We start from the raw sequence: 218985 nt of genomic DNA on the forward strand, positions 1-218985 counted from the left end.
ATATTTGTATGAGGCAAATAAACAATTTTTTTAATTTTTATTTTTTTTAAATTTTTTATTTTTTATAAACATATATTTTTATCCCCAGGGGTACAGGTCTGTGAATCGCCAGGTTTACACACTTCACAGCACTCACCAAAGCACATACCCTCCCCAATCAAATAAACAATTTTTAACTTTTACATTAGATGCCATCTTCTGAGCATACCATAGTCAGCTGTTTTTTCTAATTTGGGGCATTTAGATTGTTTCCAAATTTTCTCATTTTAAATAACACTGTAGGGGTGCCTGGGTGGCTCAGTGGGTTAAAGCCTCTGCCTTCGGCTCAGGTCATGATCTCAGGGTCCTGGGATCAAGCCCCGCATTAGGCTCTCTGCTCAGCAGGGAGCCTGCTTCCTCCTCTCTCTCTCTCTCAGCCTGCCTCTCTGCCTACTTGTGATCTCTGTCAAATAAACAAACAAAATCTTAAAAAAAAAAAATAACACTGTAGTGAACATCTTTGAGTCTGTATCTCTGCTTTACTTTATTTAAGAAAAAAAAAATCAATACCCCAACTATGAAATCTGAAAGAACAAATCCCTTCTTATTTAGCCCATAGACCTTTTTTTGCTGAGTTTTATACCTGGAAACTCCTTCTCTGTTTCAGAAAACAAATTTCCAATATTAACTGAACTAATAAAATTTCATTAAATTCAGCTCAGGTTGACCTCCATCTTTGTGAATATAATTAGAGTTGTGGTTTTGTAAACAAACTTGTCTATCACTTTAACTTTTTTTTTTTTTTTTAAGATTTTACGTATTTATTTGATAGAGAGAGCAAGCACAAGCAGAGGGGAGCAACGGGCAGAGGGAAAGGGTAAAAGCAGCCAACCTGCTGACCAGAGAGCCTTATGCAGGACTGGATCCCATGACCCTGGGATCATGGCCTGAGCCCAAGGCAGACAGATGCTTCACTGTCTGAGCCACCCAGGTGCCCCTCACGTTAAGTTTTGAGCCTTAATTTCCCCCTCTTAAATGGGAGTAATTATAGTAGGAGCTTCAGAGTTTTTCATGGATTAAGTGAGTGAATGCATGCAGAGTACTTGGAACCTATTAAAAATAATAAAAAAGGTATAGTAAAGTGTTAATGGTAATGTTCCAGGTGGTGGGTAATATGAGTGTTCCTTGTGACATCCTTTCAAATCATGTATATGTTTGAAAATTTTTTTTAGGTGTTAGGAAAGATAACTTCATAAATAAATGTTAGTTGGTATTACAGTTATTTACTAAAGAGAGAATGGGGCAAATCTTAGTGAAAGTCAGGTCCAATGTAAACACATCATACCAAGCCTGAAATGTGGAATCTGTTCCTTGGGTGCCACATCAAATGTATTTAGCTCTGCCTGGAGTGTAGAAAAGTATGACCAGAATTTGAGTGAGTGCTGGAAAGGACTGTTGGTTTTTATTTTACCATCTGGTCTCAGAATATAAACCACAGTATGGGGATAGCATATGCTGTAGGAGTGATTTTTTTTTTCAAGTTTAAGAGATTAAAATATATATATAGTTTGTTTGCACAGTTACTTTGAAACATTTAAAAAAACATCTGTTTGAGAATCAAACACATCTGCATTAGAATCTTCCTCAGCTGCTAAGTAGTTATGTGACATTTAGGTAAGGGACCTCTCCTCTTTGGGGCTCTGTGTCCCCACCTGTGACAAGGGGATGGTGAGAGTCCATCCCTCACAGAGGGATGTGAGAAATGAATGAGAGCTCATCGAAGTGCTCATGCTGGGCTGGGCACAGGTTTAGGCTAATACCCAGTGTCCTGCTAAGGGGCAGCACAGTTTGTTTTGCCAGTGAATTATCCAGAATGCGGCTTTGCTAATTTAACCAAAGGTGAATTTTCTGCTAGGAAGGTCACCCAGGGCTGGGGATCCTGAACTGCCCACAGGCCGGTGTTGAAAACCTCAGCGTATTGTTGTTGCAGTTTCCTCCTATTCAGAGCTGCTGCACGTGGTGACCAGCTTTATGATTCACTGAGATCCCTCCCAGAAATTTCACTTTGACCTTAAATGTGTGAAAATTCCATTCCTGGCAAGCGAAGCACATTGCTTTGGGGGAAGAGAGCTGAACATATTTTGTGTTTTGAATCCTGCTATCGGTGAACACGAGCGGACCCAAAATCTGTGCCATCATCAGCAGACATCGGGCTTGCTGTAACGAATGATGAAATGCTCTGTGCGTGTGTTTCCTGATGTTTCAGAGTACACCCCTGTTCCCATCCCTCACCACGGGCAAAGCAAAACACAGTCCGAATCATACTCACTGTATTCCACAACAATCGTGGCTATGACCGGCCTCACCATCCTGTTGGCATAGGAGAGAGGGAAAGAGGAGGGTTGGTGCTGGTCCCTGTGGAGCCTTAGTGCCAAGGAAAGGAGCCCCCACCCTCCAACCAGATGTGGCCCTTGTCAGAGCATGTGACCTGGAAGCACAGAGCAGGCCGGGACTCTCCTCATGAGCTCAGTGCTCTTGTGTGGGGCACAGCCTTGGGGACTCCGGGAACAGCATGGAGTTTGGAGTTAGGTGGTCTGCTTTGAGTCTAGCCCCAGACATTTATGAGGGACCCTGAGCCAACTCCTTACCAGCTCTGAGCCTCCGTTTTCTCATTTGAGTGTAATGTCCATTTCATATCCTTGTTCAAAAGGTTTAAGGAGGTACAATATTTTAAAACTATGTGTGTTTGAATAAATGTAAAAAAATGCCTGATAAAACATGGAGCTATTAAAAGTGGTTAGAATTTAGGGACAGAATTACAAGGCCCCCGTTTTTGTTATTGTTTGTTTGTTTATTATTTAATTATTTTTTTAAAGTAGGCTCCAGGCCCAGCATGGAGCTCAGCACGGGACTTAAACTCGCAACCCTAAGATCGAGACCTGAGCTGAGATCGAGAGTCAGCCATGTGCCGCTGTTTGTTAGTTTATTACTTTTTAAATAACAATATTATTTGGGAATGATTTAAGATTTATAGAAACGTAAAAATAGCACAGAGTTTTGTTTTGGGGTTTTTAAAAAAATATTTTATTTATTTATTTGACAGAGAGAGAGAGATCACAAGCAGGCAGAGAGGCAGGCAGAGAGCCACCCAGGTGCCCTAGCATAGAGGTTTTTTGTTTTTGTTTTTGTTTTTAAGATTTTATTTATTTATTTGACAGACAGAGATCATAAGTAGGCAGAGAGGCAGGCAGAGAGAGAGGGGGAAGCAGGCTCCCTGCCAAGCAGAGAGCCTGACGCAGGGCTCGGGCTCGATCCCAGGACCCTAGGATCATGAAGGCTTTAACCCACGGAGCCACCCAGGAGCCCCAGCACAGAGTTTTCTTCCACTCTTTATCCAGTTTCCCCTCTTGTTAACATCTTGCATGACCATGGAACATTTGTCAGAACTAGAAACAAAACTAAGAAACATATCTTGGTACATTACTATTAAACTGTGGACTTTATTCAGACTTCACTGGTTTTTCCATAATATCCTTTTTCCATTTTGGGATCCTGTACCTGCATTTACCTGTATCACTTTTGAATTTATATATAAAATATTTATATACCTACATAATAAATAGATATTTCCCTATATGTGAGAATAAAAGAGACTATACATATATTTTCTACATTTATTATATATTATAGTATATATTTTTTATAATTATATATATTATAATATAATATAATATAAACTATGTTCTACATATATACATATATGTATACATTATAATATAATGTTATGTTATGTTATATTATATATTCTTTGGTTGTTTCTGAATGTAAGGGAAAAAGGAGATCAACAAGAGATTGGAGAATGGGGGCGCCTGGGTGGCTCAGTCGGTTAAGCATCTGCTTTCAGCTCAGGTCATGATCCCAGAGTCCTAGGATCGAGTCCCACATCAGGCTCCCTGGGAGCCTGTTTCTCCCTTTCCTGCTCCCCCTACTGTGCTCTTTCTCTGTCGAATGAATAAATAAAATCATCAGGAAAAATCTTTTAAAAAAATAGAGAGAGAGATTGGAGAATGACTGCAATGACTATCTATGTAACTTTGAGCCAGATGCTTTCCCTCTCTAGGCCTTAGCTTCCTTATCTATAAAATGAACGGGTAGGGTCAGTGGTTGCCAGGACCCCTCTCTCGCAGTCCAGGCCCACTATTCTCTAGATGAGAAAAATAAAATGAAGACGTTAAAGTAAACACAATTTTCAAAATATTAAAATAGATACCTTAGCTCCAAGGAGTCCCTTTCGGCCTCATTAAGGAAAGGAATGGTTAAAGACCTGATTACATCTTCCAGTGGGGGACTCCCAACTACCATGGCCCCTGGGGAGGGAGGTATTTGGTGATCTAACAAGTCTCTTCCATTTCTCTCTACTGGGTTTATTTTTGTTGTAATGGAGTAGAGCAGAGGGAGATTTTGTTCAAATTCTTGAACAAAGGAGAGATGTAAATCCTGATTCTCATTTTGCTTTATTACTTATGACCCCCAGATCTCTGATGAAAGACAGGACCTGTAGCTGGCCTCCATTTTTTTTTTTTTTTTTTAAACCAGCTGGTTTAGTCTTAAGTTCATGGCCACCAGCCTAAACTGTGCCAGTGCCAGTTCAGTGAACCTTAGGTAGTAAGTGCTGAAATGGATAATTATGCATCTAAACCCCCTTACCTTTCTTAGAGAAACCTGATATCTCTGGACTTGAACATCTGACTTCCTTTGCCCCAGACCATTGGCATGGACTTATTTATTCAGAACCATGTCCCTGGCAGGCAAATTCTGTCCATGTTTGGCTAACAGAGCAGACAGTATTGTCACATCACCAGGAAACACCCCTCATCTACCCTTCAAAGATTAGCTCAAGCTCTTGGTGAATGTTTTCAAAGCACCCCACTTTCCCAGCACTGCATGCAGTTTAATTACTTGTTATAATTTGATTAATGTGTCTCTTTCCCTGTGGTGGTCAATGGGGGCAGTTTTGTTCCCCAGGGGACATGTGGCAATGTCTGAAGACATTTCTGGTTTTCATACTGGAGGGTGGGTCCTGCTGGTCTTTAGTAAGCAGAGGCCACGGATGCTGTTAAAAATCCTGTAATACACGGGGCAGCTCCTACAGCAAAGAATTACCTATCAAAATGTCCACAGTATTGAGAACCCTGCAGTGGATTATGAGTTCCATGAGGAACTTTGTTTTGTTCACCACTAACCCTAGGGTTCACACAGGGTCTTCCAAGAAAAGGCATTCAGTGGACAGCTGATGACTGACACTTGTCTAGTCTGTCCTCTGAGGCTGGGGTGGCATTCAGTTGAAATTTGTTTCCCAATGGCTGAACCCAGGGCTTAATATGTAGTAATTAAATTATTACGAATGAATGAATGAATCCATCCATCCATCTATCTATCCATTCATCCATTCCCGAATGACCCAAAGGAACCCTCATGCCAAGAACATTTCAGTAGTGGTCTTCTGACATCTGTTTTAGTTTTACCACTACTCAGCTATGTAATCTTATGATTTTGGCTTTTCTTTTTTTTTTAGACCAGCATTGTCCAGAGGACCTTCTGCACTTATGGAAATTGTATCTACCTGTGCCGTCCAATACAGTAGCCACCAGCCCAATGAGGCTACTGAACCCTTGAAATGTGGCTAATGCTTCTTTACTCAATTTAAATTTCAATAGCCACAGGCTACTGTATTGGACGGCACAGTTCTAAACATTCTAGAAGATTTGTAGAACCAGTCATATCACATATCATATATCTTGTACTCATATAAAAATAGTATTGTTAAATGGATTTTTTATGTATATATATTTTTCAGAGGTTTCTGCCACCTGGCCCTTTGAATCACTGTTTTTTACCTCTATCCAATTAGCTGTAGCTCAATCCTTTTATCTACTTCATGGTGCTTCATGGTATGACTCTTCTATGTTTTACTGGCCATTTGCCTACTAATTGTTTTTCTTTCTTTCTTTCTTTCTCTCTCTCTCTCTCTCTCACTCTCTCTTTCTTTCTTCCTTTCTGTTACAAACAATGCTGCAATGAACATCTTTGAAAGACTTCTCTGGCCTCTCCTTGGAAACTCTCAAGAGTGGAATTTCTGGGTCATAGTATATTCGTAAGTGTAATTTTATTACTTCCTGCTAAAATTATTCCCCAATTTTTTCACCTATAAAATGAGAGGGATTCAGTGATTTCAGTTCTAGAACCCCAGTCATTCTGAGCCAGTGGAGGTGAGAGGCAGACTTGAAACTTTTGATGGTGATTCTAGTATATACTGTGCTCAGTCAGATGCAGCAGAAACAGATAATATCCTGGGTCATATGTTCCCAGTCGTTCACTCTCTGGGTCCCTGGGAAGAGAAAGCTCCATAAAACACCAGATCAAATTTTCTTTTAATCCTCTAAGTAATGAAGTGGATAAAAGTTTCTGACAGTGGAAAACTCCGATTATTCAATTACATTAAAATAAATCTGTCACTAGATTTGGAAACTCAAGCTTTGCTTGCTTAGATAGCTACAAAAGTAAAAAGGTTTCCATGCTACGCTCAATTTTTCTAACTTCCCCCACGTGATTGTGATTTAGAGTCATTTTACCCACTCACACCTGCTGTTACCCAACTGTTAATATCAATGCAGTGAATGATAAAACAGATCGTAAGAGGAACCTACTTTAATCTCAGTAAATACCTCATTTCTACTAATTTTGAATGTGTTCATTGTCTCTGAGCAGTAACCACAATTCGGGATATCAGAATACACACAAATGCAGGCACATATATATTCTAGTAGTATTAAAGAAACAATACTACTGACATCTTGTCCATGACTCATGTCTGCATGATGCCAAGCTCATGAGAAGGATTTAAGCCACTTATCTGAGTGGGGGTTATTTTTAGGACAATACGGACTTTTCCATCACCTATATAGTTGTAGATACTTAATAGTAGGGAGAATATTAATAAGAATATTTATAAAAATGCATAAGATAGGGGCACCTGGGTGACTCAGGTGGTTAAGTTTCTGCCTTCAGCTCAGGTCATGATCTCCAGATTTTGGGATGGAGGCGCACACCGGGCTCCCTGCTCAGCAGGGAGACTGCTTCTCCCCTGCCTCTCCTCACTGCTCCTGCTTTCTCTCTCTCTATCTTAAATGAATAAATAAAATATTTTTTTAAAATGGGTAAGATAGCTGTGTAGATTCTTAAGTGATACTAACTACCCCCCAATATTAGGATTAAGTTTGCTAAAAACAAAACTTTAGAACAAAAAATATTTTGGTGGTTTCCCTCCCATTATAGATTTGCTTATTACAAAAACTTTGGAAATTATAGAAAAGCAGAAGGAAGAATAAAAGCATACATCACTATTTTCCCATTTTTCTTTAGAAATTCTTTTATAATTTGAAAGGTTTTTAAAATACAGAAAAGTACAAAGAATAACAACAACCAAGCACCCATATTCTCACCATTAACTCAGAAATAATAATTTCTTTCAACTGTCCTTGGAAGTTCTGTATGACTAACACCATAAGCCAAGATGAAGATAAATGATTGATAGGGAGGAGATATTTGCAACACACATAAACAACAATGGATTTGTATCCAGGATATATAAAAGACTGACAAAAGGCAAACAGCCCAAATGAAAAAGTGGCAAAATGAAATAAACAGAAGAGGAACTTGAATGGCCAATAAATACCTGAAAATGTGTTCAAACTCACTAGTAATAGGAAAAGGCAAATCCAAAGAATGATATACATATATGCAGTAAAAGTGTAAAAACAATCATGGGATGATACACTCCAACTTTAGAACAGTGGTTACTATGGGAAAGGAGAGAGGGAAAAAGGATGGTTAATGAGACTTCAGTATTAGGTATAATATTAGTCTTATGTCTGTCTAAAAAAAAAAAAATGAACAAATATAGGGAAATGTTGAATGTGTTCTCTGGGTGATGGATGTATGGCATCTATTCCCTGTATATGTATATTTTTTAATTTTTTAAAATTTATTTTCAGTATAACAGTATTCATTGTTTTTGTACCACACCCAGTGCTCCATGCAATCTGTGCCCTCTATGATACCCACCACCTGGTACCCCAACCTCCCACCCCCCGCCCCTTCAAAACCCTCAGATTGTTTTTTAGAGTCCATAGTCTCTCATGGTTCACCTCCCCTTCCAATTTCCCTCAACTCCCTTCTCCTCTCCATCTCCCCTTGTCCTCCGTGCTATTTGTTATGCTTCACAAATAAGTGAAACCATATGATAATTGACTCTCTCTGCTTGACTGATTTCACTCAGCATAATCTCTTCCAGTCCTGTCCATGTTGCTACAAAAGTTGGGCATTCATCCTTTCTGATGAAGGCATAATACTCCAAAGTGTATATGGACCACATCTTCCTTATCCATTTGTCCGTTGAAGGGCATCTTGGTTCTTTCCACAGTTTGGTATTCCCTGTATATTTGAAATGTTTCTTATTTTAAGATTAAAAAAAAAAAAAACCCTTCATCTTAAGCTGGTTTATGTAGATGTAAGACTTTGTGAGACATCACTTTATGAAATTCTTTTCATTGATTTCAAGTACTATGTTTATATTTTGTTTATTGATTTTGTGCTTTGATCAAGACTGCCAGGAATAGTTTGTAGACTGTAAACCTTAGAGATGTTGGTAACTGTGGCTTAATTATTTTTTAGGATCTAGAGGCTAGGGTTTTAGTCTTTGCTTAGTAGGTGCTGACTTTTCCTTTTGGGGGAAAAATAAACAGGATGTGCGTTTGGGTGAACTTGACATTAATATCTTGGTGTATCAATTAGAACTCAGTAAGGTTACAAATGACAGAAAAGTCATCTCAAGCAGGCTTAACATGGAATATTATTTGGTCACTAACTGAAGAGCTCTCGGTTGCTTGGAAGCTGGTCAGGCTTAAAGTACCAGTGGATCCAGGGTCTTCAACGATTCCCACCTTCCAGTTTTTCAGTATTACACATAATGTTGCAATAAACATGTCATTGCATGCTTATACATGTGACTGAGAGGTTTTCAAATCTAGAAGTGGAATTGCTATTTCAAGAGTATAAGCACTTCCTGGGGCATCTGGTGGCTCTGTCAGTTAAGCATCTGCCTTTGGCTCAGGTTATGATTTCAGGGTCCTGGAATCAATCCCCACGTTGGGATCTCTGCTCAGCAGTGAGTCTGCTTTTCCCTCTCACTTTGTGCTCTCTTTCCCTCACTTTCTCCGTCTCTTTCTCAAATAAGTAAATAAAATCTAAAAAAAAAAAAAAAATAAGAGTATAGACACTTCCAACTTCACAAGGATTACCAAATTTCTACACAAAGTGAGGGTTTTCTAAATTTCATTTTTTTTTTGTTTTGTTTTGTCACCTTATAGTTCCATAAGCACCAGCAGTGTATGAAAGTTCTCATTTCCTTTCCTTATTACACTTAGGATTTTAAGATCTTGGGATGCCTGAGTGGCTCAATCATTAAGCGTTTGCCTTCAGCTCAGGTCATAATCCCAGGGTCCTGGGATTGAGCCCCACTCAGGGCTCCCTGCTCAGCAGGAAGCCTGCTTCTCCACTTCCCCAGCTTGTGTTCCCTCTCTCTCACTGCTTATCTCTGCCAAATCTCTGTCAAATAAATAAATAATAAATATATAAGTCTTAAAATAATAAATAAATAAATTTATTATTAAAAATAATAAGTAAACAAATAAGTCTGTTATAAAAAAGAATTTTAAGATCTAAAAATTTTTCTATTCTTCACCCAGATGATCAAGGTCATTAATAGTCATAAATCATCTTGATAGTATGTACTCTTGATATGATATATGATAAAAATGGCACTTTAACCCTATGGTCTTCTCCCAAAATCCTATTGCCAAGTCTAGTTACAACAAACAAACAAACAAACACCATCAGACAAAACTACTAGAGGGATGTCCTACAATGTGTCTATCCAGTACTCCTCAAAACTGTCAAGGTCATCAAAACCAAGGACAGTCTGAGAAACTGTCATAGTCAAGAGGAGAATATGGAGCATATCTGATGACTAAATGTAAAATAGTATCCCAGATGAGATCCTGGAATATTAAAAGGACATTAGATAAACTAGGGAAACTGGGATAAACTGTGGACTTCTATAATGACGTGTCAGTGTCCATACATTAATTGTAACAAATGTACCACAGTAATATAAGACGTTAACATTCAGGGAACCTGGGAATAAGGTATGTGGAAACAATATTATTTTTTCAAATTTTCTGTAGAATGTGAAACTGTTTGAAAATAAAAGTTCTATTAAATTTTTTCTACTCCAAATGGTATCTCCTTGTTGTTTTAGTTTTCATTACCCCAATTACTGGTGAGGTTGACCATTTTTTCATATTTATTAACCATCCAAATTCTCTTTGATGAATTTCTTGTTTACCTTTGTTTAAAAATTATGGTTTTTAAAAATGATTTGTCAGAATTTATAGATACTCAGTGTATTACTCTTTTGTTGGGTAACCTATTAATGTTTTTGTTTGTTGTGTTGAGTTGCAACCACCTTCAGTTTGTAGGTATCCTTTGATATTTTCTATAGTATATTATGATATGATAGTAATATGACCTGGCAGATATATTTGAATTTTAATGTAATCAGATGCTTTCCTTTACTCTTCATACTTTTGAGTCTTGTTTAGAAAATCTTTCCCTATTCTGATGTCATAAAACTCTTCTGTTTTCTTCTAACAATTTTCCTTGTTACTTCTTACCTTTAAAAAAAATTTTTTTTTACCTTTAAAAATTTTAATCCACTCTGAATTTATTTTTATCTGGTATAAGGTAAGGAATTAATTTATTTTACTTTTTTGTGTAAGTGGCTAATTGTTCCAGCACCATTTATTAAGTTTTTCCATTTTCCCCTCTGATTTGTAATGCAATTTCTATTTTATGCCAAGTTTCCATGTGTAGTTAAGCTGTTTCTGGGCTATCTGTTCCTTTAATCTGTTTGTCTATTCCTAAACAAACATTGAATTATTTTTTTAAAATATGGTTTTATGGGTGTCTGTGTGGCTCAGTCAGTTAAGCATCTGCCTTTGGCTCAGGTCATGATCCCAGGGTCCTAGGATCCAGTCCGGCATGGAGCTCCTTGCTCAGTGATGAGCCTGCTTCTCTTTCTGTCTCTGCCATTCTCCCCTCCCCCTACCCTTGTACTCTGTGGCTCTCTCTTTCTGTCAAATAAATTAATTAATTAAATCTTCTAAAAAAATAATAAAAATAGAAGATAAAAAATAAAAATATGGTTTTATGATAAATATTTTCTTAACTGACCTGGTAGATCAAGTCAGACCTTTTTACATAGGTCAAGTCAGGTCTGGTAGGTTCCTTATTTTCTCCTCAGAATTATCTTTGCTATTTTGGGGCTATTTGTTCTTTTGTATAAAATTCAGGATTGATTTACAAAGACCAGTACAATGTCCTTTTGAAATTTTGATTGGTAATACAATGAATTTATATATCAACTGACATAGATTAATGAATTTATAGACCCAGTATAGATCGAGTCCTTCTGTCCATGAACATAGTATAGCTTCCATTTATGTAAGTGGCCTTTTATATCCTTCAGTAATGTTTTATAAATTTCTCCTTAAAAGTCTTCTCTATCTTTTGTCTGTTTATTCATGGGTATCTCATAGTTTTTATTGCTCCTATACATTATATTTTTTATCATTAGCAACACTATTGATTTTTGGATATTGTCCTTACCAGTGAGTTGCTGAACCATTTGAATGTTTTTCTTGGACTTCTTATATAGAGAATCATTTCAACTGCAAGTAAAAAAGATTTTTCCTTCTTATTTTATTTTTTAATTTATTTTTAAATAAATATTTTATTTATTTATTTATTTATATTGTAAGATTTTTCCTTCTTATTAAGATTTTTGAAGAAAAATCTTCAAAGATTTTTCCTTCTTATTTCCCAATCCTTATCCCTCTTATTTATTTTTTCTAATTGCATTGGTTGGGATCTCTAGGACAGTGTTTAATAGCAGCACAGAGAGGAAAGCATCCTTGTTTTGTTTCTTATTTTAATGAAATGCATCTATTTTTTTTCACCATTAACTCTGTTGTTTCTTATAGATTTACTGTCATTGTTTTGGTAGATAGCTGCCTCCCATTAACTATTGTATTCTTCTTATTGTAATAGAACCTCAGATTTGTAGCTGATCATATAACTGCAAACTACATTTCTCAGCGTCCCTTGCAGTTAGTAGATGTGGTTGTCTTTAAGCCTTGACTACTAAGACATAATTAGAGGTGATCCATGCCTTTTTTCCTTTTTCTTTTTTAAGGTTTGCTTATTTATTTGAGAGAGAGAGAGAGAGCAAGTGGAAAGGAGGGGCAGAGGGAGAAGGTGAAAGAAACCCAATCAGACTCCACACTGAGCATAGAGCCTGACACAGGGCTCCATCTCATGCCCTGAGATCACGACTTAAGCCGAAACCAAGAGTTGGGCACTTAACCAACTCTGCCATCCAGGTGTCCCTAGAGGTGGTCCATGTCTTAAAAGAAAGAGGAATGCTCTTCCCTTTCCTTTTCCTATTCCTTTCTGTTAATGGTATACATTGTAGATAGCTGAGATAGAAGAGCCATCTTGAATAACAACATGACTGATTGAGATAACCATAATTCTGTCTCCTATACAAGGTTTTTTCCACTTCACCTATAACATTTATCTTGTGATTTGTTTCATTCTTTTTTTTTTTTTTTTAAGATAGACTCCATGCCCAATGTGAGGCTCAACTCATGACCCTGAAATTGTGAGTTGCATGCTCAGTCAACTGAGCCAGCCAGGAACCCCTCTTATGATTTGTTTCTAACCAGGAGAGAGAGACTGAATTTATTCTTCTAAAACATAGATTTGAATGATATGTTTTCTGCCTCATTACAAACATTTTGAAAGCTGGGTGAGAATAAACAGCTTAAGGGGCACAAAACCCTAAACTCTCAACTTGGGATGAATTTTTTTAAATTGATTTGCCCAGGTATTTATAAACTGTAAAGAAATAAAAAGAAAAAATAAGACAAAGAAGAAAATCTGTTTATTCTTTATACATTAAAACATTTATTTGAAGTGATGTATTATGGGTAAGGAAACTTTTTTAAAGAAAACCTACAAAGTAAATCTTCCGTTTAAGTGCGAGTATTCTTACTGTTGCCTGCTGTCTTTCAGTCCTTGTTCATATACTCTGTTTTTGCGATTATGATCATTGTATAGACACACCTTAAAAAAAGGTATAGACATACCTTTTGCATTTAAAAAAAGTCACTTATTTTTAAAGTTTAGATCTTTTTAGTCTCCATGTAAGAATAAGTTACCAAACAATAAGAATGAAAGTGCCTAGAATAAATGTCTCCTCTCCCTTGAGTCACAGAGTAAAAGAACTCTTAGAACTGAAGAAAATTTTTTAATCTCACCTTTTGAAGGTTGATTGTAGTATTTGGTTCTATAAAATAATTATTTGGTGATAGGTTCAATTGAATGCTGTCATATCATGAAATTCTTGTATTTAGGATTGCATTTATGCTGTCCAGTATTTGTGAAGAACTCCGTTCCATTAACGTCTGAATCAATCTTTCTTTCTTTCTTTCTTTCTTTCTTTCTTTCTTTCTTTCTTTCTTTTTAGAGAGAGAGTAAGGGCAGGTGCTAGAGGAAGAGGGAGAAAGAAACTTAAAAAATTTTTTAATATATATATATTTAAAGATTTTATTTATTTGTTTGTTTGTTTCAAAGGGAGAGAATGAGAAAGAGAGAGAGCACATTAGAGAGAATGTGAGATGGGGGAGGGGCAGAGGGAGAAGCAAACTCCCTGCTAGTAGGGAGCCCGCTGCCGGACTCAATCCCTTGGTACTCCAGGAACATGACCTGAGCCAGAAGCAATTGCTTAACCCAGGCGCCTGAGGGAGAAAGAATCTTAAGCAGGCTCCACATCCAGTGTGGAGCCCAGTTCAGGGCTTGATCTTACAACTCTGGGATCATGACCTGAGCGGAAATCAAGTCTGCCCCTTAACTGACTAAGCCACCTATCCCACCCACCCACCCCCTCTGGATTTTTCCATCAATTACAATAACAATTACCAAAGCATTTGTGTTCTAGTATTACACTTTACAAAGGAATTTCTCACAACTTAGCTCATTTTCTCCCTAAGATACACCAAAGAGGTATATCTTTGTCATTCACAGGCATACCTCTGTGAATAACAAAGGTACTATTATAAAGCCTTCTTGCAGAGGAGGAGACTGAGATTTCGGAGTGTTTAAGATGTTTATGCATTTCATAAGTGGCAGAGAGGAGATTTGGAATAAAATATTCTGCTTTTTTCACTTGCGCTAGTACTTTTTGAGCTCTGCCAAATCAAATCATGCCAGTCTTTTACCAGTTTAGATAGAAAAATTATTAATTAATATGCCAACTTTCTTAATTCAATTTCTCTCTGATGTGTTTTTCTGAAATGGATACCTCATGCCTGTCTGTACTAGATGCTGGAAGAGGAAGGTATCTGATGTAGCATGAGGTTATATGTTTTGTGCTTTAAGTTTCCTTTATCTAAGTTGCTGCAGCATTCTGCAGAGAGCTCAGATTCCCAGGTGTTGTGCCACAAGAATATATTTTAAAATTGTTGCATTATGTTATGCTGAGTAAGCCCTGGAACCTGCAAGCCAAACACATTTTCAGTCCTAAAACAAGGCTAAAGAATCCTCTCTGGCCTTGCTTCCAGTCTCCTTCGTTTCATACATCATTTCTCCTTACTGCTCATCAAAACTAAAACTTACTAAGGGTATATCCAGAGGAAATAATTAAGAAAATGCTAAAAGCACAGATTAGCTGTGAGGATGTTCATTTCAGTGGTATTTACAAAGGTTTTCAAAAAAGGAAACAAATTAAATGCCAAAAACTAGTGGACTGGTTAGTAAGTTAAGATATATTCTATAATGGAATACTCTTCTGCCATCTAAACATTATTAAGAATATTTACTGATATGGGGGTGCCCAGGTGGTTCAGCTGGTTAAATGGCTGACTTGCTTCAGGTTGTGATCTCAGGGTCCTGGGATTGAGGCCCCCAGAGTCAATCCAGGCTCCATGCTCAGCAGGGAGTCTGCTTTTCCCACTCCCTCTGCCACTGCCCCCCCTCCCCTTGGTCTCAGTCTCTCTCAAATAAATAGGTAAAATCTTTAAAAAGGAAAAAGAATAGGGACGCCTGGGTGGCTCAGTTGGTTAAGCAGCTGCCTTCGGCTCAGGTCATGATCCCAGCGTCCTGGGATCGAGTCCCACATCGGGCTCCTTGCTCAGCAGGGAGCCTGCTTCTCCCTCTGCCTCTGCCTGCCATTCTGTGTGCCTGTGCTCCCTCTCTCTCTGATAAATAAATAAAATAAAATTTAAAAACTACAAAAAAAAGGAAAAAGAATATTTACTGATGTGTATTGATGTTCACAGTTACATCAGCAATGCAGGATAACAGAATACATTGTGTAGTCAATTTTTGTATATACAAGGTAAAGATACATTTAAAAATTTCCAGAAAGATAGATACTAAATGATCTTCTCTCTATGATGGCTTATGAGTTTTTTGAATAATTTTTTTTAACATTTATTTAACATTATACCAGATATGGGGCTTGAACTCAGAACCCTGACAAGAATTTTGTGTTCTTCCAACTCAGCCAGCCAGACACCCCAAGTTTTTGAATAATTCTTATTTATTACCTTCTTACTTATATTTTCAGCTATTATTTGTAGTTTCTACAAGGAATGCATTGCTTTTGCTCTATCAAACACCCACGTAAATTTTATTAAAAAAGAAAACCTACTCAGGCCTTTATAAACATCGACAAACATGTTACTCGCTGTGTTCTGTCAGCTTAGCAAAGGAAGAGGAAATGGCTTGCAAGGAATTTAATTTAAACCTAAGAATTTCCTGAAGGTAAGACCTTTAATCAGTTAAAATGGGAAGGGGCCTCAGTGAAGCAGCTAGATGAAGGGAGATGGTCTGGTGCTCACTCCCACAGCAAGCTGAATATGTAGGGGTGGCGTGGACTTAGAGGTAGAAAATACAAGGCTTTCTAAACCCTTCTGCCTAGGATACAAATTGCCTTGGCAGTGACTCTGAGGTGCAGTCAGTTAGCAAGCAAGCACTGAGGATAGAGCTCTGAAGAGAGAAAATATATAGAAATTCAGATTTCAATTATTCCTTCATTCATTCAGCTGCATGACCATTCTCGATTGTCCACTACAAATCTAGCATTGTGCTAAGTGTCAGGCTCTGCTCTTTCCTAGTTTACAACTTACTTGGGAAGATAAAAGATGAGGATATGAAATCATCTGAGAAGCGCTGGAAGTGAGAAAGAAGGAACAGGCAACTTAGTTCAGTGAAGGAAGGGATAAGAACAGTTGGGATTAATGAGATTAATAAATGTGAAGTGCTTTTGATTAATAACCTGGTATCTCATATGTACCTATTATCATTCTTTTATGAGATGGACCTCTACTTCTTCAAAATTTGAGATTTTAAAAATGTGCTTACTTCCCAGAAAACATTTAACTCTTTTCATTAAGAAAAGATTAGGTAGGGATGCCTGGGTGGCTCAGTTGTTAAGCATCTGCCTTCAGCTCAGGTCATGATCCCAGGGTCCTGGGATCGAGCCCTGCGTTGGGCTCCCTGCTCAGTGGGAAGCCTGCTTCTCCCTCTCCCACTCCCCCTGCTTGTGTTCCCTCTCTCGCTGTGTCTCTCTCCCTCTCTGTCAATAAATAAATAAATAAATAAATAAATAAATAAATAAAATCTTTTTAAAAAAGATGACGTAAACCAAAAGAGAAAAAAGATTAGGATGACAGAATTACAAAGAGGGAGGTTACCTTTTGCAGTCTGCAGCAGATACTGAAATTGTTTACCCAACATCTGTTCTACCCCTCTTCCTTGCCAACTGACCCCCAATTGTGTTCAGGGCATCAATGTACATGTCTAAAAAAACCCCACACATTTCCCAGCCTTTCAGATGGAGTGATCATGTGATATAGTCCTGGCCAATGACATGTAAATAGAAGCCACTGTGTGGGTCTTACAGGGACCAGAATTGACCCTTTTGCCCTTTACTCTTCTTTCTTTTAAAAGATTTTATTTATTTATTTGCGAGAGAGAGAGAGAGAGAGAGAGCGAGCAAGCACAAGTGGGGGTGTGGGAGGGCAGAGGGAGAGGGAGAAGAGGGAGAAGCAGAGTCCTCCCCTACCCCCCCACACTGAGCTAGAGCCCGACACATGGGGCTTGATCCCAATACCCTGAGATCATGACCTGAGTTGAAGGCCGACCTCCAACTGACTGAACCACCCAGGTGCCTCTTTACCCTTCTTTCTTCCTCTGACCTAGAATGCAAACAGGTTGCTTAGAGGTGACATCTCATAGGCATGAGAACAAGGGCCACCTTGAAAGTCTGTGTGCCTAACGGCATTGTGGGTCTTTGAGATTAGCCTGGATTGCCTAATCCAGGCTTCTCGTAGGAAAAAACTAAAACCTCTAAGTTTGTTGCTAGCAGCCAGACACAATGCCTGCCTGATAAATAATCTAACCCACTTATTTCACAGAGAGGAGACAAAGGTCCAAGAAAGTTCCATAACCCCGGGCAGGTTATGTCAAGTTAAGATTTCCTTACTTTGAAGGGACAGAAAACCCAATCCCAAACCTCTTAAGCAGGGAAAAGAACTGATCATTTCAGATCACTGAAGGCCAGTGTGGCCTCCTCCAGAGACTCAAATGATTTTTTTTTTTTCTTCAGATTCTGGGTTTTTCTCTCTATCTTTTGGCAGTGCTTCCTTTGCTCCCTCGGCTCCCTCCGCTCCAGACGGGCTCTTATCCTCTTTGGGACAAGGGGAAGCCAGCAGCTCTTGCCTAACCTCACCCAGGATTAAGTCCAGAGGGAAGACACAAACTATTCCCTGAAGAAAGGACTACCTGCTGGACATTCCAGCAGTGGACATCCTAGTAGCCTCAGTGCCTAGATCTAGAACTTAGGACTCCTGTTTTTCAAGTCCATTCATTTCCTACTTCATTGAGTAGTGTTGGATTTAACAAAAATAGGTACATGCAACATCCATGAGAAATACAGATCTAGCAGATATTTCCTTGGATCATATAAATGATTATATACTGCTTCGGTAGCTGTTGACCACCAAGCTATATAAATATGATAGAGACAATACCACATCTACCAAGAAAAAATTAAAATTCACTGGGCATCGTATTCAAAGATGGCCCCTCAGTACTGAAGACCAAGTTGGATTTGGGGGGCGGGGGTGGAGCTGCTCGTGAGCCACTCTACCGATTACATTTTCCGGTTTGCTTCCAGAGGGAGGCCTACTGGAGCAACTCTGCATCAGCTCTTTTCTTGCGTTTTTCTCTTGCTGAATGTTTCTTTTTGGATTTCCCTTTATCATATTCCTCCTACAGCCCCAAAGCATATTTATTTAATAACTGCCAAGGGCAGGGGTGCCTGGCTAGCTCAGTCAGTAGTTCATGGAGCTCTTGATCTCAGGGTGGGTGAGTTTGAGCCCCACATTGGGTGTAGAGATCACTTAAATAAACTAAACTAGACTAACTAACTAACTACAAAGGGCAGACCAGCTACGTGTTCCTTGTAGTTCCTGCTCAGGTGGTCAGGGGGAAGTTCAGAGTTCCCTCAGTCGGTTTTATACCTGGTTTTTAAATGCTCTGGTCCTTGGTCCAGGCCTTACAGAGTAAACCTTAGGTCCATTATTACCCAAGACTTCCACGAGTGGAAGGTTTGCAAATTGAAGCTCTTTAAAGACGTTAGGGCTGTTTTTATCTCTACAGGCTCTTTTTCTTTTTTCTTTTTTGGAAGAATTGTTAACCTTTAGAATTCTTGAAATTCTTCCATATTTAGTTACTATGAAAATAAACATTTAAAAGCTTATATGTTAATACTCCAGTATATTTGGAGTGAACCCCGGGAACACGTGCCCATGCAGATTTGCTTCTTATCCCTTTACTCTTTCCCTGAGATTCAGCAAGTTATGTTTACTTGGCTTTCCTACTGGTAAAAACTAAATCTAGGATAATTCCTTTTCTGGTCAGAGATTTTGCTGCTCCATGTACCAAAGTATAAAGTCTCCTGGGTGATTCATGTTTAAGTGGTATTTGCTTATCTGTTAAGTTTTTTTTTTTAAATTTTTTTTTTTTTAAGATTTTATTTATTTATTTGACAGACAGAGATCACAAGTAGGCAGAGAGGCAGGCAGAGAGAGAGGAGGCAGACTGCCCGATGTGGGGCTCGATCCCAGGACCCTGAGACCATGACCTGAGCTGAAGGCAGAGGCTTTAACCCACTGAGCCACCCAGGCGCCCCAAGTATTTTTTTTTTTAGCACATTAAACTACTGGACTCCAACGAAGAAGATCCTGTTGATGATGTTTCAAACTTCTCTCACTATCTCCTTTTCTTAACTATTCTCATACTTTTTTCTCACTCTCAACATTTAAGCAATATCTGAGTTCTTTTGATTCTACTTCCACAATGTCTTGCATAAACAACTCCTCCTTTCCACGTTTTCAGCCTTTACCCTTCAGGGTCATTGGCCTTTGCTGGGCTTTCTTTCTGAGCTTTCAGCTGCCAATTTACTCTTCACACTGCTGTCTCTGTTACTTTCTTCAAAAAAAGCTCTGGTCTCATCATCCCCCTCCTCCAAAACCTTCAATACCTCTCCAGTGCCTACAGAATAAAGAACAAAATCCTTATTTGTGGTCTTTCCCCTCTAACCTTGTCTTAACTTTCCAGTTTCTTCTTTTATTCTATTAATCTGTACCGGATGTCAAATTCCTAGTACAATATCAACAAATGGCATAATAGAGGGTTTGTTTCATTCCTTGTGGGTGCTAAAGTGATGTGCTCGAAATCAATCAGAAGTTATTTAAGACAAAGATGTGTTTTATGTTTTTTGACTTTGTCAAAGACTATACAACTAAGTGTTCACAATATATTAGAGAGAGACCCATGAACTGGAATTCATTGTTGTGATTGCTCTACTAACATTTTGGATGAAATGTTATGGAAACCCAGAGAATAATTCATATTGCTTAGAAAGGTTCAGGGTGAATTCAGAGAGGTAAAATCTGAGCTGGACTCTGAAGGGAAAACAAGATTCTTTGCGGATAGAGAAAGTGAATGAATACATAAATGAGTATTGTTTCTAAGCCTCGTGTCTTATAATTAGCTTCTAACAGATGTGGGCAGATCCCTCGCATGCCTCTTCCCATGTTTGGAACGGTCCCCATTTCCTTATTCAGCTGAAACAAATGCTTCTCAGGTGGAATATGTCATTTCTAAAGTCAGTCTAGTTTATCCAAGAACTTCAACTTCACCCTTCAGTTCTGGGCTTAGTGGTAGATGACCATTTCAATTAATTTATCGTTGCATCCCTAACCTATATAGTCAGCCATAATCCTCAGCAAAGCTGAAGAAAGATACTCAGTGTTTTTTTGACAATCCACTGACAAAGTCCAATGAAGCCCAGGTATTTCTTGAAATATTTGTATCAACACATAATAGCTGAGATGCTTCACAATGTAAACAATTGTATGTCAGGACTTTGCCCTGCAACTGTCTAGCCTTTCTTAGCCACTGTAGGAAATTGTGGTTGGCGTGAAGAGATATCACCTGTGAGGGGATAAGGGGCAGAGAAGAAAGTGATGTGTGTTAGATGGCATTCCTTCCTCTTCCCTCTGTCAGCTTACTAATAAAATGAAAGGTAATTGGTTTCTAGTACCTGCACAAAACTCTAGCATAGCCCCTGTCACAATGCATTGTGTGTTTGTTTAAAGGCCGTCCCCCACATCAGGCTGACAGTTGACTTCTTATATTCATCTTCGTAAGAGCTTTGTATTTCCTGCACCTAGCATAGTTTCTAGAGCCCATTTGTGGAAAGAGGGAAGAGTTGATTTGTTTCATATAGAGGAATTTTTTTTTTCCGGAAATATTATGAAAGTTAAAGACTTTCATCCTTTGTGGTGGTGGTGGTGGTTGTTTTTAAAGATTTTATTATCCATTTGACGGAGATCACAAGTAGGGCAGAGAAGCAGGCAGAGAGAGGAAGGGAAGCAGGCTCTCCACTTAGCAGAGAGCCTGCTCGATCCCAGGACCCTGGGATCATGACCTGAGCCAAAGGCAGAGGATTAAACCCACTGAGCCACCCAGGCATCCCTCCTTTGTGGCTTTTTAAAATAATTTTTTAAGATTTTATTTTTTAGTTATCTCTACCCCAATGTGGGGCTCAAACTCACAACCTCGACATCAAGACCCTTATGTGAGGTGCCTGGGTGACTCCGTCAGTTAAGCTCCAACTCTTGATTTCAGCTCAGGTCATGATTTCAGGGAAGTGTGATTGTTGACCACCTCATCAGGATTTGTGCTCAGCGTGGATTCAGCTTGTCCCTATCTCTCCTCCTCCCCCAATCTCTCTCTCAAATAAATAAATATAGTCTTAAGGGGGGGGGGGGAAGAGCCCCAGGCTCCATGGACTGAGCCACCCAGGCACCCCAGCACTCCAAGACTTTCATCCTTTGGAGAAAAGTACACGTAGATACAAGCTTGTAAAAATCTATATACAAGTTTAAAGAGATCACAGATCCCTTGAAAGAAATCCATGGACTTCAGGTTAAAAAACTCCCTAAATTAAGGAGCACCTGGGTGGCTCAGACAATTAAGCACCTGACTTTTGATTTCAGCTTAGGTCGTGATCTCAGGGATGTGAGATCAAGCCCCAACTAGGGCTCTGTCCTGAGGCCAGAGTTTACTTGGGATTCTCTCTGCTCTTCCCAGTGTGTGCACATGTGTGTTCTCTCATTTTCTCAAATAAATCTTAAAAAAAAAAAAAAAAAAAGCTCCCTGAGTTAAGAATGAAGGTAATAGGAAACTGTAAAACAATTAAAAAAAAAAAAGATTTATTTAGGGGCTCAGCTGGTTCAGCATCTACCTTCAGCTCAGGTCATGATCCCGGGATCCTGGGATGGAGTCTTGCATTGGGCTCCCTGCTCAGTGGGGAGCCTGCTTCTCCCTCTCCTCACCACTGGTGCTCTCACTATTTCTGTCTTTCTCTCTCTCTAAAATAAATAAAAAAATTTTTAAGATTTTATTTATTTTTTAGAGAGAGCATGGGGTAAGGAAGAGAGGGAGAGGGATGGAGAGAACCTCAAGCATACTCCCTGCTGAGTTGATACAGGGCTCGATCCCATGACCCCAGGATCACAACGGGAGCCAAAACCAAGTGTCAGACTGGACGCTCCACCAGCTGAGCCACACAGGTAGCCCTGTAAAACCATTTCTAACTCATACTCTTGGTCAAACTAATATCACAGCGGAGGTGAGGCTACTAGATTATTCACGTTATGATTAGATGTGGAAGAGCATCTTAGCAAACATGATGGTGTCAAAGCCAGTATGAATAAGGACTTGAATGCAGTTTACATGAGTCCAACCTGACTACTGTTGGGATGACCTAGAGACATTCTCCTTCCTTTCTTGGTTTAATGGGGTCAGGGGTTTCTAATTTCCCATTAAAATTTCTCTCCTTTCTCCACTGTTCACCAAGTTCTCGCAATTCAAGCTGATGGCTCTGTAGCTCAGGACTTGCAACTATTCTAGATCTTAAGAGACTGAACTGGTCTAAGACTCTGGATGACAACTCTGACTCCGACCCAGTCATAAAGTACAGAAGTACTTCATCAAAGTGAATTAGATGCCTGATTACCAGATTTGGGCAGTGAAAGATGTAAGGAGTGAGAATGTTCTAAATCCAATGGCAAAACTATCAAAACTAATTTCGCCTTCAGAAATGTTTGCTAGAGGGGCACCTGGGTGGCTCAGCGTTAAGGGTCTGCCTTGACCCAGGTCATGATCCCAGGGTCCTGGAATGGAGCCCCGTGTCGGGCTCCCTGCTCAGCGGAAAGCCTGCTTCTCCCTCTCCCACTCCCCACTGCTTGTGTTCCCTCTCTCACTGTATCTCTCTCTGTCAAATAAACAAATAAAATATTTTTAAAAAGAGAAATACTTGCTAGAACATGTTCTAAGGGTGAAAATCGACGCATAATCATAATCAAATAAAACTTTGTTTACAGTTTCAGCACAAATGCACTCATCGCTATGTCCCACCACCACCAATTCTCCATTATTATTAAGGAGTGCACCCAAGGTGGAGCAGAGATCATTTTTGGTCTAAAATTTTTTCTTGTCCATGACTTGAACTGCTCTTCAGAGCTTGTGTTTGTTTAGCAGTTTCTTTACAATATCCATGTGACCAAAATTATTTTAACAGCCTTAATTGTATTACAATGACAAAGATTATCTTGTGAAAACGCATTCCTCTGTTCTGTATGAGTTTATTTAATTCCTTTTCAGTGGTTGATATTTGAACCTCTTTCATTTAGAGTAGATCCAGCAACACAATTCACTAAGTGCCTAAACAGGTCCAGGAGGGGTTAAAGAACACACCACCAAGCATAAAGACTGCCACTCTATTGCATAATCTATACAACCTTGTAGTTGAATCTGGGTTCTTGTGAAATTTTAATCAAGTAACTTGGGAATGTGATATGATGACTGGGAAGCGATATAAAGGAATTCTACAAACTACTAAATCTGCTTTAAGTTTTGTTCCATAATCCTATTGTAACTTTCAATGAGAGGAAATTTACAAATTTTACACGCTTAAAGCTTTACTTTTTATTGTGCACAAAGTTTTATGAAGGTGTATATTTGAGGAATGGGTGGTTTTTGAAATACAACATGAGATTCTTTCAAAGATTGAATAGAAGGAGAAGTAAAGAGACATTAATGACTACAGAGGGAATATCCTTGGAAATGGGGATAGTATGTAATTTACTGATCGGATAGTTATTTTTAGTAACTGAATGTCAGGCCGGTCTTATCTTTTGTGATCAGAGCAGAGCACACATGTTTACTAATGAATTCGTGTTTTTAGTTGCTGAAATTTTAAGGATAACATGAAATCTAGGTCTCCATGCTGTTGCAAAGCATGGCCATGAAAACTACCCATCTAAACAGTTTTTCAAAAAATGTATTTCTGTAAAAGGAAGTGAGAGGAACACTGAATTTTCAAATATCCATTGAGATATAATCAATGATTGATGCAAGGCCTGATGGGGTGAGGCCCGAGTCTAAAGAATCCATCCAGGAGAATTCAGTCTGGGTCAAGTCACACTTGGGGGCCCCCCTCTTTACAGGGTTTTACCAAGCCAGGGGAAATCTGATTAACATAAACAACAAAGCACTTGTGGAAGGGGGTTGGGAAAGCAAAAAAGGGCAGAGAAGTGTTGAGGGAAAGGGGAAGGAAGATGCCTTGCCAATTCTTGACTTGTTAATTAGGGTCAGAACAGCACTGGGGATTTCCTATATCCTAAGTTTGTTGAATGATTACATAGGTCTGGGGCAAAGGGATATATCAGAGTGATGCACCCAACTTTTAAGTATTGGGTTTCTGCCTGGTAAGTCCCAATTTCCTCTCCTCACGTTTTGTATTGACTAATGGCTGGAGAGTGTGTGTGGGGGGGTGTGGGTCTCCATCAGGTGTTTGCTCCAATTCAAAAGCTTTGGCCAAGGCCTTGGCCTGTTGGGCAACTTGACTGAATCTTCCTCTCAAATGAGTTAGGCTCTTACGAGTTATGAAGGGACTTCCCTTGGGACTTGTTGCAACAGCATATAGTGGCAATGGAGATTTGAGAGTAGTTTCCTGTTCTGCTTTGCCATCTTGGGATGGCTCTGAAAAGCTTTCTTACCTCTGACAGGAAGAAAATGCTCACAGGGTTGATTCATTACTGCACAGAATGCAGTGAAGATAATTGGGCAACCCGAATCCGATGTTCAGATGGAAAGATAGGGAGACTCTGATGACACAAGTTTAAATTCTAGGTCTGCAGGTAAAGCTTTACAAAGAGCCCCACCCCAGAGACACCTGCACTGGGACCTCCTTCATTGAGAGTTTCTTCCCCATCTCCAGGACTCCCAAGTCCAGATGAACGGCCCAACTTCCTGGGGAAAAGGCTCTATAAATTGTATAGATAGATACATCATATATAGATAGATGTTAACTTGTATATATATGTGTGTGTGTGTATGTGTGTACACTTGTAAATATACTTGGATTATATATACTTGTATATATGTACTTATAACTTGTATATATACCAGTTATATATATATCTATATAATATATATGAAATACACAAGAGTAAATTTTTATGATTTGTAACTATCTGTGTAGATAAAGTAACAAAACTAAAGCCATATCTAATAGTTTTTTATTTTAAATATTTTATTTATTTATTTGACAGAGATAAAGATAGTGGGAGCAGGAACACAGGCAGGGGGAATGGGAGAGGGAGAAGCAGGCTTCCCGCCTAGCGGGGAGTCAGATTCCGGGCTCAATCCCAGGACCCTGAGATCATGACCTGAGCCGAAAGGCAAGACGCTTAGCGACTGAGTACCCAGGCACCCCAAATCTAATAGCTTAAAAACGTTGCCCAGAGATTGCTGGCATCAGTATTCCATACAAGATTAAAATTATTTCCCAAGATGCATACCCTGCACTCCAATTGATATTTTAATAACTTGATTAAAAATTTCTCAGAAGTCTATTAGAGTCAGGAAACGGTCTGCGGTGTAGGTGAGGATTTTCAGTTTTTGCAACGGAAACTTTTGGCCCCATGAACATAATAGAAGAAACTCAATTAAATGTGTTTTTCCTCCATCCTCGCCTAATCCAAAGGTAAAAAAGTAAAAGGGTTTTGGAAGAGTGGTGTTTAGCTGTGCTTCTTTCCTTTTTCCTTTAGGACAACCAGGTGGATTCATAGGATCCAATTTTTAAATAGCTTTTTATCTCCTACTCCGAATAAACCCGGCCACCCAGCACAATCAGAAAGTTGGTTTTATGTTTTGTTTCGAATTTTCAGCCTCTAAAGGATGGGGGGAGGGGAGACAAAACTGGGGACGGGAAAGGACGAAGAAGGTACTTTAATTAAAAACAACCAATAACTCGAGGTTTTTAGATATGGTCTGTCATTTCCTAATTAAGAAATGAGCTTGACAGTCCCTGGGCCAACTCAAGGTGAAGACTCCTATGAAACCCTAAAGGACTGGTGGTTGTCCAAGAGACGAAACTCCATTCCCCTGCGAGACCCCAAGCCAGTCCGCCCAGGCCGGCCGTACCCAACTCTGGGGTCCTTTCCGTCCGGCAGTCACCTCGGCTCCCTCAGGTCCGTCTCCTCCTGAGCTCAGCTCGGCGCTGGGCCGGCCGCCTCGGGCTCGCCGCCACCAGGTCGGCGCAAATACCTTTTCCCTCCCCGGGGCCCCAGGCGCGGACACCTCCCTGCCTCCCTCCCTCCTGGCGGGGCCCTTTCCCGGCTGGGAAACAGCAGCGGCGGCCGCGGCGGCAGGAAGCGAAGCCCTTGTTGATGCTGTTCCTTGGCGCGTCTCCCCGCCCTCCGGCGGCCGCCCTAGCTCTTCCAGGCTTTGGGGCGCCCCCCTCCGCGCCTGCGCAGTGCCCCGCGGGGGGCGGGGCTCAGATTCCTGTCAGCGGCAGCGGCGGTGGCGGCGACCGTCAGTTTTCGCTGAGGAGAAGCACGAAACGGACCCGTTGGCTCTCCCCCCCTTCCCTTTCCCCGCCCTGAACCCCCCTCCTGGCTCGCCGGGAATTAGTCCCCGTGGAGTTTCCCCTCCGCCTCGCTGCCGTTTCCTCGGTCCTCGGCCCGGTGGAAGTCACTGCCCTCGAGGAGAAGGCAGCAGCAGCCGCCCTCGCCTCGCCGCCCCCGGTTCGGTGCCCGCGGTCCCGGAGAGGAGGTGCCGCCGCCACCGCCGCTCCCCCCCTCCCGCTGCCCTCGGGCCGGGCTGGGTCGAGCTGCGATGCCCTCGGACTTCATCTCATTGCTCAGCGCGGACCTAGACCTGGAATCGCCCAAGTCCCTGTACTCGCGAGGTGAGTCAGGCTGGGGGCTGGGGCGTGGGGGCGGGGAGGCCCGGCCCGGGGGAACCAGAGGGGTCCCCGTCGGGGGTGGGGGCAAGCCCGGGCCGGTCGGGCCTGTTTTGAGGGGGGTGGGGAGAGGCTGATGGAGTCGGGTGATGGTGGAAGGGGCAGGGGAGGAGTGGCGGCCCCTCCCCCGCGGAGCCGCGGGCTGCACGGAGCCCAATTGCCGTCGGCCCCGGGTCTCTGCGGCACCAGTCGCTCTGAGAGTCCCTCGGCGTGTCCGTCCCCGCCACACTCCTCGAGCGGCTGGTCCCGGCCTCCCCCGCTCAGGGATTCCCCCCTCCCCCAGACTGGGCCCCAGCGTGCCGGGGCCGCTGCGATCGGTGCGCCGCGGCCCCCCTACCAGGGCCATCCTCCCCAGCAAAGTTGCCCCCAAACGGGCGGCTTGGCTCGGAGCCGCTTCTGGGTGCAGGGGCACCATTTTTCTCCCCCCTCCAGGTTGTTTGTGCGCCGCGGTTCTACCCCCCGCTCCCTCCGGCCTAGTCCACTCCCTCCCCTTGTTGGGACGGCCCCCCTCGACCAGGCGTTCTTCCTTTCCTCGTCATCTTATTGCTGGAATGGGCCCGAATTTTCTGTTTTTCTCTCTTTCCACCTCTGTGGCATTCTAATGACTTACATCGTCCTCTCTTTTTACAAAGATAGGAGTGCTCTCTCTGGATTAGTTTTATTCCTCTCCCGTCCCAGGGGTACCAGCTCAGGCACTGACGCTGTCCTTTGAGAATTTTCTCTTTCGTTGCCGTTCCAGGACTCCTTGCAGGGAGGGGGCATTGGACAGAGATTCCCGTTTTTAAACTCTTTTGGCCAGGGCCTAAAGGGGATTCCCGGGATCTACGGTATGAACACTTGAGTTGATCTCTACCGGGTTTAAATTCCTATACTGGGCTCCACAAGAATGTGTTAGAACAGGTTCCCTGTGCAAGGGGCATCAAACCAGAACGCTCCCACTACACTCTTCACCACTTTTTAAACCCCTGGGAGGGGCAAAAGACGTAGATGGGTTATTAGCTACTCATTTCACCATATTAAAAGAAATTATGTGCCGTTGTGAGCCTCCTTCCTGAGAAATCCAGCGTTTCTTCAGTTTGGGTGTGATGTATCCATCCGCTGATTCTACCCCCTCCAGAAAGGGGGACCTCAGTTTCACCTTAGTAAATGTTAGTTGTTTAAGCCAAATCAGAGTGAGATGGTTTACTCTGGAAGGTACTGGACTTTACAGACTGACGACTGGGTTTGTACAGAGAGTCCTACTTAGTAACTGTAGCCATTGTCTGTTGCTCTGATGACTTTAGCTGGCAGTCACCATCCTGTAGGATGTTTTTCAGGCATCATACCTGAAGTAGTTGGAGATATTGTAGTTTTGAGAGTCAGAAGAAAAAAGATGATATCAAGAGATGATTCTTAGAAGAGGGCTAATGTGGTACAATTGGGTGCTAAAAATAGTCAAGACATTAACACCATTTGTGCAGTAATCATCAGATAATTTTCCATGAAACAAATGCTTTATGAAAATCGAAGTTTACCATAGAGACCAGTGTAGAGGCAATTCCATCTTCTTTTGCAGAGTATAGTCGCAGATATGGGCTTTAGCTCTTAAAAATACATGGCAGTTATGTAAGAGATTTATGCCACCCTTGCCTTTTTTTCTTTCTTAAGTCATTCAGCATAAAAAGTACTTAATGCTTTTTGTGTTTTTCAGATTCTCTGAAGTTACACCCATCACAGAATTTTCATAGAGCTGGACTATTGGAAGGTCAGCAAAGTGCCATTTTAAAGCATATTGTGTGAGTATGCAAAGGCTTTCTCTGAAATGGAGTTTAAATGAGAAAGTGTGAAACTTTGCAAACTCATACAATGTAGTATTCTCCTAAAGAGCCTGATCCTTCTTTTAGAGCAGCTGAATGTTTTAGTGGATTTTGTTGCTGTGTTTGATGTGCTTGTTAGCTTATTGTATCTGCTTTGAGAAGCCTTGAAAACCCCCCCACAAAATCACGAAAAATTATGTGTTGGGTGTTCTACTTTGGAATTCCAAATCTTAATTCTATCTTCTTATACATAAACTGAATATGAAAAGGCTCAATCATTATAATCATAAGTATAACTAAAAGAGTGACACCAAACACATATTTTGTTTGAAAATTCAGAATTTAGAACTTTTATATGTTGAGCATTTTGAAACAGAATGTTAATTATTTATTACAAAAGCATTGTATCTTTACTGTTGCATTATTTTAAAGGTTAAGGAAAGCCAAAGAAAGAGATGATTGGAATATGCTTAGAAAAAAAAGTTTGAGACATATTCTGGAAATGTTAATAGAGGGTGTAGAATTTAAATAGCTGACAATTATTTTAGAAAACTTTACATTGAAAAAAGAAACACTGTTGTTTTCAGCATTTTAAGGCTAAAAAAAAGACTCTATCTGTGTTTTGTAGGGTTTCTAACATAATTTTTTAAGAAGCTTATTTATTTTTAGTAATCTCTACACCCAATGTGGGGCTCAAGTTTAAGGAGCCCCCAGTTCAAGAATCACATGCTTTTTGACTGAGCCAACCAGAAGCCCCTCTATTTTGTAGTTTTTGAAATTGTTTTTCATATCCTCTTTGAATTTTGTAATCCTGTAGTTGGACAGTAAGGATATTAATTTCCCCATATTAGAGATGAGTAACCTGAGGCTGGAATTAAGAGACTTGGGGGAAAAGAGTCACACAATAGCAGACATAATGCTTTTTTGTTTTAGCTGTCGTTCATTACCTAAACCCAAGCTGCCACTGTAAAATACGTAACCGGTAACTTAAACATTTTGTGGTCCACTTTAAAAAGGCCATAAAGGGACGCCTGGTGGCTCAGTCAGTTATACATCTGCCTTCCATCTGCCTTTGGCTCCTATCATGATCCCTAGGTCCTGGGTTGGAGGCCTGTTTGGGACTCCCTGCTCAGTGGGGAGCCTGTTTCTCCCTCTGTCCCTCCCCTGTTCATGCTCTCTCTCTAATAAATAAATATAATCTTTAAAAAAAAAAGGCCATAAATGTTTAAGTTTTTTTGAGTTTAGATGTTTGCCTCCCATATGGTATAGTCTGATACAGTGGTGGGAAGAATGGATTTTGTAACTGAGGTTGAGTTTGAATAGCAATTTAGTTGCTAATAAACTCTGTGGCCTTGGGCAGGTTATTTCACCTGTCTAAACTTTAATATTCTTTCTATAAAAATGTATATAATCTCTTAAGTTTACAGAGGTAATGTGTATGAAAATGCCTAGTATAGTGTCTGGCTTAATAAATGTTGAGTTTTCCTTTTAGTATCAGCTAGCTTTTTTGACTATAATTTAGAGCATATAGAATGTTATTTAATTATTAATTATATTTATATTTAACAGAAGCCCACTGATATATATTAGTATAAAAACAAATTACAACTGTTTAAAAAAATTTTTAATTTTATTTTTAAGATTTTTATTTATTTATTTGACAGAGAGATCACAGGCAGAGAGGCAAGTAGAGAGAGAGGGGGAAGCAGGCTCCCTGCCCAGCAGAGAGCCCGATGTGGGGCTTGATCCCAGGACCTTGAGATTATGACCCAAGCCAAAGGCCGAGGCTTAACCCACTGAGCCACCCAGGTGCCCTCCAATTACAACTTTTAAAAAATCAACTACAATTTGAGGCAAGACATTTTATGTGTTTCTTTTTTTTTTTTTTAAGATTTTATTTATTTATTTGACACAGAGAGAGAGAGATCACAAGTCGGCAGAGGCAGGCAGAGAGAGAGAGGGGAAGTAGGCTCCCCGCTGAGCAGAGAGCCCAATGTGGGGATCGGGGCTCGATCCCAGGACCCTGACATCATGACTGGAGCCCAAGGCAGAGACTTAACCCACTGAGCCACCCAGGTGCCCCTGTAAATGTTTCTTACTGAAGTAGATTTCTGTTTTTTATTCATATTGTCCAGTTGTGACCATGTTATAGATTCCTCTTTGTCACAAACCCATCCGTTTTCTGGGCAACAGACCAGAGAGTATCATAATCATAGAGATTATCAGGCAGAAGCAAGACACGAAAAAAGAAAGTGTTAATTAGTCCAGCAAATATTTTTAACAAGTTGATGGAAATGCAGATAGCCATTTAATATGCATATTCGTATGTATGTGCTTAAATACTTTTATTAAATTTTTATTTGAGAAGATCCTCAGTTTTTTGAAGTGAGACCATCCTTTCACAGATTATCTATACATTGTAAAATGTATAAATATCAAGTATCCTTTTATGGCTTTGATACAGGGAATCATAAGAAAGTTTGCTTGTGTAATGAAAGTATTTATAATCTGTGCACCCTACTTCTATTTAGAATTTACAAAAGTAGAGAGAATAAAATAACGAGCCACCATATTCCTATCACCAAGCTTTTAACAATTATCAATGCATGTCTGATCTTGTTTCTTTTATCCTCGCCTTTTCCTGAAGCTATTTTATTTTAAGACAAATATCAGACATTATGTTACTTTATATATACATGCTTTTGTATTATAGTGATCTTTCTTTATTAATTTTTAAAATACCCTACTTTATTCCAGGAAATACATATTCTGATTTATTTCAGTAAAGTCTCTCCTCTCCCTGCCCTCTTTTTAAGTTAAAGCACAGCTGGAGGCTACTGCTTCTAATGTATAGTGTACCTTGTAATCTATGTTAAAATTGTAGGTCATGCGTCAGACTTGAGTTCAAATCCTTGTTTCAGCGTTTGTGCTTGACCTTGGCTTAGTCATGTGATCTTTTTGTGCTTCAATTTCCTCATCTTTAAATGGGGACAATCGTAGTATCTTCATCATGGGCTGCTGTGAAGATTATCTGAGGCAAATTCATGCCTATAGCATTTAACCTAACACATAGTAAGTCTCAATAAATGTTAGCTTAATTAAAAATTCTGAACAACCACTTACATGGCATTTACTGTATGCCAAGAACTTTATAAATATGAACTCACTGAATTCTCTTACCAACCATGAGATGGTTATTATTATCCAATTTTACAGGTGAGGGTGCTAAGGCATGGGGAGGTTTAGTAACTTACCCAGAGTCACATAGCTGGTAAGTTGTAGCCAAGATTTCAACACAGGTAGTCTCACTGTAGTCTATGCTCATTAACTACTGTATTGTATTATATTGACTCCCTGTTATATAATAAGAAGTATTTTCTTTTTTCTTTTTAAAGATTTTAGTTATTTATTTGACACAGAGACAGCGACCATGAGAGAGGGAACACAAGCAGGGGGAGTGGGAGAGGGAGAAGCAGGCTTCCCGCTGAGCAGAGAGCCCCATGTGGGGCTCCATCCCAGGACCCCAAGCATCATGGCCTGAGCTGAAGGCAGACGCTTAACTGACTGAGCCATACAGGTGTCCTGAGAAGTATTTTCTAGTAATATGTGTGTATACTTTCTGTCAGTAGTCTAGATTTCCATTTAGTAGTAAACTCAACCCAGGGTAAGGGGAATTTGATTACTATGATATATAATTTGTTAAATTTTTTGAAGGACATATTTTTTCCAAATATAAGGTCTCTCTTTAGGAAACAAGGTTGGAAAACTTGCAGTTGAGTGTTATGGAGCTTTAAAAATAGATTCAAGGGGTGCCTGAGTGGCTCTGTACATTGAGTGTCTGCCTTTGGCTCAGGTCATGATCTCAGGGTCCTGGGATAGAGCCCTGAATTGGGCTTCCTACTTGGTGGAGTCTACTTCTCCTTATCCTCCCCATTCATGCTCTCTCTCACTATCTCTGTCTGTCTGTCTCTCTCAAAGAAATAAAAATCTTTAAAAAAAAAATAGATTCAAAAATCTGTTTACCATTCAGTTAAGTTTGCTTTTATCCTACATATCAATGCTGATCCTTCCTGCTACTGTGTGTGTGTGTTTAAAGAATAGGAAGTTGACATAATTCAGTTTCACAATGTAATGATTCATTATTTGTATATATTGGGAAGTGACTACCACAGTAAATCTAATTAACATCTATAGGAGTGCCTGGGTGGCTCAGAGGGTTAAGCCTCTGCCTTCAGCTCAGGTCATGGTCTCAGGGCCCTGGGATTGAGTGCCCCATTGGGCTTTCTGCTCAGTGGGGAGCCCGTTTCCCCCTCTCTCTGCCTGTCTCTTTGCCTACTTGTGATCTCTCTCTCTGTCAGATAAATAAGTAAAAAATCTTAAAAATAAAATCTGTCACCGTATGTGGTCCTGCTACTACCTTTTTATTTAGTGTGGTAATTGCCTAACAATGGGAAAAGGGTCCATTTATTTAATGCAATAATACAAATAATGTTTCTGATGACACCATAATTACATGGGAGACTCTTAATGAAATAAGTAAATAAAAGAGGTACTGTTGCAATTATGTTAAAAGTAACTTACATAGAAAAAGTCCTATACAAATGTATATACTGTGAGATTTTATTTTTGATTCTATTTTTGCATTTTCCCTGATACCTTTTTTTTTTTTTTAAAGATTATTTATTTATTTATTTATTTGGTAGACAAAGATCACAAGTAGGCAGAGAGGCAGGCAGAGAGGGGTTGGGAAGCAGGCTCACTGCTGAGCAGAGAGTCCGATGCGGGGCTCCATCCCAGGACCCTGGGATCATGACTTGACCCAAAGGCAGAGGCTTTAACCCACCGAGCCACCCAGGTGCCCCTCATTTTTCCTGCTTTCTTTAAAGAAGTAAGTTTATATGTAGTGAACAAAAAATAAAATGGTTTACAGTTAGTGTGTTCAAATTTGAAGGCTAGTAATCTTTGGAGTGTCTAGAGAAAAAGTTGAACTACAGAGAAAAATTGTCATTTCTTAACTCTCTGTATTGAAAAATACTGATTTTGGCATATATTATTTGCCATATAAAAAACTGATATAAAAATTAAACTAAAGTAAATGAATACGAGAAAGAGGTCATTCTGGAAATACAGAGATGTAAGATAAGATGGTAGAAAATCAGATAAAACAGGAAAAATAACATAAGCAAGTTGGTAAAAATAGAGTAATAAAAATAATAGGTTAAAATCTTTAAATGTTTTTAAAAGCAGGTGTTAAGAGATTACATATGATGGACTAAATTAAATAACTGATTAAATAAGAGCTAAACACTAATGTGAGGCAGTCTTAATATTAAGTATTTGAAACTGGAAGATTTATTTTTAAAAAATTTTTAAAGAGTTTATTTGTTTAATTGATAGAGATCACAAGTAGGCAGAGAGGCAGGCAGGGCCTGTGGTGGGGGGGTGGGGGAAGCAGGCCCCCCACTGAGCAGAGAGCCCTAAACGGGTCTCCATCCCAGGACCCTGGGATCATGACCTGAGCTGAAGGCAGAGAGGCTTTAACCCACTGAGCCACCTAGGCGCCCCTGAAAGGAGGATTTTTTTTTTTTAAAGAAGATTTTATTTATTTATTTGCCAGAGAGAGAGATCACAAGTAGGCAGAGACAGGCAGAGAGAGGAGGGGAAGCAGGCTCCCCTCTGAGCAGAGAGCCCGATGTGGGGCTCGATCCCAGGATCCTGAGATCATGACCCGAGCTGAAGGCAGCAGATTAACCCACTGAGCCACCCAGGCGCCCCTGAAAGGAAGATTTTTAAAAGAAAATGTGAAATATTACAATGAGTTAGGGACAATAAACTACTTTTTTTGTTACTGTTGTCACACCATTTGATATGGTACTATGCATAATTATACTTTGTAATTCACAAAATGAAAATCCTAAAAATAGTAACAGTGTTTTACTGACTTTGTGGAATATTTCAGGATTGCCATTAAGCCTGATTTATTTCTCTTCATAGAGCTGGTGTAAGTAGGGTAGTTAAGCCGTTAATTCTCAAATGATGAAATGTATGAAGGTATCTTAATGGAAAGGATTTTTTGAAAATATTTAGTATTAAAAATAATCTGTTGGATTCTTTTCTTGTTTAGTATCTATTTTTTTTTTTAAGATTTTATTTATTTGTCAGAGAGAGGGAGAGAGAGTGAGCACAGACAGACAGAATGGCAGGCAGAGGCAGAGGGAGAAGCAGGCTCCCTGCCGAGCAAGGAGCCTGATGTGGGACTGGAATCATGACCTGAGCTGAAGGCAGCTGCTCAACCAACTGAGCCACCCAGGCATCCCTCTTGTTTAGTATCTATTAATATCCATAGATCCTTACCCAGTAACTAAAAATGTCATTATGGAAATGAAGTCCAAACATTGTAAGTCATCCATACCTAGTTCATCCTCACTTCTTGGTTCTGTCCATCTCCCTGATTTCCTCCTATTTGTTTTTGTGTCTCTTTCTAAACTCTGTTTTTGTTATTTTCATTCAGTACTAGAATTCTGCTGCTTATTACAGCAAGAGGATAGAAATTCATATTTAATCAGATGGTTCTTGGCTTGCTCTTAACTCACTCTTGACACTACTATAATTATTCCCAGAGTCCCCTAAAACTTGAAAGTGATTTTATAGAAAAACATTTCTTATTGTGATTAATATTATATATAAAAAATAGCCACTTTATATTAGAAAAAATTGACTCAGATTGTATTGTCCATAGGAGCACCTGGGTGGCTCGGGTGGGTGGGTGGCTCAGTCAGGTAGGTGTTTACCTTCCTTTCAGGTCATAATGCTAGGGGCCTGGTAACGAGCCTTTAGCCTCAAGCCTCACTGTGGACGCCCCGCTTAGCCAGGAGTCTGCCTCTCCCTCTGCCCCTTCCCCTCTCCCTCTCTCTGGAATAAATAAAATCTTTAAAAAAAAAAAAAAAAGATTATATAGTCCGTAACGAATAATAGGTGATTAGAAAAAATAAAAGATCAAAGTAATCTGAGGTGTCATTTGGACCTTATTTATAGTGAGAGAAGATAGTCCTGTTATCTCTAAGTTGTAAGACATTCTTCAGTAGAAATGTTGCTTATTAATTTATGTTATTGTCTTGTTGCAAAGATTTTATTTCAAGTTACATAAAAGAGATTCACGTGTCTTTTATTTGCTGTTGTCTTAATGAAAATCAAGGTTAAAAAAACTAACAGTGTATAATACACTAATTACAAACCTGTACTTGAGTGAAAAGGTAGAAATTTTCTTTATGGTTTAACTATAGATAATGATTCTAGCTTCCAAGTGTAAATAAAACCTGGTGCTGTGATAAAGGATCTATATTTTTGATGATTTGAAATTAAAGATGTGCTACGTGGACATTTTCAGTTTACTTATTCTTAATAACTATTGAAAAATAAATTTTTTTCTCTTAATACTTACTTGACTAGGTGATGAGAATTAGTGCTGCCCAGCCATAAATGTTTAATCTTCTCCCCACCCATTCAGAAATGTTACAATTAGTCTTTTAGTAAATTTGGTATTGGTATTGGTTGCGTCTTTTGTTTTTTGGGTTTTTCTGGTATCTTCTTTTGAAGATGAGGCAAGAACAGAAAAAGTTTCTAAGAGTGACCTAAGCTGTTGATTACTCTTACCTTTATAAATTTAGCTTTAGTTTAGTGGGGTTTTTTGCTGTTGTTTTAGTTTTAGTTTTAAGACATCTACTTAAAATAACATTTGTAGGGCATGATAAAAGAAACAGTGTTGGTAAAGAAAGATTAATAAATTCAGTGCTAGTAATTGGAAACATTTTTTGAGCAATTTATGTGTGCCAGAATTTTACAGATATTTTTCACATTTAGTCCTCAGAAAAAATCCTCTGAGATAAGAGTCCGTATCTGTATTTCATAAATGAGCAAACTGAGGTACAGAGGGATTCGCTTATTTTCCCAAGGTCGCGTAGTTAATCAGGGAGGCTGGAATTTGAAACTTTCACTATTTTACCACAGAGTATTGAGCTTATCCTGACTCTCTTTAGTATAAACATTTGATAATTGATATTTACACTACTAAAATTACACCACTGTTCATATGGTGTAAAAAGAGTGCTTTGTGTAGGATTCTTCAACTAAACAGCCTCCATAAAGTAAGAAGTTCTATAAGCCACAGATAAAAATCAGTTAAGAATACAATGATGACCCTTTTGGGGAAATATATTAACACTGGAAATTGGCAAATCATTGCCTGACTTGGGTGAGTGTCTTTAAGATTGTACCACCTCTGTGTTGACAGGTGGTGGTACTCAGAAGTGAAAAGTAGGGGAAGGCTAAGCAGACCATCACCAAAGGAGAATTACTTGAGAAATGGAGGATGCCATGGGACTCATCACTTCTTTGGCATTAGTTTTATGGAAGCCTGGAATCATTGCACCTTATTTCTGCTAATGTGTTTCAGAGCTTAGCTAAATTTGAAAGGAGATGAGCAACAGAGAATACAGTACTAATAGAGCTCTTGGAGTTAGTTCTTTTCAGGCTGTGGTTGGTCATTGTTCATGAATTTCCTGAAAAATTTGTGTTAGGCATTAGAAAATATGGATTTTAGTTCTAGTTTTGTTTTGAGACCCTGTGGAAAATCGTGCAAGCATTCCTTTTCTTCGGTAGAGACTTTAATAGCTGTTTTGCTTACCTAAGAGTTAAGAGGAAAAAACAACTGACACGATGTCAGAGGACGAAACTATAAAATGTCTGTATCAGTAGTGATACTCTGCATTGGGCCCTATTAATTTACTTAGGTTCTTTGCACTGTCCCTCTTTCTAAAATCTTGTTCTACTCATATCTCCATTTTCTCATGGTACTTTCTACATTTGCTTGTTGGTTTTTGCGATTAGTCCTTGTATTCTCTCTCTCTCTCGCTCGCTCTTTTTTTAAATAACAGATCGTCTTTATATAGAAGCACAGAGGTTTACCAATTTAGGGTGTTCCATGAATTTTTAACAAGTGTATACATCAGTGTAATCACCATAGATGAGATACAGAACATCTCAGTCACCCTGTTAGGTAGGTTACCTCTTGCTGTTTTGTAGTCAGTCTTGCCCAACTGGCAAGTTGCCCTCAGGCAACTACTTGTCTGTTTTTTCTTAAAATAGATCAGTTTTGTCTTTTTTAGAATTTCGTATTAATGGATTTATACACTATATGCTCTTTTCTCTTCAACTTTTGTTTGTTCAACCACTGTAACGTTCTAAAACGGAAAACTATTTTTTCAAAGGACCTAAAAATAATGAAAATTTTTATTCTGTTTTACATTACTGTATTCTATAATGTAGCTAAGTGTAATTTTCTAGGGATGACTTTTCATGTTTATGTGCAAGTATAGGTTACTTAGTCATGATATTTATATTTATTCACTCACTTAAAATGAATTTGCAGGAGCACCTGGGTGGCTCAGTGGGTTAAAGCCTCTGCCTTCAGCTCAGGACATGATCTTAGGGTCCTGGGATTGAGCCCCGCATCCCCACATCTCCGCATCGGGCTCTCTGCTCAAGAGGGAGCCTGCTTCCTCTCTCTCTGCCTGCCTCTCTGCCTACTTGTGATCTCTATCTGTAAAACAAATTAAAAAAAAAATCTTAAAAAAAAATGAATTTGCACATGGATCTTGGCCACATATAGTTTATAGCTCATTAGAAGAGATTGTATGTGAATAAACAATGTTTTAAAGGGTTTTGTAATACAGTCTAGATTAGAAAATGAAATTAATATGCTTGACTTTTTTTTTTAAAGATTTTTATTTATTTAATTTGACAGAGAGGGACACAGCGAGAGAGGGAACACAAGTAGGGGAAGAGAGTGAGGGAGAAGCAGGCTTGCCGCTGAGCAGGGAGCCTGATGTGGGGCTCGATCCCAGGATCCTGGAATCATGACCTGAACCAAAGTCAGCTGCCTAATGACTGAGACACCCAGGCACCCAATATGCTTGACTTTTAACTTTTATTTGCTCATAGGAAAAAACTTCTGTGCAACTTACACCAGAGCATATAGTTTGCCCCATACCAGATAATTAAAAATCAAAGTTTAGAGCTTTAAAATTTCTTTGTAAAATAGTTTAAGTCTGGAGAGGGTTATATAGTTGAAGAGTACGTAGTGGGTATGCAATACTGTAGGTTAAGTGTAACGGTCAAAATAAAAATGAGCTTTCTGTCACATATAAGGTGAGTACTATCTTGTCTTTAACTCTACTGTACGTACTAATTTTGAATAAAATTCAAGTTGCCCAGTAATCATTTTTATTACATACCATACTGCTAGTTTGGACCTTAGACATTAAAATACTTGTGTTGGGATGCCTGGGTGGCTCAGTTGGTTAAGGGGCTGCCTTCGCCTCAGGTCATGATCCCAGAGTCCTGGGATCAAGTCCTGCAACCAGCTCCTTGCTTAGCAGGGAGTCTGCTTCTCTCTCTGCCTCTGCCTGCTTGTGCTCTCCCTCTCTCTGACAAATAAATAAATAAAAATCTTAAAAAATAATAATAATAATAAAATACCTTTGTTAGCAACGTAATGGAACAATTAAATGTTTGTTGATGGGACCTGGTTACACAACTTAAGTATTTATTTGAATTAAGTTTTCATTACAGTTGTTTAGGTAAGTCACTAAAATGCCTCATGTTTAAAAGTATGTAATAGCAATGAAGCATCCAAACGTAAGTTTAAGCTAACAAGTAGCTATTCTTCATAATAAAGTTGTAATTAGAAGTCTTTAAGATTTTGTAGTATCTCTTTTTTCCAGTTTCCAAGTAGTGACTTGCTTATTAGGTTTTCAGTCTGAAACGAAGATTTTACTTGAAAAATATCACTGTAAAGTGGAGTTAATAATAATAAATTAGTGTTAATAAGTTAAATATTTAATTTCTAAGTACCTAGGACTTTAGAAATTATAAATTAAAATTTTACTGGAGTAAATTTTTATAAAATTGTTTTGTGAACTCTAACTTTTTCTATATCCTTTTACTATGTATTGTTAAACCATATTCTCTAGAATATTAGGCTAAAGTAGAGCAAATGAATGTAAAATGTAAATATATAGCTTGAATTTTATAATAATAATAATTTTTAAAGATTATTTATTTGAGAGACAGAGAGGGAGAGCAAGCACGAGTAGGGCTAGGGCAGAGAGAGAAGAAGAAGCAGGCTCCCCATAGAGCAGGGAGCCCAATGTGGAGCTCAGTCCCAGGACCCCAGAGATCATGACCTGAGCCAAAGGCAGTCAGTCACTCAACCGACTGAACCACCCAGGCACCCCTATAATTATTTTTGAAGAGCATTTCATTTTCTTAGTTTATTTTTACCTGAATAACAGATACGTTGGATAAAATGACTACTTAATTCCTTTAATAAGCTCCATTGTTGCTTTTTTGTTTTTAAATGGGGTAATGAAGTATTTGAAGAACAGAATGTCACTAGTTAGCTAACTTACTGGTCTATTACAGTAAACACAAATGGTACATTTATACTGTAAAATATAGTAAGTAAAAACTAAAAAATAACTTTCTTTTTTTTTTTTTTTAAGATTCTATTTATTATTTATTTGACAGGCAAAGATCACAAGCAGGCAGAGAGGCAGGCAGAGAGAGAGGGAAGCAGGCTCCCTGCTGAGCAGAGAGCCCGACACGGGGCTCTATCCCAAGACCCTGGGATCATGACCTGAGCCGAAGGCAGAGGCTTTAACCCACTGAGCCACCCAGGCGCCCCTAAAAAATAACTTTCTTGAAAATGTTTTTTGGTGAACTTAGTAAGAATGGATAGAATCCATTACAAAAAATTCTGCACAGAAAAAAACTCAGTTCAAACTTAACTGAGAACACATAAACAGAAGAGTTGGAAGTTGAATTTGAAGAAGTGCTTTCATAGGAATTAAAAATGGTACAGTACCTCTCGGTGGCTCAGTTGGTTAATCATCTGCCTTCGGGTAGTGTTACGATCCTGGGGTCCTGGGATTGAGTCCTGCATTGGGCTCCTTGCTTATTAGCAGGGAGCCTGCTTCTCCCTCTGCCTGCCGCTCCCCCTGCTTGTACTCTCTCTGACAAATATCTAAAATTAAAAAAATAATAATGGTAAAGATAATAAGTAGAAAAATCAGAGTTCTGTCTATTTATCAGGCTTGTGAATAAAAACCCAGTTTCAGAACCATGCATTACTTAATAGCTGTGTGATTTTAGGCAAGTTAGTTAACCTTTCTGTGACTCAGTTCTATAAAGTGGTGATAATAGACTGTTAGATTTCTTATGAAGACTAGATGAGTTAATATTTCTAAAGTACTTGAAATAGTATTTGGCATACAGTAAGCACTATGTAAGTATTTATAAAATAAACAAATATAATAAAAATTCATATCTAGAAATAAATTACTTGACAAACATATTTACCCATAATGTAGCAAAGAACCAGGAGTTTATTAGCATAAGCTTCTGAGCACCCAAATCAGATGTTGCTAAATTTATATACTAAGATTTAGGCATTCATAGCACAATGTGGTACAGGATTTGTCTTCCTAAAATATAAATCTAATCATATTGCTTGCTTTAAAATCCTTTAATAAAGATGCAAAATTCACACACACACACAAAAGGTGCAAAATTCTTGGAGCACCTGGGTGTCTCAGTGCGTTAAGCCTCTGCCTTCAGCTCAGGTCATGATCCCAGGGCCCTGAGATCAAGCCCCACATCGGGCTCTCTGCTTGGCGGAGAGCCTGCTCTTCCCCCTCTCTCTGCCTGCCTCTGTGCCTTGTGATCTCTCTCTGTCAAATAGATAAATAAAATCTTAAAAAAAAAAAAGATGCAAAATTCTTAAAGACCTGGCTCCTGATTATCTTTTTTTTAATTGAGGTAATTAATATATCATAAAGTTTTTCATTTTAACCATTTTAAAGTATGTAATTTGGTGGTTTTAGTGCATTCAAAATGTTATACAACTAGCACCAGTATATAATTCTGGAGCATTTTCATTCCCCTTAAAAGAAACACTTTACTCATTTAGCAGTCACTTCTCAGTTCTCCTTCCTCCAGCCGGTGGCAGCCCTCTCTACTTTTTGTGTTTGGATTTATCTATTCCTAGACATTTCGTATCAGAGGGATCATGTATAGTCTTTTGTGACTTCTTTGTGTCACTTAACATTATATTTTCAAGGTTCATGCATTTTATAGCATGTATCAGTATTCATTCCTTTTTATGGAAGAATATTTTTGGACTCTTCATTCATTAGTTCATGGGCATTTGGGTTATTTTAGCTATTATGAACAGTGTTGCTATGAACATTTGTGTACAAGTTTTCCTGTGTACAGATTTTTTTTCTTTTGGGTATATACTCAGGAGTGGAATTGCTGGGTCATACTATAACTCTATTTTTAACTTTTTCAGAAATTGCCAAACTGCTTTTCACAGTGGCTACATCATTTTATGTTTTCAGCAGCAGTGTATGAGGGTTCTGATTTCTTCATAGCCTTGTCAACACTTGTTATTATCTCTTTTTGATTAAAGATGTCATAGTGGGTATGAAGTCTCTTGTGGTTTTGATTTATATTTCTCTAATGATTAATACTTTTGAGCATCTTTTCATTTGTTTATTGTCTATTAGTATGTCTTCTTCGGAAAAATGCCTACTTAAGACTTTTGCCCATTGTTAAATTGAATCACTTGTCTTCTTATTGTTGAGTTGTAAGAGTTCTTTATATTTCTGTATACAAATCCTTTATCAGCTGGCGATTTGCAGAAATTTTCTCCCTCTCTGTGGGTTGTCTTTTTACTTTTTTTTTTTTTTAAGATTTTATTTGAGAGAGAGAAAAAGAGAGAGGGGGTGTATGGGGGAGGGGGAGGGGCAAAGTAAGAGGGAGGAGCAGACTTCCCACTGAGCAGGGATTCCCATCTCCATCCTAGGACCCCAAGATCACAACCTTAGTGGAAGGCAGATGCTTATCTAAGTGAGCCACCCAAGCATCCTTTCACTTTCTTGATAGTGTCTTTTGATGCACAAACATTTTAAATTTTAAGTCTGCAATTTATCTGTTTTTGTTGTTGTTACTCATGGTTTGTGTCATATTTAAGAAACTGTTGCCTAGCTTAGGGTTACAGAGATTTACACCTATATTTTCATCTGAGAATGTTATAGTTTTGGTTCTTACATTTTGATCTTTCATCCATTTTGAGTTAATTTATTTCTGGAGTCTCAGTTCTTTTCCATTCATCTTTCTGTCTGTCCTTATGTCAGTACCATACTGTTTTGATTACTGTAACTTTGAAATATATTTTGAAATTGAGAAGGGTGAGTCTTCCAGTTTTGTTCTTCCTTTACAAGATTGTTTTGGTTATTCAAAGTCCCTTAAATTTCTCTTTTAATTTTAAATCTTTAAAATGTATTTCTTTGAGAGAGGAAGCGGGAGCAGGGAAAAGGGGCAGAGGGAGAGGGAAAAGCAGACTTCCTGCTGTGCAGGGACCCGGAGGTAGGTCTCCATCCCAGGACCCTGAGATCACGACTTGAGCAGAAGGCAGATGCTTAACTGACTGAGCCACCCCGGCTCCCCTCCATTTGAATTTTAAGAATAGCTTGTCAACTTCTGCAAAAAGTGTGCTATGATTTTAATAGGGATTGCATTGAATCTGTTTTGAGAAATATTGTTTGTGGAGTATTGCCATCTTAATAATATTAAATCTATGAACATGGGATATCTTTCCTTTTATTTAGATGTCCCTTCAGTTTCTTTCAACAGTGTTTTGTAGTTCTCAAGGTATAAGTTTTACATATCTTCTTAAACATTTATTTTTAAGTGTTTTGCTTGCTTTTTTTTTTAGATTTTATTTATTTATTTGACAGAGATCACAAGTAGGAAGAGAGGCAGGCAGAGAGCAGGGAGGGGGAGCAGGCTCCCTGCTGAGCAAAGAGCCTGATGCGGGGCTCGATCCCAGGACTCTGAGATCATGACCTGAGCCGAAGGCAGAGGCTTACCCCTCTGAGCCACCCAGGTGCCCCAAGTGTTTTGCTTTTTAATAATTTTTAAGTGTTAGCAAATTGGAAATGATTTGAGGAATGGTCTCTTAAAACTTAGGAGAGCTTTAGTATTTATTGGAGTACTAGATTATGTATCTATTCAGTAAAAGAAACCCAAACTATGATGAAATAATTGACTGTAAAATATTAGTCAGTCATAGAATTAAAGCTGTAGTAAACCATAAACAACATATAGTAAAGTCCACTTTTGTTTAAAAAGTGGGTGGTAATTTTCTCAAGGCCAGCAATTATACCTTGAATTCTCAGAGCATCTGACACAAGTGCTTTATAATCTAAAAGGTACTTGATAAATATTGAGTGAATGAGAACTATATCCAGAAAAGAAGGAAGGAATGATATTGGAAGTCTGAGAGGATTGTGTTTTAGTTATACACAGCCATGTAGAAAGCTTTAACTGGAATAACAATTACATTAAAATTACAACAAATAGAAAACTATAGATTTGTAGCTATTTAATCTGTAAAGACAAGAACTTAGATAATAAAGATGAAAATGGAGGTTTGTTCTCTGAATCTAAAATACTGAAGAAAGTTCTCGTGAAGTTTGAATGGAATAGGTTTAGGACAAAATGTATAACTATGTAATATATATAATGGGTAGAAGTTTTCTTAGTGGACCTTACATGTTACAACTGAAAAAAAAAAATAGAATCTAGAATGGTTAGTTAAATAAATAGATAATAGGTTGACCATCATGGATAATTGAGAAAGCTAGAGATGTGATCTTAATTTTATGGCAAGAAAATGTCTGGTGCCTTTATCAGAAAATGTAAAAGAAAAATGTAATTTTTCCCAACATTACTTTTTTCTCTTTGTTTGGGAGGGTTATTTTATTTTGCAATTCTGTGCCCCATGGAACAGAGTAAACAGTTAATGTGAGGTGATTTTGTAGAATCTGAAGTAGACCTTTTTACTCCACATCAGCTCTACATAACCTAGCTTTCTCACTTGTATTGGCATGGATTTCCTGGAATTTTTTTTAAAAGATTTTATTTATTTTAGGGGCACCCGGGTGGCTCAATGGCTTAAAGCCTCTGCCTTCAGCTCGGGTCATGATCCCCAGGTCCTGGGATCGAGCCCAGGCTCTTTGCTCAGCAGGGAGCCTGTTTCTCTGCCTGCCTCTCTGCCTGCTTGGATCTCTGTCAAATTAAAAAACAAAACAAAACAAAACTTTATTAAAAAAAAAAAAGATTTTATTTTAGAGAGAGATAAAGTTTGAGTGGGGAGGGGCAGGGAGGTGGGAGAGGGAGAAGGAATCTGAAGCAGACTACATTGAGCATGGAGCCCAGTGTGGGGCTCCATCCCACGATCATGAGATCATGACCTGAGCTGAAACCCCAGAGTCACACTCAACCGACTGAGCCACCCAGGTGCCCCAGTTTTCCTGGGAATTTAGTAGAGTGAAGTGAAATATGTATATGGGCATTTGTGAAATCACTTCTGTCAAACCCTGGTCCTCAGCAACTATTAAATTAATCTTATAATTTTTAACTTATATTCTAGGAGTAAACTTCACTTTAAACATAAATATAAATGTAAGTGAATGAGAAGTAAGACTTAGTAATATTTTTATTTTAAGATTTTTTAAAATTTATTTATTTGACAGAGAGAGATCACAAGTAGGCAGAGAGGCAGGCAGAGAGAGAGAGGAGGAAGCAGGCTCCCCGCTGAGCAGAGAGCCCCATGCGGGACTCAATCCCAGGACCCTGAGATCATGACCTGAGCCGAAGGCAGCAGCTTAACCCACTGAGCCACCCAGGCGCCCCAAGACTTAGTAATATTATTTATAGACTTTTTTTTAAAAGATTTTGTTTATTTATTTTATACAGAGAGACACAGAGAGAGGGAACACAAGCAGGAACAGAAGAAGAAGGCTGAGCAGGGAGCCCAATGCAGGGCTTGATCCCAAGACCCTGGGATCATGACCTGAGCCAAAGGCAGAGGCTTAACAACTTACTCAGATATCCCTATAGACAGATTTTTAAAAAAAGTATTATGTGGAAGGAAGGAATGATAAATATTGCTAATATATAAATGTGTTATTTATTAAGGACTTTATGTATTTATTTGAGATAGAGAAAGCATGAGCAGGGGGAGCAGCAGAGGAAGAGGGAGAAGTAGGCTTCCCATTGAAAAGGGAGTCCCATGTGGGGCTTGATCCCAGAACCCTGAGATCATGACCTGAGCCAAAGGCAGATGCTTAGCCGACTGAGCCACCCAGGTGCCCCTGTATAAATGTTTTAATATAAAAGCACTGATACAATAAAAATACAAACTATACCAATAAACACATGAAAAGATTTTCAGCATTATTAGTCATTAGAGAAATGTAAATTTAAACCACAGTGAGGTACTGCTACTTGATACCCACTAGGATGGCTATAATCAAAAAGATAACAGGTGTGGCAAGGATGTGGACAAATCACCTCATATACTGCTGGTAGAAATGTAAATGGTGCAGCCACTTTAGAAAATTATCTGGTAATTCCTCAAAAAATTAAACGTAGAGTACCATATAATCCAGCATCTCACTTCTAGATATATTCACAACAGAAATGAAAACATCTGTACACATAAAAACTTGTACAAAAATGTCCATAGCTGCATTATTCTTAATAGCCAAAATGTAGAAACAACCAAGATGTCCATCAACTGAACAATGGATGAATAAACAAAACATTATCCATTTAATGGAATAGTATTTGGCATAAAAAGGAATGTATTACTGATACATGCTGCAACGTGGATGGATCTTTTAAAAAAATATTTAGTTAATTTATTTATTTGACACAGAGAGAGACACAGAGAGAGAGAGCACACAAGCCGGGGGAGTGGCAGGCAGAGGGAGAAGGAGAAGCAGATTCCCTGCTGAGCAGGACCCTGGGATCATGACCTGAGCCAAAGGCAGACGCTTAACCAACAGAGCTATGTAGGTGAATCTTGAAAACATGTTAAGTGAAAGAAGCCAGTCACAAAATACCACATATTTTGGGATTCCATTTATAGAAAATGTACAGAAGGGGCACCTAGGTAGCTCAGTGGGTTAAGCCTCTGCCTTCAGCTCAGGTCATGGTCTCAGGGTCCTGGGATTGAGCCCCGCATTGGGCTCTCTGCCTACTTGTGATCTCTGTCTGTCAAATAAATAAATAAAATCTTGAAAAAAAATGTACAGAATAGTCATATCTTCTGCACTGAGCAGAAGGGACAGATCTATAGGGACAGAAGATACATTAGTGGTTCCTAGGAGTGGGAGTCGAGGATAGGGGATGATAGTTAAAGGTTTGGGGTTTCTTTTGGAAGGGTGATTAAAAGTGTTATAAGATTGATTGTGGTGATGGTTGCACAATTTTGTGAATATACTAAAGTGTCCGTCAACAAATAAATGGATAAATAAAGTATGGTGTTGTACAGATAATGGAATTTTATTTCCCCTTAAAAAGGAATGAAATTGGGTGCCTGGGTGGCTCAGTGGGTTAAGCCGCTGCCTTCAGCTCAGGTCATGATCCCGGGGTCCTGGGATCGAGTCCCGCATCGGGCTCTCTGCTCAGCAGGGAGCCTGCTTCCCTCTCTCTCTCTCTGCCTGCCTCTCTGTCTACGTGTAATCTCTGTCTGTCAAATAAACAAATAAAAAAAAAAAAAAAAAAGGAATGAAATTTCGATACATCTTACAGTATGGATGCACTTCAAAAACATGTGAGATAAATGAAATAAGCCAGATACAAAAGGGACAAATATTGTATGATTTCATGAAGTATCTAGAATAGAGACAGAAAGTATGTGAATAGTGGTCACTAGGGACTATGGTGAGATGGCAGTAGTGAGTTACTATTTAATGGATACAGAGTTTATATTTGAGATAATGAAAAAGTTCTGGAAATGGGTAGAGGTGATGATTGCACAACATTGTGAGTGAACTTAATAGCACTGAATTGTACCCTTAAACAAATGCACTGATAAGGGGCACCTGGGTGACTCAGTCAGTTAAATGTCCAACTCTTGATTTCAGCTCAGGTCATGATCTCAGTCATGGGATCAAGTCTCACATTGAGCTCCACACTCAGTGGAGAGTATGCTTCTCTTCCTCTGCCTTTCCTTCTTGCCCTCCCACCTGCTCACACTCACATGGGCTCTCTGTCTCTCTCTAAAATTAAAAAAAAAATCTTTTGAAAAAAATGCAGTGGTAAATTTTATGTTATATTTATTTTACTATATATATATATATATTAGAAAAAAGTAATTTTAGGAGCCTGAGATATAGTAACTTTTTCAGTGAAGTTACTGAAACAGAGGTGATTGTGTAGTGGCACGTGGAAAAAAGACTTTTTCCCATTTAACAGAGTGTATTTTTGTTGTCTAAATCATTTATGATTTTCTTCCTTTTGTTTTCATAAAATGTAAATTTTTATTGCTTTCTATATGGGACCCAAAATCTTTAGCTTAAAATATGAGTGGGATGACCTAGAACATCACTGATTGTGCTATATCTTGAATGATCAAAAACAAAATTTTGATGAGCCAGTCTAAACTACAGATGACTGTGAAAAATTCATGAAGTAGACACAATTGTTTAGATTGAAAAATTTTTACTATTAATATGCGTGGTTGATTCATTTTGTTGATTTCTGGAAAGCAAATATTTATATTTAATAGTAGCAAGTAGATTGCAGTTTTCCAATAAATGTCACAGAATTGTGGCAGAAAGCCAGGAAGAAGAAGAGCTGCATTAGTGAAGTGAGACACATTTCTGTAGCTATGGAAACTATAAACCCTACTAAGTCTCAAAAAGGTATTCTCTTTGTATTTGTACTATTAATTAGACATTAGTAGAGGTTAATGAGGACCCTAGATAACTGCTAGGTTAAATATAGGTATAATTGTATTAATCAGAGGCCTGGGTAAGAGGCATTGTTGGGTAGTTTAGTATTTATTTTGTGTGAAAATTGAAGTATTTAATTTCCTTTTCTTTAATTTGATTTATTATTTGTCCTTAACTATGAAAATGCTTTCTATATTAAAATGTTTTCTTAGATTATTGGTATAGTTCAGGTTTTAGTTTGAGGATAAATGAGAGAATATTAACAGGATTAAATGTAGTAAATTAATCTTGATCAGTATTTGTGTTTACTGGTAAACAGGTATTAATAAGTGCACAAGTAGGTTTTATGAGTAAATAATGTTTTAGGTATAAATTAGGCACTCTGGTAATTCATAATAATTTTTGTAAAATGAATGGTGCTTTTACCAGTGAAAACTTAATTGGTGGATACCCTGACTGACCTATAAGCTTAGTATTTCCTCCTAATTATAGAAACAAACTTACTCTGAAGAAAATTCTTTTTTTTTTTTTAAAGATTTTATTTATTTATTTGACAGACAGAGATCACCAGTAGGCAGAGAGGCAGGCAGAGAGAGAGAGGAAGGGAAGTAAGCTCCCTGCCGAGCAGAGAGCCCGATGCTGGGCTCGATCCTAGGACCCTGGGATCACGACCTGAGCCGAAGGCAGCGGCTTTAACCCACTGAGCCACCCAGGTGCCCACTCTGAAGAAAATTCTATAATCAGGGTTGGTTGCCTATACTCAGTTGGTAGAGTTATAATGGGTTGCTTGTGGTAGCGAGCTTCAGGAGGGATATGGTGTCACATTCTAAAAATAGAAAGGTAAACTAGAACTGAAAGATAGCTACTGAGTAATTGTGTTCTCACCATACTTTTTTGCTTGTTTGTGTATAAATCCAAAAGTATGTTTTCCCTTAAATTTACATGAGTTTTGTTTTCTTATACATTTATACCAGGAAGTCTTTCTTCAGCTTGTTAGACCTTTGCAGAAACATCAACTGTCAACCTGCATGGAAGCCAATTGTATTTCAGAATATCCCAAATCAAACAGACTTAGAAGTGAAATTTAGCTCTTCTTTATTGAATGAGCAAAATGAAACAGAAAAAGGGAATTAAAACTGTTTTGGAAAAATCGTTTTAGGCTGAACCCTAAATATTGCCCAGAAAAGAAAACCCGTCCATTTGGAAATGCCAAATTAGAGGGAAATTAGTAGAGAAAAAATATGAGGCCTTCTTCCACTAAGAACTATTTGAATATTCACCTCTACCTGGTTCTTGAACAAAGATATACCAGAGCACTATATGGAAGGTCTTTCTCAGGGTGTTAGACCTCTCCTTTTTCCTTTTTCCTTTTAAGTAAGACAGTGTTCATCTACTTGACTATTGATTGTATTATGCAGCGATAATGGATTGCAGTAAACATAGCTCTTTATAAAGGGACTGGATGGTGTGTCCTGTGAGAAAAATACCATATTAGTGATCCAAATGTGGATGTGCTTATCTGTCCTAGTGGCACATCAACATTTGGATTGCTAAAATCCTTAAGCATAGATAAAACTCAGGTGAGAAATTCAGAGGATAACATTTAATAAAAATAAGAGTAAAAAGGGGGCTTCTGGATGGCTTAGTTAGTTGAACATCTGACTCTTGGTTTCTGTTCAGGTCATGATCTCATGGGTCTTGGGATTGAGCCCCATAGTGGGCTCTGCACTCAGCCCGAAGTCTCCTTGAAGATTCTCTACCTCTGCCCCCACCCCACCACTCTCTTGAGTAGGTGCATGCTCTCTTGCAAATCTTCTTTTAAAAGTGTATATGTATGTATGTATATATGTATGTATGTATGTGTGTGTATGTATTTTTTAACCTTTTTTAAAAAATGAGATTACATTTTTTTAAAGACTTTTTTAATTTATTTGGCAGAGAGAGACAGATAGTGAGATAGAATGAGCGGGGAAGAGAGAAACAGACTCCCACTGAGTGGGGACCTGGATTTGGGGCTCATCCCAGGACCCGAAGGCAGATGCTTAACTGACTGAGCCACCCAGGTGCCCCTCAAATAAATCTTTGAAAAAATAAGAGTTAAAGTTTTATCAGTTAAAATAGCTAGGAATAGGGGGCACCTGGTGGCTCAGTGGGTTGAGCCTCTGCCTTTGGCTCAGGTCCTGGGATTGAGCCCTGCGTTGGGCTTTCTGCTTAGCGGGGAACCTGCTTCCCCTCTCTTTCTGCCTGCCTCTGCCTACTTGTGATCTCTCTACCTGTCAAATAAATAAAATAAAATCTTTAAAAAAAATACTTGGAATAGACAGTAAAAAGCAATATCCCTAATTTTGATATTTAATATTGAATAGAAATGTAGTTTGCAGAGTCTGTATCTCAGAAGATTCAGATCACTCCATTGAGTCTTTAAGGTAAAGCTCTTGAATTCTCCATTTCCAGGAATTAAAGAAGTCTCTCACTTTCTGTTTTTCTATCCCTTTCTCTCTCTCTCAGCTGCACAAAGTTATTATCCTTGATACTTTGTTTTGTTACTTTGTGTTCCCTGTATATTTTGTGTTCCACCATAGATGATTCTTGGATACCCTAGGTATCTAAAAACCTTTTTCTTTGGCTTTTGTAAATCTTCTTGGTACAGATTTTAATGAGTGCTAAGTGACAGGTGACTAGATACAACTATTCTGAATGAAACAATAAACTGACAAATCTTGTTTCAGGCAGTTAGGCTGTGGTATACAAAGGAAACAAAATGGTTTCCTAACAAGTTGAGGTTTGAGCATTTATTTAAAAAACTGTGTTAGGAAAAAAAAAACTGTGTTAGGAAAAGTTCAGGATTTTTCAGGGAGAGGTGTTTCACAATACTGAACAGTGCTCTTTCTTCTTTGTATTGTTAAAATAAAACTTAGTTGAATTTCAGTTTGTAAATTGTGGAAAATTGTAATAACAGTTACTTTGTCTCAGGTTAGAAAATTATAAGAAAAAAATAAATTCTAAAGTGGTTTAGACAAATTCATATTTTAAGTTAAATGTTCTATAGTTTATGTTCTATATCTTTTCCTGGCTTTTTTAATCCCTTACCCTGACAGGATAAGAAGGTTTGTCCCATATAATTGTTGTTTTCAGTTTTTTAAACATACTTCTTATGTTTATGGCTGCCTTTAAGGTAAGGGTAAACAGACATTGAGTCTCTCATTGTCTCAAAGTTGTGTTTTCTAACAACTTACCTAAATAACTGCAGACTTTTGCCTTACTCAGTTTCTCCTTAAAAACAAGGGTCACACAGAAGTTATGTTGTGGGACCCTAATCTCTGCTTTACAGCAGGTCCAATTCCAAGATCTGATGTCCAACTTCATAGGAATGTTTAATATTTCACTTCATGGGGACAGTGTTCTTGTTTAACACCAACATTCTTATGCTCTGGCCACATAGAATTTTAAGGCAATTTGGAAAAACTTTTCTTATATGTTTATTATATTCTCTCCCATGATAATAATAACTTGGAGAAGACAGTGGGTATAGTGGTCCAAGATGTGGGCCTTGGAGCAGAACTGCTGGGTTCAGGTTCTGGTTATATTGTTCACTAGGTGTGACAGCTTGGACAAGTTCATTAACTTCTCTGCCTCAATTTTCTTATCAGTAAAATGCTGTTGATAACAGAGCTTTCATCATAGAGTTGCAAGAATTAAATAAGTTAAGTAAGTAAAGTGCTTAGAGTAGTGCCTAGCATAAGCAATGTAAGTTGCTGCAATAATAATAATTAAAATAATAATTATTATTATTGGAATAACGTTGCTACATTATCTTTTTTTGAAAGGATAAAAACCATACTTTTATTATAAGGTCATTATTAGTGCCAAAGAAAAAAGAAGAAAACATCACATTTCGAATAAAGGAGAATAAACATCAGTTTTGGTCATTTTGGCATTCTTTGTGGCCATTTTCTTTAGGGTAGTTTCTTGATTTATCTGATTGTAGGAGTAATAACAGTGCCAAAGTTTCTTTGGATTTGAAAACAAGGATTTGTGCCAGTGTAAGAGAAGCTAATACTGCCAGCCATCTCTTCTTTATTAAGAATTGTACAATTTAGGATGTCTGGCTTTTAAGGCTTAATTTTTTTTTTCTGAGTGGATTAGATGAAGTGGAAAAGCTTTAGATAGTTGGTTCCAGACTGGCCGCCATGGAAAAATTATTTCCAGTTGTATTTTATTTGTAGTTCTGTTAATCTAGAGTTACCTGTTTGGTAGTGGAAAGAAGTACAGAATTGATAGTCAGGAAACGTATTTAAATATCGGTTTTACTTTTTGCTAGTTTTATTTCATTTCATCCTTTTATCCTTATTTCCTCTTTAACAGGGTTATTATGAAGTTTATATGAAATAAGGTTTTTTACTATGCTGGTTCTTTTAAACATTTGAATGTGAATCTCCAATTTGCTCAAGACATTTTGAGAAAAAATCAGATATATGTATTTGAAAGAAAGTTAGTTTTTAAGGACAAGTCATTAAATAAAATATTTTTAAAAATAATAATAAAATAAAATAGGATCATATTATGAATTTTATAACCTGTTTTTATCTTTTAGTATATTTTGAACACCATTCTAGGTTAATAAATGAAGTGTAACATACTTTATTTTTTTATTGCAAAACTTAAATAATGTAGAAATATAGAGTAAAAATCACAAAAATTCTCATCTCCTAGATAACCACTATTATATTTTTATACATACATATTTTTTACATAAGTGAAATTATTTTCATTTGGTTTTATATTACTTATAGCCTGCTTTACTCAACAATATATTTTCTATGGTCTGAGTAGATCTTTATTTTTATTTTTATTTAAAAAATTTTTTTTAAAAGATTATTTATTTGACAGACAGAGATCACAAGTAGGCAGAGAGGCAGGCTGATAGTGAGGGGGGATGCAGGTTCCCTGCTGAGCAGAGAGCCTCATCCTCGATCCCAGGACCCTTGGGATCATGACCTAAGCCGAAGGCAGAGGCTTTAACCCACTGAGCCACCCAGGTCCCCTCTTTACCTTTTTTTTTTTTAAGATTTTATTTATTTATTTGACAGATAGAGATCAGAAGTAGGCAGAGAGGCAGGTGGCAGGGGCGGGGACCAGGCTCCTCACTGAGCGGAGAGCCCGATGTGGGCCTCCATCCCAAGACCCTGGGATCATGACCAGAGCCAAATACAGAGGCTTTAACCCACTGGGCCACCCAGGTGCCCCTTTATCTTTATTTTTAATGGCCATATTATATTTCTTGATATGGATATGCCATCATTGCCATCAATTACTCAACCAATTACTTAGGCTTGTCTCTGAATGGAGTGGAATAATTCACTTTTGGAATGTAGTAGTGTTTGTACTTGGGATTTGGAAGCTGGGCAGAAAGGTATGGGTATGGGAATGGAGTCACATCCTTTTCCTGCCTGGATAATTTAGAGATGTAAACCTTTTTAAAATTAAAAATTAATGGCAATTTTATTTTTTGTGATGATTCATGAAATGCCAGGGTTGTTCTTTTTTTAAGATTTTGTTTATTTAGGGGCGACTGGGTGGCTCAGGGGGTGAAAGCCTCTGCCTTTGGCTTAGGTAATGATTCCAGGGTCCTGGGATTGAGCCCCGCATCAGGCTCTCTGCTCAGCAGGGAGCCTGCTTCCCTCTCTCTCTGCCTGCCTCCCTGCCTACTTATGATTTCTGTTGGTCAAATAAATAAAATCTTTAAAAAAAAAAAAAAAGATTTTGTTTATGTGATAGCGCAAGCAGGGGAAGCAGCAGTCAGAGGGAGAGGATCTGATGAGCGAGGATCCTGATGTGGATCTCCATCCCAGGACCCTGCAATCATGACCTGAGCCAAAAGCAAATGCGTAACTGACTGAGTCCCCCAGGCACCCAAAAATGCCAGGTTTATTTATTTATGTTTGTAAGATTTTATTTATTTCTTTATTTGAGAGAGAGAGAATACAAGCAGGAGGAACTGCAGAGAGAGAGAGGGAGAAACAGGCTCCCCCTGCGTATGGAGCCTGATGCAGGGCTGTATCCCAGGACCCTAGGATCATGACCCAAGATGAAGGCAGATGCTTAACCCACTGAGCCACCCAGGTGTCTCAAAATGCCAGGTTTAAAAACATTTTTTCTAGTTGTATTGGTTCCCCAAATGAATAAACTAGTTTTAGGTTTCCGTAGTGTTTTGAATACTGCAGCCCTGTAATACTCAATACTCTTACTAAATATAAATGAATGAATTAAACAATAGAAGCTTAGTCAGAATTTTGTTTTCACTGACCAGGTTTATAAAATGTGACTTTTACTGAGTTCCTGTATCTTTCCAGAAGATGTTATAGTTTCACTAAACATCTAAGAAGCAAATTGGCAATGGCATTTGCCAGTGGAATAACTTTAATTCACTTCTAGTACTGTAGCATGGTGGCGTTTTTAACAAAGTGATTTGGAGCATATAGATTAAAAGGGTGTAATCCCCAAACTGGTAGGTATATGGAATAGGATGAGGAAGGGAAGCAAATTAAAGGAAGGAAGTGGTAAATTGAAATTTTAAGTTTATTATTATAAGAAACTATGTCATTTTGTGTACAGTATAAGCATAAAAGATTATCAGAATTTTTTTAAAACATGAAAACTTGTATTATAACCTGTTTTCATGTTAGAACTTTCTGTCCCCAGATACTGTTTTCAGCTGCAGCTGTTAGTGGGCAGAATGTATCCCAGTCTTCCTAGTTGTTCATTAACCTATTAGCTCTTGACTACTTTAATTTTAAAGTTCAGAGAAATTGGCTATTTGTTAGTTGAAACGGTTAAGACCTGCAGTTGGAACTATTCTGCTTCTAGTATATCTTACAAATTTGAATTCATTTTAAGAAAAGTATAATTTTAATAGACTAGCCTTATGTCATGATAAATAAAAGTAGGATTATATACATTATAGGAGAGTGCTCAAGTAAATAGATTACACTAGTGTTGTATCATACTTTGCACATAACTTTGTAGAGTGCATTGATACACACTATTTTATTTAATCTTTTTGACAACTGGAAGGTATTGTTATCATCGCCATATTATATATAATAAAACCAGGGGTGCCTTGGCTGGGTCTGTTGGTGGAGCATGCAACTCTTGATCTTGGGTGGTTAATTTGAGCCTCAGTAGGGAGGTAGAGATTTCTTGAAAAATCAAATCTTTTATTTTTTTTTTAAGATTTTATTTATTTATTTGACAGAGAGAGACACAGCGAGAAAGGGAACACAAGCAGGGGGAGTGGGAGAGGAAGAAGCAGGCTTCCTGCTGAGCAGGAAGTCCTGTGTGGGGCTCAATCCCAGCACCCTAATGACTGAGTCACCCAGGCACCCCCAAAAATCAAGTCTTTAAAAATATAAAATAAAATACACCAGAACCCCAAATGATAAAGAGACTTGCCCATGTTGACCCTGTTCATCATTTGGAGAGTTGGGTTAGGAAAAAAAAAAAAAGTATTCCGACTTCTGATCCATTCCTTTTTTTCTTTAATCTCTGCCATGATCATTTGCTGACTGACTACAAATATAATGGTAAAAGACAAAAATGTGATTCCTATCCTGATTGAGCTTATCTTCTAGTTGGGGAGATAGACTAGTAAATAATCAATTAAAAATAGTATTCTGAGAGGTGCCTGGGTGGCTCAGTTCGTTGAGCTTCTGAGTTTGGGTTTTCCCCAGGGTTATGGCTGGGAGATCAGGCTCTGTGCTCAGCAGGGAGTCTGCTTGGGATTTTTCTCTCCTCTCCTGCTGCCCCTCCCCACGCTGCACACACTCTCCCTCTCTCTCTCAAATAAATCTTTTAAAAGTGTAAAATTCTGGGGCTCCTGGGTGGCTCAGATGGCTAAGCATCTTCCTTCAGCTCAGGTCATGATCTCCAGAGTCTGGGATTGAGCCCTGAGTCGGGCTCCTGGCTACCTTATTGGGGAATCTGCTTCTCCCCCTCCCTCTCCCTCTCCCCTCGCCCTGCTGGTATGCTCTCTCTGTCTCTCTTAAATGAATAAATAAAATCTTAAAAAAAAAACATAAAATGTTAAATGAGAATCTTCATATATTAGAACATTGTAACTAACTCTGAAACTTCTATTTTTTACATATTTTTTTAAATTCTTATTTACTGGAGAAAGGGAGGAGAGGGAGAAGCAGACTCCCCACTGAGGTAGCCTGCCTTGGGGCTCAATCCTAGGACCCTAGGATCATGACCTGAGGCAAAGGCAGACACTTAACCCACCAAGCCACCCAGTGGATTTTAAAGTCTTTTTAAAAAATTGCCACTGGAAAGGGATCAAGAAAATTACCAATCCTTATGATCAAGAAATAATAATATTGATACTCTTTTGTATTAGAACTTACTTCCCCTGAGTCTTAACCTCTTAATTTTTCTATATGATATAATTAGCTATTTAAACATTAATATGTATAGAAGGATTTGTTACATGTCTCTTAAGCATCTGCTTCTGTAGCACAGCCACTGGCAAACAGGAATAATTGAATTCTCTTCTACAGCATTTTGAAACCATGCCACTGAAGTCCCTCAACTTTTTACCTCTTCCTCTCAAAAATTTTGGGGAGTTTTCTCATGTTCTACTTTATTTTTCTCTGTCAGTGGAAGAAATGTCTAGTCTTTTTCTAAGGCTCCCCCAACTTCTTGGACTTAATTCCATGATAGTTACTTCATTTTAATATTTTCCATCTCTTCTTTTTCATTATTTTTTTCCATGTTTTTGTTTACTTGTGACAGTAGTTGTCAAACTTTTAAACTATGAGCTCTATGGAGGTACCTCTACATGATAAAATTTTTAAAAATTGTACTTAAAAAAGAAAATGAATTCCTTATGGTAGTATAATCCTATAAAAATGCCCTGGAAAAAAGTTTTATTTAGTCATTGTTATACTGATCTCAGTTTCTTCACCACCCAGTTGTTCCTTAACCCTTTGTTAGCATGCAAGCATTCTCTAGGAGATCCACTGAGGATTTTACAATTGTGAAACCCTAATGGCATTTTTCTTAATTAAATCTCTAATTTATGTCCTCTCAGATCTTCAAGACTTTCCTTATGCCTGGCCATTTCCCTTACACTATCAAACATACACAGTTTCTTCTTCCACATAATAAAATAAAATAAACCATTTATTTGGTCCTGTCTCCTTAAGTATTTTTTTCCTTGTCTTTGGAAGGACTTTGTGAAATAATAGTCTGTATTTCTGCTTACACTGCATTTACTTTCTAACTTCCATTCGGTCTTCAACTCTTTTGCCTTCTGGCTTCTCTCCCCATCACTCCCTTGATACTTCTTTGGCAAAAGTATCAAGAAATACCTTTTGCCACATCAAATAAATGCATTCTTCTGAGTTTTTCCTTACTTGAACTGAATGAGGCATTTTCATTTTTGGCAGTCCACTCCCAAGACTGTTCTTTTTTTGACACTGCACTCTTCAGACTCTTCCCTGACTGTAGCTTCTTGCCTGGCTTCTTTTCTAGTTCTGATCCTTCTGCCTTTTCATTTTTTATATGGTCTGTCATTAATCTTATATATTCCCACTCCTTCTATTTTCTTGTTCATTCATGCACTCATCAAATGATGTCTGTTTGTGCCATGCACTGTGCTATTGCTGAGAGTGAGGACTCACACAGCCACTGTCCTTGTTATGTAAATAGTCTAATAGGAAATACATGTAGATTAGCTGGCAATTGTGGAACAGTGTATGATAAATATTCTGGTAAAGGAAATATTGAAGGGGCACTTAATTAAGACTGGAATGGTCAGGAAAAGCTTTTTGGGAAGAAGTAACTGTTGAAAGGGGCTTTGGTAAGGTAAGTGTCTCAGGGAGAAGCAATAGCATTTGCAAAGAAATAAAAGTCAAGAAGTGTTTGGCTGAAGAATTGAAGATCATTGTGTCCTGAGAGTGTAGAGGGAAAGAGGAGTGGTAAAGTTGAAGGGTTATAAAATAGGCACTCATTACTATTTATTCAACAAATATTTAGTGTTCCGTTGTCTTATTTTATAGGTGTACTATCATATAAGTATACTTTTTTTTTTTAAAGATTTTTATTTATTTATTTATTTGACAGAGATCACAGGTAGACAGAGAGGCAGGCAGAGAGAAAGGAGGAAGCAGGATCCCTGCTGAGCAGAGAGCCCGATGCGGGGCTCGAACCCAGGACCCTGGGATCATGACCTGAGCCGAAGGCAGAGGCTTTAACCCACTGAGCCACCCAGGTGCCCAAGTATACATTTTTTAAAAGCTTTTATTTTTAAGTAATCTCTACACCCAACATGAGGCTCAAACTTACAACCTCAGTATCAAAAGTCACAGTTCACAAAGTGAGCCAGTCAGGCACCACAACATAAGTATACATTTTAATAGCCTAGTTTTCACTCCTGCTGCTATGAACAACCAAAATTAGATTTTAGAGGCTGAGTGTATGATCATTGATTACTGCTGTAGACTGGTGTTACCATGGGTTTGTACTAGTTATATTACTAGATCTGACTCAGAATGTTTCAAGACTTTTATTGATTATTCAAGATTTTGGCCACCTGTCTCTGATTTTAAATTATAATCATTGCCATTAATGTATAATCTATTCCTGTTGTCTAAATGTTTAATATATATATGGCCTTACTCTAACTAGATTTTCTTTCTTTCTTTTTTTTTTTAAGATTTTATTTACTTATTTGACAGGCAAAGATCACAAGTAGGCAGAGAGGCAGGCAGAGAGAGAGGAGGAAGCAGGCTCCCCACAGAGCAGAGAGCCTGATTCGGGGCTTGATCCCAGGACCCTGGGATCATGACCTGAGCCAAAAGCAGAGGCTTTAACCCACTGAGCCACCCAGGCGCCCCTCTAACTAGATTTTCAGTTCTTTGAGGGCATAGACTACTGTGTTTAATTTCTTTTTTTTTTTTTTAAGATTTTATTTATTTATTTGACAGAGAGATAGAGAGCACAAGTAAGCAGAGTAGCAGGCAGAGGGAGAGAGAGAAGCAGGTTCTCCGCTAAGCAGGGATAAGCAGGGAGCCCGATGCAGGGCTCAATACCAGGACCCTGGAATCCTGACCTGAGCTGAAGGCAGCCGCTTAACCAACTGAGCCACCCAGGTGCCCCCTGTGTCTAATTTCTTTGGCATCTTCACTTGTGTTAGAATACAAAAGGTATAAGCCTCTGCCTTCGGCTCAGGTCATGATCTCAGGGTCCTGGGATCGAGTCCCGCATCGGGCTCCCTGCTCAGCGGGGAGCCTGCTTCCCTCTCTCTCTCTCTGCCTGCCTCTCTGTCTACTGTGATCTCTCTCTGTCAAATAAATAAATAAAATCTTAAAAAAAAAAAAATAGAGCTTCCCTATGACCCTGCAATTGCACTACTGGGTATTTACTCCAAAGATACAGATGTAGTGAAAAGAAGGGCCATCTGTACCCCAATGTTTATAGCAGCAATGGCCACGGTTGCCAGACTGTGGAAAGAACCAAGATGCCCTTCAACGGACGAATGGATAAGGAAGATGTGGTCCATGTACGCTAAGGAGTATTATGCCTCCACCAGAAAGGATGAATACCCAACTTTTGTAGCAACATGGACAGGACTGGAAGAGATTATGCTAAGTGAAATAAGTCAAGCAGAGAGTCAATTATCATATGGTTTCACTTACTTGTGGAGCATAACAAGTAGCATGGAGGACAAGGGGAGATGGAGAGGAGAAGGGTCTTGAGGGAAATTGGAAGGAGAGGGGAACCATGAGATACTATGGACTCTGAAAAACAATCTGAGGGTTTTGAAGGGGCGGGGGGTGGGAGGTTGGGGGAACCAGGTGGTGGATATTAGAGAGGGCACGGATTGCATGGAGCACTGGGTGTGGTGCAAAAACAATGAATACTGTTACGCTGAAAAGAAAAAAAAAATACAAAAGGTATATTTATATGTGTCTCTATGTGCAAAGTTTATATGTTTACAAGATTAAAACTCAAATCTTGTACTTTAAACTTCAATGGGCTTAATTAACTCAGTGTCTTTTACATAGGGCACATATAATTTTGGTCAAATATTTACTTAAGTAATCTGAAACATCTTCAAATTTATTGAAGGTTGTCAAGTAGAACATGGTGATATTTGTTATTCTTCTTCTCTGAGCAAAGAACATATTGATATCGGTTAAAATTACAATGGCATCACTTCTTTTAGCCAAGATAGAGTAATAGGGGCTAGATTTACCCTCCTGCCTGAAGCAACTAAAGAGAGATAAAATGTATGAAATATTGGTTCTCTTTACATGTACCTTTAGACAGTGAAAGACAGTGACAATGTAAGGGGGTGAAGGGCAAACGAGATGAGCCCTACAAGTGCCCTGACTTACTCCTTGAAGATAGTTTCTAGGCTCTGGTGATGCAGAAAGAGGCAATCCAGGTAGAGCCCACCAGTCTCCTGAGTTGAGGTAAAGCTAGGAGACTGGGAAAGCTGAGATAGCTACAGTTCTCAGGTGGAGTACTGGAAGGGAGGGAAATGAACATAGAATTCTGAAGATCAGCAGAAGGTCTCCTTTGAATATTCATTTGAGTAGTGATCATTACCTGTGTTCGCAAAAACTATGCAAGATTGAGGAAAAACTGAGGGATTAGAACAGTGCTCAGAACTCAAAAAAAGTCTGGATATAATGCCCATTTGTACTAATACAAAGTAGAAAGAGACTAGAAAACCTTTTAATTCAGGGGACATTAGGTAGTGTTAAGAAGGGTCTTGCTTCAGTAGTAAAGAAAAATGAACCCTGGACTGAACAGGCTCTAGTCATGTCTAACAAAGCTTAAAAAAGCAAGAACTAAAAGGATCAAACTGTTTCCAAGTAACTTAATCATATCCCTCCCAAAAGCTCAAGAATATTTATAAGAATGTAAAAACATCCAGCCCACAGTAAGGTAAAGTTCTCAATGTCTGGCATCCAATCAGAAATTGCCATGGTACTCTGAAATTTTGTTTTATTTTTTATTTTTTATTTTTTTTAAAGATTTTATTTACTTATTTGACACAGAGAGAGAGATCCCAAGTAGGCAGAGAGGCAGGCAGAGAGAAAGGGGGAAGCAGACTCCCCGCCGAGCAGAGAGCCGGATGGCGGGGCTCGATCCCAGGACCCTGGGATCATGACCTGAGCTGAAGGAAGAGGCTTTAACCCACTGAGCCACCCAGGTGCCCCTGAAATTTCGTTTTATTTTATAGAAGAGTACTAGTCATGGAAAGAAGCAGAAAATTACAGTTCATAGTGAGAAAAATCAGTAAGTCAGAACTGATCCAGAAATGACTGGTGGTCTCTGTTGTTTGACCATTGTCATTGCACCCATTCTGTTGTTTGCACCCAGGTTATTGGCCTCTCCAACATCATGAGGCAAAAAGAAAACCTAGGCACCCACTGCTCTATCATTCCTGGGTCCCACCATCCATAGCTGGTCTGCCTTCTTTTCTCCATTTTTCAGTCTTCTTCTGTGTGTTCTTTAAAAATGTATGTAATGTCCAGGTTTTTAGCTGAACTTGGAGGAGTAGAGAAAACTGTGTCTACTCCCATCTTTCCAATAGAGAATGTCTCTGAGACTTCATTTTTGGAGTGAAAACAAACATTCCTTGGTGAATCAATTGATATCCATATGGAAGACAGTGAGCTTTGACTTCAACCTCATAATACAGCAAAACCAATTCTGGTTGGATATAAATATGAAAGGTAAAGCAAAAAAAAAAAAAGCTAGAAGAAAATATAGAATATCTTCATGTTCTTGGGATATATGCAAAGATTTCTTGAGTGGAACATAAAAATCATTAAACACAAGTGAAAACATTGATAGACTGAACCTCATTAAAATTAAGAACTTTTGTTTATTAAAGATACCATTAAGAGGGTGGAAAGGTAAGGCACATATAGGAGAAGATATTTACAATATGTATATTTGACATGTGGTCTGTATTTAGAATACATAACATACTCATAAATTAATTAAAAAAAAAAAAAGGACAACCCAGGGGCCCCTTGATTGACTCTTGATTTCAGCACAGGTGATAATCTTGGGGTCATGGGATTGGGCCATGTTGGGCTCTGTGTTCAGCAAGGAATCGTTGCTGAGCACAGCTTGAATATCTCTTTCTCCCTCTACACCCCTCCCCCCCAACCCCCCACCACCAGCTCCTGCTTGGGCTCTCTCTCTCACTCTCTCAAAAAAACAAAACAAAACAAAACAAAGACAACCCAATTAAAATACGGGTATAAGATTTGGACTTGAACAGCTGTTTCAAAAAAGAAGATAACTGGGGCGCCTGGGTGGCTCAGTGGGTTAAGCCTCTGCCTTTGGTTTGGGTCATGATCTCAGGGTGCTGGGATCGAGCCCCACATCAGGCGCTCTGCTCAGTGGGGAGCCTGCTTCCCCTTCTCTCTCTCTCTCTCTGCCTCTCTGCCTACTTATGATCTCTGTCTGTCAAATAAATAAATAAAATCTTTTAAAAAAAAGAAAAGAACCACATGTCCAATACGCATTTGTAAAGGTGCTCAAAAACATTAGTTATCAAATTAAAACCACAGTGTGGTGTCACTCCATCTCTATAAGATGGCTTATAAAAAAATTATAAAAACACTTCTTTATGACTGAGCTTGTAGAGTAGCCAGAACTTCATACATTGATGATGAGAGTATTGATGCAACTTCTTAGGGAAACTATTTAGCAGTATCTACTAAAGTTGAGTGTACACATACCTTATGACCTGGCAATTTTATCTCTAAGTATGTATCCGAGGGAAGTACATATATGTGCACGTGAGAAGGTTCATGGCAGTATTTTTGTAATAGGTAGAAACTATGAACAACTCAGTCATTTAACAGCAGAATGAATTAATTATAGAATATTCAAAAGACAGAATAATACATAGCAATGCAGAAGAATGAACTGCTGTAAGCTCTATCAATAAACACCAGACAGTGCTGAGTGAGAGGAGCTAGGCACAAAAGGATATCTCCTTTGTGATTCTTTTATTATATAAAGTTTAAAAATAGGCAAAACTATAATCTATGGTAATAGAAGTTAGAAGATTGATTAGTTCTAGGGCTGGTACCGGAGACAAAGCATGAAAGATGCTTAATCAGCTGGGTGGTAGTTATGATGTGTGTGTTCACTTTTTAAATTTCTTCAAACTCAAGAGTTAAGTTATATCTACTTCACTATATGTATGTATTAGGCTTTAATAAAAAGTTAAAATACTGAAAAACAATCTATTCTGAAATTATGACCTATAAGATTCTAATAATTATGTTTTATTATACATATTTTATGGTCAGGACACTTTTCATATATAATCAATACTATGATTATAAATATAAAGTACTTTATAATTTCTAAATTGTAATGTTATGAAATGTAGTTTATTTTTAGAGCAGTTTTCAATAAGAATAATTATGGGCTTTTTTAGAGGGTTTTTTTAAAGACTTTATTTATTTATTTGACAGAGAGAAAGAAATCACAAGTAGGCAGAGAGCCAGGCAGAGAAAGAGGGGGAAGCAGGCTCCCTGCTGAGAGAGCCCGATGCAGAGCTCGATCCCAGGACCCTGAGATCATGACCTGAGCCAAAGGCAGAGGCTTAACCCACTGAGCCACCCAGGCGCCCAAGGAATAATTGTTTTATTTATACATAACTTTATGGTCAAGACACTTTTCACATGTATCAATACTATGATTATAAATGTAAAAGTACTTTATAATTTCTAAATTGTAATGTTATCAAATGTAGTTTATTTTTAGAGCAGTTTTCAATTTTCTAGAGCTCTTTCTCTACTTTTGTCTGTTTGTGGACCACATCATGGCAGGAAAGATTGCATGAGCTACCCTTTCATTTGCTGTTGTAAATGATAACTGAAGATGATTATCACAATTAATAAAAAGTGTCTTTATGGATCAGTAAAGTGACATCTAGTTACTACATCAAAATCAGGCTATTCTTTATTTGCAAGAAACAAAGTATTGAACTTTCATGTTATAACAAATGTTATTTGTATTTAGAGTGTAGCCAGGAGGTAGATGATCTGGAAGACTACCATATGCCGTCAAAATGTTACTCATTGAGAATCTTTGGGTTTTGTCCATAAGAGGTAATTCTAGTTAATATCTGTCAGGTTCAAAATAATAAGAACTGTGCTAATTTGCTTTATTATTTTATGTATTGTTCAGGTCTGCCTGTATCAAATATTAAGTATCAAATATCTAAAATTATCTACTGCCAAGTGAAATAGTAGTTGTCATTTTAGTCAGGAAGGATAGACAACACTCATTTCCTTTTCTTGATATATAAATGTAATTGCTTTCTCTTTAAGGTTTAAAATTTAATCTGTAGAGGATCATTCAGGTCTTTGTTAGTATTCTTTTCTACTGTTTAGGGGAAAAAAATAAATAGAAAAATTCATGCCTGAATATTTGAGGTGAAATTTCATGCTTTAAAGTAATAGCTCTTTTTGCCAGGATCAGTTGTGGAACTCTATAAAAATGCACATTGTGGGCGCCTTAGTGGCTCAGTGGGTTAAAGCCTCTGCCTTCAGCTCAGGTCATGATCTTGGGGTCCTAGGATTAAGCCCCGCATCGGGCTCTCTGCTCAGCGGGGAGCCTGCTTCTCCCCCCCGCCGCACCCCCGCCTGCCTCTCTGCCTACTTGTGATCTCTATCTGTCAAATAAATAAATAAAATTTTTATTAAAAAATGCACATGGTATGATCCTGCCGACTGTAAACCCTTATACAGTAAGTCTGCGATGGAATCCCAGGGCATCTTCATTCAGGAGAAAAAAAATACATATTTCCAAATGCAGTTCTGATATTCCTTGTTGTTACCACTGTCTCAAATTAAGAGGCAGAAGTAATGAACTTGCTCATTTGTTTTTTGCCACTAATGACAGATATTTTTGATCTCTAAACAATCAGCTTACTTCTAAAAGTATGAGGTCTGGATATTTTGTTTGTTGATAATCCTTGTGTGGAGTAGAGAGGAAAAAGTGAGCCTTGTTGATTTATTTAATATTGGCTTGAGGGAGGAAAAAAATTCATGTTACATGAATACAGAAGAAGAAACTTGATAGGAAATAACTTTTTTTAAGTCACTGAAAATGAAGACCCTAAAATTGAAAAATAGTTTTTAATCTGTTCATTAAGAAAATGGTAGTTTAAAAAAAAAGAAAGAAAGAAAATGGTAGTTTAGGTGATCATAGGGTAGAAACTAGAAGATGAAATAAGGGGAAATAGGGTATTTAGAGTAGAAAATATTGCAGAAAATATGACTTTTAGTTAAAGTGGTACAACATTCTGGTAGTGATAACAAGGAAAATTAGATAGATTTTTGTTTTCCCTCACTGAGATTTTGGGGATAGAAACAAGAATTAATATCATGTGATTGGGGACACCTTGATTGCCTCTGCCTTCAGCTCGGGTCATGATCTCAGGGTCCTGGGATCAAGCCCCAAATCAGGCTCTCTGCTCATCAGGGAAACTGCTTCCCCATCTCTCTCTGCCTGGCTTTCTGCCTGCTTGTAATCTCTCCCTCTCTCTCTGCAAATAAATTTTAAAAATCTAAAAAAAAAAAAAAATCATATGATTGGGTAGAATCAGTCAAAATAGATGATTTGCTCATTCGTTCACAATATTCATTCCTTTATTCTAATCACATAGAAATGCTGGGGAGGGGCGCCTGGGTGGCTCAGTCAGTTAGGTGGCTGGCTTCAGCTCAAGTCATGATCCCGGGGTCCTGGGATCAAGTCCCACATTGGGCTCCCTATTCAGCGGAGAGCCTGCTTCTCCGGCTCCCTCTGCCTGCCAGTCTGCCTACTTGTGCTCTCTCTCTGTCAAATAAATAAATAATCTTTAAAAAAAGAAAAGAAATTCTGGGGAAAGGATTTCTCTTTTCAGCCAGCTATTCTGTTGAAGATCTACCTTAAACCAATCTTAGCTATACTAATCATGTCATAACCTAATAGAAATATAATTTCTTCTCTGTAAAAACCGAGGGTTATTTTCATCACTTCTACCTCTAATGTTCTATGCTTTTTATGTGACTTTTAGGTTAATCTCACAAAACTATATTCATTCATTCATTTCATACCATTCTTGGCCAGCTCTCTTTATATTTAATCTCTCCTTTTTTCACACATAATACCTATGTCTGGTACTGATTGATTATTTATGTACTTGCAATCTACCTCACTGGACTATAAGCTATTTGAAAGCAGACACGTGTCACTTTAGTGTCTGTACCAATGAACACAAAATGAATTAGTGGTGACAAAATTAGGTTTTTCTTTTTTAAAAAACTTCTGAACTACTTCGTAATGCAAGGTCTATGCAGTGTTATTTCTATGCAGAAATAACACTGATGTTAGGAACTCTGTTTACTATGTTACCGTGCCTGGCACATAATTGACATTTCAATACTGTGCTTAATTAAAAGAATATACTGTGCTTAATAAATGAGCTTTTTGTGGGGGGCAGTGCCTGGGTGGCTCAGTCACTAAGTGGCTGCCTTCAGCTCAGGTCCTGATTGGGATCGAGCCCTGTGTCAGGCTCCCTGCTTGACAGGAAGCCTGCTTGTCTCTCTCCCACTTCCCCTGCTTGTGGTCCCTCTCTCACAGTGTCTTTCTCTGTTAAATAAATAAAATTTTATAAACAAAAAAACAAATAAGCAAGGAAATCATCATTTATTAACTGTCTTTTCAGGATTAAAAACACAATATAGATAAAATAATATATTAATTCTACTTATTTCTTTTTGATAGATTATTACATGCATTGATAAGTACATGGTTATTTTAGTTTAAAAAGGAATAACTAAAATATAAGGTTATATGATATGGTTAGCTGTTAGGCAGTGAAAGAGATGTTTATTCAGTTTTGGTTTTGTAAACATTCAGTTCAATTTTAAGTGTATGTACATTACAGCTTATGGCTCTGATAGCACACACTAGGCTGCAGATAATTTCCTTACGTTTCTTAGACTCTGCACTTGGCTATCTCTTCTCTCTCTCTTCCCCTTCACCCTGTTTTAGCTCTGAAATCCCATGCTACCTACTTCCCTCACTATCCCCATAGATACCCTCCTCACCCAAGTAGGGTTCTGACACCAGCCCTGGATCCTCCTCATATCCCTGTTTGACTCTGTCCAAACTCCACAGTTCTTAAAGCTCTATTGAAAAAGCATTCTTGGGGCACCTGGGTGGCTCAGTGGGTTAAGACTCTGCCTTTGGCTCAGGTCATGATCTCAGGGTCCTGGGATCGAGCTCCGCATCGGGTTCTCTGCTCAGCGGGAAGCCTGCTTCTACCTCTCTCTCTGCCTGCCTCTCTGCCTACTTGTGATCTCTATCTGTCAAATGAATAAATAAAATCTTTAAAAAAAAAAAAAAGAAAAGAAAAAGCATTCTTATAAGATCTTTGAAATTGTAAATAGCCATAAATGTTTTACTCAATAGTTTATGTCATAGATATGACATTTAAAGTCTTATTTCTTCTAGGACAGACTTTACTCATAGTTTCAGTAAATTCAGAATCTAGATAACCAAAATGGTTAGCTGAATAGTATATTCCATTCTGTATTTCTTTTCTTTTCTTTTTTTTTTAAGGTTTTATTATTTGAGAGAGAGAGCACAAGCAAGGGAACCAGCAGGCAGAGGAAGATGTAGAAGCAAGCTCCCTGGTGAGCAAGGAGCCCAATGTGGGACTGGATCCCAGGACCCTGGGATTATGACCTGAGTGGAAGGCAATTGCTTAACTGGCAGAGCCACCCAAGCATCCTCCATTCTGTTCATAAGTGTTTAGAAACTACTATGAAAATAATTTTTAGGTGAAAAGTAATATGTACTAGAAAAATATGTGTTATATTAAAATGATTGTGGAATTCAAATTAGTCTTCTTATTTCACAATTGATATAATTTGTACTGCTGTATAAATTTAAAATACCTTAAAATACCAGATTGTTTTAGGAAAACAGTAATAAAATATATTCAGGAAGAAGTGATATGATTAAGCAAATATGTGACAGCAAACTATTAATTGACTTGAACTTAGATGAGAAAAATTCATTAAAAAAGAGCATCACCTACTAGCTATTCATAACTTTATATTCTTTTAGAAACCAAATATCCAGTAGACCCGCTGCCCGTACATTTTTCCAGTGGAGATGCCAAGTATGATGACTGTCAAGCCTGAAGTGTTTATAACAGAATGAATGTTGTCTCTCTTCATTGCAGAACTGTGTTGGCACAGTGGAGGTTCCAGGCATTTTGTTATAGAATGTCTGACATGAAACCATAGCTGTGGGATTCACTGGCTTTTTGAGATAGTTAATAGAGGGATGGAAGGGTAAGGCAATTAGTTCCCAAGCCATTTGCAAGGAGTTTTTGAAAGTCTTTTAATTCTGAGGTGCTATACTAGCTTTGTATTTACCCAATTTTTAAAATAAGGTACAAATGTTTATAAATGGATTTTTCAGTATTATAGTATGTGCATCTGTTATAGGAAGCAGTCATTATTTCAATAACTAGTATCTCTGCTGAATCCTTAGTTTATTTTTTGTTAAATTTTAAAGCATTCCCAGAACAAAGTAATACCCTTTTTACCACAGGTATTTTCACTTATGGCTGCTTGCTTGATAGTTAAAAAGAAACAATTTATTTCTAATTTATTTCCTTCCTCCTGTCTTTTTAGCATTTATCTCTGCATGCAGTTAAATCAGTAGTATTAGTTGTGTACAACTTTTATTTATTTTGTTACCTGTAAATAGTAAGAAAGCTTTCAGAAAAGTCATAAAAAGTAAGTGGGCTCTCTGACAAAGTTGGTCTTTAGTTTCTAACCCTAATGCAGTTGAACATTGAATGCTAGCTGTCAGGTCAAGAGGGGTTAGGTAAGGACACAAATGCCAACAAAGGACTGATAAGTTGCAGAGTTCTTTTTAGCAGATCATCTTATAGCAAGTCTTTGAAGCTACACACTATCCATGCATAATCTTAATTTTTTTTGTATTTACTGATTTCTTGTATTTTTTTGTAAAAGAACATCTATGAGCCACTGTCTAGCCCAGTTTCTTTCAGTTCCTCCTCTGTTCTGTCTCCTTTCTCCCCATCAAAGGAAACCTTTGTCCTAATGAACTTTACATTTATCGTTTCTTTCTTTTTTTGTATCATGTTTGTTTTTCATTTTTTACTGTTGCACAGTGTTCAGAGTCTTTATTTGTAAAACCTACCTCACAGGATTGTTTTGCAATTAAGTTAAAATGTATATAATGAGCTTTCCACAGTGCCAGAGTCATCCCCAAAAACTTAATAAATGATAATTGTATTATTAATATTATTTTGCTGAGAGAGAGCAAGAAAAACTTGCCTTTTTTCAAGTGTTTCCTATGTTTTGTCTCCCTAGATCCTTTCTGGGGAAAATGAGAGGGTGTGAGGGTTTGAGGTCTTTTCACCTTTTCTTGGGACTGAAGAACTTACAGAACGATACAGTAGACAATGGAATTTGGATTATCAGTGGTTAGGGAACATTTTTCCCAACTGAGAAAATTTAAAAAAAAAAAAAAGCTGCACCATTAAGTTATCAATTTCTCCCTTCTCTTTCACTGCATTGTGCCGTCAGGATACAATTTCTGTCTACTTTGAGTTTGATGCAGTATAGTGCAACAACTCATAGCCAGTGTTGAAGAATAAAAGACCAAATTGTCCCAGAAAATAATCAGTGACATAAATGGATCAATTAGAGTTTACTGAATGACCAAGCAAACAAACCAGCCAGTCAGCCCATTTTTACATTGTTCTCCTTTCCACCCAACACTGGGAAACACTGGTTTGCTTTCAGAATCTGAAAATCATTTAATTCCTCCATTTCTTCCTTCTTCCTAATAGCCCTAGGCTCTACAGTATTGTACCCACGTAAGACACTCTTGATCTTCTGAGCTTGTTTCCCTTTCTGCCTAGTTTTCATATACTTATGTTAATAATTTCTGTTAACAGGGGCGCCTGGGTGGCTCAGTGGGCTAAAGCCTGTGCCTTCAGCTCAGGTCTGATCTCAGGGTCCTGGGATTGAGCCTGACATTGGACTCTCTGCTCAGCAGGGAGCCTGCTTCCTCCTCTCTCCCTGCCTCTCTGCCTACTTGTGATCTCTGTCAAATAAATAAATAAAATCTTCAAAAAATTTTTTCTCTTAATAAAGTTATTTGTTACAAGTAACGAATAACAAAAGTTATTAATAACAAAGTTATTTGTATTGTTACAGATAACAAAGTTGTTTATTTATTCATAAAGTTATTTCATACCTGTCCTAATTCTACTACAAAGATATTTAAGCAGTGCACTTACTTGGGATTTTGGTCAACTGAAATTAATAATGAACTGTTAAGTGAGTTGGTTAAACATTAATGCATAAATTATTAGCAACATAAATAGAAAACATAGATAAGACAATAATCACTTCAATCCTGGTCGACCAGGGAAAGAATCCCTTAGAAAACAGTGCCTGGCTGGCTTAGTTGGTGGAGCATGGGACCCTTGTTGTGAGTTCAAGCCCCATGCTGGGCATAGAGTTTACTTAAAATAAAGGGGCACCTGGGTCACTTAGTCAGTTGAGCATCTAACTCTTTATCTTGGTTCAGGTCTTGATCTCACAGTCATGAGTTCAAGCCCCACATTGGGCTCCACACCCAGTATGGAGCCTATTTAAAATAAGAAAAAGAAAAGAAAAAAGAAAACAAAAGCAAAAGCAAAATTATTTCTCAATTTAAAAAAAGAGAAAGTGCCTTTCAGTACATTGTACAGGAACAATTTTTACCAACTGTTACATTAATCCTAACTAAATTTCACTTATTCCTTTGGGTAGATATTCCGGTGTGGTATAGTCTGTGATGAATTATGAAGCACAATATATCTCTCTTAAGCCTATGTAATTCGCAAATTTGATCTCTTAAGCCTATGTTATTTGCAAATTTGATGTAGTAACCACCTCCTTCCAGGTTGAACCCATACATTTTTGGGTGCTGTTGCTCAGAGTCATCTGTTTTATTAAGCCTACCTTTCTTCATCGTGGTTATGAGAACTTTGTAAGATTTTCGTCAGATATTTTACTGAATTTAGGATAACTATATCTGTGGCATTTTCCTGACCTCTAATAGAAGAGCCTTAAAAAAGCAAATTTAGATTAGTGTGCAGCTTGGCCTTCATAATTTCACTTTTCACAAATAGAAGCTATGTGAAGAGATATTTTTACCCAGAGGTTTATTAGGAACAGTGAGAGACATATCTTGCTCTTGTGCAATTTCACTTGTACTTGTTCTATTTCTTTCTCTCTCTCTCTCTTTCTTTCTGGAAACATCTTTACTGATGTATAATTTAAATATCATGAAATTAACTCATTTAAAATATACAAATTCAGTAGTGGTTAGTTTATTTACAGAGTTGTGTAACTGTTACCATAATCCAATTTTAGAACATTTTTACCATCCCAAAAAGAAAGCTTGTGTCCATTCTCACTCTCTTCTTTAAAATAAAAAAGAAAGAAAGAAATCTAGAAGTGATTTTACTTTTGTTTTCTAATGAAGTCTTTCCTCAAGAAACTGCCTTTTCATTATGGATTTCCTGGTCTTGGTCTTCATAGTATGTGCTTATAAACCTAGAATTTCATTCCTTCCTTATTTAACTAGTTTAAAAGATAACACAAGGAAAATAGATAAAATGTCTTAACATGAAGTGGTTAGTACCAACTTAGGACAATTTTTCAATTTCGTGGATTTATTTATTTATTTATTTATTTATTTGACAGAGAGACACACAGCAAGAGAGGGAACACAAGCAGGGGAAGTGGGGGAGGGAGATGCAGGCTTCCCACTGAACAGGGAGCCCGATGTAGGACTCGATCCCAGGGCCCTGGGATCATGATCTGAGCTGAAGGTAGACACTTAATGACTGAGCCACCCAGGCACCCCTCAATTTCATGGATTTTAAAGTATCTATGGTCTTGTTCAGGAGATCTTTCATTGGGTAGTGAATACTATAAAACTGTAATTTGGATTGAATTTAGGAGTAAATGACTTCAGTATTAACAGCATAATTTACATTCCTATAATCTTTTTATGTCTTATGGGAAGCAGATTTAAGAGGAAGGCCAGTATATGTGGTTGGGTTGTACAATTATAGCTTGGGGAGAGTTTCTTCAAGATAAGGGGGCAAAAGAAAAATTTAAATGAGGATTTAAGTCTTAGAGAGATTGTTTGGAGTAACAGAGCCAACCCAGTTATGTGTGAAATCAGAGCCTATGATGGTAATGACTGTATTAAATGCTTCTTCCCTTGGGTAGATATGATAAAATTTCGGACTTCTTTAATTTCCGAACACTTGAGTCAGTTAATCAGAAAATACCTTTGATGAAGGAATGAGTCCATGCTTCCTTCTAATTTACCTTGCATGTTACTTTGTTTGTTTTTGGGGGTAGATTGTGCGGAGAGCTAAGATATAATAAGTATTTAATTACTTTATAATTAATTACTTAATATTTAATTACTTTACAGTGTATTTTTATTAACATTGCTTTTATACCTCTCATATAGATTCAATTTTATACGCTTCTTTGGGAAAGGTAGAGTGTTTCAACCCACACAGTTTTGTTTTGCTTTGACTTATTTAATAATTAAAGAAGTGGAGAAATACTTACTAAACTAGTAAAGTGCTATTGGTGATGGGCTATTACTAGGACTTTTTTTTTTTTCCTGATGGAAATCTATTTTGATAGATCCTTTCTCTTTTCATCTAAGCTGTTTTTATTTTCATATTTTCTTTTGGTTTGTTTGGACAAAAAGGAAGGACTTGAGTATGTTTCTCTTTTATGCATAAGGAAGTCTTATTCTCGGCATGTATTGAGAAAGATTATTGTTTTAAAACCAATATCCTATGATAGTGGCATTTCTGTTTTAATTAGGTTCTCCAAGTGTTAGGTATTAGAGTTTTTCAAAAGACAATTTTCAGTTGATTCTGTGCTGCGAATAAAGATCATTTAATTGTAAAACTTGTAGTTTTAGCTTTCTTTCAGGCCATTCTTCCTTACACCTATCCATGTCAAAGTTGGTATACATAATTCAAAGATTAATTGGAAGGATTAAAGTATATATATATTCAGTGATCAGTAAACTAAAAGTATTGTTTGTTATCAAGGATAAAATGTCTTAGAGAGCTACCTTTGTTTTTTAATCCCTCATGCAAATGATTAATAAATAGTCTTTTTTATTTGTTGGAATGTTGGATTTCTTGGAATACTGGGCAAGTTCCTTAAACTCTTTTGAAAATGAGCATATGATTCTAAGTTGGAAGTTCCTTCCAACATTGATTCTACTACCTTTACAAGATATTTTGAGAATTAATTTGTGCCCCAAACCATATAATAATATAATAATTATAATTATAAAAGAATTTTTAAAATAGTAGATATAAACATAAATTTATGGACAGTGATTATAAAGTACCTTAAAAAGATATATGAACACAATAAAAGATAGGGATGCCTGGGTGGCTCAGTCGGTTAAGCGTCTGCCTTCAGCTCAGGTCATGATCCCAGGGTCCGTGGATAGAGGTATCCATCTTACTGCATTGGGCTCCTTGCTCAGCTGGGAGCCTGCTTCTCCCATTGCCTGAAACTCCCCCTGCTTGCGCTTTCTCTCCTTTCTCTCTCTCTCTTTCTCTCTGACAAACAAATAAAATCTTAAAAAAAACAAACATAGAAGTAATTATAGTCTAATTTAGGCATTTATCCTTTCTGATTTAAGAGTATCCTATACTTGTGCCTTTCTAGAGTTTGGAGATAGCGCAGAATAAAAATATAATATTTCCTTGAGCTGTGACATTCCTTGTTTAGCTTTTTGGGGGAGAGAAAAATGCATTATGATAGTGAATTAAAGTATTTGCTATAAGGTGCTGGGTAGAAGAGTAAAGCTAGACTAGTGGTCTCATTGGAGAAACCATTTTAAAGCTGGTAAGAGTATGATATTATTACAAAGAAAGAGTTTGTACCATTTTGTGTTATTTGACATTTCTTATATTTTGTCTGAGTTTATTCAGTTCTAAAATTTAATAGCCTTAGCATCTTTAATATAAAGGAAGAGACCAAGAAGAAAACAGGGGACAGAACTAATGGAAAATTCACTCTTCAGTAAAATTGAATAATAAAAAAAAAATTGCTAATAATTCTTTACAACAGTAGTTATATGGAGTTCTTTTTATGTGTGTGTGAATAATATAGTTTTCCTCCTGAGTGAAAAGACCTATTAATTTCATGTTCATATATTAGGTTATTGACTTACACTCTTTTAAAACTTTTTTCTCCTTCCTCCTACAGAATCTGTCTATGATCTTCTCCCAAAGGAGTTACAGTTGCCTCCATCTAGAGAAACATCTGTAGCATCAATGAGTCAGACAAGTGGTGGTGAGGCAGGCTCGCCTCCTCCAGCTGTTGTTGCTGCTGGTATGCATTTCATTTTATTTTATTAAAGAAAACTAGTGTATTATCTGGCCAACATGAACAGTGCTGGCAAAGTTCATATCAAAAAGAGTGTGATTTGAGGGTTTTTTTTAAGAGGTTTAAAAATACACTTTTAACCTTAAAATATTTCAATGTACACTTCTTGATATAATTCTTATTTCTTACAATTTCACATTGGCACAACTATTAGTGCCATTTATTTTTTAGGAGCTTATCTTCAACTGTGGAAATAAGCTTGAAGCTCTTTTGTTGACTGCATATAAAAAAGTTACATACCAAGCTATGGATAGAAAATTACATTTGAGTCCCTATTTAATTATTATTTTTAAAAATTTGCTAAAAGAGAAAAGTGCTTTATTTTGTATAATCTGAAAAAGGACTCAAGTACTCAAGTCTCTTTTCTGTTTGTAGTGTGTTAATATAACCTTTTCCCTACATTTAAAAACATGTGACTTTAGATTTCTTTTAAATTCATTTGAAAGTAATGGAAGATTCGAATGTAATATTTATGTAAAGACATTTTGTAATATCAATGGAAAAGTATGGAAAATAATGTTTGAAGTTTATCAAGTTAATTTTTGCTCAGCTCTCAAATCATACACTTTGTATAAAATTGGTTCCATTTTTTAATGAACCAGAATAACAGATTGATGGATAAACAAATAGAAAAAAGTCTTGATTATTGATAAATTAATGAGTGCATTCAATAATATTAGATTGCCCAACTGTATTTATTTTTTAGTTGGGTTTTAAACACTGCTAAGTATGTTCGGTTTAAAAAAGAAAAGGACAAAAATTATACTCTGAAGTTTTATACATCTAAGTAGAGGTTTCTTATCCAGTGATACCTCTCATCTTTTAAATGGTCCTTAAAATCCATCACAGTGTTGTTTTCAGTAAATTCATTTTATTTCAAAAAGAACAGTGAAGTGGAAGGCTGTGGTTTAAATAAGGATTTGGTACTGTACTAGAACTTCATATATTTTTCTTGTATGCATTAACCCAATGTACCATTAACCTTGTGTATGGATCTTTTTCCTGAGCTATGTACTCAGTGTGCAGCCTTCCTGATTGAGGGCAGGAAAACTTTAAACATAGCAAAGAAACTTATCAGCCCTGCTCACTGTTCATGTGTTGCCAGACATTTTCTAACAGATTCTGTGGATTTAACTGTGATCTTTTTAGTAATCAAATTGGTAAGAAGACCTGGTTTTACTTTATATCCACTGGGTTCTAAAATGTCCCTGAATATTTTTTCTGGAATTTAAAATTTTAAATATTGTTTAAAAATTGTATCAAATGATAAAATAAGAAAAAAAAGATTTTTAATGAAATATTTCACTTTAAATCCACAAGTAGAAATTGACTAACTGATTTCTTTTGTATCTTTTGAGATTATTTTTTGTAGACTTATTGAATCTATATAGAACTAAAAGTCTGTTTCTTCTGTGCTTTTTAACATCTGTTGACAGTAGATCCAGTTCCTTTTAAAAGCTGAAAAAATGTCAGCGAGGTTTGGAAAAGAACACTTCCTTTTAAAATAATACCAAACTCAATTTCAAGTTTGTATATATAGATAATTGAAAGTTCTTGAATTTGGGTCACTAATAGAATGTTGATCCTCCCTCCTTCCCTCTATTTATTTGAGAAAATCCTCTCCAGATAAATTAGATTGAAAGGCATGAATTGAAAAATCATGAAAATAAGAGAATTGACCAAAGGAAGTATTCTGAAGTAATTAATTCTGACTAGATTGAGAAGTTATTGACAGAAGGTGAAGAGTGTAAGGAGGTAACATTGACAGCTTTCTTATATTCACATACAGAAAGTTTCTGTGATCTAAAACCAAGTCATTTGTAATTTTTTTTACTTAAATTTACTTTTAGTAACCAATATAATCTTATTCTAGGATTCTGTCTTATTAGTAGATTAGTGTTTGTCATATAACATTATAGGTAAGAGAGTTTAAATTACAGAATATTATAGGGAAATCAATTAGTAGGTATCTTAATAGTATTGCTTTTTCATTTGACATATGAATATCTTCAGTGACATAACTATTGAAAGGTTTTGGAGTAAATTGCCAGTTATTCAGTGTTTCCTGGCCAAAAGACATGATGTCTAGGGAAAGGCACATTAATTTAGACTTCTATGAGTTTTATTTTTAATCTATACATTTGCTGTTTAAATATGAAATGTATAAAAATGATGACTCTTGATGTAGTTAATTCTTCAGAGTTTTGAAGGAGCCGGATTGGCTGCTATCAGGTATGAGGGCCTGGTGGGAACAGACTTCTAGTTCTGCTATAAAGGTTTGTGTTTCACAAGTTCTAAATCAATTTAAATTTGGAAATTTAGAGGCTGGGCATATAGGTTTTCATGTACAGTCTTTATTAATTATTTAAAATGTGTTTCTCAGATTCACCAATCTAGATTTTTTTTCCCTTCACATATTACTAAGGGAATGAGTAAACATGATGCTGCTAATCCACAATTCAGAATATTGGATAAAAGAGTATCTCAAACCTTTTTCTGCCTCTGCACTATTCACACTTTTTCATACTCCCATCAGTAACATCATTTTATCGGGTAAGTTCCAGGTTGGGGCTGGGGGAAAGAGGGCTTACTTCTACACAACCCCTCCCCTCTCCACAGGCCAAGTGTCAAAATGTGGGAGATACAGTTGAGAATCACGAGTCTGAAATTTGTACTCCTCATTTTTTGAAGACCTCTGCTTTTGTCCCATTAGAAGGGTAGTTAAAAGTTTGAGGTTTAGAAAGGTAGTTAAGAGTTTGAGGTTCGGTATGTGAATGAATAAGTTTTAGAAGCACAGACTTTCAGAACAGTATTGTAGGTTCTCTGTAGTTAAGAAAGGGGCAATTTTCCTAACACAAGAAAGTTATCCAAATGAATTAATGGCATTTTTGGCAAAATAAGGAGTTGCTCAAGAAATGTGTATTGTGAAAGGATTCTTTTTGTTTGTTTTTTTTGGGGGGGGGATCATATAGTTTAGGTTAAAAGAACTAAAATACAAGTATTATTTAGAAGAACTAACACAAACAGTTACACCAGAGTTCAGGGAGTTTCTGTAAAGAGATATGGCAGGTATTTTTCTTAAATAACAGCTTTATTGATAAATAGCTTGTATAACCAATCACGTATTTTTAAAAATTTACTTATTGGGGTGCCTGGGTGGCTCAGTGGGTTAAAGTCTCTGCCTTCGGCTCAGGTCATGATCTCAAGGTCCTGGAATCCAGCCCTGCTTCAGGCTGTCTGCTCAGCAGGGAGCCTGCTCCCTGACCCCCACCTCCACCTACCTCTCTGCCTACTTGTGATCTCTCTCTCTGTCAAATGAATCAGTCTCAGGATACTGATCCTTGTGCACTTTTTAACCTGTACAGGTATACACACAGATCAAGCATGTATAATAGAAATACCTGTTGAATATCTCCACTAGTTAGATCACTGGAGGTTTTTAAAGGCTGTATTTTAGTTTATAACTTTCTGTGAAGTGATCCATTTAATAAATTTTTCCATTGGAAGAGAGAAACCTATTAAATAGTGCTTTGAATTTTATGCCACAGCAGTTAGTAAATCACAAGTAGCTAACAGGTATTGTCTATACTGAAAGAACTTAATTGAGTCTTATTTATATTGGAAGAGAGGATCCAAGAGAGCTACATTAATGTCCTGTTATCAAAGAACAGTTATGCTTTCATTTGTTTTAGACATCTTAATCATCTAATAAAATCATAAGAATTTCTAAACTATCCATAACAACAGAGCAGTACAAAAAAATGAGTAGAAGAAAATGTAAGTTACCATTTTTGAGTTCCTACTGCGTAACAGAAATTGTGCTAGACAGTTCGCATATCATCATATCTCAGTTCTTCCAGGCATGAGAGACATTTCTTCTTTCCTGCTGAGGTCTAAGATTTTCTTCTTGCCATTATACTTCAGGGGCTTGTATGCTATTATTTCACTTAGATAACAGTAGTTCCTGGACAAAGCCGTGTGTAAGATAATTGAGTTGGAAAAGCCATCTACCCCTTTAATTCTGGAAGTTTCAAGATCTATAAAATTGGAATATGATTTCTAGGAGAACATTAAGTTTTAATAACAATGATTCACAGCAACAGAATTACATAGTCCATTGAATTATAATTTATTTACTAGTGCTAGAAAGTATTTACAGTTATGTAATTTGTATTTTTTTGAGTTGAATACATTTTGAGGAGCAAATTTACTTTTGATTGCTGTCCTAAGTTAACTGTGTAAACATATTTCAGAATTTTGACCATTTATGTAATATACTACTCCTAAAATTAAACCCAAAGCTCATTAGCAGGAAAGGTGATTCACCTATGTAACCTGTGTATTGATATTATGAGCTAAAATCTGAGTTGATCTTGGTTATTCCATTTGGCTATTTCTATTTTTTCTAGAAAACTGGACCACTTCCAGAGGGAAGTCAGATTCTAATTACAAAAAAGTTGCAAGTAGATTTAAAAATTCTACTCCTCATTCTGTCTTTTACTGAAATTATATTGTTAATCTAAAGGTATACATTTATACATATAGAAATATGTATGTATGTATATATAGATTTATGTTAACATCACATTATTAAAATGAAAAGCATTAGCAAACTTGGGACATAATGATTTATTCAGAAACAAGTAAGAATACAGGAGGCTATCTATATTATAATTTACCATTGACAAAAAGTACACATGCCTGTTGATTTATTCCTTAAATGTTTGCCTTTCTATTGTCCTTGTGATCATTTTTAGAACAACTTTATAAATATTTTGATTTATTCTGTTTCTGATGGAAAAAGCACATTTTTTATTACCTGGGTCTGTAGATTAGCATTTTAAAACTGCTCAGTGGTTCTCAACTTTCAATGGACAAAATACATACACAAAATAGTTTCTATTTTTATGTGTTTTGTACAATTTCACATTAATAAATTATTGGACAAAAGTGGGCTTACTTTCTTATATCACCAGTAAGATAATATCATAAGTAAAAGGTGTGGCCATACCAATTGCCATAAGTAATTGTTTTATAACAGTTGTATAGAGGTTCCTGGGTGGTTCAATCTGTTAAGTGTTTGGCTTCAACTCAGGTTCTGATCTCAGAGATCTGTGATCGATTGGGCCCTATATCATGCTCCATGCTCAGTAGGGGAGTGTGCTTCTTCCTTTCCCTCCCCTGCTTGTGCTCTCTCTTTCTCAAATAAAAATAAAATCTTAAAGAAAAAAACCAATTAGTTTTATAAATAACACAGTGAAGTTATATAAATATTAGTCCAGCTGGGGCAGAAGTGAGGAGAATGGATTAGGGTAGGGCACAGCAAAAGATTTCACCTGTTTCTGTTAACAGTTCTTCTCTTAAAAATAAAATCGGGTGCCTGGGTGGCTCAGTTGGGTAGGTGGCTGTCTTCAGCTCAGGTCTTGATCCCGGGGTCCCAAGGTTGAGCCCTGCATCGGGCTTCCTGCCCAGTGGGGATCCTGCTTCTTCCACTGCTACTCACCTCTGCATGTCCTCTCTTGCTCTCTCTGTGGAATAAATAAAATCTTAAAAAATAAAATAAGGGCATCTCGGTGGCTCAGTTGGTTAAGCTACTACTTCTGCTCAGGTCATGATCCTGGAGTACCAAGATTGAGTCTCGCATCCGGGCTTCCTGCTCTGCAGGGAGTCCGCTTCTCCCTCTGACCCTCCCCCATCTCATGCTCTGTCTCTCTCCCAAATAAGTAATAAATAAAATCTTAAAAAAATGAATAAATAAAATCATGTAGTTAAATGTTAGCATTGGCTAAAATGTGAGTAGAGGAAACATGGGTATTAGTTTTAAATATTTCATAGTTTTTAAAAACACCATGTTGGCAGATGATTAAAATAAGTCAAAATATTCAATGAATTATGCTCTTAAGAAGTAATAAAGGGGGACACGTAGGTGGCTCAGTGGGTTAAAGCCTGATCTCAGGGTCCTGGGATTGAGCCCCACATTGGGCTCTCAGCTCAGCAGGGAGCCTGATTCCTCCTCTCTCTGCCTACCTCTCTGTCTACTCATGATCTCTGTCAAATAAATAAATAAAATCTTAAAAAAAAGTAATAAAGGCATGAGATGTATTAGACACTTGATGAATTTATTTTTGGCATAAGTGAGGGTACATTACCTTTTCATCAATAAATTCAAGTAGGTGTTCATCAGTAGTATTTATTTAGTCCACTGAGGTAAAATTCATTTCCCACATGTCATTTCTTCATAAAAAGGTGTTATTGTCAATTAAATTAAAAATAAATGAGAAGTCACCTCAAAGTGCCAAGGCTGTGTGGGCATAATCTAGATATAATCCCCCCACACATGTATTATTGTTTTATTTCTATGTATTTATTTTTCCCACAAATAAAATATAATAAAATTAGTATGGGTTTTTGGAATCATAAGACTCTAACTTGATTCTGATTGCTGTCATATCATTTCTATCATACAGATGGAATTTTGTGGAGATTAAATTTGTAAAATTACCTCTGTAACTAGACACTAATACCAACTTTTTCTTAAGGTTATAAAGTTAGATATATAAAATACTTAACATTACCTGATAATTAGTGATTATTCAGTAAGCATTGACTTTCCTCCCACATGAGTTTCTCCTCTCATTTGTAAGGTTTTAAAAAGTAGGTCTTATTTTAATAAAAATAAGTTTTTAACCTTATTTTGCCTGTTTGTTTTCATTCTCACCTACTCTGTTTTTTACCTTTGAAATTCTGTCTGTCAACCAAGGTAGAGCCACACATGGGCCATAATATTTACATTCTGACTTATTCTTTTATGTTGACACTCTCTTAATAGGAGCCCTTGTATATAAAAGAGACATTGATAGAAGATGGTGAGTCATGGGGAGAACAGACATATCCCAAAGGGATGATTCTAAAAGCTGACTATTAAAGAGTTCTAGTTCCTAGAATTCTCTTACCACCTTTTTTTTTTTTTTAATGAAGTGATACTTTTGCACGATCAGGTATTAAAACTTCTGATAGAGTCATATATAACTTATCTTCCGATTTTTGCTTAGACACTTTGTTTTGTCTACAGTTGGATCCTAATATCCGTTCTAATCCAGGCACAGGTGTAGAACCCAAGTAATTAAATTACTAGATTTTAATGATACAAATAGTATTTTTTTTCCCTTTTTGGTCTCCTCTAAAAAAAATGAGAAGGCATTGGACTAGAGTTGACAGAAATACCTTTATTATTTAATCTAAGTATATTAGAATGTATTACATGATAAAGCATTGAGGTGACCTCCAAATAGCATTGTTCAGAACTGTTTTTCTCTAATTCATATCTAAGTTAATATAATGATAATCTCTGCTTTTGTCTTAACATAACATTCCCTTTCAAGGAGTAAAATAGTTAACTAGTTTTCTTTTCTTCTTCAACCTGTACTTGGGCTCTTTGACAATGTAATAAATACAGTTATCACCTAGTATAATTATTCCCTTTTATGTTTAATCTCTCTGAGATAAAGGATTCTTTCTCAGCTTCAGTGTTGTCATCCAGTATTGACCAGTGATGCCATCCAGTAGTATTTAAATCACTGGATGGTAGAAAACATCTTCCATTTCCAACAGGAAGGGATTTAAGGGGTGCCTGGGTGACTCAGTGGTTTAAGCATGATCCTAGGGTCCTGGGATCGAGCCCCACATCAGACTCCCGGCTCAGGGGGAAGCCTGCTTCTCATTCTCCCACTCCCCCTACTTGTGTTCCCTCTCTCATTGTGTCTCTCTCTGTCAAGTAAATAAATAAAATCCTTAAAAAAAATAATTTTAAAAACCCCAAATTGCATAATATATACCTAGTACATATTTTACACTGTGCTTAAATACTTAGGATTGAAGAGGACAAAAGATATATTTAAATAATTGCTATAAATATCAGGACACTGACAAATTTTGTGAGCATTTTATTTTTTAGGACACATTCTTTAACAAATATCCTGTGAATAGGGGCGCCTGGGTGGCTCATTTTGTTAAGCATCTGACTCTTGATTTCGGCTCAGGTCATGATATTAGGGTCGTGAGCTCAAGCCCTGCATTGGGCTTTGTGCTGGGCATCAAGCCTGCTTAAGATTCTCTCTCTCCCTTTACCTCTTCCCCTCCCCATACTCTGACAAGGTAAAAATAATTATTTTAGGAGAATTTAGATTAAAAATGGGAGAATAATTATGTAATATTAGAACGCTGATTGGCAGTTTGATGGACTGGGGAAGAAAAAGATGGTTTCCAATAAATCAGTAATAACATGCTTTTCAGCTTCAGCAACAGTGCTAATTATTTTTTAAAATAGACCCTCTAGGATCAAATACTTTATGTACATATCTAATCTGAAAGTGAAAAAGTGGTAACTTTTTTTGAGGGGTATGATGATATATGTGGAAGTTGGCCTGAGAAATGAAAAGATTCTTTTGCTGCTGAAATGCAGGTATTTCTGGTGCGCCTGGGTGGCTCAGTCAATTAAGCAGCTGCCTTAGACTCAGGTTCCCAGGTCCTGGGATTGAACCCTGCATAGGCCTCCCTGCTTAGCAGGGAGTCTGTATGTCTCCTTCTACCCCCCTGCTCATGCTTGAGTGCACTTGCATAAACGCGCACGCTCTCTCTCTCATAAATAAATAAAATCTTTAAAAAAATAAAATAAAATACAGATACCTCTTTCTGCTTGAGTGTTTTGGTCAGAGTATATTCTCTTCTACTCTTTAAAGGAATTTGGGTAAAGGCACAACCTAAAAACACCTGAGAAAGGGCATTCTGGCTTATGGATTAGATTGCATTAGTGAACAGGACAACAAATTGGTGAATATGAGTTAACAAAAATTTTGGGTAAGAAATTTTCCACATGCATTTATTTGGATATTGATAATTTTATTTTTTTAAAGTTTGTTTTAAAACATTGCTTATTGTGGCATGTAAGCTTATGTTGGGTGGGAAGAGTACAAATGGAAATTGAAATTGTTAAACATGTAAATTAAATGATCAACCCTACAATTTTTGTTTTTTTGTTTTTTTGTTTTTGTTTTTGGTAAAGTAATCTGGATTGCTTATTTTATATGCTGGGATGCTAGTTGTTTTTTCTATTAATACACTTAACTTGCATTCTAGCTTCGCCATTCAGAGACAGGCATCGTGTGGTGGGTTGTGTGACAGTGTCTGTCAATAGTGAAGACAAATAGTGCCAGAGACACTTAACCCATCCAATCTCACCCAGGGTATAGGTCGGTCTCGTTTTCAGACTTCTTCATAAGTCTTTCTTTCTTTCTTTCTTTCTTTCTTCTTTTCTTCCGTCCTTCCTTCCTTCCTTATTTTATTTCTAAATAGTGGATTGATACTGATTGAAACTAAAAACTTTTTGTAAAGTTTTAAACTTTACGTTAATACTATAAGAAGAAGAAGAAAGTAGAAAACGAAGGTTGGCATGTAAGGTGTTGACAAAGCAGGTTTGCAGCCACTTTGTGTGTTCTAGATTTTTCAGTCCCTTAGCAACATGAATGTTGGCCTTATAATTTTTTTCTCTCAATATCTTTCTTCTTTGATCTAAAATTATGTCCTTGTATCTGGTGACTTTTATCAGGCAAGATCTTTAGATGTGAAGTCATTGTTACCAGAAAGAAAATGAAATACTTAAAAAGGATAACTAAGGTTGAATAGTGTTTTAGACCAGAAATGTTTCCAAATATCTGGATTGTTTTTTAAGATTATTTTCTGAACAGTCAATGGTTTACTCCTTCTCCGTTCCACTATTGGTTCACTTAAGCACACTTACAAAATGTTATAATTTGAAAAAAATAATTATGGCTTTTGTTTTAATGACTTTGTTAGGAAGCTCAACTGATTTTGCCCTGATGTTGGAAAGTTATGAAATATATTTGCATATTTAAATGCTATGGATCACATTTTTATCTCAGAAACTCAGTTAAATACCATTTCTGTCACATATTTTAAATTATGTGGAAGGTGTTTGTTTCTTTTGAGGACTTTAAAGAATGTTTCCAATATCAAAGCTTTCCATAAAAAGTTTAGTTAGTTCCATGTAAAGTGTTATCCCTTTTTTAAAATGGTATTTTAAGCACCAAAATGATGTGGTAATTAAAATAGTTTCTGGTTCACAAAACTAATAATTTCTGGTTCACAAAACTAGAACTATAATAGTTCTTAATTTTAAAATATAGTTTAGGTAAGGAATATATAAAATCTACACAAGTTTCTATATGTGGTATCATTTAAAAGTCCATTTTCATTTTTCTAATCAAATGAATACTTGGAAATTTTAAGATACACATGTAGGCATTATCTGCCGCTCTCCTTATCCCAGCTACTTTGAATATTTGTAGTGAACCTTAGTGATTCCATCAGTTCTTAAGAGAATATAATATACAACTTATATTCACCAGCATTACAGGCATTTGTTCTAGTTATTGGCTACTGCTAATAATAGAATTATTAGACTTAGACATAGAATGCTATAGATGTGATACTTCCTTTCACTTACACATTTTAAAATTAATGTATTCTTTTGAAATTGTAAATTTTCATTAATAAATGTAGAATGGTTTTCCCTTTGGTTCACCATGCTCTCTGGTCAAAGAAAAATAAAAATTCTTATAGGTTCAAAGATAATTTTTTCATAAAAGAAAAATATGAAAAATTTATTCATGTGTTACTTATTCATGGATAAGAGAATAATTTTAAGGAAACATTTTAAGAAAAACTTAGAGCTTTGCAAAGGATTGATAAAGGATTTAAAAGAACAAATAGACTGATGACTCAGAGGTCTATATACCCCTGAAACATAATATATTATATGTCAAGTAATTGAATTTGAATTAAAAAAAGAAAATCAAAACATTAAAATTATAAAGCTCTAAAATAGAAATACATTACAACTAATCTGCTTAGAAAATCAATTATTAAAAAAAATTTTAGGAGTTTTTGTACTTTTAATATGCAACAATGAAACATAGTCTATACATTCCTAACAGATAAAAATGGAGACTCAAAACCAAAAAAATGGGGGAACAATAGTTAACATACTTTGTTTATAACAAAGTTTATAACAACTTAAAAAAGAATATATAGATGAGGCAGGATTACATTAGCATTTTAGTTCTGTAGAAAGTCAGTTAAGCTGTTTCTTGATATTTAATGATACAGTGACTGAAAGGTCTTTGTAGATATTTGAAGTACATTTACAGTATTCCCAGTAATGTTCTTGAGTGTTTTTCTGGAATTGCTTGGGAATAAGAAATTTGTGTTTAGAAATCTAAAATGTTTTTTATATAATTCAATGTATTTTTAATAGATAATATTAAGGATTTTTTATTCTTAGTAAATTTATGGATTAATACACAAGTAATAATTTGGCTTATAGTTTCAAGAAAGAATTATTAGCACACTCTTTGTAGAAGTAGCAAATAGTTAACTCTAAACTCTTGTTAATTCTAAACCCTTCCCTGTATCAGATAGCGCTATTATAGTGAGATGTATTTTAAGCACTTTGAGTAGTAAATCCTTTTTTTTAAACCTGATGTGTTCATCATGGGCATGTTGGTACATTTTTGGCCAATATAACTTTAATATAATTCAACATAGTTACCAAATAGTGGCTTCCAGTAAATCAATTTAATAAGAAATTTAAATTTTTACTACATGCAAGGTACTGTTTTAGGTGTTGGGAGGGTCTAAGAAAGATCAAAGAAATGGCCCATAGTTCTCATTTTATACTTCACCTCACTTGGCATAATTATTTCACTTAGGTGATGTCTTGCTAACCAGAATGTAAAATGTTATGTGAAGGATTTTATATATCATTATCGTCATTATCAACATAACAGTGATGTTGTTGTAAAGAGTTTTATAGTTTTAAAAAATTGTCTTACTTGTTACAGTCTTAAAATGAGTAAGATCTTTTATAATTTAGGCTCAAACTGAGATAGGCTTTTCAAAGTAATATTTTTTAATTAAAGGATGCTTACTACTGTCTTCTGACAGAGTTTATGTTTTCAGTTTCATAGTTTTATGCTAATGAACTTTTTTATTTAGTAAGTATATCCAGGAAACTGCAGGTAAAATATAAAAATTGTTATGTTAGGTCTCCAAGTAAAATGTATAGAATATTTTAATTTATGTAGGGTATGAGATCACAGTTTGGCATACCTGTCCCGAACAGACATTTATGTTTGATTATACCAATTGGGTTTTATAACCATGATTGCTTTGATAAGACGTGCAAGATAAAAATCATATATACCTTTAAGAGCAATGCTAGGCTATGTCTTGCATATTAAATTCATGAATATCACATAACTTACTTTTGAGTTCATGATTGCTTTTCACCAGTACTTTCCATCTGTCATGGACAGGGATCCCTGAGATGTTCATATTCTGCATTCTCATGTGCATGATACTTAGATTCAAAAAGTGTGGGTGGGGGAAAGCTGCTTTATAGAAATACACGTTCACAGCATTCATGCTGCATGTTTTGTGTGTACTACTGTAAAGACTGCATGCTGCATACTTTTATTTCTCTGAGGATAAAGAACATAGGCTTATATACACACAAAAATTTAGTTTCATATTTGCCAATAGTTGGAACAGATGGAGGAATGTTATATATAATACCTTTTCTATTTTTAAAAAATAATTTTTATAGTATTTTTCAAAAAAACAAGGAAAAAACTTGTTGTTTAAACCCAAAGTGGCTACAAATCAGCTCCTAAACTGTCACTGACATTAGCATCTAGATTTTGTAGTTCTTACAAATCTTTTAAAATATTTATTTACTAAGAAAACATTGCATTAATGCATGATATGAAATTGATAAATTTTTCTTTAAATTGGAATGCAGTTTAAAGTGACTGAATTTTCCAATTTCAGCTACTGCATTTGACAAGGATACAAACTGGAAAATGGAACTGGTATCATCTAATTGCTCTAGGTTCTTTGACTTATGGTAGCTTGGAATAATATTTCCATATGACATTATGTAGATCACATCATTAATGGCTGATATTAATTACTGTGCTCTTCAGCCTTGACAGCAGTGAAAAATTATTGGTGAATTTAGCTCTTCAAATGACTTAAGTGTTCTGGTACATGTTTTTAATTTAAAAATAGATCTTTGGCACTTGGCTTTTGATTATCTGAACACTGGTGTTCTTACATTCACTGTATGCAATATAATTGACAAGAATATTGCAATTCCAATGACTGCACATTGGTTTTAAGTTTTTTCCTGCCACTTTACATAGTGGCACACTTGGCTATAGATAAAAACTAATTTTAGATTTAAACATATTTGTTAGTTCTCTGTCACATGTTAACCTATTTTTAGTTTTGTGTGTGTATGATTATGAACCTTTCCATATCTCATACAAGATCAAACGGTATTTCTAAAATTTTAGAACTGACAACTTCCAACCTTAACATTATTAGTGTGTGTTTAAGGTTGTGCCATAAAGGATTAAAGTACTAGTATTTTTCAACAAGCTGTTCTGCCAGTTGCCACATGTTTTATAAAGATCTACTTAATTCTTTTTTTGCTAGGCATAACAAATAAATGGCTTTGTAAGAGACCTTTTTATATAAACTGATTCTAGTGCTTCTCCAGCACTAGAATTTTTTGTTTAAAATTTCTGTTAGGCTTCAGTCAATAAAAGTTATTGTTACTTGTATTAAGAAATTCCCTTAATAGTTAAAATCAAGCAGGCCCTTTAAAGAGAGAGGAAATGAATAGGGGAGCCAGTTGCTGAGTGTGTACCAAGTACTTTGTGAAAGAAATCCATCCAATAATCAGTCCTTACTCTACTTTTCATTCTGCCATTTAGGATGGATTTATTTATTTTAGGTATTATGGTTTTGAACGGCCATTTCCAACTTCTAGATACCCTTAGTGATTGACTTCCCTATCTTTCACTGCCCAGCATAGTCCAAATCAAACCTTTTCACTTTTATTCTAGATTTTACAACAATCATAGTGACGGTACCAGTTCCATTTTGCCTCCAATTCAGTTGATTATATATTTTTTCTATTTATTTCTCATTTTATAATTGATATCTGGAATAATCAATCAGCAGCTCTTTTCTCATTTATTTTCTCATATTTTTATTCCAGGATTTGCCTCTGAAGCAGGGAGTGTCTGCATTAAAAATGACCTGTAGTTCTCTGCTTCATAGGTTAGAAACTTATTTTAATATTTTGTGGCTAAGCACAGTCCCACTTTTCAAATTCTATAATGGATTATTTAATTGGCATTGAATGTGGACCACAAGCATATATTTCATATTGGGGTTTTCTTTATTATTTTAAATGATTAAAATTCAACAAGAACATCCAGCTGAGGCAATAAAAGCTTTATTCTTGCTTTACAACTTAAAACATTAAACTAGATTTTTAAAAATCTATCAATTATAACACAAGTAAAATATTACTATTTGGGCATTTTTTAAAATTGCATTTTTTAGGCCTTGTATTGCTTGAAGCCTTTATATTCTAAAACTTAACCAAATTCCAACTATTCATTTTGGGGAAAAACAATCAGTTCACGAATCACATTTTCAATGGGACTGCTAGCCAGCATAGGTGAAAATATGTATAGTGTATTTACTCTTAAATTGTACACCGCAGATGCTTCTTCAGCTCCCTCCTCTTCCTCCATGGGCGGTGCTTGCAGCTCCTTTACCACCTCTTCCAGCCCTACCATTTATTCTACCTCAGTCACCGACAGCAAGGCTATGCAAGTGGAGAGCTGCTCCTCAGCCTTGGGGGTAAGTAACAGAGGGGTAAGTGAAAAGCAGTTAACCAGTAACACAGTTCAGCAGCATCCATCAACACCGAAGAGGCACACAGTCTTGTACATCTCACCACCACCTGAGGACTTGCTGGATAACAGTCGGATGTCCTGCCAGGATGAGGGGTGTGGATTGGAATCAGAGCAGAGCTGCAGTATGTGGATGGAGGATTCCCCCTCCAACTTCAGTAACATGAGCACCAGTTCCTACAATGATAACACTGAGGTACCTCGTAAATCACGAAAACGAAATCCAAAGCAGAGGCCGGGGGTCAAACGACGAGATTGTGAAGAATCTAATATGGATATATTTGATGCCGACAGTGCCAAAGCACCTCACTATGTGCTTTCTCAGCTTACCACGGACAACAAAGGCAACTCAAAAGCAGGAAATGGGTTGGTATTCACATTTTTTAAAGTTCTATCACCATTGTGCAAAACAAAACAAAAAATAAATATTCCCAGTTTTTGTAGTTGTTCAACCCAAGTGTGCATATAAAGCAAAGATACTGATTTTATCATTGAAATACATGAAAATTCAAACTTAAAATTACCAAGTTTCACTAGAGGAAAACATATTAATAGATTTTAGCAATAGGTATCTTATTCTGGGTATGATTAGTAGAAAATAATCTGTTTTGAAATAACCTTTAAATTTCAAATGGATTTAAAAATATTTTTACTCAGACAAATAGCTTGAGTGAAATGGCCCTAGTTGACTCAAAACATTTGAAAAGGGCTAATTTGTGTTCTCTCATGTTGTCTCCTGATTTGGTTCAACCCATTTCCATTTCTATGAGGATTTTAGACTTTTCTTTTGATGAAAACAAGAAAAAACTAAATTGATGGTTTGATTCCTATCATTTAGATTCATGTATTTATTTTAAGCCTTTTCTTTGATACATTGTGCTGACATTTAAAAAATATATATATCACTATTGTTTTTCCTCTTTTTCTGGGTTTATGTATTAGAAGGGTGATAGAACAGATCATGGTACATGTTTGAGTTTTCATTCATCTGTGCCAGTTCACAACACTCACTATAAATATATCTGAAAATAAATATATTTCAGTAGCTATAGTATAGGGTACTGTGACTTATTTTTAACTTTAATTCCTTTAGTACTTTTATTATATTTAATTCCTACACTTTTTAAATTAGATTTTCCTATAATACATTCAACATAATTTGATAAAATTTAATTCAGTGGATTTTGAGAGATTACTTTTTTGGGAGGCAGAATATGGTTCTTTAGTTGATCCAGAACCTCCTACAATTTCAGTTTGTTACAAAGAGTGATGGAGAAGCTTTAGGTTGGTTTGCTACTTCATGACTTCATTCTTACCTTTTAAGTTAGATATCTGGTTGAGTATTATAGAGAATATTTTTAATGTATATTAAACTTGTTCTTAGTCTGTCAGTACATTTTTTACATCATTTATCTACTATTTACCTAACATTTAAGCATAATAATTCTATACTGTTTTCTCCTCTCATTTAGAACTCCTTTGGAGTGATATAGTTAAATAAAAATAAACATTTAAATGTTTTTTCTTTTTAGAAGGTCCAGATTAGGAAATTATCTTAAAAAAAGCAAACAACAAGATATACCCTTTCCTAAAATGTTGCCATTAGCAGAGTCAATCCTAGAACATAGTACCTTTAAAATAATGCTCTGAAACATAGTAGCACAGATTTAAAAGGCTCATGTATATCAGTCATTAAATATGGGTATTTACTTGGGCTTCGATGCAGAAAATTTTTTTTAAGTTCCAGAAGAGAGATTTTCATTTTTATATTGAAATAAATGTTAACGGTCCAAATGAAGAACAAATAAAAATTTGACAATAGGGTTAGTCAACACACATGGTTTGCAGTTCCTATTAAAGAGAGTATCTTGACCTACATCTTTTCTGCTTCTGCTTTTGTATGATAGATATATCTTAGAAATGATTTGAGGTTACCCAGGGAAGGTATAATAACATTTGTCAAGACAAAATCTCTCATGAAATAATTCATGGAACAGAAACTCATCAAGCAGCAGAAGAAATGTCCAGCTTCTTAGGTAATGGAAAAATATTTGGCACTAGCAAATAGAAATGATGGAAGAAGTTTTCATTTTGAATTTGTAAGAACTATATCAAGGAGAGGATAAAACCTTAAATAAATATATAGAAAAGTAGGCTTTTCAACACAGTTATTAAGAGGATCTCAGACTGGGCGCCTGGGTGGCTCAGTGGGTTAAGCCGCTGCCTTCAGCTCAGGTCATGATCTCAGGGTCCTGAGATCGAGTCCCGCATCCAGCTCTCTGCTCAGCAGGGAGCCTGCTTCCTCCTCTCTCTCTCTCTCTACCTGCCTCTCTGCCTACTTGTGATCTCTCTCTGTCAGATAAATAAATAAAATCTTTAAAAAAAAAAAGAGGATCTCAGACTAACATCCTATATTCTTCAAAATGAAAGGTGTTAGAAACATGAAAGAAATTTATAAATCTTTTCAGGAATAAGGTATATTTAGCCTTAGATCTAATGTGTCATAAATTTATAATTTGTATAATGCTACACTATAGGAAATACAGTCTCAAAATATGTTGTAACAGCAGTTTGTTGATTTTCAAGATGAAAATACAACTTTTGTATAGTTAAAATGTTATATAAAAGAGTTTGTTAAGAAAACAAAATCATTTGAAAAGGAACTACTTAGTATTTAAACATTTCTAGCCATGTCATTCTTAAATTCTTCAACTAAACATCCTGAGAATCAGTAGCCCTATGTCTCTTCATAGATATTTCTAGAAATTAAGACATTATGTCATCCTCGCTAGGCACTTTGTAATGGAAGTTATTTTTTTGTGATATAGACAACCAGAAGGACATGTAACCCAAAGGAATTAGAATGTCATCTTAAGACTTCTGAAGAGTAGGCCTGAACAGTGGATTTACCTTTTACATGTCATTTAAAAGTAAAATCCCATTAAATCTATTTAAAAGTAAAATTCCCAATTAACTGCTCCTCTCTTGTTTGTTCTTCAGACATCATGCCTTAAAAATTAGTAATTTCATTGACTACTTTTCCAAGAATTTGTTTTGTGTGTCTAAAGACCTATATCTATATATGTGTGTGTGTGTGTGTATATATATATACATATATATATATATATATTCCATCTTTACATTTGAGCCTTAGAGGATATAGTTTTTTTTGTTTTTGTTTTTTTTTAAAGATTTTATTTATTTATCAGAGAGAGAGAGCGAGCACAGGCAGACAGAGGCAGAGGGAGAAGCAGGTTCCCTGCCGAGCAAGGAACCCGATGCAGGACTCGATCCCAGGATGCTGGGATCATGACCTGAGCTGAAGGCAGCTGCTTAACCAACTGAGCCACCCAGGTGTCCCAAGGATAAAGATAGTTTTGAGGGCTTTTAAAAGTATCATTTCAGAAGTTGTTTAGTTACATGGACTGTTCTTCTTTAAGAATATGTATACTTGTCAACTCACTTAGCAGTCTTCATCCCAAATGAAAGATTTTGTTTTACTGAAATAGTAAAACTCATTTTCATCTGTTTATCCTCATAAATATTAGCTTGGCTAGCATAAGTGAATATAAAAACTATATCTTGTAGTTCATTGACATATGCTAAATTTTCCTTGTATTTCAAACTAAGTGTTCCCTTTTCTTATTATAAGATTAATAGGTATTAATTACAAACACTTGGAAAAATGCAGAAAATTAGGAGAAGATAAATAAGCCATAATCTAGTCACTCTATAGAACTGCTTTTAGCATTTTGCTATATTTTCTTTTTAACGAATATTTGGGGAGCATTTTTACATAGTTTCTGTAAGTGAATATTTTTGCTTTGATTTAAAAATAGGTAAAAAATGATATCATTGTAGGTTTTCATAGATAAGAGCAAATGTATTGAGAGCACATTGTATTGAAAGCAAATGTTTGAATTTCTACCCAGAACGATGAAAATAGGATTTGTTGCCCATTGTTCCAGTTTCAACTCTTTGATTCGTAGAATTTATTCTTCTAGGGCCTTTTAAATGACTTACACAGGTAATCTTTGACTTATGTCTGTCGAACTTAAATAAATATGGTATTCCTTGGCCAGTTAGGATCCAGTCTTTCTCATCTTAATATTATAATAGATACTCTTTTTTTCTTCTCCTTTCCATTCTTTGTTCCTTGTTTTTTCCTATTTTCTTTCAATAACGACTATTTTCTTAGCACCTTTGGTTTTAGGAATTGTGCAAGGTTCAGGGAATATGAAGATGGTGGAGCGCAGTACTAGCCCTCAGAACTCTCCTACTTACCTTGTCAGTGTTAGTGCATTCCTTTGCATTCCTTCTTTTCTCCATTCTTCTTTCCCTTTCCTAGCCATGAGTTTCACCCCAGTCCCTAGTTCCATTGAGAATATGGTATTTCCTCCTTTAGTTATTGATAATAAAGGCAACAACTTGGTTAGAGATGAAGGGTTAAACATTAGGGCCATTTTTAAGGCTTCTTAGCCACCATTGCTCTTCTTTGTTTGATTCATAATGTTCCTCCTGGGACCTATTTGTTTTTGGAGATTTTTGTCCATAGTCAAAATGGGCTCCTGTATTTTCAATGTGAGTCATACAGAAAGTGTTATAGGCCATGACATTTTATTTTAAAGATTTATCTATTCATTTGGGGGGGTGCAGAGAAGAGGGAAAGAATCTGAAAAAGACTACCTGCTGAGCACAGAGCCCGATACAGAGTTGATCTCAGGAACCTGAGATCTGAACCCAAACCAAGTCCAACCTTAACTGAACTGAACCACCCAGGAGCCCCCCTGAATCTTTTTTAAAATACCTTTGGATAGGGGTGCCTGGGTGGTTCAGTCAGTTAACTGTCTGCTTTTGGCTCAGGTCATGATCCCAGGGTCCTGGGATTGAGCCCCATCTAAGGCTCCCCGCTCCCTGCTCAGCCAGGAGTCTACTTCTCTCTCTCCCTCTGCCCCTCCCCCTGCTTATGCTCTCTCTCTCTCTCTCTCTCTCTCTCTTACTCACTCTCTCTCAAGTAAATGAATAACATCTTTTAAAAAAATGTACATGGATAATTTTAAGTCTATTTTAGAACTAATAGTATTGTTTTGTATTTGTCATATTTGCAGTGCTTCAGATTAAATGTATTGACCTAAAGTCCTAACCACCGTTTGAAATATTTTTCTTTGAACATACATTCCACATAGCAAATGCATGAAATACAGTTTTAAATACAGTTTTAAAGAAATAACAGTTTTAAAGAATAGATTTTCTATCTGTAAAGCCCAGTTATAAAGATTTTATATGCTAAGGACTTTAATTATTTAATCACAAATATAAATACTCAGAAAAATTACACTTCTAAGAAAGATAGTTTAGAGTAAATCTAGTTTCCCAATACAAATTGGGTTACTGATATTTTATAATTTTTTCAGAAAAATTACTGAGAAAGATCTCTAAAAGAATATGTATGCTACATGTAGTTTTAATTGTTTTATTAAGGCCTTCTGTTTATTTCTTTTTGCTACCCCCACATATCTTTTGCCTTGCAAGTCTGATTAGAAAATAATGATAGTTAATCTTGTAGCTTTAAAATTTGTTTTGATTGAAGTGCCATGTGAAAGGTTATAATGACATCAGCTATTCTCTTACCCGTTAGTCCTGGCTTAGTACATTCAGTCTTCCTTCCCATCACACATATGCATTTTTTATTTTGGCCTTGTATAGTTAAATTTTATTTAAAACTTTTAAGAGATACTTTGCTTATGGAATGTATCTTCCTTTAGACTGTATTGTCAGTAAGATAATTAATTGCTTTTAATGTTACTGCCTATTCTGTTTCTTCCTTTATCTTAGATGACTTTTGTAGAAAAAACTCATTTTGATACTTTTTCCATGTTGTGCTTTGACTTCTCAGAACACTGGAAAACCAAAAAGGAAGTGGAGTAAAGAAGAGCCCTATGTTGTGTGGACAGTATCCTGTTAAAAGTGAAGGAAAGGAGTTGAAGATAGTTGTACAGCCTGAGACCCAGCACCGAGCTCGGTACCTGACTGAGGGTAGCCGTGGCTCAGTAAAAGACAGAACACAGCAAGGCTTTCCTACAGTAAAGGTACTTATTTTATTTTTCAGTATACAAAGAATTTCTCCAGTTTCGTTTTTAACCAGCAAAAGCTGCCTACAATAGAATAGTAGAATTATTAGATATATATAATGGAAATTAAAGCAAAAGTCTAACTAGATTTTAAGCCCAATATTGTTATTTTTATTTCATTTGAATTTTAGCTTAGATGAAAGAGGAAATAAGAATGTATTCTGATAAATATTGGAAAATCATGAATTAAGTTCTCCTTACATTTGACATTGGTAGCAACTGTATTCACTTCTTCCCAAACTTAATATTTAAGAAGGCATTTTAAAGTGGATTCAAAGAAATATTGTAGAAATTATTATGAGCTTGGAAAATAAGGTTTTGAGATGGCTAAAGAAATCAGGACTGTTCATCTCAGAAAAGAATTGGTTGAAAATAATTTAACTCTTCGTTTAAGAGTTAGGATATTGGGACACCTGGGTGGCTCAGTTGGTTAAGCAGCTGCCTTCAGCTCAGATCATGATCCCAGGGCCCTGGGATTGAGCCCCACATCAGGCTCCCTGCTCAGTGGGGAGCCTACTTCTCCCTCTCCCTCTGCTTCTCTGCCTGCTTGTACTCTCTTACTCTGTCAAATAAATAAATAAAATCTATGTTTTAAAAAAAGGATTAGGATATCATTGGTGCATGGGTGGCTCTGATGGTTAAGCATCTGCCTTCGGCTCGGGTCATGATCCTAGGGTTCTGCAGTTGAGTCCCATATTGGGCTCCCTGCTCAGTAGGGAGACTGCTTCTCCCTCTGCCTCTCTCTCTGTGTCTGTCATGAATAAATAAAGAAAATCTTTAAAAAAAAATAGGATATCAACTGGATCTTCATCTTTTCAGAATTTAGACTAAAAGAAAAAAGAAGCTTAAATTTCAGCACCTGGGAAACTTTGTTAGACTATTTCTCTTTGAAGACAAACCAAAAAGTAGTTGGGTGGGGAATATTTAATAAGTGTTTCTGTTTCTTATAAAACATTAAACAGGGAGGAATTTTGGCCTAGTAAATTCATGTTAAATGCAGTTTGTGAAAATGTTAGTTGAACAGTATTCAGTTGGACTGCCTTTCATTTTAAATTTTAATAAAATATGGTAGAATCTTGGGGTCAGGAAACCTGTCCGTGGCCATTTATAAGGTTGGTTAATATTCAACAACATCATTCTTTATCCCTCTGCTACTCTTTACACCAACCCATCCTTAGTCCCTCATACTCAGGACAAATAATAGCTGAATAAGAAATTTCAGTTATGCTTTCTGTAAATATTTGTCTTAACGAGAAGTGTTGATAGTTTGGTGAGTATTTTTAACCCAATTGCTCTGACTTTATGCTTTAAGTACTCTCTGGTCAGAAGTATTATTAGATTGTCTAACTGTGATAGGGAGTGAATTCCCCGACCTCAAAAGTTTAACAAATTCAGGGTGCCTGGGTGGCTCAGTGGATTAAGCCGCTGCCTTTGGCTCAGGTCATGATCTCAGGGTCCTGGGATCGAGTCCCGCATCGGGCTCTCTGCTCAGTGGGGAGCCTGCTTCCCTCTCTCTCTCTGCCTGCCTCTCTGCCTACTTGTGATCTCTCTCTGTCAAATAAATAAATAAAATCTAAAAAAAAAAAAGTTTAACAAATTCAACAAATTCAACAAATATGCACCCCTTTATGTGCCAGACACTGTTCTAGGTACTGTTAGTGGTTTGAGTAGATTGTTTATGTATCTGCTTATTTCCCTCATTTTGATATCTTTTCACAGAGATAGAGCCATATTGGGTTAGAAAAGATGTATGAATTTTTTAAAGCCTTTTGGTATAAAGGTTATATGTGACTTTATGCATTCTGTATTAGCTCTTTCAGTGTTTAACTATATAAACATGAACAAAAATCTGCATTGGAAACATTTTTCCCCAAATGCTGTTTTAAATATTTATTTATTCTTCACCATACAAATTATAATTTATGAAGGCTTGTTAGAGACCTGAAAGGACCCATAGACCCTGGTCTAAACTAACAGTTTTCAAACCATAATTTTTTTTTAAGATTTTATTTATTTATTTGACAGAGAGATCACAAGTAGGCAGAGGGGCAGGCAGAGGGGCAGGGGGGCTGAAGCAGGGTCCCCACTGAGCAGAGAGCCCCATGCGGGGCTTGATCCCAGGACCCTGAGATCATGACCTGAGCTGAAGGCTTAACCCACTGAGCCACGCAGGCACCGCCAAACTATAATGTTTTGGACCATGATTTCATGATGGTGTTTGTGTCTATCTAATCTATGCAGATGAGCCCCATTTCCCTTTTATTTATATAGGAGCACTTCAGACACCTTCCTATTTACTATTAAAAGAGTTTAAAAATTCAGTATGTATATTCATTTGATGATAATATTAATGATGCCAGTAAAACAATTTAGTGAATTTTCCATTAGTGATGGTGGTAAATTTTAAATAACCCGCATGCTTTGGCATAAATTTATAAATACCTAAAGGACTGTGTATTCATTTGCATCTAGTTGTACAAATTAATTATAAATGGTAATTTATCATTAAACATATAAATTTTCCTCAAAGTGTGATTATTTCAGAAGTAAAACTTACGATTTCCTACAGAAACTTAGCCAACTCTTCTTTTTATGAAAATGTTGTACTTTTGTTTTTCTTGAGGATTTAAATTATTTCCTTATTGTTATCCCGTTATAGGACTTGGTCTTAAGTGTTTGATTGGACAATTAGATTATTTGAAAGGCTAATTTATGTTCCATGTTATCTCACTCCAGCTGGAAGGCCATAATGAGCCCGTAGTGTTGCAAGTGTTTGTGGGTAATGACTCTGGCCGAGTGAAACCACATGGATTTTATCAGGCCTGCAGGGTTACTGGGCGAAATACAACTCCCTGTAAAGAAGTGGACATTGAAGGCACTACTGTTATAGAAGTTGGTCTTGATCCAAGCAACAACATGACACTGGCGTAAGTACTTACTATAAAAAAATGTTTCAGTATACATTACACTTTTGCAGGGGGCTCAAAAAAATTTTAGTTTTTAGTGTAAAAAAAAATAAGACTTTGAATATTTTATTAAAATGTTTTAAACATTTATAAATACAGAAATAGATTATTGCAGAATGGTAATAGGTTAAAATGGACTCTTTTTGCCCTTTGCCGTGGAATTCCCATGATGAAAGGCAAGGAAATAAAAGCCAGGTGGAATGCTGACTTTTTAAAAAATTATATGGACTTACTTTTTGGAATTAATAAAAGTAACGTTAAAAAATAAAAATTACAAACAATTTGATTTGCTCTCCTAAATTCTGCCTTTTCTCCCCCCCTAAATTCTGCTTTCTTAGTGTTTGCATTAGAAACTTTGATAGACCATTCGTGGTACCTTGACCCATCTTGATGTGAAAAAGCATATTGTGTTTATTTCACCTTCTGTGTTTATTTTCTTATATTAAAAAAGAGTATGTTTTTTCATCTTATGGATTTTCATTGCCAAAAAAAATATTAGAAGTGTTAATGATTTAAATTAAAAAAATTTTTCCCTTAAGCCTTTTGCTAAGGTTTTTTAATTCTAAAGTTGAACCATAACAGCAGCAGATATATTGAAAAGGAGTAGACTTATATTGTAATTATTTGTATTAGATAGTCAATGACATTTCTGTATTTAATTCTGAGTTTCCTTTTGAAAGCCATTTTGAATAGGTTAGTAAGAGGTTAATTGGAAAGGAAAATTTTGAAAAATATTTAGTAAAGACTTATTTTTTAACTTTTGAAAATTGTAAAAATAAACATATGTAGTAGAAGAAAGGAAGGAAGTTACTGGTTATAAAAATAGTGCTTATTCACTATAAGTCAAATACAGAACAATAAAAAATAATAAAGAAAAATGAATAAGGAAAAACTAAAAACATATCTCTCAAAAGCCAACTTCCCAGAAATAACCACTTTTTTTTTTTTTTTTTTTGAGAGAGACAGAGTAAGCAAACAAGAGAGAGAACACAAGCTGGAGGAGGGGCAGAGGGAGAGGGAGAAACAGGCTTCCCTTTGAGCAGAGAGCCGAATATAGGGCTCTATCCTAGGGTCCTGGGATCATGACCTGAGCCAAAGGCAGCCGCTTAACCAACTGAGCCACCCAAGTGCCCAGTAACCACTATTTTGATATGTATCTTTCCATTCTTTTTTTCTGGTAACATTGAAATAATACTGTACCCATTGTTTTGTAACCTTGCTTTCACTTACCATCAGCATATTCCATATAGTAAATATTATCTTATAGCATATTTTTTTAATAGCATATATTTTAATGGCTATATAGTGTTCTATTCTTTTGGAGACAGTTGCTAGTTTTGTGTGTATGTGTGTTTTGTTTTTTGGTTTTTGTTTTTTTAGTAAAATTCATTCCTTTTATTTTAATATATGAATTTGCAAAAATAGAGGATGCACTTATTTTTTTTTTGAATGGAAGTTCGGGTGCCAGACTGGCTCTTAATGTCAGCATTGCGAATTTGAGCCCCACACTGGGTATAGAGCATGCTTTAAAAAAAATAAATTAAGGGGCACCTGGGTGGCTCAGCCAGTTAAGTGTCTGCCTTCAGCTCAGGGCATGATCCCAGGGTCCTGGGATTGAGCCCCTGCTCAATGGGGATTGTGACTCTTCCTCTCTTTCTGTCTCTCCCCTGCTTATTCTATCTCCAATAAATAAATACAATCTTAAAAAAAAAATAGAAAAAATAAATTAAAAAAAAATTTTTTTAAAGATTTTATTTGTTTATTTGACAAACAGAGATCACAGTAGACAGAGAGGCAGGCAGAGAGAGAGAGGGAAGCAGGCTCCCTGCTGAACAGAAAGCCCGATGCGGGACTCGATCCCAGGACCCTGAGATCATGACCTGAGCCAAAGGCAGCGGCTTAACCCACTGAGCCACCCAGGCGCCCGAAAAAATAAATTAAAAATTTTTAATGGTAAAAGTATCTCTTATAAACCCTTATGTTCAGATTTTGAAATAGTGATTTTGCTTTACTATTTTTCCACTATTATTATGAATGAAAATTCGACAAGAATTATGAATATTCAGAATTCACCCTTCCATACTTTTTAAATTTGGAAATTTATGATTGTATTACATTTTCAAAAAATTAATAATTAAATTTAAAAAATTTTTAAAGAAACTTATTTGGGGCACATGGGTGGCTCAGTTATTAAAGCATCTGACTCTTGATTTCAGCTCAGGTCCTGATCTTAGGGTTGTATGGCTGAGGCCCTGTGTCAGGCTCCACACTGTGCGTGAAACCTGCTTAAGAAGATTCATTCTCTCTCACTCTTGCTCTCGCTCTCGCTCTCCACCCCTCTCTCCCCTCCCTGCTCCTCCCCCCGCCAAAAAAGAGGCATATTTGGTTAAGAATATTGTACTGTTTATAAAACAGAAAATATCAGTTAATGTCTTTTTCTTTGTGTGTTAGGGTGGACTGCGTAGGGATATTGAAATTGAGGAATGCTGATGTTGAAGCCAGAATAGGAATTGCTGGTTCCAAGAAAAAAAGCACTCGTGCCAGATTGGTTTTTAGAGTTAATATCACGAGGAAAGATGGCTCCACTTTGACACTGCAAACACCCTCTTCTCCGATTTTATGTAGTAAGTAAGAAAATGTGTATTGAATTTTTTTTTTGTTTTCTGTTAATTTGCAGACATCTCTAAATTTCAGATGTATCATATGTTCTAGCTTCTGATCTTGCAAAACTTGAAACATTTTAAAAAGCTATAGTCCAATTTTCTAGACTAAAAGGTGGATAATATCAAATAAAATTCTAAAGGTGTATAGTATTTTATAGTTCCCTATTATCCCATACTGATTTTAAAAGTAATTTGAGGGAACGCCTGGCTGACTCATTCGCTGGAGAGTGTGACTCTTGATCTCGGGGTCATGTATTCAAGCCCCCCACACTGGATATGGAGCCTGCTTAGAATTTTTTTTTTTTTTTAAAGTACTTTAGGGGCACCTGGGTGGCACAGTTGGTTAAGCTTCCAATTCTTGATAACAGCTCAGGTCTTGATCCTCACGGTCATGAGTTCAAGCCCCGTTGTTGGGCTCCATGCTTAAGAAAATGTACTCTGAATGGTTTACTTGAAGTAAATTATAAATCCAAAGGATTTTTTTTGTGTATCTTTATTGTGTGGTAAATTGCTGTGATCCTAAGTCTATTTTCTATTAGAACATAAGAAACACTAAGGTAAGCAGAACTTTGTGAATGAATATACAGTAGTTGGGAGTTCTGATTACAAATTATGGCATTAAATTACAGTGTTGGGAAGTGGGAAATAAGATTCTTACTTTGCTCAACTTGGCTTACCTTGTATGGATTCCATTCTATAGTTGATGAAACTGAGACTTCTAGAGATTAAATAACTCCTTCAAGGTCATACAGCTAGCAAATAGTAAGACTAGGATTCAAAGCCTCTGCTTTTAACCACATGCTCTTTTGTCATTATAATCACTTAGAATGGCAATGCTGAAACCAAGTTTAAACAATTCATTTCATCCTAACCATAGCCTCTGGGTTATGGTTAAGACTATGGTTAAAGAAAGAGATTATGTTAATGAACCATTTCCTCTACCTAGGAGATTTATTGGTGTAGTTTAGATTTTTTATGAATTAATATAGATCTCAGTTCATATTGGGGGATTTTCCTTGAATACCTAAATTGTCCATTTCTTTTTGTTGAAGTCATTTATTATGGAGGTGTGGAATATTTATTTTAATTCCTCTAGTTGACTATTTGTCACTCTTCATCTGCTTAGAGAAACTGGATTCGATAACAGGAACAATACTTTCTTTGAAAGAAAGGAGTACCAAAGAGGATGTGGTCTTGCCATTCGTGACAACACAGATGAATCTACAGTGTTAATGTCAATATTACTTTTCACAGTATTATTTTATCTCTCTCTTATACCCTGTGGCTTATATATATATATATATATTTTAAAGATTTTATTTTATTTATTTGACAGAGATCACAAATAGTCAGAGAGATGGGGGCAGGGTGGGGGGGTTGTGGAGCAGGCTCCCTGCTGAGCAGAGAGCCCAGTGTGGGGCTCCATCCCAGGACGCTGAGATCATGACCTGATCCGAAGGCAGAGGCTTAACCCTATGAGCATTGAGGCGCCCCTACTCTGTGGTTTATGAAGCACTTTCATATATGCTGAGGTCTTAGGAAATTAATAAATGTTTACCTTATAATTGGAGTTAGACACTTGGGAGTTGAGAAATTGAGATGATAATGCCAATTTCACTACTGATAAAACTGTTAGGAAGAGGACTTTTTCATCCCAGACTAGGGTATATCTATCAATCCAGTCAGAGCAGTTGTAGGCTTCTTAGCTTTCTACAGTTGTAGGCCTCTTAGCAACTGGTACAAACCATCTAAAATGTCTGCTTTAGGTCACCTGGGTGGCTTATTTGGTTGAGCAGCTGCTCAGGTCATGATCGTAGGGTCCTGGGATGGAGCCCCAAGCTCTCAGCAAGAGCCTGCCTCTCCTTATCCCTGCCACTCCCTTTGCTTGTACTCTCTCTCTTTCTGTCAAATAAGTAAATAAAATATTTTTTTAAAAGTTTAAATAAAATGTATGCTTAGTGCATGTAGGCAGTTGCAGAAGAGGGAAGAAAGAAGATTGGGCTAATCATGCCTAAGCCCTGGTTCCAAATCCACTGTAGTTAAGTCATTTTTCCTCTCTAGTGACTATTAATCTAATGGAGTTTCCTATTAATAAGAGTACTACATTATCCTATTTGATCTTGAAAACAACTCTGTTATTAATAAAATAGAAATGATTATTTTCATTTTTTATGTAATAAAATAGGGACAAAACTGTTGAGAGTGGGAAATGGTAGATAAGAGAAAATCTGATTTTTTTGTTGTTCATTGTTTTGAGCTGATAGCTCCCATAAAATATAGGAAAGAGGGGCTGGGTGGCTTGTTGGGTTAAAGCCTCTGCATTCGGCTCAGGTCATGATCCCAGGGTTCTGGGATTGAGCCCCACATCGGGCTCTCTGCTCTTCAGGGAGCCTGCTTCCTCCTCTCTCTCTCTCTGCCTGCCTCTCTGCCTACTTGTGATCTCTGTCTGTCAAATAAATAAATAAAATCTTTAAAAAATGTATATATAGGAAAGAATTAATTTTTATCAACTTTAACATAATAGTGGATATACATTTTAAGTTGTATAGCTTATAATTAAGGTTCAGTATATAGGCATTTAGTTATCTTAAATTTGCATACAGTTAGGTTCATGCTTTCCCATAATAGTTTTCTTTTTTCCTTTATAATAGTTTACTGAGATATAATTTGCATACCATGCAGTTGAGCCTTTTAACATGTACAGTTTTATCATATTCACAAAGTTGTATGACTGTGACCATTATCTAATTTTAGAACATTTTTACTGTCACCAAAAAAAGAAATTCTGTACCTTTTAGCAGTCACTGTTCATTCCCCTGTTATCCCAGACCCTGGAAACCACTATTCTACTTTCTACTGGATTCTGCTGGATTTGCCTACTCTGGACATTTCCAATAGGGACCCTGAGTGACTTAGTTGGTGGAGCGGCCACCTTCGGCTCAGGTCATGATCTCAGGGTCCTGGGCTCCCTGCTTAGCAGGAATTCTGCTTCTCCCTCTCCCTCTGCTCCTCCCTCCCTCTCTCCCTCTTTCCTTCCCCATCTGCTATTTCCTTTGTCTCTCCCTCTCTAAATGTGTGTGTGTGTGTGTGTGTGTGTGTGTGTGTGTGTGTGTGTGTATATATAATGAAGAAGTGGCAAGATTTGAAGGTAGTAGAGCTAGGCAAGATTTGTTTTATAGGAACTTGTGTGTTGAGCTAAAGAATTTAATATTTTAACCTGTCCACTTTAGGAAGCCTGAGGCCTAAACTTAGACTTTAGAGGGTGGAATATGAGGGAAGAGAAAAAGTAAACATAAAAATAATACACAGTGAAAGGGCCCAAAAAATCCTTTTTTTTTAAAAATTTTACAAAAGAGGGGCGTCTGGGTGGCTCAGTGGGTTTAAAGCCTCTACCTTTGGCTCAGGTCATGGTCCCAGGGTCCTGGGATCGAGCCCCGCATCAGGCTGTCTGCTCTGCAGGGAGCCTGCTTCCTCTTCTCTCTTTCTCTCTGCCTGCCTCTCTGCCTACTTGTGATCTCCCTCTGTCAAATAAATAAATAAAATCTTAAAAAAAAAAATTTACAAAAGAATTTCCATTATGGGTTCTTGGTTTATGTTTATTTCCATAAATATAACCTTTTTGATAGGTTTAAGCAAATGGAATAGAAAGAGAGGTGAAAAGGAAATAGGTTAGTAAGAAGGGTTAGAATTGGAATGGGAGGTAGAGGGAAACAGGAAGATGAGAGGGAGGTAGAAGAGGAATAGGGGCCAAAAGGTGATAGAGGTGGAAGGGATGAGAGGAAGCAGACATTTGATCTTCCAGCTAGAGACACTCAGTGGAAAGAAGGCCTATTGCCAGAATTCATGTTGTGCTTTGTGACATTGAAAAAGAAGGTCTGCTTTTACTTGCTCGTTTAACAATGACCATTAGATCCACTACCTGCTTTTTGTTTGTTTGTTTGTTTTTAAGGGATAGAAGAATTATCCCCTTTTATTTTCTTGACCTATTTCTATTTCTCTAGACAATACAGGTATACATGGTTTTTTTTTATATTGCATGTATTATGTGGTGATACTATATCAAATTAAGAATATCAATTTCCATACTTTTTTAGTATCTTCCCACCTATGCTAATTTTTAAGATATAACAAAATTAATTAGGCTTTCTTCACAATAATATATATTGGATTAAATCTGACTGAATTTCGTAAGTTTCTACTTCCCTTATTTCTCTGTATCCCACAACTTTAGGAAAAGGATAATATCACTGAGTAAACTTTCCTTCTCTTCAGAGATATTATTAAAAAGATTTACTAATTCTTTTGGCATGTTGAAATATTTGCTTTTATTTTTCCGTATTCATATATTCATTAATTTTTTTCAGCTTTATTTTTGAGGCTACTATTTGAAAAGCATCTAGAAGCACATTGTTTTTATAGTACCAGAGAACTGGCTGCTATTTTTATTTTTTTACTTGGCTGATTTTTTTGTGTTACAATTTTTTAAGCAGTACTGATCACTTTCAAGAGCTGGCTTAGTAATTACTTAAAGATAAAATAAAATAGTTAATGCTTAAATAATACTGACTTTGGTTCTGTTTAGTATGGTGTTGGGGCTGTTAGGTAACCATTAAACTTTTAGTAGAAAAGACCTTCTAAGGTCAAAGGTTGAAAGTTAAATTATCTTGAACAGTGACAGATGACAGACTAGTTCTTTGTGTAATGTAAATACAAATATATAGAAGATATATACATCATGTATCCTCCAAGGAGCCTCATTTGGCCATCATATGCCCATAATACATAAAAGGAAAAAATGAGATAGGAAAAAATAAAAGCTTTGATAAGCATCAGTGGAGTGGAATTTCCACATAGTACTTGAAAATGGGGGGAAAGGTTGTATACTTTCCATTCATTTCGTTAATACAATATAGCCATATAATTTTCATCTCTTATTGTTTTCTAATCAAAATAATATTTACTGGGGTACCTGGCTGGCTCAGTGAGTGGAACATGGCAACTCTTGATCTTGGGGTTGTGAGTTCAAGCCCCATGTTGAATGTAGAGATTACTTTAAAAAAATCTTTCCAAAAATTTTTACTATGTTTTTCTTGAATGTCCTTTAAAAACAACTCTTGAGTTCCACTCTTACTCTAAAAAGCTATAAATAAATTCAGTTATTTCTTCATTTACAGAGGGCATATAATTGCCGGTATTTGACCAGTAACAGTTTCTAACCAGTATATATGGATATACATTCACAATTTCTTTTAAACTCTTAGACATTGCTGAAAGTGTCATTTGCCATTTAAATATTTAATAAGCACAGGATACTTACTTGTTTGTACCAGTATGTGAGGCTAAATGATGCTGCAGTAACACCAACAACAAAAAACTCAGTGGCACTCAACAACAGTTCTGTTTCTCTCTCACTTTATGATAATACTGGCTATGGTTTGGAAGCAGGGCCATTCTCTTCACTCTAGGATCCAGGCTGAAGTAGCTGCCCTTATCTACATTTTTCTCCCTCTCCTTCTGCTCCTCCCTCCCTCTCTCTGACATTTTCGTAGTAGAAGGGAAAAAGGAAAAAGTGGAACCATGTAAGGTTATAAAAGATCTTCCTTGGAACTGGCATATTATTTCAGTTCGCATTTCATTATACAAACAAGTCACATGGCCAGTCCTGACCTGAGTGGCACAAGAATTATAGCCTTTCCACAAGGAAGGGCAGTGAATAGTATGATATTATTAAAAGGATAAAATTAACTATTAAAATATGTAAGTGTCTACAGAGAAAAAAGTTAAACTTTTCCTAAAGTGTAGTGGACTCTAATTAATTTAGAAGATGGTGAGTTATACAAGGCCAAATTTAGTTTACCTTTTCAATGCTTATGTTGTGAGGGTTTACTAAAACAACAGATAGTGTAATAATATATGTGAAAGAGCTTAACCTCCTGGGGAACAGTTTTTTGGGATACTTAAAAGGTATTTATTTGCATATGCCAGCATCTCAGAGTATTTTGGTGGAAAACTAGTCCTTAAGTGTCAATAAGGAAGAATTTTTTTTTGTTTTTTAAGATTTTGTTTATTTGAGAGAGAGAGAGGGATTGAGAGAACGAGTGGAGGGGCAGAATGAGAAGCAGACTCGCCATAGAGCAGGGAGCCCAATGTGGGACTTGATCCCAGGACCTTGGGATCACAACCTGACCTGAAGGCAGATGCTCACCCAGGCACTCGAAGGGAAGAATGTTTTTGGAGTCAAATATATTGGGGAACCTATATACTATGTTCGTTATTGGATATTTATAGTGTTTATCAGAATATTAAATACTTGGAAAAATCCTTTTGTTCATTTAGCTTTGCTTTAACCCAGTATTTTCCTAGATTTACTTAACTTAGGAAACTGTTTCGCTAATTAATACCTATTAAATTTTCTTAAGGAAATCCTGGCATGTGAAAGTTGGTAGGCTAATTGTAATTTATTCATTAGATCTGTGCCCTCAGTACTTTACAATTCTTTTGTTTATTTTAGTAGTGGTTACTTAGTCTTTATGCACTAGTTTTTCAATTGTTTTATTTTTTAACCTCAGATTATCCTAGATCAGGGAGATCCTCTGGTAGAAAAAACTATTCTGAATTGGATTCAGTCAGTTTCTAGGTGTTCTTTTGGTGTGGGGCCTGAGTCCTGGGTGTAGATCCTTAAAGAAGCCCTCAGTACTACCTAGAGGCAGATACTGCCTCAGAAGTCTTATAATGGCAAAAACATAGCTGACATTTTTGAGGTTAGGATTGTGGGAAAAGCTTGTTTTAAATAGAATTTTTAAAAAATATAGAGACAAAAAAATATAAAAATATTAAGACTAAGTGCACATCTTAAAACTTGTTATTCACATAACGATAAAACAAAGATGACATATAAAACCTCATCTTAGGCATTAGTCCATCCCTACAAAGTCTTATCAGAGTTATTAAAACTTAATATGGATTTTCCTGGGTTTTTTTCTGTTAGAGTGAAAGTTAAGTTGCAAAGTAAAGGAAGTTAAATTCAAGGGTCAACAAAGACAATTTCTAGAACTGATTTTAGAAAAGAAATAAGTGTTGGTGGTTCTTTTTATGGAATGCTTATGTGTACCCACAGCTCAGCCAGCAGGAGTGCCAGAAATCTTAAAGAAAAGCTTGCATAGCTGTTCAGTGAAAGGAGAGGAAGAAGTATTTTTAATTGGCAAGAACTTTCTGAAAGGAACTAAAGTTATTTTCCAAGAAAATGTTTCTGGTAAGTAGGCATAACGCTAGTATGAAGATTGTTGCACGTTCTGCTTTATTTTAAAGATATAATAATAGCTATAAAATAAAAAAAGTTTAAAATTTTTAATAAATTACTGCTTTTATTTCAATCAGATGAAAACTCTTGGAAGTCAGAAGCTGAAATTGACATGGAATTATTTCATCAGGTATTATTTAAGCCTTTTTGTCATTTAATTATATATTCTCTGAGAAATTCAGTTTTGTTCTGAAATTTTCCTGAATCAAACAGATTAAATTTCTTCTTTATGTGGGATTCATATAAATCATTTAACATTCTTTCTTGAATTTCTGTAGCTGAAAATTCTACTAATGCTAGAAATAAATGACAGTTCTCTTTTAAAAAGTTTGAAGCATTAGTAAATAATTGTTAATAAATGAAACATTTATTTCCTAATATTTGTTTTTTCTGAGGATTTGGATTATCCTAGCCTAATATTTAGTTTATCAAAGGGAAACTTATTTATGTCAGGGGTTTTATGTTTGTTAGTTACCTTTTCACAGAGGCATTGTTTGTTAAATTTACAACAAAAGAGTCTGTATTGTAGGACCTCACCATGTATTGTTTTCAAAATGATGAGGAAAAAGAGCTTGAAAACAAGGATAAAAAACTGATTGAAGAATTAGAATGTAGAACAAATAGGACCAAACTTACAGAAATTGAGACTCGCAGAAAAGGACAAATTTTTTAACAAATCAGATAGAACGCATAATGCAGAAGAGTAGCGTATATAGGTGTGGATCACAGACAGAGAACAGTAGAGCAGGAATAAACTAATGTGTAAAGTACCTAAAGCCTAAAATGTACCGTAAAATGTTGATAGGAGTAGAAAAGAGCACATGAAAACCAAGTAGAGAGATGTAAGAGGCAAAAATTAGAGACTGGCCAATTTATCAAAACAGATTAATCTTTAATTTTTAAATTTTTTATTCCATTGTATTTTTTTTAATAAATTTTAAAATATGTATCCAGTAAAATACATTGCCATACTCAAAGCTAAGGGCACAGTGTTCCCTCATTTCAGATACTAACCAGCCACAAGTTCTTCTGACCACTCTCATTTTTGAACAGTTGGCTTCAAACTTAGGGTTTCCCACTCCCCACTTAGATTTGCTAGAATAATTCACGGTACACAGGAAACACTATATTTAATTTCAGCTTTATTATAGCAAAAGGACACTAATCAGAACCAGCCAAAGGGAAAGACACATAGAGCAAGGTCTGGGAAGGTCCCAAAGGTGAAGCTTTTGTTGTCCTCAGGATGCCGTACACACTCAGCACATCCATGTGTGACAATATGCAGAGTATTAACAGTAAGGAAGCTCACCCAAGCCATTGGTGTTTTTATTAGGTTTTTATTAGGGCTCGGTCACATACTGTCCATGCAACTAATCTTTAGTCTCCAGTTCCACCAGAGATTGGAAGAGTTTTTATTAGGGCTCGGTCACATACTGCCCATGCAGCTAATCTTTAGTCTCCAGTTCCACCAGAGGTTGGAAGAGTTTTTATTAGGACTCGGTCACATAATGCCCATGCAGCTAATCTTTAGTCTCCAGTTCTACCAGAGGTTGGAACTGATACGACATTGCAAAGTCCCCTTCATAAATCACATTGTTGGACTGTCCAGTGACCAAAGCCCCCTGTCAGAAATACTCCTATCAGGCGGGAGTTTCTAAGGTCTTAGAGATTACCTTTCAGCAGCCAGGGGCAAAAACTAAACTATAGGGTAAAGTTAATTCTTCACAAAATAGTATCCTATTAAAATGGAGCTTCTTACATACCTAGACAGATGCTATACAGAAAGTTTTCCTCTGTCTTCATGCTACTACATGCTGAGAAAGGGAGATAATAGGATGTAACAGTCATTCCTTTGTCACATATACTGTTGGGCAATCTCTGTCTTAACTGAAGTTATAGCACTTGCTTTGTCACTAGCAATCTTGGTTACCTCAATAAGACAAGTCACTTTTGTGCTCCAGTTTCCTAATCTATGAATTTTTACTAAATTATTTAAGAGTTTCCCTCTAACTCTGACATTTTATGATTTCTTATAACTTATTTGAACAAACCATTCTCACTTCCCATGAACCAAGAGTGGCTTCCTTTCAAGGACTCCCAGAGGTTAGGGACAATGTATTATGACTCTTCCGTGTTCCTCATACTATTAAGCACTCAACAGATACTCATGAAAAACTTGCTGGTTCAGGGTGCCTGGGTGGCTCAGTGGGTTGGGCCGCTGCCTTCGGCTCGGGTCATGATCTCAGGGTCCTGGGATCGAGTCCCGCGTCGGGCTCTCTGCTCAGCGGGGAGCCTGCTTCCTTCTCTCTCTCTCTGCCTGCCTCTCAGTGTACTTGTGATTTCTCTCTGTCAAATAAATAAATAAAATCTTTAAAAAAAAAAAATAAAAAAAAAAAAAAAAAACAAAAACTTGCTGGTTCATTTTATTCACTTTGAAGAAAATGAGGACTCGGGACTGAGGTTCCTTATTCTTTTTGAGGGTACTTCAAACCCTAATTTCAACCAGGCTCTTACATGCCTACAGTTTTGGTCCTGACTGAAGCTTAATTTTTCCATGCAATACTTCTGTGTGTGCCATAAACATGTTTTGTTTTTTGATGAGTTGGTTAAATTAATGTAAACTCCTTTACATGTAATGCTCTGTTACAATTTCTCTTCCTTACCTTATCCTATAGCTAGTTCTAGAGACTGAGAAACTTGCCCTATAAATTATACAAAATATTGATAAGATAGCCCCAACAAATTATAGTCTTAACTTGCTGTCTCATGTAGAACCTAATGGTAAGAAATCTTTGTTTCTTCTCCTCATCTTCTTCCTCCTCTTCTTCTTCTTCCAAATCTTCCTCCTCCTCTTTATCCTCTAACTCTTCCTCTCTCTCTTCCCCTCTCCTTCTTTCCTTCCTTCCTTACCTTTGAGGCATGGGGTAGTTAATATTCTTAAAACACTTTTTTTCAGGGTAGTTATGCCAGCTACAATAGATTAAAGAAGAATAATCATAAAAATAAGACATGGTGGAATGGAAAGGAATTAATGTCCTTATTTGGTGGCTATATCTAGAGGTCCTGGGGTTTTTGCAAGCAAGTATGTATAACAAACTAAAACATAATATGATCTTCCATTAATTCTGTGGTTGTGCTGTTCATTTTTAAATTTTAATTTTTTTCAGCAAGCTGTCTTTTTTTTTTCCTAAGGGACTTTCTGGGATATGTTTTAGAATGGGATCACAGTGAAGATAAAAAGAATTTGATTCAACAGATTATATTAAAGAAAAAAAAAATTAAACATTTAGGGGTGCCTATCTGGCTCAGTTAGTGGAGCATGTGACTCTTGATCTAAGGATTGTGGGTTTGAGCCTCTGTGTGGAGATTACTTGGAAAAATAAAATTTTAAAAAATTAAACATTTAGAGGGAAGGGTACCCAGAAAACAAAAGAAGAGAAAATTGTAGTCAGTAAAGAAATATCAGGCCCATACAGAAAAGCTGAAAGGACCTCTATGATATTAAAACATGACCAGAAGATGGTATAGTAGAAAAGACCATTTAAAGAACCTTGCAAATTGCCATTATGAATAATTGTGATAACTATTCATTTATAACCCCAAAATCAACTCCTCAGACATTAAACTTTTTTATTATTTAAATTTAAAAATTATTATTTTATTATTTTAATTTAAAAATTAAAGGGTGCCTGACTGGCTCAGAGGGTTTTGTGAATCTTGATCTCAGGGTTGTGAGTTCAAGCTGCATGTCGTGTGTAAAGATTAAGAATGAATAAAACTTTAAAAACAGACTTAAAATTTGAGATTAATGAAGTCTGGGAAAACAGACTTCATTAATCTCAAATTTTAATATCTGACTCTTCTATGCAAAGCCATAATATGTCTCAGGCACATGTATACCAAATGTGGTAGGCACAGGGTCATTATATCTATTCCCATTTTAATAATTTCAGATAAATTCTGTAGAAATTGCCTGTAAAATATATACAAAAAGATATGTATCTTAAAGATTAATCTCTAAGAGATCTCTTTCACATATATTTTACATATATTTAGATATATATAGTCTCTATGTGTGTGTGTGTGTGTATATATATAAGACTACACACTGTGTGTGTGTATACAGTCTTAAAGATAAGTTGGTTTTGAAAGAAAGCAGGAGAGTCTCACAGCTTGAAATACAGAGATGATTTAAAGACGGGAACTAGGAGCTAGATATGGTCTTATTAAAAACTAAGAAGTATACAATTCGATTTAAGAATAACTTGTTTTATAAAACACAAAACAGGCATTAGTGTATCAAAAACACAGGTGTGTAGACTGTTGTTTCTCAACCCTTAGTCTTCTGAGTTCTTTCTATTCTTTAGAGGGAGAGAATAAAAAAATAAGGAGAAACTTAGGAGTTTGGGAGAAGATGGATTTTTTAGTATAAATATGGAAAGACAGTTCTTGAAAGAAATGTCAAAAGAAATCCTCAGAAATTTGGGGAACATCTAGACTAAACAAAGGCTTGAGAATTTAGAGGTTATGTATTTTCAAATGATTTTATTTGGAATTTTGTTTTGTTATGTGTCTTTAATTATATATACGTATATATATCCCCAACTGTAAAATGAATGTGGCAGTATTAAATTATCATTTAGGAGAATGAAAAATATCTAACACCATTACTTACAAGTTCTAAAAAAGATTATCTGCTGAGAGGAAGAAAATTGTTATTTTGAATCCAAGCAGATTTTTCTAAGAAATTAAAATTGGGATTACTTCTGTTTTTCATAATTTTTTACAAAGATTTTTCTTTCTTTATTTGACAGACAGAGATCACAGGTAGGCAGAGAGGCAGGCAAAGGATGGGTGGGGGGGAGGAAGCAGGCTCCCCGCTGTGCAGAGAGACTGATGCAGAACTTGATCCCAGGACCCTGAGATCATGATCTGAGCTGAAGGCAGAGGCTTAACCTACTGAGCCATCCAGGTGCCCCAGGATTTCTTCTGTTTTTACCCTAGAGAACATTGAACCTGCTCCAAGGGCCTCCCAAACCTTTATATGTTTTATCTGTATAGTGCTGCTAGCTTAATGATAGTTAATTGCTCTTAATTTCTTAAAATAGTATTTAAAAACAACTTATCACTATTCATGATTTAGTTTTTAATTCAAATCACTTATAGGATTTCTAGAATCAGATTGAGGGAGTACAAAGGAATAGTATCAAAATAGGTTCATTTGTTTTTTTAAAGGTTTCAAATTAGGTTTGTTTAAGTATGCTCTCCAAAGCAAGTGGAGTAAAAGTTTTTAAATGAAATATGCATCTGACTTTTAGATACTAACTCCATTACTGATTACCAAGAAACAAGATCTTACTCAAAATAATAATTTCAATTACAGAATTTGCCAAATAATTTTAAGACTAGAAAGATACCTCACAAGTCCATCCATTCAGCCATCTCTTTAACTGTAGGTAAGACTGCTTTGTGACATAGTTACAGTGTTTAAACTAAAGAGTAACACTAAGAGTACACGGGATTTTACAACTGTTTATTAGAAGTTGGATCAGTGCAGATACGTTTTTTGATGACCTCAGGTGCATTTGAATATGTACTTTCAGACTTTTGTTCTTCAATATCTTTGGATACACACATATATATATGTTTTCTCACCTGTCTTAAAAAAAATTTTTTTTTTTTTTTTTTTTTTTTTTGGAAATGGCTAATTGGGCTTAGGACGCATAATGCCATAAATGAGAAGCTGTTTATTTATTTGTAATGTGATTATTTCAGAGAGTGTTTTAAGATGGCATAGAAACAAATTAAGTGCACAGAAATGGAAACCTTGACCTTGATCCCACTTGTCATTTGATCTGTCCACGGAGTCCACCTACTCTAGTCTAGCTAAACAAAAAATGTCATCGGGGCGCCTGGGTGGCTCAGTGGGTTGAGCTTCTGCCTTCGGCTCCAATCGTGGTCTCGGGGTCCTGGAATCGAGCCCCACCTCGGGCTCTCTGCTCAGCGGGGAGCCTGCTGCCGCCTGCCTTTCTGCCTACTTGTGATCTCTCTCTCTCTCTCTCTCTCTGTCAAATAAATAAATAATCTTTTTTTTTTAAATGTCATCAAACTCTTGTCATTTTCATTTGTCAACATTGGTCTCTTGCATATCACATCATCTGTAAGAAATCATAATCACTGCCCCTTAATATTCCTTCCCATTACTGTAATACACTAGGGAAGAAGAGCAAAACTCATATATGGTTCATGGTCTCCTTCAAGAAGATGGGAGTCTCCTTGAATGAGTGCTGATGAAGGACTTATGAATGTTATGAGGATTCTTCTGCCACTAATCCAACAAAAAATAACTTTGATTTGCTAGAGTTTGGGTACACTGAAATCTATTTGACTTTTTTTTTTAGATTTTTAAAAAATTTATTTATTTGACAGAGAGAGAGATCACAAATAGGCAGAGAGGCAAGCAGAGAGAGAGGAGGAAGCGGACTCCCCACTGAGCAGAGAGCCCAATGCAGGGCTTGATCCCAGGACCCTGGGATCATGACCTGAGCCAAAGTCAGAGGCTTTAACCCACTGAGCCACCCAAGGGCCCCATCTATTTGACTTTAAATGAGAATTAAAGTGGTTAGGAAGCAGTTGTGAATTGCATTGCAAAGTACATCTCACAATTAATGTTTTACAAAACATGATAACTGACATTGTGCTTGGTGGACATATTTTTTTCTCAAAATTTATTCATTCTTTTATTCAACAAACATTTGAGTGTATTTGGTGTAAAGTGCTTAATAGTGGATATAGAACAAAGAACAAAACACCCTAGGTTCTTATGGAGCTTAAATTCTTGTGATTGGAGAGAGACAAAAAACAAATAATCACAGTAATTTCAAGTGGTGATAAATTCTATTTTAGAAATAAACAAGATTATGTGACCAGATTGGGAAGGGATGCTACTTTAAATAGAATGAAAGCCTCTCTGTGGAGGTAACATTTTGAATAAGACCTGAAAACGGGTAAGGAACTAGCCTTTGAAGAGGTGAAAGAATATTTCAGTGGGAGAAACCAGCAAGTTGTAGTGACTGTGGGGTTTAAAAAAAAAAAAAAGAATTTAGTGTGTTAAAAGAATGGACTGTGGGGTGCCTGGTGGCTCAGCGGGTTAAAGCGTCTGCCTTCGGCTCAGGTCGTGATCCCAGAGTTCTGGGATCGAGCCCCGCATCGGGCTCTCTGTTCAGCAGGGAGCCTGCTTCCTCCTCTCTCTCTCTCTCTGCCTGCCTCTCCGCCTACTTGTGATTTCTGTCAAAAAAAGACAAAAAAAAAACAAAAAAAAAAAAGAATGGACTGAGAAGGTCAGTGTGGTCAGAGTATAACAAGCCTGGGGAGGAATGGAAAAAAGATAAAGTTGACAGAAGAAGCACCTTATAAGCCATTGTAAAACATTAAAAGCAATTTTAAGGTTAATGTCCTGATGCTTGTGAACCTGAGCTTTAAGTTGCATTTTTTTTTTCCCAGTCAGAGTTTTTATACTTTACAGCTAACAAGAAATGTATTTAATTATAATTATTTCAAAATTTTAATTTAAATATTGATGCTTTTTTTTAACTTTTGGTATTTCCTTTAAATTTAGAATCATCTTATTGTGAAGGTTCCCCCATATCATGACCAACATATAACTTTGCCGGTATCAGTGGGAATATATGTAGTTACCAATGCTGGAAGATCTCATGATGTTCAGCCATTCACTTACACTCCAGACCCAGGTATGTCAAAATAAAAAATTCTGAACTAAAATCACTAATTAATTTCTACTTCTTTGGAAGCATATGAGTACCAGCGACCCAAAAAAGAAAAAGTTGTGTGCTGAAATGAACTGATACTAAGGGCATTATTTCTGAAGAAGATGGCCACCAAATATTGTTTTTACTCTTAGGTGTTTATTCTGCCTATGCTCTAATAGTAAAAAAGAAAAACTAGGAACGCTTTAAAGAATTATATCTTCGGGACGCCTGGGTGGCTCAGTTGGTTAAGCAGCTGCCTTCGGCTCAGGTCATGATCCCAGCGTCCTGGGATCGAGTCCCACATCGGGCTCCTTGCTCCATGGGGAGCCTGCTTCTCCCTCTGACTCTGCCTTCCACTCTGTCTGCCTGTGCTCGCTTTCGCTCATGCTCTATCTCTGACAAATAAATAAATAAAATCTTTGGGAAAAAAAAAAAAAAAAAAGAATTATATCTTCAAAATTATATCATGTAGATTACTTCTTACTAAGAATTATCATTCATTAAGTAGCTCTTACATGTGGAAAGTTCAAAGTGACAACATTGGGAAACAATACTTCAGTCTGTGTCTGGCTTATAGGATGTATTTTGGGAGAAGTGAGAGATAAGCTTGGATTGATGAATGATAAAATCACAAAGAGTTACATGCACGTAATAATTTCTAATTTGGGTAGTCAAAAATATCAAGAGACTGCTGGTTGATGAGTATTTTAAATATAATTTCAAGCATTTAGAAACCAGAGCAATAAGAACAATTGAAATGTTTATAAGTTTAGAAGATCTCTGGGTAAGAAGTATCACAAGAATTTTTTGCCTACATTCATTTAGTTGCCTAGAGAAGGAAAGCCTTTTCCTGGCAAAAGTGGGGAGAACATTTTGGAAAATGAAACTCTTCACAAGTTCCATTGACCTAGGCTTGGTTTCTGCCATGTTTACCATTGGTTCAGTTCATTCCAGTCTCGGTCACACTTCAGAATTAGCAGTTCTTCCATATTTGTAAGCTTATCATTTATGTTATTCCCAAATAGTTTCAGGAGTCAGACAAGTCCAAAGTGAATAAAGGTGGCAGGGGAAAAAGAGTCCTGGCGAGAGAAAGCGATGGAAACAGTAGCTGGGACAGTTATATCTGGTCTTACTAATTACTTTCTATCACTCACCTCTCCCCTTTTTAAAAAATCATGTCTGAATTTCACAGCATTTGCTTATTCACTATTTTGCTACAAAAGTATGCCACAGTATATAGCATTAATGAAATTAATATTTGTTTTTTGTTTTTTGTTTTTTTTTAAAGATTTTATTTATTTATTTGACAGAGAGAGATCACAAGTAGGTAGAAAGGCAGGCAGAGAGAGAGAGGAGGAGGAAACAGGCTCCCTGCCGAGCAGAGAGCCCGATGTGGGACTCGATCCCAGGACCCTGAGATCATGACCTGAGCCGAAGGCAGCGGCTTAACCCACTGAGCCACCCAGGCGCCCTGAAATTAATATTTGTTTCAGAACAAAAGATTAGCAGTAAAATTTTCAGACAGGAAAAGGCAAAGTTTAGAAGTAATAGTTTCAGTAAAAATAGGAAAGAGTAGATACTCAAAGATCAAATATTTGGTTGTTTTCTTTCTAGGAAGGTTTCCAAAGTCCAAGGAAGTTTGGCTTTAAACTAATGGTATTTAAAGCATTTTAGTAACTGCTAATTACTTAAATAGTGGCATTTAATATATTTTGTGATGAGGAGCTTATTCATGTTGGGGGAAAGCTGGCATAATTGATACAGAAAAACATTTTTCCTAATGAGCTTCTCTATCATCTGTGTGGAAGGGAAGAGGGAAGTTTATATGTGTGGTCGAGGAATAGCCTTAAAGATTTTACAGTCCTGAGAATACTGAGGTTTTATGGCTATTTGTTTGTTTTTATTAATCAATTATGAAGAACATCAGGACTTAGTATTAGCACTAAGAATCCTCATTTATTAGTAATACATGCTGATGATTAGAAATCCCCCGTTGAAAATTGTCAGATTAAACAACTTTTAAGTCTTCTGCTTTACAACATATACTAATTGGCTATCTTTGGCCACATTTTAAGTTTTTCCTTTCATATTTTATATTCACTATAACATTTGGTATCAGAAGCTCTTAAATAAATACATAGTATGCAAGCTTTGTAATAAGACCTTATGCTTCAGTTTCTGCCTTTATGTTATAGCTAATTAAAGAATCTTCCTATAATTTCACTTTTTTGTGTTTTATAAAATATAATCATTTCAGGTATACATGTCTGAGAATATGATTTTGGGAAAACGTGGTTATAGAAAATTTGCACTATCTCATTATGATAAACTAATTGCTGTTGTGATTCATCTGGGACTATAGTTAAACATTTGAATATTCAGTTGTGTAGAATTATAACAGCAAAAACTAGGCTTACCCTAATATGCACAAGTCAGTGTAGAAATGGCAACCATAATACTATTTGTCTCAATATTTTAAAGTTATGATTTGACTAAGATACTTTCATATCAACCTGGAAGGCAAGATTTGAATTTAGGATTATCAGAATGCTTGGGAGTTCTAGGCCAAATATGGCAACATGAAGAAAAAGTATTCCCCAGCCTGCCAGTCTTCTTCCTCCCCCCCCCTTTTTTTTTTAAATTTTTGTTAAAGATTTTTATTTATTTGTCAGATAGAGAGAGAGTGCACAAGCAGGGGGAGCCGAGGACAGAGTGAGAGCCAGGCTCCCCTCTGAGCAAGGAGCCTGATGTGGGACTCTGTCTCAGGACCCTGGGATCATGACTGGAGCCGAAGGCAGATGCCCAATCAGCTAAGCCACCCAGGCGCACATCTTTTTTTTTTTTTTTTTTTAAAATTTTGTTTTTTTGAGTGTGAGAGAATGAGAGGAGGGAGGGTCGGTTAGAGGGAGAATCAGAGCCTGATGCGGCACTTGACACTCGGACTCCAGGATTATGACCTGAGCCAAAAGCAGTCTCCCAACCGACTGAGCCACCCAGGTGCCCTCTTCTTTTCCCTTTCTTAGCTTCATTCTATCCCTAGGGTGCCTTTGTGCACCAACCAGTGTTTCCAAGCTCTGTTCACTCTATAGGCCCAAGACTATACACATAGGTTAAAATAGATATGCAGAAAATTTGGGGATTTGGGGTACTTGGTATGTGGTCTAAAAGTAGGATTAGGGCAGTGGTTCAAGTGAACATAAACTGGCTCTGCGCACACTGTCAGACATGAGCCTCTCTAAAGCCCTCTGAGTCTAGTACTCAAAAAAAACACATTGCATGTGCATGTTCTCAAGCATTTAGATACTTTAGAGGGTCGTAAAACTTTCTTTCATTGCTAGTCACCAAAGATTTTACTTCCATCTGTTAAGACACACAAATCACATTAGCTGTTTTTTGTAGTGACTCAGCAGTGGTGATTTCTATAAGAAATGAGGGAGCCATCAAAAGAAATGAAATCTTGCCATTTGCAACAACATGGATGGAACTAGAGCGTATCATGCTTAGCGAAATAAGTCAAGCAGAGAAAGACAACTATCATATGATCTCCCTGATACGAGGAAGTAGTGATGCAACATGGGGGCTTAAGTGGGTAGGAGAAGAATAAATGAAACAAGATGGGATTGGGAGGGAGACAAACCATAAGTGACTCTTAATCTCACAAAACAAACTGAGGGTTGCTGGGGGGAGGGGGTTTGGGAGAAGAGGATGGGATTATGGACATTGGGGAGGGTATGTGCTTTGCTGAGTGCTGTGAAGTGTATAAACCTGGTGATTCACAGACCTGTACCCCTGGGGATAAAAATATATGTTTATAAAAAATTAAAAAAAAAAAAGAAATGAGGGATGTAAAATTTATGCTGTTGTTGTTGCTGTGACCAACAACTGACTAAAACTTGATTTTAAAAGTGAAAATTTGAAGTGTTTTCAAAGATTAGTTTCTGTTTTAAAATCTGTAATTGTTGGGGCACCTAGGTGGCTCAGTTGGTTAACTGTCCAACTCTTGATTTCATCTCTGTTTATGATCTCAGGGTCATGGGATCAAGCCGGAGTCAGGCTCCACACTAGGCATGGAGCCTGCTTGAGATTCTCTCTCTCCCTCTGCCCCTCCCACCCCGCTCACACATGCACTTTCTCTAAATACATACATACATACATACATACATACATACATAAAATTTGTAATTGCTAGAATTAATGTTATGGTTTAAAATTGTGGGGGCGCCAGGGTGGCTCAGTGGGTTAAGTAAGCCTCTGCCTTCAGATCAGGTCATAATCTCAGGGTTCTGGGATCAAGCCCCACGTTAGGCTCTCTATTCGACAGGGAGCACCTGCTTCCCCCTCTCTGTCTGCCTCTCTACCTTCTTGAGATCTCTCTCTCTCTCTCTGTCAAATTAAAAAAAAAAACAAACCTTAATAAAAAAATAATAATAAATAAAATAAAATTGTCTGTGGATTTCTTTTCCATTCAATTCTCTGTATGTCATTTGTTGGACCGCCTGTGTAGCACACTAAGATAAGTTATTTAACTTCATTCTTAGATGTGCACATTTTGTCTTTTTATTCATAATTAGCTCTTTATAGTCTCTTTATAAATATCATTTCACATTGTCATGTTGAAAATAAGAAATTAGAAAATAAGGTGGGGCTCCTGGCTGGTGTAGTCAGTAGCACATACCACACTTGATCTCAGGGTTATTAGTTCAAGGCCCATATTGGGTATACAGTTTACTTAAAAATAAGTCAATAAAAGTAAAAATTTAAAAGAAATTGAAAGTAAGGTGACTCATTTCCCATTCTGAATAAGTTAGGGGATATAAAATAAATACATTGAAAAATAGAAATTAAAATACTTTTTAAAAATTACTGTATAAGCATTTTAAGCAAAAACTTGGAATTTATTTAACTTTATCATTTCAGAACTAAACCCTATTCTTGGCCCATTAAATTTTAAGTTGCCATAATAGCTGTAGTTGATATGACTAGATGTAATAGTCCAGTGATTCTCCATTAACAATATACAAAGATTATTTTTTTCCAAGGCTTCACAAAAGGAATAATTGTAATGTTACATATTCTCCATGTTCATCAGCTTTTTTCAAATTTAGTTCAGTTAGTTGACATGTTTCTCAATCAGATTTTTAAAGTAAATTATGTAGATGAATGGTGAATTTTTGTTATCTGGTATTACACTATATTTGATAATTTTTGAAAGTTTCGTGTCAGGGCACCTGGGTGGATCAGTGGGTTAAAGCCTCTGCCTTCGGCTCAGATCATGATCTCAGGGTCCTGGGATCAAGTCCTGCTTTGGGCTCTCTGCTCATTGGGGAACCTGCTTCCCCCTCTCTCTCTCTGCCTGCCTCTCTGCCTACTTGTGATTGCTCTGTCAAATAAATAAGTAAGTTAATTAATACATAAAAGTTTTGTGTCAGCTTCGGGGTGCCTGGGTGGCTCATTCAATTAAACAAGCATCTGACTCTTGATCTCAGCTCAGGTCTTGATCTCAGGGTCATGAGTTAAAGCCTAGCATTGGGCTCCATGCTGGCATGTAGCCTACAAAGAAAAACAAAAGTTTCATAACAGTATTCTACTAATCACATATCAACATGAATACTGTTATAAGAAGAATTTTTTTTAAGTTGCTGTTGCTTTTGTTTTCATAAGTGAGCATGTGCTACTGCCCATTTGATTGCTGAATTTTAGGGCATAGATTGATGGTTATAAGAACTCATTTCTTGGGGGTGCCTGGGTGGCTCAGTCGTTAAGTGTCTACCTTTGGCTCACGTGATGATTCCAGGATTCTGGGATTGAGCCCCACATTGGGCTCCTTGCTCAGCGGGGAGTCTGCTTTTCCCTCTGCCAGCTGCTCCCCGAGCTTGTGTGGACCCCCCCCCCCGCCCCCGTCTGACAAATAAATAAAATCTGAAAAACAACAAAACAAACAAAAAAATGACTCATTTCTGCTTAGATTTTCTGTTAAAAAAATAATAATGTTTTATGGGAAGTATTTCAATTAAAGATTTTTAAGATACATAATTTTTAAGAAAAGCTTAAATAAATACATCAATCTTTTTGTTTTGTTTTGCTTTATTAGCAACAGCTGGTGCTTTGAATGTAAATGTGAAGAAAGAAATATCTAGTCCTTCAAGACCTTGCTCTTTTGAAGAGGCCATGAAAGGTACCAACTCGTTTCTTTCCAAAAATGCTATTTTGTCTAGCAACTCTTACCATTATGTTTTCTTTTGTGTACTGGGAACACTTAGGGTGTCTTCTATATCACAAAATAAATATTTGTTTAACTTTACTGAATGCAGAAACTTGTTTCCCAACTTGTATTTCCCCTTTATTCACCATATGAACAAACTGTTTTAAAGTATATGTTGGAGTAGAGGAGGTTTTTTTGTTTTGTTTTTTATTCCCCAATGTTAAAAACATTAAAATATAAAATAAAATAATTTATGTAAAATAGAGTCTATAAAGCTTCTTGCTACCAAAATTAGTACTTGACATTGAAATTTTGAAATTGAAGAGACCAAAATTTGAACTGTTTTGAAAGAATTCAGTATTTGCAAAGTTTCTTTAGTTTTTTTAGTTAATATTCTTCCTTCTGACATCTTTATTTACTCCCTTCCAGTCCCAAGAAACAATGAAGATATCTTCAGGATGTTTTAATGTAAAAGAGATTAGGTCTGTCTTTCTTCCTCCCTTTCTCCACCCCTTCCTTCCTCTCTCCCTTCTTCTCTTTTTCTCTCTCGTCCTCTCTTTTTCTCTCTCTTCCTCTCTTTTCTTTTCTTTTCTTTTTTTTTTCCAGCATGCAAACCACACTGTGCCCAGCCTATGATACCTCAGGTGGCAGAGGAGCCAGAAGGGATTAAATTTTTTTCTTAAGAGATTTCTAACACAACTAGATACTCACCGGTGATGCTTTTTTGCCATTACATATGAAAATGTCAATTACATATTGGCCGTTGATTTATTATAATTCTAGGCATTATTTATCTTTTACTGCCATGAAACTCATGGGTTAATCAAATTAAATTTTAAAATTAAAAATACTTAATCAAATACAATGGATCTTTTTTATATTGTCAGTAGTAAAATTCAGCATTTGTATATATACCATTTTCAGTATAGCTTATCATTTTAATTTCTGACCATGAACACTTCCAGAGTAGATTGGTGAGGAATTATGCAGTAGTAAGTAAACTGCAAAATGTATCTGATTCAACTACAGGAAAATTTACAAATCTGTATAATGGATAACCATAGCTTGCATTTATCGAATGTATTTTAAAGTGCTAGGCAATATGCCGTACTCTTTACTGGAACTGTCTCATTTAATCTTCCAAATTCTATGAGGTAGGTAATTTATTATTCTCATTTCACAGATGAAGAAACCAAAGTTCCAGAGAGGTTAAATAATTTGCCCAAGGTGACTTACCTAGTGTTAAAAATGGATAGGTTGAGCTCTTGTGCATAAGGTAACACATCTAAGCAAAAATAATTTAAGCCATGTTTATTAGATGAATAAATCTATAATTAATGAATCATTAAAGAAAGTTAAGGATATTTGTGGTCTTTTTTTTTTTTTTTTACCAACTTCATCATCCCTGCTTTTCTCCAATTTTTTTTTCTCCAAAAAAATTTTTTTTCAAAGATTTTATTTATTTATTTGACAGTGATTACAAGTAGACAGAGAGGCAGAGAGAGAGGAGGAAGAAGGCTCCTCGCTGAGCAGAGAGCCCAATGTGGGGCTTGATCCCAGGACCCTGGGACCATGACCAGAGCTGAAGGCAGAGGCTTTAACACACTGAGCCACCCAGGCGCCCCTCCAAAAATTTTTGATGGTACTTACATAGAGTATCAGACTGAAGGGTCACTAATCTAATCCAATGTGAAATTTCTTATACAAGATAATGAGTTGAAGGTTGGAAGGGGTTTTTATTTATTTATTTATTTTAAAGATTTTATATTTTTATTTGAGAGAGAAAGAGAGAATGAGAGAGAGCACGAGAGGAGAGAGGTCAGTGGGAGAAGCAAACTCCCCACAGAGCGGGGAGCTCAATGCAGGACTCGATCCCAGGACTCCAGGATCATGACCTGAGCTGAAGGCAGTAGCTCAGCCAACTGAGCCACCCAGGTGCCCTGGTTGGAAGGTTTTAAATGTCCTGTTTAATTTTCAGTAATAAATGATTTAGTCATTTGGTCAAAATCTTAAAAGGCTAAAAAAATGGATAAACACACAAGTAAAAAAAAAATTTTTCTTAAGTTAAAGAGAAAGAAACACACACGTTATTTTTCACAATTCAAACCTTATTTGACAGTTTTATCAATTAAAATCATGATTAATTTTTTGAAGATAAAAAATTAAATTAAAAAAATTAAATTGAGTACTAAACATTGGTTTAAATTTTTTTTTAATATTTTATTTATTTATTTGAGAGAGAGACAGTGAGAGAGAGCATGAGCGAGGAGAAGGTCAGAGAGAGAAGCAGACTTCCCATGGAGCTGGGAGCCCGATGCGGGACTCGATCCCGGGAATCCAGGATCATGACCTGAGCCGAAGGCAGTCGTCCAACCAACTGAGCCACCCAGGCGTCCCACATTGGTTTAAATTTTTCACTTGTCATTTAACTTATAGTAAAGACTGTTCTAAGTTTCAAAGATTATTTGGCATGAATGGAAGTGAACACTATTTGAAAGTTGTTTGGCGGTGCCTGGGTGGCTCAGTTGGTTAAGCAACTGCCTTCAGCTCAGGTCATGATCCTGGAGCCCTGGGATTGAGTCCCACATCAGGCTCCCAGCTCCATGGGGAGTCTGCTTCTCTCTCTGACCTCTCCCTTCTCATGCTCTCTCTCTCTCTCTCAAATAAATAAATAAAATCTTGAAAAATAAGTAAATAAATAAAAATAAAAGTTGTTTGGCATAAACTGTCAGTACCATTATTCTTCACAAATTCAGTTTGCTATTTGGATGATTAAATATGTCTATCTTACTTACCTTGTAGATTTTCTGAATTTGCTTAAAAGTTCTTCCCTAGCCCTTACATAATACACAGACTTCACATGTTTGGGTTTTTTTTTCCCCTCCTTCACTAAAATGTAATTTCCAGGCAGTAGTACTTTATCCATCTTAATCATCACTGGAACCTGAAACGGTGCCTGATACTTTGTAAAGGATCATAAATATATAATGAGAATGTAGGAAGGAAAGATAGGATGAACTCTCTCAAGCCATTTAATATTGTTTACACATCCATTAAAGATATAGTTGTGGGTTCTGGGACATAATAGTATAGATTTATTTTTCCCTGTCCCTCCCGTCTAAATCTACCAAATTACCTGGGAAATAATTGAGCAATCATAAAAGCACTTTGAAATATAGAGAGAAGAAAGTGGACTGGCTAGGGACCATAGAACTTGAAGATTGACACCAAGTGTGTTTCCTGGGTTTTCTTTAATCTGCCTTTTTTCTGAATTGGGCACCAGAGAAGTCTGCGGCCCAGAACTGGCAACAGGCACAGAGAAGAAGAATAAATCAATAAATAAGCATGAATAGCCTGCTGTTGAAAACTAGGAAAAGCAAAGACTGGCAGAGTCTTGGTGGCATGACTTATACCTAGTGACAGCAGCTGATCCACTAGCAAAATCTGAGGGCTGACTCATCCCTCACCCACATGTTTAGTAGCAATAGCAGAACTTGATACGGTCGACCCACTGCATGCCCCACAACTGCCAAGTAGCCGTGGGCCTGATGTACTAACAGTAAAACCAAAGAGGGCCCAATACAGGTTTTGCATAAACCAGAACCAACAGATCAGTCTGTCTTGTATCACACCACAAAAAAAAAACTTTTTTTTTTTCTTAAAGATTTTATTTGTTTGACACAGAGAGAGAGAGAGATCACAAGTAAGCAGAGAGGCAGGCAGAGAGAGCAGGGGAAGCAGGTGCCCTGCTAGCAAAAAGCCTGATGGCGGGGCTCGATCCCAGGACCCTGAGATCAGGACTTGAGCCAAAGGCAGAGGCCTAACCCACTGAGCCACCCAGGTGCCTCTCTAAAATACTTTTAAATACCTGCCTTGTAAATGATCTGAAATTTTTTCTCAGTCAAAATTAGATTGGAGTTGCTTTGAATCTAGGTGAAAATAGGTCTGAAAACTCCTGAGTAAATGATCCATTTTTCAAAGTAATAAAGTATAGAATATCAGAAGTTAAGTGAGCACTTCCCTCTCCCTGAAGATAATCAGTTCCCACAGGAGTTGTTTTTAGCCAGTTAGCTGTAAGACAAATTGAAGACCAGAATTCAAATATTTTAAAATCAAGTTATTACAAAGATAGCTATCCTGGGGCGCCTGGGTGGCTCAGTGGGTTAAGCCGCTGCCTTCGGCTCGGGTCATGATCTCAGGGTCCTGGGATCGAGTCCCGCATTGGGCTCTCTGCTCAGCAGGGAGCCTGCTTCCCTTCCTCTCTCTCTCTACCTGCCTCTCCGTCTACTTGTGATTTCTCTCTGTCAAATAAATAAATAAAATCTTTAAAAAAAAAAAAAAAAGATAGCTATCCTGTTCATACACCATGTGCCATTTTAAAGTACTCTTTGGGGGTGCCTGGGTGGCTCAGTGGGTTAAAGCCATTGCCTTCAGCTCGGGTCATGGTCTCAGGGTTCTGGGATCGAGCCCTGCATCAAGTTCTCTGCTCAGCAGGGAGCCTGCTTCCCTCTCTTTCTGCCTGCTGCTCTGACTGCTTGTGATCTATCTCTCTCCGGCAAATAAATAAAATAAAATCTTTTTAAAAATAAATAAATAAAGTCCTCTTTAGAGCCAATATTTCTTCTCAGTATTAAATTAAGAAGTTTAACAGCTATGCCTTCTGGGGAATTTGTGTTTTTCTCATAGGGTTTCAAAGTAGTGGTAAACTCTTAGGTCAGAATTTGGCTAGGTGTTCTGTTCAGAAGACTATCATTAGTGATACTACTAGGCTGCACTAAGTGCTAGTCGCACAGATCTTAGACAAAAAAAGAAGTCAAAGAAAAGGAATCAAGGACAAAAAAGAAATATAATGAAATGGTAGAACCTACCTTATCTGCTATGGATTACCTGTTTTTAGTGTAAATCTGTAACTATTTCTGCGAACTGGAGAAGAAGGAGAAAATACTTGCTGGTTTTGCTTTGGAAATTTAATTGATAAACCTAAAATAGTTTTTAAATTTCTGAAATGAAAAAATAATTTAAGTCCTGTCTAAAAGGGAAATGTGCTGGGACACCTGGGTGGCTCAGTAGGTTAATCTTCTGCCTTTGGCTCAGGTTGTGATCCCAGGGTCTTGGGATTGAGCCCAGTGTCAGGCTGGGGCTTGGGCTCCCTGCTCAGCAGGAAGCCTGCTTTTCCCTCACTACTGCCCTTCCCCTGCTGATGTTCACTCTCTCGTTCTCTCTCTTTTGTGTGTGCTCTCTCTCTCTCTCTCTAATAAAGTAATAAAATATTTTTAAAAAATAAAAATGAAAGAGAAATGTACTTATGTCAACTTAGCATATACAAGTTTTCTAAGACATTAAGCTAGAAAAGCAAAGTCTATCTGGTTCTTGGTGGCATATTCTAATGACACACATGAGTTCTGTAGAGGAGAGCAATGTTCAGACAATCCTATAGCTCTTAAAATGTTTTTGACTTTATGTGGCCAGGCAACCGTATGCTAAGAGGAGAGTTGTAGCTGAGTAGCTTTACTAAGCTGTATTTCTAAGCTGTATTTCTAAGCTGTATCCTCTAATATATTGTGGAAATGTTGATTAATGTAATTCATGGTACTTTGAAAGGACCCTAAGGAATATAGCTTGATAATTGAACTATGTAAGTTTGTTGATACTTAACCCAGTCTCATTCAGGCTCCTATCAGAAGTCATCAAGCCTCTACTGCTTCAAAAAAGGGAGGACACATTTTGTTACACCAGTTTTATATCTCATGCTGCCAGCTTAGCATCAAAAAGTAGACATTTAGGGGCACCTGGGTGGCTCAGTGGGTTGAGCCTCTGCCTTGGGCTCAGGTCATGATCCCAGGATCCTGGGATCGAGCCCCACATTGGGCTCTCTGCTCTGCGGGGAGCCTGCTTCCTCCTCTCTCTCTGCCTGCCTCTCTGCCTACTTGTGATCTCTGTCAGATAAATAAAGAAAAAATCTTTAAAAAAAAAAAAAGTAGACATTTAAATAATGACAAAGTTGGGGCGCCTGGGTGGCTCAGTGGGTTGGGCCGCTGCCTTCGGCTCAGGTCATGGTCTCAGGGTCCTGGGATCGAGTCCCGCATTGGGCTCTGCTCAGCAGGGAGCCTACTTCCTCCTCTCTCTCTCTGCCTCTCTGCCTACTTGTGATCTCTCTCTGTCAAATAAATAAAATAAAATCTTTTAAAAATAAATAAATAAATAATGACAAAGCATCAGCATATCATAGAATGAAATGATGAAATGATGATGTTAGTGATTTTAAACTTTTCTTTCTTTTTGTGTGTGTTTGTGTACAGCAATGAAAACTACTGGTTGTAATTTAGATAAGGTAAATATTCTTCCTAATGCTCTGATCACTCCACTCATATCAAGCAGTATGATTAAGAGTGAAGATGTTACTCCAATGGAAGTAACAGCAGAAAAAAGATCTTCCCCTATTTTTAAGGTGAGTTACATTGTTTAGTACTCCACATCTTCATCTCAGTTATAAAAATTGCTAGTTTAATTTCTTCTCTCCATGTTTGTGCTTTTTACTTTTCCTGTTTATTTCACATGTGTTTCTATTTAGATGCAGGTAATGAGTTTTGCTTTTCAGAGTGATTTAACATGCTATTAAAATAGCCTGCAAAGTGACTTGCAATATACCTTGGAAGGGGAAGAATTAATATTAGCTAGACTTGTGGGGTATGGGGTATTAACGAAAGTGTAGGTGTAGTATTTTCGGAATTGGAGACATTTTTCCCCCCAAGTCTTTTTTTCTGTAACTCCCTTTCCCTTTTTCACTTATTCTTTTCCCTCCAAAATGTTACCATTGATCCACAAGATGGAAGTATTTTTAAATTTACTATTAATTCATGAACAATAGAATTAATGTGTTCTTCCTGTCCTAAACACATCAATAACTGATTATTTTTTGTTTGACTATTAGTTTAGTCTAACTGATTAGTTTTTAGTCAAAACTGATTTAGTCAAAACTGATTAGTTTTTGTTTGGCTATCTGTGCTTACAACATTTATTAGAAAGATATCCTAATGACAGTCAGATATCATGGTATCATCAGAGGATCCTAGTCTTAACCTGTTTTCTGAAAAAATAAGGTAGAGTGGAAAATTGGTCCTGCATAAACATATGTTTTTAGAATAATAATTTTTGAAGTATCTTATAGTTAATTTAATATTTATATAGACATATTATTTGGGGATTTTTATTTTTTAGACTACAAAGACAGTTGGATCAACTCAACAAACATTAGAAAATATCTCTAACATAGCAGGAAATGGGTCTTTTTCATCGTCATCCTCTTCCCACTTACCTTCTGAAAATGAAAAGCAGCAGCAGATTCAGCCTAAGACATACAACCCAGAGACCCTGACAACTATCCAGACACAGGACATCTCACAGCCTGGTACCTTTCCAGCAGTTTCTGCTTCTAGTCAGTTGCCCACCAGTGATGCACTACTGCAGCAGGCAACCCAGTTTCAGACCAGAGAAACCCAGTCTAGAGAAGTGCTACAGTCAGATGGTACAGTGGTTAATTTGTCACACCTGACTGAATCGTCCCAGCCACAGCAGCAGTCACCACTACAAGAACAAGCGCAGACTTTACAGCAGCAGATTTCATCCAATATTTTCCCGTCACCAAATAGCGTGAGTCAACTACAGAATACGATTCAGCATTTGCAAGCCGGAAGTTTTACAGGCAGTACTGCCAGTGGCAGCAGTGGGAATGTTGACTTGGTCCAACAAGTTTTAGAGGCACAACAACAGTTATCTTCAGTTTTATTTTCTGCTCCAGATGGTAATGAGAATGTTCAAGAACAGCTTAGTGCAGACATTTTTCAACAAGTCAGTCAAATTCAAAATAGTGTAAGCCCTGGAATGTTTTCCTCAACAGAACCAGCAGTCCATACTAGACCAGATAATTTAATAGCTGGAAGAGCTGAAAGTGTTCATCCACCGACTGAAAACACATTATCCAGTCAGCAGCAGCAACAGCAACAGCAACAAGTGATGGAATCATCAGCTGCGATGGTGATGGAGATGCAGCAGAGTATTTGTCAGGCGGCTGCCCAGATCCAGTCCGAGCTATTTCCTTCCCCTGCATCAGCAAATGGGAACCTTCAGCAATCTCCAGTTTACCAGCAGACGTCTCACATCATGAGTGCGTTGTCTACCAATGAGGACATGCAAATGCAGTGTGAATTGTTTTCTTCTCCACCTGCAGTTTCTGGAAATGAAACTACTACAACTACCACACAACAGGTTGCAACCCCTGGTACGACCATGTTCCAGACATCAAGTTCAGGAGATGGAGAAGAACCTGGAGCACAAGCAAAGCAGATTCAGAACAGTGTCTTTCAGACCATGGTCCAAATGCAACATAGTGGGGACAGTCAATCTCAAGTTAACCTTTTTTCATCTACGAAAAGTATGATGAGTGTGCAGAATAATGGTACTCAGCAGCAAGGTAATGGTTTATTCCAGCAAGGTAATGAGATGATGTCACTCCAGTCTGGGAATTTTTTGCAGCAGTCTTCTCATTCACAGGCTCCACTTTTTCATCCTCAAAATCCTATTGCTGATGCTCAGAACCTTTCCCAGGAAACTCAAGGTTCTATTTTCCACAGCCCAAGTCCTATTGTCCACAGTCAGACTTCTACAACGTCCTCTGAACAAATGCAGCCTCCAATGTTTCACTCTCAGAGTACCATGGCTGTGCTCCAGGGCTCTTCTGTTCCTCAAGACCAGCAGTCGGCCAACCTGTTTCTTTCCCAAAGTCCAATGAATAATCTTCAGAGTAACACTGTAGCCCAAGAAGAACAGATTTCATTTTTTGCAGCTCAGAACTCCATTTCTCCACTTCAGTCAACATCTAACACTGAGCAGCAAGCTGGTTTCCAACAGCAGGCTCCAATATCACACATCCAGACCCCTATGCTTTCCCAGGAACAGGCACAACCCTCCCAGCAAGGTATGTTCCAGCCTCAAGTGTCGCTGGGCTCCCTGCCTCCTAACCCAATGCCTCAGAACCAACAAGGAACAATCTTCCAGTCTCAGCACTCGATAGTCGCTATCCAGAGTAACTCTCCGTCCCAGGAGCAGCAGCAGCAGCAGCAGCAGCAGCAACAGCAGCAGCAGCAGCAGCAGCAGCAGCAGAGCATTTTGTTCAGTAATCAGAACACCATGGCCACGATGGCATCTCAAAAGCAGCCACCACCAAACATGATGTTCAACCCAAGTCAGAATCCAATGGCTAATCAGGAGCAACAGAACCAATCCATCTTTCACCAACAAAATAATATGGCTCCAATGAATCAAGAGCAGCAGCCCATGCAATTTCAGAACCAGCCTCCAGTTTCCTCTCTTCAGAACCCAGGTTCTACCCAGTCTGAGTCGCCACAAACCTCCTTATTCCATACCTCTCCTCAGATTCAGTTGGTCCAAGGGTCACCCAATTCTCAAGAACAGCAAGTAACACTGTTCCTCTCTCCAGCATCCATGTCTGCTTTGCAGACTAGTATGAACCAACAAGACATGCAGCAGTCTCCTCTTTATTCCCCTCAGAACAACATGCCTGGAATCCAGGGAGCCACATCTTCACCTCAGCCACAGGCGACTTTGTTTCACAACACTACTGGAGGCACAATGAACCAACTACAGAATTCTCCTGGCTCATCTCAACAGACTTCCGGAATGTTCTTATTTGGCATTCAAAATAGTAAGAAACTCTTTCTGATTTCTTATTTCTTAAATGTTACTAGTTGAAATGGTCAGATCATTATTATTTTTATTAAAAGGAAGCAAAACACAGGGGTCTTAAGAGCACAGATTATACTTAAAACTGAGTTCAAGTCCCAGCTATACCACTTATATACTATGAAATCGTGGACAAGTTATGTGACCTGCAAAAGCTTCAGTTTCCATATCTTAAATGGTGATAATATTATGTACTTACTCAAAAAGGATATTGGGAGGACGAAATGTGGTCATGAATGTAAATGAATGTGTTTGCCATTTTAATCTATAAACTTGAAAGGAAAATGAAGTAAGAATGACAAAATGTCTCTGCCAATTAAAGCAAGTAGTTTCCAAGGAGATAGAAACTCATCTTTAATGTTTATATACCAAGGAAAATGTGTAGGCCTTAAGATTAACGAAGCAAAGTTGTATTTGTATATCACTTAGAGGAGACCTGGGATGAATTCCAGTACCATTTGGTGAAAACCTTTTTGGGGGGCTGTCACGTGCCTCCCTTCTGGTTCTTTTTTGAATAAGCACAGTTATGAATTTGCCCCGGCAACTAATAAATATCTTCTTATGAATCCTAACAGAAAGTAACTAATCAGGTAGCTTCTCTATTTTAAATGTCTCTGCAGACTGTAGTCAGCTTTTAACTTCTGGACCAGCTACCTTGCCAGATCAGTTGATGGCCATAAGTCAGCCAGGCCAACCCCAGAATGAGGGCCAGCCACCTGTGACAACACTTCTTTCTCAGCAAATGCCAGAAAATTCTTCACTAGCATCCTCTATAAACGCCAACCAGAACATTGAAAAGATTGATTTGCTTGTTTCATTGCAAAACCAAGGGAACAACTTGACTGGCACCTTTTAACTGGATGAGTAAGTATTGCATTTTGGCTTCTTTTTTATTGAAAAGCATCGATAAATTGTATTATTCTTATATAAACTGTATCAGATTTGGGTTTAAGTAATAACACTTTTAGACCCTCCTCTTTTGAAATACGACTTTCTCACAAGATGGCACTTTTTTTTTTTAATTAATTTATTTATTTATCTGGTAGAGAAATCACAAGTAGGCAGAGAGGCAGGCAGAAAAAGAGGGGGAGGCAGGCTCCCCGCTGAGCAGAGAGCCCGATGTAGGGCTCAGTCCCAGGACCCCGAGATCATGACCTGAGCCGAAGGCAGAGGCTTAACCAACTGAGCTACCCAGGTCCCAAGATGGCACTTTTTTTGATCTGCATAAGTTACTCTGAATGATAGCTCATAGTTGTATTGTTAGTACTAGGCTGTCCTTCTGATGCTAAGTTTCTTTGCTGTGAAATGACAGAATATCCAACAAACATCCACCGAATGTATTATATATTGGATATAATTACATCTCATTTCTCCCTTCCTCAAGAAATATAGACTGAGTTAGAAAAGTCTGTGGAAGTATAAATATAATGGAGTAGCATTTATAGTACTATAATATACTTTGGGGACATCCAGGGTAATGGGAAATTTCTAAATGATTTCACTCCCTAGTGAGTTATATTCATCTTCTCCTTCTTTTTTAGAAATTCCATGAAGAAAATTCTGATTCCAAGATGTCCTGAGATCATGTGATTCCATGAGGATTTTTGAACTGTTACTTTAAAAACAAAACAAAGTATGAAAAACTGTGATTGAGTAAATGGGTAGATTTTACTCTTACTGCAAAAGAGCACATCAGTGCTGCCTGTTGCAGTGATTAGCCACCATTGGTAACGTCTTCATATTTTATATTCCTAATAACAGTGATGACTGAGAATCTATTTGAGTTTCCAGCTGACAGAATTAATTGTTGCTATTTTCCTAGGCACTGTTTCTTTAAAAGTATACTTTAAATCCGAAAGCTGGACTGCTCAGTTATTATTGCTATTAGAAAGTAATTCATAATGTCATGTTTACTTTCATTCTTTTTTCATTTTTCATATTTTATTTCCTGCATTGTTTTAGTCAAGTAATGGCTTTTAAAAAAGGAAAGTTCAAATAGTAACTAAAACTAAGGCTGTGATTTTTCAATATAAAAAGCACAGCTATTGGCCAAAGTGAAGGAATATTTTTTCAGCTTTTACGGAGAAACTGAAGGGGTAACATTCTGATAAGTAAGCTGTATTAAGAGCTCTACACAAATAAGAGGCTTCTTTATCACAAAGGCAGACAACACACAAACTGAATGTTATTGATTTTATTTTTCAGAGAGTTGTTAATTCTCTGTGTTTCTCTTAAAGGGTTTAGCCATAACTGTGCATAGAATAATAATTATCTTGCTCTATCAAAAAATGAAGGGGATAATGTGTGGTAAATTATGTTCTGATATCCTCCTACAGCAGTTAAAACTGACATAGCAATTTGAGTCTGCTTTCTTCTTATCCCAGTCGTGGACCGATGTTCCCTTTTTATATTCATTTATATTCTTCTCCCCCTCTTCTTCACTTTTTTTTAGACAATTAGTAATATACTGTTAGCTTTGTGACCCTGTAACAACTTAAAGGAAAAGGCCACTTTGGTGTGGGGTAACCCAGCAACTCCTGCAGCACAGTTGGGGCTGGGGGCTACCCATTCAGGAATGAGGGGAGCTGATTCCTGAGAAACAAACAATGCATTTTTTTCCATGAACGGTGCTGTTCTGAAGTCTTCAAAATTTCCCTCTAATAGGAAACAATGTACATTTTAATTAAAAAAAAAAAAAAAAAAGAAAAGGCAAACTAAAATTTCCTGAAACATCACTTCTCCCTGAACTGCAGTGGGTGTAATTCACTTGTCACCTCAGTGCTTTACGGTTTGAAGTGGTCATTTATCTGATGGTTCCCACAAGCCTTGGGCTTTACAGGGTCATATCATTGACTTAAAATGAAGAATTAACTTGTGTTACATCTATAGAGAGCAAAATTACACACTCCAGAATTTGCAGTTGTAGCATTAGTTATACAGTTCTGGGTGTTCTTGACACCCATGGGATGCCCAATTCTCTTCTCACTACAACCTGTTGTCTGGACACATGCTTATGTCTTTTTTTCCTTTTGGCATGTAGAAAGCTGTTAATACAGTTTAAGGCCAAATTGTGTGTGGCTTCTATATGTAGATAAGATGTTTTGGTATTCATGTCCGTTTCATTTATTTTTTTAAGTGTACAAAAAAATAGCCTGTTAATTGTTTGTTGAAGGCTACTTTTCTGTTTGTTTTTAATTTTTTTCTATCCTATACATTTAGTTGACCTTTGTGGAATTGTGGTGTTGGTTTTGTTTATACAGCCAGATTTTTCCCCCTTTTTGTGGTCTTCCTCAGTTCTTTGAATGTGCTCTTCTAATCTGTTTTTTCTCTTTGTTCTTATATATTCTTTCCTCCACCCCCAACCCTTTCTTTCTTTCTCTCTCTGATTGAGAGGCATTGAATTACGTTTTCAGTAGTACAGGCTTCTTGCCGATATGAAGGGAACTTTTCAGAAAGAGACCTACTCTGGGTCATTTACTTTTGAATACAGTTTTCAATCGTTCAAGTTTTGGATGGTTTATATCTAATGTGTGTTTCATTTTTTTGGAAAGCTATATTTTGTATTTAGGAAATGGTATACTATTTTGCTATTTGTACTGAGTGAGTACATTGGCATAAATATAGAAATTTATATATATACATATATATAAACTATTCTTTTTTTGCCACACATTTTTGTGGTTAAATTTGTGAGTTTGTCTGATGTTCTACCACAACGTGGCGTCTGATAACAGTGGGGGGGGGGGTTTGTTATGTCTTTATTGAGTATTTAAGTATCTTTTGAAACATATGACCTGTTCATCTGTGGCCATTCCATCAGGCAGTTCCTTGATGTTATTAGTGGGCTAAAGGCAGCTTACTGTGTGTTTGCTGGATCTTTCACTCAGCAAAATGTTAAGAGTAAGGAAACCCATCTAGGCAGTTATGTCAAATGGTGTTTCACAAGAATGAGCCATTCAGTCCTTGCTCACTATATATTTAATATTTTATTGTTGTTATTGTTATTAATTGGCTTTCTGTATTCTATGCCTTTTATTTATAATGACACTAAAAAAAAATCCCATGTTTGTAATTTTAATAACATTTTCCCCATCTTGTAATATCCAGAGCTACTTTATAAATTCTCTGAACCAAAAGCATTTTCCTCAATATATCATCTCTCCCCACCCCGTCAGGAAAAATTACCCAATATAGTTCAGGTTATAAGAAGGACAGCCACACAATCCAGTGCTTCAGTTTTAAAATGTAAAACTCTAATTGCAGAGTTATAAAGAGGTAGCTTACCCGGCAGGTATAAAAATAAGAAGTAGAAATAAAATACTGTAAGTTTATTTCTGAGTTTTCTGACTTTTTTTCTAAGAGATTACACAGGAGACTCAGGAAGTCTATTTGTTCACCAAGTTCCAATTAAAATGTTTGTTAACACTGCTCTGTGGATGAAGTGGTGGCAAGAAGACTGGCTTGTGTGCTGACTTCTGTTCTGTTGTTTAGCAAGAGGCTTATCATTGTAAAATGCTGATTGCCAATGCCAAGTCACCAGGGACCAATTTTCTGTTTAATAATATCTAAGTTTAGAACAGAACATACACCTGAACTGTATAGTGGCTTGATTGGATGGAGGCAGAAAACCCTATTTTTATTTTCATAAATTTTGTGGTTATTTATACAAGGGCTGTGCTATGCTACCATATTCTTATTCAATAATGATAAATTTTTTTTAACATTGTTTAATGTTCCTTACCCCTAAAGGTCATTGTTAAGTACAGCATTCTGAATATTTGGTTTCAAAAAGCATTTCTCTTCTTACTGAAGATTTAGCTCAGTGGTCAGTGGTTGATACTTGTGCTAATAATACAATTTCCAGATTACTGTTACAAATGGGAGAGATTCCAAGAGCTTGCATAGGCCTTGGAAGCAACAATTTATTAAATTTATTTATGGCAGAAGGACCTAAATAAACTATGAACCTTTTTTATTCCTTTATATTGTTACATTCAACTGCTCTTGCTTTTAGCAGCTCACCTTAATGCTTGGAGCTTATCTGTGTGTGTGTGGTGGGGGGGTGTGCGGCGTGTGCACGTGTGCTTGTGCATGTGTATGTGTGTGTGTGTGTTGTTCCTTATTGTCATTCCATTATATATCCACACCAACATGGGAGAAGATAAGTAGAAGTCATATTTGCTTCAGAGCTTTATCATGTTACCTTTGTAATTAGAGTATTATACTGTTATTTAGTGATATCTGTTTTTACCAGTCTCCCTAGAACAGGTTTTTGAAGGGCTTTATTATAAAAGCAGAATTAGTGAAAGATCTTCCTTCCTTTTCTTTTTTGGTAATATTGTATATGCTGTAGTTGAGAATTTCATTATAGTGCATTTCTTGTCCATCACAACTTCAGTTAATCTGCCTAGGAAAAATATTGTCAAAGGAAATGAGAGAGAAATTATATCTGAACCCATCTAGAACTAAGATAATAATCCTTTTGAACAATTAATTCTAACTCTAATACCTGTTTCCTAGTTTATTTTTTTTCTAATTAATTAAAAACTATATGAGGCCTGTTAGCTTTACTCTGTTTCATGACCACAGGCTTCATCCCTACTCAGTGCAGCCGTGTTGTATCTGCACAGCTTTGGTTATAAGGAGGGACTCCGTGGAGACAGAAACTATATAGTTCGGCAGCTTTATTAGAAAAATAGCTCAGAGTTCATGCACTAGTAAGTTAGGTTAGTAGAATCTCATAACATATTAAAAAGAGGTTTTCTCCTCTGCCTATTTGTGTCACTGAAACTAAATCATGGACATAATGTTCATAATGCAGAATGCAGTAAATATCAAAGTAACATAGTGTCACTTGTGAATTGTCCCAGTGCTCTAATTACTTCTTTAATCCCATTTTTCCCCATGCCATTCTAGCCTCATTTATTAATAAAATTCTATTTTTACTCCACTTTCAGGAAATTTTTTTTAAATTAATATTTTATATCTAAGTCAAATGCTTATGGAAAAAGTGCCTTTTTACCATGATAGTGCCCCTTTCTTGTATTTTCATTTTTCACTATTGCCAAAAACAAATACACAAATGATTTCATAGCCCCAACTTCAATTTTTCCATTTAGCCATTCTTTTCTCCATTTTTTGATTACTGTAGAAAACAATTTCATAAATTTCTCCCTTTGGCCTAAGAGTAACAGAGAAGATACATTGCTAGAATTGTTCCTTTGAGGGATGGTAAGTAATATAGAATTATATTGTTTCAGCTTTATATAAATTATCTAAATTTATCTTCATCTTGATCAACTAATGATAGGTCTTACCTGAATGCTAATGAAAATTTTATTATCTTTGAGACTCCATGTACACAAATGATTGTAGATAAATTTCAGGAAGGAAGTATTTAAAGCATCTTCTCTGATCTTACTCAGATGGATGAAAATAAATCACTACACATAGTTTAGGTAAAAGCTGGTCACATCAACTTTTCTAACTAGTTAAGGCCATGTAATTCATCATAGTGCACCTTTTTCCTGTCAGAACCTTCATAATCTTTATGAAAAATTGTGTCAAAGGAAATAAAGAAGTTATATTGAAATCCCTCTAGAACTAAGGTAATGATTCCTTTCAACAGAATACAGTTGAATTGAGTATCCCTCTGGTTTTTGTTAATTTTGCCTCTGTTCTAGCTCCTTATTGCAGTGGTGGTGCCTAACGAGAGGGCAGGATAACAGTAGCTTTGGGATAAAGCTGCTTTCCCCATGTGAGTATTTTTTTGACTTAGTGGCTCTGAAGACTGCAAACCTTTATGCAATATTCTTAATACCCAAAAGATATTATGCACTTTAACCATTCCAAAGAAGTCAAGAATGCTGTATAGTGATGATTCCTTCTTAATGAATACATCTTAACTCTTTATGTCCCTTTTATTTTGGATAGCCAGCTTGGTATGAGTATTATGTGAATATCTTCTAAAATGACTGTATAGTAGTACTTAAGACTTTGAAATGTAATTGACTATATGAGGAAATGATTACACTTCAGCAAATCATTTTAGAAATATTAAATGTTCAGCTTACTAATCTATATGTTTGAGACTTAATTAAAACCAGGTCTCTTCCAGTATATTTTGTGTCATGTTTATAAGAACCTTGTAGTATAGAGTTTTCTACATAAACAGTATAAACCAGTGGTTTTCAAAGTATGGTCCTCAGCCCACCAGCCAACATCCATATCACTTGGGAGCTAGTTAGAAATGCAGATCTTGGGCCCTGTCACAGACATATTGAATCAGAAACTCTTGCATGGGACCTAGCATTCTGTGTTTTAACAAGCCCTCCAGGTGATTCTGATGTATGCTCGTTGGAAAACCACTGGGGTAAATGTTATACAGTAAGATCTAGAAAGGTTCCCTCCTAGTCATACAAATAGTTGTATATTGTTCTTTATATACATTCAGCTTAACCTGGTTATCCATAATCATTTATTGGCAATGATAATTTATTCTCAGTACTGCCTATAGAAATATAGCATGTTTTATGTACATAAACAGTTTAGTTCTTGATAATTCAGTTAACTTAGTTTGGCATTCTACTACCATTTACTAAAAAGTTTACATTAAATGACTGATTTAAATATATAGGTGCAATCTTCTATATTTCTTTTAATTGTTACGATATTTAAGTAGCTAAAACAATTGACGGGTGCTAAAGTCTCCTGTTTATCCATGAAATGGGTACATTGTGGGCAGTGATAATATAAGCTTTCTTTTCATTGCCTCTTACTTTACCAGCAGACCACAATTTTGGTCTGGCTAGACCAACTCTCAGAATATCATTCCTTGTATTTATATTTGTATCTGAGATATTAACAAGATAACTGGCCAGGTCAACAAAGCACCTTATTTAATTTCTTTTTTAAATAGATAAAACTTATTTAAAAGTAGCTTGGTTTGTATGAGAACCGATGCAGTAGAGATATAGCTATTCTTGGAACTTAACGCTTCAGACAAGCATTATTTACTAAAATAAATATTGGACAAGATAGTGCATTATATAATCTGGGCATTTCGCCTTTCTCAGTTGTATGCCTCTGGTAAATATAAAGTAACAAGATAAGTAGATTTATCCAGTCATTTTAATCTCCATGTGTATTCAGTACCTCCATAATTATTGCTGTAATCTTCCTTCCACTGTTTACAAATCACCCAATTAATTAACTCACGGAAGAAAAATGCACATTCAAAATAAAAATAATTGTATACTCACTTTATAAATATCACCACTGCTGTCTTTGCTTAATACTAGCAGTGGAAATATAAGTGGCTTACTCTACAAACCTTGGTGCTGGCAATACATAGGCAAACTGTGGGGAGATGCTCTAGGTACATTCCTTCTTTCTTATTCCCTTTCCCCTCTACCCCACTTTATTGCATAATATATTCCTATATCCAAAGAATTCTACCACAATTCTATTTGACTCCAACTCGTAATATCTCTTCTAAAAGACCTGTGTTTAACGATATCATCCTTGCTCTCTTTTTTTCCCCAGAAGTAATTTGGTTTGAAATAGTTTATAGGGGTTGCTTCTTATTTTAGCTAATGAACCTCAGGACAACACACACACACACACACACACACACACACACACACACACACACCCATCTCAGATGTTTGAGTGTGGCTTTGGAATCAGACTAATGTGTCCAATAAAGGACTGTCCTGCACTGAAGTGTTTATGACTTTAGTAGCTACAAACTGATTCTAGTGACATTGAGCTAATTTCTTTTGAGCTAATGAATGTATCTGCTCACCTTGCTCCCTTCTAAGTGATAAGCTCCAAGTAGTGGCTACTTTTTTTGGTCAAATTTTACTGAGTTTTATGCACTTCTTTTACTTAGTCAGTCTTTTAATTAACATAGTGCAGATATTTCATGAACCTGTTCTCAAGTGCTTTAGCTACCATTCTGCCATTTAAATTTTTTACTTTTATTTTATTTTGCTTGAGCACACTGGTCAACCACTGAACTGCCTTCTTCCATTGTCCTGCAATGATATAAGGATTACATTTTTGTGTATATGGCTTTCATAGTTGGGATTTCAGAGCACTGACACCAGATATTTTCAGTTTGTTCTGTGGGGGAATTTCATTTGCATCTATGTTTTTAGCTATCTGTGATAACTTGTTAAATATTAAAAAGATATTTTGCTTCTATTGGAACATTTGTATACTCGCAACTATATTTCTGTAAACAGCTGCAGTCAAAAATAAAACATTGAAAGTTTTCATTTTGCAGTGGGTAACTGTCTTTTTTCCTCAAACTTTGTGAATGAATTCTTATCCATGGCTGTTAGTTTTGAGCAACATGAGTATATGGCTGAAGTTATAAAATCATTTGGAAAAAGGTAAGAAATACAGATCTATTTTTGAGCATTTACTTTGTGCCGAGTAGTTTTGCCAGCAACATACAAAGTGACTTAGTGTGGTAGCAGATCACGTACCACAGAGGTAATTTTGCTAAAAATGAAATCTCTCCAGCCCTCAGTAAAATATCTCTTTTTGTCGTTCTTCTGTCAGTTGTTTCCAAATATATAAATTGGTGTTTACCAAATGTGGTGTATATATAACATACCACTAGCAGTATTTGAAATGAGAAAAAAAATCTATATGCACCTACTAGACTATGGAGAAATGTAATTGATATTAAACACAGATACAGATGATACATAGATATGAGTATGATATATAAATAAAAATATATATAAATAAAAATATATGAAACTTCAGAAGCAGTTCTTTAAATCATATGTTTATACCTTCTTACCAAATACAGACTGTGTCTGTTGATTCTATGAAAGTGACTGAATTTTCAACATACCCAGATGTATATAAACACAACTTGTCATTTTAGGAGACTATATATATTTCAATAATGCTACCATTGTTTTAAATGTGTTTAAAAGTTTTCTTTTGGTATTTATTGACTTCAACAGCACTGGAAAGGAGTGATAATGAAATGAAATTCGGTAAGTATAAATATCAAAAAGGGTGGCAGATGGGTTAGATGGGTAATGGGTATCAAGGAGGGCACTTGTTATGGTGGTGTATGTAAGTGAGGAATCACTGAATTCTACTCCACAAACCAATATTGCACTGTATGTTAGTGACCTAAAATTTTAATTAAAAAATTTTGGGGGGTGGGAGCCTGGGTGGCTCAGTGGGTTAAAGCCTCTGCCTTCGGATCAGGTCATGATCCCAGGGTCCTGGGATCGAGCCCCACATCGGGCTGTCTGCTCAGCAGGGAACCTGCTTCCTCCTCTCTCTCTCTCTGCCTGCCTCTCCACCTACTTGTGATATCTCTTTCTGTCAAATGAATAAATAAAATCTTTAAAAAAAAATTTTTTTGAAGCGAAAATAATAAAAGGGTAAAAAAAAAATACTTGGGTTCAAAACTTGCCAATGTGGGCAAAAGACTGATCTGAAGTTGAGACTTTTAAGTAGCTGCCAGAAAAGCTGATGCAGTGCTAGGTTACATAATTTGTTACAGTGTCCAGAATAGGGGAAGTGGTTGTTCTGCTTTACTCTAAGCTGATAAGAGTAGTACTATGTCATGTTTTAAGGAGCAAACACATTCTCAGCAGCCATATAATCAGGCCTGTAAGGGAAATGGAACATCATTTATGCCTGCTCAGGACACAACAGGGACTCTAGAAGTATAAAAGCAGCTACAGTTTCTCAACAGCAACGCTTAATGGTCTTGCTCTCAAGAGAAAGTATTGAGGGGCGCCTGGTTGGCTCAGTCAGTTAAGCATCTCCCTTCAGCTCAGGTCTTGACCCCAGTGTCCTGGGATCAAGTCCAGCATCAGGCTCCTTGCTCAGCAGGCAGCCTCTTTCTCCCTCTGCCTCTGCCTGCCACTCCCCTGCTTGTGCTCATCCTCTCTCTCTGATGAATAAATAAAACATTATTAAAAAAAAAAAAAATGTATGGGGCGCCTGGGTGGCTCAGTGGGTTAAAGCCTCTGCCTTCGGCTCAGGTCATGATCTCAGGGTCCTGGGATCGAGCCCCGCATCGGGCTATCTGCTCAGCAGGGAGCCTGCTTCCTCCTCTCTCTCTGCCTGCCTCTCTGCCTACTTGTGATCTTTGTCTGTCAAATAAATAAATAAAATCTTTAAAAAAAAATAACAGTATTGGTAGCTACTCTTGTGCTCTCTTTCATGGTACCATTGTCCCTGCTTCAGCTGAGGCAATACAGTATAGTACTTAAAAGCAGAGGCTCTTGAGTTTGCCCACCTCAGTGGAGTTCTGGCCCCTGCACATGTTATTTAACCTCTCCATTCCTCCATCTCCTAATTTATAAAGCAGAAACAAAAATAAAAACCTTAGGGTTATTGCAAGAACAAAGTAAATTAATCCATGTAAAAACTACTTAATTCCTGGCACACAGTAAGTGCCTAATAAGTGTTAACCTTGTTTTAATATTACTAGTCCTGATACTACTTAGCTATTCTACCCTTGTTTGCTAGATCCCAGATCCTTTTGTGCCCCCTTGTTTTTTTAATCAAAGACATGTTCCTTTGATTGTCTTCTTTCTCCAGCATCAAAATCTTTTCTGAGTCATTCCTACTGGCATATAAATTTGCTGTAATTTCCTTTATCTCTTAAATAAATAACTTTTTGACCACATTAACTCCATACACAGAGTTTCCACTTCCTCTCCTTCCATTCCTTCTTGAACCCATTCCAATCAGGCTTTCATGAGACCACTCTCCTGAAATATCTCTTGTCAAAATCATCAGAATAGCCTCCACCTAGCTATATCCAAAGGTCCATTCTCAGATGTATCCTACTTGGCTTATGAGTAGTATTTGACACACCCGATCACTCCCTCTTTGAAACACTTTCTTTTCTCAGCTTTCAGGATCCTGCAACTCCGATCTCCCACTCCGCTGGCTACTTTCTTTCATACTCATCTTCTTGACCTCCTAACACTGGAGAGCCCTAGAGGTCAATCATCAGATCTCTTCTCTATTGCAGTGGTAATCTCATCCTTGACATAGCATTATATACTATCTCTATGTTGAAGATTTCCATATGTATGCCTCCAGTCATAACTTCTCCCCAAACTCCAGGTACCTATTACCATCCATCTCAAACATAGAATGCCTGAAGTCAAATTCTGATTTCACCCTTCCTGACCCCAACTCTGCCCTCAATATGCTTAACAGATTCTTGCTCATCTTAGCAAATGGAGTTTCCATTCTTTTAGTTGCGTAAGCCAAAATACCTTTGAGGTTTTTATTTGACCTAGATATGATCCTTTATCAACTACTGTTAGGCAAACCTTTGAGATGTATCGAACCTTATAAATACGTCTTCTACTTGACACCTCTGTTGCTCAAAGCATTTATGAAGTAGATTGTTACACTGTCCCATAAGCACAAGCCATGCTTCCATCACTCTTACACTTGATTCCTCCCTACCAGCCAGCATTAAACATGAGTCATATTATAGCTCTGCCCAAAACTCTCCAGCCACTTTCTATTCTTATATACTTACAGAGCTCGTAAGGCTCTGTGTGAGCTGATTCCAGCTATGTGTCTGACCTAGGCCACTCCTCCTTTCTCTGCTTTAGTCACATGAACGTCCGTCCTCTTTCTTCCTCACACTGGACATGCTCCTGCCTCAGATATGTGCATTCTGCCTTCACTCCTGCCTTCATGCATCTACATCTCACTCTCTCACTTTATCAGGTCTTTGCTCAAACGTAGCCTTATTGAGGAAGTCTTTATAAAACAAAACTCATATCCCATCTCTCTCAGCCTGCTCTTTCTTCCTAGCATGAGGTACTTGGTTTTGTTCATTGCTATGCTCCCAGTGCCTAGATGAGTACCTAGCCCAGTGACTAGATAAAATCAGAATAAATCAGGCAAATTACAATAAATACTGCTGCCCCTAGGTATGTGTTTACTGAATTCTATTTTTTTCTTGATTTCTATAACATTCTTACCTGGATCTCTCTAAATGTCCTGTAGATTCCCTGCAAGGATCTTAATAGGTTGTTCCATTACCATTCAATATGAAACAGCCCTGTTGGGAGAGCTCTCAAGTAGTAGAGGCTTCTGGCTGTTTGGTTTTTTTGTTTGTTTGTTTGTTTGTTTAAGATTTTATTTATTTATTTGACAGAGATCACAAGTAGGCAGAGAGGCAGGCAGAGAGAGAGAGGAGGAGGAAGCAGGCTCCCTGCTGAGCAGAGAGCCTGATGAGGGGGGCTTGATCCCAGGACCATGGGACCATGACCTGAGCCAAAGGCAGAGGCTTTAACCCACTGAGCCACCCAGGCGCCCCTGGCCGTTTGTTTTTAAAGATCTTATTTTTAAGGAATGCTCTCCACCCAACATAGGGTTGGAACTCACAACTCTGAGATCAAGAGTTGCATCTCAGACTTAGCCAGCCAGGCACCTGGGGCCATAATTTCTTATTGCATGCTCTAATCCCATCCTCCCTAGTAGATTCCACTTTTGCCTGTATGCCTTTATCAGTAGCTTCACTGAAACTAGTGAGCAGGTCTATTTGTAGAAATGGGTTTTATTTATTTCACTGGGAACTTTCAGAAATTTACACAAAATTGCAGTGAGGATGAAGGTAACAAGAAAATATTTTTCAAACTGAAGCACCTAGCCATATGCCATTGTGTGTATTGTATAGGGAGAAATACCCAAGTACCTGTCAGCATCTAGCACATGAGGCTCTGGTCTGCCGCCCTCATTTTCTTGGCAGGTCCAGGAAACTGTTCACAGTTTCAGGCAACCTGGCTTTGCCTAATCTCTCCTGTTTTCTTTCAGTGCACCACAAGAGGGCGGCATTTCGTCATATTCTACTTGAGTTATACTGACAGTGAGCCTGACTTTAATTGAAATTGGAAGTTGGAATATTAATGTCAAAATTGTTCAGTTAATGAAACTCTAGGATTACAATTTCATCCCCAAAATTGTGGGACCAAAATGCATACAAAAGGAAAGTCATCAGTTTAGCAATGCAATGATAGAGGGAAACCTTCCAGTGTGTTATATAGCTCAGAAATAAAATACTATTTGGAGAAGGCTGTTGCTAAGTATGGGGAGTAACTTTTCCTGAATTCATTCATTGCAGCAGATATAGTGTATAGAGGTGTTGGCTTATTTCTGCAGACATTAAATTAGAAGACAGAAATAAAAAAGAGACTTCTATTATCTTTTACTTGAAGGTATCTGTAGGTACTGTATACATACAACAGAGGTTGAAGCATGAGTGAAACATTAGGCATATTAGTCACTGTGCAGTAATTAAAACCAATACCATAAACAAGCATAAATTACTAACTACTAAACAAGTCCCTTGGGTCAGACAGATTCAGTCATTTCTTTCTCTGAGCAATTCCCTTCTGCCATAAGCCACAGAGAGGTGATTAAAAGAAAAATATATCATTGAAGAGTTAGATTTTTGCCTTGCCACATTAGACCCTAAAAATGTATCCCTAATAAGAGGAATTAAATCGTGTAGAGGACCATAAAGATTATTGTCTGGCATCTTTCTACTCCTTGCCCTGCTTTATAACCTAAGTGGCCTCTTGAGCCTAATCAGATTTTGCCAAGATAGCAATCATAAGAATCAGAAAGAAAACTAACCAAAAATATATTAATACAGTCTATTCTGTCCCCGATTCATTCCCTGTGGAAAAAGAAACCCACCTTAAAGACTAAAGCAAGTCAAGGAAGTCTGAATGAGAAACCTCAATTTTGCTACATTTTAGAAGGAAACCAAGTCTTGTGAGTCTCATTTTCTGGCTTTGATCTGGTTGTCAGTTGGGATGGACTTGCCCAAATGATGGCCCACAGAAAGGCCGAATGTTTCATTTTTCTGCTCATCCTGCACTTCCTTTTTCATTAAGAATCCTGCCTGGAAGTTTAAGTCAAAGAGGCTACTTGGAGCAAAATACAGTGGAGTCTCATCCCAGATATTCTCCAGGCGTTTCTTCCATCCTTCCAAGATCTGAATTCGGGCATCCATAGGAGTGTGCCCAATGCTGTAGGTCAGTTGAGGTTCCAAGACTTGGAAGCCACAGAAATGGAGAGTGCCACTCTGGGGAAACACAAAAGCACAAACGAGTCACAGAACAAACCCTACACAGTTTGTGCCATATACAAACAATAAAAGTTAATCTAGGTTTTCCATTAAGACACTTCGATATGGGGACCTGAGCCCTTCTGGAGAATCAATTCATAGTTATTGTCTCTCATCTGCGCTCTATTCCTAGCTGTTACCTATGTTAGCCTATTCAGCTGAGCTCCTTTTTAAATGAATAAAACCTTGAAACCCTGCCAGCCTGGGATCCTCTGCCAAAAATACCGGAAGTTCTATTACATAAGGGAGTTTCAGCTTCTTGGCAGCTGACTCGCCAAGGCATGCAGATGTGCCTTTCTCCGCCTCTCCATTTAACCAGATGAGCCTCCGCAAATGATTCTTATAATTTATTCTCCAGTATTAATGGTTCACTCTTACAAATGGCCACCTCGTTTGCTCTTCTCTCCAACCCTCTTCCTTGGAAGAGATTATCTTGATAGTCCAGTGACCAACCACAAAAAGCCTACTTCATTTTTCACTTTTGTTCTAACTTCACTCTGGACTAAATCATTTCTTACAATTTTCTAAGAGTTTGTGAGGCTGTAGCAGCAACTTGGAGAAAGCCAGGAAGCTTGGAGAGAGAGGTCAGTCATCTGGAGAGAATAGGGGCACATGGCTATATGAATCTAGGGATTACATGCACGAGCCCTTGGTTAGGAGGCAGCAATGTTTGGAAGAAAAATTCAAATTTTTCTTGCAATAAGGGGGTCTGGGAAGACAAGCAGGGCCTAAAAGGAGCTCCCTGTCCCTGGAGTTCTGAATTATTACATTGCTTTCCTCCTCACCCCTCAGGTCTATTTTCAGCTGTGATCTTGAGGATCTGGACCCCAAAGAAACCTCAATTAATTAGCCCCCACCAAAGGTTCATTGAAAAAAAGTAACCTGAATTGGCCAGAGAATGATATTCATGTCTCCGTGGATACCCTGCAGAGAGTACATGGAGCCGCTGCCACCAGTGGTGATGGAAAGCACGGTCTTCTTATTCTGCAAAAGGCAAGTCATTGTTTCCCTCCACAGCTCCATGGTGACAGGAAGTTAATGAAAGAGCCCCTGGGAAAAGAACACCCAAGTCCGCCCAGCTGCACATTGACTCCACTGAGCTACTCAGTGGGACTCCAGGAGTTACAGCCATGGCTAGCCAAGGGCTCCATACTACTGGTGGCAAATTGGGGGAACTACAAAACCAGTGTGGATTGCTGGCGCCCAAGTAGAACTCTATTGTTTCTACCTGTCTCCCCGCAGTGCTACACATGTATTTAGTCATGGAATCCAAGAGGCCTCAAAATATTTCTTGTGTAGTAGTTGGGTCTCTAAAAAACGAAGATAGACTTTCTTTTTTTATTTTTATTATGGAAAATGTCATACGTAGAGAAAATAGTATAATGATGCTTCCACATACACACCACCACCCCCAGCTTCAACTCTCAGTATTAGCTGTAACTCAAACCCTTCCCCCTTAGGTTCCCGGGCTATTTTATGAGACTGATGCGCTACCTACTGTGCTAAAGAGGCACCTCCCCAGGTTATTTTAAAGCAAGTCCTAAAGTCATGTCTAAATACTTCCAAAAACTTTCCGATCCATCTCTCCCAGGATCTCTCTTCATATCTGTTCAAAACCCTGCCTCAGAAGAGAGTCGAACCAGAATATAGCTGATAGAGAAAGCAGAACTATCCACCTACCCGGAAAGGTCCCTTGTCATACATGGCAGCATATGTATAAGCAAATTCCCCTATGAGCACTCGCTCAAACCAGCCTTTCAGGATGGCAGGGACTCCAAACCACTGCAGTGGGAACTGTGGGACAGAGGACAAAGGGGTCAGATCAGAAGGTGGCTCAGGTGCTTAGCTGCTGCCTATGATGTCACAGGCAAACTTCTTGGTCGACCTTTCTTGGTCGGGCCCTTGTCATTTCTTCTGGAGGAGTTAGCACATTAAAATTATTGTCCTTGGTCAGTCAACTTGACACTCCTTGACTTGATATCTTTCTCTGATACTTGAATAGTTACTGACCTACAGGAGAGGGGCAAAGGGGGTTGGGTGTTTGTTTTTCTTTTTAAGGTTTTTATTTATTTATTTGACAGAGATCACAAGTAGGCAGAGAGGCAGGCAGAGAGAGAGGGAGAAGCAGGCTCCCTGCCGAGCAGAGAGCCCGATGCGGGGCTCGATCCCAGGACCCTGGGATCATGACCAGAGCCGAAGGCAGAGGCTTTAACCCACTGAGCCAACCAGGCACCCTGGGAGTTGGGTTTTAAAACAGAAAGAACACGAGATTGTGTTCTCGCCCTGATTCTGCCACTGACATGATGTAAAACCTCTGCCCCATAAGCCCCTTACTTTCCCTGTCTCATGTGCCTACTTGTGGAAAGAGGGGCTTGAGTAACCTCTAGAGGCTTCTTATATTTATGACTCTGCAACAGTGAGGGGCCACCGGCAGCTTTTAAGAGAAATGTGTAGGTTGTTTAGACAAGTAGATTTGTTCTACAGTCAGAGCTGAAAATAGAATTGTTTGGCTTGCAGGATATTGAGAGTTTATTCTTCCTCTGGTTGTTCATGGAGAAGTGAGGAAAGTGAGCAAGAGGCTAGCCCACATGGCACCTCGGTTTGAATTAAAGTGTTCCTCCTCAGGACACTATTTCTATGTTGAAAGACTATCATTCATAGTACGCTGATTCTTCTATTGTAAGACTTTGCCTCTCGTCCGTTGGTAACATGTTATAATCTAAAAATCTGCAGTGTATATACATTGCTCTTTGATGTTGCTATTTGGCAGTGCACAACCTGCGCAGTTGTACTTATAGTAAATTAAACTTATGTGTCGGATAGAAGCTAAATTAAAAGACCCCCAAGATACACTCCAATTCTAAAATATGAGATGCAGACTTGAAAGCTGCTCCTGCCACTTCTTTGGTTGCACCAGGATATGATGCAGCAGAAAACACGCCCCCAAGAAGACATTCCAGGGGACACTGGCTAATGGTGCGTCGCTTTGATCTATAGCAGCAGGACTGAGGGTGGAATAAAAGACCTAAAAGTTTGGATTCTTTGCAGCTGATTGAATAATTGCAAAAACCACAGCTGGCATCACCCTCCCTGTGCTGTTTCTAGTGTCAAAGACATCCCATGTTTAGTATTAAAAAGCTGGTTAGAACCAGGAGAAGCAAAGCCACTGAGTCCAGTCTGGCATTTTCAAGAGAGAGGCCTAACAAGAAGCATATGCATGTCCAGTACTGACTGCCTAGCAGGAAGACAGCTTCCAGGAGAAGAAAGGCCCCACTCTGCAGCTGGAACACATTAAGCAGGGCAGCGGGCCCTTCAGCTGGAAAGCTCCCAGAGGTCTCTTTCCCATGCTTCCCTCGGCAGACCCCTTGGGGTGCTGATGCAGGAAAAGGGGACAACAGCAAACTGGGAGAAATCCCACAAGGAATCCCTAATTGAAGAAAAGCACCAGGCTCTGGTGTCATTTCTGTAGCCACTCCTCCCATAGAGGAGTATGGCTGGGGCACCGGGTCTATTAATCTGTGTAATAGCACACCTTTGAAATCATCACCGTTCTTTACAGAGAATGCACTCAAGTGGGTAACTGACTTTCCTAAGATCACATAGCTAACGAGGTGACCAGGCTCGGGCAGTAAGAACTCAAGTGTCCCGACACCTCTTCTGATGTCTGACCACACCTGAAAAATCACAAGGTCCGCGGCTTCCAGCTTCTTTTGTTCCGCCACAATATCCGGGCTCAGACGGCCTTCCTTATAAGCTAGAACAGATTCGGCAGGATACTGAAAGTTCCCTGGGTCCTTCAGTGTGCCTGCCTCGAGGAAAAAGACAGGTTGGAGCCAAAAGGGCCCAGGCAGGGCCAGAGAACCCACAGCTGAGATGTGCCACAGAGACCTCATGAAAGGAGGGAGCTGCTCCTACCTGTGATGTCCTTTCTGGAGATGACGGGATTGAAGTTCATAGCGTATAGGTCCGACACAGTGACCTCCCATCCTTTCCTCTTCAAGGCCTCCACCGCAGCCTCCTTCATGGCATAGTTGAAGGATGTCTTCTCTGCGTGGGCCAGGACGATCAGTGCTTTTCTGGCTGCTCAGGTACACACAAGGCATATGGAGAAAATCAGTTACCAAGAAGCAAAGCTTCAGCTGCAGGGCAGCCAAGCCAGGATCCACAAGGCAAGAATCAGCTTCAGGGGTGCCTGGCTGGAGCTGTTGGCAAAGCAGGGGGCTGTTGATCTTGGGGTTGTGATTTTAAGCCCCACATTGGGCATAGAGGTTACTAAATAAATAAAAGAAAAAAAAGGGAGAGTCTACTTTGTTAGGCAGTAGGTGATGCAGTCACCTACTAAAGATGGAATTAACCCCTTCAAAAACTAATATAAGGTGTTAGGAGTCAGGATAGTGGTTCCCCTTGTCAAGGAGTAGTGATCAGAAGGAGCTTTGGGGGTACTGGCAATGTTTTATTTCTTCATCTGGGTGCTGATCACACAAGTCTGTGACAAGCCACTTCGATTTTGTGCACTTTTTAGTACATCTATTATATTCAATACGTATTTTGAGTGGGTTTTTTTTTCCCAGTATCCCACAAACACACAACATAGAGCAATAAATTCCTGGCAGAGTAAACCTCTAAAGGGAGAATTTGTATAACCTCAAGATAGAGAATATTTTTAAGAAAGACTAGCGATTCAGAAACCATGAAGGAAAAGCTTGCCAGGTAAAGCCACATGAAAATTAAAAATTTGTTTGTACCAGAAGGCACCATAAACAAAGTCAAAAGACACCAGCTAGACGGTATCTGCAACTCTTATCACAAAGGGTTAAAATCCCAAAGAATGCCCATAAACAGAAAAAGACAATGCAACAGAAAAATAACTCAAGGCCACTGCTGTATACAAGGAGGAAGAAATGCCAATGAAAAAAACAAATGAGCAAGTGCCCTGCCCAGCACTTTAGGGAAATGCCCTCTGGAAAAGCACATTAAAATGAGATATTAGGGGCGCCGGGGTGGCTCAGTGGGTTAAGACTCTGCCTTCAGCTCAGGTCATGATCTCAGGGTCCTGGGATCGAGCTCCGCACCCACACCCAGCTCTCTGCTGAGCAGGGAGCCTGCTGCCCTCTCCCTCTCTGCCTGCCTCTGTCTACTTGTGATCTCTCTGTCAAATAAATAAATAAAATCTTAAAAAAAGAGAGAGAGAGATATTATTATTTACCCATCAGATTGGCAAAGCTGTGGCAACAGGCTGGCTCAGTCCGTGGAGGGTGCAAGTCTTGATCTCAGGGTTGTCAGTTCAGGCCCCACGTTGGGTGTAGAGATTACTTATAAATAAAATCTTAAAAAAAAAAAAAAAAGATTGGCAAAACAATTTAAGACAAGGAATACTGAGGTCTATTAAGACCGCAGGAAGACTGGCATGTTGCTGGTGAGAATACGAGCTGCATCCACCTTTGGGGAGAGTAATTAGGCTGAATCTTTTAAAATTGTAAAGACACATAAATCTTTGGAGCACCTGGGTGGCTCAGTTGGTTAAGTGCCTGACTCTTGATCTCAGCTCAAGTCACAATCTCAGGGTTGTGAGATCGACCCCTGTGTCGGCATGGAGTCTGCTTAGGATTCTTTTTCCCTCTCCACCTTCCCTCTCTGTTCACTCTCTCTCTCTCAAAAAAAAAAAAGAAAAAGAAAAAGAACACATAAATTTTTTATCTAGTTCTCCATTTTGGGGAATCTGTTTTACAGACTAAAAGCATTGGGACATAAGGATACATGAACAAGGATGTGTATTGTTTTAGTGTTTTCATCAGCAAAAATTGGATACAACCTAACTATTTATGGGGACTATCTGAATAAATTACAATATATATAGACCAAAGACTGGTATGTTGTTAACAATTAAGAGTTAACTATATATAGTCACCCAGAAAAAAGATATCCATGATATACTGTTAGCTCATAAAATGAAGTAAATGTGAACCCATTTTTATAAAAGACAAAGAAAGAGGGGCATCTGGTTGGCTCAGCCGGAGCTTGCAACTCTAGATCCTGGAGTTGTGAGTTTGAAGCCCATGTTGGGTATAAACATTACTTAAAAAAAAAAAAAAAAAAAAAAAGACAAAGAAAGAAACTACATATATGTGTGGGTAGATATGCAGTATATAGGTATAAGAGGAAATTAGTTTTTTTAGCTAAGAGATGACAAGGAGATAGAGACAGAGGGGAATGATTTACTTTTTTTTCTTGGATCTGTATTAATAAAATTGTTAGAACAAGAATGCTCTAGTCTTACAAGAACAGCATTTTAAGTTCTATATTTCTTTTCAGGATTTTATTTATTAGAGAGAGAGAGGGTATGAATGGGGAAGGAGGGTCAGAGAGAGAGAGAGGGAGAAGCAGGCTCCTCACTGAAGAGAAGCAGGCTCCTTGCTGAGCAGGGAGCCCGATATGGGGCTTGATCCCAGGATTCCGGGATCACGACCCCAGCCAGAGGCAGCTGTTGTTTTTTGTTGTTGTTTTTTTGTTTTAAGATTTTATTTATTTATTTGACAGACAGAGGCAAGAGGCAAGTAGGCAGAGAGGCAGTCAGAGAGAGAGGAGGAAGCAGGCTCCCCACTGAGCAGAGAGTTTGATGCGGGGCTCGATCCCAGGACTCTGGGATCATGGCCTGAGCCAAAGGCAGAGGCTTTAACCCACTGAGCCACCCAGGCGCCCCAAAGTTCTATTTATTTTACAGTCATCTCTATACCCAAGGTGGGGCTTGAACTCACCACCCAGAAGCCCAAGCTCCTCCAACTGAGCCAGCCAGGTGCCCCTTTTTCTTTTTTATTTTAACTGAAGTATATTTGACACACAACGTTACTTTCATTTCAGATGAACACCACAGTGATTCTGCATGTCTGTACATTAGGCTGGGCTCACCCCAAACGTAGCTCCCTCCTGTCATACCCCACCACACTGTTATATCACCACTGATTATATTCCCTGTGCTGTACCTTTCACTCCCCCCGCCACTGCCCCCCACCCCGACTTATTCATTCCATAACTGGAAGCCCATGCCTCCCACTCCCCTTCACCCATTTTGTCCTTCTGCCCATCCCACTCCCCTCTGGCAAAGTCCCTTTGTTTGTTTGTTTGTTTGTATTTATGGGCATATGTCTTCTTGTTTGTTTGTTCATTATTTGGGTTTTTAGATTCCACGTACAAGGGAAATACTTTTTGCCTTTCTCTGCAAGAATACCATTAATGGATGCTTACTCTGTGCTAGGCACTGCTTGGAGTGCTTTGCATTCTTTTGCAGACGTCCTGGCAATGCTGAGATAGCTACAGTGAGTATCCTCATATCATAGATGGGAACACTGAGGCACAAACAAGTCAAGAAAGTTAGCATAGTGAGGGGTAAAACTGGAGTATTATTATTTATTTGAGAGAGAGAGCGCGCCTGAGAGCAAGAGAGAGACTGAGAGAACGAGTGATTCAGGAGAGGCAGAGGGAGCCCGACATGGGACTCGATCCCAGGACTGTGGCATGAACCTGAGCTGAAGGCAGATGCTTCACTGACTAAGCCACGCAGGCGCCCCTGAAACTGGACGGACGGACGGACGGACGGACACACACACACTCCATATATATATGGAGAGAGAGAGAAATCTACACAACCGCATGCAGGCAGCAGCGAGGGGAAGGGCCAGAGAACGGAAGAGAATGGAGGAGCCCACCACCGCCGCCGCTCCTAGTCACTGGGACTCCTACCTGGTTTCTCACTGCTCGCAACAGTTGTGCCCACGGGCGGAGCTCCAGTGGGCGCAGGCGCTTCGGGCTCAGTGCAGGCCCGCGTCAGCTTCCCGCCCCCCACCCTCGCGAGAGCAGCGTCGCCAGGCTTGCTCGCGGCGTTTCCAGACGCCGTAAACTCTGAGGTGGCAGAATGGAAGTTTGATAAGGCATTTACATGCTATGAAAGTGGTTTATCTGCTTTGGATGGCCCTGGGGGGAAAAGGGAAGAGAGCTCCTGGGGCTGCCTCAACAAGCTCCTACCCCCAGCCTCTCTCTCTCTTTTTTTTTTTTTTTTTTTTTTTTATCAAACTCCACGACTTCCCATTCTCAGGAGAAATGTGAGTACCTTAAGTTCCCACGAGCATTTTCTCTGTGACTGAACTTTGCATTAGTTACATCAGTGTTTACTGAATACTGCTTTGTCAGTTTTTTATTCTCTTGGCTTTCTACCTATATATAAATATTTTTTTAACTTTTCTTTTTTTTAAGATTTTATTTATTCAGTTGACAGAGATCACGAGTAGGCAGAGAGGCGGGCAGAGAGAGAGAGAGAGAGAGAGAGAGGAGGAAGCAGGCTCCCTGCTGAGTAGAGAGCCCAGTGCGGGGCTCGATCCCAGGACCCTGAGATCATGACCCAAGCGAAAAGCAGAGGCCTAACCCACTGAGCCACCCAGGCGCCCCATTAACTTCTTATCAGTGTCCGTATCAACAAGCATTTCCTAAGTAGTAAAATATAAAGGTACTTCATGTAAAATGAGAAAATCAGGCTACCTACCCTTTTCGCTGATGAGTAGCTCATCAGCTACGAGCTACAGGACGCCTGATACCTTCAAATACAAGCAATGCGAGAGACAAGACACAAACAGGAAGGACATATTTGCGAGAAATAGAACCAACAAAGTTCAGTATCTGGAATATATGGATTCCTGAAAACAACGCAGTAGGCAAATTGTAAAAGGTGCTGCACGCACAACACTGATTTGCAGTCCACGGAGTAGTTGTGCTGCTTCGCCAGAGGGAAAAGGTAAACAGGAGAATCACTACCCCACGTCGTAACACCAAGTCACTCGTTGCCAGTCCTGCGGTCAAACCTGCGGTCTTTGGACTTGAAGGGCCCAGTGGTCCTTCCTGCCACTTAACTAGCTGTATGACAAGCTTGATTTTCTCAGGATTTACCCTGACAAGGGAACTAAGAAAGACACACAGAAAACTAACGGCGTTAGCCTGACAGGGGAGACCAGGGACAAAATTCCTGAGGAAAACCGTTCACTTCAGGGCTGGCCGATGAGGAAAGGCTTCAGAGGAGCCGCCAGTTGCCGGAGAGGTTTGAAAGACAAATGGGGCTTTCTAATTTAACGTTCATGTCTGTTTGCCAGGCACCCCACTGACCTAACAGAAGCCACTGCTTATCCCACGGCTGAGCCTGTCCTTGTTAATGCAACTCTCTTCAGGTTTCAGTCCCTGTTTGAAATACGCTCCCTGTTTCTGTCCTTTTCTGTGTTCTCAAATCCCTCGTTCCTTCCCCACCGGCTTTTGCGTTCTCTATCCACCCGAGCCAACTTTATCTCTCCCTGTGCAATGCTCATGTTCTAACGCATCCTCTCAGCCTCTCCACCAGGCTTGAGTGAGTACCTCCTACCCACTGGGCACTGCTTTAGGCATTTGGGATACACCAGTATGCAAAAACACACAATATTTCCATAGAGCATACATTCTGGTGTATGGCCAAAGCCTCCCGACTGTTTCGGGGGACTTGGCCTCTGTCCTCTTCTGAGGCTACCACGTTCCTACAATTCTCTGCCTTAAAACTCAGGCCAATCCAGAACCAAGTTTTCTCGAACATTCCTGACTGCATGGTACTCTGTCAAGGGGCACGTTCATTCAAGACCAACATAGAACTTAAACGACCGAAGAAGATAAAGCTGGAAGAGAAAGAAAAGAGGTCATGGCACTTTGTTTTAATGTAAAGCACATCCAGATATCTTTAGCAGTAAAAGAGAACATTACCCACTGGATCATTCTGGCAGAAGAATAAGCAATAGAATAAGGACAGGCCCTCTAATCAGGTTCGTGCATGCTGTTTCTGCCTCCTGGGCTCCTTGGGTTCCTGGAGGAACACGTACATGCCAATCAGAGGCACTGCGTGGTGTAGCAAACGCTCTGGATACACAGAATATTCTGTAAGACGGGAAAATCAGGAACTGGCTCTTGTCCTGTATTAGAGGAGGGAGTGCTGGTGCCCTGAGGACAGCTTTGAATGAAGTAAATGCATGCAGGAAGCCTTGTCAGCTGCAAAGCAGTCCCTCCCAGACGCTTCCCTAGGTTTCTAGAAACTCTGGGTGGGCTTCCAATCTCTGGCTCGGCCCTTTTCACAGAGATTCTAACCCTAGTTTGTCAACCGCAACATTAAGTCCATCCCCTCACTTGCTTTTGGCAAGATGAGACTCTCTGCATGTGTGTTTTCAGAAAACAGAACGAGGTTCAGAGGGAAGAAAATTGCAAGGTGGAGTTCTGTTGCAGTCGAGGAGATCGCTTCCTAAATGGTAGCACTATCCCATCTGGGAATGAGGCTTTCTGGGAAAAGAGCACCCTCTGCCTGCAGGTCTTCCTTGCTGCTGGGGTGTCTCTGAGGCCAGGTCTGCATCAGGTAAAGTTGGGGTGACCCATAAGGTCTCCCTCGGGTAGATGGTGGAGAGGAGAGGCTCTGTCACTCCCAACGGTCACAATCAAAACTGTCCCCTAGCCAGACAGCCTGGGGCTGGTCTCTATCCAACTAAAGGGAACAACTTCCCCAGCTCCAGCCATCACTGGATCTTTTAATTTTCCTCCAGAATCAGAGAATTCACTTTTTAAATGAAATCAACGATATTTACTGTGGATAGTAGCAACTTATACCAAAATGTTTTCAGTTATGTAAGGCCAAACAAGGTGTGCCAAGGGGCCAAATTTGCCCCGGACGACCGGTTTCAACGTGTTCTGGAAGGCTTTTTTTTTTTTTTTTTTTTGCTTCGAGGTCAAGTCTCTTTCAAACGCCCACCCCAGTTTGTGCGAATGGGGTCGAAACAGGAGTTCCCCTTACCTCCGTGTCTGGTGAGGGCTTATCCCAGGATCCTAATGCCTTTGCTTTCCAAACCCCTCGGGGCTCCCGGAAGCAAACGTGGACCAGGGGCCCCTGTTCTCCGCAGCGTGGCGAGGCACTCACCAGCAAGGGCTCCCGTGGTGCCTTGATTGGCAGCGCTGCTGGCCGTGGCAAAGTCGTGGCGCGGGTATGGGGGACCAGGTCTGCAAGCAGAAGCTGGGGCTCCGGGGTGCCCCGTGCAGAGCGCCCGCCACTTTATAGCTCCTCGCGCCGGGCCCACTGGACTGGGGCCCACCAGGGCGGAGCCGGCCTCTGGGACTCTGGGGCGCAGGGCGGGGCGCGCCTGGGCTGCGGTTCTGGGAAGAAAGGGGAGTCTGGGGGCGGGAGTGGGGACCCCCGACGTGGAAGGAGTGGGGCGGGAGGGCGCGGGTAAAGAGTACGGGTGCAGGTGGGAGGTATGCCCATCTGGACTCTGTCCAGAAACCATTTGGGGACACCAGAGTGCCAGTGTCTGGTGGAGTCCCGGCGCGCCCTGTGCCTCTCCCAGCCTCGGGAAAGCGCCTCCACACGGAATGGGGCAGACAGGGAGGAGGGTGTACCGTGTTGTGGTTCTTAAGCCTCAAGTTCGCTGAGTCACTGTGACTCTGGACTTCGATTTTGATGCCTGAGGTAGCTTGGGATACCTGTTCCTGGGAAAGGGAATTTGTTTCTTCCTTGGCTAGGTTCAGATTCTGCCCTCCGGGGTCCAGGAAGATGCATTTCCCTTGGTGCCAACCCCTGCTCCTCAGAATACGGGATTGGTTTGGTTTTGTGCCCCAGGAGCTCATCCCGGGGGTGAGAGCAGTAACAGGGAAACATTTAAGAACAGCCAAGACAAATGAAGGTGGAGTGAATTTACACACAGCCCTACCTGGAGAAGCTGAACAGAGCACAGAAAAAAATTCTCAAGCCTTACCAAGTGAAAGTTAGTCTTAATCCTACAGGTTTTATTGTGCTTGTTTTAGTCTGCTTTTTTTTTTTTTAATGAATTGAATGTTTGTGGCAACCTCGCATGGAACAAATCTGAGGACACCCTTTGTCCACCGGCATTTACTCATTTTGTTTCTGTGACACATTTTGGTAATTCTTGGCAATATTTCAAATCTTTTCATTATATTTGGTGTGTTGATCTGTGATCAGTGATGATAACTCCCTGAAAGCTCAGATGATTAGCATTTTTTAACAATGAATTATATCACCCCCCCCACCCCCCTCACCCCCAGTGGCGCAGTCTGTTAAATGCCTGCCTTCACTCAGGTGGTGATCCTGGAGACTGGAGATCAAGCTGTGCTTCTGGCCACTTGCTCAGCAGAGAGCCTACTTCTCCCTCTGCCCTTACCCTGCTTTTGCTCCCTGGCTCTCTCTCTCAAATAAGTAAATAAAATCTTAAAACACACACATAATGAAGGATTTTTAAATTAAGGTATGCACATTGTTAGACATAATGCTATTGTACACTTACTAGAGTAAGTGTGGGGTAAACATAATTGTTATACACACTAGGAAACCAAAAAACTGATGCGATTTAATTTATTGCGGTTGTCTGCAACCAAACCTGCAATATCTCCGAGGAATGCCTGTACTACCAAAGGGGAAGGAAAAAGAAATAGGACTTTAAAGTGTAACAATCAGGGGTGCCTGGGGGACTCAGTGGGTTAAGCCTCTGCCTTCAGCTCTGGTCATGATCTTAGGGTCCTGGAATAGAGTCCTGTATCAGGCTCTCTGCTCAGCAGGGGGCCTGCTTCCCACTGTCTCTGCCTGCCTCTCTGGCTACTTGTGATCTCTCTCTGTCAAATAAATAAAAATCTTTTAAAAAATAATAAAAAAATAAAGTGTAACCATCAGAAAAATTAGAAATGAAAAGTACATCCTTAGGGTAGGGTTTGTAAAATTTAAGGGTGTGCTAAAAAACTCGATAATCAAGACAAATAACTATCTTTTAAGTCTGTTTTTTTCCTTTTTTAAGGTTTTATTTTTTAAGTAATCTGCATACCCAATATGGGGATTGAGAGTTACACACTCCACCGAGTGGGCCAGCCAGACACCCTGATAAATAATAACTCTTTAACACAATGTTTTTGAAAATTATTTTGCAGAAAAGAAAGTGATCATAGACAAAATAAAAAAATGTTAGGGGCGCCTGGGTGGGTCAGTAGTTAAGCCTCTGCCTTGGGCTTGGGTCATGATCCCAGAGTCCTGGGATCGAGCCCCACATTGGGCTCCTTGCTCAGTAGAGAGCCTGCTTCTCCCTCTCCCTTTGCTTCTCTCCCTGCATGTGTGTGCTCTCTCTGTCAAATAAATAAATAAACAAAATCTTAAAAAATATATATATATATATATATATATATGTTAAAGATTAGTAGCAGTGCCAAGCCATGATGAGCCTAGAGAAAAATGAACATTCACTTAATACCAATTCATTCTTTATTCTGTTAAAAAATAAAATTAAGGGGCACCTGGGTGGCTTAGTCATTAAGAGTCTGCCTTTGGTCATGGTCATGATCCCAGGGTCCTGGAATTAAGACCTACATTGGGCTCCCTGCTCAGCGGGAAACATGCTTCTCTCTCTCCCTCTGCCTGCTGTTCCCCCTACTTGTCCTCACTCTCTGTCAAATAAATAAATAAAATCTTTGAAAAAAAATTAAAATTAAAAAAAAATTCAACAGTACGTTTGGAAGAGGCTTTATTTAATGATTCATGAACCAGGCAGCATCCAGTCTAGCAGGTAGAATGGGGGTCTGAGGAGCTGTACAAATGAAAGACTTCTATAGGCAGAAAAGAGGGGGGACAAGGAAGTTACACTTTGTGAAAAGTGGATTGGTTTCTTTTGAGGTTACTTTCCTTGAGTGGGTGCATGCATATATATATATATATATATATATATATATTAAAGATTAGTAGCAGTGCCAAGCCATGTTGAGCCTAGAGAAAAGGTGGTGGAAGGGTCTATCAGGTAGATTACCTAACTAGTACTGATCAGGCCATTCCTGACTGATTTATTTAAGATTCTAGGTCAGGGTGAGCTGAAACCGCAAGTCTGTTCAGTAACATAGGGCTAAGTGTAAGTGACTCCATTTTGGATCTGTTGTCTTGCTTTAGCAATTGCCCCCTTCAGTTAGACCCTCAGCCTAAGAGATCTGATTTAAAAATGCAAGGTTTTAGGGGTACCTCAGTCAGTTAAGTGTCTGCCTCTGGCTCAGGTCATAATCTCTTAGGATCAAGTCCTGCTGGGGCTCCCTACTCAGCCTTCTGCCCCCTCGCCTTCTGCCCCTTGCCGCCCCCCCCCCCCAGCTCATGCTCACTCACTCTCTCTTGTGAGCCCTCTCTCTCTCTCTCTAATAAATAAATAGAATATTTTTTTTTAAAATGCAAGGCTTTAGTCCTATTGCCAGTTACTCTCTGGAAAACTTCGTTGATTATGTGTAATTCACAGGTCACACAACATTGGGTTCACATTCTTTAAATCAGTTATTCTCTTGAATTCTTTTTTTTTTTTTTAAGATTTTATTTATTCATCCAACAGACAGAGATCACAAGTAGGCAGAGAGGCAGGCAGAGAGAAAGGGGGAAGCAGGCTCCCTGCTGAGCAGAGAGCCTGATGCAGGGCTCAATCCCAGGACCCTCAGAGCATAACCTGAACCAAAGGCAGAGACTTAACCCACTGAGCCACACAGGTGCCCCTTCTCTTGGATTCTTTACTGAGATCATTTGCTTGGTGGTGGAGGGCAGAAAATATGCTTTTAAAACTTTTGAGAGAATATAGCACACTGAGGAGGCTATGGTTATTATAAGCAAGATAATGCCCAATGTCTGGAGTACACATGACAGCCATGGTCCCCAAGACCTAAGCCAATCAGAATCAAATAGGTCAAAGACAGACCCCAGTTGAACGGGCACTTTTAAAAGCCAACTGACTTATTTCAGTGATCTTGTGCAGCCGAGTCTCAACTTCCAAGTGTCCACCTGAGTGCAGCATGTGGTGCTGGCCACTGCACAAAAACCTCTTGCTCAGCTAAAAGATCATCAGGGGCTCTCCTCTTACCAGGAACGGTGTTGGCTGGAGAGATTAAGGATTTCTATAGGGCAGCTAACGCTTTAGCAGCAGATTCTACAATGTCTTCAAGAGTTAGGGAGAGGTGCCTGATCATAGCCTCACTGGCACTTACCTTAACCAGGACAGGACAGTAGGGATCTGCCACAGGACATGAATTTTGAATAATGAGTGACTCTCGGTAATTCCCATTTGAATCTGTGACTAGGGACTGGAAAGGTGACAGTAAAACTGAAGGGTCTGCAGACTGCACAGGTGGTTTATTCTGGTTACCCTTGCCTTGTGTCTCCTTCTTTGAACAGAGACATGAGTTTCCCTGGTTTGGGGTCGTTAACAAGAGTCCAGGAAAGGGGGACGCCTGGGTGGCTCAGTTGGTTGAGCAGCTGCCTTCGGCTCGGGTCATGATCCCAGCGTCCTGGGATCGAGTCCCGATCGGGCTCCTTGCTTGGTGGGGAACCTGCTTCTCCCTCTGCCTCTGCCTGCCACTCTGTCTGCCTGTGCTCACTCTCGCTCCTCTCTTCTGACAAATAAATAAATAAAATCTAAAAAAAAAAAAAAAAAAAGAGTCCAGGAAAGGGACCCTCAGGATTAGGGAGCCTAACATGATAGAAAGTGGCTGTTTGTTTCAGAGAAACCAAGGCATTAGGAATCAAGGAAGCAGGTATCCCAGATCACCAGTTTGGTGGCAAATATAACAGTTACTTAAAGGTTGCATTACCCACTCCCCTGCTGCCCCACCCCACACACAGCTTGCAGTGGCCTAAGCTAAGTGAGCAATGACAGCATCTTTCCAGGCCAGAGCAAGGCAAAAGGTGAGCAAGAATCATTAAGACCTTCATGGTGTAACAATTAGGAAAAAGATGGTCATAGAGGGAAGGAGGAATGGAAACAAGGTCAGAGCAACATTAGTTACTTGTCTTTTTCCTGTTAGTTTTTTTTTTTTTTTTTTTTTTTTTTTTTTTGAGGTCTCTGTCTTTTGCACAGGGCCCGGTACCAAGTAGCACCTTCTTTAGCTGTGAGATGTGTGTCCCCAGGTTTGACACTTTGTAATTGGGCACCAGGGTCAGTGGTCAAGAGTACTTGGTAGGGTCCATCCCGTGAATCTTCATTTTGCAAAAGCATCAGAGTAAAACAGGAACTGTCTGTAAATGACAAAAGATTTTAAAATGTCCATGGTTGGGGCGCCCGGGTGGCTCCGTTGTTAAGCATCTGCCTTTGGCTCAGGTCATGATCATCATGCAGGGATCAAGCCCTGCATCGGGCTCCCTGCTCAGCGGGAAGCTTGCTTCTCCCTCTCTCACTCCCTCTGCTCTGTTCCCTCTCTCGTGTCTTTCTCCTTCAAATTAATTAATTAATTCAATGTCTATGGTTAAGCATCTGATGAGAATTCATTATAATAGAATTGACAAGGACATTTGGTTATTTCTGTGATACACAGTATTTTAAGATCATAACTGGAATGATAACATTGTTCTAGGACATATCAGGTTTGTAGGAATTTTGTATAATTTCTATAACCCCTATCTTAATAGGCATCCATACAAATATCACCTAAGAAGAATTAGCCTCACTTCTTATTTGATAATGCTTGCTGGGTAATTTAATATACCAAAGAAATGTTATTATTTTAACATCTTTGTAGGTGAGAGAGAAATCCTTTAGCTTTCCCAGGGAACATCTGGTTAAACCTCAAAGTTAGTTTGAGGTCAAAAGATCCCATTTAGAATTTTATTTGAAGAAAATGTCAAGTGGTTTGTACATTTGATTAGATAGGATATAGATCAGGGGCACCTGGGTGGCTCAGTCAGTTAAGTGTCTAACTCTTGATGTCAGCTCAGGTCGTGATCTCAAGGTCCCTAAGATTGAGCCCTATGTCAGGCTCTGCAATGATCATGGAGCCTCCTTGGGATTTTTTTTTTTTTTCCACTCTTCCCTGGCTTGCACTTGCTCTCTATTAAATAAATAAATACTAGGAAATAATGGGGAATTGCCTACTTAACCAAAGTGACAATATATGTTAAAGGCAAGTACAGATGTTTACTTTGTTGTGAGAAGACCCAAAATCTTAGCTGTCCAGGCAAATTACCTAAATGATAAGGAAACTTTTACAATCACATATAAAAAGCAGACCAGAAATCTAAGAAAACCTGTCCTTTTAAGAGTAAGAAAACTAAATCTAATTTTGTACCAGTGTATTTTCCATATGAAAACTCGTTAAAGGGGGCACCTAGGTGGCTCAATCAGTTCAGGGTGGGCCTTTGGTTCAGCTCATGATCCTAGAGTCCTGGGATCAAGTTCCAGGTCAGGTTCCCTGATCAACAGGGAGTCTGCTTCTCCCTCTGCCCCTCCCCCTGCTCCTGTGTTCTCCCTCTCTGTCTCTCTCTCTCAAATAAAGAAAATCAATCAATCTCATTTTAAAAAGTCCCAAATGCCCTTAAATCCCTTCCAATCTTAGCTAGCTGAACCAAACATAGACTTCCTTTCCCAACATACTTTTTGCACAAATCCTGGTTTTTTTTTTTTGTTTGTTTTTTTTTTTTAAGATTCATTTATTTATTTACAGACAGAGATCACAAGTAGGCAGAAAGGCAGGCAGAGAGAGAGGGGAAAGTAGGCTCCCTGCTGAACAGAGAGCCGGATGCGGGGCTCAATCCCCAGACCCTGGGATCGTGACCCCAGCAGAAGGTAGAGGCCTTAACCCACTGAGCCACCCAGGCGCCCCAAATCCTGTTTTTGTTTTTTATCGCCATTCAAATTTTGTCCTATGTTTTATTGTTTTATTCCCACTTTTTCTTATTCTGGAACAGTCATTTTATTTCTTTATCTAGTTTTCATACATATTGTTTCCTTTCATCCTTTTTACTTTTTTTTTTCTTTTTTAAGTAAGCTCTGCACCCAACATGGGGCTTAAACTCATGACCCAGAGATCAAGAGTCATCTGCTCTAGGGATTGAGCCAAACAGGTGCCCAAATTGTTGTTGTTGTTTTTTTTAATTGAGATATAATTGACATATAACATTGTGTCAGTTTATGGTGTGCCAGTGTTGGTTTGATACATTTTTTTAAAATTTTACCTATTTATTTATTAGAGAGAGAGAGATCACAAGTAGGTAGAGAGGCAGGCAGAGACAGAGAGAAGGGGAAGCAGGCTCCCCGCTGAACAGAGAGCCCAATGCAGGGCTCCATCCCAGGACTCTGGGATCATGACCTGAGCTGAAGGCAGAGGCTTTAACCCACTGAGCCACTCAGGAGCCCCGGTTTGATACATTTTTGTATTGCAATATGATTGCTACAATATTAGCTAACACCCTTTTCAAGTCATATACTTATCTCTTCCTTTTTGTGTTGAAAACCAGTTAAGATTTAGTATCTTGGTAACCTGGAAGTTTGTCATATAGTATTGTTGACTTTAGTCACCACGTTGCCCTTAGAGCTCTAGAAGGAACTTCTAGTGATAAGTTTGTACCCTTAAATGTCTCCCCAACTCCCCACCCCCAGCTGAGAACCACCATTCTACTCTGGTTTTTGTAAGCTCAGTATTTTTTAGATTCCACACATGAGTGATATCACATGGTATTTGTTCTTCTCTCTTGGATTTACTTTCCCTAGAGTAATGCCTTCAGGGTCCACCCATCTTGTCAAAAATGGTGGGATCTCCTTTCTCATGTCTGCATAATGCCCAGCTGTGTATGTGAATGTCTCCTTTATCCACTCATCTGTTGACAGACACATAATAGCCACGCGCCCTATGGTGAATTATTTTAAGACCTTATCTATTGGCTTGATATTATGAAAGGCAGGGACTAGAACTTTGATACTGCCCACCATCTTTCCTCCTTCTATTCTCCCAATATAGCAATATAAAAAAATTGGCCAAATCAGTGTTTAGGGTTTACTATTATGGTAATGAGTCAAATAGTGAATTATGATCATTTTCTTTCTTCAATTTCTTGTTTACCTAGAGTTAACAATTGCCTCTTTTCCTCATTGGTTTTCTACACCATAAACACTCTACTTTTCCTAAACCTTCCATTGAAATTGTGAAAAAACAGGGGAGCCTGAGTGGCTCAGTTGTTAAGCATCTGCCTTCAGCTCAGGTCATGATCCTATGGTCCTGGAATCGAGCTCCTTGCTTGGTGGGGATTCTGCTTCTCCCTCTCCCACGCCCCCTGCTTGTGTTCCCTCTCTCGCTGTGTATCTCTCTGTCAAATAAATAAATAAAATCTTTAAAAAAAAAAAAAAGAAAAGAAAGAAAGAAAGAAATTGTGAAAAACAGTGGTGCCTGGCTGACTCGGTTGGTGGAGAGCGGAACTCTTGATCTTGAGATTGTGAGCTGAGCCCCACATTGAGTATAGAGATTCCTTTAAAATCTTGGGGTCCCTGGGTGGCTCAGCTGGGATCTCAGGGTCATGGGATTGAGCCCAGTGTAGCCCTGTGTAGCCCCGTGTCTGGCTCTCTGCTCAGTGAGGACTCTGTTTACACTGTCCCTCTGTTCCCTGCCCACCCCTGCCCTCCCTCCAGTGGCTTGGGGGATGATCTCAGGGTCCTAGGTTTGAGCCTGCATTGGGTTCCCTGCTCAGCTGGGAACCTGCTTCTCCCTCTACTGTTCCCACTGCCTATACTCTCTTGTGCTTGCTCTCTGTGTCAAATAAATAAATTATTTTTTAAAAAAATGTGTAAAACAAAGATAAACACACCATGAATGCTAATTTTCACTTAGTCAAACTCATCAGTTATACCCCTTCTATTCTTCTGGGAATAGTTCTGGAAGTCCTCTGTTTCAGTCCAGGCTGATCGCTCTCTGAGGTTTGCTGCAGAGGTATCTTTCTGAGGGCTTCTCTCTTATGCTGGAGTCCATGTATTCTCTTTGGTTTACTGTCCTCACCCCCCCCCCAGATTACATTTCTAATAGTTTGCTAACAAAGGATAAATGGAAGGTAAGTTTTTTATATTGTAATATCAAATTGATATTACAATTCAATTATCAATAGATTATCAAATTGATACTGTAATATCAAATAGATATTATAATATCAAATATTGTAATATTACAATATTTGATATTATAATATCTGACTAGTTATGTGTAGGATTTTATGGTGGATGTGGACAATCTGATATCATCTACTTCCTAATTCCTCCTTGTTTTATTCTCTATAAGTACTTGAGATGTTTTTATTCCCAGTGTTGTGACATTTTGTCCAGATAAATATTACAAGAATAATCCCATCATGACATTATTCTATACTTTTACCTGAATTTGTGTACTACTATGGAAACCATATTGTATTAATTTGTGCTTTTCTAAGTGATCAGAATATGTCATGCTGTACTTAACAATGGACAATTCTAACTTTATTACCCCTTCCTGTAAGAAAAGTCAACAGAATTTATTCCTTTCCCCCTACAGAATAGGAAGTAATGATCACTAATTTACTGACCACGCAGCAAGACCTGTTCTGAATACATTTACATGTATTAACTCATGCTAATTCTCCACACAGCACTTTGAGGGAAGTGCTATTATTATTCTCATTTTAAAAATAGATTTGAGGGGCGCCTGGGTGGCTCAGTGGGTTAAAGCCTCTGCTTTCCGCTCAGGTCATGATCCCAGGGTTCTGGGATTGAGCCCCACATCAGGCTCCCTGCTGAGCAGAGAGCCTGATGTCTCAGCTCCCTGCTGAGCAGAGAGCCTGCTTCCCTCCCCCCCACCTGCCTCTCTGCCTACTTGTGATCTCTCTGTCAAATAAATAAATAAAATCTTAAAAAAAAATAGATTTGAGATATATAAGACTTGAAACGCACCCATTTAAAGGGGAGAGTATAGTGGCTTTTAATAAATGTATAGGGTTTTGCAATGGTCACAGTAATCTGATCTTAGAACATTTTCATTACTCCAGAAAGCATCCATTAGCATCTCCATTTCTCCTGCCTGTCCCACTCTTTGGTCCTAGGCAAAAACTAATCTTTCTGTTTCTATGGATTTGCCCATCCCAGTCATCTCATACAAACGGTATACATTATGTGGTCTTTTTAACTATCTTCTTTCACTTCACCTAATGTTTTCAGGGTTCATCCATGTTGTAGCAGATAACAGTACTGCATTTGTTTTTATGACTGATTAGTATTCCATTGTACGGATGAACCACATTTTGATTATCCTCTCATCTGTTGGTGGACATTTGGGTGGTTACCACCTTTTGCTCTTATGAAGAATGCTACCATGAACACATGTGTCTAAGTTTTCATTTCTCTTGGGTAGATATCCAGGGAGAGAATTGCTGGTTACATGATGTTTAACATCAGAGAAACTGCCAAACTGTTTTCCAAGGTAGCTGTATTATCTTCCATTCCTACTAGCAAAGTAGGAGTGTTAGAATTTCTCCTCACCTACACTTGCTGTTGTCTCATTTATTATAACCATCCCAGTGTGTGTGTGAAGTGGTATCTCATTGTGGTTTTGAGTTGCATTTTCCAAATGACTGGTGATAGTCAATATTTTTTCATGTAATTCTTGGACATTTATATATCTTCTTTGGAGAAACGTTTAATCCTTTTCTTTGAATATTTTAAAATTAAATTTTCTTTTTTATTACTGAATTGTAAGGGTTCTTTATACAAGCTCGTTCATTCATTCGTTCCTTCCTTCCTTTAAAGTAAGCTCTACACCCCACATGGGACTTGAACTCACAACCCCGATTTCAAGAGTCACACACTCTACCATGAGCCAGCTAGGCGCCTCCTTTATACAAATTCCTTATCAGATACATGATTTGTGAATATTTTATCCTATTCCTTGGGTTATCTTTTTATTTTCTCAGTGGTGTCTTTTAAACCACATATTTAATTTTGATGAAGTCTAACTTATGATCCTTTTATCACTTCTGCTTTGGTGTACTAAGAAATCATTGTCTAACCCTAGATTTATACCTTTTTTTTTTTAATCTGTGAGTTTTACAGTGTTAGCTCTTATATTTAGGTCTGCAATCTGCTTTGTAGTAATTTTCATGTATGATGTGATTAGGGAAAAAAAGCCTCATTTTAGAGATAGGGAACCTGATGAACCAAGTGGTAATATGGCTTGTCCATGGCTGTACAGCTAGTTAGTGGTATAGTTCGGAATTTGAACTCGGGCCCTCAGATTCTAGAGGAAGCTTCCAGCCCTCACTTGCCCTCAGTATTAGAGTCAGAATTAATTAATTTATTTATTTATTTATTTATTTGACAGAGATCACAAGTAGGCAGAGAGGCAGGTGGAGGGTGGTGGGGAATGGGGGAAGCAGGCTCCCTGCTGAGCAGAGAACCCGATGTGGGGCTCCATCCCAGGACCCTAGGATCATGACCTGAACCGAAGGCAGAGGGTTCAACCCACTGAGCCACCCAGGCGCCCCTAGAGTCAGAATTCTTGTGTCCAGCTCCAGATCAGCTGCCAGTGCTCTTCTTTTTGAGCCCTGGTTGTATCTGTAGCAACACAGGTTTCAGCTGCATCACCCTAAAGGTCCCTCCAGCTTTAATTTGCTGTCAGTTTAAAAATTGTACAGTTCCCAGGGATTCTCTGAGCAGACTTTTCCCTGGAGTATGTAGGTAGCAGCATCACGTTGGTCACATTGACTTAAAACCGTGTCCTCAAGGTCTCTCCCACATCATCAGGGAGCAGCCAGCGCTGATGGTCTTCATTATCTAGAAACAAAGAAGCAGAGGCAGGAGAAATCTCAGGAGTCCCCCATCCTCCTCCCGATGAAAGAACACAAACAGCCTCATTAGTCACCTTAGCAGGTGGCTGCCTCCATGAGGGTGCCTCCTTTTTAGCATAAGAAGTCCCCAACGCCCCTTGCTGTGGATCCGGGACTTGGTGCAGCAGAGCTGGGCCACAGAGGCCTGTCTGGGGACCCAGGCATCTGTCGTCCTCAGTGGCTCCCATGGCTACCAGCCAGATATCCCTGGAGGGAATAGGCCTTTGGTATTAGGGGATTAATGATTCTTCTGCTGTAAACCTCCTCCCCTCCTGTCCCCCAGCCCAGTCACGAGGGTGTGGAACCTGCACTGTTAGGTTGGACTTCTATGTTCCTGTGTGTTTTGCTGGAACTTTGTCGTGTTATATGTTGTGTCAGGCCATTCTCTACTGGTCTTAGACCGCTATGTGTAAACTGAAATTTCTCTTGAAATAGCATGTATGTGTTGTGGAGAGGTATTATCTGATAGAGCAAATTGAGTTCTGATGTCAGATCACAGAGTTTTAATTTTAAGTATAGAATGAGGGCATCTGGGTGGCTCAGTCGTGATTCCCGGGTCCCGGGATCAGGCCCCTCGTAAGGCTCCCTGCTCAGTGGGGAAGCCTGCTTCTCCCTCCCACACTCCCCTTGCTTGTGTTCCCTCTCTCACTGTGTCTCTCTCTGTCAAATAAATAAAATCTTTGAAGAAATATAAAGTATAGAAGGGACTCCATTTTCAATGCTTGATCCTTTTTCTTCCACTAGTAACTCTTCAGTTGTGGCACAAATACCTTCAGGAGGAGGGAACTCATCTGTAATTTCCAAGAGCAAACTACCAGAAAAGTTAGGGAAAAGCATTCTTTGTCTCTTGATCATTTTCTCCAAACTGGTGTGAGTCCTACAAGCATTTATGAAACATCATTCAAGAACGTGGCTATGTGCCTCACGAAGGGTGTAGAAAGATTAACCCCACCCAGTTCCCAAGTTTGCAGACCTGTGAACAGCTCATTACTACAGTGTGGTAAATGTTCACCATACCTCCGTGTCATCATGGGTCCCAGAATTACAGTCTCATTGTTGTCTTAATAATGCAGAAAGGTTGCATTGATGAGAATTTACCTCCAAACTCATGAACACACAAACACAATGAGCTAGACACGGCAATCATTTCCACTATAGCTATCCCCCAGTCCACGTGTACTGGGGTGGAAATAACTAGTACATGTGGGGGCTGTGCTTCCAGAGGTCCCAGGGTTTTGCATTTGCTGCTTGATGGTGGGTTACAGTGGTACTTTTTCCTAGGAGGTGTTTTGGGAATGTCACTAACACTGCTATTAACGGATCTTGCTTTAAAGAAGATAGTTGTGTAGAACTGATGCTGCCACTCTTGATCCAGGGACCCAGAGGGGGTCCTGCAGTACTAGACAAGAGGGTCCTTGGCTTCATGCAGGAGAGAAATCAAATGCGAGTCCACAGAGCTTATTGGAGATAGGGAACCGATATAGTTGATGTGTCTGGGAGACTCAGAAAGGAAAGGAGTAGGAGTCTCCTTTTTGTTCAAACGGGAGGATAGTCATCCAGTGTATGTGTGCTCCCCGGCATCCAGGAACCTGTTAGAACAAAGACGGGAGCCCAGGTGTTCTTCTTTGGAGCCAGAGGGTCTTGGCATCGAGATGTCTGGCCCCAGTGGTCTGGAATATGCACATGATGGCTTTGTGGGGGTCCCTCTCATCTGGCCCTTCCTTAGATATTATCGACTCTCGAGAAATCATTAACTCTTTGTCGCTTATAAGGAGGACATTCTGAGCCTTGTGTAAAGTGGGGTAGGGGTGCAGGTCCTGGCAAGAATAGAAGCAAGAAAAGGAGCAAAGAGCAGATTTTTATGGAGTACTTCCATTTCCTTATCTCAGAACTCTTATTAATTATTAATAACTAAAAGTGTCAATCAAGGTTGCCAGTAGTATTTGGGTTAAATAGGAGTTTCACATGTCCTGAACTAGCAATCAAAACTTTCAAGGATAACTTAGATAAAAGTTCCTAAACTTTTAAAACTTCAAGTCCTAATGACCTAAACACTAGAATTAACAGCCTACTATGCACAAACTTAGAACATTTTATCCATTGTTCCTGCTCCCAAGTTTCTTTCTTTTCTTTTTTTTTAAGTTTTTTTTTTTGTTGTTGTTGTTTTTATTTACTTGAGAGAGAGCACAAATAGGCAGAGAGACAGGCAGAGAGAGAGAGGAGGAAGCAGGCTCCCCACTGAGCAGAGAGCCCAATGTGGGGCTCGATCCCAAGACCCTGGGATCATGACCCAAACCGAAGGCAGAGGCCTTAACCCACTGAGCCACCCAGGCACCCCTCCCAAGTTTATTTCAAAGTTACTTGTATGCATCTCTACAATTAGTGGTTGTTACTAATGGCTATTCACCAAGTATTTCTAACATCCTACCTTCCAGCTGTTGACTGGAATGCATTTCCTGGTCCTGTCTGGGTGGGTGGGGCCACAGTACTAGCTCTGGTCTGTGAACTGTGAGAAGCATCCTTCTGCGGTTTTCTTTGCTGGGTGGGACCAGAGCAGCCTTTTGGGAAAGTATGGAATTTTCCTTTTTTGGTATCTGTGTCTGAGTATAAGTAACCTATTGTTCAGCTGGGACTTACGGATATTTCGTGGTGGGTCACCTGATGGGCCCGTTTGTATGTAGTGGCGGGGGTGGGGTGAGATGGTCTGGGGTTGGGTGTCCCTAAAGGTCCTTCTACCTGACTCAGGTTTCCATTGTTCAAGTTGGTTGCCTAAAATTGACCTCTATGTTGGGCACATGAGTGTTATACTACCCCCTGCTTTTCTCTAACAGTATGAGGAGAAAGAGAAACAGACTTTCACAGGATCTTGCCCCTACGGCCCTCTCCTTCAACACCCTGGACAGCAGCGGTGACGGCCAGCCTGTCCGGCACCTTCTTCACTGAGCTTCACAGAGGTGGAGAGCAGGAGAGCCAGTGTTCACCCTGTTTCTTATGGTCTCCACTGGTCCATTTGTTGCATAAAAGCAGACAGACTAAGCTGAAATCTTGGGCAGGACACTCACAAGCTATGTGAGTTTAAGGCATTTAATCTCACGTAGAGGAGGACTGCTGTTCACAGCACCTACATCTAGTAAACAATGAATGTCCTGCCCAGTAAATGGATGAGCCTGTAACATGATGAAGTGCTTGAACTAGGAGCTTTTCATGACAGAGTGATAAAAACAAGGAAGATCTCTGTGGATGGATATGGATGGATTTTACTGAGCCAGCCAAGTGCCCCTACTACTATTAGTTTAAGAAAAAAGTTAGGGCACCTGGCTGCCTTGGTCAGTGGAACATGGGACTTTTGATCTCGGAGTTGTGAATTCAAGTCCCACGGTGGGTGTAGAGATTATTTAAAAATAAAATCTTAAAAAAAGTTGCAGAACAAAACAAAGATGAAGTAGAAACAAAAGAAACCAATGACCTTATCTGTTAAGATGAAACAGGAGGGGAGGGAGTGGCATCTGCCTCTAAGTATACCTTTTGGTTTTTACTTTTATTATTTTTTTAAAAGATTTTATTTATTTATTTATTTGATAGAGATCACAAGTAGGCAGAGAGGCAGGCAGAGAGAAGAGGAAGCAGGCTCCCTGCTGAGCAGAGAGCTTGATGTGAGGCTTGATTCCAGAACCCTGGGATCATGACCTGAGCCAAAGGCAGAGGCTTCAACCCATTGAGCCACCCAGGTGCCCCTGGGTTTTACTTTTAAAACTGTGTTTACTTATGTTAAAAAAAAAATGGGAAAAACCTTAATGCTTTTTTTTTTTTTTTAATTTTATTTATTTGACAGACAGAGATCACAAGTAGGCAGAGGCAGGCAGAGAGAGAGGGGGAAGCAGGCTCCCTGCTGAGCAGAGCCCAATGCGGGACTCGATCCCAGGACCCTGGGATTATGACCTTAGCCAACCAAAGGCAGAGGCTTTAACCCACTGAGCCATCCAGGTGCCCCAATGTTTTTTGTTTAAATTCAATCTAACTATATGCCAAATGGGTGAGATAACGATACAAGAAAAAAACCTAATTAAGGAGTTTTTGAAGATCATCAAAAGCTCCTTAAGATTAGGTATATATATATGTATTTTGTATATATACTATCAATATATAAAGACCTTGGGAAAAGTCTTGTACTAGGTTCATATCCCAAGTAACCAAAGTTAGCGTCATTTAACATGATACTCTATGTATCTACCTTTCATGGAACATTCCTGCCCAAAGGGTTTCCCCCTACCACCATTGCTTGTGGTTATGCAATCTGTCAAACCCAAATGGAGGGACATTTAAAAAACGTGATACTGGGGCCCCTGGGTGGCTCAGTGGGTTAAGCCTTGGCCTTCGGCTCAGGTCATGATCCCAGGGTCTTGAATTGAGCCCGGCTTCCGGGCTCTCTGCTCAGCAGGGAGCCTGCCTCCCCCTCTGTCTGCTTGTGATATCTGTCAAATAAATAAATAAAACCTTTAAAAAAAACCAACTTGTTTAAAAAAAGTTATAATATTAAAAATGTCAACTGCAGGGGTGCCTGGGTGGTGCAACTGATAAAGCATCTCTTCAGCAGGAAGCCTGCTTCTCCCTCTGCCTGTAGCTTTCCCTGCTTGTGTACTTTCTCTGATAAGTAAAATATTTTTTTTTAAAGTCAACTGCACAAGGCATAGGTTAAAAGTGTTCAGGGGTGTCTGGGTGGCTCAGTGGATTGTGTCCAACTCTTGGTTGCTCAGGTCATGATCTCAGGGTAGTGGGACTGAGCTCCATGTTGGGCTTCGTGCTCTGCATGACACTCTCCCTCTGCCCCTCTCTCACTAAAATACATCAATCCTTAAGTAAAGGGTTCAGAAATAGGAAGGAAGATGGAACAAACTGGAGAAACTGAGTTCTGCTCTACTTCATTAATGGTAATACATCAATGTTAAGTTTCCTAAATTGAGGCAAAAGAACATCCTTTTCCTAGGAGATTCTTGGCGTACTCATGGGTGTAGAAAGGAAAAGGGAAACAAGGCAAAGTAAGACTGAAACTAGGTGAAAGGCTAAAGCAGTTCACTACACTGAACTCTCTTAAATGAATGAAAGGCTCCAGAGTAAGTTTTTTTTTTTTTTTTAATATTTTATTTATTTGACAGAGAGAGATCACAGTAGACAGAGAGGCAGGCAGAGAGAGAAGGAAGCAGGCTCCCCACCGAGCAGAGAGCTCAATGCGGGACTCGATCCCAGGACCCTGAGATCATGACCTGAGCTGAAGGCAGCAGCCTAACCCACTGAGGCCACCCAGGTACCCCGTGTGTTGTTTTTTAAAAAAATACTTTATTTATTTGACAGAGAAAGAGAAAGCACACACATAAGAAGGGGAGCAGCAGGCAGAGAGAGAAGTAGACTCTTCACAGAGCAGGAGCTTGGTGTGGGGCTGGATCCTAGGACCCCAGGATCATGACCTGAGCTGAACGCAGATGCCTAACTGACTGAGCCATCCAGGTGCCCCAAGAATAAGTTTTAAAAAAGAAAAAATAGTTGCTTTTGTTTTATTATAACAGACCTAGTATATTTTTTTGTAAAAAATATAATCTAAATGCTTGATAGCTGAGTATACAGCTTGAGTTACCTTCCAACTACCTAAGCATTAGACATTTGGTGACGTAATGAAAAGGCACAGGAGCTCACAACCACATTTATTAGAAAAATACTACGAGCTGGAAGTTCCTTTCTTTGAATGCTGAGGATGTGCTCCATGGGGCCATTCCTTCTGTTTTCATCAAACTCTGCTCAGCATGCCAGGAATCCCAGCTCTCTGGATGTTCCCAGGCCAAGGGATGGCCCAGTTCCACCACGAACCCGACCCATCCCAGGCAGTCAGGAAGCAGCGCTGCATAAGCCAGGCCGACTGCCTGGACCCAGAGGGATCTGGACCTGACAACTGGGCAGCGAGGTACCCGCGCGCCTCGGCAGCCGCGGCGGCAATCCCGCCGGCCCGCGGAGCTTGCACTTCACCTCTTCTTCACAAACTTCTTTCTGGAAGCATTGGGATTTAACCGCCTTCTCCCTGCTCCCAAGGTGTTATCTCGGATCTGCAGCGTAGCCGACCGGCTGGAGATGTCATTCTCCGCAAAGGGAGATACTCCAGCTATGTAGTCAGGGGCAAACACGTCCGTTTTCTGCCTGGCCTTTCGGGACAGTCTCAGCTGAGGGAAGCGCTGGTCCTCAGTCAGATGGGGGTTGATGGCATATTTGCCCCCTTTGGGAGTGGGAAGCGAATACTGCAAACAAGAAAGGAAAGGTCATTAGGCGGGCAACCTATCCAAACAGGTCCGATCCTGTTAATGTCAAGCTTCCTGATGGCTCTGGATGCAGGCAGATGACATCAGGGGAGTTTATCAGTCACTGCTCCTTGTGCTGTGACTACACACCCTCAGCTAGCAATGGAGTTACCTCCAAACACAGAATTCTACTAAGCAGGTACCATTTTCACTGGTGTGGGTAACTCTGAAACAAGTGTTCTAGGATTGAGCAAATAAGTAATTATGGAAAATGGTGTCAAGGTATCAGGGAGGGCTAGCATGAACTCTGTTGGGTTGAAATGGAATTTACAAACTCATTTTAAAATCCAGGTATCTAACAGAAAATATTCCTGTGTATGATCACATACAATCTCTATCCACCGTGGGCTGAGACATCTCTGAACCCCTAGGGCAAGGAGCCTACCCTGTGCTCAGCTCTGTGCTTCAAAACCCCATTCTCCATAAGGAATCAGAGAAAGGGCTGATCTCAGGGCAGGGACGGAACTAGAAGAGTGCCAGACCATCTTGGGCCACAAGGTAAGGCTGGGTTCAAGGCATCAGAGGGACAGTTCCATGCCAAGCCTCTCCTGGTCCTCTCTGCAGATTCTGATCCTAGAGCTAAGAGGTCTTGCTCTGCCAGTTGCAGGCCCGGCTGTGAGGGGAGTGGGAGAGCCGCCACTCACCCGGAGGCCCCGAGGGTTCAACACCTTCGGGTTGCGTGAGAAGTGCATGTGCAGGCTTCCATCGTCGCTAACGGTCACGGACACTTTCTTCAGGGTCTTGTTTCCACAATGCGAACAGAATACTCGGCTCATATCAGATGTGGTTCTGGAGAGAAAAGGAAAGTTTTGGCAAAGAAGTCATGGGGAGCAAACCCCGTCCCCAGAGCACAAGATGAGTCACGGTTGTCAGAGGAGGAGAAGGAAGCAGCAAGGAACAGGGGAGACTAAATGGCCCAACATGTCACAGACCAAGGCCGCCCAGCCTTGTGTTGCTGAGACAAGCCGCCACTGCACTGTGCCAAGGGCAAAGATGAACAAAGTACCACAGGCAGCAAGTCCGTAATTCAGCTCGAAGTTGAGCCAAATGTTGTTACACTAGTAATGAAGTCTTACTGTTAGACATTATTCCACAAGTTTAACACCAAAACAATCCTATAGAGCTCGCCTTCTGTCCATCTTATAGATGGGGAAACTGAGGCACGGAGCCAGTAAGTGGCAGCTACAAGGCCAGGAAGGTGGCTCCACAATCAGTGCTCTCAATGGCACCTGACTCAAGTCAAAGGGCTTATTCCTGCTTATTCCCGCGGCTCTCCGCACCTTGCCTGGAGATGGCAGCCATGCTGGGCCAGGAGCGAGCTCCAGAAGTGCCCAGAATATATTAATGAATGCCGCAGGAAACACTGGAAAGCTGCTACGACTGGATGAATCTCCCAAGAAGCTGAATTCCTGACCTGCAAGTCTTTGAGAATAAACCGCAAGTGCCTCAGTCACTGGGCTAATCTCACAAGAATGGAGAACGTTTCTTAGGGCTGCTAAGAATGCATGTTCATTTGGGGAACTTGGGGTTTTATAACAAAGGGCAACGGGGGAAATGGGATTTCATGAAGCTTCACTGTCCTAGGCCTGGTACATTTCCAAACTGAAGACTGAGAAAAAGGTGGAGGCTGATGGTAGGGCAGGGCCCCTGGGGCACGAGTGCCTGGTTGTCTTAAAGCTGGCAGGGGAGCAGTAGTCCATCTACACAACTTTACCCTCAGTGGAACAGCACTAGGGACCCAGGAGACACCTTGCTCCTCCACGAGATGATCTGTATGATGGCCACCAAATCTGGAGTGAATCTACAGAGAGGCTCTCGGCCACCGCAGCGTAAAATCCCAGGGCCATGCTTCCCTGGCAAAGCTGAAGTACACCCCCAGACCCTGGGGCCTGCCCACAGAACGTTAGCACCCCACCATGCCCCCATGAAGACCACTTTATGAGCCAGAAGAGAAGGGCATGCTCTGTGAACTAACAGTTCACCTGAGCGGACTGTGTCCTGTATTCTAGATATCACACTCTTCTAGGACAATCAGCCCTTCTGATTTTATGCAAGAAAAATCTGAGTTCACCAACTTCTGTAAAGCTACTGCGAGACAGAATCTGGATCTGAGCCTGTGCCATCCGAATCCCTTCCACCTTTTTTTTTTTTTAATAGAAAATCTAAATATAAAGTAGACCAAAGAACACAACAGACCCCCAAGGGCCCCTCACACAGTTTCAACAACTATTCATTGATGGCCATCCTGTTCCATCCTACCCCCACTCGCTCTTCCCACCCGTGGATTATTTCAAAGCAAATCCCAGGCATCATTTCATCCATAAATGCTGCAGTGCATGTGGTTAAATGATAAGGGCTCTTTGCTCCACAATCCACGCCTTTAATCCTGTGACTAAAAACTAAGACAGGAGGTCACTGGTGGTCTCTGTCCCAGAGGTTTCAGTGCTCCGGTGAGGACAGAACCTAGGTACATATGAAGGACAAGGGGGAGGAAAACCTACACACAAGGCCATCCTTCCGGAAGCTGGCACCAAGGACAGGGAGAGAAGCGGTCCACAAAGAGGCCGCGGGTGTAGATCGTCAGCTGCATACCTGAAACAGCCATGGCAGCGCAGGATGTAGCTCCGGGCCTCTCGGACCAGCATGCCGTTCACGGCCAGAACATGCAGCCCCATCTGTAGCAGGACGTTCTGCAACCAATGAGCAAAAGCACCACCCAAGTCAGCAAAACCAAAGTCTAACATCTGTACAATTACAGTGAAAAGACTTCGCAAAGCCTGGTTTGGTTCATAAGGGGGTTTTGCTGAGGGAAAGGAAGATCAGGAGGCCACTCAAGGCATGTAAACTAGAGCTAAGACCTAGATTTCCCCCTTGTATTTGAAGGGGCCAGGTCTTTGGCCCAGGGCCCCTCACTAAGCATCTCTCTTAACAAAGACATGTATCGTGTCGCCTTTAAAAGCTTAAAAAAAACAAAACAAAAACAAAGATATTTATTTTGTCAAACACAAAGATACACTCTTTCAGGAGCTGGAAACCTCTACCTTTTCCAAGAACCTAACAGAGAACAGAACATGAAACTTAATACAAGACATCTATTTTGTCACTATGTTGATTTTCTAGGTCCCAACCAAAGCTATAGATAATCAAAGAGCACAGGTAAAGTTTCTAGAACCAGGAAAAGAGGCATCACAGAGTAGAGCTGTACATACTCCTGTAAAGGTTATGAACTAGAGCCTAGGTCCGGCTGATGCCCATCCACCCACCTGCATGGCAAAGTCTGTAGTCACACAGCCAACCCGCACATCCTTCGGCACAGTGCACTGCTCTGACTCGCGCTGTATCTGCTTGATGTTGCTGGGAGTTATCCAACCGCCCCCGTCATCGTCGCTATCCCTGTCTTTCCCTTCTTCAAATCCGTTCTCTCCTTCCTCATCCTCCTCACTTGGAACATCATCATCTCTGTCCATCTGAAACAACAGAATTCACACAGTCCCAGCCCACGGGAACGGCAGGAAGAAGCTGGCGTGCTGTCCTCGGGGAATCATACATAGGGCCTTACCAGCAGCTCCTGCAGTTCATGATCAATATTAGGCAAAGGGTTTCTCCAGAACATGAAGGAAGTGAATTCTAGGTTCTCAGGCTCACCAGCTGGCTGTCCATGTTGTACTGTTTCTCGTGGGGGTTTAGACTGAGGTGAAAAGAAAATTAATTTTAAGACCTGAAAATTGAGAGGATTACATACGGAATGATAGATGACACAAGTCAGATCTGACAGGGGCTGGACAAACTAGGATATTAATTTACATAAATGTGGTTCACTGCATACAATTTGTGGAAATATATAGCAAAAGAGGGCAGGAGAGCATGGCTTATCTAAGCAATTACCTTTGAGGGGAGATGGAAACCAGAAATGTGGAGAGGAGTTTCTGGGTGCTGACTTGATAAGCTCACTTTAACCTTTAAAAAGAAAAGAAAAAAGTGACAGCTCTAAGCAGAGAAATACACAGTCTGACAATTGAGCATGAAAAGTAAGTCAACAGAAAACAAAGTATCTTCCCTACAGTTATTAAAAATTGGGAAACATAAAAATAATTATTCAGTGATCCCATAACCACCAAATAACGACTTTGGAATAGTTCTTTTTTGAATGCATTGATGAACAACGTTACTTATAAAACTTACATGTATCTTTAGTTATATACTTGGGATAAATGCCTAAGAGTGGAATTGCTGGGTCAAAACATAATGTATTATTATTATAATGTATTATATTATTATTATTATTTTAAAGATTTTATTTATTTATTTACAGAGAGAGAGAGAGAGAGATCACAAGTAGGCAGAGGGGCAGGTGGAGGGAGAGGGGGAAAGCAAGCTCCTCACTGAGCAGAGAGCCCGATGCAGGGCTCGATCCCAGGACCCTGAGATCATGACCTGAGCCGAAGGCAGAGGCTCAACCCACTGAGCCACCCAGTCACCTGATACTGTATTATTTTTTAAAGATATACTGTTTTAAAGCTTCTGTTAGAAACTATCTAACTCCTGGGGCACCTGGCTAGCTCAGTGGGTAGAGCATGAGATTCTTAAGCTGACAGTCATGAGTTCAAGATCCCCACAGAATTTGTAAAAAACAAAACAATCCCCAAATCTAACTTCTGCCCAAAAGGCTGCAGGAAAAGGGCTATTTTTAGGAATCGTGAACTGACGGATGCCAAATGGATAGCCAGCTTCTAGTCACACTGTGCTCAGTCTCAGACTCAGGCTTTATGTTTCCCTTTACCCCATCTCCCTAAAACATTTCAGTGACACACAGAAATCTGTGTTTTACCCATCAGTTTTAGGCTCTTTGCACTGGAGGGCTCTAAATCTGGTTGAAAACATGTGAAGGCAGTCCCAATTAGTACACATGAGTTTAGAAGACTTCTGATGATTTGAGACAGAGAATATTAAGCAATTCTTAGTTAACACTATTTGAAATTAATTATTACATGATTATTTGGCTTATAAAATCTTCTGGCCTGGGAAAAGCCAATAGGACCCAGCCACAAATCAATTAATCTCTTGAACTAACCAATGCAGGCAAGTCCCTGAAAGCACAATAGGAACCTAGAATTTTGAAAGTGGCAAGAGTTTAAACAAACAAACAAATAAAAAACCAGACAAGCACATAGTGTTCTCTCTTGCTTTTGGAAAGAACTCTGTTTAAAAATAGCAAGAACACAGCTTTTTTATTTTTTTTGAAGATTTTATTTATTTATTTGGCAGACAAAGATCACAAGTAGGCAGAGAGGCAGGCAGAGAGAGAGGAGGAAGCAGGCTCCCCGCCGAGCAGAGAGCCTGATGCGGGGCTTGATCCCAGGACCCTGGGATCATACCTGAGCCGAAGGCAGAAGCTTTAACCCACTGAGCCACTCAGGTGCCCCGAACATAGCTGATTTTACTCTATTTCTGCATTTTCCAAATTTAACCAACCCTTTCTAAAAACCTGCAGATCAAGAGACTGAGATACTGAGATGCATCTGCTAAATGAAACATTAGAATCTTACTGGGATCGTGATCCAGACAAATGTTTAAAAAAAAATTGTAAAATAACTGGGAAATGTGAATACTAGGTAGACATTTGACAATATTAGGGAATTACTATTAATTCTGTTTAATGATTTTGTGGGTTTTTTTTTTTTTTTTTTTTGCTTTTTGAGAGAGAGACCAAGAAATATCAATGAAATACAATGTCTGAGTTCAAAATCCTAAGGGCTGGGGGTCAGTAGAAATGAACCTGATAGATCATGACTTGCTAAGTGTGGAGACAGAGTAATGTGGACACTGGGTCCAACTATTCCCTCTACTCTGTGTATCTGATAGTTCCTGGAATAAAAAAGTTAAAAGGAGGAAAACCAATAATCCTCCTGATTTACCTTTTCTGGTTCTTGTTTTAGGTGAGACACCCCAACAAATTCTGCTTCTAACTGATAGGTGAGTGCCAGCACTTGAATATCTGTGGCAGAGAGGCTGGGATAGTCGCCAGTTTTCTTTGAAAACTCAGTCACTGTAAAGAGAGCCCCAACTCAAATTAGAAACAAAAAGCTATATGACCTTGGGGAACCATAGTGAAAGTATGAAAAAGAACTCAGGATCAATATCCCAAAAAAACATTCTTAATATTTTCATTCATTTCCTTTTTCTACTCACTGTTGAGACATTTGTACTCCCTATCATTAAAATTCAAGCCAGTTAGGTTTACTGTGACATCCTTATTCAGTCCAGACCATGGGACACAGAACAAAGTTAACAGAAAGTAACTAAAAGCATAATGTCTGCAAATGATGAGAGTTCCTTATTAAATCTGGTATTATGTTGGAATAGAAGGTATCTTCTCTGGTCTAAAATTCTTTCATTCTAAGTATAATAAGCCAGATTAATAGGATATTCAGATTCCATAATGGGATTACAAGTTAGTTCTGTTAATAACTGTTGTAGTTTATGATGAAACAAAATTATTGGACTGCTCTGTAACGACTCTGCTTTATAACAATACCACTCACATTTCCTAAAAAGTAGGTATTAGCAGCTAAAATTTGTTGGGCACTTACTATGTATTAAGTACTGTACTAAAAGCTTCTTATTTTATCCTTCAACCAAACCCTATTACCATTAGTTACTTCTCAGAAAGAGTGAGTAACCCGTATATAGCTAATAACTGGCAAGGCCTGGCTGACTCCTGACCCAGAGAGCCTCTGCCACCATGATCTCCTAGAACGTGGTTCTGAATCCAAGCTGATAAAACAGCCAGACCTCCACTCCCACCCGAGTCGGTCCCGAGCCGGTAGCCTGGGACCCAGCTTCGCCATCGACACCGGGGCAGAGGCACTCACCCAGCCGCACGTACTCCGGGAAGGGCTCCTTGAAACGCAGCTCGTAGGGCAGGACGGCGAGCCGCCTGCGCGTGGCCTTATCCCGAATCTCATTCACGACATCCCGGATTGTATAGATGTTCTTCCCGATGTCCTGCGGAAAGACCCACACAGCTTACACCCATCCATACCACGCAATGCACTGACCGACTGCCCGCAACACTTCAGGGGTCGGTCCAGCTCGGTCCCTGCTCCTCTTGGCGGTAGCCCTCCTTACCTGCAGAGCCGCGTCTCGCAGGAAAGCCCCGGCATCCGCCACAACGTGCTCCACGAGCGCCATCTTGACGGAACGAGCCCTCAGTGCGCTTGCGCACAGAACTGGCTCCACCCCTACGTTCCGAACTGGGCCTCTGGGAGCCGGGAGGTCCAGTTGTGACTCCGCGGCGCCTCCTGGCGGCCGCATAGGCCTTTCCCAGCTCAGGGATACCCGCGCGCATGCGCGGCGTCTCCAGCAGCCCTGTCAGGTGTGGGCAGGTCAAACTTTGGGAGACACTGTAGGAGGTAGGCTCCTGCGGCCCACCCCTTAGCGCCTTATTTACTTTCAATGTAAAACCTGATGTAGTCCTATTATTACAAGTCAATACAGAGAAACTACAGTTCATTTTAAGATCACAAGTCGATGAGATAGGTACTGTTTTGTGTCTAAGGGCTAGCTGCTCAGGACAGCTAGTCTCGGCTAACATGCCTAGTATCCGGTTTTACGAAGACTAACATCTGGGGGTAACTCTCGATCTCACGGTCGTGGGTGTGGAGCCTACTTACAAAAAGGGAGAAAGAGAGAAAGAAAAGGAAAAGGAAGGAAGGAAGAAAGGAGAGGGGGCGAGAGGGGAGGGGAAAAAGGAAAGGAGAGGATAGGTAAAAATAGATTGATTAACGGACAAACCAACCCCTGAGCCACTTTCTTATCCATTATGCTCTGTTGACCGCTGCTTACGTACCCCCACTTGATTTTGAGAGTCTTTGATATCCTCACCTACTCTCTAAGCAAGGCACGTAATTTACTAGCAAATAAACCCTTGCGGTATGGAACTGAAAGGGAGTATTGGATGACTTCTAAGTTCCTTTTGCAATCTGAGATTCTATAATTATGAGATCTGGTCTGTCAAAATTCATGCTGGAGAATTTCAGCAAAATGATGACGTGGGTTTTCTGTCATTCATCTTCAGCGTAATTGATTCATTCCAAGCCTCCTTTGTCAAGTCTTCAATCTTATCGCTTGATTATAATTTATTCATCCTACCCCCAAAAACCTTTCAGTGCCCTAGGCAGCTCTTTGAACAGTTGCCCAAATCTCCTTTCTTTCTCTAAACATCTGTCTCAACTTTTCTTACTATTTATTCTCTTCAATGACTCCTGTCTTACCTGCCCTGCCTGAAATAGCATGGTGGAAATGGAAAGCTGTTTCTTTCTTTTTTCTTTTCTTTTTTTTTTTAAGATTTGTTTTTTAAATTTTTATATATTTATTTGACAGAGAGACACAGTAAGAGAGGGAACATAAGCAGGGGGAGCGGGAGAGGAAGAAGCAGGCTTCCCACTGAGCAGGGAGCGGGATGTGGGGCTCTATCACATGACCCTGGGATCATGACCTGAGCAGAAGGCAGATACTTAACAACTGAGACACCCAGGTACCCCTGGAAAGCGGTTTCTAATGTTCTAGTGGATCATATCAAAATTTTTTGGTTTTTATTTTCCAGCTTTGTTTCCTTGCAAAATTTGACACTGCTGACCAACTCCTCTTTATGGACTGTCTCTCCTCTCTTGACTTTGGTAATACTTAAGGATCCTGGTCCCCCCGCCTCTCTGATGGCTTCCCACACGCTTTCACTGGATTTTATTCTGCCTTGCACACAGAGCACCCTCCAGAGAAATGTTTTGGCCCCTTTGTCCTTCTAAGTTCTCTCCTTCAGCAATACTATCTATCTTCAAGGCTTCACTTATTACATTGTAGGAATGTCTCCCAAATCTTTAGGTCCGATCCCTATTTATCTCCCAATTTAGCTTCCTGGAAACATCTATCTAAAATTTTTAGACATCTTGGTGTTTCAGCCAGTTAAGCATCTGCCTTTGGCTCAGGTTGTGATCCCAGGGTTCTAGAGTCCAGAGTCTGGCTCCTTGCTCTGCTGGGAACTTGTTTCTCCCTCTCCCTCTGCCTGCCACTCTCCCAGCTTGTGCTTTCTCTCCCAAATATATAAATAAAATCTTTAAAAATAAATTAATAAAAAATAAATAAAAATTTTAGACATCTTCACTCAAGGGGAAGGTTAAAATTGATGTAATTATCTCTTAACCTGCTTAAACTTTTTTTCACTCATTAGAGTTCTTATTTTTTACTAGTGGCATTTCCAACAAAGGCACTCAAGGTAAGAATCTGAGTCATCTTAATTCCCACGTTCATTTTTTAAAAAAAGATTTTATTTATTTGAGAGAGGGAAAGAGCATGGGTTGGGGTGAGGGGCAGAGGGAGAGGGAGAGAGAGAATCCCAAACTCTCCACTGATTGTGGAGCCCCACACCAGGCTCAATCCCACAAACCTGAGATCATGACCTGAACTGAAACAAAGAGCTGGACCACTTAACTGATTGAGCCACGCAGGTGCCCCCCCACCTCTTTACCTTCGTTTGCAACCAGGACTCTCCTTGATGCAACTTCTGAAATATTTGGGGTGCCTCTGACCCCTCTACATGCATCCCGTTTACTCATCTTAATCTCATGCCTAGAATATATAATCCACTCAACATTAGTATTCTTTTCTCTCCTTCTTTAATTGATTGCTCCTGTTGCCTAAAAAGGGAGGAGGATGTGGGAACTGGACTCCATAATAGGTTTATTAAAATTGGCAGTAATAATTCTGTAATCCCTGTAATGAAGAAGAATGATCTAGATCAGTGGTTCTCAAACTGGAGGGTGCGTCAGAATCATCTGGAGAGCTTGTAAAAACAGATGGGTAATACGGGTGCCTGGCTGACTCAGTCTATGGAGCAAGCAACTCTTTATCCTGGAGTCCCGAGCTGGAGCCCCACACTGGGTGTAGAGGTTACTTAAAAATAAAATCTTAGGAACAAAAACGAAACCAAAAATGGATGGCTAGGCTTCATCCTCACATTCTGATTTGTAGATCCGGGCAGTGTCTGAGAATTTGCATTTCTAATAAGTTTTATGTGCTGCTGCTGAGCTGAGCTGAGGACACACTCAAGAACCACAGATTTAGGGGAATCATGACAAAGAAAATCAGGCTTTGAGGCATTCGTTTTCTGGTGATGACTGAGAATATGTATTAATATAGAAGGTCTCTTGACACTGTGTATCTTTTGTCACTTTTTAAAGCAGTATTTTAATTGCTTTTTTGTTTCTTTCTAACATTAGTCTCCAAGTTCCCTAAAGCCTTAGAAGGAATTTAATTCACTCCACAAATATGTATCGGGAGCTAATTTATACCATCATGGGTTGGGTGATACAACAAAATGAGTTTGTGGCTTTGGAGCTAGATCTTGAAGGACAAGTAAGGCAGAAGCACCGAGGTATGAAAGTCCAAGTAGTGTTCAGGAAATTGAAGGTAGTATGTGTGGTAGCTGAGGACATCTGGGAACAGGATCTCTCACAGGTGAAGTAAGACCTGAAACCCTTCAATTTTTTGAAGTTTATGGGTTTTCAAAAGTAAAGAAATCTAACACACTATTACAAAAATTATGGTCACTTTAAGCAGTTTACATTAAATTAACACTTTGAAAAACATGTAGAAGGTCTCAATGTATGACTCATTTTGGAGATAATGTCAAGTTTTACATGTGAAGCCCTGGTGGTATTTTTTTTTTTTTTTTTTAACGTGAACTTGGGTGGCTCAGGTCATGATCGCAGGGTCCTGGGATTGAGCCTTGCTTCAGGCTCCCTGTTCAGCAGAAAGCCTTTCTCCCTCAGCCCCTGCACTCCTGCTCCCTGCTTGTGCTCTCTCTCTCTTCCTCTCTCTCTCAAATGAATAAATAAAAATCTTTTAAAAAATAAAAGAGAAAGGTCTTACTTGTGGGCCAGTGAAGATCTGAATTCATTTCCAGGACTGGAACATGTGGAGGCTATGGAACTATGCACTTAACAGTGGGCTAGGGGAAGGGAAAAGTTGATGCAGAAGAAACACTACAAGGAATCAATAAGTATCCCTAGAACTCCTTTGAACATTTTTGGGAGTGTCCCAAACTTTTTGTCTCTGTCTTTGCCCTTGGTTTTTCTTCTTCAGGGACATTGTGTTGGCCAGTCACTACTTAGTCTCCCGAAGCAGTTCAGTGGTCCCTTCTGTAAACCAGTCTCTGATTACTCAAATCAGATTTTTTCCCAAGGACAGATTTGTACTTTTCTTTCTTTTTTTAAAAATATTTTTTAAAAAAAGATTTTATTTATTGGACAGAGAGATCACAAGTAGGCAGAGAGGTAGGCAGAGAGAGAGGGAGAAGCAGACTCCCCGCTGAGCAGAGCCCGATGCGGCACTCGATCCCAGGACCCTGGGATCATGACCTGAGCCCGAAGGCAGAAACTTTAATCCAATGAGCCACCCAGGTGCCCCTGTACTTTTTTTCTTATCAAACTTAAGACATTTTAGTTCTTTTGCTCAATGAGCAGTTATTATTTCTGCTTTGCATTGTAATTAATTGTGCATTTAAAAAAAAGATTTTATTTATTTGAGAGTGAGAATGAGAGAGAAAACATGAGGAGGAGGAGGGATAGAGGGGGAAGCAAACTTCCTGCTGAGCAGGGAGCCTGATGTGACTTGATCCCAGGACCCTGGGATCATGACCTGAGCTGAAGGCAACTACTTAACTGATGAGCCACCCAGGGGCCCCAGTTGTGTGTCTTCTTCAAGTGGGGTGGTGGGGGGAGAGGGATATTTTTCCTCAAATGAGCATTTCAATTTACCTTTTAACTTTGAGGGGACACTTTTATGAAAACGTATTTCAGATATTTTGGTGTGTCTTTGAAAAATGTCTTCTATACTGTGGGATCTACAGCAATGTGTTCAGTGCTCAATAAATGTTGATGAAATCTATTCATTCACCAGTTTACTTAAAGAGACCTCCTGTGAGCCAGGCACTGCTTTAGGACTTTGGGGATATGGCTCCTGTCCTTATAATTCTTCTGGTGGGAAACAGATTACACACACACACACACACACACACACACACACATGCATACATTCATTTGTAAGTGAGGTAGTGATTAAGTGTGGAGGAAATATGGAGGAAAAATATTAAGCAGGAACAGGGGCTGGTAGGAGGTATAATATATTTTTATATTTAATAAAAATATTAAGCAGGAACAACTTGTCAAAGAAATGGGCTGCAATAGTTAAGCAGGCTGATCAGGAAAGGCTTTACTGTGGATAGTCGAGCAAACATTGGATGAGAGATGAGGGAGTCAGCCATCTGACTTTGGGGAAAGAGCTTTCCAGGCAAAGGGAAAATCAAGTCCAAAAAGAGTAACTGGAGATAAGATGTGGGGAGGGATCATGTAGGGCCCCATAGGTGACCATATACACTTTAGGTTTTACTCCTTTAATACACACACAATTGTGAGCATGTTTGCTTAGTTCTTTTTCTTTTTTAAAAATACTTTATTTGACAGAGAGACAGGGAGAGAGAGTGCACAAGCAGGGGGAGTGGCAGGCAGAGTGAGAGAAACAGGCTCCCCATAGAGAAGGGAGCCCAATGTGGGGCTCCATGCAGGGGCTTACCTCAGAATGCTGGGATCATGACTTAAAGTGAAGGGAGACACTTAACCGACTGAGCCACCCACGGACCCCTGCCTAATCATTTCTTTCTTTTGGTAAACATCTACTTAAATGCTTCCAAATCAAGGAATTCTTTCCTAATCCCTCTGGAATAAGAAAAACTTCCTTCAGTTGAACTAGAGAAGTTTTAATAGTTTTATAAGAGGAAATTAATATAGAGTTTAAGGTATTAAAGAGGCCTGTATCTCCATGAAATACCATCTCCTGGATTTGGAATGGGAATAGGAAAAGTAGCAGTGCTCAACCAATTTAATTTGCATGCATAATAGGATCCATCTAAATTTGAAAACCCAAAAATAATGATAATTAATTCACAGTGCTTAAGGCTAATTAAGTGATTAGTATTAATTTTAGTTAATGGTGATTAAGAATGAAAAAACTGAGTCTTCATTCAACTTGTCAAAGCTGAAGGTCCATACAATTAGTACAGAATGTTGATTTAAAATGTTCTTTATAATTAATAAAATTCTGTTTTGTAAATTAAGGGAATGGGGGTTAGTTTGGTGTGGTGGGGCATTTTATGGACCCAACCGGGGGTTTTGAATCTTTCCTATCTTAGCTGTATGTCACAAAGAACAGATGCTCCATAAGCTGCCACTTTTGTGTTTCTAGAGCCTAGTACAGTGCGTGGTACCTACTAGGCATAGGGTTGCCAGATATATCAAATAAAATTACAGAATGCCCCAATTTTTAGCTAAACAGCAAATTCTTTTTTTTTTTTTTTCTATCTATCATGGGAGTATTTATAGTATAATACTCTCATGCAGTATTTGGGGCACGTCTACATATTGCATAGTTAATTATTCGAAATTCAAATTTAACTAGGCGTCCGTACTTACGGGGTAACCCTTAGTAGCTCAATAAATACTTGCTGACTTGATTGGCCTCCTCTCACCTGTAAAATGGGGCTAATGATAGACCCGCCTCGGGGGATGACGGAGTGAACGAAGCTCCTGGCAGACAGTGAGCCTTCAACGTATTTGCTTACTCCAGGACCATCTGGTGAGTGGGAACCCCTTCTATTTTGACATACACAAAGGACAAGAAGGCCGACTCCCGGCCAAAGGCGCCCAAACCAGGCGTAGGTTGCCCACACCTGAGAGTACGGCCGGCCTCTTCCGGGTCAGGTGACCGCGGGCGGTCACGTGACCCGGCCCGAGTGCGGGCGGTGGAAGGCGGAAGTGGGAGCGGAGTTGGGCGCCGCTTCTGTGGCCGCGGCAGGTAGCGAGCGCCGGCGAGACGGGCGCGGGGGGTGCGGCGAGCGGGCGGGCGGGCCGGGGGCGCGGGGCGGGCGGGGGGGCGGGGGACGGCGCGGGGTGGGCCGGGGCGGTGCGGCCCGGGCGCCGGGGGGCGGCGGCTTCCTGTGGGAGGGGCCTGGCTCGGCGGTTCCGGCCTCCGAGGAGGGGTGTCCCGGCTCCCGCCCGAGCGGGGTGGGCGTGCGGCGGGCAGCGCGCGGGGGTGCTTGGAGGTGGGCGCGGAGACAGCCGGGGGTGCGGAGGCCAGCGGGTCCTGCCGGAAGAGGGAAAGGAGCTTAGGTCCTAGGGATGGAGAGGCGTGACCTTTGTGGAGGGTTCGGGTCTGGAGGAAGGGGCGACTTGGGACTGAGCTGGAACGGTGCGCTTGAGTGTTTGACGTGGAGGGAAAGGAGAAATCAGGAAGAAGATGCTGTGTGAACCCCAGCTGAGAGTCTCTTTCTTCCTTTCTCTTTGGAAATGGTTGTTACCCGAGGCTTTGATTTTGGTCCCATTCAGTTTTTAAACTTCAGGAAGGATCACAGAATCTGGATCATTTTGCTTTCGTCACACCCACTTAGTCCTGGTTGGGTAGGGTTCCACTTCTTGGGAACCTTGCCCTTCAGATCATCTTTCTTTTAGATTTTCCCAGATCTCATCAACTTCGAGCCTTAAAAAAAAGAGTGAGGGCACTTTGCTCTGACCGTAAAATGGCTTTTAGCCTAAATTATTGACCACGACCTAGCCCAGCATTACCTCAGCAACAGTGACTGCAGAAATCTTGGGCAGAGTATTTGTAGTGCTTTATGACTTTTATTCTTTCTTCGATTTAAATTATTCAGTTTCACTTATCATGTGACTGCTTATCTTGATAAAGTGTAACTAGGTAGGGTGACTGAACGGTCTCTTTTGTGTTTCTTTTATTGTGACCTTAATCATGATTTTGATATTAAACACCTGTGTAAAAGCTGCTTACCCTCTTTCTTCATGTTTACTAAAATTCGCAGAAGTGAAATGATTGTGCCACAAAGATGTGGTATAACTAGAGTGAATGTTCCAGCTGGACTTTCACAGGAGCCGGAGTCGTTTTGGATTACCCGTAGGAAAAAAAAATGACTTTGCTGACATGTTATGAGTTAAAGTTCTTGGAGTCTTTGACATTTAAAAATTATTTTCTTTCGCGGCCTTTGAGTTAGGTTGGGAAGGTATTATTCATACTTTGGAATGAACAAACAGCCCTAAGGGAGAGGGACTTGTTTTGTTGTTGTTGTTGTTTTTTGTTTTTTGGTTTTTTTTTTTAGCAGTTTATTGCTTTCTTTTTTACTGGTCTCTTTGTTCCTGCTAGACTGCACATCCTTCAAGGGTAGGGTTCATATTGCATTTGGCTCCTACCCTAGTGGCTGGATATTGTGGGCACTTGGTAAATGTTTGGTGAATAAATGACTTTCTAGAGGTCGCACAGCTGTAAGTGAAGGACAAGGGATTTGAACCCAAGACCTAGATTTTCTCTTATCAGACCATTTTCTGTGCTGTTGGTCCATATGAAGATGATGGGCATAGGAATAAGGCTTGGGTTGGCTTCTTAATCCCTTTTACCTAATGATGACTTCCTTGGTTACAAAGAGCTCTTACCAACATCTTGGGACCATGATTCTGTGAAGTTCAGGACTGTCCCAATTCCACAGATGAGGAAGCTAAGGCTTATTGATGTTCTTGCTTTAGATTCTAGAGCTAGTGACTGAGCAGGGACTCAAACCCAGGCAACAGACTCATTCTCTACCATTTACAGAAGGAGTATAAAGTATTTTTTTAAAAAGATTTATTTATTTACTTATTTGACACACAGAGAGATCACAAGTAGGCAGAGAGACAGGCAGAGAGAGAGAGGGGGAAGCAGGCTCCCTGCTGAGCAGAGAGCCCGATGCGAGGCTTGATCCCAGGACCCTGGAATCATGACCTGAGCTGAAGGCAGAGGCTTTAACCCACTGAGCCACCCAGACCCCCCTATAAAGTATTATTTTAAAGTATTTTTTTCGGGACGCCTGGGTGGCTCAGTTGGTTGGACAACTGCTTTCGGCTCAGGTCATGATCCCAGAGTCCCAGGATCGAGTCCCGCATCAGGCTCCCAGCTCCACGGGGAGTCTGCTTCTCCCTCTGACCTTCTCCTCGCTCATGCTCTCTCTCACTGTCTCTCTCTCAAATAAATAAATAAAATCTTTAAAAAAAAAATAAAGTATTTTTTTCAAGTACAGGAAGTATGACATTTTAAGGAAAAATAAAGTATATATATATATATATATATATATATACACCAAAAATTATGAATATGGAATGTAATTGAAGTTTAAAAAATTCCAAGAGGCACCTATGGTGCCTCTTCCTGGGAGAACATTCTTTCATTCAGTGAGTATGTAAGTGCCTACTCTTGGAGTTGCACTGTCCAGTATGGTTGAGTACTGGAGATCTGCAATGGAGTATAAAATACACTGGAGTTTGAAGAGTCAGCTTGAAAAAGAAAATATGTCATTGATTTGTTTCGACTGTTGTAAGAAGCATAATATTAATATCAACATATGCGACACACGATAACATTTTAAGTTTATTGGGATAAATGCAGTATAATTGAAATTAATTTCACCTGTATCTTTCTACTTTTTAAAATGTGTTTCCTAGAAAATTAAAGATTATATTGGACAGTCCTGTTCTAAACACTGGGAATATAGTACCCAAGAAAAGGAAAAACTCTTGCCCTTGTGGATCTTAAATTTTAGTGGAAAGGAACAATAAACAAAATAACCAAGTAAAGTGCATGTTTTATTGTAATAAAGGGGGGAAGTGGGATGTGGAGTGTTGGCTGCGGCTGCAGTTTTGCATAGGGTCTTTAGAGATGCCTTCCTGGGAAGGTGACTGTTGAGTAATGACCTGAAGGAGGTGAGGGGAGGAGCCATGGAAGTGGGGACATTGTGGTCCAGGCAGAGGGGACAGCAAGTTCAGTAGCCCTAAGTAGGCGCACCCCTAGCAGGTTTATGGGCCAGCTAGGGGGCTCCGGTGGCTGGAGGAGTATGAGCAAGGGAGAATAGGAGATTGAGGTCAAAGAGGTGTTGGGGGCAAGGGGAGTGATGGGCACGTCATGGAGGGCCTTGCAACCCATTTTAAGGGTATGGGTTTTAGTCAGTGATTGGGTTCATTGGAAAGTCTTAAGCAGTGGCTTGGACACGGTCACCCTGCCTTTTAACAGGCTCGGTCTGGTTGCTGTGTGGAGAAGGAGTACAGAGGAGCAAGGCTAGGGCAGGGAATTGAATTTAGAGACCTCCAAGAGCCGTGGGAAAGACACAGGATGGATAGTGAGTTTCTAATGTTTAATTATTGGTCTTACCAGACATGTATCGGATGCATTTTGTTTGTCAGGTATTCTGTTGTTTTACAGATTTAAAACAAACAGAACCTCACTGAGGCGAAGTGATGTGCGTGAGGTCATGTAGCTCCGTCATGGAAGAACTGGGAGTTGAGTCTTGATCTTTGAGTGCAGAGCTCTTGCCTTCCTTAGTGTGATACGTGGCGGTGGATACATGAACATAATCTCCCACTGGAAGCAAATCAGTGAGCTGCTTTTGAATGATTTTGAGTCACCATGGGCTCTTACAGATTCTGGAATTTCCGAGAGTTAGAAACAAAAGGGAAGTTCATGTTTCCCTTAAAAACGAACCAGTTGAATCTTTTTTAGAAAGTTGCAGGCCTCTGCTTCTCCCCACAAGGTTGTAAACAAACACTCAGTGATTTAAGTCAAGTGTTAATAACTACTTCTAGGAAAATACCAAACACTAAGGCTTGGCAGTCCTGACCTAGGGCAGGTCTGCTTCCTCTGTGTCACCCATGCCTTTTGCTTCCTGTTTTGTTGTGCGATCTGCTTTCCATTCTCTTTTATTATTAGCCTATAATTCCACTGTACTTCCAAAGATATGACCTTCCCTGTCCCTCCCTCTCTGTTTTTATGTGCTTGGCCTTTTACAGATGTCATTTGGCAAAGTTTAGTTGTGTTTGATTGTTTTTCAATGTGGGGCTTTGGAAAATGGAAGGTAACTCAATGCTGGCCAGAGAAAAGAGGCCAAGCAAGAAGAATTAGTGTTGGGAAAGAAAGAAAGAACTGGGAAAGCAGGAGAGTATGAAGGAAAGGAGAAATTTTTGAACAGACCCTTCTCTTCACATTTTTAAAAAAGTGGATATAGAGTAGATCTGTAATTATAAGAAGCTCTGCCTGTTTCTACAACTGCCTAATTAAAACCTTGATGTCGGTGAATAGTTTTTGCCCTTCTTTGGTCCATGTGCTTCACAGGTCCTTTCATCTTGAGATCAGTGTTCAGTGGTTTCTTGACTCAAAGCTGAGTGAAGAATTTGAGGAATTGCAGAGCCTAGACTTTGAGCTTCAAGAACTGTTTTAGCTTGTATTTTAGTTAATATTGAAGAGCACTTACTGTGTGCCAGCCGCTTTCCTTGATTGGGCTCATTTAATCCCTACAGTAATCTTAGAAGGTAAGTAATATTCTTAGGTTCATTTCACAGATGAAGAATTGAGCTTTAGGGAGGGTGAGTAACTTGTCCACTATCACACAAAGGCTTGTGAGTGACCAGACCTATTTGCCTCTAAAAATTGACTGGTCTGAAAGGCTCTCCTGCAGTTGGGTGAGAAAAAGCATCAGGTGCTCTAGATACTGCAAGAGCTATCCCTTGCTAAAGTTTATGCATGGTTGCTTTCTTGTGCCAAAAGCCCTTTGAAGATTTCTTTAATGGGGGTCCCTCAGAGTAAGAGATCTCAGGTCCCAGATGTCAGGGACCCCCTGACATTCCCCATTGTATTTTCAGGGCCTGGCACAGAGTGGGGCCTATCAGCATTATTGAAAGACTGACCCTGGCTCTGGACCGCGCAGGTTGGAATAAGGGTCCAGAAGAGGCACAGTCAGACAGCGGGCTGCCAGGCCCTGGAAATGCAAAGGTGAATGTCAGGGATTCCTTGGCCATTTTAGTCCTCTGGTTTCAAGAATCAACCTGTCCTAGCCACCTTTTGTATCTGGAATCACAACTATGAAGCACAGTTTAAGCATGACCACATCTCCTGTGACTGCTGGGCTGCTTTCTTTTCGGAAGTTACTGCGGGCCTGGGAGTTGGGCCTCCAAAGAATGTGTCATGGGAAGGGGACTTTGAGTTTCAGCCTGATGTCATTTGAAATCTGGGTCTTCTAAAGCCTTTGCTGCTAATTGTATTAGTTTCCTCTTCCTCATCTGTTTTTTTTTTTTTTTTAAGATTTTATTTTTTTATTTATTTGACAGACAGAGATCACAAGTAGGCAGAGAGGCAGGCAGAGAGAGAAGAGGAAGCAGGCCCCCCTGCTGAGCAGAGAGCCCAATGGGGGGCTCGATCCCAGGACCCTAAGATCATGACCTGAGCCGAAGGCAGAGGCTTTAACCCACTCAGCCACCCAGGCGCCTCTTCCTCATCTGTTTAATGCATTACTGTAAACCTGACCAACGTGATGGTTTAAAACAATGTTCTGGAGGCCTGAAGTCTGCAGTCAAGGTGACAGTATCAGTATCGACAGGGCCTCTGGGGGTGGTGGGGTGGGGGGTGGGTGGAGTGGTATTGGTGGGATCGTGGGGAATTCTTTCTTTGCCTCTCTTAGTGGCTCAAGGCATTTGTTGGTTTGGAATCATAGGACTCCGATCCCTGCTCGGCCTTCACATGGCTTCCTCCCCTGTGTGTGTCTCCTCTCTGTCTCCTGTACAGATACTGTGCCCACTCTAAATTCAAGGTGATCTCATCTTCAGACCTTTAACTTAATTGCCTCTGCACAGACCCTGTTGCAAAATAAGGTCACATTCACAAGGTTCCTTCCACATCCACAGATTCAGACATATGTTTTTGGGTGCCACAATTCAACCCCCTACTCTAATTGAATGTAGGATGGAATGTTCTTATTAAAATTAAATAAGGACATCATCCTATGACCTGATTTGAAGAGGAACCTTTTTCTTTTCTGAATGTAAATTTTATTTGTGACTAAAATAATACATGCACATAGTTTAAAGAGCCAAAGAGCCTTATAAGACTGAGAGCAACAACAGTTCCTGGCTTCGCCTCTGTTTGTTCTTGATTCTGATATGTGTAGTCAGTGACTTTCCAACTCTTAGTTTTCTTCTAGTATTGACTTGTGCGTTTCTTTTCTTTTATTATTTTTTTCCGATTTTATTTGTTTGTTTGAGAGAGAAAGCATGAGAAGCGGGGAGGGTCAGAGGGAAAAGCAGACTCCCCACTGAGCAGGGAGCCCAATGCGGGACTCTGATCCTGGAACTCCAGGACCATGACCTGAGCTGAAGGCAGTCACTTAGCTAACTGAGCCACCCAGGCGCCCCCCTCCCTTTTTTTCCTTTCAAAGTAGGCTCCACACCCAACATAGGGCTTGAACTCATGACTCTGAGATCCAGTCACATGCTCTATACCTTCCCACTGAGCCAGCAAGACATTCCAACTTCTGCATTCCTGAATGACAGTTTTATCCTGCTCTCTTAGCCTGTCAGTTTTATCTACTGTCTTTTAACTATTGAAGGTGAGGATTTAGCCCTGTTTCGGGCCAGTCTCCACAAATACAGAGTTCTACACACTTGTACCTCCACCTTGTGATTATTCCCACATCACAAGTTTTGATTAAGTTGTTTATGCTGTTATAAATATTCACAGCTGAGCCACGTAGTATGTTAGGATTGCATTTCCTATCATATAACTTGTTGCTAGTTCCATATTTCCTGATTTTTTCATTTGCATAGTTTTCTGTGTTCCTGTCACTTATCCTGCATCAAATACTGCGATAGAGCTAAAAGTGCCACTTTTTTCAGTGCACTCAGATGCATCATGTAATCTCTTTCTTCCATTTTCTTTCTTTCCTCTAGAGGTGACATTTCCTATAAATTCTCTAATCTGGACTGTAATGCCTTGGGATTTTTCACTGTTAACCTTGTAATTGCTTTTGTCTCTCCCACGTGAATCCCCACTGTTCTCCATCTTTTTCCTTTATTCCCCTGGAACACATCTTTCAGTAGCTTCCTGACAAAAGCAGCATAGGGAGGAGTTTCTGTGAGACCTTACAAACCATGGTTTTCCAATCCTACTTGACTGATGGTTTTTTGGTTGTAGAATTATAGATTGAAAAGTTTAAAAAAAATCATTTTATCTCAAATTTGAAAGCATTGCATTGTCTTTTCACCTTTAGTGTTACTTCTGAGAAGTCTGATGCCATTCTGATTTTTCTTGTTTGTAAATGTGACTGGAAGCTTGTATACCCTTTGTTCTTGTGTTCTGAAATTTCATGACATTGTGCAATAGAAATTTTTTTTTTCATCGTTTGGGGCACTCAGTTGGGTTCTTTCTGTTTAGAACTGTGTATTCTTCAGCTTAAGAAAAATCTTCTGTGACATTTCTTTGATGATTTCTCTTTTTTTTCTCTTTTATTTCTGTGACTTGCTATAAGATGGACATTGGACAGTTTAAAGATTTATTTGTTTTAGAGAGGGAGCGCACACAAGTGGAAGGGGCAGAGGGAGAGAATCCAAAGTAGACTCTGTGCTGAGCATGGAGCCTGAGGCAGGGCTCGATCTCACCACTCTGAGATCATGACCTGAAACCAAGAGTTGGGTGCTCAACTGACTGAACCACCTGGGTGTCCTAGACTTTGGACATTTTGAACAAAACCACTGTTTTAAAAAAGTCATTTTTTACCTATTTACCATCTTCTTTGTCTTTCAGGTCACTTTTTAGTGTATTTCCTCGCTTTATCAGCTTGGTTTCTGCTATGAGGACTGTCCTTTCTAAGAGCAGATTGTTATTCTCTGAGTCCACCAACCAGCCAACTTACTTGCCTGCCTGCCTTCCTTTAAAATTGCATTCTGTTCTTGTTTCATGGGTGCAATATTTTATCTCTCTAAATTGTTTTGAGGTTTTCTTTGACCTCTATTTTATTTAACAGTGAGCTTTTATTTTTTTTAAGATTTTTATTTATTTATTCGGCAGACAGAGATCACAAGTAGGCAGAGGCGGGTAGAGAGAGAGAGGAGGAAGCAGGCTCCCTGTTGTGCAGAGCCCAGAGAGAAAGAGAGCAAGCATGAGCCAAGGGAAGGGCAGAAAAGCGGACTCCCTGCTGAGCAGGGAGCCCAGTGAGGGCCTCCGTTCTGGGACTCTTGAATCATGACCTGAGCTAAAGGCAGACACTTAACCTACTGAGCGACCCAGGCACCCCTCTTTGTAACTTTATGAGGAACTGCCAGACTTTTCTAAAACTGCACTATTTTTCATTTCTAATTAGCAGTGTATGAAGATTCTAATTTCTCAAAGTTCTCAGTACTATTTGTTATTGTATCCTTTTTGATTTTGGCCATTTTAGTTTGTGTGAGGTGATGTCTTATTGTGGTTTTAGTTTGTATTTCTCTAGTGACTAATGATATACATTTTAAAAAAAGATTTTATTTATTTATTTGACAGAGAGAGATCACAAGTAGGCAGAGAGGCAGGCAGAGAGAGAGAGAGAGAGAGAGAGAGAGGGAAGCAGGCTCCCTGCTGAGCAGAGAGCCCAATGCAGGACTCAGTTCCAGGACCCTGAGATCATGACCTGAGCTGAAGGCAGTGGCTTAACCCACTGATCCACCCAGGCACCCATGATATACATTTTTTATATGCTTATTTTTAAAATATATTTTTTAAAGATTTTATTTATTTGAGAGAGAGGGTGAGGCCGAATATAAGCGGGGGGAGCAGCTCAGGGAGAGGGAGAAGCAGATTCCCACTGAGCAGGGAACCTGATACAGGACTCCATCCCAGGACCATGAGATCATGACCTGGGCTGAAGACAGATGCTCAAACAACTGAGCCACCCAGGTGCCCCAGTTTTTATATCTTTTTTAGAGAAATGTCTGTTTAGATCCTTTGCCCATTTTTTAAAAAAATTGGATTGTCTTTTTATTATTGAGTTGTAAAAGTTCTTTATATATTCTAGACATTTTTTTTAAGGTTTTATTTATTTATTTGACAGAGAGGGATATCACAAGTAGGCAGAGGGGAAACAGGCTCCCTGCTGAGTAGAGAGCCTGATTTAGGGCTTGACCCCAGGACCTGAGATCATGACCTGAGATGAAGCCAGAGGCTTTACCCACTGAGCCACCCAGGTGCCCCTCTAGACTTGATTTGCAAATATTTTCTCTCATTCTTTGGTTGTCTTCACTTTCTTTTTTTTTTTTTTTTTTTTTTTTTTTTTTAAAGATTTTATTTATTTATTTGACAGACAGAGATCACAAGTATGCAGAGAAGCAGGCAGAGAGAGAGGAAGGGAAGCAGGCCCCCTGCTGAGCAGAGAGCCCAATGTGGGACTCGATCCCAGGACCCTGAGATCATGACCTGAGCCGAAGGCAGCGGCTTAACCCACTGAGCCACCCAGGCGCCCTTGTCTTCACTTTCTTGATGGTATCCTCTGAAACATAGAAGATTTTAATTTTGATGAAGTCAAATTTATCTTGTTTTTATTGGTTATACTTTTCATATTATATCTAAGAAACCATTTCTTGACTTAAAGCCATGAACATTTAAACCTGTGGGTTTTTTTCTGAGTTTTATAGTTTTGCTCTTATATTTTGGATTTCGGTGCATTCTGGATTCATTTTTGTATAAGGTATGAAGTAGGGGTCTAACTTTGTGCATTTGCTCATGGATACCCAGTTGTCCCAGCACCATTTGTTGAAAAGACTGTTACTCTTTTTCCATTGTATTGCCTTGGCATCCTTGTCTAAAATCAGTTGTATGTAGGTGTATGAATTTGTATCTGGACTCTCAATTATCTTTTCTTTCTTTTTTTTTTTTTTAAGATTTTATGTATTTATTTATTTGAGAGAGAGAGAGTGCACAAGCTGAGGGTGGAGAGAGGCAGACAGACGTGGAGGGACCAGCAGACTCCCTGCTGTACAGGGATCCTAGCTCAGGACTTGATCCCAGAGCCCTGAGAGCATGACCTGAGCTGATGGCAAACATTTAACTGACTAAACCACCCAGGCTCTCCTTGACTCTCAATTTTCTTCACTTGCTCTGTGTCTATCTTTATAATAGTACCATGGTCTTGATTACTGTAGCTTGCTAGTAAGTTTTGAAATTAAGTAATATCCTGGGTGTTATATGCAACTGATGAGTTATTGAACACTACATCTGAAACTAATGATATGCTATATGCTGGCTAATTGAATTTAAATTAAAAAAAAAAGAAATTAAGTAGTATGAATCCTCCAACTTTGTTTTTTCTAAGATTATTTTGGCTATTCTGGGTCCCTTGTATTTCCTTATGTATCTTAGGATGACTTTATCAATTGAGTTCTGTTTTTTCTTCTTATGTTTTATTTTTAAAAATTATTTATTTATTTATTTATTTATTTATTTGACAGACACAGATTACAAGAGGCAGGCAGAGAGGGGAGGAGGGGAGGAAGCAGGCTCCCTGCTGACCAGAGAGTCTGATGCGGGGCTTGATTCCAGGACCTTGGGATCATGACCTGAGCCGAAGGCAGAGGCTTTGACCCACTGAGCCACCCAGGAGCCCCTCTTTTTGTTTTAATATCTGGCTTTTCTTTCTAAGGGTCTCTTTAGATAGTTGGATTCCTTTATGTATTTAGTAGCCACAGGCTGAGCTGTGTGCTCAGCCTCAAATGGGGGAAGGTGAGTGGGGATGGGACAGTGAATTCTCATAGCTCCGGATGTAGACTTCCACTTATCTGTCTGGATCAGTATGGTGCCTAATCGCTACCCTCAGCTGTGCCTGACGTCCTCAGGTCTGGTGTAATCTATCCAGAGACTAAAAATGAACTCTTCTATTTGGGATTGGGGAGAGGGTGACTGCCTGGCTGAATAGTTGGGGAGGGGGACTGGGAACTCTGTTTCTCATACAGGCTTTTACTCTTCTCTCCTGTTTGTTGGCCAACTCTGCTGTCACTTTCAGACACACCTAGTGCCCGCAGTCACCCTTTCTGTGATTCCCCAGTGCTACTAGCCTGCTTTTTGTCAACCCTACCCCCCAACCATTACAGGCATCTATCTCACTTGCCCCTTTCCAGGATGTGGCTGCTGCCCCCTCTGTCTGTTGTTTCCTTTCCCATTCATTTTTAGTTGGTTTATATTTTTGTGTTTCTTTTCTGTCATTTTGATGGGATTTGAGAAGAGAGCAGAGATAAATATATGTGTTTAATCTGTTACGTTTATTAAGAGCTCCTGGAAGGTTCTCTAAGTTGGTATCAGGGAAGGTGCTAAAATACTTAGTCTCCTCGGAACCAGTCCTGGCACAGAGCTCCTTCACTGTGTACTGTTCCTAAAGTTTTATATTGCCCCTTTAAAAAAAAATCTGCATATTGTTTAGTGCAATCTTTCTGCATAATTTTAGTTTAGCCTTAAACATTCTCATAGAGCTGGGCGCCTGGGTTAAGCCTCTGCCTTCAGCTCAGGTCATGATCTCAGGGTCCTGGGATGGAGTCCCGCACTGGGCTCCCTGCTCCATGGGGACCCTGCTTCTCCCTCTGCCTCTGCCTCTCTGTCTCTTTCTGTCTTTCATGAATAAATAAATAAAATCTTTAAAAACAACAACAACAACAGCAAAAATATTCTGATTGAGGTGAAGTCCTACTCTTAGTGTAGACAACTAATTCAGTAATGCTATACCAGTGGTTCTCACCCCAGCTTTATATAAGGATCCCCTGGGGAATTTTTAAATAATGTAACTGTCTGTACCCTACTCCAGACCAGTCAAATGGGAATCCCTGAGGTGGGTTTGGCTGTCATTGTTGACTGGTTCGTTTTTAGTGCTCTCCAGTTAATTCCAGTGTGCAGAAAGAATTGAGGACCGCTGCTCCAAAGCATTTCATAGTTCATTAAGAATAATTTTACCTCGGCACCTGTGTGGTTCACTGAGTTAAAGCTTCTGCCTTTGGCTCAGGTCATGATCTCAGGTTCCTGGGATAGAGCCCCACATTGGGCTCTCTGCTCAGCAGGGAGCCTGCTCCCCCCCCCCCCCCCCCGCCTCTCTGCCTACTTGTGATCTCTGTCAAATTAAAAAAAAAAAAAAAGAATAATTTTATCTAACAGGATACATTCCATTATATCCCTTATTGCCATTTTCTTCCTCCTTCACTGGCCCCTGTTTGTTTTGTAGCGTCCCAAGACTTACTACTACCTCGAGAGCTCTTGCTCTTTTATCTGCCTAGAATGTTCTTCCAGTGTCATTCTCAGTTCTGTCCTTCACCTTCTTCTGATCTTTGGTTAAAAGCCACCTTCTTGGGGTACCTGGGTGGCTCAGTGAGTTAAAGCCTCTTCCTTCAGCTCAGGTTATGGTCCAAGGGTCCTGGGATTGAGCCCCGCATTGGTGGGGGGGTCTCTGCTCGGTGGGGAGTCTGCTTCTCGCTCTCTCTGCCTACTTGTGATCTCTGTCTGTTGAATAAATAAATAAAATCTTAAAAAAAAAAAGCCACCTTCTCAATGAGACTTTCCTCATCCACAGCTTTTTTCACTTTGGCCACCATCTTAAATTCCTGTCCTCCTTCGCTGCTTTGTTTTTCTCGGAGTCACTTGTTACCTCTGCAGTTCTTTCATTTGCTTCATATCTGGCATCCCTTTTGACACATGTCCTTTCCCTATGTTATCAGTCTTTTAGAGTTTAAAGAATCCAGTGGATGGAACGTCATTTATTCTCTCTCCCATGCCCTTCTCTGCTCTTTGTAGATGCAAGCTTCTGACCTGTATCATTTCTTTCTCCTGGAAGGACTTCTTTTAAATGTTTCTTTCAGGGTATGTTTTTGTTTGAGGAAGTCTTTTGTTTACTCCTTCACTTGTAAAGAATAACTCCATTGGACACAAAATTCTAGGTTAGTATGTTTTTTCTTTCAATACTTTAAATATTTCTCTCTGCTCTCTTCCTGCTTATATGGTTTCTGGTAAAACAAACAAACAAACCAACCCTGTTGTAATTCTTACCATTATTCCTGTATAGGTTAGCTGTTTTCTTTCTCCTTTTGGCTTCATTCAAGACTTTCCTTTTGTTTTTAGTTTTCTCTAGATTCACTATGGTAATATTCTGTATCTAGTTGTTTGTTTGTTTGTTTGTTTTGTTCTAGTGTTTGGTGTTTCTCCTGCTTCTTGTTCTCTGAGCTTCCTGGATTTGGGGCTTGCTGTAGGTCATTAACTTTGGAAAATTCTTGGCCATTATTACTTCAGATATTTCTTTTGCTCTGTTCTCGCTTCTTCTGGTATTCCAATTATGCATATTTTGCACATTTTGAAACTATCCCACAGTACTTGGACTTTTAAAAACATTCTTTCTTGTGTGCTTGGACAGCTTTGTTGGTTGAGTGGCTGCCTTCGGCTCCTGTCACGATCTTAGGGTCCTGGGATGGAGCGCTATATCAGGCTCTCTGCTCAGTGGTGAGTCTGCTTCTCCCTCTGCCCCTTCTTCTCCACTCATTCTCTCTCTCTCAAGAAAATAAATAAAATCCTAAAGAAAAATTCTTTCTTTTTGCATTTCTATTGGAAGTTTTTATTGACGTAGCTCTAAACTCTGTGATTCTATAGCTGTGCTGTCTACGGATGAACCCATGGAGACAATCTACGTTTCTTTTACACTGTTTTGGATTTCTAGCCTTTTCTTCTTTCTTTCTTAGGGCTTCCATGTCTCTGCTTACATTATCCATCTGTTCTTGTGTGTTGTCTCCTCTTTCCATTAGAGCCCTTAATATATCTATCCATAGTTATTTTAAATTCCCTGTCCATTAGTTTTAAAATCTGTGTCTTCTCTAAGTCTGGTTCTGATGCTTGCTTTGTCTCTTCACACTTTTTATTGCCTTTTAGCATTGCTTATAATTTTTTGAAAAGATTTTTTTATTCTACAGAGAGAGTGAGAGAACATGTGGAGGGGGGAGGGGCAGAGGGAGAAGGAGAGAGATTTCAAAGCAGATTCCCTGCTGAGCGTGGTGCCCTACATGGGGCTTGATCCCAAGCTGAAATCAAGAGTCAGACACTCAACCGACGGAGCCACCCAGGTGCCCTTTAACATTATTTATACTTTTTAATTGAAAGCTGGACATCATGTATTGGGTTAAAGGAGCTGAGGTGAATAGGCCTTTAGTTTGGGGTTTTATGTTAATCTGGCTAGGAGTTAATTTGGGTTTAACAATTGCTCTGACTTGGTGCACCAGGGTGGCTCAGTTGGTTAAGCATACAGCTTTCAATTTCATCTCAGGTCTTGATCTCATGTTCATGAGTTCAGGTACCCTTGGGTGTGGAGCCTACTTAAAACAAAACAAAATAATTGCTGTAACTGTAGGTACCAGAGGTTTCAAATTTATCTAGTATCCTTGTTTTGGTCTCCCTGTTATCTTTGGTCTTCCTTAAGAACAACTTTGTGAATAGTATTTGCACCTTTCAGCTCTTTCAGCTGTATTCCAGCTTTATTAGACCCATGATATGGTGGGAAAGTATGGGGGAGGGCCAGAATTTTGTAGTCTTATCATTAAATCCCAGTCTTTTAGGGGTGTCCAGGTGGCACAGGTAAGCGTCCGATCTTAGTTTTAGCTCAGGTCGTGATCGTGTGGTTGTGAGACTGAGCTCTGCATTGGGCTCCAAGCTCAGCATGGAGTCTGCTTAAGTTTCTCTCCCTCTCTTTCTGTGTCTCCCCTTCACATGCTCTCTCTCTAAAATAAATACATCTTAAAAAAAAAAAACAACACCCTCAGTCTTTTAACGAGTCTATGTCCATGGGTTGTCACCTTCAAAAGTGTTTTTTAACTAGTTTTCCTCAAGTGATACAGGAAGAGTAGAAGGACCTCAGGCAGGGGAACTTCCTTCCCCTAGTTAGGATAAAGCTCTGGTGAAGTCGTTTTCGCTAGAGAGTAGGCCCTCATTGTGAACATTTGGGATATTTTACAGTGGTTACTTTTTCCTTTTCCATGCAAGAGCCAGGAGGGAATCTTTCTTGGCTCTTCACCAGGACAACCTCTAAAGCAGGAATTTTGTTTTGTTTCATTTTACTCACCGTTTATCACTAGCACCAAAACCAGTGCATGGTATATAGTAGATGCTCAATAAATATTTGTTCATCCAGGCCCATGAGGTTATTTTACATATGTGTGGGAAAATTTCTCAGACCTAAGATGGTAATGAACTGATGACATTTCTCTGAGTGAATAGTTAGTCCTCAAATCTATTGATTACTTGTTGGGTTTTGTGGTGTTTTGTGAGTGTCTCTCTAATTTGAAGCCCTACCCAACATGGGATTGTTACAGAGCTGCTCTCATGCAACCTTTAGTAAGGAAACTAGGAAGGAATGTATTTTATATCATGATCCAGTGTACTTGTTTGTTTGTTTGCTTTTTAAGATTTTATTTATTTGACAGTGAGAGAGGGAATACAAGCAGGGGAAGTGGGAGAGGGAGAAACAGCTTCCTGCTGAGCAGAGAGCCCGATGTGGGGCTCGATCCCAGGACCCTGGGATCTCAACCAAAGCTGAAGGCAGAGGCTTAACGACTGAGCCACTCAGGTACCCCGATCCAGTGTACTTGTACATATAAATGTCCATTTATCTGGACAGACTTTTCATGAAATAATACTTTCCTTTATGTATGATGTACTCTTATATTTTATATTCTGTTATATTTTACTTAAAAAAGGTTTTTTTTTCCCCCCAAAGATTTTTATTTATTTGACAGAGAGAGAGATCACAAGTAGGCAGAGAGGCAGGCAGAAAGAGAGAAGGGGAAGCAGGCTCCCTGCTGAGCAGAGAGCCCAATGCAGGCCTTGATCCCAGGACTTTGAGATCATGACCTGACCCGAAGGCAGAGGCTTAACCCACTGAGTAACCCGGACGCCCCTAAAAAAAAGGCTTTTTATTTATTTTTATTTATTTTAAAAAAGATTTTATTTATTTGACAGAGAGAGAGAGAGATCACAAGTATGCAGAGAGGCAGGCAGAGAGAGAGAGTGGGGGGAGCAGGCTTCCAGCTGAGCAGAGATCCTGATGCAGGGCTCAATCCTAGGACCCCGAGATCATGACCTGAGCTGAAGGCAGAGGCTTAACCCACTGAGCCACCGAGGTGCCCCAAAAAAGGCTTTTTTTTTTTTTTTTGAAATATTTTATTCATTCATCTGTCAGAGGAGAGAGCAAGAAAGAGAGCACACACAAGCAGGCAGAGGCAGAGAGAGAAGCAGGCTCCACACCGAGCAAAAAGCCTGATGTGGGATTCGATCCGAGGAGCCTGGGATGATGACCTGAGCCTAAGGCAGCAGCTTAACTGACTGAGCCACCCAGGTCTCCCCAAAAAAGACTTTAAAAAAAAAGATTTTATTTATTTGTCAGAGAGAGAAGCATGCACACACGCTAGTGAGCACGAGCAGGGGGAGGGGTGGAAGGAAAAGCAGGCTCCGCACCGAGCAAAGAGCCCAATGTGGGACTTAATCCAGGACCCTGGGATTGGAACCTGAGTTGAAGGCAGATGCTTAAGCAACTGAGCCACCCAGGCATCCCTAAAAAAATGCTTTTCAAGATTTACATAGAGGACAGGTTCAGAGGACAATACGCTTTTAGTGTTTTTACACTTGATCTTAGCCAAAAGCCAAGAAGCGATTTTTTTTAGTGTTTTTAAAGAAATTTGGGTTAATTCAACTAACCAGAGGTAGTTTTGATTTTCCTCTTCCCCACCCAATAAATCCATTACGCCCTTCAATAATGAAATTCTCTGTGTGTCTATAACCTTTGGTGATACTTAAAACATTGTTCCCCTTCCTCCTCCTTCCTACCCTGGGCTTATGCTAACTCATGTTTTTGGGAGTGATTTGGATGCAAACATTGCCCATTGCTATGAGCAAGGGAAAAAATTAAACTTGAGTCCAGGTGCAGGGTTGCTGAGACAGGTATAGCATAAATCCTAGGCCTCAGGTTTCATGACCTGGAGCCTCCTGCCTGTTAGGGACCATGTCTCATATGGGACCCTGAGGCAGAGGCTGAGAGGCTAAATGTACTTTGGGATGGGGTCTGACTTCTTTTCTCTAGTAATGGTTACTTTTAAAAAATACATGGTTGGAAAGGTCTTATAGTTCAAAACACCTACCTTGTAAAGTCAAGGTGGTATTTTCCTTAATAGATCTGGAAAGACAGACAGTCCCCGATGTAATAACACTGATTATTATTAATAAACACTGGACTACCATCTCGAAAGACATTGGAAAAAGAAAACGTGTTATCTACTCTAATTCTTCTGCTTTCCCAGTTGGCTTTCTTCCTTCTGAGACTTCATTAGAATTTATCTGCTTGGTTTTGTTGTGGGGCCCTGACGGATACAGATCCAGAGGTTTGGTCTTCTCCCATTTAACAGGCCATGTAGGAGGTTTCATTCTCTCGAATTCTCTTGAGTTTAGGCCATAGGCTAAAAGGAGAAAAGCTCAGGGAGGACGTGCTAGTTTAAAACTACCCTCAGTTGAGTTGTCTTAGGAAAAGAGTCCTAATAGATATAAAGATTTTTAAAATATTCTTTTATTTTTTGAGTCTCTAAATAATGGATCTCCTGCTTGTAGTGCTTTAACCTCTGTTACCGAAAGCCCTGAGGCTTATTTATAATCATTAATTTTTCCTTCATTATTCAAGATATGATCTTCCCCCTCTTTAAAATTATCGTTAAATTATGAGAGAGATCAAACATGTAAAATGGTTCAGAGAATAAGATAATGAATAGTCATAAAAACCACCATCTGGATTTCATGAATATTAACATCTTGCCATATTTGCTTCAGAACTTTTTCTTTAAAAGACAAAATGTTGCAGATACCTTTGAAGTTCCCGTGGTCTCTGTTCTTCCACCAGTTCCCATGGTCCCTTCTGTGCTACTCCAGAAGTAACTTCCATTCTCATCTCGGTGTGGTTACTTCCCAGCCACACTTTTATACCTTTATTCCATTCATGTCTTGCCACAGCAGTATATACAACTGATTCTGTGTAAGTTCAAGCGTGCACCAATGACATCATACTACACTTAGGTTTTCACTTGCTTTTTCCCCCTTTTGCCATTATAATGTGGGATTTTTTAAAAAAGATTTTATTTACTTATTTGACATACAGAGATCACAAGTAGGCAGAGAAGCAGTCTCCCCACCGAGCAGAGAGCCCGATGCGGGGCTCGATCCCAGGACCCTGAGATCATGACCTGAGCTACCCAGGCGCCCCATAATGTGGGATTTGTACGTGTAGATTGAATTCAGATATTCCAGCTATTCCACAGAATTCCATTTTTTAAGTAGATTCAGTTTATTCATTCCCCCATTGATGGACATTTAGGTCGTTCACAAATTTTTGCTATTACAAACGTTGTGATGAACATCTCTGCAACGCGGCTTCTTCGGCATGTGTTGGGAGATTTTTCCCGGGGCAGAGACCCAGGAGGGAAATCCTGCCAGGCACAATATATGCATCTTTCACTATACGGAGGTTGCCAGGTACCATCTCATTTGCCTTCAGAACTGTGTAAGGCTTCTCACCACTACTTTTTCTCTGACATCTCATCTCTTGCTGGTCTGCTCGGGGGAAAGAGAGCATTGATCTTTTTATTGCTTTACCAAAACAAATTTAGTCTAGGAAATCAAAACATCTTCCTTTTAAATTTCAGACAGTGATGCTCCAGTTCACTGGGTAAACATTTATGGAGCTCCTGTTAAGAGCCAGGCATCATTCTGGACCGCAGAGCAGGGCTCCAGGGCTAATAGATGGGGCACACATCTCAGCCTTTGTGGAGCTTACATTCTAGGGGAGGGAGAGAGACAATAAATACGATAAATCCATACAGTATGAACCATGCCAGTGATAAATGCTAGGGAGGAAAAGTAAAATAGGGAAGGAGGGGTCCAAATGCATGTGGAAAGGTAGTGTAATAGAGTGGTCCAGGAACACCTCTTAAGAAAGTGACTTCTGAGTACATGTCTGAGGTAGTCCCTATAGGTGAACAATTGGGGAAAGAACATTCTAGATGGAAAAGGTAGAAGTCCAATAGGGGAGCAAGTCTGGCATGTTCAAGGATGAGTGGGGAGGCCTGTATAGCTTCAGGAGAGGGAGGAAGTGGGGAAAGAAAAGAGAGGGGAGGTCAGAGAGGCGTGTGGACTGTATCATGCAGGGCCTACATTTTAAGGACTTTGACTTGTACTTTGCAGGAGACTGGAAGCCCTGAATGGTTTTGAATAGCAGAGTGATGTAATCTGACATACGTCTTAAAAAAAAATCAGTCTGCTGAGCATAGAGATTAGATTGAAGGTAAAGAGGATCTGAGCAAGAGAAAGATAATCTGGGTAAGCGATCACAGGGCTTTGGACCAAGATGGTGCCAAGAGGTGGAGAGAAATGTTTGAACTTGGGAATATTTTAAAGGTAAAACCAAGACGATTTCCAAATATGTTTTAAAGATTCTTAAATTTTATTTTAGAGAGAGAGACAGCCTGGAGGGGAGGGGTAGAGGGAGAGGGAAAGAATCTCAAGCAGACTCCGGACTCCGTACCGAGCCCACCGTGGGGCTTGATTGCACCACCCTGTGATCACGACCTGAGCTGAAATCAAGAGTCGGACGCTCAACCGACTGAGCCACCCGGTGGCCCCCAAACAACAAGATTTCTTGACAGTTTTAATGTGGGGTGTGAGAGGGAAGGTAGAAGCAGGGATGAGTCCTAGAATTTTGGCCTGAGCCACTGGTTGGAAAGAGTTGTCATTAACTGAGATGCAGAAGGCCAAGAAGCAGGTTTGAGAAGGAATATCGGAAGATTCGTTTGGTCATTAGACAAAGAGGGGCTGAGGTTCGAGGGTGAAGTTTGTACTAAACACACCAATTTGGGATTGTCAACAGTTGGCTGGTATTTAAAGCCATACGAGAAATTACCAGAAGACATGCAAGGCCTGAGCTGTGGGACACCCTGCTGGTTAGAGGTTGAGGAGTAGAGAGGGAGCCTGTAAAGAGGCTGAGAACGAGCAGCCCGAGAGGCAGGGGGAAACATTGGGCAGCTGTGATGTCCTGGAAACCCCGGGAAGAAAGCATTCCAAGGAAGAGTGTGATCGATCTGTCATATCAGGTGTGCCGGTAGGTTGTATGAGACGAGGACTGAGAATTCACTATTGGACTTAGCAACACAGAGGTCTGGTCTTAAGAACTTGATAGCAGTAGTTTCTGTATTGTCTTCTTAGATGCTCCCTAGAACTTTTTAGATGTTTCTATTGCCACCCCATATCTAAGATTGTAAGTCAAATGCCTGTTATAGACTAGTCTGGAAAAAACTAGTCACTAAAAATTTTTTTGGACTGCATGTACCTTATAAATAAGGCAGTTGTTTTGTTTTGGCTAAAATCTTGAAGTATAAAAATATTTGACTTCAGCTATGGAAAATGTCAAAATCAGTGTGACTTTATGGTAGCTACATTTTCATCCTCACATAAAGGGTTTCCATTCTTAGTGAAATGTGGTGACTTAACATCTTTTAAGGCTGAGTAACCCTTCAGAATAGCAAGTTGGAGGAGAGATCAGAAAGAAATACAATGGAAGAAGGTATTAATGATGTCGAACAGAAGAGGACTTTCTTAGTGTCTTTACAGTAGCAGTTCTCCACGCGAGGGAGCAGAGGGGGTCCCTTCGACCTCTGCTGGCCACTTGAGACTTAAAAGGTTTTGCAAGATCAAAACTATTTTCATAATAACCTTATTTGCCTTTTCCACCGTGATTGCATTTGCACTGGTGGTGCAAAAGCGAAGGTGAGTACAACTGTTGCTGCCGTTGTTGGAATCTGGGTTGTGCTGCGAGTCTGAGCTGTTGTCCTTGTCTTCCTCATGCAGCGGACTTAGTAAAAAGAGAGCAGGCCAGTTTGACTTCAGAATGTGCTTGACAAAGCAGTAAAAATTATTAATTTTATTAAGTCTCAACCCCTATGCATGTCTTTTTTCTAATATTCTGTGTGATGAAGTGGGAAATACGCCTACAGCACTTCTGCACGCCTAAGTATGATGGTTGTCTTGGGAGGAAGCGCTTGTGTGAATTGAGAGCGAAGTTGCTTTTTTCATGAAATGCTATTTTTACTTAAAAAAACTGAACAAACTGAAGTTACTAGATTGGGTATTTGGCAGACATTTTGTTGAAGATGAATGAAGTGAGCCTGTCACTTGAAGGAAAACAATGGACAATATTTGTTGCCAATGATAAAATATGAGTTTTTAAGTGAAGATTAGAATTTTGGAATACTTACATCTGCCACCAAGAGCTTGACACTTTCCCAATACTTAAAGATCTGTTTGATGAGATCAGTGGTGACATTCACAAATGTGCTTTTTCTGATAGTGTATAATGAAATGTGTCAACATTTGGAATATCTACATAGCTCAGTGAACCAATATTTTTCAAATGATAAAGGGCGATGTTACAAAATTGTGTATATGTAAAAGATCCATTCAAAATGCAAGATAGACTTATGCTTTGAGCCAAGGTAGAGTGACAGGGATGCCTGATGGCTAATGATGTCCAGAATGTGCTTATTGGCCATTCGTGTATCTTTTTATTATTTACTTATTTATTCGTTTTTATTTTAGACAGTGTACCTGGGAGGGTGGAGGGCAGAGAGAGAAGGGAGAGAGAGAATCCCAAGCAGAGAATTCTAAGCTCCACACTGGGTGTAGAGCCTGATTCTGGTCTTGATCTCACAATCCTGAGATCATGACCTGAGCCTAAGTCAAGAGTTGGTCACTTAATCTGCTGAGCCACCCAGGCACCCCTTTTGTGTATTCTTTATTGATTTTAAAAATTGGACTTTTATTTATTTATTTATTTTTAAAAATATTTTATTTGTTTATTTGACAGAGATTACAAATAGGCAGAGAGCCAGGCAGAGAGAGAGGAAGGGAAGCAGGCCTCCTATTGAGCAGAGAGCCCGATGTGGGGCTCGATCCCAGGATCCTGGGATTATGACCTGAGCGGGAGGCAGAGGCTTTAACCCACTGAGCCACCCAGGTGCCCTCCCAAAATTGGACTTTTAAAAAATTGTTGAACTGTGATTTTCTTTTTGAAAGTGTTATATTAGGCTCTCTCCTCTAAATGTTGATGTCGTAGTAGTCCTTTGCCCTTCCTAGGCTAGCAGAGACCTAGCTAGGCTCAGGTCAAGACAGACAAACTCCACCCCGACGGAAGTAGCACGGAGTTGTTTGGACCTTTATATTTTTCTGGTTCATCTCTTTCAACTGAAATACTAAAAAGGGGTGCAGTTCCTCAGTCTCTTACCGGATATCCTCTAAACCTCCTGCTGTTTGTCTTGCAGTTTTCTGGTGATGACATGGCATCTGCCAGCTCCAGCCGGGCAGGAGTGGCCCTGCCTTTTGAGAAGTCGCAGCTTACTTTGAAAGGTGAGTGGCACCCTGTGAAATGTTTTCTGTTTGAGGTCCAGCACAGTCTATGGGGAAGAGGCAGAATCATACCACGCCTCCGTCTGAGAGCCAGATACTGTGAAACAGCCTAAGAGTCTAATCTTCATTCTCATCGTGTTACCATATAGCTGGATTTCTTTTTCTTTTTAATATTTCATTTTATTTTTTTTTAAAGATTTTATTTATTTATTTGACAGAGAGAGATCACAAGTAGGCAGAGAGGCAGGCAGAGAGAGAGAGAGAGGAGGAAGCAGGCTCCCCGCCGAGCAAAGAGCCTGATGCGGGACTCGATCCCAGGACCCTGAGATCATGACCCGAGCCGAAGGCAGCAGCCTAACCCACTGAGCCATCCAGGCGCCCCTTAATATTTTATTTTTAAGTAATCTCTGGAACCAGCGTGGGGCTCAGACTCACAATCTGACTGAGCCAGCCAGGTGCTCATAGAGCTGGAATTCTTTTCCTTTCTTCCCTTTTTTTTTTTTTTTTAAAGATTTTATTTATTTATTTGAGAGAGAGGGAGAGAGCACAAACAAGAGGAGTGGCAGAGGGAGATGGAGAAGCAGACTCCCCTCTGAGCTGGGACTTGACATGGGGCTCCCTCCCAGGTCCCTGAGATCATGACCTGAACTAAAGGCAGATGTTTTACCACTGGAGCCACTCAGGCACCCCTGTCGCTGGAATTCTTAAAAAAGAAGGATAAAAGGAACTTTTGGCAAAAATTAATGGTGATTCCTTCACACTTTAGGGCCCTTTTCTGCCTATACTCATTCCCTAGGTAATCTCATCCAACCTCATGGTTTATTTATTTATTTTTAAAGATTTATTAATTTATTTGAGAAAGAGAGAGTGCTTGCACAAGCACACTGGGGAGAGGCAGAGGGAGAGAGAAACTTTAGCAGACTCCATGCGGAGTGTGGAGCCTGATGCGTGGGGCTCGATCTCAGGATCTTGAGATCAGGACTTGAGTTGAAACCAAGAGTCAGTCACTTAACCAACTTCACCACCCAGGCGCCCCCCCAACCTCATGGCTTTAAATGCCACCAATAATAAGAACACTGCCAAAATTATGTCTCTAGCCTGGACCTCTCCTTTGATTTATTTCCAGATTTTTATCTCTGGTAGCCCACTTGTCATTCCACTTGAATGGTTAGTAACCATATAAGCTCCTGGTTTTCCTTATCATATTCTATATTCAGCCAATCAGAGAATCTGCTCATGTCTGCCTTCAGAACTATCCATCATTCAGCCTCTTCGCGCCACCTGCAGCGTCCAGGAGCTGCCATCTCCACCCTAGATGAAGGCAGTAGCCTCCTAACCTGCCTCCCTGCCTCTGTCCTTTGTCTTACTTCGTCCTCTCAGTCACACATTAGGCACATCAAGGCTTTAAACATGTCAAGGGTGCTCCATCTCACCCAGTAAAAGCTGAGGATCCCATGGGATATGACCCCACCCACCACTCCCATTTCTCATCTCCTGTTACTCTTCACATACACCCTGCTGCGGCCACGTGGGCCTCTTTGCTCTTCACTGTGTGTGCCGGGCACACTCCCACCTCTGAGCCTTTGCATTTGCTGTTCCTTTTGAGTGAAATCCTTTGGGGCCAGATATATACCTGGTTTGCTTCCTTGCTTTCTTTAGGTCTTTACTCAAAAGTCAACCTCTTTTTTTTTTTTTTTTTTTAAGATTTTATTTATCTATTTGACAGAGATCACAAGTAGGCAGAGAGGCAAGCAGGGGGCCAGGGTGGGGGGGAAGCAGGCTCCCTGCTGAGCAGAGAGCCCGATGCGGGACTCGATCCCAGGACCCTGAGATCATGACCTGAGCTGAAGGCAGCGGCTTAACCCACTGAGCCACCCAGGCGCTGCAGAAGTCATCCTCTTTAACAAGCCTTCCTGATTCCCCCATTTGCACCTCCCCGCCCTCCTCATGTCTATCCCCTTCACTACTTCACTACTTTATATTTTTTTCTTAGCCTTGTTACCATTTAACGTAGTATGTATATATTTTTAAAGATTTTGCTTATTTATTTTAGAGAGAGCAAGTGTGGGTGCGCAATTGAGGGGAAGAGCACGTGGGAGGGAGAGGGACAAGCAGACTGCACTTAGTGCAGAGCCCAACTTGGGGCTCAACCCCACCACCCTGCAAGTGTGACTGACCTGAGACGAAAATCAAGAGTTGGACATTCACCTGACTGAGTCATTCAGGCGCCCCAATGCAATTTACAGATTTTTATGTATTTCTTTTATTGACTTTCTCCTTCAATAGAATGTAAACACAAAAATAGGGCTTTTGGTCTGTTTTGATTACTTTTGGTACCCCAGTGACAGAGAACAGTGCCAGACACTTAATGGGCTGTCAATATTGCTTGAGTGACAGAAGGTTGCTTTGGTAGCCTTAGCTCTGCAGAAGAGTCACGGGACTGAGAGATGCCTGGTGACCCGGGACAGTGCTTAGTATCACAGCTCTGGCCTCTCAGAGACATGGTCATTTGGAGGCAAAATTGTCGCATCATTTTTTAAAATTATCATTTCTGAAATGCAAGTATTATTCATCTCTTTAATTCATTCAGATGCTTTAAAATTGTTTCCTTTCCTCCAGTTCCTCAGTGCCCCTGCTGGGAAACTAATATTACCAGCTTCTTGTGTGTCCTTTCCAAGATACCTGAAAGGGGATATGGTTTTGTAATCTTGAGAGTCAGGTTGTCTTCCTTGGAAGGAATAATTTTCTGGCAGTGCATGAGAGTGCCCATTTCCCCACATCTTTACCGATACAATGTGTTCTCAGACTTTTTTTTTTTTATCTTTGCCAGTCTGATTGGTTAAAAAAAAAACAAAACTTTTTTCTTTCTCTCTGTCTTTTTGTTTTTAAGAGATTTATTTATTTGAGAGAGAGAGAGTGTGCATGAGCAGGGGTAGGGGCAGGGGAGAAGCAGGCTCCCCTCTGAGCCTGATGTGGGGCTCCATCCCAGACTCCAGGATCATGAATTGAGCCAAAGGCAGATCCTTAATCCACTGAGCCATCCAGGTGCCCCCAAATAACTGTTTTCTCAGTGGACTTTTTTTTTTTTTTTTAAAGATTTTATTTATTTATTTGACAGAGAGAAATCACAAGTAGATGGAGAGGCAGGCAGAGAGAGAGAGAGGAGGAAGCAGGCTCCCTGCCAAGCAGAGAGCCCGATGCGGGACTCGATCCCAGGACCCTGAGATCATGACCTGAGCCGAAGGCAGCGGCTTAACCCACTGAGCCACCCAGGCGCCCCTCTCAGTGGACTTTTATTTCACATTTCTTTCATTATAAATGATGTGTAACATCTTTTTCTATGTTTAAGGGAAATTTGGATTTCCTAGTCTGTAGATTCTCTGCCTGTTTATTTACTTATTGATTTAAAAAATAGTCTTGATACATTTTAACCACTTTTGTTGATGTCTCATGGTTACTCTAGTCTAGCCCTCTTGAGGAGGGAGAAGCATTAGAGAGAACTTGATAGGGTTTTGAAGTTGGGAGTTTAGCTTTTACTACCTGGTCTAAAAATTATCAAGTCTAGGTTAAAACAGAAGGCTGCCCATAGACCTGGTGACACAATGAGGTCCCTGTTTTGGGGCCATATTATTCAGGAATGCATTTGACTTGTGAAGATGTCTGTTTGCCTTTCCTCAGTGTGAATTTTTACTAGTGTGGAATGAGCTAACTGGATAATACAAGCGTGTCTGACTACAGATGCATTTAACCAATAAGGATTCTGTAATACCACTGAGGAAAATGATGGGGGGAAGAGAAAAAGAGAAATAACAAAGTAGATGATGTAGCTGGTTCCTCCTCCCATGTGTTTCATTAAGAGAGCCTATAGTGTAATTTGGGAGAGGGGACTTTGCCATTCCTTCCCTCTACCTCACTTCCCTTATGTTTCTCTATAATGCAGTCCTACAGTTTTATTTCATTTACTTATTTACTTATTTATTTATTTATTTAAAAAGATTTTATTTATTTATTTGACAGAGATCACAACTAGGCAGAGAGGCAGGCAGAGAGAGGGGGAAAGCAGGCTCCCTGCTGAGCAGAGAGCCTGATGTGGGGCTCGATCCCAGGACCCTGAGATCATGATATGTGCCGGAGGCAGAGGCTTAACCCACTGAGCCACCCAGGCGCCCCTATAATACACTTAAAATATAGCAGGATCCTTAAACATAAGTGAGCTGTTTTATCTGATACTTTAACTGAAGAAGCACCGAGAAACTGAACCCTGAAAACCAGCACAACAAAGCAAAAACTGGCTTTTTGCTTTATTTTGAAAGACATTAGATTAGCCTCTATTCTGTACCTTCCTAAGAGCTTTTCAAGGTTACAGTTTTGGCCATGTGTGGTTTTTTTTTTTGTTTGTTTGTTTGTTTGTTTTTGCCTTATTTGTTAACTTTAAAAGCTAAATTCTATGTGAAGATGTGAAATTGGCATTTATATTTCATCAAACAGTAAATAAGCTTTCCAGATAAATCTGCTCAGATGTTGCGGCTTTTAATTTGGCTTGTGTTTTAAGAACATGAAACCTTCAAAATATCATCCCACTGATTAATTGTAAGTTATGAAGGGGAAAATGTATCTTTACAGTGGAGTGACCTGACAGACCGCACATTAAACAGAGGATCAAACTTAGTATCCACGGTAGGAGGACAGCCCAGTGTGTATAGTAAGACACATGCAATGTAACCTATGTAGTATTCTTGACAAAAATATTCACTGTGAATCTCACCATGAGGGTAACAATCAGAAAAACAGCATTTGGTGCATTATATGAGACAGCTGGTGGAAGTCTTTAAAAATTATTGTCAGGGAAAAAGAAGGGAGAGCATTCTAGGTTTTAGAAGATTAAGGAACCAGTAACCAAATCCAATTTGCTCATGCCGATAGGTTCTTGGATTGGGCGGAAACAGCTCTAACAAATATGTTTGGAGAAGTTGGGGAAATTTGGATATGTAATGAATATCAAATGACAGAGGGAGTAACTGCATTTTTTCAGGTATAATAATGGTGGTGTGGTTAGGTGGAAAAACGTCTTCCCTTTCTTTTCTTTCTTTTTTTATTCTTTTCTTTTCTTTTTAAAAAAGATTTTATTTATTTATTTGGCAGACAGAGATCACAAGTAGGCAGAGAGGCAGGCAGAGAGAGGAGGAAGCAGGCTCCATGCTGAGCAGAGAGCCCGATGCGGGGCTTGTTCCCAGGACCCTGGGATCATGACCTGAGCCGAAGTAGAGGCTTTAACCTCTGAGCCACCCAGGTGCCCCTCTTTTCTTTTTTTCTTTTTTTTTTTTAAGTAGGCTCCATGCCTAGCTTGGAGCCCAACTCAGGACTTGAGCTCACAACCCTGAGATCAAAACCTGAGCTGAGATCAGGAGTTGGAGTTAATCGACTGGATCACCCAGGTGCCTGCATTTCTTACCCCCCCCCCTTT

At 39.1% G+C, this 218985-nt stretch overlaps 4 protein-coding genes across 9 annotated transcripts in view; 2 read left to right on the plus strand and 2 right to left on the minus strand.

Annotated features, from left to right (window-relative positions):
- The first annotated feature begins 26624 nt into the window (after positions 1 to 26624).
- On the plus strand, positions 26625 to 142272 carry NFAT5 (nuclear factor of activated T cells 5). Of its 3 annotated transcripts, XM_059383290.1 has the most exons (15): positions 26625 to 27052; positions 28797 to 28850; positions 75173 to 75298; positions 90009 to 90567; positions 96098 to 96290; positions 99069 to 99259; positions 101750 to 101922; positions 109079 to 109213; positions 109339 to 109391; positions 116880 to 117012; positions 123122 to 123205; positions 129532 to 129680; positions 130451 to 132953; positions 133612 to 133855; positions 134533 to 142272. In XM_059383290.1, the coding sequence occupies exons 1-14, from the start codon at positions 26980 to 26982 to the stop codon at positions 133845 to 133847; spliced, it is 4662 nt and encodes a 1553-aa protein (XP_059239273.1). In that variant the 5' UTR covers positions 26625 to 26979; the 3' UTR covers positions 133848 to 133855; positions 134533 to 142272. The 3 variants fall into 3 exon arrangements, with proteins under 3 accessions (XP_059239273.1, XP_059239274.1, XP_059239275.1); XM_059383291.1 differs by lacking the exon at positions 28797 to 28850 and having other exon boundaries at positions 26626 to 27052; XM_059383292.1 differs by lacking the exons at positions 26625 to 27052; positions 28797 to 28850 and adding an exon at positions 89496 to 89557 and having other exon boundaries at positions 75213 to 75298.
- A 4922-nt stretch (positions 142273 to 147194) lies between these two features.
- On the minus strand, positions 147195 to 159568 carry NQO1 (NAD(P)H quinone dehydrogenase 1). Of its 3 annotated transcripts, none has more exons than XM_059382152.1 (7): positions 158983 to 159197; positions 153352 to 153471; positions 152061 to 152225; positions 151820 to 151950; positions 149826 to 149939; positions 149028 to 149129; positions 147195 to 148103 (listed from the first exon to the last, which is right to left on the minus strand). In XM_059382152.1, exons 2-7 carry the CDS (start codon positions 153353 to 153355, stop codon positions 147798 to 147800), a joined length of 822 nt encoding a protein of 273 aa, XP_059238135.1. In that variant the 5' UTR covers positions 153356 to 153471; positions 158983 to 159197; the 3' UTR covers positions 147195 to 147797. The 3 variants fall into 3 exon arrangements, with proteins under 3 accessions (XP_059238135.1, XP_059238136.1, XP_059238134.1); XM_059382153.1 differs by having other exon boundaries at positions 159106 to 159194; XM_059382151.1 differs by lacking the exon at positions 153352 to 153471 and having other exon boundaries at positions 159106 to 159568.
- A 16918-nt stretch (positions 159569 to 176486) lies between these two features.
- On the minus strand, positions 176487 to 184383 carry NOB1 (NIN1 (RPN12) binding protein 1 homolog). The gene is made up of 9 exons (XM_059382396.1): positions 184275 to 184383; positions 184019 to 184151; positions 183062 to 183192; positions 181032 to 181103; positions 180706 to 180834; positions 180410 to 180613; positions 179739 to 179836; positions 177791 to 177935; positions 176487 to 177086 (listed from the first exon to the last, which is right to left on the minus strand). The coding sequence occupies exons 1-9, from the start codon at positions 184335 to 184337 to the stop codon at positions 176817 to 176819; spliced, it is 1245 nt and encodes a 414-aa protein (XP_059238379.1). The 5' UTR covers positions 184338 to 184383; the 3' UTR covers positions 176487 to 176816.
- A 6578-nt stretch (positions 184384 to 190961) lies between these two features.
- Positions 190962 to 218985, plus strand: part of WWP2 (WW domain containing E3 ubiquitin protein ligase 2) — a 150700-nt gene continuing 122676 nt past the window's right edge. The window contains exons 1-2 of one of the 2 annotated variants that reach the window (XM_059383233.1): positions 190962 to 191051; positions 213437 to 213521. In XM_059383233.1, coding sequence (XP_059239216.1) covers positions 213452 to 213521 — 70 coding nt within the window. In that variant the 5' untranslated portion in view covers positions 190962 to 191051; positions 213437 to 213451. Of the gene's footprint in view, positions 191052 to 191276; positions 191299 to 213436; positions 213522 to 218985 lie in introns of those variants that run through there. The other variant, XM_059383234.1, reaches the window with a different exon arrangement.

The sequence above is a fragment of the Mustela nigripes genome, chromosome 17, assembly GCF_022355385.1.
Source record: "Mustela nigripes isolate SB6536 chromosome 17, MUSNIG.SB6536, whole genome shotgun sequence".
Classification (NCBI taxonomy): domain Eukaryota; kingdom Metazoa; phylum Chordata; class Mammalia; order Carnivora; family Mustelidae; genus Mustela; species Mustela nigripes.

Coding starts and splice junctions, on each gene's coding strand:
- NFAT5 (XM_059383290.1), top strand. CDS start 26,980: ATGCCCTCGGACTTCATCTCATTGCTCAGCGCGGACCTAGACCTGGAA. Junction 109,214..109,338: donor TTTCCAAGAAAATGTTTCTG/GTAAGTAGGCAT, acceptor TATTTCAATCAG/ATGAAAACTCTTGGAAGTCA. Junction 117,013..123,121: donor CACTTACACTCCAGACCCAG/GTATGTCAAAAT, acceptor TTGCTTTATTAG/CAACAGCTGGTGCTTTGAAT.
- NOB1 (XM_059382396.1), bottom strand. CDS start 184,337: ATGGCGCTCGTGGAGCACGTTGTGGCGGATGCCGGGGCTTTCCTGCGA. Junction 180,835..181,031: donor GTTTCCATCTCCCCTCAAAG/GTAATTGCTTAG, acceptor TTTTCACCTCAG/TCTAAACCCCCACGAGAAAC. Junction 177,087..177,790: donor TGAACCCTCGGGGCCTCCGG/GTGAGTGGCGGC, acceptor TCTTGTTTGCAG/TATTCGCTTCCCACTCCCAA.
- NQO1 (XM_059382151.1), bottom strand. CDS start 159,469: ATGGTTTCTGGACAGAGTCCAGATGGGCATACCTCCCACCTGCACCCG. Junction 151,951..152,060: donor CTCCAGAAAGGACATCACAG/GTAGGAGCAGCT, acceptor TCCTCGAGGCAG/GCACACTGAAGGACCCAGGG. Junction 148,104..149,027: donor TCATTCTCTGGCCAATTCAG/GTTACTTTTTTT, acceptor GTGTTTCCCCAG/AGTGGCACTCTCCATTTCTG.